Genomic DNA, 212,479 nt, shown 5'->3' with positions numbered 1-212,479 from the left:
ATTGTGTCCCCGTGTTAAGAGACACGGGCGGCCAGGCATAGTGGCACACGTCTGTGATCCCAGCCATTCGGGAGGCTGAGCAGGAGGATGGCAAATTTGAAGGCAGCCTCGGCAACTTAGTGGGAGCCTGTCTCAAAATGAAAACTAAAAAGAGCTGCAGATGTGGCTCAGTGGTGGGGCGCTTGCCCGGCCTGTGCCAGGCCCTGGGTTCCATCCCCAGCACCAGGAACCAAAAGGGACTTGGAAAAATGCCTTGTCGAAGCCCAATTGACAGGTTTCTGAAAGTCCCTGTATTCTGGTAAGTGTAGTGACACCTCTAATACAGACTGAGAACTGTCTGAACTCCGGTGCTCTCAGTTCCACCCCGTCACCCCAGGCTGGTGGCTCAGCTTCTCAGAGGTTCTGCCGTTTCTCTATAAAAAGTCACAATGAGGTCGGCTCTGCCGTTTCACAAACCAACCAAATAAAGACCTTTGAGTCAAAGTCCTTGTGAGATGTAAGTGCCCCCCCCCAAGGCTGATGTCAGCAGAGAGGGGAAGGGGGAACAGGGAGAACCGAGCAAGGAAGGGTCACCATAATAAGCTGAGAAGGTGGCACGTGTCATACACACAGAGAAGACAGTAACTAAAAAAAAAGATTTTTAAAAGTAGAAGTATTCTATCCTCAGAGGTTTTGGTGAGACGTCCCTCCTTACAGGGAGAAGGGGGATGCTTCAGATCACCGTGTCCCTCCCCGGGGGCCCCGTCCAGGAGAAGTGGAGGTGGTAAGAACTCAGACAGAAAACCTGCAACTCTGTTGCCTTGAAGAACCAAAGAATAGAAAGTGAGCAGCCTAGAAATCCCAGGAGGAGAACAGCTAGAGAGGGGCCTTGGATTCTGTGGTTACCCAAGCTGATGGGGTGGGGACTCCAGCTGGGCTGAGAGCAGGCGGAAACCCGTCATCAGCCATAGGAGTTTTGAGAATCGCGTCAGGACATCATGATATTGTGATGCTGCTTGTTATGAAATAAACTATGCTGAGGGAAACTGGTTATTTGCAGAAATTATATTGTCGCTTTTAATTTAGAGTGAACTTTTCAGTAACATTTTGCTATGCAAACAAAACAAAACCCTCTGCCCTGGTTGAAAACAATGATCTCTGGGGAAGAAAAACGGATTTCTTTTTCCTACATAACATTGGAGGAAAGGAGGGAAGACCTCCGTGGACCTGCCGACAGAGGCTAACCGGGCCAGCGTCCCTGATGTGATGGCCACAGGCTCCCTGGGCTGATGGCTCTGCACACATCAGATTCCAACCTCAGAATGCCCACGGACTTCCGAGGACCAGGACTGGTCAGCAGCTGGCTGCTCAGAGGGACTGTGGGGGCCTCCTGTTTCTGTCTGGGGTCAGGGACATCATCAGTCCCTTGCAGAGGGCTATAGCCAGGGACCTCAGCTGTGTCCCACCTGGAGGAGACTGGGATGACTTTGTCTCACAGAAGCCATCAGATGCAGCTAGGCTCACCAGAAAAGTGACCAGCTCTGTCTGCTCTGGCTCCCTTGTTAACCTTTCAATAAGCTGGTGATATCTTTATATTTGGAGGAAAGTTATGTTTTATCTATTTGCAGATTAGTTGGATAGTTTTGGAGCCCCCCAACTGCAGAGCCAACGGACTCCATTTGCCCAGAGTGTGCCTAGTGGCTATAGAGACAGGGACTCTTTTTAAAAAAATTTTTTTTTTTTAGTTGTAGATGGACACAATATCTGTGTTTTGTTTATTTATTTTTTTGTGGTACTGAGGATTGAGCCCAGGGCCTCATCCGTGCTAGGCAAGTGCTCTGCCACTGAGCCCCAGCCCCAGCCCCAGCCCCAGGGGACTCTTGTTTTTAATCGACACAGAACAGTGTTACAAACTTATAAGCAGTGTGATGTACACATGGCATGGTAAACAAGTCAGGGCTTTTACCCACCCTTGACCTCAGCATTTGTCATTTCTTTGTGGTGACAACATTCAAATGCTGTTGTCTTTTTAGAAATCCTGGATTCCCAGAGTAGATCTCAAACAGCTTTCCCCTCTGACTCCTGGCTGTGAATCCAGGTTTGTTTCTGGTTTGGGCCAGCACTGGTCTGGTTCTGGTTTGGGACCATACATGACTCACTGTGGCAGCCACCATGACTGACCATGGGCAGGCCTTTCCATCCACCATGACTGACCGTGAGCAGGCTTTCCATCTACCATGCCCGTGGGCAGGCCCTTCTATCCACCATGACCATGGGCAGGCCCTTCTATCCACCATGACCATGGGCAGGCCTTTCTATCCACCATGACCATGGGCAGGTCCTTCCATCCACCATGACCATGGGCAGGTCCTTCCATCCAGCATGACCGACCATGGGAAGGCCTTTCTATCCACCATGACCATGGGCAGGCCCTTCTATCCACCATGACCATGGGCAGGCCTTTCTATCCACCATGACCATGGGCAGGTCCTTCCATCCACCATGACCATGGGCAGGTCCTTCCATCCAGCATGACCGACCATGGGAAGGCCTTTCTATCCGCCATGACCATGGGCAGGCCCTTCCATCCACCATGACTGACCGTGGGCAGGCCTTTCCATCCACCATGACTGACCGTGAGCAGGCTTTCCATCTACCATGCCTGTGGGCAGGCCCTTCTATCCACCATGACCATGGGCAGGCCCTTCTATCCACCATGACCATGGGCAGGACTTTCTATCCACCATGACCATGGGCAGGTCCTTCCATCCAGCGTGACCGACCATGGGAAGGCCTTTCTATCCGCCATGACCATGGGCAGGCCCTTCCATCCACCATGACTGACCGTGGGCAGGCCCTTCCATCCACCATGACTGACCGTGGGCAGGCCCTTCCATCCACCATGACTGACCGTGGGCAGGCCTTTCCATTCACCCACTGGGTTTCCATCCATGGGCCAGGAGGGCTCGGTCTATGCTGGGTCACAGAGGACAGAAAACCTGGCTTGCTCTTTTCCTTCCATCTGTGAGTTGTGCCCCATCCAAGGACCACGTGGAAGGAGAACGGGTTTTAGGACCTGGATGGTGAGGGGCTGGCCTCTGCACTGGCCTGTGGCTGAAGTGGTGGAGTGAGGGTCGAGGTGCTGTGGTCTGCGAGTGCCTGACTGAGGAGAGCCTCGGCTCTCTGTGTCTGTCTGAGGTATTTTCTTATGTGGAGCCTACTAATAACTTCAGTTATTTCATTGCAGAAAAGGAGTCTCTGTCTTCCTGGCACATAGAAGGCCATACGGGCCTGGTGAGTTTGGCACCCTCAGAACTGCCAGAAGATTCACAACTGAACTCATATTTTCAATCTCAGGCTTTTTAAAGAAAAAACTACTTCTTCTGAGCATTTTTTTCTATAAGAAACTAAGTTAACACAAAGTGCTTAAATAGAGAAGTTTGGTTCAAAACAGCTAATAAGCTTTTTCTTGATTTTATTTATGTGAAATATAATGCAACTATATATTTTTACTTTTCAATTTTTGATTGACTCACAATATTCACACTATTTACGAGCTACAATGTTATGTTTTGATCAATCATGGGATCAATGATGGGGTAGAGTGTTCCCATCACCTTAGACTTTTATCACTTGTTTATGATGTGTTTGTTCAGATTTCTCTCCTATTTTGGGACATGCAATGCTCTATTGAAAACTACATTCACCCTGCTCTACCATGGACCAAAAGATCCTCCTCCTCCTCCCAAACAATCAATAACAGTGTATCCAACGACTCTGCCCCTTCTCCCATCCTCCCCTTCCCCCCAGTTTCTGGCCACCACTATTCTTATTTTCAACTTGTACGTGAGTTTGCTTTATCTTGGCTAATCTAGAAAATCTGGTCTTCCTTAACTTCTTATGTTGATTTTCTAAGCAAATAAGCTAATATTACTTTGATGTAAAGTTTTAAATTCAAAACAATGTAACATCGTGCTCAACTAAATTGAAGAATTCTAACAAATTTTGTTATACCAATAGTAATTATTCTCTGTGGTATGTTGTTTGACATATGATTTCCAAAGACCTTAATAAACTTTAAGATTTATAGTGAGTCAATCAATGGATAATCCTTAAATACTTATTGTTTCTTTTACGATCTACAGAGGGGCTGTACCTTTGGGCCATGGTGATAGTGGGTTCACTTTTGACTCATAACATTTACACTGTCTATAAGCTGCAGCCTGAGGTGTGTGTGCTCCGGGGTCCTCGCCAACGTGCCCCTGAATGCCTCTGGTTGTGGTGGACTCAGGTCCTGCTCAGGGGCAGAGAGGTGCCTGGCCCGAGAGTTGCACCACCTGGGCCACACCTGTGACTGAGCCCCACCTGTCAGCCAAGGGACCTTCCTGCTCTCACCTTTGACCTAAGACCCCTGCTGGCTTGGCCTACAAGTGGTTGACTCCTCCTTCTGCTGACCCTTCTCCCTCCCCATCGTTCCCAAGTGTGGGGCCTAAAGGTCCAGCTCCATCTCTGTAACTGTGTCCAAAGGCCCTCACCTGAGACATGGCACTTCTGATAAAACACCTTGTACACAGTCCTGTTCCCACCTCCCAGTTCTGTCTGTGAGGTGGATGTTTCTGACTTTAACATTTACAATTCACCCTGGGATTAAGTCTATACTAGAAGTGCCGGGTACAGTGGCACACTTCTCTTATCCCAGCAACTGGGTAGGCTGAGGCAGGAGGATCACAAGTTCCAGGACAGTCTGGGCAATTTAGTGATACCTGTCTCAAAAAATAAAAAAATGGGCTGGGGATAAAACTTGGAATGGAACCACCATTTGACCCAGCTATCCCACTCCTTGGCATACACCCAAAGGATTTAACAACAGCATACTATAGTGATGCAGCCACATCAATGTGTACAACAGCTCAATTTACAATAGCTAAGCTATGGAACCAGCTTAGGTATCCTTCAACAGATTAGTGGATAAAGAAATTATGGTACACAATGGAATATTATTTAGCCATTAAAGAAGAATGAAATTATGGCATTTGTTGGTAAATGGATGGAACTGGAGACTATCATGTTAAGTGAAATAAACTAATCCCCCCCCCAAAAAAAAACAAAGGCCACGTGTTCTCTCTTATATAACAATGCTAACAGACAATAAGGTGGAGACAGAAGAATAGAAGTTCACTGGATTAGTCAAGGGAAATGAAGGGAAGGGACAGGGGCTGGGAATAGGAAAGACAGTGGAATGAATCGGACATAACTTTTCTATGTTCATATATGAATATATGACCAGTGAAACTCTACCTCATGTTCAACAAGAATGGGAAGCTACACATACACTCCATGTATGTATAATAGGTAAAAAACATTATGCTGCCATGTTTAACTAAGAAGAACAAATAAATTTTTATTTTAAAAAAGGGATGGAGATATTGCTCAGTGGTTAAGCACCCTTAGGTTTGATCCCTGGTACAAAAAGAAAAAAAAAAGACTATACTAGGAGCAAAGAAATATGTCAGCATACAGTGGCATACGTATACAGTAGCATATGTATACAGTGGCAAAATATAACAGCATATTTGGTGGGAGGTGCCTTTATCAGGGAAAAAAAAAGAATGGTCTTGCCTAAAGAAAAGTGTTGGGGGGCCGGGGCTGGGGCTCAGTGGCACAGCACTTGCCTCACACATGTGAGGCACTGGGTTTGATCCTCAGCACCACATAAAAATAAATAATTTTTTTAAAAAAAAGTGGTGGTTTTCTGTAGAATGAGAGAGTGTAGTGAAAGACACAGGTGAATGAAAATAGGAAACTATGAAAGGCTTAAATAAACTTTATTTAAGTAAATAAACTTAAATAAACTTCATCCCAAATATCTGCAAATAATAAGTCTGAAAAGAAACAAAGAAATGTGTCATGATTTTGGCAAAATTTGTTCAACCTTAATGGGTTTGTTCATAAGAATAAAATTAAAGCATATGAACCATTCACTGCCAAATATCACATTAATGTAACACTAGAATTTGTTTCTTTCTTTATTAAAAGGGCAAAGTGGTCCTGGGGTACTTAGTGGGCTATTCAAAAAGTGATAAATTACTATGGCAATAATGCACCAGCATGGATCACCAAAAACACTGAACAAAAAATAATCTGAGTGTCAGGTTTGTAATTTCAAAGTCACAGAAAACTGAACAACATGTGTGTGCATGCGTAGTGTCTGTGTGTGTGTGTGTGTGTGTGTGTGTGTGTGTGCGCGCGCGCACGCGCACAGGCATGCATGATGCATTTGGCTTGTGAGTTCAGGAACTGGGTTCTAAAATTACAGAAAAGCAAAGGCAGGGGTCATCTGCACTCAGGAGACTGCCAGTCTGGGGCCAGCAGATTCCCCACTGGGGAGACAGATGCCAGGTCCCACCTGTCGAGGGGTCAGTCTGCTCAGGTGCCAGGTGGGCGTGTGGTGCTGGTAGACAGGTATGAAGAGGCTGCTGCCTCTGGGTCTAGGATGGCCCTGAGCTACTGTCACCAGGAGCCTTGAGGAAGAAAAAGGACATGCTGGAACCTCTGTGTCTGTCCTCATTGCCTGACCCTGGTGGCCTACAGGTGGCTATCACCTTGTTTCCCCAGGAGGGCTTCTCCCCGACAGCACCATTCAGGGACAGCATCATTCTGGGTACATGGGTCCCTCTGAGTTAGCTGCACAGGGGACAAGACCAGGAGTGAATGTGCATCCTCAACAGAGGGACACCTCAGGCCCTGTGGAAAGGACTGCCAGGTGGGGTGACCAGGAAACTCTGAGGGCACCCTGGATGAAGGCTTTTGAGCTGACATTGCTGAGACACTGCCAGATGGTATCAGGGCACTGAGTCAGGATCCAGAACGCTTTAGTCCAGAAGCCAAAAACTCTGGGTACGAGAGCCTTGTCATGATTAAGGAAGAAAGACCGAATGGATGAAGAGGGAAATCTGATTTTTGCTGACATGAACGATGTGTTCTTTGGCCGGTGATTATGATGGAGCCCTTTCTCCACTTCTCAATCTCTCTCTTCCCTTCAACTTAGCCAACAATGTTTTTTTCAAGATGAACATTCTTCAATATTTTATTCTTAATTCTCTCTCAGGATTCATAATCAAATATCGAGTTTCTTTGCTTTAATTGGCATTATTTGCACAGGTTCAATAAGAATCAGATCTCCTTTTTTATAAGGTTTTAATTGGACAAATTGATTATGTGACCAAATTGCTTGAATTGTCAGTAGTGTTATATCAGAGTGTAACTTCTCCTTGATCAGTGTGACAGGCCCATTGGGCCCATGGTGGAGGGACAAAGGTTCAACTTTGGGTGTGGTACTCACTTCCATTGCCCTGAGGGCCATCGGCACACAGCCTGCTGGGGTGGCTGGGGATGTTTTGCCTTAGTGGTGAGGGCAGGAGTGACAATGTCTTGGGGTGTAGAGCGGGGAGGACCCTCTAGTGCTGTCCTTAAGCCTGGCTTCATTCCTGGCTTCTACAAAGTCGTCCTGAGGGTGCATCACCATGTACCCAGAATGGTGCTGTCCCTGAATGGTGCACAGGAGGTGCTCAGCCCTGGCTGAGGATCTGCAGGTCTCTGGAGCTTCCCAGATCTATTCTGGGGACATTTTCCCAGCGTGGTGCATTCTAGCCAGCAGACAGCTCGTTCTTGTGGTCCCCGGGCACAATGAGACAACTGCGACATTCTGATTCCAGGGCCCCAGCAATTGGCACTGGGCAGACGGCTTCACTGTGGAGGATAGGACAAGGGACGGTGCCTCTCAACAAATGGGATTCACATAAACACGAAATCCGAACCCTCTTCCCGACGTGCTGAACTGTTCTCGTAGCTGGCTAGAACTGAAGTGGGGCTGCCCAGGGACAACGTGTCCAGCTCCCCTGGCTCAGAGTCCCATCACTGCTGTCACCTGTTCCTCACCCGCTCTGGCACCTGTGCTCCTCCTGCGAGGTAATTTTGCACACAGCAGAGATACTCGGTTTCAGGACAGAGGCCACGGAGAAGGGGGAGAGCAGAGGCTTGCAGGAGGCCCGCCTGCCCTGCCTTCCAGTGGGGCAGATGGAGCAGGCCACTCAACCCCACCTAGGGCTTCTATCTGGGAAACGGGGGTGTCACACTGGCTATTATACAAAGTGTCACTGCTTCAACCACACTACAAACAACGCTTAATTTTCTTCACAGCTTCATTACCTGTTCACTAGCCCCCTGCTTTTTACCCCTGAAAGGATTTCAGTCCTTTCATTGAAATAGCCAGCACTGGATTATCCTTCCCAAATTAAAATCACTTCTTGCTCAAAAACACTCCCGGGTTGATGTCACTGAACTTGACACTTGAGAATTGCTGAAGCAGCAAGTTCTATATGTCTATTTACTCCCCACCCAGCGCACGCCCATCCTCCCAGCCCCATACACCTGTCAGAGTCCCTCCCAAGCAGCCCAGCCCACCTTCCCACAGTGTCTCCTCTGACCTCCTTTTCTCCCTGCTCATCAGGACACCTGCTCCTCAGTAGCTATACCAACTAGGGACGTTTTACCTCCCTGAGAAGCTTCCAAGACTGAGACAGAGACCCCAGCACATGGCCAATGTGTGATAGAGGAGAGGGGCTCCCAGAAGCTAACTGGCTGACTTCTCTGTCCATGGGGAAGGGAGGGAGGCGAGGCATCCCTCAGACTTGACTCCTTGGTGGGAAGTCACTAGTCCTCCAGCTCCTCACAAGGTGGATATTGCTCACTGTGTCCCTGTGACTCTGACATCTGCTCTCTATTGCTGTCCTAATGAGCCAACAAAGTGACGTCCTCAACATGGCAGAACAGGAAGGCCCAGATGTCACTCCCCACCAGAGACAATGACTACACTGTGATGTATGGCCAAAAACTTTATGGAAGGTCCAGAAACCACTTGAGCAGCTGTGGTCCCCAGGCAGCTCAGAGCCCAGGACACACAGGTGGGCACAGGTAAGAGAAGCTGTTCAATCTTGGCCCTAAAACGCCACTCTTCAAAACAGCACAAGTGGGAGCGAGCACCTCACTCACAGCTTCTCCCTCAAGAGGGGAAGAAACTGGACAGGTGTCCAACAATCCGACTCTCCAGGGGCTGCTCAAAGTACCAGCTCCGGTCTTGCTTGGTGGAGCGCTGAAGGACTGACATACAGCTGCTCCTTGATATATGCAGGGTGACATTCTCGAAAGCCCATCTAAGCTGAAGATACCACAATTAAAAATGCATTCATTGCACTTGACCTGCCAAACGTCATAGCTTAGCAACACAGACACCATACCATGATATATTGGATGTTTGCATTGTGACCTGGCTTGCTGCCACTGGCTGGCGTCATCAGGGAGAATTAGATTGCATATCACTAGCCAAAATTCAAAACTTCAAAGTATGTTTTTTACCAAATGAGTATCACTTTCACACCACCATAAAGTAGCAAAACTTGAAGTAGACCCACTGTAAATTGGGATGGCCTTTACTGGGGATGCCTCAGGCCAGAGAACAGAAGAAAATCCAGTAGGAGTTTGTAGCAGAGGATCTGCAGTAACACATACAGACACAAGGGGGAGCAAGAGATTACAGCACCTGAGAAAGAAACCAGCAAACCTCTCTAATAGGAAGGGAAGACATCTCCCCAGAAAAGATTTGAAAACCTGCTTAGAATTTCTGATCAGAATGATTAGTGAAGGTCTTCCCTTATGAAGCTTGTCTTTAAGGACTATGAGAGGTGGCTGGTTTTTCAAAGCATAAATCAAAGCAAAAACAAAAAGACATATGATGAAACAGGAAAACATAGTATAATCAGAGGAACAAACAAACCTCCAGAAAGATAGGCCTATTAAATATTGGCAAATGATTTAAAATATTTGCCTTAAAGAAGCTCATATGAAGAGAACACAGATAAACAACTAAAAGAAATCAGGAAAATGATGCATCAACAAAATGAGATTACAACAAAAGGAGACTACAACAAAAGAAACAAACTCTAGAGCTGATGAATACAATAACTAAATTTAAAAATTTGTCAGGAGGTTTCAATAGGAGAATGATCAAGTAAAAGATAGAATTAGAAAACTCAAAGACAAGTTATTTGAAATTATTGAATAGGGAAAAAAGGAAATTCTAAAGAAATTTTAGAAACTGTCAAGCAAACAAATATATGTATCATAGAAGTCTGAGAGAGAGAGAGAGAGATTATTTTTTAAAACAATGGTTGAAAACTTATCAAATCTGGAAAGAAAATAGACATCCAAGTTCAAGAAGTGCAAAGAATTTCAACTAGAATGAACTCAGAGGCCCATCTCAAGACACATTAAACTCAAAAGTCAAAGATAAAGAAAGAAGCTTGAAAGCATTAAGAGGAAGTAACTTGTTGTATACAGGGGAACTCCCATGAAACTGTTGGAAAATTTCTTAGCAGAAACATTAGAGACTAGAAGGGAGTAGGATGATATATTCTAGGAATTGAAAGGAAAAGATAACTCTGCCAACTAAAAATACTATTATACAGTAAAAATGTCTTTGAAAAATGAAGTTAAAATAAATACCTTACCAGAGATACAAAAGCTGAGGGAGTTTAATCATCACTGAACCTGACTTACAAAAATTGCTAAAGGGAGTCCTTCAAGTTGAAATGAAAGGATGCTAGAAAGCAACATAAAAGCATACAAAAATATAGAGCTCTCTGCTAAAGGTAAACATATAGACAGGTTCCTATAATACTACCATGATGGTATACAAATTGCTTTTACTTCTGGAATAGAACTTAAAAAATGAAAGTACAAAAGTAACTGATATAAAACTGTATCAATGGATACAAAATATAGAAAGATATAATTTGTGACCTTGATAGCATAAAGGAGAAAGATCTGAAGCACAAAGGTTTTTATCTGTGATTGAAAATTAAGTTGGTATCAGTTTAAAACAGATCACTATGATGACATGATCCTTATGGTATAATGTAATCCATATGGTAATCACAAAGAAAACACTTATAGAAAATGCACAGAAGAAAATGAGAAAGGAATCAAAACATGCCAATATTAAAAAAAAAATCAATGACCCACAAAGGAAGGCTGGAAGAGCAGGAAAGAAGGACAAAATAACTACAAGATATATAAAAAACAACAAGATGGCAGTAGTAAGTCCATCTCTATCAAGAATTACTTTAAATGTAAATAGATAAAAAGTTTTTAACCAAAAGATGGAATGGACCAAAAACCTAAGCAATATACTGCCTACAAGACACTCCAGAGATAAAGATACACAGGCTGAAAGTAAAAAGATGGAAAGATACTTTGTGGGTACTTCAGACAATTAGACTTTAAGACAAAAACTGACATGAGGGATAAAGAAGGATATTATACAGCCATAAATGGATCAGTGCACCATGAAGACACACCCTTTATAGATGTCTACGCCTCCAACAGCACAAACCCAAGTGGAGGAAGCAAATAGTCAAAGAACTGAAGGGAGCAATAGTCACAGTATTAGTGGAGATTTCAGTAACCCACTTTAAAAACAAATGAAGCATGGGCTGGGCTGTGGCTCAGTGGTAGAGCGCTCACCTAGCAAGTGCGGGGCCCTTGGTTCGATTCTCAGAACCACATAAGAATAAATAAATAAATATATTGTGTCCAACCACAACTAAAAAAATAAATATTAAAAAAAAAAGATGAAGCAGAGAGAATACCAACCCATCATGGGTTACAACCAAAGCCACCAACAACCTGCACAATACTATTGACCAAGTGGACCTGACAAACACATATAGAACACACCACCCAATCTCAGAAAAATAGATGTTCTTCTCAAGAGCACCCAGCTCTAGGATATGTCACATGTGAGGCCACAAAGTAAGTCTTCATATATTTAAGAAAATTGAAGTCATACCAAGTATCTTCTCCAACCACAATGAAATGAAACTAGAAACTAAGAGCAGTAGGAAAATTGGAAAATTCACAAGTATATGGAAGCTAAACAACACTCTTGAACAACCAGTGTACCAAAGTAGAATCACAAGGGAAATTACAAAATATCTTGAGAAAAATAAAAATGAAAATATAAAAAATAAAAACTCATGGTATGTAACAAAGACAGTACTAAGATGAAAGCTTATAACCCCGAATAAAGAAGAAGGATCTCAAATCAACAACCTAGCTCTACACTTCAAGGAGCTGGAAAAAAATAAACTAAAACTAAACTTAGCAGAAGGAAGAAATTATTAGAGATTAGAGCAGAAATAAATGAAATAGAGAATAGAAAAAAACCTTAAAAGTTGGATTTTTTTAAAAGATCGGCAAAACTTTAGATGGATTAATTAAGAAAAATATGGAAGAAGATTCAAGTAACAAAAATCAGAAATTAAAGAGCTGTTTTAGTTAGCTTTTTTTGCTGCTGTGACTAAAAGACCCAACCAAAACAACTGTGGAGGAAGAAAACTTTACGTAAGGGCTCATGGTTTCAGAGGTCTCAGTCCCTGAACAGCAGTTTCCATTCCTCAGGGCTTGAGGTGAGGCTGAATATCATGGCCAAGGGAAGCAGCTCACTTGATGATCAGAAGGCAGAGAGAGAGACTCCACTCTCTAGATACAAAATGTATACCCCATAGCCACCCCCACAACGAACCACTTCCTCCAGCCACACCCCACCTGCTTCCAGTCACCACCCAGTTACTCCCATCAGAGACTGATTTGCTGATTAGCTTAAGGCTGTAGCCCAATCATTTCTCCTCAATGCCACAGTAATCAAAATAGTATGGTGCTGGCATAAAGACAGACATATAGGCCAACAGAGCAGACTAGATTTCAGAAATAAGCCCTCATATTGTTATAGTTAAAGCTTCGTCCCGGGGTTTCATAAACTGATTTCCAGACCACTCACGTATAATCGAATCAAGCCTTTATTGAGGCACACGGGTGGCGGCTGACCAGAACATAAAGCTGTTCCCCTGATCTACCCTAAACAATTGCAAGGGCACTCCTTATAAGCCTGAAAACCGCAAAAGGGACGTTTGGGGATCCAGCCATTGCAAGCAAGCCAGGTTACAGAAGCGGGAGAGTACAGTCAAGTGGCGGGAAGCCTAACCAATCACAGTTAGCTCAGTCACCCCAGTTACAGAAACAGAGCCCCGTTAACCTAGTTCAGAAATAATGCCCCATTAGGTAGTTCTGTTCTTAAAGGTTTCTATAGCAAAAGGAAAAGAACATCTTACCCCAGTCATGACCCTTCTACTTGGCATGGTTGTTTTACAGAATGGAGTTATTAAATAACATGGAGTTGCTGTGGCTTGACTATTACAATATGTATGGTCAAATGGTCTTTGATGGGGGTGCCATGGCTATGTAATGGGAAAAGGGAACATCTTCAAATATTGTGGGAAAAATGGGATATTTACATATGAAAGAATGAGGTTAGACCTTTATCTTACACCATATACAAAAATTAACTTAAAATGGATTGAAATTATAAACATAAGACTGAAGTTATAGAACTTTTAAAATAAGAAGGGCAAAGTTTTGTGACAATAGATTTGTCAATGATTTCTTGGCTGTGACACCAAAAGCACAGGCAACATTAGAAAACTTATGTGCAAAAAAGGAAACTAACAACTGAAAAGCAACCTGCAAAATGGAAAAAAAATATTTGCAAATCCTTCATCTGATAAGGCATCAGTATCCAGAATTTATAAAGAACTCTTAAAACAACAAGAAAAAAATAATCTGTTTTATTTTATTTATTTATTTATTTATTTATTTATTTATTTATTTATTTATTGTACCGGGGATTGAACTCGGGGGCACTTGACTACAGAGCCACATCCCCAGCCCCATTTTGAATTTTATGTACCGACGGGGTCTCACTAAGTTGCTTAGTGCCTTGCTTTTGCTGAGGCTGGCCCAGAACTTGTGATCCTCCTGCATCAGCCTCCCGAGCCACTGGAATTACAGGCATGTGCCACCAGGCCTGGCAAATAATCTGATTTTTAAATGGGCAAAGAACTTTTTGACTCAACATTTCTTCAAAAAAGATACACAAGTAACTCTCAAGTATTTGAAAAGATGTTCCATGTCACTAATCATTGGGGAAATGAAAATCAACCACAGTGCAATTACCTGATAACCATTAGCATGATCGTTCTAAAAAATGAAAAGTGAACTAAATCTAAAATATAGAAATAACAAGTATTGATGAGGATGTAGGAAATTGGAACCCTTGTGCCTTGCTGGTCAGAGTGTAAAATGGGCCACTATGGAAAACAGTATGGTATCTCATGGTGGCTTTCATTTGCACAGCCCTAATGAATAATAATTTTGAGCATCTTCTGCCATGTTTACTTGACATCTAGCTCTTCTTTTGATGAAGTACCAATTCACATATTTTACCTATTTTTAATTTTCCCCCTTCTGATTCTGAGTGTTGAAATTTTCTTGCTATATATCATTTGTCATATATGTGATCTGTTTTTTCCCGTTGATGACTCATTTTTTCATTCTCTTGATAAATGTCTTTGTAAAATAGGAGTTTTAAATTTTGAGGAATCCAACTATTTCTTTTGTGGATCTTGAAGCAAAGAATTCTTTGCTTATTCAAAGATCATAAGATCTTTTTCCTTTCTTTCTTCTAAAAGTTGTGTAGTTTAGATTTTACATTTCAGTCTAAGCTTCTTTTTATTTATTCATTATTTTGTTTTGTCATCAGGGCAAGGATAAGTTTGTTTCTTTCATGTGGACAAATAATTGGTTCAGCACAAACTGTTGGAGAGGTTGTTCTTTTTTGGTTGAGTTGCCCTTCTACCTTTGGCAAAAGCCTTCTGACCATTTATGTGTGGGTCTATGATAAATTCAACTCAGTTTTGTCTCAAATGTGAGGTATGTGGCTAGTTTCCTTCTTTCCTTCCTTTTTGCACACTATAGCATTGTTTTGTTGAACAGAACACAATACCATTTTTCCATACATGCTTTTGCAACCAAAATCAGTTGACTATATTTGTGAATGTCTATTTCTGGGACTCACAGTCTGTTCCACTGATTTATGTGTCTTATCATTTTGCCATACCACATCAATCACTGTGGCTTTGTAATAAGCTTTAATTTCAGTGTAATCTTTCAATTCTGTTCTTTCCCAAGGTTTTTTGGCTATTCTAATGCTTTTGCCTTTCCATATAAATTTTTGAATAAACTTGTCCATATTTATTAAAAATTCTGATAGGATTTTCATTGGAGTTGCATTAATTCTAAAGTTCAGTTTGGGAAAACCACCATTTTTTGTAATATTGATTCTCCCAATCCATGAACATGGTGCATCTATTTGTTTTTTATTTCTTTCATTGTTATTTGCCTTTTTCTTTCTTTCTTTTTCTCTTTTTTTATTTATTATTTTTTGGTAGTATTGGGATTAAACCAAGGGACACTTTACCACTGGCCTACGTCCCCAGCCCTATTTGTCTATCTACCTATTTATTTTATTTATTGGTAACTGGGGATTTAACCTAGGGGTGCTTTACCACTGTGCTACATCCCTACATTTTATTTTTTTGAGACAGGGTTTAATTAAGTTGCTTAGGACTTTGCTAAAATTATTAAGGCTGGCTTTGAACTTGTAATTTTCCTGTCTCAGCCTCCTGAGTTGCTGGGATTACAGGTATGCACCACCATGCTCAGCTTATTTTTTTATTTTGAGACAGGGTCTTGCTAAATCACGAGGGCTGGCCTCAAACTTGTCATCCTCCTTCAGCTGTCTGAGTTACTGACGTACAGGCATGCACCACCACCACATCCAACTAGGTTTTTTCTTTTCCTAAGCATTTGTAGTTTTAAGCATATATATCTTGCACATATTTTGCCAGATTTAAGTGTTTCTACATTGAAATGCTATCTCAACAATTTTGAAAACTTTAATTAAACAGATGAACATCAATAAAACATCAATGTACTGTAACCTGTGTCAGCCTAGGTATGCCCTGGCAGGTTGGTGAACAGAATTACCAGGAATCCCTGGTACGGCATGAAAGCTGAGTAAGGGAACAGACGTTTACATGTGAAGTTCCATAGCTATTCAAAGAAAACTGACCTATCTGGTGAAACGAAGTTCTTACATAAGTACAGACTATGAATTCCATTAAGAGCAAGGCACTGAATGAATACATTTGCCTCCATCATGAGATGAAGAGGTCTAAGCAGGTGCATTTATTATTTCATGTTGGAATGAGTCCAGAAAAGATTGTGTTATAAACATGATCTTAAAATAATTCTTTAACATAAAAATTACAATTTTACTTATTTTTACTCACACAAAACAATGGACTAAAAAACTATTAGGCAAAAGTTCACATTAAAAAATAAGTTAATTATAACTCTCCAGGGACTATGACCACTGCCTTCAATTTGTATGACATATTGGATTTTTTTTTTCCAGAATTAAACATGCAGTGATGTGCACCCAGGAGTGAAATTAGGACAAGTTACCTGCACTTTTCCAAGAAGCATTCTATATGGGCTTTAAGACTGAACATGTGCACACAGTTTCTGGAATGTTAAACAGTGTTGACTCCCTAAAGAATAATACATTTTGGAAAAGTCTTTGGATTGATGTGCATTTGCATATCATAGTAACATAAAGTGTTAATAAATAATAATCCCAAGAATTCTGAAGGAGATAAACTTTCAGAATCATATTCAGATTTAAGTCACAATCAGTATTTCCCTGGGTGGATATAACTCAGTTTTAGATAAAATAAAGTCACAAAGCTCAGCTCTCTGGGAAAAAAAGGAGTGGCAATTTTATTATAGTTTTAAACTATGTTCTTATATGAGAACAAATAATGTGGTAAATAATGAAATTGGTGCAAGAAATTGGTGGGTATCTGGTGCATAAAGGGCCTGGAGAAACCGTGAGGGAAACAAGCTGCCACCACTCTAACTGCATTCACTGGAGGTCTTGGGAATTATTTTTATCTTACCTACTTTTAAAAGTTCTTCCTGAATATAATATGCTATGAAAAACTACGTCTGAGTGACAAGATAGAAGGAAAACCAAAACCAACATTTATAATGTTGATGTGGGTGTATTATCACGTCATGTCATTTGAATGACCTGAGAGGGACCTAGGTATGCGGGGCCCACATCCTTGCTGAGTCCAGGAGAATGTGAGTTAGGACAGGTGAAAAGACTCAACACTCACCACCATGACAAAGCAGCCAGTGTGCAGTGCCCCAGGCCCCATGCTGGTGACTAGGAAGTGGGCCCAGGACCTTGAGAGGACAGGCGGCATCTGGCACCTGGGGCTCCACCCCCAGTGAGCTCTAGCAGAGGCTCTGGCTGAGCCCACACCCCAGCCCAGAGTCCCACCTTCACTTTGGTCCTTGCGGCTGCAGGTCCATGGAGTCACTCTCGGGCTGGTCAATCACTCTCAAACCTAGAGCTGGAATTCGGAGGCTGTTGGAGCCAAGGGTACCCCAAACTCCCCACACTGTGTCCCTGGTGGCTCCTTGGCTCTGGTCCAGCACCTAGGAAAGCATGGGGCCTCCTTTCCAGGGGTGGAATCAACAAGCCCCTTGCTCATCACCCCCATCATTTCAGATTCTGTTTATATAATTAAAATATTACTATAGAATTTTAAAAACACACATTTCCAGTGCTAAAGACTTATTAAAGAAGTCTCCAAGATGTCCCTGATTGATATCCTTACATCTATTACAGGACCCGTCCCTCTCTCTGCTCTTAAGGAAACGCATGTTCCATATTGGTAGGCAACCTGGTGTTTTCATGGATGGCGTAGCTTAGATGTTTGTCACAGAAGCCCCACCTCACTCTTCCTGGCGCCCGTTGGCCATGGTTCTAGTGCATGAATCAGCCAACACACACCCCCATTGCACCCTCTGAGCATGTGCAGGCCACTCTATTGGGATGCCGTGGACTGAGTGCAGTAGTGCTCCCTGCACGTAGGTCCCTGCAGGCCGTGTGAGGGCAGAGATGGATAAGCTCCTGAAGCAGGGGCTGGTGTTGGCTGGTGCAAGTGGCGCTCGCTAGTCCTACTCAGTTCCAGACACCCAGTCGCTACCAGTGGGCTGCAATGCTACTGACTTCTCCACCTCCCGAGACAGTAAAAAAGGACAGGGAGCAGAGGGGTAGCCGAGGGTGGCTGGGTGGAGAGTGGTGTGGATCTACAGCCCTCCTGAGCTTGTCTCAGTCAGGATCCAGATGAGGTCTGCACATTTGCTTTAGTTGTGTCCCTAAGTCCCTTGTGACCTGGATTCACTCTTTGGCATTGGGCTTTACACCAGCGTGCTGAACATCTGTCCTCGTCTCCTTCCAGTACACTTGAGATGACATCCTGCCACTGCACATACCTGGTACAATCAGCCTTGTGAGTGACCGCATTTTTATTTCTGCTCTCAAAGACTGGACAACACACATGAATTGGGTGGCCAGACTGACCACAAACCAAGATGCGTACACATCCACAGCTGAGCAGAGGCTGCTGCAGCCATTGCGTGGGTCCTGAGCCTGGTGGGAGCGCAGCATCAGGGAGGGATCTCCAGGGATGGGTCTCTGCACCTCCTCAGGCAGCTCTTGCAGACCAAATGAGCAAAACCCAAAGAGAGCACAACACTTCTAGAGGCGAAACCTCGGCAAGAGCTGACCAACATGACCAACCCTCCTGAGACGGATGCACACAAAGGATTCATGAGATGGGAGGGTGTAGCACCCAGCAATGGCCACCTTCCTTGAACCTCTTTGCTGAATAAGCTCGTGCCACTCACCTCCTGTGAGGTCAGTGAAATGATAAACCCTATGTTTAGATGAGGAAACTGAGGCACAGAGTGGTTAGGTACCACGGTCTGGGAGGACAGGCAGCTGAACCCAGGCAGTCACCACTGTCCTCAAGCTGGCACTGTTCACCACACCCAGCTCAGGAGGGTCAGTGCATATATCAGCTCCCTGGGGAAACTAGGGAGAAACAGGTGGACTCGGGAGGCAGAGGAAAGAAGGTAGAGGGTGAGGCAGAGGGGCTGTGGTGAGGCGAGGGGAGCAGACACACAGGTTGGTGGATCAGCCATGGTCTGGGAGTCCCAGGGACAGGCACCTGGGGCCCATGTGAAGGACCAGCTTCCTGCATCGTCCCCTCCACGGTGTCTGCCTATCAGGAATGTGCCCCATGCCAAGCCTCCACTTGGGACCCGTATGAGCGCCAGAGTGGTGGGGAGCTCTGAACACAGCTGCAGTATGTGAAGAGCCCCACAGCCCCACTACCCTGCAGCGGCCAGACTCTGAGCTCAGCAACACGTTTTATCCTAGTGACACCTGGCCTGCCCGGCCTCTGCAGAAGACTGAATGTCCTGCTTTAGCTAAAATATGATGTAAACAAGAGGGGGATCTTCTTATCCTTTCTTTCAAAATTCAAGGTGTACCTGGGGGAAGCCCATGAAGAACCATCCCCCTCCCTGCCACCTGCCCTCCCGCCTCACGGGGAACCTCTATTTCCTCCTCTCACCCCTTGTGGAAGCCGTGAGTCCCTGACCATTCTAGCTGCCCCCTTTGTGAGCCTCCCTACCTCTGGCTCATGTCCCCTCCCTGCCCCTGACTCTGAAGCCACTCAGGGCCTGGGGGGAGCTGGACGCCCCACAGGTGCTTGGGCCTCCTGCAGCAGAACCCCTGCACCAAGCCCTGCACCCACTCCGCTCTCTCCTCCCTGGGCAAGTAAGCCTTGCCAGCCAGGTTGGCAGTGGGGTGCAGCCAAGACAGGAGCATCGCTGCCGGTTTCCCTTTGCAAGGTGTCATCTGTAGTGCATTTAGATGCACTGAGGCAGAAGGACAGAGGGACATACTGAGTCATTGTGATGAGACTCAAGACACTTGAGGCAAGGTCAGGGCACCATGCACTGAAGCGAGGCATCCTGGGAGAGGGGACGGGCTCTGGGGGCATGGCTGGCTCCTCAGGGCATTTCCCACCCTGAGAGTGGAGAGCAAGTGGGATCGCTTAATGGGCTCAGAAGAGGGCACTTTAGCGAGAAAGGCTGCCCCTCCGATGTGAGCGCGGATAGAAGCCTCTAAATGGGACCCCTGTAGTTTTTTGTCTATAAAACCTGCAGCGCATAAAAGCTTGAGAAACTCACAGGGGTTTCTGCAGCCGGTTCACAGGCTCGCGAGTCTGTGTGTGGTTTTGAGGCTCACACGGTTCTAGTCACCGGAACTTTAGAGATGCCAACTGGAAAATAAAAAAGAAAGAAAGCAACTTTGAGGGACTGATAAAGGAGTGTGATGAAAATGTGAGAAACGGAATTTGTCAGCTGTCAACGTGTCCAAAGGCTCGATTTAGGATGTTCAGAGAGAGAGAGAAAAAAAATAACACACAAAAAAAGAAAGCAGCATTTGGTGAATGGTCTTCAGCATGGAGGCGGGTCAGGTTTCCTCCTTTGCCACAGCAAGAGCTCCACACAGGAGCAACCCGGGTCCCGCAGGAGTCACCTGCAGCCAGGCGCACACCTGCAGCCTGATGTCAGTCTTCTCTCAATGAGACACTTCAGTCAGGGCACCTCCCGCCGCTGATGTCACTCACTCAATGCTAGAAAACAGGCTGATGGCCTTTTCCCCATGGGGGCGACTGCAGACTGCTTTTGTGTTGTTTTCTTCCCTTTTCGTCTCCTAAGGACTCCCAAGTAGAAGCATCTCTTTTGCAGGGACGATGGGTGCTCACACTTGAACCTGCACCTGTCCCCTCCCCATGAAGCTCTGGGACGTGCCTGGAAGGGGCGCCTGTGCTGTCTCCTACAGTGACTCAGGTGGCACCCTGGCATCCAGGCATTCCTGGGCTGTGTGGTGAGCTCCTGACAGCACAGGACGGGGCTGGAATGTCTCAAAATGGCCAATGCAAATGGCCCCACTGGAAACGGTTATCTGGTATTCACAACACAAAATGAGCATTTGAATATTTATTGTGAGCATGCAGCATTTTTCTGAGAACATACAAAGATCTCTTACCACAATTATCTTGTTCCAGCTTTAAAATATGAGCTGTCACTTCTTTCATGGGTCTGTGAGAAAGGAAAGTCTGTCTTTCTTTAACGCTCTTCCCCGCCCCCCCCAAAGCAATTACCACCTCATTCATGGCTCTTTGTGGCCACCTAATCTCGCTGATTATGCCGGTGACACGGCCACAAAGCAGCATGACTGACACACCTGACAGCTCTGGCTGGTGACAGGGCGGCCACAATGCGGGTTGGCTTTGGTGGGATGAGCCCCACCGCCTGCTGGCCTCACAGGGAAACAGGACAGGAAGGTGTGGCTCTTGCTTTAACTTGAGAGCCCAGGGTACAAGGAGCAAGGCCACCTGACACACCCACCTCATCCCTCCCTGCTGCCCAACAGCAAGCTGGGCACCCTGCCCAGCTTGGGAAGTGGGGAGGCTGCAGGACAGATCTCACGGCCTGACCGTGCCAGCCCCGCAAGGTGGTCTGTGTGTCCTGTTCTGTCTTGGCCAGGTGGGTGGCCCTACAACCCCTACCGGTGCCCTGGGCATACCACAGGCTGGTGCACAGCACATGCAGGAAGCCATGTGCAGGCACAGACATTCAGGCACACGCGGGGCAGACACCCTGTGCAGACACACTATGTGCAGACACACTGTGTCAGTAGAAGGTGCACTAAAGTACAGATGCACAAGACCTACAGAGAAGCCCCAGTGCTGCTGAATCTGACTACAGCTGGACCCTGGGCAGCCTGTGGGAATCCGCGCTGCGATCAGATATTTAGATGGCTTCCTTAGCCTCAGGTGCACTGGATTGGTTGGTTATATGCTCTGACTTTTGGTCTTTGTCTCTTACTTTTCTTTTCAGGCCACAGGAAAAAAAAATATTGATTATTCAAAAAGACAGTGTGACAGAGATAAATCTGTGACCATTCCTACGATCCCCTTCCTTCCCCAAAGCAAGCTGGTCGTTCCGTGGAGCTTGTTCCCCAGGAGATTCTGTGCGGCTGCTGGCTGACGTGACGCTCTACGGGAGATCTCAGCCCGCCTGCTCCTGGGTCTTGGCTTCTCTGCTCAAACTTTAACTGGCTTTAGGAGGCAGCCTGGGCTTAGGCTTGGGAAGGGACCTGGCCCATTGCCCTCCCCCTCAGCACCCAGGAAGACAATGGTCTGGAGATTTGAATGACCAGACACTTCTAAAAGCTCTTAGGTAGCTTTAAGATTGACATTAAAATAGCACAAAGAGGAAAACCAAACCTGTGTGCGACAGAGCAATGTGCATGAGGCCAGGACGGCATGGCCCCAGTCAGCCCCACCGCAGCGTGGATGCTGGAGCAGGGGACTCTTGGTAGTCCAGAAGGCAACCAAACCCCTGAATGGGCTCAGCCTGTCCTGCAAGTGCCACAGTAGAACGTTTGGTGAGCAAAGCCAGAGTCCCAGCCAAAAGCCACCTGGCTAAGTCTGCTGACCTGCTGCACTGGAGGGAGATGTCACCTGGAACTCAGCCGGGACACCTATGAGATTATCTAGGGATTCAAACTCAGGGAAAATCAGCCCAGAACTTTACCAGGAGCTGATTTCAAAAGCCCTCTGAGAAACACCCCCAGCAACAGGCAGCATTTGCCCAAAAGACGAGCTCAAACACCTTGATTAATAGCACCTTGTGTTCTTATCAAGCTTACTGAGTATCAGCAGTGATGCTCAGATTTCAAAACCTCAGTGAAACAATCGTATTAATGTTTGTTTTAAAAACTTATAATTACAAAGACAGTTACACTTGACCACAGCCTTCCTCCTGCCCTGTGGGCCTGCCTGAAGTCAGGCTGTCACATGGCCTTGCTGACAGGGTCCCCAAAGACCAGCACCTGCACTGACAGCGACTCCGCAGGTCCGATTAGCCATTGCCCTAAGGGGAGAGGGAGGAGCACTCACTGAGCCCTCTGCATTTTATACCAGTGCAAAAGCTACCTGCTAGGCCCAGTCCACTCCGGTGAGCTGGGCTGTCGCCACATTCTGTCTTTGTCCTGTGACTGCCTCCCCCTGAGGGGCCCTGTGACACTGGCCAAAGTTGCTGGTTCCAGGCCAAAGTCCCAAGGCTCATGGCCTGTTTCTCTTCTTCCTCCAACACCACAGGGAGTCCAGGACCCCTACTGGGCCACATGGGAGCCACTTAGGCCCAGCCTGCAGCCCACGGCTGAGCAGCTCAGCACAGAACTTACTTCAGACTATTGTTAATGGTGTGGATTTTAAATGTCCCCAGGCTCAGATGCTAGGCGTGGCCTCCAGCCTGTGGCACCTTGGGAAGTGGGGCCCAGGGGAGGAAGTTAGGTCAGCAGAGGCGCAGCCTTGAACCCTGACCCTTCCTTTGCTTCTCTGCTGCCATGAAGGAGGAGCCACATGCTCCCACATGCCACCACCACAGGCCCAAAGACCCCAACCCTGGACAAGTGGCCATGGACAGAAAGCACAAGCAAAATAACCCTTTCCTCCTTGTGAACTGACTTTCCTGTTCATTTTGTCCCAGCAACACACCTGCTGAGACTGAGGTTGCTTGAAAGTTAATGCTCACATTTTTAAATCAATGTGTTATTTGCATTTTCTTCCTGTTAACTGCCTGTGCATGTGTTCTGCCTATTTTTTGATGGAGGTTGGTTTTTCCTTATTAAAATATTCTTCCCAGTTTGTCATCTGCTTTTGGACTATGGTTGTTGTTTTTTTTCCACTAGAATAATTTAAACGTCCGTGACTGAGTTTATATCTTTCTTATACGACTTCTTTTTGTTTCTAATTGGAAAGGCATGAACTCTTGCAGCGATAATCCATCTCTTTCCCACTGAAATGCCACGTTTCCTACGTATTAAATTCTGTGCGCATTGTCCTTGCTGGATTCCACTTAGTTTGGTTGATCTTTCTGTACATGCCGGCTTCACCCAGGCCACGTGAATCTCTTTTGTCTGGATGGAAGTGGCTGGTGAGTCCATCCCTGGCACTCTCCAGCACCATCAGACGACTGAAAGGAGACACGGGTTCCGGCAGAGGAAGGCTGAAATCCAGCTTGACACCTCTGTGGCCGCTAGAGTTAGATTCAACTACCAGCGGGAGCGGAGATGGGACTCCTGAGGCCTGGTTCCTCCCAGAGGCTGGGGTGAGACAAGGCAGCCGCAGCCTGCAGCTGCCCCAGCTTGTCCTTGTTCCCCTGGGCATAGCCCTGGACTCCCTCCTGGCTTGTTCCTTCCACTTCAGAACCACTTCTCTGCTGTGACAGACCCCTGGTAGGTATTCTTACTGAAGAGGCACTACAGGCGGAGGTCAGTTCAGGGAGAACTGGCAGTTCTAGTTACTGGATCTTATTCAAAAGTAGGTTCTAGTATAACGTGAAATATGCCTTCCTAATGACCCCCGAGACCCCACACTGCAGCCTGTGTGTGGGTCACCTCCTCAACAACATGGCAGTCAGACTCTTGTGACCTAATCAGGCAAGTGGCATGTCCACCAATGCTGAGCCACTCTCCTGGTTAGAGACAAGTTACAGAGAGGGGGTTACAGGAGGCTGGGAATGCTGTCCAGTGGGGCTCACCACGCACCGTCTGAGGCTGCCTGCCACACCCCACCATGCTCTTTAATAATACTCCCAGGGACTAGTTTTAGAATAGTACAGCTACGAACATTTTTAAAGTTACCTGCTCACTCTTCTACCCAGACTAGGGTAATACAGGAAATGTCATATGGACAAAATATATGAATTAACTAATCCATCTTTACGGAAAATAAATCTAATACTTGAAATGTATAGTTCAGTATTTTAATGTGTCACTGGCCTCTTAATAATGACAGAGGAATCCCAGCGGGTTGGGAGGCTAAGGCAGGAAGATCACAAGTTCAAAACCAGCCTCAGCAACGGTGAGGCATTAAACAACTCAGTGAGACCCTGTCTCTAAATAAAATACAAAATAGGGCTGGGGATGTAGCTCAGTGGTCGATTGCCCCTGAGTTCAATCCCTGGTACCTATTCCCCCACAAAAATGACGGAGGAAGTAGTAATGAAAAGAGTTTCCCCAAACATGGTCCTGTGGCATGTGGATTTAGGAAGAGGTTCGGGGACAAGGAGCACCATACTTGTAAGAATGACCACATGCATGAACTGGCCAGAAGCAGGACCTAGGGTTGGAAGGATTCATAGCGACACATGAAATTCAACAGTCAAGTAGAAAACCTAAAAAGCTACAGTTTGCATAAAATTTGGAGAGTGAAACTATCGGAGAGCAAATGAATCTGCTGCTGTTTGTGAACAAACGCAAAGTCAATACATCCTATCCAAAATGTGTAGTGGCTGAGAAATTCACCTTTTAGAGAACTGACATGGTAAGTTTTCATTAAATGGAAAAGACATATTTTTCTAAGATATGATTAACTGGAAAGATAATCTCATCTGGAAAGAGGCTGGGCAAATAGCTTTTAACTTCAGAATGAGGTTTTTAATCAAACCTCTATAAAATAACCTACCATGTTAAGTATTAAGTTAAAAAATTAATACCAAATAGACAAGGGAGTACAGTCACTTAAGGAACAGAGCAAAAACAATGTTATGGTCCTGATACCCAAGCTTGGAGTCTGTTCTCAATTTTTCTCTGCCCACGTTAACAGCACACAGAGAGCCACGTTCCATAAAGCATATGCACTGCATATCAGGTAAGATCATCCCAACTGACTACTAAAAACAGACACACTCTTACTCCATCTCATTTATGGATAAACTGGATCAGTTAATGATGCATATTCATCACCACCAAGTTCTGTGGAGGTGCAGGTCTTGCTTGCTGAACGTCCCACCTGGTTGACGAGAGAGACATCGTCACTTGTGTGGACTCCAATGAGCTCAACCGGAAAAACACATCCATCGGCAATTGGAGGGCTGTTTTATCATCAGAGAAGAATCAGACCTTTAAAGCAGCCCCACAAGATGTTCCATTTTCCTCAATTCTGTCCAGAGTCATCTCTATTCTCCGCAACTGGATGCTAAAGTCAGGAAAAGTAGGGTTGGAGTCCTGGCTCAAACTCTTTCAACTGATTTCTGTGTGACTTCACCTCTCCAAGTTTAGTTTTTCCATTGATAAAGACAAGTTTCAACCTCATAAGCCAGACCAGGCCCACCTCTTACCCCTATAAACCCGTCTGTCCAAGAGGCTGCTGCCGAATTTGGAGGCTGTTGCAGAAGGAAGGGCTCTGTCCCAGCCTCCCTGCCATAAAAGGCCCAACGTCTATTAAGTTATTGAGAACTAAGCACGACTAAGTGGCATGTGGGGCACTCCTGGCACATTGCAGGTACTCAGAAATCAATCACTTCTTACAATCAGGAAATGTGTGTGGAGGACATTGATAAGAAGCTAGGTAAGAAATACTTGAGGGAAGGGTGGAGACCCTCCTAAGAAGCATAAACTTGCTGGCAGTGGAGAGAAGGAGCAGCTGGACACCTGCATCAGGATGGTGAGCAGAGAGCCTTCCAGAATGGGGGAGCACAGTGAATGTGCTGGACGCTGGCAGCCAGCGGCAGTATCCGTGCTGTGCAAGGTGCTCTCCAAGTGCTGGGAGTACAGGTTGGGCAGAAGGCCAGGTCTTCTTCTTCCAGGGTTGTTACCTACGAGAGACAGACAAATTAACTAGCAAACAAGTCAGCAAGAAAGGCATGAGGTGGAGATGAGGGATTGTACACAGAGCTGTGCCACACGAGGAGGGAAAGGAAGGTACTGCCTTGGAGAGGGTGGTGAGGGTGAGCCAGCCAGGCGAAGTTCTGGAGAAGAGCTTGGCTCCACTGGAAAGGCAGGAGGCTGGCACAGCAGGGGATGGAGGGAAGGGCAGGGGATGAGGGCCTCCTGGCCCCAGGAACTTTGTGTGCACCTCTGCCTATGATGGAGAGTGTTCCAGAGCCAAGGAGTCTGTCGAGATGCTGCTGCTCAGACTGCTGGGGCAAATGGTGGAGACGGCTGTAGGACACTGTTCAGGGAGCCAATGTGAGGGACAAGGGCCAGACATCCAGCCAGGGCTTTGACTAAGTCACAAGACAGTGGTGAGGCAACATCTGGGGCAGGCAGGGCCTCTCAGGTCTGAGAGGTTTCCTTGATGGCAAAGTGGCCTCTAAGGTAGAGTGAAGACCTCCACGTGGGGAGGGACAGGAGAGAGCCTCCCGGCGGGGGGCTGGAGGGCTGCCAGCCTGCTGGAGGGCTCCACCCACCCCTTCCCGCCCCTGCTCTGGAGAAAAACAGCTTCTCTGAAGATAATCTGTGCTTTCTACTGTGGGCAATGAGCTAAAGGCAGAAGGAACCAAGATGAGGCTTCTCAGGGGAGAGGAAGCTGTGACAGAAAAATCGAGAACAGACTCCAAGCTTGGATATCCCTAGCAGTATGAGGCGATACTCTAATCTTTATATGACAGCACACAAAAAGGCTCAATGGAAATTAAGTTTATTTTTGGACATATCACATTAAAATATATGCCATATTTATTAGGAATATATCATCAATGCAAAAATAGAACTCTCTTCTCCCTGAAAAGTTAATACAATTCTATGGACTGGATACATGATATATTAGTCAGGTTTTCAGGGTTAACTTCTCAAAACCAAGAATATCTACAGTTGTACACATCAATTTATCATACAAAATATATACAACAGCATAATCGTAGTGTAGAAAAAAAGAAGTTGCAAAAATATAACTTATGTAATTTACTTTACAAAAAAATGAGTTCTAGTTAATCTTTTTCAAGGGCTTCACCAGTCAGTCGCACAGCAACACTCTTGCCTTCATCTGTCTGAATAATGAGCAAAGCTTCAAATTTGCCAGTGGACTTTGGCCTGAAGTGCACGGGGATGTGGATGTAATGCCGGGCTCTGCAAAGGAAGGAAACGGCAGCAGTGAGGTCAGCAGAACCAGCCGCCTGCATGGCCCAAGCACCACCAGCTTGATGAGAACCAAGTCACTCTCTGCAGAAATCCATTTCTAATTTCTTTGATTTATTATTTAATAAAAAACTGGTACAAAGGAGAGAAAGAACTAAAATTGGTGTAGCTGGGCTATAGAGAGCTTGTCTAGTATGCATAAGGCCCCTGGGTTTGATCCCTAGCATCATAGAAAGGTAAAATAAAATGGGATTGAAATAGTGTCACATCTATATTCCTGGCTTTTCAACAGAAAAAGGGAAACGAGGTCTGACCTCTTACATGTTGAGCTTCCTGCTACCTGCAAAAACAGGTCACTGTCCGCCTGAGGAAGGGTGAAGAGAAACTCAAAGACCCAGAGCTCAGGCTACTCTTAACTCGGGAGCACGCCACGCCGGAAGGACAGCTGGCTGTCCCTGCATTTCCATCACTGTGCAGTTTTGCTCTAAGAGTCACATGAAACCTCAGTCAGAGCCTTAAAACTAACTTATTTTATGCAGAGTCAGACAATAAGTGTCCACATTTAAAAGCAGTATTGGGGGGAGTTTATATCCACAAAACTGTCCCCCCAAATATGCCTTCCTGGCCGTACAGGTACTTCACATACAGCCTAAATGTTGTCATCACCTTTCTGTCTCCATTGTCTCAAGAGCCTTCAGACTTTTCCTCACAGAAAGGCACCTCACCCTAGTGTCCTCCCAGACCACACATCTTCAAGTGGGGGGGGGGGGGTCACAGTGACATATGCTCTTGTTTGTTGTCTTTCCCGACTTGACAAAGCCCAGATTGAGGGATAGCGATTTAGAAAACTGACTTCCAGCCCTTTTCCTTGCGTAAGGACAGCATATATATGTTTATCTTTACCTACCTACAGCAGGCGCAGGCATCCCTCTGTCTCCAGGGGCTGGCTCCAGGACCCCACGGACACCCAAGCCCAGAAGCTCTGGAGTTCCTGCTATAGTGTCATATAGTTCTCACATGTGACCTGTGTGCATCCTCTACTACGTCATCTCTAGACACAATGCAAATAATACGCACACACGTAGTCGTTTTACTGTGCTGGTTAGGGATCATAAGAGGCCTGTACATGTTCGGCACAGTTTTTTCTGAATATTTTCAATTCATAGTTGGTAATGCATGGATTCAGAGGGCTGACTTCACATGTGTCTGAACAGCAAAGACACAGATGTGTATCTCTATGGCTACCTGTACATTCTTTCTTACTTATTTGTGGTGCTGTGGATTAATACCAAAGCCTTATGCATGTGAGGCAAGTGCTGTTTCACCCAGCTTATCCCCAACTTCCATATTTTTACTTAAAGTCTGGGTTATTTTCTCCAAACGCATATACTTCACCATATCAAAGCTAATGTGCTTTTTGTTTTTTAAATGAAATCTAGTCCGTGGCATTAACTACAATTTTGTCTGTCATGTTAGCATTTCAGCACTCAGAAGTTGCCAACTTAAGAGACTCTATCGCTAATAATTCATTGGAAATAATGAAGTAGCCCAAAATAAATCTCTCAAAGAGCCCATTATTAATGAATTTTAATATAGGACATAGTAGTATCCTATGTTCAACTAAGAAATGGTCTTTAAAAATGTACTGTGATAAAATGTGTCACCTCCCTTTGGTACCTGATAACCTAAAGTACAGATATTTGAATTAACCAGAATGCAATTCAGAAAGAACCATGAGCTTAACATCTCTCTTCGATACCCCCAGCAAGACGGACATATTTAAGACACTACTTTGTACCATTATTAACTGTTTCATCCGCCTCTTCACATATGTGGGAAAACAAGAAAAGTCTGCCAAGCTCACAGGAAGCCTAGTTCAATCTTCTTAGTAGCTCATGACTGACAGGACAGCAAACATACACAGAGCCGAAACTCGAACAGCACCGCACACACCAGCCCACCTTACCCGCCCCCCCCAGGCCCTGCTTACGCAGAAAGGGCTTAGCAGAACCTAGCAATTCTATCTATTTAATTTGTCTTCATAAGTTTTCTCCCCCACCTCTAATTTCAAAGGAGCACTTTTTGTAGAAAAAAGCTAGCAATATTAGTACACTCAAGGTACCATCATTATCAAAGAAACTGAAAAAAATACAAATGATTTGTTCCTGTGCCATCAGCAGAGATCCAACAGCTCACTGATGATGCCCGACTGTGGCTTCTGTGTGAACCGTCCTTCCCTCTGAAATGACACAGTGGGGCTCGCCAGCTCAGAAGGAGCTCGCCAGGACTGAGCAGCTTGCTGTGGGTGTGGACATGGGGCACACACCAGTTGAAACCCACTGGCTCCAACACCTCAGTGAGGACAGATGTGCACAGAACCACAGATTACAAGGGGGATCTGGGGATTCAATGGAAACATGAACAAGTTTTTTTCTAAAGACACAAGAGATGATCAATTAAGGGCCCCCAAAAGAATCTTTATCCAAGAAAATGTTACCAATGTTTCTCCCATTCTGTCACTTTATGGGGGTGAAATAGCCCCGCCTTTGCACTGGGCCTAACTCCCGTGACTTCCGGGATCTCGTCTGCCTCTGTGTGCCGCAGTCAGCAGATAGCCCGAGGGACACACCACTTGTACCCATGAGTGCGGGGACTAGCCAACCCAGCCCAGCAGGCCCTGAGGCTGTGGCGAGCGTGTGCTGTGACCTGCAGATCACTAAGCCATCTTCATTCTACAGCATGTGCTTAGAAGCGTCACTGAGCAGACCACGTGCTAGTAAGTAGAAAACGTGATCAGCGAAAGACGGGCACTGCTCCTCAGGGTTCTACGAACACAGCTTTTGCTCCACTTGCCAGAGCAAGCCAACTGTCACTCTTAGCGATAACTTTCTAGGAGTACCTTTGTCCAGAGTGTCCAGTGTTGGGGACAGACACAACAGCCCTCAACCCACAGGAAGAATGAGTGCCCGCTGCTTCATTTTGTATGCTGCTGTCCTGCTGCTCCGGATGGGGAGAAAGCTGGCCATTCCACCTGATCCACGCCACCTATGGGTGTGTCATTCCTCTTGGCTACACAGGTCACAGTCAGTGCTTCACACAGGATGTTGTGATTCACTCACTGTGAAAGCCCCTGCTGGGGTATGTAATGCTGTGCACCCACCCCATGGTCACATGGTGATGGTGAGTGTTGACGAACACTTTCAGGAAACTCTTGATTTGAACAACGCAAGTACCTGGCCACTAATGAAGTACAAAACTATCTCATTTTAATTTGTCTTCAGGGTGTAAAAGTCTAAAGGCAAATTTAAATTTAAGTATGCTTGAAGTGGATAGACAAAATGTATCTTGTGATGCTATTTAAAACGCTGGCTCATCTGAACTGCCCATGGTCTGCTGAACTCAGAAGTCTGTTCCTGTGTGGAAGTTTCCTCAGAAGCTGTCAGCATGGCCCAGGCTCTGACTTAGGGCAGCACTGGGTCAGCAAGTCCACAGTCACCCCCACAAACACCTCTATTTCCAAATGATGACGACTTCCATTTCAAAACTCGAACAGGATGAAACTAAAGAAGAGCTATCTTATGCCGAAGTTGTGGATTTCTCATCACTCCTACCATGTCTGTAATGGAGCAGGCAGAATCTACACGAAGAGCAGAAAACCACCATTATATCCAAGCAGCTTCACACAGAAAGAGGGAGCCTGCTTAACGATTAATTCTATTTCAATTTAGATACCGTCCATGTTCCATAAACATGAGACCTCAAATGACAGCCAACTGTAACTGTAGTATATTCACTCGAGTGAATGTTTGTGTGTTTAAGAATTTCAACAAACTCTTATGTTGAAATCTTCAGGTCACAGGTGAGTGCCCACGGGAGGCCCCAGGGAGAGAAGGGCCAATGGGAACCAGGAAGAGGGCCTCACCAGACGCCAAATCTGCTGCCACCTTGATCTTGGCCTGCTGTTATTTGTGAGCCATCTGTGATGGTACTGTTACAGCAGAGCAAATGGACTTGGCTGGCACAGAAGCATTATCCATCCCCAACCCACCTCCTATCTCTCTGCCTGCCTGGTCCAGCTCCCACACTCCACTGTAACACTATTGCAACGGACTAAGACCAGCCCTTCTGCAAAGGCCAAAACACAGCTGATCTGGCTTACAGATTCTAGCTGAAGAGCACTGTAAAAACAACTATGGGAAAAAAATTAAACAAATATACAATATACAATATCTAAGGAGAATTTGAAACCACAATGTGTTCAGTGATGAAAGTTGCAAAGTGTCTGTTTAATTAACTCCTGGTAGGTTCTGACTTCCTCATCCTCTAACCTTGAAGTAGAAAGCAGTGACACAAAGCTCAGCAATTTAACCAGCCACTTTAAACATGATTCTTTACCAAAACTACAGATGAGGTGAATGTAAATACTGTTTTTAAAAAGGTTGATACTAAGCTCTTCAAGAGGACTTTTTTTTGAAAATGGAACTTATTTTTAGAAGCTTTTTTCTTGTTGTTGTTAAAGTCATTTTTCAAAAATAAGAAGCTGAGCATGTTGGCATACACCTGTAATTCAAGAGGCTGAGGCAGGAAGATCATAAGTTTGAGGCCAGCTTTGAAAATTTAGCAAGACTCTATCTCAAAATGAAAAATAACGCTAGAGAGGGATGTGGCTTAGTGGTGAAGCTACCCCTAGTTCAACCCTTAGTACTGCACAACAAACAAATCAATCCTGGAATAAACAGAGGCACCTACAGAGACCTGATGAGGAGCAGGAGGACACTAACATCTGCTAAGTCCACACGCTCTGACACTATTATCCCCCCCCGCCCCTCTCCTCTCCCAATTCCTTGCTGCCAGAAGCAGCATCATCTCCATTTTGCAAATAAAGAAACTGAGGCTTAGAGAGATGAAACACATGATAATTTTCTACATGCACTGACTGCTGAATTTGCAGAAATGATATCTAAAGTTTTTGCCTTTATGGCAGTCTCCCAGGAGGGAAAGGAAGTGTTCAGCCCACAGGTAGACAGCAATGTCTGACAGAACAGAGCATGGAAGGGCGCTGAAGAGAGGACAGCGAGAACAGAGGGAAGCAGCACAGAGAAGAGTCCTCAACCAAGCCATCTGTCCAGCCTCTCTCAGAGAGCACTGCTAGTCAAAGGGAGTCCTGAAATGCTTGCAGAATTGTTTTGTACTTTCACAGCACAGGTCATGTTTCTGGAATAGCTCCCTAACACTAAAATGAGAGATTCTTTAGTACTAAGCCCAATGGAACCCTACTGTTAAATTCTAGAAAATAGTGATACCCCTGTTTGAGATTTCAACTTAAATGTACAAATAGAAAAAGAGAATCAGCAAGAATGATAAGAAATAAGGCTGTGTGGGAAGAGCTGAGGGAAGTTAATCTGTTAAAGGCTGCAGACCAACCAACAGGAGAGTGTTGCCACTCCCCAATACACACTGCAGCCTTGGCTACCCTCGTCACCAGCAGGGCCACGTGCGGTGTTCATACATGGGCTTCCCCGACTTTCACCCCAAGCCATCCAGAAGAAGCAATTACTCCTCCTTTGGACCACCCTTCTATCCCAGAGCTCTGCCCACTTTCTGAATCCTGCCTCTCTTATCTACAGCCTACGTGGTTCAATGTAAGCAAAGCTTTCCTTCCTCCAGAGCTTATAAAAATACTCTAGGCTCTAGAGTTGGTAGACATTTTCCAGCTGCTATCTAGCCTTACTGCTGGGGATTTATGAAAACTTGTACTAGGACTTGGTCCTTTTTCTGACTAACATTTATAATAACTCAATAAGCCCATTTATTTCAGAGGTCAGGGGAGGGAAGACAAGAAGTAGGGCCCTGATGTAAGAATAATACAAAGTATTTGAAGAATGATAAGTGAAAAATACAATAAAAAGCTTTACCAATTAACCAGGAAAAGTTTTGTCCTAATTAATGAAAATTTAAGTCTTTGGTTCTCAGTATACCACCAGTGAAAACATCATTTGAAGCATGAATTCTAAAAGTTAAGCATGAGATCATTAAGATATTGATGAAGTGGCGAAATCCTCAGTGAGAGAAATCACATGCTGGCCCAATACTGCCAGGCTGCCACGTGCCAAGTGCAGAGCACCCTGACACATGCCCTTGCAGGTACCTTCCCTTTTGCTACTTGTGCAGATGCATGGGCTGAAAGCTCTGTGCTACTGGTATTGACAACAGGGGCTAGTACAGAGGAGGCTCTTTCGTACCCTACTCCCCGGACACAAGTCCTGCACCACAGAGAACATTAAGATTTCTGACAAACTCACCTCAAAGAGTATTTGGAATGTTTGATGTAGAAAGGCTCCTGGGGAGTCAAAAACTTCAGCTGGAATTCAACAGGAAATATTTCATGAAGTTATGCAAATTAGGCACTTGAGCATATATCAAACATACTCCATATTGCTTTAACTGAAGATACATTATTAAAACAAAATTTTGATTTTTAAATACAGGATCATAATTTCAATGACTTTTTTTTTTTTTTCCAATACAGTATAGGGCATTTAGGAAATTAACTAATTAAAACCTAAATGTACTCTCTAGAGTACTTTTAATCACCAGGAAGATGTTTATCCAATAGCTGAATCTATCTTTTCCCAAACCCACTGGAATCTCCCAACTTACTGCATGTGTAATGAAAGAATTATTTCGCAAATTGACTTTTAGTGTCCTTGATTCTCCAACTCTGGTTGGCAGAAATGTGTACACATCTTCTGGGGCATAGACTCCTCGGTGATTCAAGTCCACTAGCCTGTTTTGGAAACAAGTTTGAAAGGTAACTATGTGAAACCTATAGTAACAAACTCTTTATCAAACTTTGTGGTGCTGCCTTATAATGGCACCTACCTGATCTACATGAGTGATGTCTACAGGGGGGCTCTCACAATAGTGCCGTTAGGTGACACTCTTGGGGCGCTGCCTTCCTCCCCTCCTAGTAAACCTGGCTCACCTCTCTGCAGCCCTTCCCCAAGGGTCAAGTGACCCTCCCTCCAGGCAGTCCCATGCTGCAGGGAGCTCCTCAACACACTGACTTGTATGGAGGCTCGGGCAGCCTCTGGCAGCATCCCCTATCTGCAGTCGTGACACCCTCCCTCCCTCTGGACACCTCCAAAACATCCCAGGTCCTGCAACACAAGACTAAAACCATGATCTCTACTCAGACCTGGTCCTCCAACAGTTCCTGTCCTAGGGCTGGTTCTGGCAGCCATCCCGACATCCTCTTCCCTCTCACATCCTTGGGTCTACACCATGGAGGTCTCCTTCCGAGTTTTTGCACCCCCTCAACACCACCTCCCTCCTGGACACAGATATAGCGGTCGGCTCGTGTGCATGCCTAGGCTTGCTATGACTCAGCCTACGCTATGGCAGAGGAAGCTCTATAAACACAGAAGACCATGTCACTCCACGGCTCCCGGCAGCTCTCCAGAGAAGCGGCCCTGCTCCCGCTCGCACAAGGCCTGTCACGGTCTGCACAACACACACATCGAGCCTCCTGTCGTGCCTCTCCCTTCCCACATGGGCTCAGAGCCCACAATCTCCACTGGTCTCTACACAGGGGAACCCAGAGACCAAGGGGAACCTGCCTGCCCCTTTCACCTGGGCCATGTCCACCCATCCTCCTCTGCTTAAGTGTCCCTTTTCAAGGAAGCTCTTTCCAGCTACCACAGACAAGCAACTTCGGCCATGCTTCCCATTTACTTCTCTCCGGTCCTCTCCATGGTTTGCAATCAAATGTGCTGTGGCTCCTCCTGCAGGAGGAGTCCCCGGAGGTGGGACCAGGGGAGTCCCTCTGAGTCCCCCCTCTCAGCCCACCAAACAGCAAGCCCTCAGCAGGTGGAGGGAGACAGGTGGAAGTCAGCAGTGTGCTGGGAGCACAGTGTGCTCTTGTTAAGGTTTCTAATTTCTCCCAAAATATATTATTGCTCCTATTAGAAAATAAGTGACCAAATTTATAGTAAATTTAGCAGTTGCTTAACATATTTTTTCTTTTAAGCACCTTATTCCAAAACTAAATTAAGCTTAATTATTAATTAGGATGAATAGAAAAATTTCATTAGGTAGGATTTTTTAATATCATTATTAAAGTTGTATAAATTTTAAAGTTTTTAAGAATATACTTGCATATGCTACTTGTGGGGGTGTAAAATGGCAGTCACTGTGGGAAAACGGGGCAATTTATTTTAAACTTAAATACACACTAAGCAGTGACCCACCAATTCTGAGTAAAATCACATTACGCTTACTCCAAATAAAAACATATATCCACAAAAATTCCATATAATAATGTTAATATATCTTGATTCATTATAGGTCCAAATTATGAGACACCTAAGCGTCAACAGGAAAATGAATAAATCGTGATGTGATCATATAAAGGAATACTAAACAATTAAAAAACTATAGATATATTCGATAGCATGAATGAATCTCAGAAAACTTTCTGATGGAAAAAGACATGAAGAGTGTGTGTGTACATGACATTCAAACAAAACTAATCCGTGATGATAGAAACTGGAGCAGAACAAATCTGGACCACAAAAGGACACACTGAGGACTTTTTTTTAGGGTGAGGCTAGGCTAGGGTGTAACTCAGGGGCAGAGCACCTACCTAGCATGTCATGAGGCCCTAGGTTCCAACCCTAGGACCCAAAAACAAAAACAAAAAAGAACCTTCTGAGGTGAGAGGCACACTCTGTTTCGTACCTTGACTGGCATGGTAGAGGCCCATGTGGAAACACGGGTGAAGTCACTGAGCCTCTTACTGACCACAGCAAGCCTCTTACTACCCCCAAGATGATCACCAACACACCTGGGCAGGACACCAGAGGTCTCTGACACAGCACGTCTTCGAGGAGTGAGTGCATTATCCACTTTAATGAGGGTGTCTGTGGAAGGGTGTGCATTTTCAGGCTTGTTTTCAGCTCTGACACTCTGTATGAAAAAAATCACAAGGTGGGAAGGAGAAATGAACACTCTAGAAAATATACATTAACATTTTGTAATTCTATCATTTCCTTTAAACTTTTTAAAGACTTATGATTTTAAAAACTTCTGAACTACTAGTCCTATTACCTACTTTGTCTAGTCTCCCTTTCTTCTTTCCTTTTTATGCTTATGCACACATACACACAGATAGCATCATATAATGAAGTCAAACACTAGTTTTATGAAGTTTATGAACAAGCGAGCCAAACCCTGACGTCAAACGTATCAATTAATACAGAAAAGAAAATTTAAAAATTAGTGAAACTGAGCAGGGTATGGTGGCACACGCCTGTAATCCCAGCAGCTAGGGAGCCTGAGGCAGGAGGATCGTGAGTTCAAAGCCAGTCTCAGCAATTTAGCCAGACCCTAAGCAACTCAGTGAGACCCTGTCTCTAAATAAAATACAAAACAGGGCTGGGGATATGGCTCAGTGGTCAAGTGCCCCTGAGTTCAATCCCTAGCACCAAAAAAAAAAAAAGAATTAGTGAGAATGAAATAATATCAGAAAAATATTCTCCATCTTCAGAAGTTTTTCACACAGGTTTCACTTTAATACACAAACAATCTGGCTAACTGCAGTTTAATACTCACTTGTCCTGAGAACTGGACTCTCAACGTATGCTTTTTGTGAGGCTCTTTAACAGGATGACACTCAACATCCCAAAACTGGGCATAATCCCCTCTATCTCTGGGCAAAAATGTGATGGAGACCTATAAGACACACCCAGAAGAAATGTTCATACCCTGAACACCACACACATGCAGTTAGATTAGCAATACAAAATTTTAGTATTAAAAACTAAAGGAACAAATGCTTTTGCAATGGTTAGTTTGCTTAATAATTCAAAGAGAATTTGAACAGTTTTATTTCCACTGGGCTCAGTATCTATACCAGGTACTTTTGTTTAAGGCTTTATACAACACATTCCTCAAAATTCACAGTATACATTTTGGAGAAAAAGTTTCAAAGTACTACAGCATTCAAGCAAAAGACCGGGGTTGGGGGGGGGCGGGAAGAGTCCTACCAGAAAAACAATCTGGCTTTTGACCAACATGCTTATGGCCCCCTCTGCTGGCCATAATGCACAAGGACAAAGCTGCAGAGGTAGGGTTGGAGGCTACCAGGAAGAACAAGGGAAGAGCTGGGACTCAGTGATCAGAGCACCAGCAGAGCCAGCTGTCCTGATGACACCGTTCAAGGTCACACACAAACCTGCATGTGTACAACCTGTGAAAAGCTCAATGAGAAGGCTGTGAACACACACACACACACACACACACACACACACACGGTCCTGGGGATTGAACCCAGGGGTGCTATACCACTGAGCTACATTCTCAGCCTTTTTTTTTTTTTGAGACAGGGTTTTAATAACTGCCGAGGCTGGCCTTGAACTTCAATCCTCCTGCCTCTGCCTCCCAAATCAAGGGGATTACAGGTGTGCGCCACCACATCCTGAAAAGAAGTTATGAATATTTTTGAAATGGTATTTTATGCCATTTACCAGTGTTAAGAGCTTCAGTTTTATCAAAGATTTCAGTGTTGATAATATTGATCACCAGTTCAACTAACAATGAGTCAGAATCTGTGTTTGAACCTAAATGTGAAATACGTAAGTGACCTCATTTCTACCCCTGAAGAACACAAGAAGCCTCCAAGCAGCTGGAGGTGAAGGCTTCTGACAGATAGGAGGATAGGTAGGCCTGTCAGGTGATGGCAGCCCAAGGAGGGGACTAAACTCTAAAGAGGGCCCAGACTATGATGAGGAAGCAAGGGCGGAAACACCAAGGAGACTCCTAACCACAATCACACCTGTCAGACACCCAACACAAAGAGGAAAGAAAAAGACGGATAACACTGCCTGTAATATTAGGTAACACTAAGAACTCTGATGCTTACTATCCTCATATCACACAACCAATGTTTAAAAAAAAAAAAAATTGTGTCTGCTACTTTAAGAACAAGGTTGTGGGGCTGGGGATGTGGCTCAAGCGGCAGCGCGCTTGCCCGGCATGTGTGCGGCCCGGGTTCGATCCTCAGCACCACATACAAACAAAGATGTTGTGTCCGCCAAATACTAAAAAAAATAAATATTAAAATTAAAAAAAAAAAAAGAACAAGGTTGTAACTACCTTTCCCCCCTGCTGGGTCACTATTATATACATCAGTGATTGTGCTATAGGGTAATACTTTCCTAAATGGACTCTGAATAATGTGTTTTGCTAATTTCCTTAATACAAATTAAGTGAGGAGGACTAGAAGCCATCTGACACATTTACCAACTACCTGCAAAGTGATAAATAATTAGTTCAACCCTTGATTTTTGTTGTTTGACATGCCAAACAACAAAAATCAAGGCCCTCACAGAGCTTATGTTGCTGTTACGTATTTTATGAAAGGGATAAACTCTAGGGACACAATCTAGCCCACACCTTCTCTTTCCTACAGCTTTCCTGAGACACAATTCACATACCATACTTTATTTATATATTTATATAAACACCCCCAAGCATACAATGTCTTGCACGTTAAACACCTTCTTTGGCTGGGCTGCCCAGTCCTTAGAGACAGCCAGGGCCTGGGCAGGAGCATGCCTTAGATATGCAAACTCACTCACACAGAACCCATCCTGGGAAGCAGGGCTTCTCTCTGTCAATCAGCTGACACTTGGCCAAAATTTATCAAGCTAGCCAATCCCAACCTGCTCACTTGCGCTGCCTTGTTTTCCTATGGGAATCTCACGAGCAGCTGTGGTATGAGCTACCCCTGGTTCCCGTTTTCTGCCATCTGAACAACTTGCTGACCGCTCCTCCTTCCAGCTCGGCATGAGTAACCTCTGAGACCAGTGAGAACAATAAACCTTGATTTTCTTATGCCTCCCTTGTGTCCCTTTATAGCAGCAACTGACTGTGGAAGAACACAGAACACCGCACAGGTTACCCAGGCCAAAGGCAGTCCAGTGGTTTTCAGTGCATTTAGACAACTGTGAACCATGAACCAGTCTTAAGATATTTCCAACAATCCAAAACGAAGTCCTACACCATCAGCAGCCACTCCCCATCCTCCCATGGTCTAAATGGACTTCAGCCCTTGGGATGAAGAAGAGCACTGCTGAATCCCAGGGGCTGTCGAGCACCATGGGGGACATCTGAAGGGGCTGAGTCAGGTCCAGAGATGAATGAAGACCACAGAGATTCACAGCAGCTGGAAGACACACTGGGGACTCAGCCACGAACACAGAGCTCTTCCTGAGCAGCAGCAGGTTTCCCTGGCTCTGGCTGGTAGGCACAACTGTCATGTAGGCAGTGACATGCACTGGAAGCGCTGGCAGCTGAGGCCCTTACCCTGAGCAGGGTGCTCGTTTAGCTGCCAATTCCCTCACAGCGAGACTTCCTGCTGTAGCAGTGGAAGGTGCTGACTGCAGCGAGGAGGCCCCTTTCCCTGAGGCCAGGGCTGGGACAAGGGAAAGAAACATGTGGCTAGATCAAAGGAGCAGCCTGACCTGCCAACTAGCTATAAAATAACTCCCAACTCACCTTCTGGATTCCACTGCTTTTCAGAATCCCAGAAATAGGAGAACATATGAATGCTGCATAGGTAGCTCTAAAAACATCTCCACTTTCGTCAACTCCCTGCAAAGTGGTAATTTAAACAATTAAGCAAAAATTGAAGGAATGAATGGATCACTTCAGAGACACAATTACCTTTACGGTTATCAAGGACAGAGCAGCCCAGGTCGCAGCAGATGAGGAGGGCGCAAAGCACTCCCAGAAAACGGTGCGTCCCATGGCTGGGCCCATCATGATGGCTGTCCTCACCACACAGAGGCCATGCGTGGCAATCTCTAGAACCTCTTTGGCCCCAGTGTCCTTCATGATTCTGTTTACAGTGTCAAGTGACTGCCTTCCCTCAAAGGCCAGGACCTACACCTCAACATCCCAAACAATACCAGTTCGTCACATCTCTGTATTAGGTGTGAAAACTATCTTTTGCACACATTTTATTGTTTTTAGTTTATGGCTCAAAACTAATTTTCATGAAAAATCCAAGGCAGAGAGGCTCCATCCAGTGTTGTAACAACACAGATGACAAGCCTGCTCATTTCAGGCAGTGCCCCCTCCTGCACCACAGCCACATCAGCGTGGAGAGGAAGCCAGTGAGCACACTACAGTGCCTGATAAGATGACCCTGAAATCATTTCAGATAAAAATCAGGACTCAGAGACACAATTAAATGGAGCTAGCACATATTTTTACACAAATTATTTTAACCTGTCAGTTAAAAAGATATGTATCATCCCATCTACTAGGAAAATCAAGTAAATGAACTGGTGGGACAAACAACTGGAGCATCAGCTCGTGCTCCAACACCCCATATAGAACTAAGGCAGCGAGACGGGTGCATTCGAGATCATCATGACTGACCTTGACATATGGTGGAGCAAAAGACGACAAGTGCCACCTCGCGTCTGCAGGGCCGTGATTCTCGAGCTCCAGGCAGTTCTCTAAAAGGAACAGACATAGCACAACTCACTCTGAGAGAGTCCAGTGACAAGTAGCCCTCTGTGACAGGCCTCGTGACCTCGCTACAAGGAGGGAGCCCTTTGTAGTCCAACAGGAGCTTCAGAATTTTCTTTAAAAACTCAAGTGGTCAGATACTTATTGATCCTATTTTAAGCCTAAGACAAAGATGCTGAACGGCTGCAGCAAGGGAACAAGATGACAGTGAAATGGAAAGACAGCAGTGCCACCCACTGACATGGAGAGACTGGGACAGGAGAAGGCCTGTCCTGGGCACGTTACTCTGACACACCTGAAAGATGCTCAGGTGCAGGAGCTGAGCCAGTGCTAGGCAGGTACCTCAGGGAGCTCACCTGAGCACAGAGTTAGGGATGACAGGAAACTGCTCAGAAGAACACAGAGAGAGAAGGGCAAGGCAGGTCCAGGATCCAGACATGTCAAGCTTTGGAAGTTGAGGCTAAAGTTCACAAAGAAATCTAACAAAGAGCAAGTGAGGCTGGAAAACCTGGAGCATCAGCATCCAAGAGGCTATGAGAGGTGTTCTAGGGAGGAAGGAGAGGCTGAAACTCAAAGGGAAATGGGGCTCTACAGTGACCTCCACAGCTGGAGCAGTTTCAGCAGCTCTGGGCCTGAGGAAGGGAAGGCAGGCAGCACAACCTGAGAGCAGGAGGGACGTGGAAAGCGGGCAGCTGCAGGGAGAGGTGGCAGCCCAGGAGGCACCTCCTTGACTGTGGTGGCACAGGTGACCTTGGGGCTGATGGAAATAGAGGCACTCATGACCCAGGAGGCGTGGAGAAAGTCCCTGAGCAGGCAAGAACAGGTGGTGAGACTCCAAGCAGAGGCCCTGTTTATGAGAGAAACAGAAGCCTTCCATTCTCATTTAACAGCTTCCTGATTCCTGTGTGGGGCACCACTGAGAGCTGGAAAAGTGAGAGAAAGTGCAGATGAGACAGACCTATGAGGGAGAAGAGACACACGCAGCTGGGAGGTTGGGTCCAAAGCCTCCGGATAAAGGGGCATTTGACCATGAATCTGTCAGCAATGGCTATACCGTTTTGTCTAGGACTGTTCCGTGCTAGGGACATGGAATACAAGACAGGTGGATTGAACCTGGGTCAGAATGTAGAAGGAGAGGCACACAAGACAGTTAAGGAAGGATGTGAGACAGTGGCCATGATGGCAGATCATAGGATCCTAGGGGCCTAGGAGGAGGGGATCTGAGCAGGGTGGTGGGGAGTGCCAAGGCTGCAGGGTTTCAGGCTGGAGGCCTCAGCAAGGTCAGAGAACTGCTGCAATCCCAGAGTGAGTGAGCTGGAGAGGGTGGTGACCAACAGTCAGCCAAGAGTCAGGCTTGACACTGTCTGCAAGCAAGGTGAGCAATCAGGGGTGAAGAGCAAGGTCCAGGAGAGGCCCAAGGAAGAAGGAAACTGAGGCAGAAGGACAGAAAAAAACAGTGAGAGGCCAGAAGCCAGGGGCCCAGGGAGGGCCATTCTGTGTCCTAGCCACCATTCCTTTCCATTAGAAAGGAGGAGAGACAGAGGTAAAGGAGAAATGACCTCAGGATATCTGAGGGGTATCCTCGACAACACGGTTATATGGCTATTGTACAGGTGGTGTGTGAACCCGGCTGCGCCCACTTTCCTTCTCTATCTACTCATTCATCAATTCTGGTGAGAGTTGGAGAGGAATGGTTCATCATCAAATAAAATCTAAGATTCTTGGAATCCACAGAGTTACTGAGTGCCTAGATTTCATACTTCAAGATTACATTTCCAAATCCAGCCCACCACTGAAATGACTGTCAGTGACACTGGATTTTCTCCTGAAGCCGGGGAGAAATTTACACTCATCACTATGCAAAGGTTAACTTAGAAGAGAGCATTAGGGGCTGGGGGCGCAGCTCAGTGGTACAGTGGCTGTCTCCCTATGCGAGGCCCAGGATTCAATGCCCAGCATCACAAAAACAAATTAATTTAACTAAAAAACAATTGAGCATAAAGACTCGATAGCCATAGACATTTGACCCACCTAATACCGTGATACATACCTGAAGTTTTACCAGGTTCTGTTGTGGGAAAAGTAACAGTTTTGCTTCTTATTTCAATTTTTGTGGAAGGTGGCTTTGTCAATGGTTTCACCAAATGACGAAAGGAAGGCTCAGGTGCTGGGGTAAGAACTCCAGATAGACCAGAGGCCGAGTGAGGTAAGAGTTCTCTTTGAGTCAAATCTTCTCGAATTTGAACTTTCACAGTTTTCTGAAATGAGCCGAATAAAAGAATAAGAGACAAATAAACCCATCATAAAAGAGACAATTCTGATTCTAAATTTATGGTAGAGAAAAGAAATGCCAAAAGAATAAAATGCTGACTTAGAAATTAAAGTTTATTCAGACCTCAACTTTGAGTCTATCTCCCCAACCACCTTTTTTTTTTTTTTTTTTTTAAGGAAAATTTTGCAAATTAGCAATGGCTTTTAGGCCTCACTCTCAACCCCTAAGAGAATCGCTCAGATCACTAAAGGCAAATTCTGTACTAAGTGCTCTAACTAAATAAACCTCACTGGGCTGGAAGAACACCTTCACATGACTTCTGAAATGTAAGGGTTAATATGGATTATGAAACTGAAGTGACAAAATAAATGTTGTTCAGAAAAACACTTTACAAGTACCTTCTGTCCACTGTCACAGTGTATATAGATCAAACCACTCCATGGGAACATTGTCTGCTTTGTGGATAAGGAGGAATTAGGACTCACAAGAATTTGTAGTTTACTCCTTAAAAAAAAAAAAAGAATTTCACAATAAAAACCATGAATATCCTGTACTTCCATAGCAGACTGATAAGAGTCACAAATACTGTTCTACCAGCGACCGACTATTTCCTGTGTCTGGGAGACAGCAGAGAATGAAGTCAGCTCCCCACATTCCCATGCGCAGCTCAAAGGCTAACAGGTGAATTACAAAACCCACCAGGCATGGGCAAGGTGCAGGTGAAAACAACCATGCCAGAGAAACACCATCTCAAAAGCGATTAGAACAGAAGGTCTCACTCTACAAATGCTCTGGGCCTCTAGATAAGAAGACAACAGCTGGAGAGCAGACTGGAAGAAAGGGTTTGAGGAGATGAGGGAGAGGAGACGTGAAGTGGGAAATCGGTTTCTTTGTCACCCACTTACTGATCTTTCCTGAGCACAAAATTCTTTAATACCCACGAGTGCCAAAAAGGAGTTTAAACGTAAATCACATGATCAGATGTATGACTAAAAGAAATTATTAGTTACACATGTCAAAAATGGTACAGTGAGGTTATTTTCCACTGCAATTGGTTATATATACAAGGCCGTGGAGAAAGTGAATTGTGAAGAAGGTGTTCTCAAGCACTAGTTGGAAAGGGCCTGCTGCACACGGTGCTTAGGAAACCCCAAGTGCATGCTGAGCTGACTGCTCAGGTCCCTGCAATGTTTCTCTGAAGTGTTCCTGTCCCTGCCTTTGTTCAGTCTCTGCCAGGTAAACTCTAAAAAGTACATTCATCACTTGGGCAAAAGTAAGTAAACTCCATTCGTTCTGCAGATCTGCTAATCTCAAGTGTGAAGCAACTTCCAGATGGGAAAGCTCTGGGCTAGTCCAGGTAAAGTCCCTGAAAAGCTGCAGAGTTGCAGCTTTACCCACTATTGGTAATTAGCTTCATACAGGGGGAACTGTGCATGAACTGCCTACCCTGAAAGACTTCTCACACGATTCTGTGTAGAAAATGATCAGCTGGGTTATGGCTTAGCTATCCTATAAGTCAGGAAGCTCTGAGTATAAAGAGTCCTTCATAAACAAACAGAATATATAATCCAAACCAAGGAGGTAAAAGGCAGACCATCTGGTTTTAAGATCCCTCTATCCCTTATCCAGTGCCCTGGTTTATCACTGCCAGGGGATTCTGGAGGTGGAGTGCTGCATCAGAACGTTCTTCAGCCTTCCATCCCAGGGTCACTGTTCCACCTCAAACACGCCTGTCTGCCACGTCAGGCCACCAGCCCTGATGTGTATGTGATCTCTTGAACCCCCGGATGCCCCACAGAGCCTGCTGCACTCTGTAGTCAGCATAGTACAAACTGTCACTGAGCACGGACATTCATCACTTATTTTTGCAGTGTTAGGGACAGAACCTACCATCATACATGGTAGGTAAAGTACTTTACCACTGAGCCACACCCCCAGCCCCTGAACAAATTTAAGTAATCTATTATCTGACCCATGATAGCACCTGAAGAGCACAAGGATATACTTACTCAGGGGCGATAAACCCATGCTGTGGTGTGACTGTCAGGCAATGTGCTGGCCAGTACAGCTCAAATTTCAGCAATCTGACAGAATGATTTGCAATCTGGAAACATCCAGTTTTTGCCATGTCATCTGTTATCAAGAGATAAATGCCATGTGTTATCTACTGAACTAGATAAAAAAAAAAAAAAGACATGTCAGTAATAAAAGTGAATCCTAAATAAATAAACTAGTAGAGCAGCTTATTTTGGTCTTCTCAACCACTCACTCATAAAAATTTCAAACCCCTGTTAAAATAAGTCTATCTGATAAACCTTAAAACTAACTGGCAACACTAAACAACATTAAGAGAAAAACAGACATGAAGGCTGCTCCCGGCTGGTGTGCACTCTGGCACATGTGCATGTACCTAGTATGTTCCTACTACAAATTATGTCAGTGTCACAGGAAGGACAGGCCAAGTGCCGGGTGAGCTCGTGGGGTGTATTGTGGCTCTGCTGAGCACCGTCTCAGGGTGAGGACCACACCCAAGTCACGTCTGAGTCAGGTGGCAGAAGCTGGTCCTGGATAGGCCATCAGTCCAGAGTGCACGAAGCCGTGTGTACCCCAGCTGAGCCCTGGGTGCTGGGGTGCAGCTCTCAATTCCCAAACCCACTGCTGACATGCTGTTGCCTCACTACTCACAAGAAGAAGGTGCTATCAGAATCAAGTGCTCTGGCTGGACAGTCCAAGTCTCTTCAGAGGCCGAGTTATCTTGAGGTGGGTGGCTAGTTTGTGAGAGAAAAGGAGAACCCTGAGGACCTCTAACTGGTAAAACATCCAAAGAGACATGGCCACTGTGTTTTCCAGAAGTTCCCAATTCACTAGAAAAAAAAATTTTTTTAATTAAAAAAAATCAGAGAAAGAGGGAAAAAATTATGAAAAGACAGTTTGTTTCATATATCTTATATTAATTCTTCATAACTCTAAAAACATTAAGACAAATCTAAAAGGACATTATATGTCATGGGTTTTTCAGTGAATAAAAATCCGCCGTATTTTAGACACTTAAAAGTAGCATACAGCTTGGGGATACAGTTCAGAGAGCTTGCCCAGCACGCCCAAGGCTCTGGGTTCAACATCCAGCACTTTTTGCAAAAGGAAAAGAAAAACATTACAAAAGAAAAAAAAAACTGAGAGAAAAAGAAAAACAGTATAAAAAGTCAAGTACAGTGTAAGTCAAACAGTAAATACGCTATAATTAGAAAATTCAGTGACTTCTAATCTTTTTTCTGGCTGACTTCTGCATGTGAAGTCCCTTAGAAGATTCACTAGGAAATGACTCAACACTAGGACTTGAGGGAAAACCAGACTCTTGATGTCTGGGTAACTGCACAGGGTGAGTGGCCACAAGAGGCAGGAGGTACATGTCCTGGACAGAGGACATGCCTGTGGGGGCCTGGGCCTGGCAAGGGCAGTGTCAAGGGCAGTGTCTGGGGCAGTATACTCATGACTGCGGCATGTGTGTGCTGTTTTCTCCTTCATATTTTCTACATTTACACTAAAGACTTATCAAATTGTCTGTTCAGGTGGCTCAGAATTATATTCATTGTGCTTATCCTGTGCTCTTGAGTTCTATGGCATTTCTTTTCTTTCTGGTACTGGGGACTGAACCCAGGGTGCTTAACCACTGAGTCACATCCCAGCCTCCCAAGCTGCTGGGATTACAGGTGTGTGCCACTGCGCCTGGTTGTTCTATAGCATTTCAATAATAACAAAAATAGCGTTGGACTGTAATCTTTTACATAAAGCTATATGTATGGAAAAGTCTGATCAGTTTTTTAAGATACATCCTATTTGCAAAGGCACAATGAAGTTGAGTCTTACAGATTATAGGCAATAAAGCTAACAATAAGCCGCACTTCTCTCTCTCTCTCTCGTACACACACACATACATACACAAGCAGGAGTCTTCTGGGAAAAACGTTAGAGGACAAAATGCTAATATAATTTAGAAAGACTTTCTATTAGGTGTTTTCTAATAAACCTTAGATTTTTAAATACATTTAGTTCAAATGAATTTTGTAATCACCAAAGCACATGATGTAATTAAACTTTATGCAGTGCCCAAATTCATCCATCATGTGGCAGAGCCTTGTTTACTTCAAGTCAACACACGGCAAAGAAAGGAACCCCTGTCTCTACCTCTTAAGCAGGCCCTCCCTCCCCTGCTTTTCAAATCAGACTTCTAGCTAGGCACTGGCTCTAGCCTGTAATCCCTGAAACTCTGGAGGCTGAGGGCAGGAGGATGGCAAGTTTAAGGCCAGCCTGGAAAACTTAGTGAGACTCTGTCTCAAAAAAAGCGCCTGGCATGTAGCTCAGTGGTAGCGCACCCTTGGGTTCAATCCCCGGTGTGACAAAAAACAAATAGAACAGACCTCTATAGCTCCAGAAAACAGTGCGGCACTGGCCACAAGTCAGATGCAATATTTAAACCATAACAACATTTAACATTCTTGACTTTTTTGCTAATTAAGCATTAGTTCCTCATAAAATAAAGAGTTTCAAGGTGATTTTTAACGTATATAACTATTACCTTTAAGTCTTTCCGTGAATGTCTCTGAATGAAGTTCAGCACTAAAAGAACAGGAAAGAGAGCAGGCTGGTGGCCAGGGTGCAAGGTAGGTGGGAGGGCCCTGGAGCACTAGCCCTCAAGGGGGCTCAGCCAGGACTCACTGGCAGCACTGGGCTCAGGAAGACGGCCCTTGGGCCAGAAAGAGGAGTGAACAGCAGGGGATGGAGGGAAAAGGTAAACATGCTAGGGATAACAGGGACAGGATCCCTGGTACTGGAGAAAAAGGGTCCAATTCAGGAAAAGAGCACTGTGGCGAGAGCAGAATTGGAGGGTCTGGCAAAACTCATGGCTTCAACATATTTACAAACAGAAACAGCGTCGCTGTGGTGGACCTGTGTGTTGATTCACACACGAGCTCTGCCCACTGTGCGGACTAGGGCAGTGACACCACAGGAGTGAGCGCTAGCCAACCTCCTGGCTCCCCGTGCCAGTCTCTGCTGAAAGAAGCTATGCCCCCCAGGAGAATTAGCTGCCCTAGGGCTGGTGGAGGAGTGGGGGGTGAGCCTAAAACATGTGTGGAGCCAAAAACAGACGGAAGGGATCAGGGACGCGGATACAAAATGCAAGGACAGTGAAGAACAACATGAAACCCCTGAGTCCATCCTAATGTAAGTGAATAAAAGACACGAAACCTCTTCCTCAGAATGCAAAGCCAGCTAATAAGTGGAGAACAACAGAATTCTAAATATCACCCCTTGGTGACTGTAAGTGTAACAGTGTGACTCAGGCAGCTACTATTGATGGATATGAAGAATATGTTAAGCAACAAGACAATTTAGTATCTCCTGAGTATAGCTGCATGAGAAAGCTGGTGTGTGAGACACTATTTCCAACTACATGATAAATATTGTGAGCAGCAGGACAGACCAGAACTGTGCACCACCTGAGAAAACGCACCAAAAAAAGAGTAGCAGCACTTCCCGGGTGTTCTGCCAAGCATGAGACCTGAATCTGTAAGGTCTGGAGGCTGCCTCAATCTCAAAGTCGCTGCAGGACAAGGGTGAGTTATCAGCAGCTAGCTTGGAGCCTGTTTTCTCCATGTCACCAGCAAAAACTCAGAGAAATGAAAGGTGACTTGGACAAATCTGGAAATCCTGCCAATGACAGATCTCCCAGCTCATCTATGGAAGGCTCTTAACAGGATAGACCTGATCTCTCCAGAACTGTGTTGTGATAAGGAAACCTGAAACTTACAGGTTTATGGATACAGTCCTGTGAAGAACTATCACGTTACATAATTATCAAAGTATAAAACAGAACTTTCAGCCTTGAACAACTACCATTCGTGTCATCCAAAGACCACAGGCCCAACCTGGAAAACTTGTGTAAAACTTGAACCAGAGCACAGGTAAATGAATGCTGTAAAAAGTATCTAGAAAGTGCCATAGGCAGCTCCAGACTTCCCCAGGCTTTGCCTAAAATTATTAGTAAAGCCGAATGTCTTTTGAATCCACAGATCTGATTTGGTAACCCAACCCTGCTAGCTCACTTGAGAAAGGTGAGGAAGGACGGAGAACTCTTTCTATACTGAGAGACAGTACAGAGGCATGTGAGCTCAGATTCAACTTTGAACCACAGAGGAAGGAAAAAAAAGGAAGTTTTTTGCTTTGTGGTTTGATTTAAATATAGAGAATATTATTCTAACAACTGGGAAATGTGTAAGGGATCCTTAAATGATACCACTGTATTAGCATGACATGTTCTGATTCTGTGGAGTTTACCATGACTACACAGAGAGTGGTTTCGCAACTTCAGGGCTTACTGTCACACCGTGCCTACAGCTCACACTTAGTGATTCAGGAAAAAGATCTATTCAAATCAAGATGACAAGGCAGCGAGGGAGGGTGGCACACACTCAGGATCCCAGCGACTCAGGAGGCTGAGGCCCTGAGCAGTTTAGTGAGGGACTGGGGACAGAGCTCAGTTGGTAGAGTGCTCACGTGCACAAGACCCTGGTTCACTTCCAGTACCACAAAATTTAAAATAAATAAATAAATAAGAAAGGGCTGAGGATGTGCCTCAGTGGCTAAGTTTGCTGAATACAGTAAATTGCAAATGAGGGGTACTGGGGACAGGGTTTGAGTTCTCTGTACTATTTCTAAACTTTCCTGTAAGTCTGAAATGATGTTTAACTTAAACTAAAAAATAAAGGTGAAATAAACATTTTGAAAGAAGTATAGGGGAAAAACATCAGTTCTACTATAAACCAATCCTCAAATCTGGTCGGAGTTACATTTGTTTTACCTTTTAGATTCCAAGGTAGCTTTAGAAGGTGGCTGAAGAAACTCATGGCAGGAGACAGAATCTCTGAATTCTCCAATTACTGAAAGGGTAATTTTTCGCATGTTTCCATAAAAGAGATGAATATCAATAGGCCATTGAGGAAGATCATACACTGAAAAAGAAAACAGTATTTTGAAATACATCAATCATTACATAAATACAACACAAAATACATAAGTTTATATGCTAATAGCCATAGAATGTTATTTTCCTAGGTTGGGGTAGGTGACATTCTGATTTTAATTCAACAGGCTGGCATGAAATTACAGGCAGTTCAGCATCAGTGGTTGACGGCTCTGGCTCTGAGTTGAACATTTACTACCCTTGCTTCTCATTAGCTCTGTGACCTTTGGCAAGTTACTAACCTCTCTGAGCTTTAGTTTCCTCTATTATAATATGAAGTAACAACCTCTCTCAGGTGGTATTGTGATCCTCTCAACAAAAAATGTTTTTGAACATGACAACAACATTTATATAAAACTTACTGTGGGCCAGGCATCATTCTAGCCCCTTTATATTAACTAAAGTTTCAGAACAATTCTTTGAGGTAGGTATTATGTCTTCTTCAAAAACGAGGAATCTGAAGTACAAAGGGGCTAAGAATGCACAATATGTAAGTGAAGGTCACACAGACAGCCAACCAGAGCACCCAGAAACACAAAACACGCCCAGTTTAAGTAAAAATTTGCAGATCAATAAAATACTACTCAGACAAAACACCTCTAGATTAGGTCAGCTGAATTTTCATATACATTAAATTTTATAGAATGTACTTATATTTTATGCAAAATATGGTAATCATTATAAATTATATATTTTAAATGGGAAATTAAAAATAGTGACTATAAATTTAAAAATACATTAGCCAAGGTATTTGATTATAAAAATTTAAATCTATCATGAGAATATTTGCTATAAATCAGTTTATAAACGTGAGATCACTATCATCAATACTTGTAATATGTACAAGCAAATGTCATTCAAAGTAATCAAAAAAGTGCAACTGCAGCGTCCTCACAGGCAGTGTGTGGCACTCACCAACATGAAAATGTGGGATTACTGCCTTTATTCATGTGGACAATAAATATACCACTGTATTGAGAGTTGATGTCCCAAAGACCTGATGTCCCGAAGACCTGGCCAAAGTCCCAGCTCTCCCCTACCTTGGATGGGCTGCTGCAGTACTTGGCTGGGTCCCTGGACAACCCTGAAAGCACACTCCTCTTGAAGTGTGGAACGGGCAGCTCCCTGTCCAGGCCTGCCCCTCCCCATCAGCACCTCGGTCACCTCATTCTCAATGGAAGGCCGCTCCTGGTGTTCTCCCGCATTCTTAAACATGCTCTAGCAAGCTTCAATTCTTGGCCCTGTGGTCAGGACACATCCTGCTGTCCACACCCTGAAAGGCAAGTGTCCATCCTGCTTGTGTAAGCCCTTGCTACCTGCCTGTGACCTCGGTGCTCAACACGCTGCAGTGTCACTAGAGTCTGTGCTCCCTTGCCAAAGCACAGCTCAGGTCCACTCTGACTTGGACCTTTCCTAGAGAAGAGAAGAAGGGCAGAACTGACAGAGATGGCCCTGCCTTAGCTTCCACCACCAAGGTTTGTTCTCCATGCCCTGCTCCTTGGCACACTGAGGATATACATGTCCATTATAAATCTGTGTATCACTTTTGTCTAATCCATGCCTGCCATCCCCTGGAGCAGATGACCTAGACTCCTAATTTATGGAAAAGATCAGCTTATTCTATATTACCTGTTTAGAGGTACAACTGTCCTTTTCCTTTGCTGTCCTATATTTCAGAAATAATTCCATCATTAAAAAACTAGGAAATAAAGGGCAAAAGCTATCATCTGAAATCCTACCACAACAAAAACCACCTAATATTCAGTTTGGAGAGCAAACTCCTGCAATTTTATTAGCATGAATATTTACATATAATTTTTGTCAAAATGAGATCATATTACACAAAATTTTAAAATAATGCTTCCCTAAATAGATGAAGAGTTTTCTGTCATTTATATATTCATACCACTTAAAACTGCAAAATTAAACCTAAATGCCTAGTCTTACTTCTTTTATAAATAGTACTATGTTACACATCTTGGTACATTTATTTTGTACGAGAGCAGACATTATTAAACATTTTAACTGTTTTTCTCAAATAGGGCCCATCACTTAGATTACAGTCAGTTCCCATGCCTGCTTTGAATGTTTTGCTACCATCAAATCCTTCATAAATCTTACAGTAGGCACAGGAGCCCAGAGCCCTCAACATGACCATAAGTTCACACTTATGACATGAGATAACCTGGGCTTACCAATGGCTCTGCCCTTTTTACAAGCCTACCCACAGAACATGTGTGGGGACATATTACTAACACCCAGAATACTGATGAGGCAAAGCTCTTCCACGATCCTCAGAACAACTCTCCATGGATGAGAAGCTAGATGCCATTCTTCCCACTTGACAGATGAGAACTGAGTCTCACTCAGTGACACCATTTGTTCCAAGTCATGGTAGCACAGCTGTGGCTCAAGTTCAGCCTGATAACACATCCAATTAACATCTTCCTTCTTCGGCCACATCATGATGCAGATGACATCATGAAGTGACCAAGAGACTGAAGACACACTGAGACGCTTACCTTCATTGACTAGCATCTCATCTCGGAACACTTCAGCAAAATTCACGCTGTGCAGCACGCTGTGTTCTGGAAGGATCTGTCTTACAACCCCTGGGTTATCCAACAGGGCTCTGCCAGGGAAGAGTTTTATTCAAAATGATTTGATGTATTAAAATAGTCTCTTCATTTATGCATTGGCAAGACCTACTAACAGCACATCACATTAGTTTAGAGATCTCATATTTTAATTCCTAACACAAGTACTTTTAAAAGAAAAATCTGTTTTGTACAGTACATATGGTAGTAAAATCACTAGCTTCCATTAAATATTTATACCAAAACAAGAACTCTCTAATGTAAGAATAAAAAGAATAGTAAAATTAGATTCTTTTCAGGTCTTACATTTTCATTATTTGTGATAACGATAATTTGTCAGAAATCTGTCTCAAAAAAAGAACATGGGGGGAAAAAGAACATGGAAAAACTGATAAGACATTAGAGGAAAATACTTAAATTACCATATAAGTATACCTATTCTAGGCTCTTCTAGAGATCTCTGAAGTGAAAACTCAACTGTAAATTATTTTATAATACTCCCAAATGTTCATAAGGAAATCTCACTGCTGTAAATTTTTGGCAAAGAAAGGTTTGAAACAATACACCAACTTCTATATCCCACTGGACAGAAATTTTAAAAATCCAGAAAACTTGGCAATCTGACTTCTCTAAAAGTCAGGTTCTACTTCTACAATAATAAATAGAGCCAAGTTTCCAAGGTGAGCTTTTCACATGTGGCCTGTTCCAGCATCCTGTAGCAAGTCACCACTAACTACTTGTTATCAAACATTCCAATGAGCCCGAACAAATTAAAAATTAAACTGTTTCCCAAATTATCTTGAGAAGAAAACAAAGCAGAGTACAAAGGGCTGGAAGGAAACCTGCGTATTCACTGCATGCCATACTGCAGCCAATGACTTCTACTAAGAGATGAGTGTCATGAGCGCCACATGTCCCATAATCAGGTCCTCCAGGCTAAGAAACGGAATTTTATAATAAAATATTCCAGAATTTAACACCTAAGGATGTAACTTATGTTTAAATCACACCTAGACCTAGATCAAAATCTTAAAATTTGTCAGAAGTTCAGCATAGTAAACCATATTTAGATATATCAAATTCTACAAAAGTACATGCTTTAAGCAGCTTGAAGTTCAGATATCTTACACACTTCTAAAATATAATTCTTTCTAATAATTCACAGAATTCCCAGAAATATTTCAAATTGGTATGTTTATGCAATATAATCTCAGTGGTTCTTAAAATCTCTCCTGACACTGATCTATTGTCACTTGCCAGTTCACTAGTACACAGTGAAGTATGTTAATAATCCCAAATATCAAAACATTTACACCTTCATTATTTCCACTGAAAAATTCCCAACATTGTCTAAAGGAAGCAATCTACCTTCGATACTGCTGTCTGGAAATTTCATCTCCACCAAAGAAGTATATAGTTGACAGTTCTGTTGCAGTTTTACAGTCATTCTTTCTGTCTGGCGGATTATATATTATAGTAACATCCTAATGCCAAGAAAAATCAGAAGTGAATATTAAGTATTTTTCTTGAGTAAGTCAGTTCACTCTGGATAAACAGTCTTAGGAGCCTAAACCTCCAACACAGGCACAACTGCATACGTGTGGCACTTCCAAGAAGACTGGACTAGCACTTCAACTCCTACATTACTTCCAAATACTATTTTAGCTTTTGACCATAAAATACAGCATTATTAATCTACAAATGAGTTGAATTTTTTAGGGCAGAGACTTTTGTACTTACTTCCTGTGTTCTTTCCTTGAGCACAAATTTATCTGGAAAAATCTTCAATACTCTGGGATCCAGCAAAACTTTTTTCTGAGAATCCTTAAAACCTATTGCCTTGACAAAAGCTGCTCGAGAGCCGGTGTTTCGGACAGAAACAACAACTTTACTTTCTTTGCCAGGTATTAAGTCATTCACTGTTACCATGTAGCTATCAGTTAATTTTTTAACACCTTCCAAAATAAGATTACTTGTTCCTCCATATCCAGACAAAGGTATCTAAAAGAATATACACATACAAAATTATTTTTATGTAAGAAAGCAGATTTAATTATAGTCAGAAGATGATACAGAATGATTTCATGTGTCTCTGCATACTTGGGCTAGAAGTTATCCCACTTCCAGTCCAGCATTATATAAAGCCCTTATCTGTTTTTTTTATTAAATATTTTTTAGTTGTAGATAGACACAATACCTTTATTTTATTTTATGTGGTGCTGACGATTAAACCCAGTGCTTCACATGTGCCAGGAAAGCTCTCTACCATTGAGCCACAACCCAGCCCCTAAAAACCTTATCATAAAGGAAAAATAAAGAGTTGCAAAATTACATGCCCTTTAGTATGTTGAAAATAATCATTTCACTGTTACAAAAGCCAAGCCTAGATGACAGAGGAATGATCCAAGCATTAGAGTAGACATGCTTGCTTAAGAAGTTTTTAGGGTTCAACATACTGATAATTTGTAATTTACCCTGAAATGCATAAAAAAGATGAACTGCAACAGCCGGGTGTGGTGACGGATGCCTGTAATCCCAGTGGCTTGAGAGGCTGAGACAGGAGGATTGCAAATTCAAAGCTAGCCTCAGTAACAGCGAGGCTCTAAGCAACTCAGTGAGATCCTGTGCCTAATTAAAATACAAAATACTATGTACAAAACACTATGTACCTGAGTGCATAGCTCTCTAATAATTAAAAAATTAACTGATAGCTACATAGTAACAGGGCTGGGGATGTGGCTCAGAGGTCGAGTGCCCCCAAGTTCAATCCCCGGTAACCAAAAAAAAAAAAAAAAAAGATGAACTGATAGATGGTTAAATACGGGAAAGAGAAATATAGTGAAATATGATTTTACAATCTAAGTGATAGGGTATGTGAGTATTATTGCATAATTCTTTCAACTACTAAATAATTCTGCAAAAAAAACTGGGATGGCAAGTTGCTGCATGTCAGAGAAAGTGAAGGGACTGACTCACGGTGAGTCTAAGTGACAGACAGGGATGGCTCCCTGGATTCCCTTGTCCAGGGGAGAAGTGTCAGTGAAGTGTCATCCACCACTCTACTAAGAGTGAAGAAAAACACACCCTGTTCGTGGTCTTGATGCTCCTGTGAAATAAAGCCCCTGGGGAGCCGTACTCAGCCCACCTCTATAAAAAGATGAGGTGGTCAATGACTTCAGTAGAAACCCCACAAGGACCCTGGTTTCTTTAAGAGTACGTCAAACCCAAACATGGGCTTGGTGACTGTCAAATCAAATAGTTCTACCCTAAATCACCAGTTATTAGTTCTCTAGGGAATCTTCTTTACTAATAACCTCAAACATTGGCTAGTAAACCTGAAAACTATTCAAAAAATAATCAGGATAATCTTAAAACACAGCCCATTTGGTCTTCTCCACTAACCAAATTTTATCTTTACATGAAACCAAATTATTAGAGAGCTATGCACTCAGGTACATAGTGTTTTGTCACATTTACGGATGCCACGTTTAAAAACAACCTCTTAGGTCTTTAAACAATTCTGCCCACGGTGGGGCCAATCAACTGGCTCCACACAGAAGAAGTCAATGCCAGAGTCAAACAAAGCTATCCTGGCCAATCCTCTAATCATCACATGCCCTCTGCGGCTGGTGGTCCCAGCCCCACTGCCAGGTGACTGTGCGGTGTGAAGGTGTGCAATAGCATGCAGCTCAAGTTGCACTGACTATTAGGCTCTTATTTTCTTTCCTCAATAATTTATTCCTTTTATCTCTAGTTGCTCTGAATGTAGTTATGTAAACAGCCTCAAATCGCTTTTAAAAATTATGCTGGGAATAGGCAAAATATAAAAACTTGTCCTTGTATCTCTATATTTACAAAAGAGTCTAGCAATTCTATCAACAGATATTTGCTATGGTCTGAAGGTCAGTGTCCCCCCAAATTTGAATGTTGAAACTTAATCTCCAAATGATAGTGTTAAGAGGTGAGGTCCTTTCAGAAGTCTGAATTACGTGAGGGCCCTGTCCTTGAAAATGGGAATAGTGCCCTCATTAAAAAGCGGATGAGGGCAGGATAGAGATATAGCTCAGTGGTGGAGAACTCGCCTCGCATGCACCAGGCCCTAGGATCCACCCCTAGTACCACAAGAAAAATAAATAAATAAAACAAATACGAAGGGAGTGCCTTTGCTCCTTTCATCATGTGAAGACCCAACATGAAGGCACCATGTCTGAAGCAGACGGCAACCCTCTGAAGACAATGAATCTGCTGGCACCTCGATCAAATATAAATGTTTATAAATTTACCCATTTGGTTACAGCAGACCAGACAGACTGCCAATTGAAAAGATAAAAATTTTTTCTTTTTTAAATTTTTTTTTAGTATTTTTGCCCAATTGAAAAGATAAAAATTTACTTGGAAAGTCAGTATCTTAAACAAAGCTCTACCTGAATTTACCAAAAAATGTGTTCCTAAAAAGTCAGAATCATTTCAAAATCCTCAAACTGAAATGACACCTAAAAACGTTAGAAAATACAAATACTTGGGCTGGGATGTGGCTCAAGCGGTAGTGCGCTTGCCTGGCATGCGTGTGGCCTGGGTTCGATCCTCAGCACCATATACAAAGATGTTGTGTCCGCCGATATCTAAAAAATAAATATTAAAATTCTTTAAAAAAAAAAAACAAATACTTAATTGGTTGCTTTTATAACTTGACAATTGTCCCTAACTTGCTTGTAAAAAAGATGGATGATATAACTTGCCAACCAGTAGTTATAACTTGTCAAAAACTGCCTGTGAGGAAAGAAGCAATGGAGTTATCTTACCATGAACTTAATGCCTGGTTGTGATTGATTTCCAAGCTGTTTGATTTCCAGTTTAGCCAACATACAAGATAACCGAGTAGGTGAAAATAATACTGAGATTACAATGTCTTCTTTTGGCTGCATTCTGATCTCACAGTTACTGGTCAATCGCTCTTCTAAGCCAAAAGTGTTCTGAAGCTATAATTTAAAAATAATCACTGCATAAAACAAAATAATAGCACAAACAAAACACACTACTAATACAAAATGTAAAAAACCTGCCTGCATATGTGACTGTCTGGATGGAGACAAAACATGGGGCAAAACAAAGGCCATGCATTCTACAGACCTGAAAGCAGTCCTGGTCCTGTCCTTTGATAAGCAGCCGCAAGTGCTGGGCCATGGATGTGGAGTTACTTCTCAATGCCAGCTTCTGAAGTCTGGAAACAATTACATGTTTCAAATGCTACAACTATCAAAAATAAAGCCAGTCAAAACCAACCGTGGCATTTGCAGACCTGGGCTGGTGGCATACACCATCTTAGCAGGCCAGTGTCATCCTCACAGTCTTGGGCCCTCGCTTCTAAAAACAGAAGGCGTGGGGGTCACCTTAGCAGACGAGCTTTTTGGCTTAATCTCTCTCCAATTACAGCTCCTCGGCGGGCCTTATTCTCTGTCATATTGTCTGCCTTATAAAAAAATTAATGAACATCACTGAAGAAATTCAATCATTAAGTCAATGCCACAGCTAAGGGGAATATCTGGCTCAATTTAGCTTTCAGGCAAACAAGTGCTCCTAGCAGTGTGCTGAATTCATCCTGCTTTTAAAAAGTTCCACTGCAAGGAAAATAAACATGTGAGTAACAACTGGCTGGCAGGAAACCCTTTGAATTTCTGAAACCATGTGACTTGCCTCTCCATTGGGGAATACTGAGTATGTGGGCCAAGCCCTATTTCACCCAAAATGTGAAGATGAGCAGTTCAACATGGAAGCTGTGGTCTTGGCCTTGTCCACCTGGTGTTCAAAGGGAAAGACTAAGCTCCAGCTGTCCGCACCCCTAGGAAAACCACCCATAGCTATGTTGCCTAGGGAAGACTGACTTGGAGGAATGCTATTTGGTAAAGCTTTCATTTTTACTTATTTTTTAATTTTTAAATTCTTCTTTTTTTAAAAAATATTTATTTATTTTTTAGTTTTCGGCGGAAATAACATCTTTGTTTGTATGTGGTGCTGAGAATCGAACCCAGGTCGCACGCATGCCAGGCGAGCGCACTACCGCTTGAGCCACATCCTCAGCCTATTATTTTTTAATTTTTAAAGAAACATAGTTATTATTTTAAGAAGTAGAGTTATCAAGTTGAGGGGAAGAGAACTTGGTTTCCAGTTTAAAATAGGAATTCCACAATCAAAAAGGATTAATATCTTTATTCTTCAAGGAATTCACAAAAATTAATGAGAAAAAATCTAAAGGACTGAAGTGTTTAAGCACACATATAAGAAAGAAACCAGAATGAATAAGCAGATTGTGGAAAAATGAAGATTTTTAAGTAGGAATCCAAAATTTGATATTAAATACTATCTTTGGATCATTCTATGCTTGGAAAATACAACTGTAATTTATTATCATTCCTTTCTGCAACAGAAGCGAAATCCATTAATTTAATCACATTTTCCCCCAACATTATCATTTATTAATTTGTCCTCTGTACTCCACATTCTGCAACAGGACCTTCTCCTACAAGAGGGGAGGCATGGGGGTCCCAGCAGACACATGATCTTCCCCCTCTCAGCACAGCCTCAGCTGCCTCCTAGGACATTTCATGGTGGGGGAAAAACAGGAAGTTTCCTTTCTAAGCAGACAATAAATGTGCCTCTTTATCCTGAATTCTGTCGTAAAACCCTCACAGAGGGGCAGCATGCACCATTTGTGATGGAAAAACTCTTTTTTTCTATGCAGGACACAAAAACGGGGTGAGGAGAATTACAGAATCCACAGATTCACTAAGTGCAGCACAAAATACCTTGTGCTTATTAGCGTCATGTCCACTAATGCTCGGGATGTTGTTTTCAGAGCCCAGCTTTCACCAACCACAGGTAGAGCAGTTCCCACAGGACTGGCACATTCCTCCAGTTGAGGCAAATTTATCTACCCAACTATTGTAAGTAAGGGACACTCTTGCACCGAAGCTCCTTGCACCTGTCGGAGCCCAAGAACTCTCCATAAGGAAGTGAAGCCATGAAGCGAGGAGAGTCTGAAGGCCTTTCACTCAGGAAGACACTAGGGCAGAAATGTCAGTGACAAGGACAAAAGCACGGGCAACACACTGCTCGTATTCAATTTAACTAATTTTTTATAGTTATTTTTTTAAATATTTTTTTTAGTTGTAGTTGGACACAATATTTTTATTTTTATGTAGTGCTGAGGATTGAACCCAGGGCCTTTCACATGCTAGGTGAGCGCTCTCCTGCTGAACCATAACCCCAGTCCCAATTTAACTATTTTTTATTTTAAAATAATTCAGCACACATTAATTCGACTTTTGGTAAGCTGAAAGTGAGGTTTCAGGAAGGCATGGCATCTGAGGAGAGGCTGGATCTTAAGAACAGCCATCCCTACCACAGTGATCATTTATTACAACCTTTCTCACAGGGCAGAAAAATCTTCAGGATCAGTGCAAGAATGATTCAACTTTTTTCTGCCTTTTGACTTAACAGATAAGATCAGCTATGAGAAAAGCTGTGTGTCAAAATGGACACTAGCCTTTTACAGCCCCCACCTTAACCAAAACGATTTTGGTTGCCTTCCATAGCACAGAACTTACTTAAGGACCTCAAACAACTGTGTGTACGTGTATTACAGCAGACCACAAGTCAACGTCTGGGGAAGCAAGGGAAGTTCTGTCATGTAGGCACTGTTCATGCTCAACTGCAGAGAGCTAGAAGAGCTTTCTAGACAGACACATGGCCTTGCTCAGCCTTGCTCTCAACATATTCTTCAGTTCTAACCATCTAGCTGGCTGCAAAAGCACAAGGACACACATGACCAGCAGCAAAAGAGCTGCTGGAGAGGGATCATTACTTCAAATTAACTGCTAAAAGGCTGGCTGAGAGAAATGTCTACTGTGAGGTGCTTGAAGAATACACAGGCTGCCCATTCTTGAAATGACCTGAATCATTTCAAGCTGCGATTACATGGATCTGGCAAGGCCCAGATAAATGCTTTGCTGTACCATGCCTGGGCACCCCACTATCAGACCACACAGAAGCAACTAAGTGGGAGAGGGGTCTCTGGAAATGGTATCTGAATCTGCTGTTTATCTGTGAGATTCACTGCACTGCACAGATCTATGGGGAGATACATCTCAAAAGCTGGGGCAGGAGGAGTCATACTTCTCCCAGGCAGTAACCAGTCTGTGCTTCACTTCTGCACACTGGGATCCGGGTAACTGATGGTGTGGTTCTCCACAGTGCGGGCAGATTTTCAGTGCAGGCCTGAGCCTACCAGAGGTGGGGACACACAGGGCCTCGGCAGGCACTGGAGCTCTCCCTGCCTTTGTACATCACCTCCTCCTACTTCCCACAGGAGTCACTTTCCACTTGTTCTCATCTTACTCGTCTTTTTGTAAGCTGCTTTTGTAACAAGACAGAGACAACTAAGGCATGGATGAACTCTGCAAGTGAAGAGGTTCAAGCAGACCCTTTCAGAACTAAAGAAATAAGTTTTTAAAAAGCAATTTCTTCACAATCAGAGTAGAAGTTCAGCCAGGAGTTCCTATCTCTCAGGTACCATGGAAGTGTATGTGTAAGACATTTAAGGAAAAACACAAAAGTACAAAATATGGAAGAGTAAACCCTCAGCCTAGTCATTATTAGGTCATTATAAGCATTTGTTTACTAATTTAAGGCTTGTAAAAAGAAAAGTTGATTATATTGTTATGTTTATAAAGGGAAACACTTAATATACTAAATATATTACATGCAAATTAATCTTAATTATGATGTGTACTATTCTCATAGTTGTATTAATTTATGTATTTCTAGTTGTTTCTTTACAAATTTATTTAGAATCAAATACAGAGATTAAACAGTACGCATCTGCTCCACTAGAGACCCCTTGCAGTCTTTAACACTGCAGCACCAAACACTCACAAACAAGACTGTAACAAGTTGATAACATCTCTACTTTTTCCTCCTTCCTTTCCACAGAAGGAACCCACAAGCTCTTAACTGCTTACATTTGGTAATCAGCAGAGAATTTGCTGAAGAGCCAAAAAACCCTCAAACCTATTTCTTTGGGATGTATTTTAAAAAGAGGAAAATTTTGTACTGCAAACATGAAAATTCAGAGTAGGAAGATTAAGTGAACATAAGATAGCTTTATCAACTCTAGAAACAATAACACGGTCATAATCACCCAGGAGAGAACAACATTAATGAGCAATCCTCAGCACCGTGGATGGCCCGTGCACACTTACTGTGTTCTGCCGAGCGGGACACCTCCCCAGGCCAGAAACTGCCTGTTGGACAAGATCAATGGAACATCTGAGCCACAAGGTCCTGGCAGCAGAGGGTTACCTCCTGAAGAAACCACCTCGCCCTTTAACACAACTTCATACTGGGGTCCAAATGGCTGCACAAATATTTTCAAGATCCTAACAAAGAGAAAAATCTATGTCAAATGTCCTGTAACCGTTCTTTTGGCAACTGTTTTTTAAGTGCTTCTTTATCCAAGAAACAGAGCTAGGTGCCAGGGGTACCATGATATTCCTGCCGTTAGAGCTCACAGTCCAGAAAAGAGTGCAGTCAGAGCAAGGGGACAATCAGGATCACATCCACATGGGGTGACATGAGACGGTCATGGTGTTATGGGGATACAACTTATGAGAAACTTGGGAAGTCAGGAAAGTTTCCCAGAAGGGACTTGCCCAGGGGAGTTTAGGGCAAGCATTCCAGACACAAGCTTTCACACTGGTGCAGCCAGATTGCTCTCTTCTTCTGCAGGGTCCCAACAGCAGACTGTACCCCAGGCAGGCGGCAAGCAATGAGTCTCAGAGGTGGTATGTGTTAAGCTAGGTTTATGCACTCAAGTTCAAATACAAACAATAGTGGTATTCTGGCTATAAGTTGATATTTGCTTATGATTTGGGGGCCAAAAAACCACAGGCCTGGAAAAGGGACTGGAAATAGTACTAAATTAATAAGCAACAAGGTCAATTAAAGGTTTCCTGGGAGAAAAAGAAAAAATTAATGAGAAAACATCAAAATTGATAAACACCAATATTGATGTTTTATTATTTACTTTTGTCAGAATATACTTGAAAATAGTAATTTCTTAATTTCTATTCAGTTGGTTTAAAACAAGATTTTTTGCAACAACAACAACAACAACAACAAAAATCTGAGGCTTAAAGAAAAAGAGGTAGAGCTCTATCAGGTACGAGAAGTCAGACACGTACTTCTGCATTCAGGCCCCAGGTGAAGTATGTTGGAGCAAGTGGCTGTTGTGACATGAGTAAGGGCTTCACATAAGTATGTTCACCTTACCTTTCCTCACAGACCTTGGGATCCTTTGGCATAAATGAAACTAGGACTTCATGTTCTTCACCAGGCTTAAGGAATAAATTTTCTGGATCCACTGAAAAGTGACTTCCTGGTCCTGGGACCTGAACAATCATAGCCATCGCTCAGTGTTGACTCATCCAAGTGCAGCCCACCCTCAGTCAAGCTTGTCCTATGTGCACTTTTCACTATGACAGGTTATTTGTCCCTTCTTCCTTGTCCATCACTGTCCCAACTTATTTATTCTTTTGAAGAATATATATTTTTTCTCCTTATTCCTCCATAACAAACCTATCTCCCCTCTACCCCCAAAGCCCAGTCCTTCCACCCTCTCCCAGGTCTACCCACAGGTCTCAACTCATGTCCACCGTGGGGACCAATCTTCTCCATCCTATCTCACCACGAGATGATACACACATTTTTTTCAGCACTAGTCAGAAGCCGGTTCTTGAACTCAGGACATCAGGCTCTGACACAAGGGCACTGGGGCATGCTGCCTGCCAGCGGCACCCAGCTCTCACAACACAGACGATTCTCTAGTTTGACCCTTAGGCTCTGCCAGGACAGGAAGTCCTGCAGCCTTCAGAAGTGAGATCTTTACAGTCAAAAGAGAGATCGAATGAAAGAAACTCTTACCTTGATATCTAAGTAAACTTCAATATTGCCAGCATTTTTCAAAGGCAGGTACTGCTTTGTTGAGGAATTCACACCAGCCAGCAAGTGCACAGTCTAAAGGACAGGACAAAACCCACACTTACAAAATGGACCTGATTCAATGCATCAGCCGGCACACAAAACAGCGACAGCCAGGAACTGAGGTACCTGTAAGTCCCTAGGAGCATGGATTCGAGCCACTCCTGCTCTTGCTCGGAGACCCACACTGCTAAGAACTGGTGTAGGGTTTGGGCTGTCAACTTCTATATCCACTCTCGCCAAGAATTCTTCTGCAGGGTCTAGAATCTCTACAAAAGTTCATTCTTTTAGTTCAGAGACTAGAGTTATTTAATCCTAATGCTCTCATCAGCCAACACAATGCCCTTAGGGAACACAAGAAGATTTAGACAAGAGTTTTTTTTAAAGAATTAAAGGAGAAACAGAAAAGATTGGAAAGGGGTGGGGGGAGAGAGGGAGATGGGGGGGGGGGAGAGAGAGAGAGAGAGAGAGAGAGAGAGAGAGAGAACGAACTCCCCCACAGGTTTTCTATGACACTTGGTTGGGTTACCCATAAATACACAGGTTTGACCCAAAATATCATACCATCTGCCCATTTTCTAAACATAAAATTCTTAACAATTGTCAAAATAGTCACTTTTAATGAGAGAGAAAATAAGCTTGAAATTTATAGTTTATTTAGATATAAGTAATTCCCACAAAGTACAAATATGATACCTGAAGAAGCAATTTGTTTCTTTGGACTATGAAAAAGAACCCAAATTATCAGAAATTCAGGATCCTACAAAACAGAAAAAAAAAAAAGAATTATTATTATTATTTTAGTGTATACTAGTTAAAATAAGAATAAAGTCTTAATGAGAGAAGAGCCAGCTCCTCAACCCGCCTAGCCTACCTGTCCTTCCTGACTGGCAGGCATCACATGACTGACCACAGAGGGGGCTGCCAGCTGAGCAATCACATCGGCATAAGGAGCAGCTTTCAGAGAAGCATGAATGGGTTCCTTGGAAAAGGTGAAGCAGCACCAGGCTAAGGCGTTCTATTCAGAAACAGAAGGGTCAAGTTCAGTAAAGCCACAGTGCTATCTCTGGCAACAGAACCCTCAACAACACAATTTACTTCCACCAGAAAAATCAGCCAAGGGTATCAGTAGTCTATAATTCCAAACCATGTCCTCTGTAACGTTTCCTACTCTGTTGATACTCACAGCATTAATGGTCAGTCTGACCGGGACAGTGGCATGTGTCCTGTTTATCAGCTTTAGTGGTAGAGCCTTCCAGCCACCATAAGTCAAGTCACCAAAATTAAGAACACCTTTCTCTTCTGTTTCTACCTAAGTTTGAGAAAAAACTGATTTATGAAAAACATACATGAATAAAGACCATACCTTATGTACATATAACTGCCTCTTCTGACCACAATCACTACTCAATGTTGAAAGTGAATTTAGACCTAAGTTTTTCCTAAGCTATTTTATAATTGCTTATTTTCAACAAAACTAAATGTTAAATTCTTCTTTTTAGGGAGTTCATGTACATAAATTCCTAAGATTAGCTGCTGCTATTCTGAAAAAACTACTGGATCTTAAGAGAAAATGAGAATTTTATAAAGTATATAAATCTCCCTTCAATGAGTTCAATTCTTAGAATATACATTTCTCAGTTCCCTTCAAAACTATCATGAAGGCGTGGGGTTGTGGCTCAGCAGTAGAGCGCTTGCCTAGCACTTGCAAGGCCCTGGGTTTGATCCTCAGCACCACATAAAAAAATAAATAGATAGATAAACAAATACAATAAAAATATTTAAAAAAAACCTATCATGAATATCTTGGCATTTTCAGATTGCATCCAAACTTCTGATACTATGAAAATATTTAAAATGACATTTAACTAGATATATCAAAAGTTTAAAGCAGGTGCTTACTACATGACAACACTGACTTTTTCAAACGTGGAAGGACACCTAGTAGATGCTCATAGCCTGACCCATGTAGAAATGCTAGGCAATATTTAACACTTTTTTTCTTTCTTTTTTTTTATCTAACCAAACATAAAATACAAGGAAACCAAAGGCAGACTGCCCAGTGGGAGGGAACTGACTCTGGTGTCCCATGAGGGTCTGGGGTCCAGAGTCAACCCCAAGATGGTTGAGCTTTAATACCCTTGGAAGACAGGACTTCAAGCTCGCTTGCTGGGGGCAGGGTGGGACAGAATGGAAATTGAACTTCATGCAAAAAACCCCAAAATTAAAAGAAGTGCCCTTTTTAGAAATTAAAAGGGAACTGGAAAAAACTCTGTTCCCATGCCTGGAAAAATACCAGGGAGCCTGTCTAGGCATGGGGGTGCCTGAAGAATCACATGGAGAACAGGAAAACCTGAACTTAGGCCTGAAGAGCCCCAGCTGAGACTCTGCAACATGATCTCCAGGAGTGCTCCAAAGACCAGGGCAACATGGGCCCCCTACAGCAAAAGCAGCCTAAATGAATGTGCGCTTATGTTAAAACTTGTAAGTATCAATTAAAAAAAATCAGAAGCCACGTGAAGAAAATAATCAAGAAGACTAAAATAAATAAATAAATAAATAATTAACAGAAGCACTAGTACCTCCAGAACCTGAAATAAACTAGAGGGTCCCTAACTTTATTAGGGCTAGGGAAACACAGTGGTCTCTCAGTGCCAGGCAGTGGCAGCCTGCTATGGCTCCCCTAAGCCACGTGGCCACAAAAAGAAACAGTGACAGTATATCCAGAGCACACTGCATCTGTATTCATGAGAGAGCTGACACGAGTATAAAATAGGCTCTATGCTAGATAGTTCTGCCCAGCTGCAGGCTAAGGTAAGTGCTCTGAGTAGTTTAAGGTAGCTTAGACTCAGCTATAATATTTGGTAGGTTTGAGGTATTAAATGCACTTTCCATTTATAATATTTCCACTTATGATGAGTTTATCAAGATACAACCCCATTGTAAACTGAGGCACATCTGTATAAGTTCATCTTAAATACAGATACAACAGGATCCATGATGGAGGGGAAAGCAGAATATTCATAAAGCAATGGTGAGCAAAACCAATGTATGCACAGCTGGATCGACCATATCTATTAACATATCTTAATGTTGAGATATAAAAAGCTATTTGGAACTAGAAAATTAAAAATAGTAAGAAAAAGATGAGTCCTAAAATGATCAAAATGTATTGTTTGGGGGATAGAACAGCACTCCTGATTAGCTTTAGACTTAGGTAACCAATGTGATAAAAATAGAAATAAAATGTATAATTTCCAAAACTAGTCCAAAGAAGGGCAAGAAAAACACTGAATTTTTAAAAGATACTATAATAAAATATATGCTGCATACTGAAAAATAGAGAGATGGAAATAGATATCTAAGAAATTAGTTAACAAGGGGCTGGGGCTGTGGCTCATTGGTAGAGCTCTTGCCTAGCATGTATGAGGCACGGGGTTCGATTCTCAGCACCACATATAAATAAATAAATAAATAAATATCCATCAACAACTAATAAAAATATTTTTTAAAAAAAGAAATTAGTTAACAAAAGATGATAGAAATATTAACTCCAGACAAAAGAGACTTTAATACAGAACGGATAAAAAGCATTGCTGCTTAAAAGGAAGCATTTCATGTAAAAGATAAAGCAATTCTGAGCCTAAAACACACGTGACAATACAGCTTCAGGACACCAAAGACAAAACTGATAGAAATTATAATTCTCCATATAGGAGAAATCCCACATCTACAGCCACCTCTCTCAGAAGCTGAAAGTCTAAGCTAACCAACGTGTTGGCAAGGACACAGGGAAAGGAAAAGAACTCCAGGACACATACGCACTCAGGACTGAAGAGAAGAACCACCGTGCCTTTTAGACAGGCAGGAGCAGCAGGACTGAACACACACGGGCTTCAGATGATCTCCATCTTGTATTTGAGCACAAAAAGGAAGGGGGGCACAAAAAGGAAGGGGGGCATCCCAACACCCCCACATAGCTGGAAACCACAAAAGCATTTAAAGACTTTCTAGGCAACTTTAGTACTTTAGAACTTTAGTATACAAACTTCTGGGATGTACCTATGAAATACAATATTCTAAAAACCATGTAATTTAGAAATATTGCTATCTGTACTTCTGATTTGAATCAAGAGCTCAAAAAACATTAATCAAGCCCCTGTGTGCCAGGCACATTCTGGATATGAACAACAGAAATACAGATGCTGCCCACAAGGGACTCACACTTTAGTAGGGCAAAGAGGGTAGACAGCAACAACACACAAGGAACAGAGGCTATAACTTAGTGATGACTTATGCTGTCAGATGATGAAAGGTGTCCAGTGAAAGAGCAAAGTAAGCCAAAGAGAAGGGGAGGGTGGGGTGAGAGGCAGGGGGAACTGCCAATCCCTTCACAGAGTCAGGTGACATCCCTTCAGAGGCCCAGAGACATGAGAGTGAAGCCTTCCACCATCCGTGGGAGGAGGATCCTACTCAGAAGGCGAAGGCACCCAAACTGAGCCCAGCAACATCAACAGCAGGGGCTTCTCCACCACTGAAGCTGCTCCTGAGCTGTCCATAGGTGTCCAGAAAGCTCACTCCCACAGCACTTTTTCATCTATGTGTGATGTTGTCACTGAAAACTATTGCAAGCTGCACTAATTCATATAACAAAGAACAGCTGTTTGCTCTTGTGGTGCTGGAGACTATACCCAAGGCCCTGTCATGTTAGGCAAGTGCTCTGCTACTAAGCTGGACCACAGTTCAGAATATTTGATTTTATTTATTCTATACACATATATTCAAGATTTCCCCCACTGCTTACTTACCATACTGCTTCTTAAAGTGATACTTAAAAGCTAGTGTATAATTTACTTACATAATCTGGTTAAATTTCAATGTCCTTTTTTACCATCAATTATGCCAAATGACTGTTCAAACATATCACACTAATATCCACTCAAGTAATAATGCATTTCCCCAAGGAGAGAATATGTAGGGAAGGACCCAGCAGGACCCAGCTTCTCCCCCTATTCCCAGAGATATTTTTATATCTGGTATATAGAGTCCTACCTGACTGTGTTATATTTAAAATTTCAGCCCAACTAAAGATAATAAGTTGAAAGGGAACAAGAATGGGAAAAAATAACCACAAAGCATAATAATTAGCAAACAATTATAATCCAGAATATAAGGAACATCTACAAAAAATCAATACTTTCAAAACAAAAGAAAAATGGGCAGAGAAAGGGAAAGCAAATATAGTTAACAACAAAGAGAAAAAGATACTAAATGTAACTAGTAATCCAAGCACACAAATTAAAATATAAGCCACATCCAAGAAATAAGCAACCAATTTAAAACAAGTAAACAATTAGAAAACTAACCCTAATGTTAGCACTAATAGGAGCTCTCATACATTTCTTGTGGGCACATAAATTAAGAGAGTAAATTGGCAAAGATACAAAAATAAAGATACGCACACTGCTACATATGTTTGCTGTAGTACCTGGGAGATCCTCCGCCAATCGCTCTGTTTCTGTGGGTGGGGCCTCTATACCATTCTTGAACCATGCCTCACACTCCCTACTCAACCCTGCTTGTCCCTCAGGGCCCATGTCCACTCCTCTAAGAAATCAACTTTAATTGGTCTGGATGATGCTGAATGATCCTTACTTACTCCAGTGGTCCCCAAAACTGTCGGGTAGACTCAAAGCTCTGACACAAACATCGGGATTCTTGAAGTTCATCAACTGATTCCAATGCACAGCCCTGTTTTGGAACAATGCCTTACACTGCTCAATGCCACTGACTTGAGCTGCTCACGCAAGACGTGACAACTTTAAATATGGCCGCCTAGCAGTGATTTTCATGTGTGCTACAAAAATGTAAGCTCCTTAAGTGCAGGTTCAAAAGCCTCGTGTACACATACTGACACGCAGATGATTAACAGCTGTGTTCTCAATTGGGGGGCAGTTGAGGGGGGAATGCAACACCTCCCGGAGATGTTTTGGGTTATCAGGACTGGGAAAGGACTATTACTGGTATCTAACAAACGTAGGCCAGGGACAACACTCAACATCCCATACAACAAAAGACGGGACCCTCACCAGTAAAGAATTTGAGCCCAAAATGTCAATAGTGTTAAAGTTGAAAACTGATCAAGAGAAAAGCAATCACAGCAGAGTTGATGGAGAAATACATAAACTGGCACTTCAGAAAAAGATCATTAACAGTTTATAATAAAGAGAACATCTACGAATTCTACTTTCTCCTCCCTACCCTAGAAATTGTCGGGTGAAGTTAATAAGCATTCCTCTGGGAAAAGTGTACTGTGAGAAAACCGTGGGATAATTTTCCTCAGCCTCCCGAGAGGCTGCCTTGGCCCTCACACCCACATCCCAGCTCTAAACTACAAGTCACTGCTACGGTTTTGTTGAACAAAACAACAAATTAGCTTTAGTAGGAGCTCAGTAACACCTGTGGGTTAAATAAACATGTTAGGTTCTGTTAAACTTTTAGGAATCAACTCGCTTTAATGAGCATTCTTGTCTGTGCCCTCTCCCGTTCCTCCATCCTGCCCTGTTAGTTCTAATTTCATTATTGCTTAAGAAGAGGCACTTCTTGGAAGTACCTACACTATAGCTAAGGCTGCCTTCTGTAATCCCTCTGACTAAGTAGGTCTTGGGGAGCCTAGAAAGCTCCCCGTGTCATTCCAACGTGCAGCCAGGGCAGGAACCTACTGTCCTCAACAGGTGTGTCATCCAAGGAGCATTTATATCATCCCAGTTTGGGTAGACTGATTTTTCTTTCACTTTCAGAAAATGGATGACTGTAGAAGAGGAAGGCTTGCAGCTAGCAAGGACTCTTCAGGCACAGAGAAAGGAGAAGCAGCGTGTACCTAGTGCTCTCCTAAGTGTATGTCAAATACACAATGGAATCAGTGGGAAATAGGGTTTAAAACTCTGCTTTACAAACATCTTAGTAAGTGTATTTATGTTTCCTGTAATAAAAAACAAAATAATTTCAAATTCTGGAATACAAGATTCTAAGAACTAATGTTCAGCTTGAAATTAACTTTGTGGCACATTGGCCCACATTTATTTTTCCCAAATATTACATCTAAGGTTAAACAGCCTATATTAAAACACCAGGAATGACAAGACTCGTTTACCTCAATAACAGGGGTCTCGGCGATAGCAGTGAAAATGACTTTGCTCGCCAAAGCTTCTGCTTGTGCTATTGTCTCAGAATCTGCTGAAAATGGCCAAGAAGCAACACTGAACATACATCGGAAAATCCCAGGACTGGATGGTATGAAAAGTACTTTTATCTCCTCTGTGGCATGAGGTCTTATGATGACTTTATTCTTGAAAACTAGACAAGGACATGTTGAAAGATCCACCTTTAAAAAAAAAAAACCCACAGGATTTGTTAAGAAATGGCTTTGCATTGAAAATCAAGGAGAATATCCAAGTTTAAAATTCCTTTTCACAGTTAATTGAAAATCTAGACATTTATTATCTGTTCGAAAATACTCACATTTTACAACTTACTATCTGTCAACTCGCTCCCCAGTTTGAACTACTCTTACTGCATCAAGAATGGGTCTCCCTAGCCTATTTTAAAGCAAACACATTTATCTATACTCTCACTCTTCTTAAAAGAGGCACTAAAAGTGGAAGCACTTGGCCCTGGAAAGCTCTCTGGAACATGGCTTCTGCATCTGCACCATGTGGGGCAGGGAGTCAGGCTGATCTCTCAGGGCCTCAATAAGACCCCAGTACTGCAATTATGGCTCCCATTAGACAGTCCTCCTCACTGTAGATGGGGATCTTCTTCCCACTCCCACATCCACAGACAGGACTACGCAGACTCCCAGATTCCCTTAATCAAATCTCACCTTCCACTCTCAAGCCTTCCTCCAATCACCTGCTTTTCATGACCAAGGATCTGAAAGCAGGGAGGAAAGGAAGTGGCAAGGTAGAGACACTTTTACTTTAGGAGGAAAAAGGGAGGAGCAAGTTTATCTGCCAACGCTGGCTAGCAAGCAGTATTGCAGACAAGACACGTCAGAAGGCAGCCATGGACAATATTCCCCCTTCCCTGCTCACTCTGTTCAAATGAGATCTACATTTGGAATTAAAGCAGCAGTCACTGACCATGTGGGAGACCCAGACCATGCAAGTTAATGTTAACTTGTTAAAACTGGGTTTTTTGGGGGCTGGGGCTAGGGCTCAGTGGTAGCGCTCTTGCCTTGCATGTGTGAGGCACTGGGTTCAATTCTTAGCACCCTGTATAAATAAAATAAAGATCTATCAACAACTAAGGGAAAACATACTTTTTTTAAAAAACTGGGTTTTTTTTCAAGTATTTCAAAAGATCATGTAGGAAAATGATCAGATCAATTAGTCAAAAAGACTACCCTTAACTCAATAAAGACATAACCCCAAGGGTGACGTGTTTCTTTCTTTCCTTTTTTTTGGATATATGATAGCAACTTATAGCCAATCCTATCTCAAGAAACCAACAAGTAGAGACCAGAAACTCAAAACATTCAGTGATTTAACAGCACTAAAAGCAACCTGACATACTTTAATAAATAAACGATAAAACAATGATTAATAGCCAATGGAAAACGCAAAACACGTTCAGATGTCACTTCTTCCACTGTGAGTAAAACAACCAAAAGGGCACTGAAGAAGGATCCCATTCCAGTGCATGTGCGCAGGGTGGACGAATCCAGAGGGAAGTCAGTGCTTCCCCATGCATAGCTGTGAAGCCAAGAAGACGCAGAAAGCTTACCTTTTCACCATTAACGCTAACACTGAGAACCCCAATGCTGACTTGTAGCCAACGGCCAGTTGGATTGAGTACACTAAGGTAGGTCTGCGAAGCAATACTGACACAGCAAGCATGAGGAAACTTCAACTCCTCAGGCACTCTGACGCTGTCTGCATGAGAAGACATCAAAACAAGCATTCAGATCAAACACCTTGTTAAAAGCAGGAGAGGTCAAATGGAATTTATAATATAAGACTGCCTACTTTACGAGTCCCAGGACAGTGCCCTGGGTGTGCAGGAGCCCTTGATGCTGCACAAACCTGAGTGGAGGCCTGCTAACAATTATTCCTCCTCTATCCAGACCAGGAGAAGAAAAAAAAAATTATAATTTTTCAAACTCACAACGTACAGCCAATTAACTCACTCATGTTATTATTAGTTGGAAATCTGTCCTTTTTCCTCTCCCAAATTATAAGCCACTGCCTGAATTAGAAAGAAACCACAGAGGCTCTAATCTTCAGAAGTGCCATCTTTCCCCCATCTTTTCCATCCTCACGCAAACACCTTGAAGGACAGAGAAGACAGTACTACGGTGGACGGGTACAGTGCCCAGCCCTGTTGAGCAGACCACTGTCAGGGAAATACCTATCCCTGTGGGGAGAGCAGGAGTTCTGCCCACCACCATATCACCTCTCTGAACTCCTAAGGTATGTCAAGGACTCCTAACGTGGTCACTTCCTAGTTGAAAGAACAAAAATCCAAGCATAGAGCAGAAGAATGAGGAGAAAGTCAAGGAACCTTTCCACCTGCATAAGCTTACTGTTCTAAGCCAACTTAAGGGACTTCTGTGTAGAAATATTATTCTGTTCTCCAAACAGAGAACAAAACTTGTAAGAAAGTATGGCCAGTATCCCCTTGAAACACTGGTTTGACAATCCCATTTGACAAAAAGCAACCTTTAAATAGTAAAAGGAACAGTAGAAAAAAAGAGACAAGAAGCATCTCACCACATCCTGACATGGTTCCTGAATCCCAGGATTCCACTCCAGACTGCACAGTAAAAGATGGTACTGAGCTTAGCAGGTTCTGATGTAAGGTATTAGAACACCGGGTATAGAGAGAAGTGGGACCCATCAATCCAGGGGTGAGATCAGGTCCCAGGTAAATCCCCATAGCCATGGAGTTCTGAACGTGGTCTCCTGCGATAGCAGGGTAAGTAAAGCATCCTGAGAACCCACAGGCCGAGGCGCTGCCTGAATGGCACTGAGGCAAGGCAACGTTCCCTGCTGAAGACAGTGTATCCACATACTGCTGGTTCAAGGGAGCGGTGCTGAGAGAATGTGCCGTCCAGAGTGTGGGGTGCACTGCAGGTACATTCTGCACCTCCTCAGCAGAGCCGTGAGCCATGAGTTGGGAGACGGGGCCTCGCAGGTTTCCAGAGGTGTTCTGATTAGGAATCTGGCCACTGAACTCACTGTTGGTGCTCGAGGTGTCTTTAGAAATGACTCTCTGACCTTCTTCCATGGACCTCAGGCAGGACACAGCAAGGTGAGATGAGGCTAGCCCCCCCACCTGATGGCTCAGACCTGGCTTGCTCAGGAGAGCCTCGCTGACTGGATCCAGGTCACTGCGGTTTGATGTCAAACGTTCTTCACTGGTTTCCAATGGCTCTCCTCTTTTGGAGGAAGGATCTTGACTTGATTCTCCACCCTCAGGTCTGCTACTCAGAGAAGTAGTTTCAGTCACATTTTTCAAATCAGACTGGCTCTGAATAAGAGATGATGAGGCTCTTCTTCCTCTATTCTGAAATGGAACCTTTTTTCTCAGCTTTTCCATAGCATGTTCCTCCAATGGTGCTAGGCTTGATTGAATAATTGTGGTGCTCAACTCACTGGTGATATCACTCTTGAGTGTGACAAAATAATTTTCAAAATTATCCACAGATAGATTGAATATAACAAATTCAAACCACACTGTTATAATCTCACACAAAATCAGAAAAGGATCTGACATTATCTCTCTGAAAATGAGCTGGTTTACACAAAGAAAAGTAGCCTGGAAGCTGTGAAATGTAGGTATGGAAACCTCCTCTGGACCAAAGCTTTAAAAACAAAGATATTGATAAAGAAAGATTATTTGTTGGTTATTAACAATAACAATAGATATTTGGGGGCCAAGTAGTAGGAGACAAGCACTGCCCTCACATAGTATTCCTCCTCAAGGGTGAAGAAACAGGTTTAGGAAGGTTTAGTCTGTCTGAGGAAGCAACAGAGGACAGGCTGTCTGACGCCATCACTCAGTTCTTAACCACTAGGCGAAGAACACAGAGTCAATATCTACCACCACCAAAAAGATAGTATTCAATGAAATGGATGTAATACTCCACCCTAACACTGCACCCTGTATTTCACAGATTGGTGGAGGAGGTCTACACCACAGGCCCACAATAATCAAATTCAGCTCCTTAAGAAACTCACTTCTGTCACACTCGCCACACACACACACTTCCTCAAGACAGGCTCATACTGTCTCTTACCTGAATGACTACAGTAGCTTCATGTCAAACCTCCCTGATTTTAATCTTGCTCTCCCCGACTCCCTCCACCACACTGCTATTGGAATGAGCTTTTAAGATAGGAAAACATATCCTGTTGGTGTCCACCTTAGAAGCCTTCACACTAAGTTATACATCCAAGCCTCTCTCCCTTGGGCTCACCTTCTTTTCTACCCTTCTCCTTTCCCATGTGAGATTCACTGCCACCCTTCTACACACAGCTCCCCATTCCCCATCTTCCTCCATCTGTTACCTGGCTTCCTCCGTCAACTGCAAGTAGCTCTGCAAAATCAGGCTTCACCAAACTCCCTCTCATAAACCTGCTGAACTACCCCCATCCTGTGGTGAGACTTTTGGCCACCTCTCTAGGAATCCCCACAGCATCTGGGTGCCCTGTATACTTTGTTACAGCACACAATATAGCTCTTTGCACCAGACAGAGAGCTTCTGAGGGCAGACTCTGGAGCTCCCCATACGGACCTCTAGTGCCCACCAAGCATGAACTCATATGCACATACACATACTAATTCATTTTAAAGGTAAATCAGCAACGCAACAGTTAAAGAGGCCTGAACTCAGTCAGAGTCAAAGAGAAGGACACAAAGCCTTACTAAAGCAGCAGTCCAAGTGCCTCCCACCTTGCAGTCCTCTGGGCCACTGTCAGCAGTTGTGGGAGGACAGGCGCTCTCCTGTTCAGAGACGTAAGTCAGCCTGCTCATATCAGTATGGGAACACACCAACTGAGACAACTCGCTCTCAGAAGAGGACTTTTGGTGACAAGTTGCAGAATCAAGAGACTCCAAAACACACCTGAAAAGGAAATGAATACCTCATGTTGGAATCATCTACGCTTTACTGCTGCCTGCCTATAAACTTGGAAGTAATTCAACCGTGGGTTCAACATTTACATTTAATTATCTAAAACTGTAAATTATTACAAACAAAAAAAATTATAAATTATACATTCCTACTGAATGACCTATCTGATAAGCTACTGTAAAATAAAAATGTGGCATTTTCATTACTAAATACCACATGCAGTCACATAACAACATTAGCTACTTATTTAAAAGAATGTATTGAGTACCTGATATAAAGCAATTAACAAAAGCATTAAAACTTCCTGCCCTCAAAGAGTAAAGCCAACTGGGCACAGTGGCACACATCTGTAACCCAGCAATTCAAGAAACTGAGGAGGAAGATCGTAAGTTCAAAGCCAGTCTCAGCAACTTAGCAAGATCCTGAGTAAACTAGCAAGACCATATATCAAAATAAAAAAGGGCTGGGCTGGGTTGGGCTGGGGTTGTGGCTCAGTAGTTGTGTGCTCCTGGAAGGAAAGAAAGGAAGAAAGAGAGAGGAGTAGGAGGGAGGGAGAAGGGAGGGAGTGAGGGAGGGAGAAAGGAGGGAGGGAGAGACGGACTAAGGAACCAGAGGATGGCTGGGAGCACAGCTCAGTCAGTGGAAGAGCCCAGGCTGAGGCTGTGTGAGGAGGCCCTGGTTCCGATCCTCAGCAGCAAAAGGCAAAAGGAAACACAGTAAATCCTGTAGGCTTTCCTCAGAGGAGTTAGGAGAGCCAGGCATGACGGTAATGCCTGTCATCCCAGTGTATTGGAGACTGAGACAAAGGATCACACAAGTTCACAAGTTTAAGGCCAGCCTCATCAACTTAGTGAGAACCTGTCTCAAAATAAAAAGGACTGGGGATGTGGCTCAGAAGTTGGAACCAAAAAAAAAAAAAAAAAAACAAAAACGGAGACTTACGTTGATGAGGGCAAAGAAATGCCCTTATCAAGTAGTACAGCTGAGCAATTAAGTGACATGTTTCAAAAACCCCTCAACTCAGATGTTCTGCATCTCTGACTGCATCCTAAGGAAAAACTAAAGATAAAGACTCCACAAAGAAAAAGTCATCACATTGTTATTGATAACAAAATAGGCAATCTTAATTGTCACAGAGGAGGAAGCAGGTTAGGGAAATTATGGCAAAAACATACAATAAAACATTGCAACCATTAAAAAAAAACATGCTAATATAACTGGGAGTTAATTCAGTGGTACGGCATTTGCTTGGCATGTGTGAGGTCCTTGGTTTGATCCCCAGGACTGAAAATAAAATGAAAACAAAAAACCCAACACCCGTGCTGTTCAATACTATCACTTGGCTCACAAAGATGTTCATGATACATTGAATTTTAAAAAAGGATTAGGAAACAAAAAAATTTGAGAACCCCACACACATTTACTATGTACAAATGCATTTAACAGATAGAAATATTACTTCTACTTCACTTTGTTTTTTATTATCCACCAGAACATCTAGCTAAGATGCAAAGAGAGAATAAGCTGACTGCACAGTCCCAGGCGGAAGAGCACAGAGAGGACTGGAAAGCTGTCAAGCCAACTCTGTAAACAGTTCCCATACCTCCAGACACTCTACCACTGAATTTCACTTGAGTCCTTGACCTGAGAAGATTTTATCCCCCACCATTTTTTATTTTTTCAATTTTGCACAATGTCAGAATACTCAGCTAGGCAAGGAACACACAGAGAAAACTGATATTTGAGTTTTAAACATTTTTTAAAAGCCCCACATTAAGATGGCATTTTCAAAACCCTTGTTAGTAAGTTTTTTTGTTGTTGTTTTTTGTACCAGGGATTGAACCCAGGAGAACTTAACCGCTGAGCCACATCCCCTTTTATGTTTTATTTTGAGACAGGATCTTGCTAAGTTCTTCAGGACCTCAATAAGTTGCTGAGGCTGGCTTTGAATTTGCAATTCTCCTGTCTCAACCTCCAAAGCTGCTGGGATTACAGGCAGGCACCACCATGCCTGGCACTGGTTATTTTGCTGTCTACCCTATTCCCTTTTCTCTGTCTTCACTGGAACCAATGGAGACAAAATATTATTAACCAAACTGCTTCAGGCCTACTTCAGCTACTGTATGACGTGCACCTACATGGGTGCACAAATCAGAGAGTGGGTTCTAGGGTGACAGGAGGAGAAGCAGAACTGACTATAAAAGAGCCAGGGCTAGTTAAAGGGTGGCAGAATTTCTCCATATTTTTTAGGGGCAGGTGTTTACATAGGCATAATATGTGTCAAACCTCATTGACTGAAACTCCTAATAGTTGTGCATTTTATTGTATTTTAATTAAGCTTCAATTAAAAAATGTGACAAAAATGCATACTGGGAAATCATAAAATTGGGTCAGCAGTGGACCAAAATTTGACTGTGCACTTCCCTGTCCTTGGATAATTCAGATTGATCGACATGCAGACACTACCCAAAAGATATCAACTAGCACTTGCTTTAGTGAGCGTGGCAACAACAACAAAAAAAGATTTGCCAACAAAGCTGGCAACACAAGATCACTCTCCTGTGGTATTCCTCAGCAGCTATAGTTCAGAATATACTGTCTTATAAATTGACACTTTTCTAAGTCCCATGGTTCTACCCAACACTGAGAGATAAAGGGTGCTACTGCTTGGCCAATGTACCCATGTGGAGTTAGCTGACCAATTTCAGAGTCACTTCAGAAAGGTAAAAGCATGTGACCACACTTCAAGTTCCTGAAAAGGTCACTATTCCTCAAGTTATGTCACCTACATTAATGAGTAAGAAGATTTTCTTAAAAGTACAATTTGAAGGAGAAAATCATAATAACTTAAGTCATTACAGAGTATTTAGTTGTTTCTTTTGAGGCGGGGGACCAGGGATTGAACTCAAGGGCACCCAACCACTGAGCCACATCCCCAGCCCTATTTTATTTAGAGACAGGGTCTCACTGAGTTGCTTAGTGCCTCGCAGTTGCTGAGGCTGGCTTGAACTCTTCGTGTCTCAGCCTCCCAAGCCCCTGGGATTACAGGTGTATGCTAGTGCACCTAGCAGAGTCTTAGTTTTTATTAAATTCCTTCTAAAAGTCCATATCAAAGAAATCATGATGAAACTGCAAAGTACATAAGGGAAAAAAGACTGCAGAAAACACTGCCAGGAGTCTAGAGATCAGAAATGTGAAATGTAAACAATCAAAGAGAAATGGAAAAACAGCCAGTGCTGACAGAAGTTTCAGTAACTTTGTGGGGACTGTAGACTGAATTCACACCTGTGATAAAATGACGCTGACCCCTATCCACACTTGGCTCCTATGTCAAGATCCTGGTTGTGAAACTGCCCTATAATTATGTATGAGGTGACCACTGGGAAAAACTGGGTGACGGATTCTTTGATCTCTATATCATCTTTGCAATTTCCTGTGAATCTACAAATATTTCAAAATCAAAAAGTTTTTCAAAAATTGGGAGACTATAAATGCAGAAGTCAAATAAAATAGATTCTTCATATGCATCACCAGTGTTGGCATAAGCACAGCCATCTCCCTTTCCCCATCCCCACTTTATGAATACTGTTTTTATTCTCCTCTCCTTGTGAGATAAAGGCTTGCCAGTCTCTGTTCTCTCCTTGAAAGATAAAAGACTTGACCCAGCTATCCCACTCCTTGGTCTATACCCAAAGGACTTAAAAAGAGCATTTTACCATGATGCAGCCACATCAATGTTTATAGCAGCACAATTCACAATAGTCAAACTGTGGAATCAACCTAAATACCCTTCAATAGATGAATGGATAAAGAAACTGTGGTATACATACACAATGGAGTATTATTCAGCAATAAGAGACTAAAACATAGCATTTGCAGGTAAATGGATGGAACTGGAGAATATAATGCTAAGCAAAGTAAGCCAATCCCACAAAACCAAAGGCCAAATGTTCTGATAAGTGCATGCTAATCCATGGGGGGTGGGGGGAAGGGATGGGATCAGTGGAGGAACTTTGGATTGGCCAAAGGGGAGGGAGAGGAGGGGTGGGGGCATGGGACAGGAAAGATGGTGGAATGAAATGGACATCATTATTCCAGGTACATGTGTGATTGCACGAATGGTGAGACCCTACTTTGTGTACAACCAGAGAAGTGAAAAACTGCACCCCATTTGTGTACAATGAATCAAAGAGCACTCTGCTGTCATGTATAACTGATTAGAACAAAGAAACAAATTATTTTTTAAAAATCGTAGTTTAAGCCAGGCTGGTGGTGCAGGTCTATAATCCCAGCAACTCAGGAGGTTGGGGCCAACCTCACCAACTTAGCAACACCAACTTGTCCCAAAACAAAAAATTTAAAAAGAAAAAAAAAAAAAACCAGGAGCTGCCCATTTCTGTTCCCAAGAAACAGAAACTTGCTTTCTGCAAAATCAGGTGATGCTTGCAATGCCAATCACAAGGGCTAAACCTGCCCCTAATGGGGCAGCCATGATTCTGGCCTGTAAAAGATAATGCTCAAGGGGGAGCTGCTGCTGCTCCCTCTCTCCTGCTATTTTCTGCACGACACAGCCTTGCCAGGTGCCTGACAATAAATCTGCTATGCCTGTCATTGGTGTGCCTATGATCAGTCCTGTGCCAGTCTTCTTTCAAAAAGAGTTGGTAGGCACAGGAGGGAATGGAGCAGGACAATGCCCAAATCCTCAGTGAAAGGGTACACACTGTGTGTAATAGGGAAAAGCAGCAATGGCAGTCAACAAAGAGATGCAGGTTAATAAAATTACTAGACTTGAAAAACAAAGAATCTTTTGCCAACCCTTGCAAAAAGATCAAATCAATTCCAAAGCAAAAAAAAATTAGACTAGTCCCAGATTTTCCTTCAACTTTCATAGAGACAGTACAGCAATCACTGTAATAAATCAGGGAAGATGGGCACAGTGGCTCATGCCTGTAATTCCAGCTACTCAGGAGGCTAAGACAGGAGGATCACAAGTTTGAGACCAGCCTGGACAACTCAGTGAGACCCTGCTTCAAAATAAAAAAGGGCTGGGGTGTAGCTTAGTGGTAAAGCGTTTGCCTAGCATATTCGAGGACCAGGTTCTATCCTCCATACTGGGGGCGGGGGGGGGGGGGGGGAGAACACTACACTTAGGGGAAGAAAGTATAAAGCCAAAGATTTAAAACTTGCTAGCACATGTCATAGACAGATGATGAAATCTGTTGGGCTAGATGACTTCTAATGTCCTTTAGAGCACAAAATTAACTATTAAATAAGAAGTAGATGTGCATATGAAAGTGTTTCAAAATAAGGGTCCTACAAAGAGTCACTGAGGGGCTGGGGTTGTGGCTTAGTGGTAGAGCACTCGCCTAGTGTGTGGGAGGCCCTGGGTTCCATCCTCAGCACCACATAAAAATAAATAAATAAAAGCAGAGGCATAAAAAAAAGTCACTGAAACGTGGAACTAAGCTCTCCATTGCTATTTAATTCTAGCCAACCCATACCATATTTCAGATAAATATGAAAAACTTCATTGGCAACTTAGGAAATAATTATTAGATAAATTTGAAATCCAGTATTTTGAAATAAATAAAAACTATATTTAATATTTTGATTATTTCACTAGTTAGGCAAAAATTTCCATTTATTTTTTAGTTTCTTTCAACAGAGAAACTTTTATCTTATGTTTTCTTATTTTATCTTATGTTTTCTTTGGTGACTTATATCTTACAAAGTCACCAAAGAAAACATAAGATAAAATTTTGAGAAAAATGATTCACCTCAATGTCACTGAAATAGCAAAACACAGATACTAAGTATCCACCAGAAGTATTAAATAAACCATGAAAGACCCATTATGCAGTTTGAAACATAAATTACTTTTCTTTAAAATTCAGAAAATAATTGTAAATGAAAAAGCACAATACAAAAGCTTGAGCAGAAAGAAATTTACAAAATATTTACAATGGTTACCTTTGAGAGATGAACCTATAAATGGGAAATGTTTCTTCTTTATACCTTTTTCTAATATTCCTACACACAGCACATAGTTATTAAAGAAAAAAAGAAAGAAAGAATTTAAGTCAGCACCTACCCTGATAAACTTGTTCCAGAAATTTCACCAGGAGAAGAATGACTGAGTGGTGAAGTAGAGGGTCTGAAGCTCTCCTGGTCCTCTGAGCCTGATCCCCCATGCTCAGGAGAGGCGTTTTTCAAATCTATCAGAAAGGTACATTTTCCAATGAGAACAGAACAAGACTTTACTTCTATAAATGTGGTCAATTACACAGGCACTTACCAACATTTTTAGGTGAGACTCTGCAGTGCTGATCAAAAGTCACATGTCTGTCACTGCCGCTTGTTTCACTGACATACTCTTGTTGCCTCTGATTTTCTCTGCTAGCTTGTTTTTCTTCACATTCTTCTAAGAGGCACAGGGATGTCACTATGGGGTTCCTTAGTGATGAATAACTATTAGAAGTTGAAGTGGAAATGGAAGCAGCCTTCTCCTTGCTACCAATGTCTGGTAATCTGTGGTCAGTGGAAAGTGTCTTCATACCAACTACCACACTCTCATTCTCTCTTGTATTTGTAAGAACTGAATTTGAAGAGTTTACTGCTTTAAATGATTCCTGACTCTCACCATTTTCAACACAAAAAACAGCTTCTGTATTTTCTTTTGGCTCTGTAACAGTTGTATTAGTAGTTCCAGAGTCAACTGTGTGGATGTCTTGAATAGTCTGTTCTTTTGGTAAAGATAAATCCCAAATATCAGACATGCCAGTTCTTGAAACAGTTTCCAACCCACCTTCATGTCTACTGATCTCTGTTTTTATAAGATATTTCTCCATATCAAATGCACTGGATCCATTACTTTTTTCAGAATCATTAGGTACAAAATGAGACACCGTGGAAGAGTCCTCTTCATCGTCTTCTTGTAAAATTTTGTCCTTTGCTTTATTTGTAAGTGCCTTCAACATGGCAGCAAGCTGGGAAGGCTCCGTGCTAACTGAAGCATCTGCAATGGCTGAAGCAATGGTGCTTATTCTGAGTACAGAATCACCACTATCTTGGAGCTGGTCATTGCATACTGGGAGTTTATTTTTCCTCCCTGTGCCCTAGAAATGAGAAGTTACATCATGTAGATTGACCCGATTCCACAGACTTGTACATTCTAGTTTAATATTTATTTACAGCATCCCCCTTTACCCATGAGGTATGTTTCAAGACTGTCACTAGATGACTAAAACCAGTGGGCACTGAACCCTCTATATACTAAGAACTGTGTTTTGTCCTACATACACACACACAATAAAGTTTAACTTATAAAATAAGGCACAGCAGGAGATCACTATAGAAAGAGGGAGACATATATAATGTTATGTGAGAAATCTGATTTCCAGAGAATACAGTCTCAAAAATACAGTCTCGAGAAGTTTCAAGCAAATATAGACAAACCCACAATGAATAACAGGCAAATATGCTATCTTAGCAAGAAATGTTAAAACCTAACTAACTGAAAGAACAGCATAGTAATTTTAAGAATGCAAGCAACCTAAACATCCTAATTTAATAAATCTCTTCTACATGAAACAAAAAGAAGAGCCAACAGTCACTGTGACGGGCAGTCTCTTCAAGTGCATAAAAAATGAACAAATGCTGAATCATTCATCATGTCTTAACAAATTTTAAAGGACTAGAACCAAAATCCCTGATCAAAGTACAATACTGATTTAGGCCTAAAATCAGTATTTCAAAAATGGGAAAATCTCCCAAATGCTTAGAAAATAAACTATAAACTTACAAAAAACTCAAGGGCCTAAGAAATTAGAAAACATTAAACAGAATGATAATGAAAATATAACACATCAGAAAATAAGTGACAAAAGGAAAAAAAATATATGAATCCAACCAAAGCTCTGCTTTCAGGGAAATTTGTATTCTTAGAGGCATATATTAGGAAAGTAAGACAGAAAAATTAGTGGGCTATACACTTATCTTAAGAAGTCAGAAAAACAATAAATTATATCCACAGAAAGCACAAGAAGACCAGAAAGTATGAAACAAAAACACAGAATAAAGAACAAATCAAATTGATAATTTAATAAAACTGAGAACTACCAGGTGAGACTGACCAAGAAAAAAGAGAAAGTGGCAAAAAATCAGTATCATAAATTAAAAAGAAGACGAAGTTTAAGAACCAAAGATAATAAAGGATCCCAAGAGAATATCATGGTTTCACACTGGTAAAGGGAACAATGCAATGGGAAGACACAGTGACAGTAAATATTTATGCCCCAACATTGGTGCACCTGATTATATAAAACAGATATTACATGAATTAAAAGACTCAACCAGATCCCATTACAATAATACTGGGAGATTTCAGCACACTTTTCTCACCAATAGATGGGTCTTCCAGACATAAATTCAGTATAGACCTTTTTTCTTTAATTTTTTTAAGCTATAGATGTACACAATACCTATGTTTTGTTTTTATTTATTTTTATGAGGATTGGAACCCATTGGCACGTGCCAGGGAAGTGCTCTACCACTGAGCCACAACCCCAGCCCTCAGTATAGACTCTTTAGTCCTAAAATATATTGTAAATTAAATGGACTTAACAGACATCTATCGAATATTTCATCCAACAACAGTCTAACATACTTTGTTCTTAACTGTTCATGGAAACTTCTCCAAAACACACCATACTTTAGGCCATGAAACAACTCTCAGAAAACAGAAAAAAAAAAAGATAATTCTTTGCATCCTAACTGATCATAACAGAATGAAATTAGAAACAACACCAAAAAACCCTACAGAAACTACATAAACAAAGGAAGATTAAACAATACACTCCTGAATGATAAGTGGGTGACGGAAGAAATCAAGGGAAAGATTTTAAAATTCTTAGAATCAAACAAGAGTGATACAACATACCAGAACATCTGGAAGAAAGGGGTTCTAGGAGGAGAGTTTGAGTATGAGTGCCTACATAAGAAAATCAGAGAGATCCCAAATAAACAACCTAAGGATACATCTCAAGGCTCTTGGAAAATAAAGAGTAAACCAATTTCAAAATAAGAAGGAAATAATTAAGATCAGAACCAAATCAATGAAATTGAAAATTAAAAAATACAAAGGATCAATGAAATGAAGAGTTGGTTCTTTGAAAAGATAAAAAATGCTGGATAAACCCTCAGCCAAACTAATAAAGAAAGAAGACCCAAATTAACAAAATTAGAGATGAAAAGGAGAAATCACCACAAACATCACAAAAATCCAGAGGATCTTTAAGGACTGTTTGAAAACTTAATATTCCATTCAATATTCATTCTATAGTTTTCATTGTAGAAATCTTTTATCTCCTTGATTAGATTTAAACTAATAATCCATTAAACCTAGAAAAAAATGGATACACAAGTGACCTGCCAAAATTGAATCCAGGACACAGAAAACCTAAACAGACCAATAACTAACAATGAGATGGAAGCATTAATAATAAAAAGCTTTCCAAAAAAGACCAAGCCAGAGCCAGATAGATTTTCAGTTGAATTCTACCAGATCTTTAAAGAAAAACTAATGCCAATGTTTCTCAAATTATACCACAAAATAGGGATAGGACACTTCCAAATTCATTTTCAGAAACGAGTATCAACCTTATTAAAAAAAAAAGAAAAAAAAGAATAAGGACACATCAAGAAAAGTACTGACCAATATCCCTGATGACCTCAGGTGCAAATATCCTTAATAAAATATTAGCAATTACATTCAAATACATATTAATAAGACTGTACATCATTACCAAGTTGTTTTCATTCTAGGGATGCAAGGATACAAAAACGCTCCACCAGAAGACTTGGAAGTTATAAACAAATTCAACAAAGTACTAGGTTACAAAAGCAACATAAAATCAATAGCTTTCCTATACACCAATAATGAATATGTTGAGAAAGAAATCAAACAATCTCATTTACAAAAGCCTCAAAAAATAACAAAAGACTAGGAATAAATCTAATCAAGGAGATAAAAGATCTCTACAATGAAGAAGTCCAAAGAAGACAGAAAGACCTCTCCTGTTCATATAGTTAGAATCAGTATTGTTAAAATGGCTCTATTCCCAAAAGCAAGATAGACATACAACAAACAGATTCAATATACAGATTCAATGCAATTCAAATCAAAATATCAATGATATTTTTCATGGAACTAGATAAAATACTCCTAAAATTAATTTGGAAAAATAAAAGACCAAGAATAGCAAAAGCTATAACTGTGTATATCTCTCATAATAAAGAAATGCAAATCAAAACAACTCTAAGATTTAATCTCATGCCAGTCATCAAGAATACAAACAACAATAAGTGTTGACAAAGATGTAGCAGGAAGGCACACTCATACATTGATGGTGGGACTGCAAATTGGTGCAACCACTCTGGAAAGCAGTATGAAGATTCCTTTAAAAACTTGGAATGGAACCACCATTTGACACAGCTGTCTCATTCCTGGGTCTATACCCTAAGGACTTAAAATCAGCATACTATAGTAACACAGCCACATGAATGCTTATAGCAGCTCAATTCACAATAGCTACACTGTGGAATCAACCTAGGTGCCTTTCAATAGATGAATGGATAAAGAAACTTTGGTATAAATACACAACGGAATATTACTCAGCAATAAAAGAGAATAAAATCATGGCATTTATAAGTAAATGGATGGAGCTGGAGAATATCATACTAAGAGAAGTAAGCCAATCCCACAAAACCAAAGGCTGAATGTTCCTTCTGATAAGTGGATGCTGATCCATGATGTGGGGAGGTGGGGAGAAATGGAGGAACTTTGGGCAAAGGGGAGGATGGGCAAAGGTTATAGGGGCAGAAAAAGATGGCGGAATGAGGTGGACATCATTACCCTAGGTACATGTGTGACTGCACATATGATGTGACGCAACATCATGTGCAACCAGAGAAGTAAAAAGTTGTGCTGTGATTGTGCACAATGAATCAAAATGCATTCTGCTGCCATATATACCTAATTAAAATAAATCAATTTTTTTAAAAAAAGAAGAAATACAAATGACCAATAAATTTATTTTAAAAATGTTCAATATCATCAACAATTAGGGAAATGCAAATCAAAACTGCACCCCGATTTCCTCTCACTCCAGTTAGAATGGCACCCATCAAGAATATAAACAATAAAAAATGCTGGAGAGAATCTGAAGAAAAAGGAACACTTTTACACTGTTGGTAGGATTGTAAATTAGTACAATCACTATGGAAATCACTATGGAGACTCCTCAAAAGACTAGGCATGGAACTTCCATATGACCTGCTACATTATTCTTCCTGAAGAATTAAAGTCAGCCACCTAGTGTGAGTGATACATGTGACCCATGTGTATAGCTGCAAAATTCATAGCAAACTATGGAATCAATCTAGGTATTCATCAATGGATGAATTGATTTTAAAAAATGTGGTATATATACATAATGGAGTTTCACTGAGCCATAAAGAAGAATAAAATTATGTCATTTGTAGGAAAATGAATGGAACCTGGGAACATTATGTTAAGCACAATAAGCCAAACTCAGAAAGTCAAGGGTCATATTTTCTCTCATATGTGTAAGCAAGAGAGGAAAAAGAACTAGAAAGGTGGGCAGGATGAATCTCATGAAAATTGAAGGCAGATCAGCAGAGTACATGAAAGGGAGAGGGAGAAGGGAAGTGCAAGGGGAAAAATTGGGGAGTGACACTGGCCCAATTATACCGGTACATGTATGAATATGTAACAATTCCACCATTATATATGACTATTGCACCAATTAAATGGGGAGGGAAGTCAAAAGATAAATTTGCTGGATATAAGGTGAGAATATTAAAAAAAAAAAAAAAAAGAAACTATACTTTGAATAGTCACAATGAACAGAAAATGAAGCTAAGTAAAACACTAAAATGTTTCAACAATTCAGAGAGAGGTCTAACAAGAGACATAAAAAATCTGCATGAAGAATTATAAAATACACAGAGATTAAAACAAATAAATTGAAGACTTTAATTTTCATAGAGTTCAAGTATCAGTATTATAAAGATGTCAATTTTAATGTTCTATAGATTAAATGTATTCCCAACAAAAGTCCAACAGGGTTCCTGGTGGATTAGTTCATTGGTGTGTGGAAGCTGACAATCTGATATTAAAATTAGGTATGAAATATAAAGGATTTACTCTATGGATACCAAAGTTCATTATAAAGCAAAAATATTTACCAAAGTCCTCATGACACTAGGTTGACAAAGAGACCAAAAAAACAACAGAGAACGTAGACAAAGATCCACACCACCACGGATATCTGATTTATAACAAAACAAGAAAGCAATGATCTAATCAATAAAGATAACATTAAACAAGTGAAAAAGCAAGTCAAGAATTGGGAGAAGATATGTGAAACACTCATAATGGGCAAACGGATCCTATCCAGAATATGTAAAGAATTCCCACATCAACGGGAAAAACATTCCACTAGAAAAATGTTCAAGAGACTTGAACAGGCACTTCACCAAAAAAATTTAAAAAGCCCGTTTGAAAACAAAAGGCCAGTAAATGTACAATACTCGACTCCATCAGCAATCAGAGAACCACACACCTACAAAGTGCTGTGAGGATGTGTGGTAATAGGAATCAAACACTACTGGAAGGAATCTACACTGGTATAACCATTCCAGAAAAAAAAATGAAGGAATACAAACCCTACAAGCTATGAGTTCCACTCGGTGAACACCTCACAAGTGCACACACTGCCAACAAAACACAGGCACGAGGTTGTTCAGAGAGCATCATCTTATAATTGCCCAACACCAAAAACATAATGAAAGTATATCGACCATAGAATGGATATATAAGCTGCAAATATTCATACAACAGAATATATAGGCTTGTTATAAGCATAAGATGAAGTGAAAACAGTCAAAGAAAAGGAATAAATGCTACGTGGTTTCTTTTATATAAAGTTCAAAAGCAGACAAAATTAATACAGTGCTAGAGACATCAGGGGACTAATGAAGGGCAGAGTGTTTAGGAGGGGGCAAAATGTTTTCTGGGCTATTGGCAATGATCTCTTTTCTTTTTTTACTCTATTATTATTTTAAGTTATGAAGAAAAGAAGTTTATTTTGGCTCCTGGTTCTGATGCACAAGGTTGGGGGCTGCACCTGGCAATGGCCTTCTTGCTAGTCTAGTCCTGAGGTGGCACCAGACATCAACTGGCAAGATACAGGGAGTGTGTCTATAAGTGTCTCTCAGTGTTCTCTTCCTTGCCCTGGGGCATGCACACGTTGTGACCATTAATTCATCAACTGTAGATTTGTTTTATAAAGTCTTTCACATGTATATTAAAAATTGATGGAAAAAAATTAAAGACATTTGTAATAAAACTGAATCCAAGAAAATAAAAACACATGTGAAGCCGCATATATTCTTCTCAGGTGATCTGATCGCAGACCCATGATAAGATAATCTTAGCTTTCCTTCAGGAAAGGTGTGAGCTACTACCTCTGTTTTGTCTTTGTTGGCGGTTAAAGTCACATCACTTTCATCCACTAGAGAGGTGCCCTCCAGGGCTTCAACCCGAAGTGTAATTGATCCTTCACTTGGCTGTGTCTCAGACTGTTCATCTAAATCTCCTGCAGAAAACAAAGGATACTTGAATTATAAGATGCACTCCCTCACAGAAACAGTCTGGAATTGGACTAGTCAAAATGATTAATTGCCAAGGAATAATCTTCATACCTCAAACATGAGTTCTCCTTACTAAGACAGCAACCATATAGCCACCTGGACAAAGAACAAACTTGGAAGAAGACTGGATTTCAAATACTCATTTAATTTCACTTAGGAAGAACTGGGTCTGTATGTAATGCTGGCTTCATACTATATGTCCAGTCAATATATTTTTAATCAATCAACGAAATGAAAACATTAATTTTTTTCAGCTTTTAACATTTCTCATTGATTCAAAATAGGTACTACTTAAGAGAAGTAGGAAATGAACCAACTACACACACAGGCCTTTTACCCCAACACTCCTATTGGAATATAGGCTCTTTAAAGAAATGGAGCAGATTTCATACAACCTCATATGATATGTAGAAAAACATATTGTATTGGGGGAAAAGAATGGCTCAATAATTGTAAGTTAACCAAGAAAATTTGATTTAAAATATTTATCATAAATGCTTTTCAGAGATATTTGTCATATTTAGATTACCACAGTCTAAACTTCAAAACACCTTTAACTAAAATTTATTGAAATAATATCTTTTATTCATTAACTTGGTAATTTAATAAGCCAAAGTTAACTCATTCTTTTAAAATTATTTCATTTACTGTGGTTTTTTTTAAAAAGGATTTGGGTGAATTTGGGCTGACTTGTGTCTGCTTTAGGAAAGTAGATTGAGTAGGAAATATAGGGCTACATATAAATCAAATCTGCAACCAATAATGAAAAATTATGAAGTAGTATCCATGTTTTCATTCATAAAAAACATTATCACACAAGTACTAAGTTGCGGTTTAAGAAAAAAAGTTTCCTCTAAAACACAGTTCACTTTATCCGTACCTGAAGACAGATCCTGGTTAGGATGAGCCACTCTCTTCTCCAAATCACTTCCTGACACATCAGATTTGCTTATTAAAGCAACAGGTTCTCTCTTCTCCGGTGAGCTAATAAAATAACCAAATGATGGCTACAAAAATAATTAGACATGAATTAATTTTCCTTAATTTTCAACTGCTTTGATAAATTCTAGACTATTTTATCTAATACTGGTAACACAACTAAGTGACTTTGGCAAAACTCTTCTTCCTTCTTAATATCAAATAATTAGAAATGAACTTCAGAAGTCCAGAGAAAACCTTTTATTTCCTTAATACCAGCTAGCTTTTAGACATTAGCAGCAATAGAGTCAAATAAGCTAACCTTACTAAAAAATCCAAATTAAAACAACTTCATTCTTTCAGTAACTGTTGTTAGCAACCACTAAGTGTCAGGAACTATTCTAATCTTCAGGGACAAATCAATGAGGGAAAAAAAGATAAAAATTCCTGCCTCCTTAAACTTAGAGTATAGGACATTTGTTTTATACAATAAATACACCCTCAAAAATATGCATTATGGCTGGGCACAGTGGCGCATGCCTGTAATCTCAGCAGCTCGGGAGGCAGAGGTAGGAGGATGGCAAGTTCAAAGCCAGTCTCAACAATCTAGCCAGGCACTAAGCAACTCAGTGAGACCCTGTCTCTAATAAAATACAAAAGAGGACTGGAGGAGTGCCCCTGAGTTCAATCCCCGGTACCAAAAAAAAAAAAAAATACGCATTACGATTAGGTATATTTCTGCTGAATTGCAATGAGAGCTTTAGAAAGATCTGCATTCAAAGAGCTAGGTCACAGCCACAGAATTCCCACTCATCTTTCCTATGCTACTTTCAAATGACAAATCTAAAACAAGAATTCAGTTTTTGATTTGTCTTCACTTGGGAATTTCTTCCCTTGATCCAGTAAATTTAGTGCATATAAAATATCATAACTCATAACTAATAAAAATAGATATATTTTTCCATGATCCAGTGCTCTGTTCACCTGTTTAAGAAGAAATTCAGTTACTCTTCAACTTCTCCCAAAATCTCAAAAAATCCAAATCAATCCAGGCAGGAAAATCCACCTCTTTCACATATTTATTATTTTTCCTTCATCACTCACTGCACAGATGAGACAGGAGGGCGGTACAATTTCAAACTTAAGTTCTGTTAATCAACTGTGATTTTTAGCACTACATCAATTATTTCAAAACTATTCCCTGTCTAAGCATTCAAGTCTCAGTCACCAGCCAGTACGAGGTGAAGCCCAGTGGAAGGAAGTTAGGTTATGGAGGACATGCTCTTGAAGGGGACATTGGGATCCTGACCACCTCTGGTCTTCCTTTGCTTCTGGGCTGCCATAAGGTGAGCAGTTTCCCCTGTCATGACGTACTGTACTGCCACAAGGCCCAAAGCAACAGGGCCAAACCACCATGGACTGACACCTTTAAAACCATGAACCAAAAATAAACCTTTTCTACTAAATAAGTTGGTTATCTCAAGTATTTTGTCACAGTGACAGAAAGCTAATACATATCCTTCATGAAATCCAACTTAAATACTCTCTAATTACCCTAATTCCCCATGTTGAGTTTATCAACAAATCCTTGACTTTACCTTCAGAACAAATCTTGAATCCTTATACTTATTATGTTTCTGCATGTCAACCTAGTCCCCAATCTTCATCACCTTTCTTCCTGTTCACTAAGCCTCTGCCTACTTTTGTTCCTCTATGCTTCAGTGACTTTCCTCACCCAGGGTCCCAACAAAGATGGCTGGATTTGAACTCGTGATCCTCCTGCCTGAGCCTCCTGAGTCACTGGGATTACAGGCATGTGCCACCGCACTCAGCAAGAAACTCATTTTTTAATGCTCAAGTTATAAAAATGGTGGCATGTTATTACACCTGGAGATGGGCCCCAGCACCATGACAGAGTTGCTCCCTGCCTCCAAGCACTTCCTGCTTGTTCATGTGAGATACAACCCCACTCCTACAAGGAACTCACATGACTGGGCCCTTGGAACTGAACATCACCCCACCCTACCTGCCACCACTGGCCCCTCACATTAGCTCTGCCTGCCTTCATCTTACCACTCTGGCTCCCACTTCCAGGACGCTCATGGATGGTCTCCCTTTGTTGGGAACATTGGGTCTCCAGAGCTCTAAGCAGTTGCCTCTTTGTCATTCTTTAGGCGCCTGCTCAATGTCATCCCCTCGGACATCATCCTGACCAGCACAGGTGAAGTAGTGCCTTCCCTACACTCATTCTTTGCAGCAATAATCATTTGCATTTAAAAATTTGTACACGTACTACCTTTTATTAAATCAAAATACTCTACATTTTGAAATATCTTTTTAGACAGGTTTAAAAAGTGAATCTTAGAATTTTCTTCCGACCTGTTAAACATACAACGACAGAGACAAATGCCACACGCTGGGGCTAAAGGCTTTCTATGTACCAATGTGTTTACATCTGTAAAACAGACTCTTACTTTTAGAGTTGGGGAAATTAAGCATTGAAGAGCTACATGCATTCTTCAAAGTCACAGAACTAGTTGAAAGGCAGGGCTAGCGAGGAGTCAGGTCTAACTGTGACTCAAAAGCTCAGTCTCCCCATTGTTCTATCATATTCCTATTCTGCCCCTGCTTTAAAGTTACTATGCTCTAGCAATACCATCATGACACTCAAAATGCAAAGTATCATTTGTCCCCACCAAAATTCACGTTAAGGTCACCACCTAAGGGCTCTGAGAGGTGGTGGTGGGTCTTTCAGAGGCTTCTGGGTTCTGAGGGGTCCGCCCTCACGAAGGGCCTAATGCAGCTCTTGCAGAGCAGGCAAGGAAGTCTGGCACCCCTTCCCAGTTCTGGCACATCTGCTTCTCCTTCTCAAACACATCTCCTTCTCCACCATGAGGAGCTGCAGCACCAAGCCCTCATCAGAGGCTAACCAGATGTAGCCACCTAGTCTTAGACTTCCCAGACTCCAAAATCGTAAGCCAAAGCAAACCTCTTTTCTTTTATTTTATCCAGTGTTTGGTGTTGTGATAAAGTAATTCAAAACATCCTCAGATGTCAGAGACTTTAACCACTTAAGCATGTTCTGTACTTACTCTTTTCACGCTATTTCCACCACCAAGGCAACCAAGAGCTTCAGATCTTTGTGCAAAAAACTCTCCTAATGACAGACGTATGTAACTGGCATCATCTCTGCCCAGCTCTGATGTGCTAAGTGATTTCCTCAACAGATTATAATTGACTGTAGCAACCCAGGATGTGTCTGCTAGTGCAACCGAAATATTCTGAGCTTCTATGTTTTCTTCCTAGGAAGAAAAAAAGTCATTGTTTCATTCTTTCCCCCTGCAAATCTTCTGTTATTCTAATATGTGAAACTAAATAAAAGCAACAACAACAAAATTAACTATGAAAACTTAAAAATCATGAAAAAAAAATAAACAAATTCAAGCATAAGCAGCTACTAAAACTAATGAGGTCCAAAAGGGAGAACTTTTTTTGGGGGGTGGGGGGGGCACCAGGGATTGAACTCGGGGGCAATTGACCACTGGGTCGCAACCCAGTCCTTTTTATTATTTTATTTAGAGACAAGGTCTCACTGAGTTACTTAGTGCCTCGCCATTGCTGGGGCTGGCTTTGAACTTGCGATCCTCCTGCCTCAGTCTCCCAAGTCGCTGGGATTACTAGCCTGTGTCACTGTGCCCAGCAAGAAACTCATTTTTTAATGCTCAAGTTATAAAGTGCATTGTCCTAATATACTGCTTAATCAAACACTGATCATAATGAGAAAGAATTTTTAAAAAGCATACATCTTCACTAAAAGAAACAGGATTAAAAACTACAGAAATATCCATGAAGGCATTTAAAGCAGTAAGCGAATTAAAGCCATATTTTACTTATTAATCTTTTTGTGGTACTGGGGAATGAACACAGTGCCTCATGAATGCAAGGCAAGCACTGTACCACTAAGCTGCACTCCTAGTCTAAAGATGTATTTTGGTAGGCCAGAGTTCTTCAATTAATAATTGAGAAGGAAAAAGAAGAAACTTTCTTAACATAAGAAAAATAAATGATTCTATACTAATCATTCAAAAAAATGAACATTCTGCCTGTACTTAAATGTAAGAAAAGTTTAAAAATTTACTTTTCATAAGTAATTACAAACCTGTATAAATTGATGCTCTTTATTAAATTTTTCCTCATCTTGTGCAATCATATTCAATGCTTCAGCTTAAAAAAAATAAGAACAAGTTTATAAAATTACATTATGCTGGTAGACAAGTAAAAGTTAGTTAGGAAAATGAAATATTGAAGAAACACATTTCTACAAGTATGTGAACACTCCCATTCACATAAGTTATGCATCTGTAAGTATGTAAATCTATGGTTATCGAACTTTGGATAATGAACACAACACTACTATGATTATTCAATCACTTACTAATTTGCCCCAATTTGCCCAAAGGGGCTTTATAATGCATTTTTCATGATGGTACACTCCTATAGTCCCAGCTACTTGGAGTCTGAGACAGGAGGGATGTTTGAGCCCAGGAGTTTGTGGCCAACCTAGGCAACATCCTACCCAGAAAAAAAGAGAGTTTACACATGCCTATAATCCCAGTGGCTCAGAGGCTGAGGCAGGAGGATCATAAATTCAAGGCCAGTCTCAGTAATTTAGCAAGACCCTGTATCAAAATAAAAACTAGGAAGGGCTTGGGATGTGGGTCAGTGGTTAAGTGCCCTGTGTTCAATCCCGGGTGCCAAAAAGCACCCCAGAATGTGGACAATTATATTAGTTTGAAGAATCTGGCATACCTGAGTTTAGGTACTCACCACCCATGAATACACACAGAATTTCACCTGGCACCACCAGACAGACAAACCTCTCTATAAAGTAGTCACAAAGACATCTAGGTAGGATTTCAAATCACTTGTGCGCCAAGGAACACACCAGTTTTATAAAATCCTACATCCTAGGAAGCCTCAGGGACAGGTGGGCCCCTAATGCCTACCCTCAAAGTCCCCACAGAGCACCTCCACTCTAAGGTAAGATGAATGTCAGCTCACTCACAAAGGTTATCTCCACATCAAAGCCTCAGAAACTGGGGGCCAATGAGCAAAGAAGGCCAAGAAGCATGTGATCTTGCCAAGCATGTGAACAGAAGGAATTTTCAACATGCTGCCAAGTCTGCCGCACACTCTGGGCTCCTGCAGGCACTAGAGGGCTGTGCAGAGAGGAGCAGAGTGGCCCAGGAAGCTGATGTTCACAGATAGCATCAACTAAACTTTCACGGGGTCCAAGAGCACCTCATCACGAGGTCCAGTAGCACCCCACCCAATCCCTGGTACTTGGAAGGCAGAAGGAGCGTGAGACTGTTGTGTTCGTTTCCCTAGTTCTTTCACTGTCCCACCCTATGCCTGAACACTTCGCCCAAGATCACTTCTTCAGCAACTCTCCAAGGTTCTTGTAACTGCTTTCTCTTTGCCTTCTGAGGCCTAGAGGTGGTAATAGCTTCTTGTTGCTATTATCCCAGGGATACACTTCCTGTGATGAACTTTATTAACTCTCATCATTCCTTTGTAAGTAATATCTTTGTTGAAGTCTCTCCCATCTCCAAGTTCCTACTGGGTCTTAGGTAATATACTTTCCTATGTAAAACATGAATACACCACAGTAAATCTCACCACCCACAGAACTGGGATCCTAATTAGAATAAGATATATTCCATACTTGTATGGAAAAAAATAATATATAATATACCCTATAAACCAGAAGGAAATCATGTTTTTCAAGGCACTAATCTTACCCTTAGTAAATCAAAGGGAGTTCTATCTGGAGACCTCAAACCTGGGAGGAGACAACAATGAAAATTCACATGTACAGACAGTATTATCCGTGAATGGAATAATATCCTGAAAACTTCCATGATTTTTTAAATTGGAGATAAGTGCCTTAGTGAGTCACAAAATAAGATTTGGAAATGTCATGAAGTTCATTAAAAAAAAAAAAAAGACGGAAGAAGGGTGCAGACTGAAGCCAGAAGGAATAGTCCCTCCATGGCCTAAACAAGGGAGATACTCTCCACTCTCAGATGGTCATCAGGGACTAACTAGATCCAAACTGCCCCTTCGGAAACCTGGACCATCTATATTCACAACCTGAGAAACTCAGCGTAATGGCCCCAGTCAGTAAAAGCAGAGTACCACAGACAGCGTAAGGTCCTCACAGAGAGAACAGTCCAGTGCCCACAGGCACTGTGGGAAGCAGTCACTTCTCACTCAAAACACATTCTTTACCCAAGGGCATTCGACCTATGGCACAGCCACCAAATTACACGCAAAACAGCACACATTCCACATAAATATGTCCTGTGAGACTCCAGTGGACCTCAGACTCAAATAAGCTAAAACCATGATCATTCATATGAAAGTTCAACCAACCAGTTCCAACAGCCAAGAGAGGAAGGAGGAAACTCAGTCTCTTAAAAGGTCACCCAGAAAAAAGTTAATTTACTCAAGTGTCACATGGTTTTTCTTTTTTTTTTTTTTAATTAATTTATTTATTTTTTACCTTTGAATCAGTTGGGATATAATTTCTCATTTATGGTTTTTCAATCACTGGGCAGATAGCTCAACTGGAAGGGACTGTTGAGAGTATCCTGTTATTTTGGTTGCTCATCATCAGTCAGTCACAGATGTTACAGAAGCAGAGTTTCGTTTCTTATAGGAATCCTTGCTCAATTATTTGCCAAGCCTCCAACTAACTGTCCTCTCATTAGTCACCTGAAGCCTTCACAGGCTGGACTTTAAAACAACCGTGTGCTTCCCCCAGCCCCAGTGCTTAAATCTTGGCCGAAGGCAGAAGTAATGCAAAACTCAAGGCCATCAGAGAAGGGTCGGGAAGATGGGAAAGAGGCTCATTTCTCTTAGGTAACTCTTCTGATGAAAGTCCATAAGTAGGGAAGTTTTATGAAATTGAGCCCTGGATCCAACCTTTATGCTCTGAACATCACCTTCTTTTACATTTAAGAAATTTCCCCCTCCCTTCCTATAAAAAGGCTGCTTTACCCTGTGTGTTTATCACATACCATTTGTGCAGGAGTGCCTGAGAATGAATTCCCCACTTGGAATGGCCTGGTTGTTTGATGTGTGCATTTGCAACTTTGTTAGATGCTGCAGTACTGCCACTGCTAGGGCTGTGCCAACTATGGGCTAGAATACATGCTTCCCTCACAACCTTGCCAACACAGTGTTATTACCAACCTCTGGGATTACTGCCAATAAAATAAATGAAAAATATTATCATTGAGTAGATTTACACTACATTTCTCTCCATGAGTAAGAATGAATGTTTTTGCACATCTGAAAACAATTTTAATTTCCTTTTCTATAAACTGTTTATAACCTTTATACAATTCTATATTGAGTAGCAGGTGTTTTTCTTATTGGATTTTAGAACTATCTATGTATTAAGGAATTGGCCTTTAACCTATAACATAAATTGCAAATTAAATTTTTTATAATTAAATCACTAATTTTTAAAAACTTTGCCTTCTATAGGGAGAGGAAAAGAAAAATGGGAGTGTGGGGGAAAATCCCATGAAAATGAAGGGAGATCAGTAGAGTAGAGGAAAGGGATAAGGGGAAATGAGGAAGGGAGTGAAAGGGGAAATACTGGGAATGATTACTGGCGAAATTATATTGTTTTTCTATGCACGTGCGCAAATATGTAGCAACAAATCTCACGGTTGTGTACAACTACAATGCACCAATTTAAAAAAAAATTGCTTACCAAAGTATACTTTGGTAAGTATACAGCCTACAATATACTTCATAAGTGTACAGCCTTATTAATTTTTACACTCTGTCACATCACATCACATGACATTATAGGGTATTAGTTAACCTGCTGATAAGAACTAGGGAGCTTTCCAATATGGGGCTACTACAATCCATGCTGCTATAAGCATTCTAGTGGGTGTTATCTGGTTAATAGATACACCCTATCTGCTAGTATATTCTTGGGTTTTGAATTTTTAGGTCTTGTAGTATGAAGTTCATAAAGTTCACCTTTACAAGACACTGCCAAACAGCCTTCCAATATGGTGAATCAATTTATATTCCCAACAGCAATACATGAGAAGCTCATGAATTCTGACTTTTTAAGTGACAAAGTAAATATTCACTGCTCATGCTCTGCCGTCATTGTTCTTTTTATTTTTATTTTAAATATTTATTTTTTAATTATAGGTAGACACAAAGTCTTTATTTTATTTTATGTGGTACTGGGGATCAAACCCTCATGCATGCTAGGCAAGTGCTCTATTTCTAAGCCACAACCCCAGCCCTCATTGTCCTTTTTAAATCAAGATGTACTGACCAAGTCCAACTATAACTTACCTACAGATTTCTAATCCATACTTCCAACTAGTAAATACCTCCATCTCAAAACACAATAGCAAAAACCAACAATTTCTTCTGATATCCCCATCTCAGTTAATGGTATTGCCATTTTCCCAAGCAACTCAAAACACAATCCTCTCTTTTTATGCCTTTCTACCATCTTCTGAAATCTAGCCACCAAATCCTAATTGCTCTACTTCCATGTCTTCCATTAGCTACTTTTTTCCATTTCCCATTCAACCAATCAATACTGCCAGAAGATGGCTTGCAGAGCCAGTTAAGAGGAGCGGTCCAGTTAAGAGGAGCGTCTGGTTCTACTGCTTACCACTGGAGTCAAAACTCTCTGACACCCTGGCCCTGCCTGACCTCTTTTGTTACTCGCCCCTTATTTTGGCCTGAGTGTCAACACACTAGACCATTCACCTTCTCAAAAAGTACCCAGGCTGTACCAGTTCATTCTTTCAACTTGAGTTTTTCCTTCCTTTTAGAATTTTTTAATGTCCCCAGATGACTACCTATTGTAACTGTACCACAAAATGATCTCTATGAAATCCTTTTGCTACCCACTCATGCAAGTTATTTCTCCTCTAAACTTCAAAGGCATTTGGTTTGTGTCTGTTATGCTGCTGTGTGTTTTTTATTCTTAAATTACCCTTTCTGGCTGACAGCGTCTCAAGGGCTGACATACCAAATTATTCAACTGTACTGCTGCATCGCTGGACCTTTAGGAGAAGCTTGGCACAGGCAGTAGTTAGCATACTTGTTCCTCTGGTGCCTTGGAGACTACCAGACTACTGAAAACAAGTTGGCTTTAGAGGCCACTGAGTGCCTCTCCTCATACCAGCTGCAGAGCTGCTAAAGCACCGATGGTTGCAGCATAGGGATGCCTTCCCAGGGTGAGGCCGGACCTGTATCTGCAGACCTAAACCCATATATTTCCAACATCAGAGGGTATGTAACCAACAACTGCTTCTCTTACTGCTCCCAACCTCTGAGATCTCATTTATCTTTTTTGTCATTTCCATCATTTTCACTGTCATTTCTTAAGTTTTTATCCAAAATGGACTCGGCCGTTGGTAACTGTACACTTATCAGAACATTTCTTTTGCTCATGACAGAATTTAAAAGTGACTACGTAAGCCTAAAGTCCTTTTCAGCCCTACAACCCCACAGATCCTAAACAGAAGTAGAAGCATGCTAGTCTGACCACTGTGCTTGCTTGAGGAGGTGGTTAAGCCTGACCAGCTCAAGCCTTTGTTCCTATAAAAGCCAGTGAAGCACGTGCACAACACTGCTGGGTTTCAGAAGGGGTCTAATGTGATACGGCTAATCAGCATACACAGAGTGCTCTCAGAACACCACCAGAAACAACACAATGGGCACAATAAAAGGGGCTGTCAAATATACTTACAACCAGATCTGAAGTCTTCATTCATCTCATCAGTTAGAGAAATATTCACATCCTGTTCATTATCAAAAGATGTGTAATAGGCAAGGTCAGTGACCCACTTGCCCTCCTCGTTTTGATAGATCACACTCTGTAGGAGATCCGGTTCTAGAAAACAAAATCCCACACAACACATGCAGAACTGCAATGGTGAATCCATCTCAAGTAAGTTAACTGCTGTAGTCACAAGGAGTATTGAAGTCTGCCCTTCCTCTCAGAAAGGGAACATCCATCTCCCTGATGGCGGGAGTGCTCAGCCTCACTCACAAAAGTCCACAGTGGAAAATGAGGGTAAAGGAAAAGGGGATTAGGACCTCTCCAGGCACGTGCACAAGAGCTCTGCTTCTGCTCACGAATATTATTTCTGGGAAAAATCCTCTAATATTGGTATATTTAAAAAACCTTTAAAATCCATTAAACATTTACATACTTCAATATGAAAGACTGGAAAGTCCAACATAGAAACTTAACCTATTAAAAATGCATAGGGCTGGGGTTGTGGCTTGGTGGTAGAGCACTTGCCTGGAATGCGTGAGGCAGTGGATTCAATCCTCAGGACCACACAAAAATAAATAAATAAAATAAAGGTATTGCATCGAACTACAATTAAAAAAATATTTTTAAAAAAGTGTAAACATCTTACATGTTTCTTTAATTCTATTCAAAAAGATAAAAGAGTCCACTTACGGTCTTCATTCTTTTCAACAGACTCGTAATAGTCACATGTTCTCCTGTCACAAGTTGGTGACCACAGAATATCAGTGGAACTAATTCCATTGTCACTGATGGGCTTCAAAGATGCTATGCAAACATCTTTTTGAATGGACATGGTAGAAGTCTCTGTGTCTAAGCATCCATCTGTGTGCAAAACTGTTTCTGAATCTGATGCCATGTGCTTATTTTGATAAGGAACCATTGCCTGCTGATTGACGGAGTCAGTCAGATCAAAACCACTGTTATCAGTGGTTTTGTCAGAAAAACAAACAGGGTTAAGTTTCTCATTGGTAGTGCTGACAGTCTTCACCAGAACATCCTCTCTTGCACTTTCCTTTAAAAATCAGGGACAGAACAGAGTTTTTCAGAACTCATTTTATAATATTATAGGAAAAATTGTACCTTTGATATAAAATTATATTATATGAAGGAACAGCTTATACATATTCACTATAGTCTATATATGAATCAATGTTAAGCAATTTACCAAACAACTTTAAAATGTGGTCATGGCAAAATAACATCAACAGATTTAGAAGCCAAAAGTGGATCCTCGCCAGGCACAGTGGCACATGCCTGTAATCTCTGCAGCTCGGGAGGCTGAGACAGGAGGATCACAATTACAAAGCCAGCCTCAGCAACTTAGAGAGGCCCTAAGCAACTTAGCGAGACCCGTCTCTAAATAAAATATAAAATAGGGCTGGGGATGTGGCTCAGTGGTTGATTGTCCCTGAGTTCAACCCCCGTATTAAAAAAAAAAAAAAAAAAGTAGATCCTCTGTCTTGTTACATTACAGGACAATAAAACTGTAAATCTGACTTTCGTAGTTACCAATAAGTCTCTATAAGTGTGGCTAAGTCCTATATGACCAGTCTCATTAATACGAATAAAAGCCAATGAAAACACTCATTAATATCTTTTAATAGGAGCAAAACATCAGGTACTATAAATGCCCCTGAAGAACCCAATAATAACTGTATCAGTTAAGCCAGTGACTTAAAATTATGATCTCCAACACTTTCCCAAAATGCCATTTATTCTTTTCTATAATTACAATCACTGGAGAGAGGCTCAACTGCCTGTAATACTCTTTTTAGACAGTCAGCTACCACCATGATCTCAAATGCCAATGAAACCTGTAACGATAGTTCTTGTTATAATATGATGTATAATAACAAAACAGTCTGATCAGCAAAGTTTCAAGTTAAAATAGTAAGAGGGGTAGTTCTATATAAGAGAATACACGGTGAGTTTGGAAGAAGAAAGGTTCAACTCTTAGTGCTGTCATTGAATAACTGAATGAATTTACAACGTTATTATACAAAATAAAATTACCTCTCTACCCTGTATCAAAACAAATTCTACATGATTTAGATGTAAAAGTATAGGACAAAATCCACATAAGTTTTCCATTCATTAGTAGACAGCATTTTCTAACATAATACTATAGTATTTTGAACTGTGTTCCCCACAAAAGATATACCCCAATCCTAAACACAGAACATGTAAGCCCTGACCTTATTCTGAAACAAGGTCACTGCAATGTAATTAACCTAAGGATCTTGAGAACAGATGATCCTGAATTTATCGTGGGCCCTAAGTACAAAGACCAATGTTCTGATAAGAGAAATGAGAAGAAAACTACAGATACACAGAAGCCAAGTGAACACGGAGGATGAGTGCAGGATGCCACTGTAAGGCAAGGAATGCCAAGGGCCACCAGAAACTGGGAGGGGCCGGGAGGACTCTCCTCTAGAATCCCCTGAAGTGAGCACTGCCCTGGTAAGACTTTTGGCCTTCAGAACTTTGAGGGGACACATTTCCACTGTCTGAAGACAGCAAGACTGAGGCAATTCACTCTGGCAACCCTGAGGAACTAACACAAATATTGAAGTCCAAACTACATAAACATCACTATATTTCCATATCACAGAGACTTTATAAAATCAGGAAACTATTAATCCCCCAGGAGGGAAAAAACAAAGATGACCAGGAAATGACACTTAAAACTAGATAACTGCTTTTCATATATGACAACAGCAAAGACTTTTTAAAAAAATGTGGAAAGGGGCTGGGGTTGTGGCTCAGTGGTAGAGTGCTCACCTCGCACGTGAGAGACCCTGGGTTCGATCCTCAGCACCATATAAAAATAAACAAACAAAATATAGATATCGCATCCATGTATAACTAAAAAAAAATTTTTTTTTAAATGTGGAAAACTAGCTATCTTACCCATGAAACAACTTAAAATAATCCTGACTATGTAATACAGGTGTGATTTCCAGTTTCTGGATCTGCATGTTAGGAACACAGAAGTCACCAACAAACTGACAAATCAACAGTGTTAGTACCACACTAACAAGACGTGTCGTACTGGATCTGTGAGAGAAGTGAGATCCCAAGACAGGATGACTGCCTCCAACCTGGAGAAACTGTCAGGCAGAGAGAACACACACGCTGAAGCACAAACTCCTGAGCAGAAGCCTCCACAGCAATGAAGACCTGCACAGAACACCTGAACGGCAGCTGAAGTTGCAGGCTCAGTGTGGATAAGCCTCAGAGGTTTTGAAAACTCCAGGGGACCCTCTCACAGGGGGATTCCCACACTTTTTTGAGTTTTACTTCCTCCAGCAGCTCAACTAGGTTCTCAAAACAAATACTGGAGAAAAATCCCTCAGGCTTCTGGCAAGAAGGGAAGAGGAACCATTTTTTTTAACAGAGTTACCCCTTAGGAAAACCAGTTAACCAGAACCTAACCTGCTAGGGTTTTTTCAGAGCCTAACTAACTTGGGAGAAACTCCAGCTTCCTCTAGCCATCTTGTTGAGAATGAAGCAGAGGAAAATAACTGAGAATCACCTGTAAAATCCACAGCCCAGAGGAACAGGCACTCTAAAACACAAGACCTAACTGTAAAATGGAACGCTCCTGTCCCCAACACCTACAAACAGCAGCTCTTTTTGATTTTTCATGCCCAGCTACCAAGAAAAAAAAAACTACAAGGCATACCAAAGGGCAAGAAACACAGTTTAGAGGGGAAAGAACAAAAAGCAGAAGCAGAGAAAACAGGATGATGAAATTACCAGACCAAAAATTCAAACAATTATGATTAATATGCCAAGGGCTGCAATGGATAAAATGGAGAGAATTTCCAAGTTGATCTATACCTCTGATATAATCCCAACTTTTGGATAATGACAAGATGATTCTAACATTTACATGGAAAGGCAAAAAACTCAGAATGGCCAACACAGTATTGAAGAATAAGAATAAGGTGTGAAGACTGACACTATCCAACTTCAGGACTTACTACTATAAAGCCACCGGAACAAGACAGTGTGGTACTAGTCAAAGACTAGATCACATGTCAACTCAACAGAACAGAGGGCCCAGAAGGAAACCTACGAAACATCACCAACTGAGCTTTGACAAGTGAGAAGACAATACAATGGAGCAGAAAGTCTTTTCAACCTAAGTGTTCATTAAAGGATGAACAGATTTTTTAAAATGTGGCAAGTATTTAGAATGCAATATTATTTAGTCTTTAAAACAGAAAATTCTGTCATTTGTGAAAACATAGATGAAGCTGGGAGACATTAAAATGTCTAAATGAAGCTAGACACAGAAAAAAAACTGCATGATCTCACTTACATATGGACTCTACCAAGTTCAGACTTATAAAAGCAAAGAGTAGAGTGCTTTTACCAGAGGCAGGGGAACATGGCAGAAGGAGATGGTGTGGAGCTGTTTGTTGGTCAAAGGGTGCAAGGTTTTAGTTAGACAAGAAGAATAAATTGTGAAATCTACACTGAATAATATACATATTATTATTAACAATATTATATCAATAAAAATGTAATATAACATACATTTCAAAATAACCAAAGAAGTAAACTTCAAATGTTTCATCACAAAAAAAGGAAAAATGAGGTAATGGATATGTTAATAACTTCAGTTTATCATTCCATACTGTATACAGATATTAAGCCAGGTACAATGGCACGTGCCCATAATCCCAACTAGTAGAGAGGCTGAGACAAGAGGATCTCAAGTTCAAGGACAGCCTAGACAACTTAGCAAGACCCTGTGTCACAGCAGAAGAGAAAAAGTGTAGCTCAGTGGTAAAGCACCCTTGAGTTTAAGCCCCAGTACTGAAAAAGCAAAAGAAAACAAAAACAAAAAAATAACAAAACCTCACACGGTGTCACATAAATATATACAATAATGATTTGTTTATTAGTATTTAAAAAATTTTTAAGATAAAAATTCATTTACCAAAAAAAGATGCACATCTGGCACATAAGCACATGAAAAGACGATCCTAAAAAAAAATGCAAGTTAAAGCAATCAGGTACCATTACACACTTATTAGAGTGGCCAAGCTCCAAAACATGAACCCCACAAAGTGCTGACAAAGACATGGAGCAAAAGGAACTCGAATTCACTGCTGGCCTGAGTGCAGCATCCAGACAGTCAACATGCTCTAGGGCCAGATGACAGGCACCTCCAGGCCATCAGTATGAGACAGGGCACAGCAGACAGTACATAAAAAAAAAAAATTAATGTGAAAAAAGTGTGGTGTTGACAGGCAGGACAGAGCAGTAGAAACAAACAGTGTAAGTGGGACAGTAAATCAGATGGAGGTAAAGGAACGAAACAAAAAAGAGTAAGTCTAAGACAGGCCAGGACACACCGATGGGTGCCAGTCTTCTGGACTCCACCTCTCTCACAACGACAACCCCATCACTCGCTGCTTTGATGCACACAAAGGATTAATGTGAGGAGAAATGACCATCTCTTTCTATATGTAAGCAAACACACTCCCTCTATATTAAAAACCACTGAGCAATGCTGAGGCATACATGTTACAAAAGAAGAGACAAAGAACAGACAAGAATCCCGAAGTAGTGATCTGTTTCAAGCACAGGAAAAACAGGGTGCCATTAACAAGCAGGAAAAGCTGAAACTACGAAACAAAGATGCTGAGTAAGGTAAAAGATGATCAGTTTGCTTTTTATTTAATGGTTACATATTGGGCTAAGGAACTCAGCAAATGCATCTAAGTCAGTAAATGTTTAAATATAAGAATACATTCAATAAATGTATATTTACATAATCTTAGTGATACAGATATCTACACACACACATACACACACACAACATCATCAAGAGTGATTCTGATACTTTATCTTTTTCAAACACCAACAATAATTGTTTCTTTAAAACAAAATGTAGTAGGCGCTGGGACTGTAGCTCACTGGTAGCGTGCTTGCCCAGCACATGTGAGGCACTGGGTTCAATCCTCAGCACAACATAAAAATAAACAAAAAAAATAAAATGACTTTAAAAATGTAGTACATACAAACACAAAAGACTCCTTATTGTTTTCCATTTGAATGAAAATAAATATATAAACTTACTCTGCTATGATCTGGAACCATACCCTTCAAACCTTCTACCTTCTCCTTCTCACTTTTCCAGGAATTACAGGAAAACAGTAACACACCATCTACATATCTTCTGCTATCTCTAGTACCTCCATAGTTACCTGAAATAAAGAAAAAAGATCACAAAGCAATGTCAACGTTTTAGTAGTCTAACATAACTGCTTCTTGCCAATCCAATTACTTTATGTGAACCTAATACTTAGCATTCATGTGACAAGGTTGGCAAACTGCAGCAAGAGAAAATAAGCATGGAAAGGCAATAAACAGGACAAGCTGCCATGATACAGAGAATCAGTTTCCAATTCTCAAATGTCTGAATATCATCATTCATAACAGTGAATCCAAAAAGTACATACTGTGGTATTTCTAACAGCACCAACTTAACGAGGTATTATTTTTACTTTAGTGTCTCTTTAACAAGTAACTATGTTAAAAATAATTTTTTTTAAAAATCTCATATTTAACAACATACAATACAAAACTACTCAGGAGCAAATTTAACCTGGGAGATGAATGATACACTAAGGTATTACGAAAGCTCTTTTAAAAAGTTTTAGACTATCCAATGATTTGAGGGAATAGACAGTAAATATATAATAATTCAAAACAAAGCAATGATTTTTTTTAAGGTAGTCAACACAAAATTTAAAAACAAAGGAATCATATTTCAACACTCACTGGTCCCAGGTGAGCAGACAACCCAGCCTTCCTTGCCCTCTCCATGAGTGGTTGCAGAACTTCTTGAAGAATGTGAGCCACAGGAAACTGGAGAGCTGTTATTTTCTGACTGACACTTGGAGTTTGAGCTACTGTTTTCATTTGCCTGTTGAAAGAATATCTTAGCTGTTATTAATTTTTTTAATTAAAATTAAACATTTTGAGGAGGAAAAGAGGGGGAGCACAGGAGGTCTGATTCCCTGAAAGATGCCAGGTAACAAATGTAGAAGCAATTAGAAAAATCACCACTCAACACCTACTTCCAAGAGGCTAAAGCAATGGAACTAAGTGACTCAGTTCATAAAGAGCTGTTGGGGACAGGATGTTCACAAAACCTTGATGGGTCATCCTACAATGACTTAATAACAAAAGGTTAAGGTAGCTTTACCAGGAGACATCTGGCTACCATCAGCTTAACCAAAACTATCAAACAGCAACACCATTTGGGACAAAAAGCCATGTCTCTTGATGTGAAGCAATGAGATAACACAGTATGGTCTGTTTAACGTGAATCCACACACAAGAAAGACACACCACCTAAATGCTTACCAAAATACTTGGTTTAATCAAGGAAGCAGGGGAAAAAGTAAGCAAATGTATCTAGATTATGGGTTATTCTAAAAAAATCAGGAGCCCAGGAAACATTCATGAAATAATTTCAAATTAAAAGAGCACAAACAAAAATGACAACCACAAGCAAATATGATCTCTCAATAAATTCTTAGAATGTGTTGGGGACAACAAGGGCAAATTTGAACAAAGACAGTATCTTAATCTAAATTTATACATCGAAATTAGATAATAAAATTGGATGATGTAGGGAAAATGTTCTTATTCATGAGATAAATGCTGAAGTATTGGAGTGAAATGTCATAAAATGTTGGTAACTTCCTTTCAAATGATTCAGAGAAGAAAGTACTTACAGAGAAAGAAATGCAAAGGTAACAAGACATTGACAACTGGTAATGTACAGAAAGGAAAAACAGACAGCCACTCAACTACCCTCTTATCATTTTCTGTGGGTGAGGGCAAATAAGAGGAAGAAGTAGTGGGAAAAAAACAGACATTGCTCATCAATTGGTATCTGGTGAAAAATAAGAGTTTAAAGAAAAACACAGGCTTAAATTTAATGTTAATATCCAATGAGATCAAGAGTAATTTTTAAATGTCCAATTTCTGAAAAATCATCAAGACCAGAACATACCTGACTAGGATCCCTTGAAGGCAACTTGAAATCCTTTTCTGGAGATTCCTGTCCTCCTAGATCTTCATATATCATTCCTGGAATTGCCAGCTGTTCAAAGTAAGCCTCCAAATGATCATCATAAAACTCTTCATCATTAATGTCATCATCTGTTGATAAAATGGAGCAAAATACAATGTACTTTAGAGTAGGAACTGAACTATACATAATTTTAACCAAAAGGCTATAAAACAAGTGGATGGTATGATTTTATTTTCACATTTGACATGAGAAAACTTATAATTCAGTCATTTATTAAGTCACTTATGAACACTTTTTAAATACAATATTTAACCTCCTTGAGAGAAAAGGATAAAAACAGATCCTGGCATATCACAGAAAGTTAGGTAGGATATGATACATGTGGCATCACAAACCAGTGGGAAAAGAGTGTAATATTCTGCAAACAGTGTAGTAAGTGGTCAGTGCTACCAACAAAGGCTGGATAAGTCTATCACAGAAGTGAAGAGAAAGAGAGATGACACTGCAAGGGTTTTCGATGCTATGACTTAAGTTTGGCAAAGGTTAAGACAGAGTAACTCTCAACCACAGTAATAATATAAGGTGGCACCGCCTCTTTGTTTTGTTTTACAGTACAGAAGTTTAAATTTAGGGATCTCTACCACTGAGCTACAACCCCAGCCCTTTTTATTTTTATTTATTTATCTTTTTAATATTTATTTTTTAGTTGTAGTTGCCAATACCTTTATTTTATTTTTATGTGGTGCTGAGGCTCATACCCAGGGCCTTGCACATACTAGGCAAGCGCTCTACTGCTGAGCCACAACCCCAGCCCCTTTATTTTATTTTTTTATCTGGAGACAGGGTCTCACCAAGTTGCCCAGGCTGAGCCTTCTGCTTCAGCCTCCCAGGTCACTAGGATTACAATGTGTACCACCACACCTGGCTAGAGTTAATTCTACAACTAACATTAATGATCATTACCTTTGACTTAGTAATTTCCCCTCTAAGCAGGCAGCCTACTAAAAACAACGAAAGATCTGATAAATTCATATCATTAAGTCCTTATCCATAATTCTATTTTAACTCGTTTTGCAGTGATCTTTGCCCTGAACTGTGCAATGTTTTTCCCACTCAGCTCACAGGCTTGCCTTTAGGCCCAATGCAGCCTCCTATGGGTGCTGTAAACCTGCCACACAAAGTCACTGCCTAGTTCCCACTTGTGCCCTGTGTGTTGCAGGGCAGAGCCTTGGCTAAAGCGGCTGCTCCTTCCTGAAACACTTCTCCACCAAGGCCTCATCTGGGCCCATCTTTTTGCAGGGAGCTTCCTTGGTCAGAATTAACTCATCATCCCTAGGGTTCCCAAGCACATCTTCATAGTGTAGAAAGGAGACCTCACACAATCTGAAGTGTGGCTGTGCAGCTCTTTCCTGCACTTGGCTGAGGTCTCTTAGAGCTAAGGCTAAATATTTTATTATTCCCCATTTTCTTAACATAGTGTTTCACAATAAGTACCACCTTTAGGTAGATACTTTGTACCCTGATGTTGTTAAACTAAAGTATTAGGATAGATCATAAAAATTTTTTTAAATCCTATCACTCAATGGAAATGCTGCTGGGTAGGAGAAAAAGAGAAAGGCAAAAATTCCCCAAATTGGACATAATAATGATTGCAACAGAGACGTAAAATAAAGTGGCATGGCAAGGTAAGGACTAGGAAAACAAAAGTTACTTCAGCAGTACCAGAAGAATCTTCCAAGCTTGTCAGTGACATAAGTTTCTCATTTTCTAGTAAGATATGGCTGAAGTCACTGTTTGGAGTCCTGTATTCAAATTGTTTTCCAGCATCAGGCACAACAACCTAAAAGAAAGAATAAGGTGTATAAGGGAGAAGCACATTGCTTTAAAGAGCACAGTATATATAAATAAGTCTACAAAAGGGATCAAGTATTTCCTCAATCTATAATGTGCTCAGTATCTGAAATCAAAATTTAGTCAAAGAAATGAAAACTGTTTTACATGTATTGTGTGCCCTCACTCCATTCCCCACCTCCCACCAACGGTTCAGAAAGACACTCTTAAAATTTAAGGCATCTACCATATTGCTTCTACATGCTTAGAGAACCCACTAAGACAGTCACTACAGAAATGCACAACTAAACCCTGAGCAGCGCGAGGCTTGCTTCGTTGGTGAAGGTAACAGAAAGTTGGACACGTAACCCTCACTGAAGTGACTGTTCTCCGCTCCTCAACACAGGAACCACATAACCCTGAAGGTACACAGCAATTTACTACTCTAGGCCCAGAATGAAAATGTAACATTTCCCTCTAAAATTCGATTTTATTTCACACTAAAATAGATAGCTACATAGATTGCAAAATATATACTATTTTTTTATTATAATAACATGAGATCTTAATGTAATTTTACAGAAAACAGTACAAAGCAAGTCATATAAATACCTAAGGCACTGCATAGTACCAGTGCTACCCTTGAACTTTCTTATTACTTGAGCTAAACTCTCATTTTTGCTGAAGCTGGATCAACTGTAGTTATGCTGTACTATCAGAAGGTCCCTAGAGGTTAGAAGGGTAGTTAATCTTAACTAACACACTTATGAAACATGCCTTTTGCTCCCCCTATGACACTCCAGAAATCAATAACACATAAAAATTTACCTTGTCTTCCTGATTATTAATCCATGATTGTAAATGAAAATCAACAGATGAGTCTGTTAAGAAAACAAAGACCAAAACTGAGAGCACAAACTATTTTATCACCCAAATACCCATACACCTAAAAACAGCAAGTTAATGAACTCAATGTTTTTATCATGAAATAGAAGCTCTTTCAAACATGGCACAAGAATCCATCATTGGTCAAATTCTTAAGTTTGGGTGGAGAATCATAGAGGCATTCATGTGCCACAGAACTTGAGTATGAATCTCAAGACTGCAACATGAACTTCTGCCTGTGGGTAGGTAGGGAGAGATGACAAAGAACCAGCCAAGTGCATAAGTCCAACCAGAGGGGCAAACTACATGTGACAGGCACTGCTTACTCCAAGTATGCACATTAGAGCTGTAATGAGTGCACCGTGACACAGTCATCTTCCTCACACCCCACTCAAGCAAAACAACTACCGTACTAGATGAAGAACTGTCAGCTGTGTTAACAGCACTGTGGTCACATAAGAAAATAAACATACACTAAAATATATAGAAATGAAATGACATCTGGAATTTTGGAAAAAAGGGAGGGAGCTGGAGGTGTTTCTCAGGGGTGAAGCCCTTGTCCACTATACATGAGGCCCTAAGTTTAAGTTTGACTCAGGAAGAGAAATGAATCAAGATTGACAAAATTTTATTTCAAATGAAACTTAGAGTAGTTATATGGGAGGGTTTTATAAAATATATAATCTACATATTATAAAATTCACCCTCCTACTGCCTACAATTCAGTGGTTCTGGTATATTCACAAGACTGTACAGCCATCATCACTTTAACATTCCAGAATATTTTTTTCATTCCAAAAACACTAAACCTATTAGCAATCTCTCTCCCTCCATTCCTCTCTCTCCCACCCCCAGATGACCCATAAATCAATTTTCTATCTCTATGGAAGTGCCTATGGATAAATAGAAACATGTATTTTGTGGCCTTTTGTGTCTGATATTTTCAAGGTTCATCTATATTATAGCACATACCAGTATTTTGCTCCCTTTTATGAATTAGTAATACTCCATCATGTGAACTGAATACATTGAGTTTACCCTTTTACCACTCATAGATACTTGACAGTTTCTACTTTTAGTCTATTGTGAATAATACTGCTATGAACATTCATGCACAAGTTTTTCCTTCTCTTGAGTGTGTGTATAGAGTGGAAGTGCTGGGTAATGTGGTGTAATGTTTTAAGAAACTACCAAACTGTTTGCCACAGTGGTTGCACCATTTCCCATTTCCACCAGCAATACAGGAGGCTTCAATATCTCCACACCTTCACCAACACTTGCTGGTTCCAGTCTTGGTTCACATGTGAACTGGCACTGTGATTGCTGAACTACATTTTCCTCATGATAACGACATTAAGTATCTTTTCAGGTGTTACTGACCATTTAGAGAACTACTATAGAGAAATGTCTTTTCAAATCCTTTACCCATTTGTCTTTTTAATGTTGAATTATTGGAGTTCTTCAGATATTCTGAATACTACTTCCTTTCAACATATTTGATTCACAAATATTTTCTCCCATTCGTTTTTTTTTTTTTTACTTTCTTGATAAATGTCTTTTGAAGCCTTAATTTTAAATTTTGATGAAGTCTAATTTATTTATTTCTTTTATTGCCTATTATTCCACTTTAATACTATTTGCCATTCTTCATTACGAAAAACACAAATGAGGCTGGGTGTGGTGGCACGCACCTTTAATCCCAATGGCTCAGGAAGCGGAGGCAGGAGGATTGCAAGTACAAAGCCCGCCTCGGCAAAAGCAAGGCACTAACCAACTCAGTGAGACCCTGTCTCTAAATAAAATACAAAAAAAAAGGGTGATGGAGCTGGAGATGGGGCTCAGTGGTTGAATGCCCCTGAGTTCAATCCCTGGTACCCACCCCCACAAAAAAATTAAAAAATAAAAAAGAAAGAAAACACGAACGTCCATTAAAATTTTTTACTAAAACACATGAATGTGCATTCATTCATCAATTTTTTTAAGTATTTATTGTTTAGTTGTAGTTGGACATATTGCCTTTATTTTATTTATTTTTATGAGGTGCCGAGGAGTGAACCCAGGTGCCTCACGCATGGTAGGCGAGCGCTCTACCACTGATCCACAAACCCCAGCCCTCATTCATCAATCTTGATCAACCAAGGTCTTTGGGTATTGAACTACAGTTTAGAATCACATGTTATTGCTATATGACCTAAAAGCATGCAATTTTCCATTTCCAGTTTTGAAAAATAAAGAAAGAAAATGTAGTTGGATGCAGTGCTGCACGCCTGAAATACCAGCAGCTCGGGAGGCTGAGGCAGGAGGATCGCGAGTTCAAAGCCAGCCTTAGCAACAGCGAGGCCCTAAGCAACTCAGTGAGACCCTGTCTCTAAATAAAATACAAAATACGGCTGAGGATGTGGCTCAATGGTTGAGTGCCCCTGAGTTCAATCCCTGGTACCCGCCCCCAACAAAAAATTTTAAAATGCAGAATACATAAAAGAAATCAGAAGGCTGGAGACATAGCTCAGCACAGACCCTGGGTTCAATGGGGGTGCAGTGGCAAAGTTGAACAAGATAAAAACCTGTAACTCTTTTTCCTAACAATTTTCCCCACATTCTTATAGTTTTCCCCCAATATCTAAGTTGGTAACATTCCCCCCACTCCTTGAACTAGGACTAAACACAGGGGTGCTCTAAACTGAGCTACATCCTTAATCCTTGATAATTTTTATCTTGAGACAGGGTCTCACTAAGTCACTGAGGCTGTTGTCTTCCTGCCTCACCTTCCCAAACTGCTGGGTGTGTTCCATCATGGCCAGCTGGTAGCAATTTTTTAAATGACTCACTTTTTAGTCTTTCCAAAGTATTCACCTTGATTTTCTTGGAAACAATAATTTCTTTTAGAGTTCATATTTCACCAGTTACATAAAAATAAGTTTAAGAACAAAAATGACTTGATGAGAGCAATTAATTGTTGGGACAAAAAGTGAGAGGTGTGGTAGAAACAAGCTCCTTGTCTTGAACATAAAGCATATTGTGGTCACCTGACAGCAAAGGAAAGGAGGTTTCAGCTTAATCAGTGAAGACAGTTATGAGATCAGTGAAGAGGCCATTCCCTATGAAAGTACTATAAATATTAGATTATTGAGAATATAACAAACCAAAACATTTTCAGTTTTTCACACAATAGCATAAGATAAATAGCAGTCCAAAGAAAGGGAAACAAAAAAAAGAAATTAAATGGTCTGCATTAAGAAATAACTTCTAATAGTTCAGGACCTTGTACTTGCTCCAGTGGTGAAACCCGGTCCAAAAGATCCTGACCCTGAGAGGAAGCTGAAACTTTGGCCTCTTCCTCTTGTGCTCTTGGCATAACAGTGTGAAAAGCTGACTGTTCCATGAGAGCATTGGACAAACGTGGACTTTCCATGTAGTTCTTTTTCCTAGAGATAGAACTTTTATTAGAGAACAGAATAAAGACAAAAATGTTAGTCACCTTGGGTAAATCTCTAAAATGTGTATTTACCAGTTACATATTTCACCTTTCAAAAAGGAAAAAAAAATGGATACAGACAATGAAAAGAAACATCTCTAAGTACGACTAGAACATGCAACTGGTAATACTGTTGTTACTCGAGGAACTGAATCAACAGACTGGGTCCAGAAACCAGTCTACCAAAACCAAGGGGGACATGGTACTGCTACTCTGTCTCTCAAGGGATAAAATGATATTTTTCTTCTTTCCTACACTAAATACTCCTGAAACTATTATGTCCAGAAAAACCTCAGCTTTCTAAAAACAAGAAAGGTTTAAAGAATACTGGTATAACTGCCAAAAGAGCTAAATCTCTGAATTAATAAAGATTTTAGAATTCTCCTTTTATCCGCACCTACTGTTAGCCCTAACTTTCTACTTACCACTGCTTTTTTATATGTAGATGAAAATATTTTTCCTTAAGGACAATTTTCCTCTGAATCCAGTAAAAGACCTCGATTCTGTAGCAGCTTACCAAAGCCACATGGAAATGAAACTTTAGGAAAAAGCCTCTTAATGCAATAAATTCTCCAACTGACAGAGATACCTAGAGCCAGACTTAAATTCAGTCCTGAAGGATGAAGAGAAAAATGATCTTTCCATATTTCCCTAACCTCTGTGGCAGAAGCAATTCTGCAACCTTAACTACAATTTATTTCCCAGTCTTTTCTGGGGCTACAGTAAAGGCCAATAGCTTAAGCCAAAAGTACACTCACAAGTAGGTACAGGAAAATGTCATCCTCAGTAAAAGCGGGCAAGGGCAGGCAGGAAGAGTATCTATGGACAGAAAGCCATTTGTCAGAGAACAGAAAGAAAAGGGGGAAAGAATAAATAAGAAACAAGTCGAGACATTCAGGTTAACTTCCATGTGTTAGAGTCCTCCCTTGAGAAAAGCATACAGTATGACCAAGAGACCATCAGAACTTTAGATTAATAGAGAGAGTGAAGGATGGGGCATTCTAAACTCACCATCACCCCTTAAAACAAATCCTTCCCCAAACTACAGCCATCCTTTGTTTTCATTAGCCCATGAAAACTTTTCAGAATAAGTCATGAGCTTCAAGTCAAAGAAGCAAAAGCAACTTCCAGGAGTCCAATGAATAATGATAAGGAAATCTATAAAAGTTAAAGCAATCTGCATGAGATTCACCTCCTGTCCTAAGCCAGGCGTACCCTAGGTTCTAGAACCTGAAAGGTAGATGGGATGTGCAGGAGAAAAGAAGCCACAATGAGAACTATAATAAAAGGGCCCAGAAGCACAGGAAAAAACAAACCTGCCAGTGAGAACTGCAGAAATGTTTCATTACTACAGCTGGAATGAAGAAGGGCAGGAGAAAGTCTACCAGGCAGGCCAAACAAACAAAATGGCTTTGTAAACATGACACAGAACACCAGGCAAGGGGGCAGTGCAAGGACTCCCCAGTTGACAAGGATATAAATGCCTGTGGGGACAAAGAAATGCAGAATATGGTTTAAACACTTGGCTTAAGTTTAAGACTCCCAATCTGCGAATTCATGTGAAAGTCTAAAGGATATGAGACCTACCCACAGCTGCCAAAGATGCTGAACAGTTTAGATGTGGTGCCCCGCAAGAGCTCACTTGTGAGATAATGCCAGGAGGTCTGGAGGAGAAAAGATTGGGTCATAACTGTAACACAATCAGTGAATTGACTCCTTGATGGGATTAACTAGATAGGGGCCAGAGGCAGGTGGGGTGTGTCTGCAGTGTTAGACACACAAAGAAAAGACCACTGACTCCAATTAAAATCAAATTAAAGCAAGCTTATTATTTCGACCGGCCAGGCTGCCTCTCCCAACAAAAACCAAGGAAGCCAAAGACAGCTTTCTTGCAGCGCAGCTTTATAACCCAGAAAGTTACACAAAGGGGGCTACAGATAATAAAACTCTGACGAGCATAATATAAAGACTAGTTATATTTTTGCTGGCCCCGACATCAGAATTTATGAAGGTCATTAGAGCCTCAGAGAGGGCTGTTATCTGGTCAGGAAAAGCCAGGCATGGGTGAGTTCAAGGCACGGGCAGGCATTCCAAGCAGTTTAGAATCTGCAGTAATTTATTATAGTAAAGCTGAAATTAGCTTTTTATGTCTTTGTGGCAAGATGGCTCCCAATTTTAAGAGGGAATCAGACTGTTTATCATGGAGGAGGTGAGAATTAGGGGCACAGAAAGGGGTATAAATTCTGTATCTCGAGTTCAAAGTGGCTGTCTCTCTCTCTCTCTCTCTCTCTCTCTCTCTCTCTCTCTCTCTCTCTGTGGTTTCTGATCATCATGTGAGCTGGTTCCCTTTTTACCACTCTCTTCTGCCATGATATACTGCCTCATCTCAAGGCCCAAGGAATGGAGCCTGCTGTCTATGGATTGAGACCGCTAAAACCGTAAGCCTGTAAATAAACCTTTCCTCCTCTACAGTTGTTCTGGTCCAGCTCCTTTCATCACAGCAGCACAAAAGCTGACTGAAACAGAAATTGGTACCAGGAATGGGGTCATTGCTGTGACTAACCTGACCATGTGGTTCATAAGCATTTTGAGCTTTTTGGAATTGGTGGAAGGAATTCTGAGATGTTTAGCAGTGCAAGCTGGAAATGCTTTAGGTTGTTACAAGCGATGCTTTATGGCTGATTCTGGTGGGAGCTCAGAAGACCGGAATGCCAATAGAACTCTGGACAGTAAAATCAGGGCTCAAGATGGTTTAGAGGAAAAGGAGAACACTCTTCTTAACTGGACTAGAGGCCACTCACGTTATGTTCTGAGTGAGAAACTGTCTGCATTTTGCCCATGTCCTGAGACTTTCTGTGAGGCTGACTTTAAAAGCAATGAACTTCTTAATATGGCAGAAAAATTTCTAGGCAGCATAGCATTCAAATGGTATGGATATTGCTAGTGACTTTTAGCCAGATTTATTGTGAAATTCAGGAGCAGAAAGCAAAGCATACTGGGAAAACCTGAACTTGAAAGGCAGGAGTAAAACTGAGGCTAAGGAATTTATAGTTGTTAAAGACTTTAACACTACTAAGCAAATGCTAAAGACTCTATCTAGAGACAAAGAGAAAAATGGTTTGAGGGCATCTCAGGAGCTGAAAAGACCATACCCATCTCAGGCTCAATGCAGTTAAAGTAAAAATTCTCTTGAAATGACCAGTGGGGCATCCTTCCTATACTAGAGGAAGGTTTTCCAAAATACTTTGTCACCCAGACCCTCAGAGACTACTGCAGCCAAGGAACCTGGAGGCTTTAATCCTATTTGAGATGATGGCAGACCTTTGTGTAAACCATAAGGTGCTGGTTCTGCAGAAATGCAGGATGCTGGAGTTAGGGGGTCATGGAGGCTTCCAAAGGAAGGCCTGGGAGGCCAGGCAAAGCACAGCAGGGTCAGACTAAGAAGGCAAAGTGTGGAGATATGAGGGGGAAGATGAAGCTGCAGTGAAGCCCCTCAAGATTAAGAAATTCCAGTTACACGGGACATCATTCTAGGGAAGCTGCAAGAATTAAGCAAAGACAAGCCAACAGAAAGGCCACTTGGGCTGGAACCAACAGGCCAAGAGGGCAGATCTACACAAGCCCTTTGGAGAGAACATCATGATGTTATATACTTAGGATGACAGACAGAGAACTACAGGACTTGTTTGCCCAGCCAGATTTCAGTCCTGCTTTGGTTCTGAAGCCAAAATTAGACAGGCAGTCAGTATAGATAGGTAAATAAAGACGGGTAGGATCAAGGAGACCAATTTTGAGTTAGTCTCCAAGGCAAGTTGGAGACTGTCCCCTGAGGGATTGAAAAGTTAATTCCTTCAGAGCCCTTCCTCCACACCTTATCAAGAACCTGCCCCTGCTACAACCTGTTGCCAAGGTAACCTGTCCTAAGAATTGCCTCCCTACAAGGAGCTCTAAGGTTGTTAATGTGTCCTGAGGCCCATCCCACCAAGCATTCCTGGGCCTAGTCATAGAGAGAGGACCCAGGAAGGAGAAAGATAAGGAGGAAAGGCAGGAGAACAAAGGAAGCCTAGGACATATAAAAAGGGCAGAACACCTCCCTTCTGGGGATACCAGGTTACGAGCTATGGACCCCTTCTCCTTCGCAGGAGGGGAGAAGTCTATGTTAACCTTTTTAAATAAACCCTGCTTTGTATGCTTGCCTGGGTGTGCTTCTCTAATGTTCAAATTTCAACGTGGGGCGGTATCAGTTCCATCCCTTCTTTTTATGCTTCTATATCTTGAATATTCATAACTCATTTTTTTATTTTTACAGGAACTTATGATGCAGGCTTGCCCTGAGCCTCAGGAAATTTTGAACATGAACTTTTGGGCACTCCTGAAAATGTTGAGACTATGGGGACTCTTAGAAATGGACTAAACATAGGGCTGGGGATAGAGCTCAGTTGGCAGAGTGCTTGCCTTGCATGCACAAGGCCGTGAGTTCAATCCCCAATCCCCAGCACCATAAAAAAAAAAAAAAAAGAAAAAAGAAAGAAAGAAAGAAAAAAAAAAGAAATGGACTAAACATATTTTGTATTTTGAGATGGCCATGAGTTTTTGGGGGCCAGGGTGGAATGTTATGGTTTGAATACAAGGTGTACTCCAAGAGCTCACATCATTTCTCGGATCATAGCCTTAATATAATTGGTGGATTAATTCCTGATGGGATTAACTGGGTAAGGGCCAGAGGCAGGTGAGGTGTGGCTGGAGGAAGTGGTTCTTTGGGGGCATACCTTTGGGATATATATTTTGTATCTGAAGAGTGGAGTCTCTGCTTCCTGATCATCATGTGAGCTGGTTCCTTCTCGCCCTCTCTTCCACCATGATGTCCTGCTCACTTCAAGCCCTGAGGAATGGCACCTTTTGTCTATGGATTTAGGGGGTCATGGAGGCTATGAAACGCAGAGTTTTTAAATAAACCTTTCCTCCTCTATAGTTGTTCTGGTTGGATCCTTTTACCACAGTGGCAAAAAGGCTAATAACTAAAACAAATACCCACACTCACATCCCAGAAGATAGCCACAAATCAGACACAAGGAAAAAAAGAACAGTTCAAGAGATGAAAGAGAACAAACTAAATAACCTGACATAAGGAATAATGTATAGTATTTTGAAAATTTTCTAATTAGAATCCTCAAAAATATTCAAGTAGCTATTTACATCCACACACACAGTGGCCTTTAAAAAATTAAAAGACAAATAAGCTCTCAAAATTATGATTGCCAAGTGATTCACTAAAGAGAAACAAAGAGGAGAAATTTATCTAGAACATTGTCTTTTTTCACCAAAAACAGAAAAAATAGAAGAAAAAAAATGGAAAAAGATTAATCCCGGAAATTCAAACCTCTCTTTCAGAAAAAGAAAGAAAATGGAATCAACTGCTGAAGAAATAACAATTATCTACAAGAAAAACACAAATCTCCACACTGATGCCAAATAGAAAATACCTCTACCTACAAGGGACCCAAAAGATTCTAAGTTTCCAGAGGAAAAAAATTATTCAAATGCAAAAAAAAGTAATAATACAGCCTCAGGCCTCAGTCCAGGGATGGTGGCAGGCCTATATAATCCCAGCAACTTGAGACTGAGACAGAAGGACCAAAAGTTCAAGGCTAGCCTCAGCAATTTAGGGAGGCCCTAAATAGCTTAGTGAGACTCTGTCTCAAAAAATAATAAGGGTTGGGGATATAGCTCAGTGTTAAAGTGATCCTGTGTTAAATTTCCAGTACACACACAAAAAAATAAAATTAAAAAGAAAAAAGAAATGGCATTAGGCTTCTCTAATACGCCTTCAAAATTTTGTTAAGCTTATTTTCATCTTCTGCCATGATGTCCCGTCCCACCTAGAGTCTGTTAAAGCATTTAATCAAGAGTTAGAATAAAGACATTGTAAAACATATAAATCTGCGTGCACACCCTCCAAGAGTCAAAGAAGCTGTCCCTTATAAGACCATGCCTCTCCAGCTGTCAATTCTCCATTAGTGGCCAAAGGAAGCCCTTGCACCCGGGTCTTCAGATCATTCAAGAGTGAAGGGACAGCCTCAAACACTAATCTCTTCCCTGATGGAGTCAGTGAGAGAGGCCACACACTGCATCCAAGATTACCCTCACCATGCCTCCTGTCATCAGCAAGATACTCTCTAGACCTCCTGGTTCCCATCAAGAATCAGGTTAATCCAAGATCCACCCCACCCCTCCTGTCACTGTCTCCCTACCAACATCAGTGGAAGAGGGAGTCTATGATGCCGTTCACTGATCCATTTCAGTTCCTACAACAAGCCCAGGACCCTTCACTGCCGGCACCCTAGGCCCCATAAAACTGTACATCTCCCTTTCCTCTCCATCAAACAGAACTCTTCCACTGTGCCTTCTGGACCAGCAAGGTTGGTTATTTCTGAGTCTCTTCCTCACATTCCTTTGGCTTTACTGCCTTAATGGAAGCAGGGATATCCCATGAGGTCAGTGCTTTCCCTGGGCTCTGTCCAAAGGGCCACTGTTCCTTCTGCAACCCTGGCATCACTGGGCATGTAGACAGAATGCATGTGCCTTCCTTGCCCCTCATTACCACCTCCAGGTAACTCTCCCAGAGCCTCACAGCTTTGAGTCCCCTGCCACTCCTCATGTCACCTGCCTCTAGTACCAAAACTCTATAATCCTCTGACCCACCTGTGCCTCCAACCCTTCCCCACCTGTGCCTCCAACCCTTCCCCACCACCACCACAAGCCATGTTTCCTCACCCTCTGCTACGGACTCCTCCTCCCTAACCTGAATCCCATGGCCATCACACATCCTCAGCTCTCCTCTCTCATCGCCTTCATCAAACCACAGCTTGGTTAAATCAACTCTCACCTACTCCTCACCTGCACCTCTGCAGCTCAATGTGCAATCACACTGGTGTCAGGCTATATTCCTGACATAACCCCTCAAATGAGCCCTCAATGCTGTCCAACTCTTTTCTTTACTACCATAGGATTATTTTACTTCTTTTTTTCTTTTTCCAAACCACCAACTGCTCTTTTTCTACCCTCACTCCGACTTGATGGCTACATTTCCTACTTCACTGGGCCAGCTTTTAACCTGAGGCTCTGAAGAGGGAATGCACAGATTCCTACCACCAGGTGCACCAGAGAGCACATAGGAGCTGTCCATGGTCCAGCCATCTAAAGCTACTCCCTCCGGGGCACCCCAGACACAGCTGTGGCTCATTTACTCTTTCTACATAATGAAGTTTTACCTTTCCTGGAGATCATTTGTATTATCATGCAAACATGCAGTAATGTCTCCTGCCTCAAAAAAGGCAAAAGGTCTCCTGACCCACTACATCCAACAGCCACCACGGACCCATTTTTCTCCTCCTTTGCAGCAAGATGCCATGTGCTGTCCTTGGCCTCTAAACCAACCTTCCATTCTCTTAAACTCATGCTCAGCAGGCTACTGTGCCTCTCTCTATGTCCATCAAACTGCTTGTGAAGGTTACTGATGGCCTAACCTATGATAATCCTGGTGGGTGATTCTTTTTGTTTTCCCCCTCTTTTCTGGTGGTCAATTCTTCCTCACGTTTTATTTGATAGTTTGTTGTGTTTTCAATTGCAGGGTTTTTTTTCCCCTATCTTTTTTGGATTTTTATTTTTGAGACGTTGCCCAGGCTGGCCTCAAATCCTAGGCTCAAGTGATCCTCCTACCTCCACTCCTGAGTAGCTGGGATTACAGGTGTGTACCACTACACCCACTATATATGTACATGTTTTTGACACAGATTTGAAGACTATTTTCTTCCTGCCTCTGATCACTAATTCTTAGTCTTTGTCTCTCCCTCTTGTCCCCATTTTCTCAATGCTGAAGTACCTAAAGATATGCCCAGTGCATTTCTCTCTTCTCCATCTCCCCCTCTCCTTGAAAGCCAGCCTCCTTGGTGGTCTTCCTGCTTCCATCTCACCACTATGGTCTATTCCCCACACAGTAGCCAGAGTAAGGCCTTTCAAAGGTAATTTCAATGAGACCCCTAATGGTTTCTCATTTCACTTAGGGTCAGAATCAGGGTCCTGCTCACCTGCCTTGGCCCCTGCTACCCTGTGAACACAATGGGTGTGCTCCAACCTCAGTGTCTTCAAGTAACCCTTTGCTGAGGTCCTCTTCTTTCCCACAGTGTCCACGGAGCGAACATTCTCCCTTGAGTTCTGGCTCACATCTTATGTCCTCAAGGAGACCCACACTGACAATGCCTTTGGCCTTTCCAAAACCCTCCTTATCATGATTTATTTTCCTCTAGCACTTTTTCCTTTTAATATACCATGAAACTGGCATATTTTTATAATTTCCATTAAACATCTGTTTTGTTCATTGGTACTTCCTAATGATAGAATAGTGCATACTAGACAATCAATCAAAAATACACAGGGAGTAAATGAACGTACAAGAAGTTGATATCTTTAACATACAGAAAGTATTTATATATACAGGCTACCAATAGGTAATTCACAACTGACACGTAAGTAATGAATGTTAAAGTATGTTCAGTCCTGTAAATACTCAAATATGAATTTAAAACACAGAAAATCTTAAGATTATAATACCGCAACCAAGAAGTAACTTCCATTTACATTTTGATTTTATGGACTGACAGACTTTCCTTCCATGCATATGGGCACATGTATAAATTATTTTTATCTCTAAAATCAAAGATTAAAAATAATAGTAACAAATGTTGGGTGGGGCTCATACAAATAGGCATTCTCATATATATCTAGTGAGCAGGTAAACTGGTACAAGCTTTCTAAAGAGTAATGTGTTGATAACAATCTTTACAATGAAAACACTTTTAACTCAGCAATTTAAATCCTACAAATTTATCTTAATAATGTCCTAGGTGTGCAAAATGTATGTATAAAAGTATATGTTTAAAGAAGTCCATTATAGGGCTGGGGATGTAGCTCAGTGACAGAGTACTAGAGTGCTTTCCTAGCATGTGCAAGGCCTTGGATTGAAACCCCACTACTGCCAAAAGAATTCATTACTTTTAATAGGAGCAAAACTATAATTTTCTAAATGCCCACAACAGACTTGAGTACACAGTCATAAACACTACAACAGATTTATATTAATTATAATAAAAAGATGAACAAAATATATTAATTTTTAAAAGTTAAAAACAATAATTCAATCTTATTTTGTAAGAAATTTTTAAATACAAATATGCACAGAGAAAATAGTCTTGAAGACTATAAGTGATAATGTAATCAGTGGCTATTCTCTAATTAACAGGATTACAGGAATTTTTCTGTCTAACAGTTCTGTGTACTTTCTATTTTATTCCCAATGAATATATATTACTTTTAGAATCAGAAAAAATGTTTTCAAAAGGCCAAGAATATAATTAAAACACATGAAAAAAACTCTTAAAAATGGTTATAATTAATCAGAGGCACAATTATACTTACATTTTAAAAAAATTTTTTTTGGTACAGGGGATTAAACCTAGGTGTGCTTTACCACTGAGCCATATCCCCAGTCCTTTTTTTTTTTTTTTTTTTTTTAATTTTGAGATGGCATCTCTTCTACATTGCCCATACTGACCTCAAACTTGTAATCCTCCTGCCTCAACCTCCCAAGTAGCACAGGTGCATACCACAATGCCCAGTTATACTTACATTTTCCATAGAGTAAGACCAACTTCTAATGTAGTGAAAGGTAATAAAGATATGAACTTACTCATCATCCCGGAAGCTAAGCTGTAACCTCTCTCTTGGTGTAGCATCACTCTGGCAACTGGGAGATGATGAAGATGGAACAGAAAACCTCCCATCTACTAAGTAGGATGTCTGGATATCAGGATACCTACACAATTTTGTCAAGAATTAAATTAGATACATTTAAAATTCACCATGACATAGTGCTACATGACAGTAAAACCAACCACCACCAAAACCATAATCCTCTGTGAAAAGCACCAGAAACCAGTAGATCTGCACTGGGATATTCATCTGTATCAATAACTGAGTTGGCTCCTCATTCTACAGATAGCTGTGCGATCGAGTGTGTAATCCTTACTTTCCTAAATAAATCTCTGTGCCGCCTCAATTAAAAACAAAAGCAAAAATACAGACACAGAAATCTTTTTTTATAATTATTTTTTAATTGTAGTTGAACACAATACCTTTACTTTTATTTATTTTTATGTGGTGCTGAGGATTGAACCCAAGGCCTCGCACATGCCAGGTGAGCGCTCTACCACGCTGAGCCACAACCCCAGCCCCAGTCACAGAAATCTTAACGCTACATCATGTACAACCATAAGAATGGGATTCTAACAAGTTATAGTCCATGTATGTACACTATGTCAAAATATACTCTGTCATGTATATCTAAAAAGAACACACTGGGCTGGAGATGTAGCCTAGTGGTAGAGCACTTGCCTAGCATGTGGGAGATACTAGGTTCAATCCTCGGCACCGCATAAATATAATACATTTAAAAAAATAAAGGTATTAAAAAATTTTTTAAAAGAACAAATTCAAAAAAAGAATCAGATTAAAAAAAAGAAATCTTAATGCTAAGTTTTTAGAGAGTTTATCTAACCCTGTTGGCTAGTTTGAGAGGAGATGAAAGAGTGGTCAGTTAAACATGGACAAGCTTTGTATGTTACTAAAGATCCTACATGTAATGATACATGTCCATTCCAGCTGGCTCTGGAATGGACACCTAAACTACGCTGGACCAGCAATTCACAAAATTCACAGGTGCCTTTTCAGTTTGTGTTGCAGTATTCTGCAACACTATTCTGCAACATGGAACAGGAAAGCAGATAAAACCAGTGAATTGAGAGAAAGAATAGCAAACTACAGAGTTTCAGAGAGAGAGAAGCACACAGAGAAGTGGAATGACAGAAATCCAAGTCTTAGCACTTCCTGGACCCTGACTCACATCCCTTCAGGAAAAACAGTTCTTCTGTGTATTAGTATGTTATAGACCTGAAGAAAATATCTGTTCAGATAAATCTTACCTGTTATCAGTGCTGGTTCTATTCCGAGCAAGCGTGGAAACAGCAACAGGCAAGCCGAGATTTGAAGTAAGAGTGACATTTTCCAAAATCCCACTATTACCAAGCAATGAATTTGTTAAAAAGCTTGGAAATGACTCTTCTGCTATACCTCGAAAATCATCCATCTCACTGCAACAACAAAAGCATTTCTATAAATCAAGTATTACTATAAAACTTTTTCTAATGATGAAGAGTACAAGTCCCATAAATCTTAGAAAAGTAATACCCTTAGAAAATGATGTTTTTGCAACATCGCTAAAAAGGAATACTATTCTGAGGTTGAGTAAGACTCAGAATATCATGCTACTTTAGAGCTCAGAATATACACATCAACATTAAACTTATCTTCTTAACACAGTAGTGAAAATACAGGAGTTTAAAGTACCATTGGCTTGGTATGGCCAGGAACATGAATTACCACAAACTTATCTAATAAAGAAAGCAAGGATCAGGCATAATACAGATGGCATACACAGATGATTATAGGGTGTGTTTAAAAGTCTAGGGCTGGGGTTGTGGCTCAGTTGTAGAGCGCTTGCCTCACATGCTTGGGGCACTGGGTTCAATTCCTCAGCACCACATAAATAAACAAAATAAAGGTACTATTGTCCATATACAACTAAAAAAATATAAAACTAAAAATTTTTTTTTTAAAAGTCTGGCAGTGGGCCAGGCACAGTGGGAAACACCTGTAATACCAGCAGCTCGGAAGGCTGAGGCAAGAGGATCAGGAGTTCAAAGCCAGCCTCAGCAAAGGCGAGGTGCTAAGCAACACAGTGAGACTCTGTCTCTAAATAAAATAAAAAATAAGGCTGAGGATGTGGCTCAGTGGTTCAGTGCACCTGAGTTCAACCCCCGGTACCAAAAAAAAAAAAAAAAAAAAGTCTGGCAGTAGACTGAGACCATAGCTTAGAGGGTAGAGTGCTTGCCTAGCATGTTTGAGGTCCTGGGTTCTATTCCTAGCACCACAAAGAAAAAAATAAAAAAAAAAGTTTGGCAATTTGATAGTCATTTTTAAATAGAACAGACAAATACAAACAACAAAAGCAAAACTCTAGTTTCAGAAAATACGTTCTAGGTTTTTGTGTTTTGGTGCTGGGGAATGAACCTAGAGCCTTGAGTGTGCTAGGCACACACACTACCACTGAACAATACCCATGCTCAGAGTATACAGTTTAAACAGCAAACCCATTCAAAGAAAAATTTTCAGTTAAATAAAGTACAACTGGAACATGAACATAGCAAAGTGACCAAGAAGTGGTAAACAAATGACCAAGTCTGGAAAACACTGTCATAAAATTTATACCATCAATAGAGAATCTACAAGTTTACGTTGGCCCTTGGTTCAACTTGACCCTGATCACAGTACTCAGAAGATACTACTCAAATTCTTCTCCCAAATTTCTTCATAGCTAGTGTCTTCCTTTCATCTCAACTTAAATGTCACCTTCTAAGAAAGGTTCTCCCTTATCATTAAGTCAAATGTAACCCCACAGCCTATCACATCCATTCTACACTTACCACTACTGATTTTTGTATGTCTGTCTGTCTTCCACTGAAACCAATGCCATCTGAGTGCAGGAGCCTGCCTATCTGTCCATCACTATTACCCAATCTCTAGAACAACACCTAGCAAACAGTAGCTACTCGATAAATATTTGTAAACTGAAAGAGGGGCAACATTCTTGGCATTTGCCTCATCTTTGACTTTAATACCTGTATATTTAGAAGGTCCATTTCTTGGGAAATTGTCTTTCTTGTTCAAATATATTTCCAGAATCTAATATACAAGCTGGGAATACAAGTTGATATTCCATGTCTACTTTATTATCAAATTATGTGCTTAATATTTTATAATTTTCCTAATCCTTTTGTCAAGTTTATAAAGTAGCCATTATCCCTACTATCAAGGAAACAAGAGAGAGAATCTAGATACTTTTCCAAGTTATAGGATGCAAGTGAGACAGCAGGGGGATTCCCACTAAGTAAGTCTGGTCCTAGAGTGTTCTTTCTTCCATATTAATGCCACCTCCCTCATCTTCAAATCACCTTCAGCCAGGACCTATATCCTGAGATCTAGATCCTGTTTCCAAATGGCTCTTTGACAACTATACCTTATCCCTGAATGTCCCTCAGGTAATGCAAAGCCAACAAATACAAAACCAAACTAGTACCTTTCCTCCACCAACCCCTCCAGTTATCTTCAGTCTTGATGTCATCCTTATTCACTGCCTATTACCAAGACACCTAGGACCATTCTGATCTCTCCTGCTCTCAATGAGTTATCAGTTTATAATAGTTCTAACTTCAAATACATCTCTGAAGCTGAGGCCCACTGCTACATTCCCCATGCTTGCTACTTCTTACTTCAAAATTATTGCATAAGACTCCCAAAAGTAGCATGCCCAAGTCCAGTTTTATAATTACTAAGATATTCATTCATTTCTAAACATACAAACTACTTAAAATATATAGTGAGGGCTGGGATTGTGGCTCAGTGGTACAGCACTTGGCAAGCACATGTGACGCACTGGGTTTGATTCTCAGCACCACATACAAAAATTAATAAAGTTATTTAAAAAAAAAAAAAAATATACACACACACACACACACACACACACACAGAACTCTTCAATGGTTATCCCTACATAGAAGGGGTCAAATCCAAGGAAGCTTCTGTTATTACTCAAAGATCACACATGCAACAATCATTATCAAGCAAAAACCACTGTACTTGGAATCAGGAATGCAAAAATAAATATGGTGGCCTCCTTAGGGAGCTGATAATCCCTGTCAAAGAATAGACAGCTAAGTGCTTCAGCAGAGATTTGCTATGGAAACACAACCCATTAAGAAATTCCTCAAGATGTAATCTAGTACCTGTCTGTCTTGTTTCCAGAAAGGATTATACTGTTCTAGACCCTTCATGAACAAACCCACATTCCTAAAGCTTTCCTAGAGGGAAAAATTCCCTAACTTCCCTCTGCATTGCATTATTCACACTTCCTCCACCATTTAAAGTGAACACACTGATATCTTTTCCTCTGCAATATTTTAAACAAGTAGCCATCTTCACCATTTCACATATGGCTTTACTAGCATTAAATCAGTTTAATAATATTTCTGGATACATAAAAGGTTATTTTCTGCAGTCCTTAGCTGTAGATCAACATATCCAATTAAATATGTTTAAAAGTGCATGCTGTGGAACCCAAAACCTAGTCAAACTTCCCAACATTCATCATTTACTCTTGGCACCTTGAAGATAAAATTCAGAATTAGCTAAACATTGAATATGTTACTTTTCAAAGCTTACCTCAAACTTCGCCAGTAATATTGAAATCTGGAGAAAAAGTTGATTTTCCAGCAGATAAAACTCCAGTAGAATGACTTCAAAGTGGTAACCACAGATGGAAACACTGTCATATACACAGCTGTCCTCCAAACGACAGCAAGGAGAGGAACCTCATGCTTTACTAAACAAAGTCTGAAATGAAGAGCAACGCAAAAACACATTGATATTAAACATTATTTAATTCAACGTTCTGTTCCTAAGAAAATCATAGGTAAGAAATGGAAGGTTTTAGGAATGAAGGTGAACACAGAAGCCTAAGGGAGTGACTGAGTGACTGGGTATACCAACAGAACCCTAGACGTGAACGATGTTACCACCCGGGTCAGTTTAGACAGAAAGAAGCCAGAACCGTCACCACAATGCCCACGAAGGCAGAGGCCCTGCAGGCAACTCCAGAACAAGGCGTCTGTCCCTCCGCAGTTACCAGACACCAAACGAGGGGTGGGGAAGCAAGGGCGCCACCCACCAGAAGCCTACCGCAAGGCCCAGAGCCCCGCTCGCCCGCCCGCAGTGGCCTCGCAGGGCCCGAACAGCCCGGGGGCCGCGGCCCTCCCGCCTCCGGGCCAACCGTCGCCACCCCCCAGCCCCGAATCGAGCTGCCGCCCCGGGCGTGGGTGCACGCGAGACACCGCCCCTACTCACCCAGTCCACCCGCAAGGCTTCGGGAGCAGACACTGCTGCAAAGACGCCCACGGAGGGAAGGCGCGTCCGGCGGCACCGCCAGTGCGCGTGCGCATGTGCGTACCGCCCCCAGCCGGCCTTACCGAGGGCCTTCGGGTTTACGTCAGTTCGAGTCAGAAGGCGAAGGGCGGGGGCGCAGAGCCGGCCGTGGATTGGGTGGTGCGGGGTGATAGAGCGGCTGGAGCCGCTGATTGGAGGGGCCCGCGCGCCCTGGGTTTGAAGCTGCGCGGCCACGGCCGCCGGGTAGCGGAGTTGGGGTGCCGCCCCTGACGCCCTGGCCTGCTTGGAAGCGGAGCTCACCGCGTTCACTTTGGGACCCCAGGACACTGGCTTTCGCCCCCGCGAATGATATCCTCCCGTCCTTAGCAGCCGCGGACCTTTCCTACCACCTCTTGGCAAGCGCTGAAATGTGGCAGTCTGCTTTCAGTCATTCAGACCAAAAAGGTCTTGCGTACCTTTCATTCAAAATTTATCGCACAAAGTTTTCATACAGTCCTTTACCTCAAAATTTCTTCCATATAGTGTCAGGTGAAAGAGGTCCCTCTTTCCCAAAGCTAATTCCTTAACTTCATTCAGCAGTTACTGGATATTTTTTAAAGATGCACTTGGGAGGAATGAAGAGGGGAAAACACCGAGTTGAATTTAAACTTGGTTTAAACTTGACCCATTCATTTGATTAATTTGTTTCCTCAAAAAAAAAAAAAAACAAAAAACTGCCCAGTTATTAATCCTGTTTACCCTTTCTACTGGTTCCCTTCTCTATGAAAAATGCTGCTCCTCTCTATACATACACACACCTTCCATTATTCTGCTTTATGGCCTCTTTGCACCTCTCTTGATCTCTCCTCTTAAAACCCTCCAGACCCAGTAGGATCTCCTGAGTACTGTGATCAGGGTCAAGTTGAACCAAGGGCCAACGTAAACTTGTAGGTTCTCTATTGATGGTATGAATTTTATGACAGTGTTTTCCAGACTTGGTCATTTGTTTACCACTTCTTGGTCACTTTGCTATATTCATGATTTTCTAGTGACAAAGAGATCTGCAGGCAGTAAAGCCAAGCTACCTACATCTGAGTGCTGGCTCTCCCTTGTTTCATCCTAGCTTTGTACCTTGGATGAGTAGCAATAAGCCCAGTTTTCTCATCTGTAAAAGCATATTTAGATGACTGGCCCCAGAGGCTTGCTGTGAGGATATAAAGCAGTTAACTCATGTAAAGCATCTAGAAAAGAATTGGTACACAACCGTACTCAACAAACATTAGCCATCATCTTACACCTCAATATCTAACCTTCTTGCCCACTGAAAAGGAGGAATAGAACTCTTGACTCCAAATCTCCTTAGACATTTAGTAGAGCCAACACAGGCCCGCCCTATAGTCATGGATGCCTCAAAGTCAAACATCTCCCATAGCTTCTTTACCAAGTGCTCTAAATGTTACGCCTCAGCCACAAATATTCAAAACCTTCCACAAAGAATGATTCCAGATTAATCTCCCATTGGCTCCCTAAATGTTCTCTGGTCTTCCATCAGACTTTTACCTATTTCCTAAGCACTTTACCCTGTTTCACCTTCCTCCACCTCAACTCCACCTGTTGAAATCCCACATCCCTTCCAAATCTTGCCAGCTCAGTTAAGTAAATGGTTTTTATGCCAACTATACAGTTTCTACCTTTCTTACAAAGCAGAACCCATTTCCTTTTGTAAACTGGAAATGCCTTCTCCCACCAGAATGTATGCCGACTACTTTTCTATTTCTTATATGGTGTTTTGCACATAGTAAGTGCCCAGTATTCACTAAATTGGAGAATGGTCTCAACTCTTTGTCACTCCAACCCCAGTTAACTCCAAAATGATGGAAACCTCAAAGACATGAATTATTAATTCTGAGCTAGATCCATCATTAAATTGGAGTCTTTGCTTTGATCCGACATAATCTTAAAAGTCCTTTAACAAAAGGAAAACCATCAAGAATTATTTGAAAAGGATTTCTTTTTACACTGGAATGCTAACTTTACAGACAAAACATCTTAATTAAAAACAAAATTCATATATTCCTTAAACTAAATGTAGTATATATTCTATCTGCTCTCTATCCTATGAACGTTAAAAACCTATGAGGCTGGGGCTCAGCGGCAGAGCGCTCGACTAGCACATATGAGACACTGGGTTCGATCCTCAGCACCACATAAAAATAAATAAAATAAAGGTATTGTGTCCAACTACAACTAAAAAATAAAAATATTAAAAAAAAACTATGAGGCTGGATGCAGTGGCACATGCCGGTAATCTCAGTAACTTAGAGAGTTGAGGCAAGAGGACTGCAAGTTAAAGGCCAGGGTCAGCAACTTAGCCATATTTGAAATACTATTCAAAATACATCTCCTTTTAGCCCTGAAGGTTAAATTCTTGCCAGATCCTAAGAAATGTGAACCTATAAGAATATTACTAGCCTCATAGTTTTAATCACTTCACCATATTATCAAGTATATATTCTAATCTCTAACTTAAAAATATTTTAGAAAATAATCTATTCCAATGTTGAATAACCAAGTTAGTGATAATCAACATCTCTCAGTTCTAGATTTAATTTTCATGTTGGCATCCTAATCCCTTTATTTTCCTTTTGTTTGGATTTTTTGGTTTCTGTGACGTGGTAGAAGGAGAGTAAGTCGTATGAACAATCTTAAGTAAATTACTTTCTATTTTTATAAGGCAACAGATTCATGTCTTTTAAAATAGATTTTATTAAATAACTACTTGGATAATAATTACAGAGGCTTTAAATAGAAATTCCAAGTAGTGAAAGACAATTTCCTTAAAAAAAAAAAAAAAAGACAAAATATCCATATTGTTTTGCTGCTTTATACACAGGAATGATTTATTTTACACATTAGTCACAACATTTAGCCTGTAAAAATTAAAAACATTTCTTAATATGTCTCAAAGGCAGAATGAATTCCATAATGATGTTTTCACATTAACCAGTATGACAAAGCAGAATTTAAGACTATGATAACAATTCAAAATAAAATTTACAAAACAGGCACTTGGAAGTCAGCTACTGTGTAATTTTCACAGTTGATGTTATTTGTACACATTTCATCAAAGGTTATCAACCAGTGAAGCCAATGTTCCTTTGATGCAGACTCACAAACAGGTTTAGGTTCCAAACACTGTGTTCTGGTTGTGATACATGCAAGACAGACCCTAAATAAGAAAAGTCTTCTGAAAGAAAAAGAAGAAAAACAAAAAGCAGCCAGGAATGAAAGCATTTACAAGCATTTGAATAAGGCCTTTAAATATTAAGTCAGTGTTTTAAACCCCTTCATTCTCAGGTAAGGGATTAAGAGGCCGAGAGAGAGATCGTCTGCGAGGGTGAGGATACTGGAGGTTGGCAGTGTCAGCATCGCAAGAGGGCTCTAGCAGAGGAGGAGGAGGAGGAGGAGGAGGAAGGAGCTGGGCATAACTGGACCATCTCGATCCAGCCCGTGGGGAATCCAGAGGGGGAAAGAAATACCTGAAACAACGGAGACAGGAACAAAACACCAAAACAAAACAAAACAAAACAGGAAAAAAAAAAAAAGAAAAGAAAAAAACAAAACAGAAGAAAAAGAGAAAAGTAGTAAATACAAAGAGAACCAAAGAGGAGAAAACACATGCTGGAAAAAAAAGCTTTAGTATATTCATGCCAAACTAACAGAACATAATAGCACAAACCAAGACCCTTACTCAAATCAAGACTGCTTAAGCAAGTATAGAAACTTGAAGGGAAGAAATACAATCTGTTAAAATATCAAAGAAATTATCAGTATGAATGTTACAAAGACATTAATTTTATAAATTTAAAACGTTGTCTAACCTCTCAGAAATATGTCTGATGCCATTCTGTAAATTGGCAATCTAATGTGCTTTCTCGCTGAGAGCAGTGCTCCATCTGTAGCAGCAGCAGGCACACGTTTTTTTAGTGCATACATGATACTGAAAACCAATTTGAATACACTTTCACATTGTATTTCTGGCTACTGCAACATACTTTTGAAGAAATACAATCATTAAATATACTTATTTTTCTGCAAAAACCTTAAAATAGCTACAGAATTTTGATATGTAAAAGGACTCAAAGAATTATTATGCCCTATTATCATTATTGCGCCATTGTATAACTTACCCGTAATACTTATGCATTTTAGCAAATGTAAAGATTTATAGCTATGTCATCAAGATCAGAGCCTTAGAGGATATGAACACACTGAAACAGCAAACTAAAGGAAGTCCTGAGACATGGGATTTGTAAGTTAATTTGCATGCACACTTTTAGCAAAACTGTAACTGATTATATTTCCAAATTGTGTCTTGAAGGAAACTTTAAGCCATGAAATCACATCACAAAAATATACATGCACATATCAGAAACATTTAAGTCTTTAGTGAATATGAATTGGAAACATATAAAGCTGTTTCCATTTCCCACCAAATTATGAATGAAACAATACCAAACACTCCACTTGGCTACAAACTGTACAGTCAAATTACTTTCATCTTACTAATACTACTTTGCTAATTTCCTCATTTACTACTACTTTTTAAATATTACAAAGGAATGACAGTTGTATGAAATAATATCATTTATAAAGCAATTCTACAAAAGGTAAACAAATTAGCACTCAAAACAATCTTTATGAAAAATATTTATTCAATCTTCGAATTAAAATTATAAAAATTCATCATGTTTAGCTTATTTAGAAAACAAAAGAAATATATCTATATTCTCCAAATGGAATAAAATGGTATCTTTCCTCCTCCCAACCAGTTATAAGGATTTAACAATCCTTTTAATTTTCAAATCCAACTGAGTTTCAGCAACATTTCAAAAAATTGTTTTGGTGTCAATGTCTCAACAAAAAGCCTCTCCATTTAAATCTCAAGAGTTTCAAATAGTGTCAATAAACTGACTATACAAAAAAAAAGATATTAACTGCATTTCTAAAGGCCTTTGGGGCTGCGTTTAGTAGTAAGCAGGCTGCTGGTGTGTCCTGGGAGAGGTCAAACGGCGCTGGGGAAGGGGGAAAGGAGCTGGCGTCCCATTCCTGTGTGCATGCAACAAGCAGCAAAACAGCAGAGTTACTCCAGTTAGCTTGTACTCAGCTGTGCTTTCTGTTAAAGGACATAATGCAAATGGAGAAGGGAAAATGCATCACAGATCTAACACAGATGGGTATTGGCACAATAAGAACACAGATCAAACACGTCAAAGCTATGTACGAAAGAAAACGGGCAGTACAGGCAGCCTCCTAAAGCCAGATTTAAAATACACACTCTAGTATTCTTTGCTTCATGAACTCATCTTTATAATCTGCCATCTTATGTGGTAACCTTAAATTGTTTTAATAGATGTAAAACTAAAAATCTCAGAATCAAGTAGCAAGACTTTCTTTTTCCTGTTTTTTGTTTGTTTGTTTGTTTTGTTGTTGTTTTGCTTTGTTTCCTTTTTCTTCTGCAGTGCTGGGGATCAAACCAGGGCCTCATACTCATGACTTCTTTATAAAAATATAACAACATAATAATACTTGAAGAAACTTTAAATACAATTTTCTTCTTTTATTTAGGATCTAGGATGACAATAAGGATAATGTGCAGAACCAAGCTATGGCACAATGACAGCACAAATCAGTTTGTGAAGACTTAGTTTTGACGTTTCCTAAACTCCATTTCAAATTATCCAAAAGGGTATATTTACAATAACTTTCTTATAAAGTCACATATTTGAAATTTGAATATGAAAACAAAATGATTCTTAGGGTTACATCAAGTTTTCTTTTGTTCTAAAGGTTCTTTATTACGAGAAGCAAGAATCTAATAATATGCTAAATATTCTAAAAATTCAAGACCTGGGGTGTTATCATTTCCTTTTATAATCTACTTTAAAGTTTTAAACACAAACGCCAAATCATTTAACTCACTCTCTTTTACAAAGCCTTAATGCATTTTATTCAAAATTTGTTTGACCTAATGCAAAAGCAGAAACTATATGCTCTAAGCACTAAAAAAACAGTGCTTATCCAGAACTAAAACCCTCACTATTAAACTATTTATTCTTCCTCTCACTGCTGCAGAGGCAAGGTAGAATATGAAAGCTACAAACATTTCTCCTGACAGACCATTCAATTCAGAATATAGTTTAGTTTAATGGACTCCCAAACTACCTATAAAAATTATGACCAAGTAAGCCAAATTCAGAGCTAACAACGTCAATTTTTAAATTCTAACACTAATAATTTGTACATTTTCTCATTCATCCTAAAATTCATAAAACAGCATGCCTTTAGTGTGATGACCAAAATGATTTTAAAAAGAAGACAACTTCTGATTTTTCCCACAGAACAGCCTACCTGCTAGCAGAAGATCCATTTAATGAGTTTTGAAGACTTGGAATATTTGAACCTAGGGAAGGGTTTGAGTTTCCTTGCTGAGAACTCCCATTGACTGGGCTCCCATTACCTTTCAAGATGCCAGTGCACTTCCAGTTGTCCATATAATTAGCTAAAAGAAAAACGGTCAAAGACATCAACATGAGTGAAACCTGTGCACAGTAGCATAAATCCAGATTCATGTCCTCAAACGGTAATTAAAGAAATGAGACAGAAACCGTGGGCTACATTTCTTTCCAGGTAAGTATTAAAGACCTTTTGTTTTAGGTTCTGGGAATGGAACCCAGGGCCTCAAGCATGCCAAGCAAGTGCTCTACCACCAAGTTACACCCCAGCCCATTTTCTATTTTGTTTTGTTTTTTACCACATTATCATGTTATGAAGTTAATATCACAATAAAATCTCCATCTCTGCTATAACGAATCTGCATAAGGTAATGAAGATATCTTCTTGGTTATGTGGGGACCTGCCATCTTCACAGATGGATGTGAGCAGCAAAACCTTTGACTGTAGGTTGGACTGGCTTATCCAACATGGCCCTACAGTCAAAAAGCCCAGAAAATTCAAGTGAGGCTGCAGAGTCCTGACTAAGGCCCAGAGGAAAAATGACAGCACAGTTCTTTTAAAATCAAATGACACTGAGGAAAGGAAAATCTGGGCTATTTCTGCCACAGGAGGCCCAAGGTTTAGCCAGACTGCACTTCAGGAAACAGTGGCCACTCAGTGTAAGTGACACAATATGGTTATGCCAAGTACAGCATGCTGCCCACCATCGTGGTGTACAAACCACAGACTTTCCTCCTGCTGGATAAACAATCGTGGAAAAGTGCAGAACCAAGCTACAGAGACAAGTCTTGTCAACCACCCAGACCTAGCTCCCTCTTAGAATGCTACAAATAAGAAACTAAGAATCAGAGTACCAGGACTGGGGTTGTAGCTCAGTGGTAGAGTGCTTGCCTAGCATGAGTGTTAGGCACTGGGTTGGATTCTCAGCACTACATATAAATAAATAAAAGTCCACTGACAACTAAAAAAAAAAAAAAAAAAAAAGAATCAGAGTCCCAAGAAAGGAAGTGGAGAGGACACTAGATTTAAGGACTGGTTGTCTAATAAAATTATATAGTAAGAGATGATTTCAGTCCTATCCCAAGTTTGTAGAAGAGCCACACAAGTTATGTATGTAGTAAATGGTATCTGTTTATTGATGATACAACATACTGTTACAATTATTTTTAAAAGTTGCCATGTTATATAAAGAAACAATTCCGTCAGTCATTAAGTACTGTGAACTAAGTAATAAGATACTGATTTTAAAGTTGCTATAAAAGGTAATTCTTTTCAAAATATTTCAGAATTTACATTCCTCAATGAAAATTCTAAAAGCAAAATATAAAGCAATAATTACCCCTCCATGGAACTTTTCCTACCTTTCCACAGTCTTACACAGCCATCATCTCCTGAAGAGGCCAGCACTGTTCCAGTTATATTCCAACTTACTCGCCAGACCTGAGAATTATGATTATCAAACTGAGCCACTATGTGGATTTCAAATTTTGTTGGCCCACCAGAGGAAGTAAGTTCTTTCCTGTTAATTAGGGGGAAAAATTTTTTCTGAGGAATTCTGAAGGAAGTTTTTAAATTTAATGATAAATTATTTGTACTGTCCTAAATAAGAAAGACAAATGATCTCATGTACTTTATTTACCACATAATTTTATAGTAATTTGCCTATCTTTATACTCTCCCACCCCAAGCCCTTGAGCTGGTCAAGTGTGGCCATCTTTTTTTTGGTACTTGGATTGAATCCATGACACTTTATTACTGAGCCACAGCCCAAAGCCTTTGTTATTTCCTGTTTTGAGAAAGGGACTCACTCATCTTGCCTCAGTCTCCCAATTTCTGGAATTACACCACACTCACTGCACCAGGCTGCTGGTGCCATTTTCATTTGATTCCCCCACAGGACCCAGAGTGATCCCAGCCCATAAATGATACTCAGAGATAAATAAGGATATTATTACCCCAAATAAGGCTGAGGAATCAAATGCTTGGTAATAATTAGCTGAAAAAGGAAGAAAAGCAAGAAGGGAAGAATGAAAAGAAAAAGAACTAAAACTCACATTTCAAAATTAAAACTAGCGAGATTATTTGCAAAATGTCTCAATCTCAATGCTAATTTAGTTTTTCCTAAGTAGATGGCCACTTCTCATCTTTGGAACATTTTGTAGGGTACCAATTATATTTAGAGTACCAATTCATTGTACCAATTCATTGTTAGTATTAGCCTAAATAAAACAGTTAAGAGAATGTAAGTCTCCTCTCTTTACTCAATTCCCCATCCCAAAAGGTGACATAGTTACATATACAATGTTCATTAAAGAACCAATCTTCAGATCATAGTTACCACAATTCTCTCTTCCAAAGACAATTAGGGGGCAAGAGTATTTTCAAATGCATAATTGTTTCTAAAACTCACCTCACAGGCTTTAATGTAAAAATTCTGACATCTTTGGTTGCTATTGCTAGAATATGAAAAGATCTTCCCAAGTTTGGAGCAAACGCAATATCATGTACAGGATCAGTAACTGTCATGAGAGTTTCGGCTTTTGCGTATTTCCTAATGAAAAAAACAATTTACATTAAAATTTCTGAAAATAAAATTTGCAAAACTCCACATCAAAGTACCTCAATTTTTTTCATTCTGCTCATAATCAAGGCATGTTCACCTCTGCAGTGGGCTGAATAGTAGTCCCCAAAAAGGGACCAAATCCTAACCCCCCAAACCTGTGAACTGGCCTTATTCAGAAAAAGGGTCTGTGTAATTAAAGATCTCAGGATGAGTTCATCCTGAATTTAAGGTGGACCCTGAATCCAGTGTTCACTGTCCTTTCCTAAGACAAAAGGAGAAACAGAGATGCAAAGAAGGCTCTAGTGAACAGAGGCAGAAACTGGAGTTACACCACCACAAGCCAAGAACTCCTGGAGCCGCAAGAAATGCCAAGGAGAACGGATTTCAGGCAACGTACAGCCCTGTCAATGGCTTGATTTCAGATGTCTGGCCTCCAAAACTATAAGCAAACAATTCTGCTGGGCTAAGTTACTCAGTTTGGGGTAATTTGTTATGGCAACCCCAGGAAACCAATGTAACCTCCCAGGTTTACTCCTTTGATAATTTAACTTAAAACAGTTTAATAAAAATTTAACTAAAATTAAGTCTTGATTTAGGAACCATTGATATAGTTTTTAAGAAACAGGCCAGGAATTAGCTACATGCGTGAGTGTACATTAAAAAAAAAATAATAATAAAGCTGGGAGCAATGGAAATTGAAGTTTTTCACAAGGTGACTAAAGGAAACTGCCCAAGTCTGGTTCACTCTTACAAATCTATTTATCTACAGATAAAGGACAACAGTGAGGAGCTGGCAGGTCAGTTTTCTACATACCCTCCGAAACAGCGGTGCTTCCCTGCCTTCTATTCTTAAACCTTCTCACCCTGACACCTTTCAGAATACCTACCAAGTTAAAAAACCTCTATAGTTCCTCTCTTTGAGCTCCTCTTTTTATAGACACAATAACCTAAGCAGTCTCCACCATATGCTTGCCTCTACTGTGTGGTCCGCAGCTGCCTGGAAGCTTCTGAGAGATGTATACTCAGCACCACCACAAGCCCAAGCAATCAAGAACATGTATTTTAACAATATCCACAGATGACCTACCTGGACAGCAAAGTTTCTATGCTCATAGCTTCACTACCCATATACCAATCAATTCCCATATATACATATATGTGAATGAACATATGTGTGTATACATGTTTTCATATTCAAATTTACACACACACACACATGTGCATCTCACCTCCAATCCAGTCCCTTCTGCCAAAGACCAGATAAGAGGGAAGGATAGCACTAAAGAGCACACACATTAAGTCAGAGTGCCCATGTCCAAATCCCAGCCTGTTCAATCATGGCTATACTGTGACCTTAAGTAAGAAGTCCTAAGGTAGGAGTGACACCAGCATTGTGGCAGATTCTAAAGAGCCCAGGACCCCACTTTCAGGTGGTCTGGCTTTTGGAGCCTCCTCCCGACAAGTGCAGGCAAAACCTGCCCATGACTTATGTTTAACCAAGGGAAGGAATGTGGAAATTAACAGGATTACACTTGTGTGATCACATACACAAGCTAACAGTGCCCGTCTTGTGAGAGGACTCCCCTTGCCGCCTTGAAGAAGCATCTGCCATGCTGTGAGCCACCCCAGAAATGGTCCATGAGGGAGAAACAGGGACACTGTCAACAGCAAGTGAGCTCCCAAGTGTAGCCTCCCTGAACTGGGCCAAAGCAACCATGAGCTCATAAACACTACTAAGATTGTGAAATTGCTGTGTAGCAACAGGTAACTATCTTAGCTTTCATGCCCATTTGTTCTTTAGATGTTCCCACCTGGATGTCCCAAAGACACCTCAAACTAAGTACTTCCGAAGTGAATGGCCTCTCCCCTCATGTCGCATCCCATAGGCCCATCTCAGCAGGTGGCACTACTATCAGCCACATCAGAAGAACTCATTGGAGCTCAAAGGGACTCAGTAGTGTCACTACACATCTTGGATGGGTCTCCTTAGGCCCTCCTCTCCACCACTGCCTTAGTACACACTCTCATGCTTTAACACAATGGAGCTATTTCATTAATTCCTCAATTTCCCTGGCTCCTGGTCTCTCTTCTAAATAGCTCCCAAGATCATCTTCCTAAAAGGTAAATACATGTGACTCTTCAGGACCCTTCAGAACACTGAAAGGAAAGAGGCCAAGCTTGCCCTGGCTTGCTGCCATGCCTCTTCACCCTGAACTCGCAGTATAATGTCTCACTGTGTTGTGCCATGCTCCTGATCTTTGCTCCTACTTCCTTCTCTGTCTGCAGATCACCTTCCATCTTTCAAAACTGAGGCTTCAACATCAATTCCTCCCACTTTACCTCTCTCAGGCTCACAAGACCTTCTTTTCTGCTCTCCCTGGCACATGCTTCAAACATCACAACATCTTCAGCACTACACTATGTTCATCTGTATGCTAAAGGCTCTGAGCGCCACACATACAGGACTGTACTGTATTTTCTTTGGCTTAGTACAGTCCCTGGTACTTGTAAAATGTTCTTGCAAAAATCTGACTTTTGATGATTCTGTTGTTTAATGGACCTGAAATAAGCTATACTTCATTAATGGTTATCTAATATTTTTCCTATCTAAAGAAACCAAATGAGGGCTGAGATTGTGGCTCAGCGGTAGAACACTTGCCTAGTACGGGCAGGACCCAGGTTTGATCCTCAGCACCATATAAAAATAAAGACATTGTGTTCTGTCTACACCTAAAAAAATAAATGTTAATTAAAAAAAAAAAAAGAAAGAAAGAAAGAAACCAAATGAGTCTCAGTGGGAATGAACAAAGTAATGAACAAAAAAAGACCTTGTTTCTGATCTGACTCCCTATAAACTGGTTGTTTTACACTGCTGGTCTCTGTTTCTTCATTTGCAAAACAGTGCTAATAGAAAAGATGCCAACACTACTCAATAGTATTCAAATTTCATAATGTACATTAAAGTATCCTGATCCTTTCCCCTTCTCCCTGCCTACATTCAATCAGCCACCTGATCCTCTTGATACCACTATTCTCACACAGGCCATTTCTTTCTGTCCCAGGGCCACTACTGTACTACAAAGCCACTATAAATTCCCGCCCTGGACTACTGAATCCATTCATGTTGCCCTCACCTATGCAGAGGTACACCACACTCCGATGCTGATACTCCCATTCACATGACCACAAGATTCTGGAAACCTAGACAGCAGGTCCTGCAGACCTGTGTCCTGCCTCCTCCTCCTTACCACTTCTCCCTTGTGCCTTTTGTGATATGTTGGCTCACTCCTGTTCCTGGGCCTTCCTACCTGCACTCTTCTCCACATGGAGGGATTCTGCCCTTCTTGTCTGACAGACTATACTCAGCCTGCAGATGACCCTTCCTGGCCCCCAAACTGGATTAGGGCTCCCCAGGTATAAACTGCTCAAACTCTAATTCTCTTAGGTCATAAAATTCGCCCTCTTTCTCAGTATTATTTGTTTTCCCTGCAAGATGCTAAATACTGAGAGAACAATTACCTTCCCCTCATGAACCCCAGATCATCAAATCCTGGACAGAAGTTGGCCTAATTCAGTTAATGAATAAAGGAAACATACTCTTAAATATTAAAGGCAACTCTGAACAGTAATTAACATCAAAGCAGTACTGACCTGGTGTTTTCATTGTACTCAAAAATCTGAACCTTGGCCATTGCATTTGGACTACTGTCATCGCTGCCTACAGCAATCATTGGGGAATGAGCACGGGAGCTGAAATGAAGAGTAAAAACACTTCACATCATCATCAGGACAGTGGATTCAAGAATCACAAACTCAAGACCAGCTGAGCATCTGCACTTCAGTCTGGCCCTACTGACTTCCAGCTCCCTGCCACTCACCTCACAACCACACCTTGCAATATGTGTGTTTAAAGATGTCACACAGGGGACTGATGGGTCAAGCTGTACTGAATTATTTCTAAAAACACATTTTCTATGGCTTAGAAATGAGCTTTTTTCCCCAAAAGAGAAAGTTTCATTCAACAGATTAAAAAAGATACCTGAGATGCCTCAGCAGTCTGTCCTCCTGCAGACATGCAATGAAGAGGTACCTACTGTGGTGAACCTGATGACACAAAGTTCCAAATGCTTTGTACAAAAGGAAGAAACTCAGGCAGAAGGAGGAAGAGTAGGAAAGACTACCTCCTGGAAATCATGCTCCCATATCAGGCTCCCCTCAAAATTTGTGTGTAGGCAACTTCATTTTAAAAAAAGCAGAAGATGAGTAATCAGAATGGCTCTACTAAAGTGAATTATAAACACTCTTCATTTTTACACCAAATTACAGTAAGGTATCAATTTCTTTTGCCTCCCTCAACCAAATTAAACAATATCTCAGTAATACTCTTGTTTAACCTCTAACCTCACTATTGTGATCGTTAACCTCTTCAAGCCAAAAGCAAAATGTGGTCATTAGGGGAAAAAAAAAAACACATAGTTCTTCATTACTAAAGCTTCAGGTAATTAGATCAAGTCTTCTAATGTAAGAAAAATAACAGTATACTACAAAGTGTTATGGTAGGAAATTAGAGTATTCCTGAGAACCTAACATGAGATTATTTTGCATAAACAACAAAGTTTTCAAGAAACAGATTATTACATCTGCATCTATACTGAATATATTACATTTGCATCTACAATGAATACTTACGTAACCTAACGAAGAAAATCTAGCTACTATTTAATTTTTAGAATCAACTAGTAGTCCAAGAAAAAAATAATCATACATATATTAAATGTTTACATAATATGTTAGAATATCATAAATCCTGTCAGTTATAAATAATATAATAAATACTAGAAAATAAAGAATCAATGTGAGGGAGAAGCAAAATAAACTAACTTCTTTTTTAAGAAAAAAAAAACAATAATGTATATCTAAAAAGAAATAATCCGGGCATGGTAGCACACGCCTGTAATCTCAACGGCTCAGGAGGCTGAGCTGAGACAGGAGGATCAGGAGCTCAAAGCCAGCCTCAGCAATGGCCAGGCACTAAGCAACTCAGTGAGGCCCTGTCTCTAAATAAAATACAAAATAGGGCTGGGGATATGGCTCAATAGTTGAGTGTCCCTGAGTTCAATCCCTAATACCAAAAAAAAAAGAACAAATTTTTAAAAAGTGAAAACAATATATAACCTAAAAACTCATGTATCAGTAAGGAAAGATACAAATTTGAGATAATAATTACCAACATAACTAAAACAACTACCAACGTTACCACAAATAAAACATCTAATATTTACTAGTCTTATCGTGGGAGGTGGAAGGTTTTATGAAGGTGCTACATTCATCTTTCACAAGTGAGCATGAATACTGTCGCAAGACTACAGAGCAGGAGACTGGGTAGAAGTAAATCATTTATAATGTAATATGACCACCAAGATTAAAGTCTAAAAACATAACTTCAACAATTTATTTTTAGAGGCCAAAGGAACTTTTGTACTCCTCTACATTACTTAAAAATGTTTTTACCAAGTGATTCTTACAATTTTTTAAAAGGTTACACACTACATAGCAGTTAAAAAGAAATGATATAAAAGAGCTTAATATACTTGTAGATGGGAAAATGCCCATGATGTACTTATCATGTTGTGTGCCTACTACATCAGTGCATCTGGATGCATCTGCACATCTGTGCGTTTATCAATACACCAAATATTTATTTGTATATACTCAGAAAATGCCCAGAAAGTTCAGAATATTTACAATGGCTAGCATCCTCTGTGGGGTAAAAACACAGGGATGAAAGACATGGCAGGGAAGAAAAGGGAAAATTTTAATTCAAGATCACATAGTTAAAAAAAGCATTTTTGAAAAAAATAAACCATCAAATCATTAGCTTAAAAATTATTAGCCTGGGTAAGGCTGTGGCTCACTGGTAGAGCATGTGCCTAGCACATGTGAGCTGGGTTCACTCCTCAGAACCACATAAAAATAAAGAAATATAAATAAGTAAAAAGGTATTGTATCCATCTACAGCTAAAAAATATTTTTAAAAAATTACTATCCTGTTTTACTAGGATTATATTATCAGAGGTTTGATGGAGAAGCTTACCTTGAAGGGTTCCAAGAAATACAACTACAGCTTAGCTTACATGAGATCTCATGCTGTAGCGACCACTGGCTGAGATTCATAACGTCTGGTGCCTCGTATATTCTTACTACACCATCTGCTGAACAGGTTGCTAACATAAGACCCATATGTTTAGGAGCAAACTTCACATCAGTAACCGATGTTCTGCTGTCCACTAGAGTTGTCCTCTTCACCTGAAAAACAGTAATTATCAACCTAAATTATACACAAAAACAAAACATGGTACAGTGGAAAGAACAAAGGCTTTAGAATCACATACAAAGTCCTTTGCAATTTACTAGCAATATAAACTTGAATAAGTTAGTAAAACCTACCTGGGCCTCAATTTCCTACAAAGCACTTTGCAAAATACAACACACAAAAATCACTAACAAATTAATTACTACTTTTAAGGCAAAAGAAAGTCTGCCTTAGAAAGCCTAACTTTAGCCAAGGACACTAATGTATGCCTGTCATCTCAGCTGAAGCAGGAGGATCACAAGTCAGAGCAAGAGCAGCCCGAGCAACTTAGCAAGATCAATTTTAAATAAAACTTAAAAGAGGGAGGTAATTCAACACCAGAGCACTTCCTTAGCACGTACCACACTCTGGGTTAACTGACCCAGTGCCACAAAAAGACAAAAAATGCCTAACTTTATTATGTAAGCAATCTCTCTTAAGCATATTGTTCACAAAACTAGAAACTGTTAGAATTTACTATAGGTCACTTTGTCGTGCAAAGCATGCTGCAAACAGTAATTAAATGAATTAAGATCCTTAAACTGTAGTAAATAGAAGGTTACAAAGTCTCTCAAGCATAAAGGACAGGTAACCTCACTGGACCAACCTCATCTACTTTTAAGTGAAAGTATTTAAAAAACTAAGAAAATGAAGATGACATCATGATAATTACAGAATTTCAACATCACATTTTAAAAGCTATTTTCTGGAACCTAGATTACACAATATTTGCCCAAAACCATCAATAAAATTTAGAAAACAGTTTATTGTCTGATTATCAAAATACTTCTTAAAGACTCCCAATACTAAAAATTTCTAAAAAACAGTATCACATAAAAATCAAAGATAACCTCTTAGCAAATTCTTGTCTACATATTACTAAATAATTCATATCGAGACAAATGAAAAAAACTAAGTATACTAATTATAGTTACTTTAAATACAAATAAATACTCTGAAATTAAAAGAAAAATCCTTCATATGCTAAAACTCCTAAAATTCCTTCTCTCCTCCTCATTTGCCTTAGGAAGGCCCTAGTGCAAAAGCAATCAGAACATCCCCTGTCCCTATAGGAACAGTTGTAAAAAGAATATTGTTCAAGCAACAAAGTGACAGCAATTAAAATAGAGTGGTAAGAGCATAAGGAGACATACAAACCAAGAAAACAAAATATAGTTCCAAAACAAATCGTCCTTATAAGGTCAACTGATTTTACAGAAGTCTGCCAAGACAATGTAAAAAGAAGAAAGGCCAGTCTGTTCAAAAAATGGTGTTGGGCAAACTGAATATTCACATCCAAAAGAATGAATGTGGACCCTATCTTATACCATATTCAAAAATTAACTCAGCTGAGTGTGGTGGTGTACATGTATAGTTCCAACTACACAGGAGGCTAAGGCAGTAGATTGCTTGAGCACAAAAATTAGAGAACAGCCTCAGCAATAGTAAAGCCCTGCCTCAAAAATAATTAACACAAAATGGATCAAAGACCTAAATATAGTTCTAGAACTATAAAACTGTTAGAACAAATTATTGGGGAAAGTCTTCATGACAATGATTTCTTGCATCTAACAAAAAAGCACAGGAAACAGAAGAAAAATAAATTCGATTTCAACAAAATTTTAAAATTTTGTGCATCAAAGAATATTGATCAAGAGTGAAAAAGCTAGCCGGGCGCAGTGGTACATGCCTGGAATCCCAGCAGCTCCAGAGGCTTAGACAGGAGGATTGTGAGTTCAAAGCCAGCCTCAGCAACAACAACATGCTAAGCAACTCGGTGAGACCCTGTCTCTAATAAAATACAAAATAGGGCTGGGGATGTGGCTCAATGGTTGAGGCCCCTGATCTTAATCCCTGGTTTAAAAAAAAAAAAAGAGAGTGAAAAAGCAACCCACAAATGAAGAAAAATATTTACATATCATATATCTGATAAGTGATTAATACCTAAAATATATAAAGAACTACAACTCAGTAACAACAAAACGCATTATTCAATTAAAAAATGGGCAAAGGATTTGACAAATATTTCCCTCTGTAAGATATACAATTAGCCAACAAGTACATGAAAAGATTATCAACATCATTAATCATTAGGAAAATGAAAAAAAAAAAACATAATGAGATACCACTTCATATTCTCTAAGACGGCTCCAACACTTATTTTCTATTTTGTTGTTGTTGTTGTTGTTCAACTTTCTAACAGACTGAGGAACTTATTAAGTAGCCCACAGATTATGTTCTTGTCCAAAATCAATTGTCCAATCAAGGCAGAGTTAGAATTTAATTGATGCACATAAAAGAGAGTATATTTTGCAGAGCGAAAGCAACCACAAGAGAGAGAGGACCTAGGGGTGTGGCTTAGTGGTAAAGCACACACTTATCACAAGTAAGGACCTAGATTCAATCCCCAGCATCAAACACACAACAACACACACACACACACACACACACACACACACACGTAACCACAAAATAGAAAAAACAAATTTTCAAAGATTTTAGAGTGTGGGAAAAGTTATATACTAATTACCATATGAAGTGCAAAATCAAAACATTAATCAAGTACTCTGGCTTCATCATCATAATTATAATTAATGCCAGAAGTGCTCCTAAGTATCATTTCAGGCCTAAGACAAAATTAAATAAACAAGTAGGAGAAAAACACAGAAGAAAAGACAGTGGAACTGGTAAATATAGAGGAAGGGGTCGGGTTTTATCAAGTACCCGAGATATTCTTAAAAGGTGGTCTCGTATGTCCCCAACCCAGGAACACTACCAGGAGTCTTACCCAATGACTCTGTCCTCGCAGTTTGTCATTGGATTCTCCTACTATTTCTTCCCATACAGCAGCTGTTCGGTCAAAAGAACAGGAAGCCAAAACCTGTCCAAATTCAGGATGGGCCCACGTCACACGCCACACCGATCCACTATGGGTCTGGGGTGTTTAAAAAAAAAAAAAAAAAAGCATAGTTAATTCATATGTCATACAAAGTTTGACAAGGCTTTACTTGAGAAAACAATAGATACTTTTACTTTAGTAAGAGGAAAAAGCTAGTCTATTTAATATTTTAATAAAAAGTTAAGTTCTAGAATTTTTTAACCTTTAGAAGATATTCTCTACTTGGAACAGTGGCCCCTAAAGTTGTTTTCCTAATATTTTACTAATAAAGACAAACCCAACTGGATAAAGTTCACTGTTTCCTGTGTCCATAGCAGCAGTCTTGCTTCAGAGGTTGGCTTTATGAAGCTTAGAAACAGATTCCACCAGTCCACAATTTTTTACTTACCAATTCTTTCTACAGACACATCAGCCTAATAAATAAAATGGGATTAACCAAAATTATCTGCTACACAATCCATAGAAACAGAAAGTAGATCAGCAGTTACCAAGGGCTGGGAAAGGGCAGAATAGGAAGTGGCTACTACACAGGGTTTCTTGAGATGATGAAGATGGACTGGAATTATCAAGTGGTGATAGGTGCAGAATTCTGACTATCTCTAAATTTACACTTGTTAAAGGTTTTTTTCCTTCTTCTTTGTGGTAATGAGGATAGAACCCAAAGCCTATTTCATGCTAGCCAAGTGCTCTGCCACTAAGCTATACCCTCAGCCTCCCTGAATTGTATACTTTTTAAATGGGTAAATATTATGGCATACAGATTATAACAATAAAGAAAACCACTATTCTGGTTTAAAAAGAATTATTTGAGGCTGGCTGTGTAGCTTAGTGGTAAAGTGCTTGTCTAGCATGTGCGAAAGAAAGGACCTCGGATGTGACTTAGAAAAGCCAGGTTCAATCCCCAGTACAATAATAATATTAGCAATGATAATAAACTTGATTCAAAAGACTAACATTATATAAAGACTGTAACAACAAAATGTTTAAATGATTCTAACTGATATCTGGTTAAATATGAGAAATTGAAATCCTTGGACCCTGAGAAAATACAGATGTTCATCAACCTACAATGGTTCAAACTGATACTTCAAACTGTGAGGTTTGATCTTTTCCCGAAAAAACAACACACAACATCAGCCTCTTAAGACAATACAGTTACCAGTCAGCCACACCATCCAGAAAGGAGATAACAGACAGTTTACAGGACACTCGCAGCCAAGCAAGGATGTCAGGTAGGCTGGGTCTACTCATGCACTTTCTACAGACAGTAGCAGAAGAACAGCTACATGGTAACAGCAATGGTACACTCTGCACCCTTCTCATCCAGCTTGCTCTAGTCCTTTATGCTTCACCTTCAATTCTCATTCAGAGTTATTTTGGAAAAAATGCACTAACACAGAGGATTTTATTAAATGTTAGGTTCCTAATAAACACATCTAACTAAAGAATAAAGTGTGTACAAAAATATTCACAATAAAAAAAATTCATCAGTTAAGCAAAACAGGTTATATTTATTATTTATACAGCCTTTAAAAACATAGGGAAGTATTTTTAAAATATATTGTTAGACTAAAATCCCAGAGACTCAGGAGGTAAGGCAGGAGAATGACAAATTCAAAATCAGTCTGGACAACTTAGTAAGACCCTGTCTCAAAATAAAATAGGAAAAGGTCTGAGGATGTACCTTGGTGGTAGAGCACTGGCCTAGCATGCTCAAGCCCTTGGGTTCAATCCCCAGAACCACATTAAAGTGTGTGTGTGTGTGTGTGTGTATGTGTGTGTCTCCAATGAGATAGCACTTCATGCCCACTAAAAAAAGCTAATAATAAAAGAGAAGATGGGTACTGCAGTACCTGCCTGTAATCCCAGATACTGGGAGGCTGAGGCAGAAGGACTGACAATTTGAGGCCAGCCTAAGGCAATTCAATGAGACCCCATTCCCCCCCAAAACAAGTAATAATAATAATAACAACAACAACAATAATATCAACTGTAGGAAAAAACGTAGAAACTATAACCTTCATATATCATTTGTGGGAATATAAAATGACACAGTCACTTTGGAAGATTTGGCAGCTAATAAAGTTAAACATATACAGCCTAGCATCTGCTCAAGAGAAATAAACCCTAAACATCTACTCAGGAGAAATGAAAACATATGTCCAAACAAAGTCCTGCATGGCACGTTCTTAACAACACTACGGTAGTCTAGATCTCAAACATCCCCAAAAGCCCATGTGCTGGAAGCCTGTTCCCTCAGAGGTGCTACTAGGAAGCAGTGGAACTTTAAGAGGTGAGGCCTGGTGTATGGCCCTTCTGTCACTGAAGGTGTGCCCTGGAGGACAACCCCTTCTCTCTCAATTTGCTCCCTGGCCACATGGCTGTGCTCCAATACATTTCCGTGCCATGATCTACTGCCTCACCACAGGCCCAAAAACAATGGACCAACCAACAAGTAAAGGGAGCCAGTTACTTTTCTCTCTTTTTTGTTCTAACTAGTTATACCTGACAGGAGAATGCATTTTGACACATTGTACACAAATGGAGGATAACTTCTCATTCCTCTGGCTGTATACAATAGTCACACCAGTCATGCAATTTTTCTCTTATTATTACTTTAGGTGTTTTGTTATGTGTTGTGTTGAATAATATAAATTATTCATGACAGACAAAAACTAAAAACAATTCAAATGTTCATCAGCTGATCATTAGATAAACAAAATGTAGCATATTTACACCATCGACTATTCAGCTTTAAAAGGAACAAATTACTGACACTACATAATGCAGATGAACCTCAACATGCTAAGGGAAAGCAGTTACCCACCAAGAACTAAATATTTAAAGATTCCACGTACATGAAATTTCTAGGAAAGATGAAACTGTAGATCAGCAGTTGCTGGGAGTCTGAAATGGGACTAGGGACTAATTGTAAATGGGCAAAGGGAAATTTCTAAGCTAATGAAGTATCCTAAAGCAGGACTGTGATGATGCCTGCACATTCATTTAAATTTACTAAATCTCACTGAACTGTACATTTAAAACTGATGACCCTTTAAGTTATGAAAAACTCTTGAGTAAAGGTGTTTTCATTTTTTTTTTCTTAGTTTTCGGCGGACACAACATCTTTGTTTGTATGTGGTGCTGAGGATCGAACCCGGGCCGCACGCATGCCAGGCAAGCGTGCTACCGCTTGAGCCACATCCCCAGCCCCAAAGGTGTTTTCATTTTTATTATTATTTTTTTTCTACAGTACTGGAGATTGCACTTGGGACCTCAAGCATGCTAGGCAAGTCCTCTACCACTGAGCTAAACCTCCAGCCCTTTTTTAATTTCTGAGATAGGGTCTTGCTATGTTGCCCAGGCTGGCCTCAAACTTGCAGTCCTACTGCTTGGCTTCCCAAGCAGCTGAGATTACAGAGATATTCCACCATCTCCAGCTAAAGGTGCTTTAATTGAAAAATAAATTAAAAAAAAAAAATCAAGAAATAAAACTAAGCCAGGTACGATAGCTCACACCTATAATCTCAGTGACTCAAAGGCTGAAGCAGAAGGATCTCAAGTTCAAGGCCAGCCTCAGAAATTTAGCAAGACCCCAGCTATTTAGCAAGACCCTGTCTCAAAATAAAAAAATAAAGAGAGCTGGGGACATACCTCAGTGGTAAAGCAACCCTGGGTTTAATTCTCAGTACCAAAATAAATAAATAAATAAATAAAAGTAAGAAAACTACATATAAAACATCACAACTATTAAAAATATGTCAGGGGCTGGGGTTGTAGGCTCAGAGGTAGAGTTCTGGCCTAGCACATGTGAGGCACTGGGTTGGATCCTCAGTACCACATAAAACCAAATAAATATTGGGCTGGGGTTGTGGCTTAGTGGTAGAGCGCTCACCTAGCACATGTGAGGACCTGGGTTCGATCCTCAGCACCACATAAAAATAAATTAATAAAATATATTGTGCCCAACTACAACTAAAAAATAAATATTTTAAAAAATAAATAAAATAAAGGTGTTATATCCATATACAACTAAAATATTTTTAAGAAAATATATGTCAAGGAGAAAGGTAAAGAAATATGCTGAAATGCTAATACTACTCATGTAGAATGAAACAGAATTACAGATTTTCTTATTCCTAAATTCTCTGAGGGCTGGGGTTTTAACTCAGTGGTAGAGCCCTTGCCTAGCACGTGTAAGGCACTGGGTTCGATCCTCACTATCACATAAAAATAAAATAAAGATATTGTGTCCATCTATAACTTAAAAAAAAAAATTCTCCAAAGCATATTTCTAGATTTCTACCGGAGCTACTCAGAGCGTGCATTTTTAAAATGCCCACCTGTAAATGCTAACCAAAAATATCTTTTTCAGACAGAATTTCATTCCACAGGTTTCTACATTGCAGCCCTAAATTTAAGTTATTTTTTGAGTTGAATAACCTGACTTTTCTCTATAGAGTTGTGTCACTAAATAATGTTCTATTAATGAGAGATATCAAACATGCTTCGTTTGTATTTGACTTTTAATTCTAGAGGTTATGGGGATGCATTTGCTCGCCACAGGAACAAAAGCCAGCAATGTTCCTGTGATGAACAAAAAATCCTTATTCTCATTCCTGACTATGTAATTACAAAAAATAAACATGTATTGCAAAACATATTTCTATTACTTTAATAGTAAAAAATGAATAAAATATATTTCCAGGAAAAGAACTATGCATAAATTTTATAATTTTCCCAAAATTGAACAGCAATTCATTGATACAACCAAATAGTAAATATTTCTTTTTCTTTTTCTTTTTTTTTTTTTTTTTTTTTGGTACTAGGGATTGGACCCAGGGGCACTTAAGCACTGAGCCATATTCCCAGCAATTTTCTGTTTTGGGGTGGGGGTTGCCAGAGACTGAACTCAGGGGCACTTGACCCTGAGCCACATCCTCAGCCCTATTTTGTATTTTATTTAGAGACAGGGTCTCACTCACTTAGGGCCTCACTAAGTTGCTGAGGCTGGCCTTGAACTTGAGATCCTTCTGCTTCATAATCCTCCTGCTTCAGCCTCCCAAGCTGTTGGGATTACAGGTGTATATACTACTACGCTCAGCTATTTCATTTTTTTAATTGCTATATTTTCACAGAAATTAAATACTTACCTTCCAGCTAGCAGTACAATGCCAATCTCCACTTTCACTTTTATCCCAGACCTATGAAAAACAAAAGGCAGATATTTTATGCAAAGAATTTCCACAAATAAGCTATATGACTGAATCAGTGTCCAGGCAAAGAGGGGAAAATAAACTTCACAAAAGAATAAAACCATTAAGAAAATGTTCCTTCAATCAACTATTGATTAAGAACCTTGAATGTGTCAGGCACTGGGCCAAGCAAGACTGAGAGATCCAGGAACCCAAGCTCTAACAGGTAACAGAGACAATTACCGTTACAGTCAATTTTCTTTTTTTTTTTTCCTTTTTGTTGATGTGCCGAAGATTGAACCCAGAGTCTTATGCACTCTAGGCCAGCACTCTGCCACTATGCTACACCCTGGGCCCTCTGTTCTCATTACAGTAGTTATATTCTGTAAAGTTGCCTTGACTTCTGCATCACTGCTCCTAAGGGAAATGCAGGGTCAGGCTTCTGCTTGCCTCTAGTCTAACATTTTCATCAACTAATCAAAACACATTGTTGATTCATCACATTGCTCTTGCCGGCAAAAACACTGCAATGTGGGCCTGAGGGAGGCTTTTCTTTGTAAGGCTTGTCACAGCCTGCCTGTGCTTAGGAACAGTAAGCAGCACTTCAGCACTACACCATTTCAGGCTATAATATCACTAATAAAGAACAAGACACACAAAAATCATGGCACTAAAGGAACATACTAAGAATTTGTTCATAGTGTGAGTCAAAACACAAAGTGTCTGTCACCTTGTTCTACCTCAGCTGAAACAGTGTGTCTAGGAATTTAAACATTTTACCATTCTACAAGTCTGTAAATGACTGGAAAAGCACAAGTGGGTACAAATAAATTTTAGTTAATAAGAAAATTCACAAATAAAGATTCCATAAATAACATGGATCAACTGCTTATATAACAAAAGTTAAAGTAAAATATTGAATTTTATTATATCCTAAAGTTATAGATTAGTTTGAAAAAAAAAAAAAAAGTGCCAATTTAACCTGTGAAAAAAATGTAATGGGAGATTGAGGTTGTAAACTCAGTGGTAGAGCACTTGCCTAGCATGTGTGAAGAAGCACAGGGTTCAATCCTCAGCACCACATAAAAATAAATAATACAAAATGTCCATCTACAACTAAAAAATATATATTAAAAAAAAGAAATTTAATGGTAATACTCAACACAGGCAATGATTCTATCAAATCAATACTCACCCTAGAAATGTAATGTGGGTTGGGAATGTAGCTTAGGGTTTACTTAGCATGTGCCAGGCCCTAGATCTGAGCCCCAGCACTACAGGGGGAGAAAAAACAAGGTGCAAAAAGGCAATTTTCCAGTAATTTTTAAAAGCTTTTAAAATATTTGCTAACTTCTCTTCTGGAATTAGACTAAAGAAATAATTCAAAATATATAATATGCTAAGTTAATGAAGTTTTTATTGACATCTGACAGACAACCTACAAACTGAAGGATCAACTAAAAGATCCAGTACTAAGCAGATGATGAAAAAACTGTATGGTCTGTTCAGTTAACAGATATTACTTATGCCATTAGGAATGGTAATTGTTGAAACAGTGCAGCAATAATGGAAAAAAAAATTTTTTACATTAATTTTTTAAAATATCTAAAGAACAGAGACTACCAATAAATATTAACAAGTGTTGAGATAGCAATGAAACTATAAGTAACACTTCTTTTTTTTTTTTTTTTTTTTTTTTTTTGGTGCCAAGAATTGAATCCAGAAATGCTAACTACTGGAGCCTTTTTATATTTTGAGACAGGGTCTAACTAAGTTGCTTAGGGCCTAAGTTACTGAAGCTAACTTTGAACTTGTGATCCTCCTGATTCAGAGTCCTGAGCAGCTGGGATCACAGGCATGTGCCACACTGCACGCAGCTATAAGTAACATTTCTAAAAGTGAAATATATCATTTTCACAAATAAATTATATGTGTGTATATTTATATGGCTCTTTAGTAGAAAAAAAGTATTCTGGAAAAAAATGGGTATTAGGCCAGAAAATAATGAAAAGGGGAAAAAAAAAAAAACACCTAAAAACTCATGAAATATAAACCCCTGTACTTTGTTATTCTCAGTTAAGACTTTCTGTAAAAATAACACCATTCCCACACAACCTTTTATAAATCAATAAAACAAGGGCTGTCTGTTTTATTCTGAGGCTGTCATACAGAGCATAAACTCTCTCCCCTATATATTTAATCGATATGCCTACATTATTCATATCATCCAATTTATGACAGCTATATACATGAGAATGTATACCCAAAACAGGAAAACAGGAACTAGGAGATAGTTGCACATCAATATTCACAGCAGCCACATTCACAATAGACAAAAAGTGGATGGATGAAATGAGTAAGGGAAATGTGATAAATACACACAACAAATTATTATTCAGTTTTAAAAAGGAATGAAGTTCTGACATATGCTACAATATAGATGAACCTTGACAATACTATGTTATGAAATACATCAGACATAAAGACTATGATTCCATTTATATGAGACACCCAGAATAGGCAAGTTCATGAAGCAGAAGGGAGGTTACCGGGGGTGAGGGCTGGGGAGGAAGGAGTTGCTGGGAGCCGAGCTCCTGGCAGGATGATGGAGAGCTTCTGCATCGACAGCGGCTGCACAACGGGAACGCTGTTTAATGTCACCAAACTGCACGCCTTGAAATGGTTATATTGTTAACCACATAGATACTTCTCCCAGTGACACTAGACCGTTCCAGTACTGCAACACTGGCTCCTCGATAGGTAACTGGGTGTTACAATTTGACCTTCAAGAGATCACTGGTATCAAACTTGAAGGCGAAAAAGGAGGAAAAGCCGTCCTTAGATTTCCAGGCGCTCTGGAGCTGTCCAGAATGCAAATAACCCACGCTCCACCTTTCATCTCCAGGACAGTACCCTTGATCTCCAGGGTCCCAAGTCCCAGACGCTGTCCGCGTCTCCTAGCCCTGCGGACTCTGAGAACGGTGTTCAGGGAACGTGGTGAAACACTACAACTCTGGACCCCAGGAGGGACCGTGGCTGGGACTGCAAGTGGCTTTTCACGTTTCTTTCTTGGGAAACAAAGCGAGCACTGATCCCAAACTCGCTGAGGACCAGGTCCCCAGGTGAGGGCCACGGCAGTGGAGACTCTCCACGGGCGGCCCTCGCTACTGCAGCGGGGAGAGCGCCAGCCCAGGCCCGGCCTCCCCGCTCCGAGGCCGCCCCCTGACGCCGGAAGCGCGGGCCACGCCTGCGCCGCGGCGCCCTGCGGCGGGAGCGCGCACGTGGCGGCCTGAGTAGGCGCGCCGGAAGCCCAAGGACTGAGCGCAGGCCTACGGCGCGGCCGCGACCCCACAATACCGGGCGCGGACGGCCTTCGCCACGTCCGGACCCCCACGCAACCCGCCCGCCGCCCGGGGAGCTCCGGGCCTCGAGCTGGGTGCTGTGCCCTAGAGTTGGGACAAGTCCCCTTTCTCCACGCCGGTCTCCCTCCCTCTCCCGCCGGACGAGGCGCCGCGCGCACCTTGACGCTCTGGTCGCTGGAGCAGGTGGCCATCCGCCGTCCGTGGAAGTCGAAAGAGACATCGTGGATGAGATCCTTGTGGTCCGCCGCGATGCTGCGCGCCACAAACATGGCTTCCGACGACGCGCCTCCTCCACCAGCCCCTCCCGCCTCCGAAGAGGGCGACGGCGGCGGCGGCGCGTGGCCCGCAGGCTCGGGGACCTAGCCGCCGAGGCGCCTCCTTCTGCCCGCTCGCCCCGCCCCCCCCCCGCTCGATCACCTCGAGCTCGGCTAGCTCACCTCGCCCCACGCTGGGCCGCCCCTCGCCACGCCCCCGTCGCGTGGGCCACGCCCCCGTCTCGCTGGCCACGCCCCCGTCTCGCTGGCCACGCCCCCGTGACGGACGCGAGACAGAGCCTGCCTCTGGAAGGTGCCTGGAGCCTGCGGTGAGAGCAGTGCGAAAGCTTGGATATTAGTGCGATTTTAGAAAATGAAAAGGTGAAAAATATCATCCACAGCCTTCAATTTATTTAGGCCAGCTATGGAAGTTTCTCCCCCAAACACGTAGAGACTCGGAGCTGCTGGATTTGGACAGGAAGGATGGATAGGGGAGGGATGGAGTTGAAGGGAGAGGTGAGAAGCTGGGGAAGTCCACCAGGAGGGCAGGGCCCCACACAGTGGGAAGAGTGTGCAAAGACCTCACAGGTTTGATGGGGCAGACAGGCCAGTGGTGGGAACACGAGGTAAGGAAATAATTCTATAAATTCAATACTTTCTTTTTCAAGAAGCAATTTAACTGTACCCTCCTTGGCTTAAGTGAACAGGATATGTTGGCTTACTTACTCTTCTGTTATCTGCAGGGAAATGAAGAATCAAAATAATGTCGGTAAGAGACCCTATTCATAGACCAAATCCCAAAACTCCCAGAGATAAGGATAATTCCTCCTAGTCATAAAATGTGTAAGAATTTATGGCTCAGAATCCAGTTAGAACCTTTCAGCATGGGCCAAAGTGACCTAGAGTTGTCATGGCAGCAGGCACTTGAAAGTAATGTCATCCTGATGTCAGTCAAAAGTCAAGAGGTGGACCTGGGTGAGACTATCTGGAAACTTCTCTGGGATTCCCCAATAAAACTGGAGTGCAGGAGAGGCACTTATTCCTCTCCTCTCTGAGAGGACCCACTCTGTCCCTTCACCATGTCCCCTTCTCCCCTCTCCCATCCTTTCTGATAAACTCATTCATTGCCTGTTACTGTGAGCAACATGTCTGAAATCTGATTGCAAGAACAGGGGTGTGAAGGGGCCTTTGCACTGCCTCGGTTTCCTGGAAGTCCTCAACCCTGGAACAAGTGAACAGGCGATGAGGAAATAGAACAAATGAAAGGTTCTCCTTATAGAAACATAAGACATCTATGGGGATGGCAGGACCCCCAAATGAAAGCTGCAGTCCCTCAATGGTGATGTTAAGAACACTGGCAGAGAGAGACCTGTGAAGGGTAGTGATCAGATCAAGGATTCAGTCAGATCAAAAAGCAGAGGAACATTCTTCAGGGCGTTTAATGACTTTTTTTGGGGGGGGGTGTTTTTGGTCAGAAAAAGGGGCTAATGGTCAAGTTAGGGAGAATGGGAAAGAGCAGAAGCCTGGGTCAAGGGTGAGAAAATGTAGAAAAAATTCAGAAGTGAGCCTGCAGAAGGGGCTTGCTCTTCCTGTTGTGCCCAGGAATGGCAAGAATGTGGTACAGGGTAAAATAAGCAAGTTAGAAAGATTTCAAAACAGGTTGTCCCAGCTGTCTCCTGAAGGATTGCACAGAAACAGACACAGAGGGGTGGGGAAACAACCTGGCTTTTCTGGGGTGTTTTTTGTTTTTTGTTTTGTTTTGTTTTTGAGTGAGAGATCACACTGCCAGACAGAAAGCCAAAGAGAGAGTTATAAAAAGTCACTCTCCTGGGAACTGCCTCCAGGAGACCTGCTTTCCCTTTCAAGGGCACACCCCCAGTAACCTAAAGACCTCCCACTAAGCCCTACCCTTTGAAGGTCCCACTCCAAGCTGAGGACCAAGGCTCCAGTAACCTTTGAGGACAAATCACATCCAAACCATAGCAGGTGTTTTAAATTTTATTTTTAAAAATTCAAACAAAATTTCTGCAGACAAGACACACAAATTCTCTTTATATTACATAAAAGTACAAAGAAAAGTGCAGAGAGGTACAGAGTAACAATTTTTATTCTTTAACAGGAGGTTAGATTGTGGGGGAAAGGCAACTTTAACTTTCCACCTTGTATGCACAGCCAAAAGGGCCTCGCCAGAGCTAAGCTAAGCCAGTGGCAGGGCCACGTCCTTGAACCTTGTGTTAGTCACTTCTTTGTCACTATGACAAAATAACTGAGAAATACAACCTAAGGGAAGAAAGATTCATCTGGGTTCATGGTGTTGGAGGTTTTAGTTTATGCTTGGCTGGCTCCATTCCCTGGGCCTGGAGTAAGGCACAGCATCATTCTGGACAGGCCCAGCCAAACAAAGCTGCCCACCACAAGGCTGAGAAGCAGAGAAAGCCGGGAATGAAGGGCCTGGGGCAAGATACACCAGGTCACATCCCCAGTGACCTTCCTCCAACCATGCTCTGCCGCCTGCAGTTCCTACCACCTCCCAATAGCCCATTAAATTATGATCTGACACTGGACTAGTCCCTTGAATGAGATCAGAGCCCTCATGAGCCAGTTACATCCCAAAAGTAGCACATGTGAACAATGCTACATTGGGGTCCAAGCCTTTAGCCCTTGAGACACACTCCAGGTCCAAAATCTAGCAAACTTTCAAAACTGAGCTAAATAAGCCTCTTTTCTTTATAAAAGTTACCCATCCTCAGGCATTTCATTGTGATAAAAGAAAACAGACTAATAGGCTGGGGGTGTGGCTCAGGCGGTAGTGCGCTCGCCTGCCATGCATGCGGCCCGGGTTCGATCCTCAGCACCACATACAAACAAAGATGTTTGTGTCCACCGAAAACTAAAAAAAAAATATTTAAAAAATTCTCTCTCTCACAGACTAATACAAAATCTTTTTTTTGGTTATTAAAAAAATACTAAGTCATAAAGATATTTTTATGGTGGGTCTCATTCATTTTTTTATTCTTTCTAACCAAAATACAAACATTTTAGTTTATCCATCATCCCCCTGCTTATGCACTAACATACAATAAGATCAACATAGGCCTGCTTCCTTTCTTTTATGCATATAGCTTTTATTGTATATGTTTCACAATATTTCTAAAGTTTTCCTTTATATAGTCATGCATATTTCTCATTAGGCTTTTTAAAAATGCTTTATGGTTTTTATACACTTGTGAGTGAGGTTTTTTAATATTGTTTATAAAAAACTTTTTTTTTTTGATACTGAAATTGAACCCTGAAGCTTTTTGCCACTGAGCTATATCCCCAGTCCTTTTTATTTTTTATTTTGAGACAAGGCCTCACTACATTGCTTAGTCTGGTCTTTAGCTTGTGATCCTACTGCCTCAGCCTCCTGAGTTGTTGAGACGCACCACCATACAGGTGAAAGCTATTAATTTTGCTTATTTACTTTTTTTTTCCTGTTCCTTTACTGCACACTGATTCTTGTAGGTATATATATATTGTAAAAACATAATCTGCAAAATATTTGTATATATGCTTTGTATCAATCAACATCTAATCACAAATACAGTTTCCCCTTCAGTTATTTCAGATAATTTAACACACATAAAAAAATTGGTTACAAATACATTGGAAGAGTTAACTATGAGCAAAATGGGAACATGTGAGATTACCCAAAATTAATAAGAAAACTGTTCCCCGTCTTCAGGTTGGAAGAATAAAAGAAAATATAGTTTTCCCCAGGGACAGCCATTTCTGACCCTCTGAGGTGGCTGTTGGGACATTTGCCGTCATGAGACAGGAAGCTAGGAGCCAGTGCCCCGGCTGACTACGTACGGATGTCTAAGGTTAGCAATGGCCAGAGGAGCAAGGACCCACAAGCTCTCAACAGCTGAGGTTCCTGGAGCTGCTGCTGCTGGTACTGCTGCGACAGCCAGAGCTGAGTGAAGCTGCAATGGCCACTGTCAGAATCCACTCCTGAGCAGGCAGCCAGACTCTCCCAGTGCCACTGCGACTGCAGTTGTCTGAGCTGCCTGTTCTGAGAGGCAAAGGTGCCTCTGTTTCTCCCACATTCCAACATCCTACCACCACCTCTTGTAGGCAGAACCTAAGAGCTGGTAGAGTCTGGGAAACGAGTTTGGAGACCTTCAGTTCTCTGTATTACAGAAAGGAACTAACCCTAGCACATTGTGGAATAATAGCTGTGATCATAGTTGTCCTCTTTCTGATATTAATGAAAGTGCTTTTACTGGAGTGGAATCTCTTGCAAGGTTAAGTTTCTATTTCCAGCTTTTGAACAGCTTTGATAGGAAATACTGTTTTACTGTATCCACTTTTTCCTGCCAGTACATTAATAAAATTCCTAATGCTGAACCATTATTATTTTTATTTGTTTGTTTTGTTCTGTTTTAAAGACAGAGTCTCACCATATTGCTGAGGCTGTCCGTGAACTCCAGAGTTCAAGTAATCCTCCTGCCTCGGCCTTCTGAGTAGTTTGGACCACAAGTACACACCTCCACATTGGGCTGTTAGAATTCAGGGTTCTGGAAGCCCCAAGACTGGCATCCAAATTGGATCTCTCTAAGCATGTTGCATCTAGCAATTAGTTCAGAGGACTGAGGGTCCCTGAGAGTGACTGAACCTGATTAACCAAATGAACTTTTAATTTCTCTCTCATTCTCTCTCTCTTTTCCACTCCTGTTGCTCTACCACTGCTGGTTCGCTAATATTTCACTTAAGATTTTTGCTTATATTGATAAGGAATATTGGTAGATAATTTTTCCTTGTTTTTGTTTTACTTTTTTGTTCTTTTTTTTCCCTTAAAATATGTGGTAGTTTGTGTATACTTTGCTTATGTGCTGTTCTTGTCCTTTTCTGATTTATGAAATATATTAACCTACAGTGAGTTAAGAAGGATTTTGTTGTTTTGTTTTGTTTTTGGCTGCTCTGGGCCAGTTTAAATCACATAAGAACTACTGTTTTGTGAATATTTGATAGATGGCATCCATAAAATTAAACAGGCCTGAGGCCTTTGGTAATAAGATGGTTGACTTTTAAGCACCTTTTAAAATTACTTTAATATTGTCTCTTCATGTTTCTGCCTTTTGTCAAGTCAGTTTTTTGTTTTTGTTTTTGTTTTTGTTTTTTTAAGCAGCAAAGAGGTGTTTATTGTGAGCTAGCTCAGTCCTCTGTGTGCACACAGCAACTGGTGACACTGAGAGGCCCCCAGCCCAGGGTTTGCGGCAGTTTTGTACATTCTTTGGGGAAGGCAGGGACTTCACATACATCATAGCATCTCTTAGCAGATCATCATCACACACTGCAGGAAAATCATAAAACAACTCTAAAACATGATTAGCACATTCACTGGCGGGAACAAGTTGGGTAAGGGTGATTGGTTAGTACAAGAGGGGGATTTGTTTGAACTGATTCTTTAAGCCACGAGGGGTGTACGTGCTGAACTATATGGTTTCCCAACATGTTATCAAACACCATAAACTACTGGGAGGGTCATCTGGCATCCCAGGTATTTCCCTATCTCATCTGGCACAGCAGATGTCTCCTGTTATTTGTAGATAAACAACTCAGCAGGGTGGGTATGTGCCTTGGAGTGCTCTGTGGGTCTTTCCTAGGACAAAGGTCATGCCCCCTTCCTTGGACAGGCTTTGCTCTGAGGTAGAGGCTGTTTTTTCATTCCCCCCTTTGTCTGGAAACTTGGGAATAAATCATGGTTCCCTCAGTTTGGGGTATATTTGGGCAGGCTCTACATCTTGGTAAACAATAACCCACAGGGGACAGTCTTCAACTTCCCAGACTCACTCAAAATTGGCCTCCTAGATCCAACCTGACTCGATTTACCTATCTACACTGTCTGTCTATTTCTGGCTTCATTCCCCCCTCTAATTTTAGGAACTCCTTATTGCTGTAAGGAGAAGGGGCGACTGCTCGTTCTGGCTACTTCAGAGCTGAAAGAGGGCATCGAACATGAGGGGGGCTTGACGATGTGGGGGACAACGTAGGGGATGAAATGGGGGACGTGAGTTCCCTTTTAGAAGTCAGTTCCATTTGAAGTCTGGTTGGGGAAAAACAGGTTGACATCTGGGGATGAGTGCTTCAGCCACGTTTTCATCACCTCTCGATTGGGGTGTCTTGAGTAGGCTTATAGGGGGGATCCCAGATGAGCCCCCATATGTTATGCTCAAATTCAGGACCCCCAAAAGACCACCAAAGACCAAGATCCACGTAAGCAGCAAAGAGGTTTTATTGCAAGCTAGCTCAGTCCTTTGCACGCACATAGCAACTGGTGACGCTGAGAGACTCAAATCAGTTTTGATTATTCATATTTTCCTTAAAAAGTCAATCATTTTACCAAGATACTTAAATATATATATCAATAAATAGTGTATACAGACATAATATATACATTATATGTGTATATATATAAATAGTAATTTTTTTATTATTATTATACTTTATTTTTTTATTGGTTGTTCAAAACATTACAAAGCTCTTGACATATCATATTTCATACATTAGATTCAAGTGGATTATGAACTCCCATTTTTACCCCAGATACAGATTGCAGAATCACATCGGTTACACATCCACATTTTTACATAATGCCATATTAGTAACTGTTGTATTCTGCTACCTTTCCTATCCTCTACTATCCCCCCTCCCCTCCCCTCCCATCTTCTCTCTCTACCCCATATGCTGTAATTTAATTATCTCCCTTGTTTTTTTTCCCTTTCCCCTCACAACCTCTTATATGTAATTTTGTATAACAATGAGGGTCTCCTTCTATTTCCATGCAATTTCCCTTCTCTCTCCCTTTCCCTCTCACCTCATGTCTCTGTTTAATGTTAATCTTTTCCTCATGCTCTTCCTCCCTGTTCTGTTCTTAGTTGCTCTCATATCAAAGAAGACATTTGGCATTTGATTTTTAGGGATTGTACTACAGGGATACTGCCACATCGATGTTCATAGCAGCACAATTCACAATAGCTAGACTGTGGAACCAATCCAGATGCCCTTCAATAGATGAATGGATTAAAAAAATGTGGCATTTATACACAATGGAGTATTACGCAGCACTAAAAAATGACAAAATCATGGAATTTGCAGGGAAATGGATGGCATTAGAGCAGATTATGCTAAGTGAAGCTAGCCAATCCCTAAATAGTAATTTTTTATAATTAAAAAAAATGACATCTAGAAAAGGGAACACTTACACTGTTGGTGGGACTGTAAATTAATAAAACTAATATAGAAATCAATATGGAGTTTCCTTGAAAGACTCAGCATGGAACCACCATATCATCCAGCTATATCATGCCTCGGTATTTAGCCTAAAGAATTAAAGTCATCTTACTACAGTCATACCTGAATACCCATTGTTTATAGCAGCAGAATTCACAACAGCCAAGTTATGGAACCTGTCTGTCAGGTGTCTTTCAACAGAAGAATGGATAAAGAGAATGCAGACACCATGGAGTTTTATTCAGCTGTAAAGAAAAATGGAATTATGTCATTTGCAGAAATGGATGGAACTTGACAACATGACGTTATGCAAAATAAGCCAAACTCAGAAGGCCAAGGGTTGTGTTCTCTCATATGTGAAAGCTAGAGAGGAAGAAGAAAGGTGGAGGGATCTCATGAAAATCAAAGGGAGATCAGTAGAGGAAAGGGATCAATGTGGAGGAATTGAGGAGGGAGGGGAAGGTGCTGGGGGTGATACTGGCCAAACTATATTGTTATATTGTGTGCATGTATGAATATATAACAACAAATCCCCAACACTGGGTACAACTATAATGCACCAATAAAAAATTAGAATTTTTACATATCTAATGTAATGTCTTTCTCTTGTTTCCATTGGTTTTTGTCTTATTATCTTTATCTTTACCATTTTAACCCTTTTTAATTACATATAATATGCATTCCAAAATGTACACATATCTTAAGTGTATTCACTGGATATTCACAAACAGAAACACCCACACAACCTTTATTCGATGGAGAAACAATTTCAGCACAAATGAGAAATAAACAAGAGAGGGGGAACCCCTGCACCCACAAAGAGCTCTGGTGGATAAACCTCTGAGTGGGCAGGAAAAAATCCCATGAAAATATTTATGTCCCACATGAATGCTCACCTAAGGGTCACCTCAGCAGAGAAGGACTTCAATAATTGAGTGCATAGGATGTACCCATTCTGTGACTAACAATGAGTCTCCTTCTGCAGCCACCCTGGTCACCACCCACTAAGCTCATGAATAAAGTGGCCATGGTGGGAGTAACGAAGATTGTACACAGGCTCAGCAACATGGACTTGCACTCACTAAGGCTGACCTGGCAATGACCACCATCGAATGCCTCTGTCAGCAGCAGAGATTGACACCGAGTCCTTGGTACATCATTGTTCCCCAGTGTGGTGGACTGTTTCCCTCATAGAATTTTATCCTTCTTAGAATTGACACATTCCATATGTGGATGTGCCTTCACCCTCCCTGTAGGCCATGCTTCTGCCAAAACTATCACTTGTGGACTTGCAGATTGCCTGGTCCACCATGATGGTGGATTTCACATAGCTGTGCTTCTGAACAAGGAACTCGCTGCTCTGTGTGCCCACACTCATGGAATCCGTGGATTTAACAATGATTCCCTCCATTGAATGACGGGTGAAATGGCCTTTTGAAGACTCAGATGTAGCATAGTGACGGGCTATATCTTGCAAGGCTGGGACAAGGTTCTCCAGAATGCTGTGTATTCTCTGAATCAGCATGCAACATATGGGCTGCTTCTCCTGCAGCCAGCAAATGCTTTGCTCAGGCCTCTGAACCAACAGATGCTGTGGGAGAACTGATCTTGGCTGCTCAGGGCAGACTGGGCAGCCACTCTACAGTGGAAGCAGGGGATAGTACATCTGGAGTGCAAGAGCTCCTGTGGGGCATCTCTTACTGTTACCATGACTAAGGTCCATGGAAAACCACAACAGTCTAATGCAGATGGGAACAATAATGGCCCAGACCTTTCAGGGATGAAGATGTCATCATCTCACCAGGTGAAGAACCACAACTATCTGAAGTGCTTGCTGAGGGCCAAGGGAATATGGAATGACAGTGGAAGAGGGTGATTATCACAAATACCAGCTAGGATACTAGCTACAAATCCCAGCCACATGGCTGGTTACAGAAATTAAGACTGTCATGAATCTTTCTTTCTTTTTTGGTTATAAATGTAATCCTTATACATAATATCTTTGCTTCCCTTCCCTCTCTTATTCCTTTATATAACCTAAGATGTACTAACTTTCCATGGTAGTATTTAAATTTCAGGATGTCAAAGAGGGCTGGAATTGTGGCTCAGTGGTAGAGCACTTGCCTGGCATATGTGAGGCACTGGGTTTGATCCTCAGCACTACATATAAATATATAAATAAAATAAAAGATCCATTTACAACTAAAAAATAATAAAAACAAAAACAAAAAAAGGAAGATAAGCATTTCCCAAGGATTTTGCCTCCTCTTCTGGGAAGGAGTGAAGTTTTGTACTCAGGATAGTTGTATCAGGTTAGGTGGAAATTTAATGTTGTTATAGTCTTTATTTGGAGGAGATTAAGTGTGATTTTAAAAGTTAGGTTCAGCCAGGCGTGGTGGCAAACACCTATAATCTCAGTGGCTCAGGAGGCTGAGACAGGAGGATCTCAAGTTCAAAACCAGCCTCAGCAACGGCGAGGCACTAAGCAACTCAGTGAGACCCTGTCTCTAAATAAAATTCAAAATAGGGGCTGGGACTATAGTTCAGCAGCATAGCGCTTGCCTACCATGTAAATAAAGGCATGCTGTCCATCTACAACTGCAAAAAAAATTTTTTAAAATAAAATACAAAATAGGGCTGGGGGTGTGGCTCAGTGGTCGAGTGCCCCTGAGTTGAATCCCCAGTACCCATCCCACCCAACAAAAAAAGAAGTCAGGTACAGTAATGCCAAGTCAATAAGGATTGCCTGTAATGGTTCACTTTATGTGTTACCCTGACTAGGCAGTGGTGCCCGGCTGTTTGCTCAAACACTAGAGAGTGTTGCTGCAGATGCAATCAGCATCTACAGAAAATTGCCTTTGATAAGATTACCCTTGGGGCTGGAGTCATGGCTCAGTGGTAGAGCACTCGCCTAGCGTGTATGAGGCACTGAGTTAGACTCTCAGCACCACATATAAATAAATAAATTTTAAAAAAAAGATTATCCTTGATAATGTAGATGTGTCCCATCCATTCAATGGAAGGCCTTAAGACTAAAGTTTTACAGGGAAGGGGAAGGAATTTCACCTCTAAACTGACACAGAAATTCTACAAGAATTCCTAGCTTGCCAGACCCCACAATCACATAAGCCAATTCCTTTAAGTCCCTTAAAAAATATATCTGTGGGGGCTGGGATTGTGGCTGAGCAGTACAGCGCTCACCTAGCATGTGCAGGGCCCTGGGTTCGATCCTCAGCACCACATAAAAATAAATGAATGGAATAAAGGTATTGTGTCCAACTACAACTAAAAAAATATATATCTGTATCTATCTCCTGTTAGATCTGTGTGAGTGGAAAACTGCTTCAATTAGTTTCTCTTGTTTTTTATAGTTTCACACTTAGAAATACAAAGGATATTTCCCTTAGGAGCAAAATATCCCTTACCAAATATTCCTTCCCTTGCCCCTCTCCCGTTATGTTTGAGAGATTCACCTCTACTTTGCCCAGGTGTAGCCATTCAGCTACTGATGGACTTTAGAATAGGTCGGCCCATGTGCCCATCTGAAGGTCCTTATCAGATATCACCAGTAGGTGGCGCTAAAACAGCTCCTATAAAGCTTTGAAAGGCTCTAACTTCAAAAGTCCCAGGTGTAAGCAACCTCTGAAATTTTCAGTGGACTGCAACAGCAACAGTGTCTTGTCGAATTGGAAATGAAATCTTTACATTTTAAATCTGACATTATTTGACTCAATCAACTTGACATGTTTATTGAGGACACAGGATGTCTGGATGGGTTGCTTTGCACTAAGTCTAGCACTAGGGAGCATAGACACCTTAGAAGGGCCTGAGGCTTCACCCTGTTTGCTAGCTAGTGAGTTGGGCTGTCAGTTCCTTGGGTACTGGAAGAAGCTGTGCAATTCTTCCCAACAGTAGTAGTAGCCAGAGTATTCGTATTTCTTGCCCCTGAGCACAGGCATTGTTGAAGCTGGACAACACTAGCATACTCAGGGTCTTATAATTCAGGACGATCTCTGAGTTTGGAAACCCTGAATATTTGGTAAGAGATATTTTGCTCCTGAGGGAAATATCCTTTGTATTTCTTTTTTTTTTTTAATGGAAATCTTTTATTTTTTTTATTTTTTTTTAAAGAGAGAGAGAGAGAATTTTATTATTTATTTTTTAGTTTTCGGTGGACACAACATCTTTATTTGTATGTGGTGCTGAGGATTGAACCCAGGCCGCATGCACACCAGGCGAGCACGCTACAGCTTAAGCCACATCTCCAGCTCTCCTTTGTATTTCAAAGTGTGAAAGCAAACTGCCTTTGAGTTGGAGAAAGACACCATTGTTTGTCTTCCAAGACTGACTTTCCGTCCTTGAGAAGATAATCCAGAACCAGGGAAAGCCAGTTCCTTGCTTGCAAGACATGCAGAACTGCAGGACATCCACCCACTGAGAGTTATCTCACAACCAGAGGAGTGTGGAAGGCAAGGGAAGGTTGGGAGGGCCAGGAAGAGCTCTAGACTGGAAGCCACTCTTATGGACAAGCAGTAACTTTGGGCTGGGGATGGAGGACTTGATCTCTTTCCTTTGAAGGGGTCAGAGGATGTGGCTCCAGTGTGACATCTCTAGCCTCTTGAGCACTGATCTTGATCCTCCAAACCAGGAGGCTGCAATCTGGGCAGTAGTGGATGCCTGAGGTCTGCAGTCTTGGGGGTGCTCCTGTCTGAACCTATGGGGAGCAACATTCTCCCTCTTCTCCAGTAGGCTGTCACACAGACACCCTTGGGCTCTCACTCTTGAGCTTAGAGGGGAGACCCTATCTCACCAGGAGCAGCCCTGGGGCATGTTTTCCTTTCTGAATGAAGCAGAAGAAGAGAGAGAAGGTGGTGCTACAGTTCCGACAAAGTCCAAGTTTCCTCACGGAGGCATGAGGAAGCAGCCCTTGAATGGGATTAGGGGTGAACCCCTTGCAAAGTGGGTAGTGTCTTCAAGCTACTTCAAGACTGGCCAGTCTCGGCATCTTTAGCCATAACCTGCAGGAAGGACAGGCCCTTAGTGACATTTATGACAAGAATTTAGTGCTCGAGCAACACAACAGAAGACAGTTTTGTGTCCCTCCTTAGATTGGTTGGGCTGGAGTGTGAGGTTCAGATGGTGGATCCTGCCCAAGGATGCAATACAGACAAGACCGGGGACCTTTGTGTTCACCCTGCAGGCCGAGGGGAGCAAGTCCACACGTGGGGAAATAGTTGACTGCAGGAACGTCCTGGAAGAAACCAGAAGAATGAGAGTGCAGGGAAGAATTAACAGCCCTTTCCCCATGTTCTTTACCATATAAGCTTTCGGAGTCAGAGAGTACGGGCTTGGAGGGGCTGTTGTGGGTCCTTCAGCACACATTGTCCCAAGTCCGCTGGTGCCCACTTCTCATCCTCACATACAAGGAGAGCTGAGAACACGAGCCTCTACAGTCTTGCTCCCTGTCCTCCACCTCCTGTCCCATTTGTAGCAAAGGACAGTGGCTGTTCTCAAGTTCTCACACTGTAACGGGGCTTGCTGTCCTGGGACCTGAGAAGGGAAATTGAGTTCTCTGTTAATGCGATCACCACCCCTGGGCCTGGTTATTTGGGACAGCTGATGTAATACTGTCATCTGGGGAGATGACAAGCATTTTGTAGGTCACTTTTAAAAAATCGTTTGAGATAAAAGAGGAAACTTCCTAAGTCCTTTGGGTTCCAGTATTTGGTGTAAGGATTTTGTTCTCTTTTTGACATCTGAAAAAGTACATTTCCCAAAAGGACAGTGAAGTAAGCTGAAAAATCATCCTCTCAAATACATCCACATCCGAATTCCCAGGACTGGTGAATAGGTCACCTTATGTGATGAAGGAACTCTGCAGGTGGGATTAGGACAAGGATCCTGAGATGGGGATGGAGAAAGATCAGAGTCAGAGGAGAAGGTGATGTCACGAGAAGCAGAGAGTGGAGAGAAGCGACCATGAGCCAAGAGATGTGGCCAGTCTCTAGAAACTGGAAGAGGCAAGGGAGATACTGTGGTCCAAGTGATTGTATCCTCCAAATTTGTGTGTTCCATTTGAACCCCCCAAAGTGATGGCATGACAAAATGGAGCTTTAGGGACGTCGGGAGGGTGGAACCTCATGGTTGAGATTAGCATCCTGATAAAAGACAGCCAGCCCTCTTGTCTACCATTGAAGTTACAGGGAGAAGACGGACCCCCACCAGACATCAAATTTACCTTGATCTTGGACTTTCCAAGCTCTGGAACTGTGAGAAATACATTTTTGTTGCTTATAAGCTGCCCAATTGATGGCATTTTGCTGTAGCTGCCCCAACAGATTATGAAGGAAAGATATTCTCCTGGAACTTCTAGAGGAGCACAGTACTACCAGCATTTTGGTTTTTATCCCCTTAAGACTAACTTTGAACCTCTGATGTTTAGAACGTAAAAGCATAAATTGGGGTTGTTCCAAGCTACGTGTGTGAGAGCTAGTCACAGAGCGAGCACTGGGTTTTACTGAAGGGGCCTCCGGAGTCCTCCCCACCTGAGGACCTTGTGCCGCCTGAGCCCTGCTCCTCAGCTGCACTGCTCACTGGACACACGTGGGGAAGTCGTGAAGGTCCTCTTGCCCACGATCTGCCCAGGTCACCCTGCATTGTCATCATGGATGAGTTTATTGTGTTCTCGGACTTGATGTAAATGGTATCACAAGGCATTTCTGGTTTTGGTGGGTCTGCTTCTTTTGCTTGAAATTAGGTTTTTGAGATTCTTCCATGTGGTTGTATATCTATTTTTACTGCTGAGTAATGTTTGATATATGAATATATTACAACTTGCTTATCCATATCAATATTGATGTATTTGGGAGTTGTTAGCAGTTTGGGGCTGCTATGAATCGAACTTAGAGAGACTCTACTTATTTACTTATTTTTACCGAGTTGAGGATCCCCTCCGGTGTCTTGCTCTACCATTAGACTGCATCCTGATTTTAAAGCATGGCTACACCGTCTTTGACACTCCTGCATCAGACGTGGTCTTTATGTCCCCTCCTGCTGTAGCCAACAGGCTTGTGATTGCTTCAGTTCACAGAGAATAGCGGCAGGGACAACATTCTGGACTGAATCCTGCCCCCCCCCCCTTCCTATGTTGAAGCTCTACCCCTCAGTATTACTGTATTTGCAAGGAGAGCATTTAGGGAAGTAATTAAGGATTAACAAGTTCATAGAACAGGACCTAATTCAATAGGCCTCATGTTGCATAAAAGAGGAAAAAAAACAAATATAGCACATTCTCACTCATTTGTGGAAGCTAAAAAATTTGGCCATTTACAAGTAGAGAGTAGAATAGAGGTGACTAGAAGCTAAGAAGGGGAGTGGGAGGGCACAGTGACAGGAGAATCATGGGTACCACTGCAGTTAGGGTGGAAGTAGTTCTAATGGAATAGGGCAACTATGGCTACAATGTTACCCATTTCAACCTAACTAGAGGAGAGCGGTGTGAAGGGTCCCAAGGGGCAGAAATGTTACCATCCCAGGAAATGGCTGTGCTAATTACCTGATTATACATGTACTGAATTACAATACGTACACTGTATGTACAAATATTACATACCAATTAAAAATTAGAAACAAAAAGACAGAGAGCTCTCTCCCTCTCCCTCCACATGGAGGGAAAGACCAAAGTGGACATCCATTAGCTGCCACCCCACCCTGGTGGCACCTTGACCTGGGACTGCCCAGCCTTGAGAACTGTGAGAGAGCAAGTACCTGTGGCTCATTCCCAGCCTGCGGCACAGCAGGATAACCACACAGACTAGCATGGACAGTGCAGCTCTTCAGGGGATACAATCCATAAGGCCATGTAAACAAAAGGGCCAGGCGGCTCTTCGAGCTGGGACTAAGCAGCCATGGGAAAAGTCTGGGACCCTGAGACCACCACAGGGATGGACACTGGTTGAAAGTCCTGGTGCAGCTTGAGGCCAGGTGGGTGAATGAGCCATCTGGAGACCAGCCATGGCAGATGCTGGCCATCCTGGGGCAGATAAAGACTGCTACACTGTGGCCCTTCTCTGTTCTGACCACAAGATCTGTGAGCAGGAGAAATGTTGGCCGTCGCCCCTGACCTTGGGAGGGTGTCAGTCTTTGGGAAACCGTACAGTAACTTCCATGCCCACTCAGTAGGTGGGAGTGCAATCCTTCAGGCGACATGTTGACCTATGTGGATTGGCCACAGCTCCCTGGCACAGCCCACTACCTGACACCCTCCACAGCTGCGAGTGACAGTTTCAGTTGCTCTGCATCTTTCCCGTCCCTGGGGGTGCTGGCCTCTTCAATGTTAACCCTCCTGGTGAGTATGAAAGAACATCTCTTTGTTATTTTATTTTCAGACTTGATGACAAGGACATCTTTTGGGGGGCATCTTTTCAGGTATTTATTGGACATTTGTGTTTTTTTTTTTTTTTTTGTATGAAGCATTTGTTCAGGCCCTCACCTATTTTTAGACTCTAGGTGAAATGTCTTATTAATGTTCATTCCTGGGGATTCTTTTCTTGTTTTTTATTTTTAGATGTAGATAGACACAACACCTTTATTATATTTATTTGTTTTTATGTGGTGCTGAGAATGGAACCCAGTACCTTACACGTGCTAGGCAAACACTCTACTATTGAGCCATATCCCCAGCCCCCCTCCTGGGGATTCTTTATAGATTCTTGACATAGGACATGTCAGATAAATAAACTGTGGATTTTCTTTTTACTGTAATATGTATTTTATTTATTTTTCCTCTTTTTCCACACATTTTTATTGGTGCATTTTTAGATGTACATAAAGATGGTATTTGCAGTTACATATGGAGACATGCACTCAATATAACAATATAATTAACTGTGAATGCTTTGTCCCAGTCTGTGGGATATGAGTGTTTTCTAGAGTGCCCATGGTGATTCCAATGTGTGGCCAAGGTCAAGACCCCCAGCCTAGGACTCATTTTCTTTTTCTCCTAGGATGACAAAGGTGGGTTCAGTGCACAGGTCTGGAGTCAGACTGCCTGGCTTTGGCTGGCCTTCAACACTTGTCTGCCATGTGATCTTTGGCAAGTCACTTAATAATTTCTTAAGAGGCCAAGGCAGGGGAAGCCCTCGAGCCCAGGGGCTCAAGATCAGCCTGTGCAACATAGCAAGAACCCGTCTCAAAAAATAAGCAGGGTCTTGTATTTCTGATACACATCCAGGAGGTGCTGACACTGATTGCATGGAGCATATTTTAAGCAACAGGCACATACTCTCCATTTTAATGAATCAACCAGCCACATGTCTCATTCTTCAATAGTAATTACTTTATTCACAGATCTCTGAGCAGAGAAGTTGGCTGATACCACCAGATACCACCACCCAAGGGTAAGTCCCCCTGATCTGCCAATCACAGTCCATTTTGCCTGAGATGTGGTCCTCTTTTCCTAGGAATAATTAGGGGGTAGAGCTGAAGAACACAGTCAGGTGAGAAAAGCGTCCTTGCACCAGAAGAGGTCTTCTCCTAACAGCCTCCAAGACAGGCAGCTGGAGAGGTGGTAGGGAGTCGGCCTCAGGTTCACCAGGACTTCTGTCTTGGAGGAAAGAAGAAAGTGTGACAATGTAGAAAGTGTGACTTGCAGCCTGGGAGCAGGGCTCCACTGTGGCCTGGAGATTGCCTCTCATTCTGGACCTATCTACAAATGTGTTGGTGTGTGTTGGTGCCACGGCAGGGAGTGATTGAGATGCAACAGGTGCACTGGCATCAGGATGTTCCACAGGCAGCAGGGCTGAGGGACCTGTCCACACTGAGACATTTTCCCATAGGAGGAAGTGGTGTGGCACCCCCCAGCTGGGCAGGAAGGTTCCGGATTCCCCAAATCCTCCCTGGGAACTGAGCTGTCAGTGAAACTCCCTGAAGAAGCAGGTATTGTCAGGCAGGAGAAGCACACCAAGTGGACATGCTGAGGGGCTGTCCTCTCTCTGGACCACTCCTGCCTTCTTCCATGGGACTGTGCTCCAGACACAGGTGTGTGCAAGAGCAGCTGTCTCTGACTGCTCCAAGCCGGCCAGCTACAGAGATCAACTCCCAGCCACCCATCAGGAGACAGAGCAGCTCCCAGGAGTTGGGAGAGCTAGTCCCCTAGCACATGTCAGTGGGGCATGAGTCTGTCTTTTTTCTATTTTACTTTCTTTGGCACTGTTCTCATCTCCTGTCATCTTGAGGCTCATTCTACCCCATCATTTGTCCAGAGGAGAGCCCAGTTCCCACATTTCTTGCCCTAGACCATGTCTCCTGAAGTGTGCTGGTTGCTCTTTGGTATCTAGAATCACTCCCAAGGAGCAGGGGCGTGCAGAGGTAAGGAGGCAGGTTAGGGGTCCAAGCAGGCTGACCTTGAACTGGGAAGTACCAGATCAGACCCCTGACAAGTAGTTGTTCCAATCATCTGTGCCCCACGGCCTGCCCTTTGTGTATTAGACTGTCTCTCCTAGGTTTGAGCCCCCAGAAGAAGTGCAAACAGTTTCCTATTGAACTAGGAAGAGCCGCACTGAGCAGAGACCTGGCAGAGGCTACCAACGCCCCAGGTTTCCTGCTGCTGGGTGCCCTGTCTCCCCCTTAGCCTCACGTCCCTTATTCTGCTGCACATAAGGTGGCACCTTTGGCCTGAGTACAACAGAGAGATGGGAGTTAACCAAGCTATCAGCAGACAAGGTCAGGAGGGTGAAAGTTAACTCATTTAAGGTCCAAGTTTTGGGAGAGAGATTGGAATCTAGGCCCACTTTTGGAACAGAGAAAATGTTTCTATTCAATCTCCTGAGGTTTTCCTGCATCAGGACCCTCCTGACGACGATGAGAATAGCATAAGAGGATAATCTGCCAGGCAATTATTAAGTGTTTTCCGAAAGTGATGCTGCTTTGCAAAATGTTTTAAGATAAATTGAATGTGCTCTTCCATTTAGAGATGAGGAGAAGCGTATCATTTGGCTTCATTTAATAATGACTTAGATGATGGTAAGAAGAGCAAGTAAATTCAAATTAGATTATTGATTTTCAGGACCATAACATAGAACTTCATCCAGAGGAAAAAAATGACACGTATTTGTCTCTCTGAATAAATTTTTATTCTTAGAAAGTTGCATGAAAAACACACATCAGCCACTGCCCGTGATGAATGAAGAGATTGACTTTGTTATTCATGAAGTCCTCCTGGAGTCAGGACCTTCACAATGAATTACCAGGCAGCCATTTTTCTCCAGTGACGCTGGAGGGTGACGTAATGTGCTTTTATGCACAGCTCCTGTTCCTGCCCGTTAGTGCTGCACCACCTTGTGACGGATGTTTTCCAGGCAACTTATAAAACTTGCTAATAATAACTCAATATCCATTGTGTGACCTGCGGCAATGATGACATCAGATTCAAAAATGAACCTCAGTCTACAGATATTTTTGTGATTCACCCATTTTGAGGCTGATTCCATTCCTCACGTCAAATTAAGGGTGTTTTACAAGTGGTGATAAGGAATAGCTACCATCTTTTGAGCATCATGAAGGCAATTGCTTCCTGGCTGTACCCACACCACAGTTTTGTCCAGGTATGCTATTATTAAAATGTATTAATATACATGTATGTTACGTGGAAAGTCCTACATCATACTCCCAGGATTCTCATAACTATCTCCTCCTTTACCTTTGCAGGCTCTCCATCATCCAGACGTAATGGAAGACCCGGAACCCATCGCAGATCCAGCTGACCAGCACCATGTCAGACACTTCCCAGGCCCCACTTCCGGTCTGCCCTCCTTCCATGTTTCAGTTTCAGCTGCTCTGCAGGAAGCAGCTCTGTGTGGCTTCAGCTGGCCTCAGGCAGGAGCAGCCGAGCAGTACTTTGTCTCTGTGTGCCCTCTGCCTGGGGTTCTCAGTCGGCTGAGGCGGGGTGCACAGATTTAGCCCTCTCAGTGCCAGGAGGATGGAGCATTGCTTCCTGGGAGGTAAACTTCCATCTGGTAGGACACAGGGTGGCCGGCTGGAGGCCCACTGTGTCACCTTGGCTCTTCCTCTTTTCAGTCTTGTGTCCTGGATTGCACTCCCTGTCAGACGGGACCCACTGGCTCTGCTCAGGCTCTGCCTTCTGGGTCTTCCAAACGAAAACAAGTGCACACCACTGGTGGATATTCCATCTCCCTGCTTTCATCTCCTCGTGAGGGTGCTTGGAAGAATAAGCACAGATCGTGTAGGGGATAGCATTTGTGGAGGGCAGCGTCGCTGCATTATCCTGTTCCCCATCAGGGCTCAACTTCAGGTTCCATACTTTGTTGGGTTTCCTACCACCTATTATGGGCCATGCCCTACAGCAAAGCACCACTATCTGCTAGCCTTGACTCCTTGCAGTTCTTTGGTATTTTTTCTTCATTGTTGTACTTGGCTGGTCCTCCTTGCAACTAAGTCAATATGCACTTTGTGCATCTCACTAACTCTCACTGGTGTGCCCTTATTTATTTTGTGCACACTTGGAACATGTCTCTGTCAGTTGAAGCTTATTATCTCTGAGAAGTCTTCTTAATTACCAGTGCTCCATTCCAATACCCAAGTGACGAGATCTCACTTTATTTCCAAACCATTTATGGGCTGAAGTGGGATTTGGTATATGAGCAAGTGACCAAACTAATTCAAAAGGTATACCTTTATAATTATATTGGAACTGAAATGTCATACTGTTTGCTATAGGATGGAGTTTGGTATTTGTCACATTTGATGCATGTATCACTTGGGTTTTTTTGGTTGCCATCTTAAGCATAGGCAGAATTTATTGGAAAGTTATTGAGACTCAGAATCAACAAGAAGCTAGATATCTGACTTGGAAAATGGGTGGGAAGCAAGGGAGTGTTCTAGGCAATGGAAACTGTGCCATTCATTTGCTCAATCAATAAACATTTAGTGAGCATTTACTACATGCCAGGAATTTTTACTAGTTTCCTATTGGTGGTCATTTGGATTTCAATCTGTTGCTGTTATAAACAATACAATAACAAATAAGAACTTTAAAAATTCATTTTCTAAATTGTATTTCTTTAATGAAATCTTCTTGACTAAGCTTACCACAATTAAGCTCTTCATTTGAGAGGTATATATTTTCAGTACAGGTCTTTGAACAGTATATAATCCTGCACTGTACAATGCCCACCTTCTTCCTTTGAATGATATATTGACTTTTGAAAATGAGTCATTAGGGGCTGGGGATGTGGCTCAAGCGGTAGCACGCTCACCTGGCATGTGTGCGGCCCAGGTTCGATCCTCAGCACCACATACAAACAAAGATGTTGTGTCCGCTGAAAACTAAAAAATAAATATTAAAATTCTCTCTCTTTCTCTCTCTCTCTCTCCCTCTCTCTTTAAAAAAAAAAGAAAATGAGTCATTAAAGCAAGATATTATTCGTGGAAATGTCTCAAGGTTCACTTTATCATAAGCAGTTAAAATGTAATCTCAGATGCTTAGAGAAGCTTTTTGGTATATATCTGCCTATTTCACAGTTAAAATAGCTAAAAGGTTTTTCTAAAAGTGGCAGCTTGAGGGTACAAATAAGATCTTTTCCTGCTTTCCTAATCAATGTGATTTATTTGGGAAATAATAAAACTGTTAGGTACCAAGTGCCTTGTGAGAAAGGCTTGGGCACAATTGATTGTGCAGATGGCTACTTTGGGTCATTTTCCTTGACAACATAAAAACCTCTGAAGCCATCAGGGAGACTTCTGTGTGTGCCAAGGCGGAGAGGACAGTCCACATAAGATCACTGGGTGCAGCCAGCAGGCACACTGCCCGGCCCAGCATCCTCTGTGGTCCCACATACAAGGGGTGAGAGGTGTGGCGTGGACCCCGTGTGGCGTGGACCCCATGTGGCACCTCCCGGGCAGTCCTGGGTGTGACTGTGAGGCCTGTGGGGGGCGGTGTGTGCTTTTCTAAGGCCTGTGGTTCATGCTGCTTGGCGAAGTCTTGGCGTGTTTATTTTGTTTAACTTCTCACTTTGCTGTTTTGCACTTTCAGATCAGCTTGTGGTTTGGCCGGGAAGCCTTTCTTCAGCGTTCTCCTTGACATGTCGTTTGGCATGCTGTTGTAAGTGGTATGAGGGACACAAGTCCCCTTTCTTTGTGAAGCAGTCTACGTGATCTCCGGGTCTTTGATGAAAAGCCATTAAGTTTCTAAAAGTTTAATTTCTAAAATTCCTAAAAAATTTAATTTCTAAAAATCACAGTTCATTGTAACTGTCCTTCTTTTAGTAGTGAATTTGCAAACTAAAGAGCAACCTTTAATTTATTTGTCCTAGCTCTAATAAATTTTACAAATTCAGTATCATTGGTTGGGCCCAGGCTTTTGATCAAACAAATATCCTGCTTGAATTCATTAATATCAGCCTCTCCTGGTGTCTACATAAGTCAAATAACTCTATTTCACTTTAAGGGCAACTCTGAATTCAAACAAGAAGTTCAAACATAAAAAGCACCTTGTGAGAAAGAGCTTTCTCAAAGAAAGAAAAGGTGTGATTTCCAAGAAGAAGGAAAAATATCACTTCTTTTCTGGTTATTACCTGGCACATCATGAAAAAGAAAAAAAAATGGGAATAATTGTTCCATTATCAGCATGCTGCAAAAAAGTTGAGGAGAAAGGAGACGAGACAGCTTGAGATAAAGCTGTGACATACCTTAAGATACAAAGATAGACATGAAAAGTCCAGGCAAATACCTGGTGGTAGGAAACAATCCATATGATTTTCTTTTGAATTTTTTTTCCTACTACCCTGAGAAATTAAAGCTTTTTGAGAAGAAAATATGACCTTCTAGGCTAATAGGCTAGTAGAATCAGAAGGCACCTTCAGAACGACATCACACCTTCCTGTCTTGAACTGTGGTGAAATTTCAGAGACAGGAAACCTGTTGCTCTAAGCCAAAATTTAAGAACACAGCATTACAGAAATCCATCCCATGTGGGACAAGTCTCACTTCTTTTTATCTTAGGCTATGAAAGTCTGATTTAGCCTTGTATAATCAACACTTTTTAAAACCGAGCACAGTTGGTGTATGCTTACAAGTTATATTTAAAACAACAGAATAGAAACGTGTGATCTGGGAGAAATTACTCTCTCTGAGCCTCAGTTTTTTTTTTTTTTATTTGCAAATGGGTGTAATCATTCTTACCACAGAGTTTCAGGGCAAGATTTGGTGAGATCAAACACGTAAGGTGTCAAGTACAGCTTTGTCACATAGTGAAATCTTAGTAGCAATTCTTGTTAAATACGTCAATGACAAATACTCAACAAAGTTTACTAAGAAGCCTATGTGAACATGTGTATAATCACAAGTTATGTATCATAGTGGTTGTTAAGCTGGCAATTTCTCTAAATTGTTGAAAGAAAGAAAGAAAGGAAGGAAGGAAGGAAGAAAACACATGCTCCAGTTACAAGATATATTTACAAAATCAAATCAACATACCCAGTTAGAAAATGCAAGGGAAATCATCCCATTCACCTGGTAATTAAAAAAACATCAATTATTCAGGAATAATGTTATTCTGCCTATCTATAGGGTTATTGCATGGATTAAATTATGTTAATATACTCATAGTATTTTTTTTAAAAGAGAGAGAGAGTGAGAGAGAGAGAATTTTTTAATATTTATTTTTTTAGTTTAGCAGACAGAACATCTTTGTTTGTATGTGGTGCTGAGGATCGAACCTGGGCCGCATGCATGCCAGGCGAGCACGCTACCGCTCGAGCCACACCCCCAGCCCCACACTCATAGTATTTTTAAAAATTCCTGACACATAATAGCAGCTCATACATATTAGCTATTATTATTAATAAGAAAAAATATGTAGGATTTATGTGAGGAGAATTCTAAAAACTGTACTGAAATACTGCACAATACACAGATGACTTGAACAAATTGAAGGAAACACTAATTATCACAGGGCGATTCAATGTTGTAAAATCAATTTCCCCAAAATTAACCTATATATTCCACCAAAATGCCAACAAGATTTTGGCATTTTGAATGGCATTTTGGCATTTGGCATTTTGACCTCTAGAATGTATTCTAAAGTACATTAGAGCAATAAAAATTGTATATATATGTTAGATTTTTAAAAATAACACTGAAATGTCATCATGTAGGAACATGTCATACTGAACCCCACTATTACGTATAATTGTAGTGCATCAATTAAAAAAATAAGTTAAAAATTAAAAAATACTGAGGGAAGAATTTAATCCATCAACTATTACAGTGTATTATAAACATGCAATAATTAAATTGATGTATTATTTTCATCTTTCTTATTTGAATAAATATTTGAACAGTTAAACAGGATAGAAAGCTTGACGCAGATACAAACATGTGTAAGGATTTAGTATATGAGGAAGGGATCAGTGCAAACCATGTGGGAGGAGCAATTTTTCAATAAATGGCTTTAAGCCAATGGCTATTTAATTTAAAAAATCTACACCTATCTTTTACATTATATAAAACATATTTTGATGGATTAAAATGTTGATAAGAGTTTAAAATCACATAGAAAAAAAACTTTCATTTGATCCACATGTATTTGTTGAGGTGTTACTAAGTTGGAGATATCTCATTCTCAGCGTGAGATGACAGCCCCCAACAGAACGCTCTTGAAGCCTGGGTTCTCTCGGGAGAAGAGGGCCAATGAGGTAAAGTGAGTGCAAAATGTCCAGTCACTAGGAGGCCACTGTGGCCAGGACGGTCAGTGCTACAGTTTGATCTAGAGTATCTCCCCAGGTCCATGTGGTAAAGGCTGGTGGTCCCCACTTTTGCTGGGAAGAGGGAGATGTTTTAGGAGGTGGACCCAGCGGCGTCTGTGGGCCACACGGGCATGCCTTCCAAAGGGAACCATGTGGCCCTGGGCTCTTCCTTCTCTCCTGTGTCCCATCTGCGAGGTGCGCGGTTTTGTGAACACTTCTTCCCTGATGTGCTGCCTCTCCACAGGCCCAAAGCAATGGGATCAATTGATCAGGAACTGAAGTCTCCAAAACTACAAGCCCGTGATCTCAGGTAGTTGTTACAGTAACACGAGGCTGACTAACAAAATCAAGGGTGTTTTTCTGAAGAGAGGTGAGTGAGCTTAGTCTAGGATGCTGACACACTGCCCAGGGCAGGAGCCAAATTCCCTCAGGAAAAAAGAACTCGTGCCAGGTAGTTAAACAGAGGTGTCAGGAGAACCCTCACGTCAAATAGGGTGTGGTCCAGCATCCCAGAGAGGAGCAGGAAGGAAATCACTCCTAACCACAAGAGAGACAAAGGAGGTACTCTTACGAGAGCCCAGGCAGGGCCTTGGTGAGAAATGGAACCACAGAGAAGATGCAGGTTCCGGTGAAGAGCCCTCCTGCAGCAGAGGAGAGGGAAGCCCTCCCTCCGCACTAACCCCTCACAAGTGCCTCTCCTTGGCTGAAGCCAGCCAACCTCTGGTAGGCGAGGGAGCCTCAGGAAGAACACTTGCAGGTTTCATGCAACACAGAGAGGATGGGGGGTGGGTCTGAAGAACAGAGCAGAGAGCCAACTCCTTCCCGGCAACTAGGAGCAATGCCAAGGTCAGCAGGTGGGGAACCAAAGGAAACACCTGGGCACCTGGTAGCAAAGTTAGCAAGCCAGTGCAGGTGGCAGTCGCTGAGTAACAGGAAGAGGCTCCTGAGACGGGATCAGCGGTGCAAGAGGGGCCAGCTGCTGTGGAAGCTGTGGCTGATTTGTCAGCTCTGTATTTATTTGTTTGTTTTTACTTATTTCATGTGGTACTGTGGATGGAAGTCAGGGGTGCTTTACCACTGCTTCCCCAGCCTTATTTTTTTGGGGGGTACTGGGGATTCAACTCAAGAGAACTTAACCACTGAGCTACATCTCTGGCCCTTTTTATTTTTTATTTTGAAACAGGGTCTCGATAAGTTGCTGGGGCTGGACTTCAACTTAAGAGCCTCCTGCCCCAGGGTCTAGAGTAGTTGGGATTGCCCTAGGCCTGCGCCACCACCCCCAGTTTCTGATTTTTATTTAAGTGAGCATTCTGACTTCTCTATGGACAGTGGATTAGAAGGAGGTCCAGAAGACAAACATGGAGATGAGTTAGTGGGCAAGTGATGAGTGACAGGTGCTGCTCTCTGAGGAGGAAGCCCGGGAGGCAGAGACTACGGGGGTGTAGATGTGGTAGTCAGAGTTTGCAGAGAAATTGGATGGGAGAAGTGAAGGAAAAAATAATCAAGAAAATTTAAAACACACAGTCTGATTCCTGTCAGGATGTAGAGGGACATGAAAACGCTTCCTTCCCATAGTAACAGGACAAACAAAATACTTTTCTGTGTGATTTCTCTGCACAGGCAGTAAGCCTCAGTGAACTGAACTTAGGGGAAGGTCTTCAGAGGTGGCCTGAGAGCTGCACCAGCTTTCCTGTCTGGAGGCAGCGACCCAGTTGGCACAGGGCAGGAGAAACGAGCCTTTCTAGATGAGGAACTTGAAGAGGAGACACTGGCTAAGCCTCAGATGACAGAGGCTGGAAGGATTGATTGGAATCTGTAAGAGTTCCCAAGCCCAAATATATACAACTTGGCTAATAATTTCCCACAATACCCCCCCATTTTCAAACTCACCTAGAGGTGCTGAATGAATGGGCAGCAGTGGAGGAAGGGCTGGTGGGCAGGGGTAAAGTAACTGCATAGTCCCAGGCAGCCCTCAAAGCTTTTGGGGTCTGGGGTCCTGCTGGAGTTAAGCCAAAGTTCAGTAAAAAATATCTAAACTGTAGTCCAACTCTCTTCAATATCAAACTGTGAGAGGATCAAGAAAGTGCTTGCTACAGAGGAGCTTAGGGGCAGGCTAGTCACACACAAACTCAGCCTAACTGAAGTGGTGGCCTGATGCCAACTCAACAACTGCACAAGGACCCCGGTGGTCAGCCTCCACCATCACCACTGGACAAAGTTAAGGAATTGCACTGGCCAGAAAACAACACACACTACAAAGTTATGTGCAGACTCCACTGACCTTTTAAGCACCCTGTGATGTAAGTGATAGAAAGATAATGATACACGTGAAGAAGAAGAAAAATGAGACCCACAACCAAGGAAAACCGTCAGTAGAAACATATCCACAGACAACTGGCTACTGGAATTAGCAAACAGGAATTTTAAAAATCCATTATAAACATGATAAGAGTTTTGCAAAAAACATATACAGGTAAAGAGAGCGGTATTTCAAGAGAGAAGTGAATCTTTTTTTTGTTGTTGTTGTTGTTTTTTTTTTTTTTTTTTTTATTGTTGGCTGTTCAAAACATTACATAGTTCTTGATATATCATATTTCACAATTTGATTCAAGTGGGTTATGAGCTCCCATTTTTACCCCATATACAGATTGCAGAATCACATCAGTTACACATCCATTGATTTACATATTGCCATACTAGTGTCTGTTGTATTCTGCTGCCTTTCCTATCCTCTACTATCACCCCTCCCCTCCCCTCCCCTCCCCTCTTCTCTCTCTGCCCCCTCTACTGACATTCGTTTGTCCCCCTTGTATTATTTTTCCCCTTCCCCTCACTTCCTCTTGTATGTACTTTTGTATAACTCTGAGGGTCTCCTTCCGTTTCCATGCATTTTCCCTTCTCTCTCCCTTTCCCTCCCACCTCTCATCCCTGTTTAATGTTAATCTTCTTCTCATGCTCTTCGACCCTACTCTGTTCTTAGTTACTCTCCTTATATCAAAGAAGACATTTGGCATTTGTTTTTTAGGGATTGGCTAGCTTCACTTAGCATAATCTGCTCTAATGCCATCCATTTCCCTGTAAATTCTATGATTTTGTCATTTTTTAATGCAGAGTAATACTCCATTGTGTATAAATGCCACATTTTTTTTATCCATTCATCCATTGAAGGGCATCTAGGTTGGTTCCACAGTCTAGCTATTGTGAATTGTGCTGCTATGAACATCGATGTAGCAGTGTCCCCGTAGCATGCTCTTTTTAGGTCTTTAGGGAATAGACCGAGAAGGGGAATAGCTGGGTCAAATGGTGGCTCCATTCCCAGCTTTCCAAGAAATCTCCATACTGCTTTCCAAATTGGCTGCACCAATTTGCAGTCCCACCAGCAATGTACAAGTGTACCCTTTTCCCCACATCCTCGCCAGCACTTGTTGTTGTTTGACTTCATAATGGCTGCCAATCTAACTGGAGTGAGATGGTATCTTAGGGTGGTTTTGATTTGCATTTCTCTGACTGCTAGAGATGGTGAGCATTTTTTCATGTACTTGTTGATTGACTGTATGTCCTCCTCTGAGAAGTGTCTGTTCAGGTCCTTGGCCCATTTGTTGATTGGGTTGTTTGTTCTCTTATTGTCTAATTTTTTGAGTTCTTTGTATACTCTGGATATTAGGGCTCTATCTGAAGTGTGAGGAGTAAAGATTTGTTCCCAGGATGTAGGCTCTCTATTTACCTCTCTTATTGTATCTTTTGCTGAGAAAAAACTTTTTAGTTTGAGTAAGTCCCATTTGTTGATTCTAGTTATTAACTTTTGTGCTATGGGTGTCCTATTGAGGAATTTGGAGCCCGACCCCACAGTATGTAGATCGTAGCCAACTTTTTCTTCTATCAGACAGCGTGTCTCTGATTTGATATCAAGCTCCTTGATCCATTTTGAATTAACTTTTGTGCATGGCGAGAGAAAGGGATTCAGTTTCATTTTGTTGCATATGGATTTCCAGTTTTCCCAGCACCATTTGTTGAAGATGCTATCCTTCCTCCATTGCATGCTTTTAGACCCTTTATCAAATATAAGATAGTTGTAGTTTTGTGGATTGGTTTCTGTGTCCTCTATTCTGTACCATTGGTCCACCCGCCTGTTTTGGTACCAGTACCATGCTGTTTTTGTTACTATTGCTCTGTAATATAGTTTGAAGTCTGGTATCGCTATACCGCCTGACTCACATTTCCTGCTTAGCATTGTTTTTGCTATTCTGGGTCTTTTATTTTTCCATATGAATTTCATGATTGCTTTCTCTATTTCTACAAGAAATGCCGTTGGGATTTTGATTGGCATTGCATTAAACCTATAGAGAACTTTTGGTAATATCGCCATTTTGATGATGTTAGTTCTGCCTATCCATGAACAGGGTATATTTTTCCATCTTCTAAGATCTTCTTCTATTTCTCTCTTTAGGGTTCTGTAGTTTTCATTGTATAAGTCTTTCACCTCTTTTGTTAGGTTGATTCCCAAGTATTTTATTTTTTTTGAAGATATTGTGAATGGAGTGGTTGTCCTCATTTCCATTTCAGAGGATTTGTCGCTGATATACAGGAATGCCTTTGATTTATGCGTGTTGATTTTATATCCTGCCACTTTGCTGAATTCATTTATTAGCTCTAATAGTTTCTTTGTAGACCCTTTTGGGTCTGCTAGGTATAGAATCATGTCATCTGCAAATAGTGATAATTTAAGTTCTTCTTTTCCTATTTTGATACCTTTAATTTCTTTCGTCTGTCTAATTGCTCTGGCCAGTGTTTCGAGAACTATGTTGAACAGAAGTGGTGAGAGAAGGCATCCCTGTCTTGTTCCAGATTTTAGAGGGAATGCCTTCGATTTTTCTCCATTCAGTATGATGCTAGCCTGAGGCTTAGCATAGATTGCTTTTACAATATTGAGGTATGTTCCTGTTATCCCTAGTTTTTCTAGAGTTTTGAACATAAAGGGATGCTGTACTTTGTCGAATGCTTTTTCCGCATCTATCGAGATGATCATATGGTTCTTATTTTTAAGTCTATTGATGTGGTGAATAACATTTATTGATTTCCGTATATTGAACCAGCCTTGCATCCCAGGGATGAATCCTACTTGATCATGGTGCACAATTTTTTTGATATGTTTTTGTATCCGAGTGGCCAGAATTTTATTGAGGATTTTTGCATCTAGGTTCATTAGAGATATTGGTCTGTAGTTTTCTTTCTTTGAAGTGTCTTTGTCTGGTTTAGGTATCAGGGTGATGTTGGCCTCGTAGAATGAATTTGGAAGTTCTCCCTCTTTTTCTATTTCCCGAAGTAGCTTGAAAAGTATTGGTATTAGTTCCTCTTTAAAGGTTTTGTAAAACTCTGCTGTATACCCATCCGGTCCTGGGCTTTTCTTAGTTGGTAGTCTTTTGATGGTTTCTTCTATTTCCTCAACTGATATTGGTCTGTTTAGGTTGTCTATATCCTCCTGACTCAATCTGGGCAGATCATATGACTTAAGAAATTTATCTATGCCTTCACTATCTTCTAATTTATTGGAGTATAAGGATTCAAAATAATTTTTGATTATCTTCTGTATTTCTGAAGTGTCTGTTGTGATATTGCCTCTTTCATCCCGTATGTTAGTGATTTGAGTTCTCTCTCTTCTTCTCTTCGCTAGCATGGCTAAGGGTCTGTCGATTTTGTTTATTTTTTCAAAGAACCAACTTTTAGTTTTGTCAATTTTTTCAATTGTTTCTTTTGTTTCGATTTCATTAATTTCAGCTCTGATTTTAATTATTTCTTGCCTTCTACTTCTTTTGCTGTTGTTTTGCTCTTCTTTTTCTAGGATTTTGAGATGAAGTATGAGATCATTTATTTGTTGGTTTTTTCTTTTTTTAAGGAATGAACTCCAAGCAATGAATTTTCCTCTTAGAACTGCTTTCAATGTGTCCCATAGATTCCGATATGTTGTGTCTGTGTTTTCATTAATCTCTAAGAATTTTTTAATTTCCTCCTTGATGTCTTCTATAACCCACTGATCATTCAGTAACCTATTGTTCATTCTCCAAGTGATGTATTCTTTTTCCTTCCTTCTTTTATCGTTGATTTTCAGTTCCATTCCATTATGATCAGATAGGATGCATGGTATTATCTCTACTCCTTTGTATTGTCTAAGAGTTTCCCTGTGACATAATATATGATCTATTTTTGAGAAGGATCCATGTGCTGCTGAGAAAAAAGTGTAACTGCTTGATGTTGGGTGGTATATTCTATATATGTCAATTAAGTCTAGGTTATTAATTGTGTTATTGAGTTCTATAGTTTCCTTATTCAACTTTTGTTTGGAAGATCTGTCCAGTGGTGATAGAGGTGTGTTGAAGTCTCCCATGATTATTGTATGGTGGTCTATTAGACTCTTGAACTTGAGAAGAGTTTGTTTGATGAACATAGCTGCACCATTGTTTGGGGCATATATATTTATGATTGTTATGTCTTGTTGGTGTATGGTTCCCTTGAGCAGTATGTAGTGTCCCTCTTTATCCCTTTTGATTAACTTTGGCTTAAAATCTATTTTATTTGATATGAGTATGGATACTCCTGCTTGTTTCCGAAGTCCATATGAGTGATATGATTTTTCCCAACCTTTCACCTTCAGCCTATGTATGTCTTTTCCTATCAAATGCGTCTCCTGTAGGCAGCATATTGTTGGGTCTTGTTTTGTGATCCATTCTACTAGCCTGTGTCTCTTGATTGGTGAGTTTAAGCCATTAACATTTAGGGTTATTATTGAGATATGGGTTGTTCTTCCAGCCATATTTGTTTATTTATGTTACTAAACATGGTTTGTTTTCCACTTTGATTATTTTCCCCCCTTTAGTGTCCTACCTCCCACTGTTGGTTTTCATTGTTATTTTCCATTTCCTCTTCCTGTAATGTTTTGCCAAGGATGTTTTGAAGAGATGGTTTTCTAGCTGCAAATTCTTTTAACTTTTGTTTATCGTGGAAGGTTTTAATTTCATCTTCCATCCTGAAGCTTAATTTCGCTGGAAACACAATTCTTGGTTGGAACCCATTTTCTTTCAGTGTTTGAAATATGTTATTCCAGGATCTTCTAGCTTTCAGAGTCTGTGTTGAAAGATCAGCTGTTATCCTGATTGGCTTACCCCTAAATGTGATCTGCTTCCTTTCTCTTGTAGCTTTTAAAATTCTCTCCTTATTCTGTATGTTGGGCATCTTCATTATAATGTGTCTAGGTGTGGGTCTCTTATGATTTTGCACATTCGGCGTCCTATAGGCTTCTAGGATTTGGGGTTCTGTCTCATTCTTCAAGTCTGGGAAGTTTTCTCGAATTATTTCATTGAATAGATTGCTCATTCCTTTGGTTTGAAACTCTGTTCCTTCCTGTATCCCAATGACTCTTAAATTTGGTCTCTTGATGTTATCCCATATTTCTTGGATGTTCTGCTCATGGTTTCTTAACAGTCTTGCTGAGCTGTCTATGTTCTTTTCAAGTTGAAATACTTTATCTTCATTGTCTGATGTTCTGTCTTCTAAGTGTTCTACTCTGCTGGTAGTATTCTCAATTGAGTTTTTAAGTTGGCTTATTGCTTCCTGCATTTCTAGGATTTCTGTTTGTTTGTTTTTTATAACCTCTATTTCCCTGTATAGTTGATCTTTTGCTTCTTGGATTTGTTTATGTAATTCATTGTTGAAGTGATCTTTCATTGTCTGATTTTGCTGTCTGATGTCTTCCTTGAGACTCCAGATCATCTGAAGCATGTATATCCTGAATTCTTTATCTGACATTCCATCAGCTGCAGCTATTACCTCTTCTAACGTTGAGTTGACCTGCAATGCTTGTGGTCCTTTCTTTCCTTGTCTCTTCATACTGTTTGCGTTCCTTTCTTCTTGGTGAAACTGTTGTGCTATTGAATTTTCCCCCTATATATTTATATTGGTCTTGTATAGTTGCAAAGTCTCCCTCGCAGGCGCGGGCGGCGGCTCTGCCCCTCCTCCAATTGGGGCAATGTGCCTACCACGCCGGCAGGCCGCTGGGCCTGCTCTGCCAGTCGGTAGCAGGTCCGCCGACCTTGCAGGCGCGGGCGGCGGCTCTGTCCCTCTGCGGGCCGCTAGGCTTGTTCTGTCGGTGGTCGCAGTTCTGCCTACTTTGCAGGCGCAGGCAGCGGCACTGCCCCTCTGCAGGCCTCTGGGGCTGTACTGCCAGTGGGTCGCAGGTCCGCCTACTTTGCAGGCGTGGGGGGGGGGGGCGGCTCTACCCTTCCTCAGGCCACTGGGCCTGTTCTGTCTCTCGGTTGCAGGTCTGACCTGTTCTGGTGGTGGTCTCAGTTCCGACTACCTTGCAGGCGCGGGGGGGATGGGGCGGCTCTGCCTCTCAGCAGGCCGCTGCTCCTCTTCTGCCGGTGGGTCGCAGGCCCGCCTACCTTGCAGGAGTGATTGGAAGCTCTGTCCCGCCGGGGGCCACTGGGCCTTTTCTGTCGGTGGTCACCCTTCCCCTACCTGGCAGGCGAGGGGGGTGGGGGGCGGCTCTGCCCCTCAGCAGGCCGCTGGGCCTGCTCTGTGTTTGGTCCCAGTTCCCTCTACTATGCCGGCGCAGGGGGAGCGGGCGGCTCAGCCTCTCAGCAGGCGGCTGCTCCTCTTCTGCTGGTGGGTCGCAGGCCCGCCTACCTTGCAGGAGTGATTGGAAGCTCTGTCCCGCCACGGGCCACTGGGCCTTTTCTGTCGGTGGTCACCCTTCCCCTACCTGGCAGGCGAGGGGGGTGGGGGGCGGCTCTGCCCCTCAGCAGGCCGCTGGGCCTGCACTGTGTCTGGTCCCAGTTCCCTCTACTATGCCGGCGCAGGGGGAGGGGGCGGCTCAGCCTCTCAGCAGGCGGCTGCTCCTCTTCTGCCGGTGGGTCGCAGGCCCGCCTACCTTGCAGGAGTGATTGGAAGCTCTGTCCCGCCGGGGGTCACTGGGCCTTTTCTGTCGGTGGTCACCCTTCCCCTACCTGGCAGGCGAGGGGGGTGGGGGGCGGCTCTGCCCCTCAGCAGGCCGCTGGGCCTGCACTGTGTCTGGTCCCAGTTCCCTCTACTATGCCAGAGAAGTGAATCTTTAGGAAAAAAACAAATGGAAATTTTAGAACTAATTATATACATACATATATGTATATATATATATATATATATATATATATATATATACACATATACACATATACACACATATGTGTCTGTATACACAGATACATACATACATATATATAAATTTAAAAATTCACAGAATAGGTTTAACAGCAGATTGGACACTAAAGGAAGATATAGGGAACTTGAAGAGAGTTCATTGGAAATTATCCAGGCTGAAATGGGAAAAAAAAAAAAAAAAGAAACAAGACTGAAAATAAATAAATAAATACAACACCAGTAACTTCTGACACCAAGCAATCCAGTATCTGTGTAATAGGTGTGGCACAAAGAAGGGGACAACAGGTGGGGCAGAGAAAGTCATGAAGAAAATGGCCATAGATTCCCAATTTTTTTTTTTCTTTCTTTTTTTTCTTTTTCTTTTTTTGGCACTGGGCATTGAACTCAGGGGCACTTGACCACTGAGCCACATCCCCAGCCCTATCCTGTATTTTATTTAGAGATAGGGTCTCACTGAGTTGCTTAGCCCCTTGCTTTTGCTGAGGCTGGCTTTGAACTTCAATCCTCCTGCTCAGCCTCCCAAGCTGTTGCGAAGATTCCCCAATTTTTTTTTTTTCCCTGGTGCTGGGGATTGAATCCAGGGCCTTGTGCATGTGAAGCAAGCATTTTATCAACTGAGCTATATCTCCATCCCTAAGGTTGCTAATTTTAATGAGAAATGTTAACTGTAGATTCAAAAAAGTCAACAAGCTCAGCAGGAAAAATACAAATAAAGTTACCTTTATGTGCATTATCAATTCCTAAAAGCCAAAAAGAGAGAAAATGCTTAAAAGCAGCCAGAGGAGAAAGAAAAAACACAACAGGACAATGATTAAAAAGCGATAGTTGACTTCTCATTAGAAATAACGCAAGCCAGGGCTCAAGTCGGCAGCACATATTCTAAATTTGGAACCATACAGAGCAGATTAGTGTGGCCCCTGCACAAGGATGACACACAAATTCATGAAGCATTCCATATTAAACAGAAATAAGAAAAATAAAGCAAGAAGACTGTGAGATGACATTTTTAAAGTACAAAAAAGGGAAAAAAACTAGCCACCTGTCACCCTCTATCCAAAAGTAAAATAAGACATTTCTAGTTCAGCAGTAGCTGAAGGAAAATCATACCATATGGAAACCCAGATCTACAGGGAGAGATGAGGAATATGAAAAAGTACAAAGAAATTAGTGAATATAATGTTTTTTTCTTTTAATTTCTTTCATGTGCTGTGTAAGATGACAATAGTAACAACATAATATCATGGGTGTTAGGAGACATATTAAGTCAGCAATAGCACAGAAGATCAGAGAGATCTGTAAACAGGGCTCCTGGGGATTGGTCCTGGACAGCCAGGATGGTGGCAGTGCCATTCCCCAGAAGGCAGCTATGCTTGCCACTAGACCTATGTACTCAAGCCACTGCCATTTACTAAAAGAGAACTAGAAAGGAATCACTTGGAGGGAGGGAAGTAACAAACAAACAAACACAACTCTTGGGTGGTCTGTAGGCACTGAGGACTGCCTACCCAGCATCCCTTTCAGCTGGCCTGATGCACTCTGATTTCATTCATGAATTTACCAGTTTCTCATATACCACAAGTGACTCAGGAAGGCTGACCGCATCTTCTCAAGAGTGGGCCAAATGGGCCTGAAGGTAATTGGATCTCTCCTTTCTATGGAATAATTCAGGAATCCTGGCCTAAGTCAATCAACGTCAGGCATCCCCTTGGCAAGAGGAAAGTTCAGAAACGAGAATAATGTTTATGAGAATATAAGAATGAGTTATGAGAATAATGTTTTTCTTCTTTGAGAGGAACCCACCAAAAACCAATGCACCTCTTCCTCTGAACACTGTGGTGTGAAGAAGCCCACTGGTGCTCTCACAACCACGTGGAATCCAGCTGGAGGTCAAAGCAAACCTCACAGAGGGGTGGCAGTAAGAGCCTGGAGCTTATTGAACTGCTGCTGATCCACAAGCTATTTCAGGACTTCTTCATTTACCTACGTCAACGATTACCTGAGTTTAAACTGGATTTTATATGACGTTGTTGTGGTTTGGGTCTGGAATGTTCCCTGAAGGCTGGTATGTTGAAAGCTTGGTCCCAGTGCAGCAATACTCAGAGGTGGGGCTTTGGGTAGTGACTGGATCACGAGGGCTCTGACATCATCAGTGGATTAATCCATTTGATCGATGAATGAGCTACCAGGAAGTGATGGAAACTGTAGTTGATGAGCCTGTTGGAGGAAGCAGGTCATCTGGGACATGCACTGGAAGGGTATTTCTTATCCCAGCCCCTTCCTGTCTCTGTTACCTGGCTCTTATGAGCTGAGCAGCTTCCTCTGCCATGCTCTTCCTCCACCAGTTTATGTCTTGACTCAGCTCCACAGCAATGGAGTCAGCCAACCATGGACTGGAACCCCTGAAACCATGTGCCATAAATATAGTTTTTTCTCAGGAATTTATCACAGCAACAAAGAGGTGGCTGACACATACCCAGAGCCAAAAGAGTCCTAATGACATAGGCATGTTACATTTGAGATGGCTTTTGGATATCAATATGGAAACATGTGCAATTGAGCCTGGAGTTCAGAGGAGAGGGCATCTGTAGAAGACAGAAATTTGAATATCAGTTTGAGATCAGAAGTATATAAAGCCACGCAGTCAAATGGCTTTACTAAAGGGGTAAGTGTTCAAAAGAGGCTCCAAAACTAACACCGCGGGTATTTAGTGTAACTGGAAGAAAAATCTACAGAGTACAATATCATAGAAATTACAGAATAAAAATATTATGCAATCTTGGTATGAGATTATTTGGCATGAGATTTTCTTTGTGTACTTTTTTGGTATGAGATTTTCTTTCTTTCTCTCTCCCCTCCTCTCCCCCCACCCCCCTCCCTCTCCCTCCCACCCCCTTCCCTCTCTCCACTCCCCCTGTCTCATGCTGGGGATGGAAAATCCAGGGCCTTATGCATGCTAGGCAAGTGCTCTACCACCAGACTACACCTCCCCATCCAACTCTTTAACTATGCAATTTTAATTAGTAATACATATTCATATTTTAAAAATCAAATTGTGAAAAGTTGTCTTAAAATGAAAGGCAAATCTCCCTGTTCCTTGGTCCCTTTCTTGGGAGGCAACCATGTTTACAAATTCTTGAGTCCCATTTGAGATGGAGATACATTATGTATAACAAAGACATATGTGTATAAAAGTACATTTTCACACCCATACAGAAATGGTGGCTCTGCATAGCGTAGCATGCACTCTTCCATTATTCTCCATAGACAAGGTATGCCTCTATAATATTTTACTACTACAAATACTGAATTTTCCTGCCCAGAATCTTCTCACACCTGGCTAGTGCATCTTCGAGACATATTCTTACAGCTGGGGAAGCCTGGGATGTACTAAGCGGATACTTATATCTGCAAGTAATGAACTCATTTGACTTAAACCACAAAGAAATGTGTGATCATGTTTCATTGAATCTAAGGTCCAGACTTTTTTTTTTTAAATACATACATATGTATATATGTAAGTATATATTTTAGTTGCTGATGGACCTTTATTTTATTTATTTATATGCAGTGCTGAGAATTCAACCCAGTGCCTCACACATGCTAGGCAAGTGCTCTACCACTGAGTCACAATCCCAGTCCCAGACTTTTTTTTTTTAAGAGAGAGAGAGAGAGAGAGAGAGAGAGAGAGAATTTAATATTTATTTATTTATTTATTTATTTTAGTTTTCGGTGGACACATCATCTTCTATTTGTATGTGGTGCTGAGGATCGAACCCAGCGCCACGCACATGCCAGGCGAGCGCACTACCGCTTGAGCCACATCCCCAGCCCCAAGACTTTTTTTTTAATAATTGATATGAGATATTCTGATTTTTTAAAAATTTTTACATGTTAAAGTCCCTGAAGTTAGGACAAGCCCATCAAGTCACACCATCTGTTAATTGGCAGCAATTTATTTTCTTTGTTGCACAAAAATATAGTATTGCATCTTATGATCAATGGTGCTTTAAATTAAATGAAATGTGGCATTTCCTATAATAAGCAAGCAGAAAACTGTCACAGAAATTGAAACATGAAAAGCAGCTAATATTATGAAGATATGCTTCCCTCACTAATCACTTCACCAAGAGGCAATATATCCGAAGTAAGTATGTTCCACAACTTTCCTTCTTCCTTGCTGATGTTTGCATGGGATTCCAGTACATGTTTTCCCATAATGCATTTAAACAGTTCCCTGTTGACAGACATCTCCGTTAGTCAATGTTTTGCTATTACAAACACTGTTTTATTAAATGGATGTAGAAGTACATATCTGCTCTTTTTACCTAGGAGATCAAAAACAAGTAAGAAGGTTGATAACATCTACTGAGGGACATGGGTTCTTTTATTCCCAGTTGGCAAAGGAAATGTAATTTGGTTTAGTGTTTTTTTTTTTTTTCTTCTTCATCTAGCATTTCTAAAGGATAGTTAGTATCAAAGTTTTAAATGTACCCATTGATCCAGAAATTTCTCCTGGTAATCTATTCCATAGAAATGCTCACATAAGACACAGAAGTACTTGTATAGTCGTGACTATTGCTGTAATGTTTATTATTATTATTACTATTATTATTGTATTGAGGATTGAACCCAGGAGTCCTCTACCACTGAGCTACATCCCCCGCCTCTTTATTCTTTGAGACAAGTCTTGCTAAATTGCTGAGGCTGGCTTCAAAGTTGCAATTCTCCTGCCTCAGTCTCCTATGCTAGCTTGCCGTATTGTTGATGATATTAAAAGCAGCCTAGCTGTGCGTGGTGGTGCATCCTGTAATCCCAGAGGCTCAGGAGGCTGAGGCTGGGGGATCACAAGTTCAAAGCCAGCCTCAGAAACTTGGTGAATCCCTAAACAACTTAATGAGACCCTGTCTCAAAATAAAAAATAAAAAGGGATGGGCATGTGGCTCAGTGGTTAAGTACCCCTGGGTTCAATCCCTGGTACTAAAAGCAAACAAGCAAAAAAGCAAACTGAACAGCCTAAATGTTTATCAATGGGTTAGCCGTTACATAAGCACAAGACGTATGCATATTATGTATTTTTTAAAATGAAGTATGTTTATTACTGACTTGGGAAGTTGTCTATAATATATTCTAGTATGTAATTAAAAAAATAAGTTGTAGAATTATATAATGATCTCATTTTTGTTTTCAAAAACTCCAAATGAATATGTCTATCTTTGTTTAGAAAATGGTAAGATACATATCAGACATCTGCTGACATTTACCTCTGGGACAAGGTTTAGATGGGGATTTCACAATTTTTAAACAAATGTACTTTTTTGTTGTTTTGGTTTTTTGATAATCAGTTTATTTCCCTAGTTTAAAAATGAATGGGGGATTATGAAACTTCTATGTCAAAACACAAGATTTTTAAAAAAGCAAGCAAGCAACCCAAAAAATGTTCAAACTATGATGACAGATCATTTGAAAATATCTTACAAACCAGTAAAAAAGAAGTTAACCATAGCAATAGCAAATAAATTCATAAACTCCAAATATGCATAAACAAATGTGTACCAACATTTGGGGAAAGTTTCAATCAATAAGATACAAATTAACAAAGAAGTACTTGTTTTCAATCTAATATACTGGCATGGAAAAGAAAATAAGAATTAAGATATTTAGAAGTCAGGTTGAAATTGGGTTGCCATATACCCTGTTTTGAGTAGAAACTAGTCAAACCAAAAGCAATAAGCAATACACATCAAAATATCCATTCAGTCCAGCACCTTGAACTGCATCTCTAGAAAAAAATGGACACACAGATAGAAAATTAAAAAGATGCTTGGGGCTGGGGATGTGGCTCAAGCGGTAGTGCGCTTGCCTGGCGTGCGTGCGGCCCGGGTTCAATCCTCAGCACCACATACAAACAAAGATGTTGTGTCTGCCGAAAACTAAAAAATAAATATTAAAAAAATTCTCTCTCTCTCTCTCTGTCTCTCTCTCTTTCTTTAAAAAAAAAGATGCTTATAATGCAAAATGTTGAAAATAATAGGGGAATTATTCAATAAGCCACAGATTAATTCATAAGTGGGGTATGTTGCTCTCATTATGAACTATTGACTATTTAAGAGTGTTTAGAAGAATTTGGTTGTTCTAAGCCAGCATAACCAAAAGATAGAAGAGCTGTAACTCACTAATAAATAAGGACTTAAGGAGTGACACTGGCCACTGTGGGATTCAAAGATTCTGCAGAGGCCATCTCTCTGTGTTTCTGGGGGTCTCAGGGTCATTCTGCACACTCTGATCTGTCCTCTCTCAAGATCAGCCTCCTCGTGGCTCCTTGCTTTCTCTTACATATGGCTGTCACTGGCTGGTGGCAGCTCTGCTGGACCTCAGAGCTCCAGGGTCTTACCCTGTGTGATCAGCTCTCTGATAGCAATGTTCAATTTCTTGAGAATGACTAGCTTAGCCCAGCTTGGGGATTGGTTTTTCTGGGTGAAAGGTGTCAGTGCTGTCCTCTCGTTGGCTATAACCTGGGGTGGGGTCAATTCACTGGGCTCCAGTATCACAGGCTCTCTGCTTCTGATAGTCCTTGATGTCCCTAGTCGGTGCCCCGAACCCTGCCCACACCTCTGAAAATAGTTCCTGCCCTAACTCCTCTTCGCAATTCCAGGGGCAGCAGTCTTCTGCCATAGGGCTGGTAGGAATGGGATGCGATGCCTTCTGGAAGCCGGGTATCTGGAAAGGCACGGGCACTCCTCGCCCTCGGAATGGCAGCGCATCTTCCAAGCTTGGCTACTCATCCCCTGTTATACCCAGTGTTCTTACAATGTAATGCAAGATCTTGTTGGTAGTGAAGATCTTTCTTGGAAACTGTGTTAGTTTCCTGTTCCTGGGAAAAATAACTAAGATAAGGCAACTTAAAAGGAGGAAAAATTTGTGTTGGCTCACTGTCTGGGAGGCCTCGCCCATGATCTGTTGACCCATTGCTTTGGGGCCTATGGTAAGCCATCATGGTGGAGCCCTTGGCACGGAAGCTGCTTACCTGGCGGTGGCTGGAAAACAAAGAAAGAAAGACAGAGGAGAGGCCAGGGTGCCCATACCCCCTTCACAGCCACCTCCAATGACCTAAGGTCCTTTAATGAGGCCCCGCCTACTAAAGATTTTACTCCCTCCCCAAAACAGCCCAGGTTGGGAACCAAGGCACCAACCCAAGAACTATGGGACATTGAAATCCAAACTATAGCACTCTAAATTCCTTCCTTTGTCCCAAGCATAAATTCTTCTCTTCTTTGGTGAAATAGTGAGTTATTAGAATGATAAAGCTATTATAAGGGACCTTAGAATACACAAATGCCATCATATATGCAAAACATATTGAAACTTAGGACCAGACTTACAGAGGGACTAGATATCTTTTTTTTTTTTTTAAAGATAATCTTTCTGATACCAATACTCTTGATTTTTTTCCACATTCTTAATTAACATATTCCTGAGACAAAGGTGTGGCAAATATACAAAATCACAACTGCATATCTTTTCTAACCCTGATTCTATATGATGTTAGTATATAGAGAGGATCATCAGGCTTAATCCATTCGAAATGAATGCAAATTTTCAAGTTGTAGTTAAAATCTCAAACCTGAAATAAATCAAATATTGATTAGCAAAAAAGCGTAACTTATTGGAAATTACGATGAGGGGAAAGCGGCATTCCCGGGTGGTCAGAGGCCTTCTTAAGTGTGGCATGACTCTGGCAGTCCTCCTGGTTGTGGGCTGTTGACACAAGAGCGTGTTTAACTGGGGAATTAAGCAGCTCAGCAGTGCGGGAATTACTTCTGTGATATCATCTGTGTTATGCTGCCAGGAAATGTTCTGAAAATACTTTGCTCTGGAAAAGCTATGTCTGAATGAGAGAAGTCAGTGTTCTGAAGTCATTCTCACCAACTCCTGTACCCATGACAGCCATGCTCAGCAGCTGGCCATGTCCTTTAAGTGGATGTGTGCTATTCCCCTTCCATAACTGCAGTGAAATACCTGAGATAGTCGGTGCGGTGGTGCATGCCTATAATCCCAGCAGTTTGGGAGGCTGAGGCAGGAGGATCGCCAGTTCAAAGCCAGCCTTACTCATTTAGCGAGGCCCTAAGCAACTCAGTGAGATCCTGTCTCTAAATAAATTATTTTTTTTAAAAAAAGAAAGATCTGAGATAATTAACTTAAAAGGGAAAAGGTTTATTTGGGCCCAAAGTTTTAGAGGGTGCAGTCCATGGTCAAGCAGACCCATTGCTTTGAGTCTCTGGCAGGCATACTGGCTAGCCATGGCGGGGAGTGCATGACCAGGAAGCAAGGGACAAGAAGGTGGCCAGGGCTCTACAGGGCACTTTGGGAGCACAGGCCCAGTGACTAAGGCCTCCTACTTGGCTCCATCCCCTACAGGTCCCACCACCTCCCAGTGGTGCCAGCCTGGGGACCAAGTCTTTAACATGTGGGCTTTTTGTGGACATTCAACATGATTAGATAGAGGATTCATAACTATGAATCCAGAAACTTCTATTTTCTTTCTCTCCTTTTCTCCATCTTTCCTTCCATCCTGCTTTCTTTTATTTATCACTTTATTTATTTATTTACTTTTAAATGGTGCTGAGGATCAAACCCAGTGCCTCACATGAGCTAGGCAAGCGCTCTACCACTGGGCCCCAGCCCCAGCCCTTCCATACCCCTTTCTTCTTTTCTCTCTTCCTTGGCAGAAAGTTAGAAGGGCAGAACTGCTTACATCAAGTTTTCATCTGAAAGCTGATGCCAGAACCTAAAAACCCAGGATGATTGAAAACTTCACATTTTATCGAGTTTAAAAATCTATGTAATGAAGGCAGATGACTGTTGTTTACCCTGGTAATATAAGGGAAATTTTGACCAGCCCATAAAAAGATTTTTAAAATCAGCTTAAAAATTCCAACAACCCACACACAATCCTTTAAACCATGTCTTTTGGTTCATTAAACCATTCTTTTTGCTTTAAAAGCTTCCCCAAAATGTTATAGCTAGCATCAGGACAGCATTTTTCACAAATCCACATTCTAAATTCTTTGTTTAAAAAAAGTCATTCCATGTTTCCTGGAACTGTTATAAAAAAAGAGCTCATCCCTATCTATTTTGGCAAGGCTTAGGAAAACATTAGCCTTCCTTTCTACAACATTTAACAAAAGTTAGTCTCGGAGCTCAGCGAAGGAGAAAAGCATCCAAAACCCTATGAAGCAAATTTATAGCTGGAAGAGTATTACTAAAAAAATAAGCACTGAGGGTTATTTTTAGTTGACGAGAACTGTGTGTTCCCTACTTCCCCTCCTTTCTTCTATAAGCCGTTACTGTACCTTTGCCAACAATCTGGCTAACAGAGGGCTGAGGTACCCCTGGTTGGAAAGCACAAGATTTTCCGCATTTGCTTCCTACCAGTCTTAGACTCACCACCAACCCTGAGAACAAAAATAGTTCCACTTTCGGTGAAGATTCTGTGGAAGTCGTCAGCCGGTGGCTGCTGTGGGTGGATGTCACCACTCTGCCTTGGCATCTAGGTGCTTTGTCTCAGAAGCCCACCCTGTCATTTCCCAAGTCTCCCACCTGGATCGGAGCACCTAACAGGCCCCTCAGGCTCAGGCCAGACTCCCCCAGAGGCATCAGTACCTTTTCTCTCCTTCACACTCTGCCCTCCACTTCCCACCCTGAGCACAGCTCCTCATCCCAAACAGCTGGCCAGCAGTGCAGAGGTGGCCAAAGGCGAGGGAAGGCTCCCTGTCTCTGGAGTACTTCCAGGGCCTCGTGGCCACTGCAGTTCCAGCAGATGAATAGATTAAACACCCTCACTACGACGGCATTTCTTTCCCAGAATCTTGAGAGACTGGGTCATCAGAGTGATGCTAAAATCCTGGTTTGGGTGGTCCTCAATCACTTCAGGCACATGACAAGCTTGGAGCTCCCAGTTACTACGTGTGGACCAACTTAGCCCACCTGGGTTGAATGCTGTATGGTTGATAGCACTCGAGGGCAGCAGGGTCCTTTCCCCTATGCCCCCACCTTTGGCACCTGAAGTGGCAACTTTAATGCCCCTTCAGACCACCTACTGTCTCCTCAGCGGACTTGCCTGGCCTCTGTCATCCAGTGCTCATGGGACCTACAATCATCTTCTCTTGGTTCCAATTGTGACTTGTTTTCTCAGGATGAGCTTCTTGCTCAGCCCATGGCCTCCATGTCTACCTTTCTACCCCACCTTGGCAAGGTGTGGAAGGCAGGGAGGGGTCAACAGTGACAGATCATATTCTAAGGTGCAGTGATTATGCCTTAGGGTTCAGAAAAAGACATGGATGGAAGATTGTTACTTTCCCTTAGTGCTAAAAAGTCCCCAAACTAAAGCTTCTGTCCTGTAGCACTCATTATTCTGTGGCAGTCCTGTTCATGCATCTCCGAGGTGGAAAGCAACAATCTTCCAAGCAGGTTTTTTCTTGAATTCTAAGCCATAATCACTGCAGTGGTGAATTTACTAAGATCAGAACATGAGTCATCCTTTGTGATTTCCGGCATACTCCTGCACCTGTGACGTCATCCGTGACGCACAGCAACAAAGTGGAGTCACAGTGTCCAGCCTTGACGGCAGCAGGTGGACACTGTGAGCTCACAAGTGCGGCTCCCGGGGAGCTGCAGAGGCAGGAAGGTCCACGTTGTTCCAGCACAAGTGGCTCTAAGAGCCAGGCCTGGCGAGCTATGATAGTGTTGCTGCCTTTTTTCTCAGAATGGGAGAGAGAAACCTACACAGGAAGGAGCACTCAGAGAAGAGCAAGAGCAGATGGAGCGCAGATGGAGCCCGGGCTCTGCCAGGCACCCTCATGTCCACACACTGGAGGATAAGGAGATGCAGAACTGCAGCCTCTGTCCATTATCCTAAATCTTTATCAGTTGATTGACAAGTCATGGGGCCAATAATTTTGTTACACAATCTTAAAACAAATTGTGTGCGTTTTTGCTTTAGAACAAGTTGTGTTTGTTGGTCTGGGACACTGTGCACACCAGGACAGTCTGGGCATCAGATTTATGTATCCAGCTCACTTGCTCCAGTCAAACAAAGAGTTTGCCTTGGGGATTATATATTTTGTCCCCGGCTCCTTGTACGCTTCTCCAACCCCTCTCTGCTTCCTGAACTGAGTATCAGGAACTGCGTAGCTTTCCCCCACCACACCCTTCTGCCTCACCTTGGGTCCAGAGCTATGGAGTCAGCTGAACATGGACTGAACCTATTAAACTGAGCCAAAATAATTTTCTCCTCATTTAAGTTGTTTTTGTCACCAGGCACAGTGGTACTGACTGTAATCCCAGCAGCTCAGTTACCTAAAGCAGGAGGCTTGAGAGTTCAAAGCCAGCCTCAGCAACTTAGCAAGGCCCTAAGCAACTTAGTGAGACTCTGTCTCTAAATAAAATATAAAAAAGGGTTTGGGGATGTGGCTCAGTGCTTAAGTACCCCTGAGTTCAATCCCTGGTACCAAAAAACAAACAAACAAAAACATTGGGCCGGGGTTGTGACTCAGTGGTAGAACGCTTGCTTAGCATGTGTGAGGCTGGGTTCAATCCCCGGCACCATGTACAAAATAAACAAATAAAATAAAGACATTGTGTCCATCTGTAACTAAAAAAATTTTTTAAAAAAAGTTTTTGTCAGTCATTTTGGTGGCATAGTAAGAAATCAACAACTTGAGATAATTAAATAGAGCAATTATAATAATATGCTGCATTAGACATTATTTAAAACTTGTGAATTTTTAAAAAATTTTTATTCTAATTTGTTATATATGACATCAGAATGCATTACAATTCATGCTATACATATAGAACACAATTTTTCATATCTCTGGTTGTATACAAAGTATATTCAAACCATTTGTGTTTTCATACATGTACTTTGGATAATGATGTCCATTTCATTCCACCATCATTTCGAACTCCCTGCTCTCTCTCTCTTCCCCTCCCACCCCTTTGCCCTATCTAGAGTTCATCTAATCCTCCCATGCTCCCCCTCCCTACCCCACTATGAATCAGCCTTCTTTTATCAGAGAAAACATTTGGCATTTGGTATTTTGGGATTGGCTAACTTCACTTAGCATCTTCTCCGGCGCCATCCATTTACCTACCTGTAAATGCCATGAGTCTATTCTCTTTTATTGTTGAGTGAAATTCCATTGTGTATATATCCCACATTTTTTCATCCGTTCATCTACTGAAGGACACCTAGTTTGGTTCCACAACTTAGCTATTGTGAATTGTGCTGCTATAAACATTGATGTGGCTGTGTTTCTGTAGCATGCTGTTTTTAAGCCCTTTGGGTATAGACTGAGGAGTGGGATAGCTGGGTAAAATGGTGGTTCCATTCCCAGATTTCCAAGGAATCTCCGTACTACTTTCCAAATTGGCTGCACCAATTTGCAGTCCCACCAGCAGTGTATGAGTGTGCCTTTTTCCCCACATCCTCACCAACACTTGTTGTTATTTATATTCTTAATAGCTGCCATTCTGACTGGAATGAGATGAAATCTTAGAATAGTCTTGATTTGCATTTCTCTAATTGCTAGAGATGATGAACATTTTTTCACATATTTGTTGATTGATTGTATATCATCTTCTGAAAAGTGTCTGTTCAGGTCCTTGGCCCATTTATTGATTGGGTTATTTTATTTTTTGGTGTTTAGCCTTTTGAGCTCTTTATATACCCTAGAGATTAGTACTCTATCTGATGTGTAAGGGATAAAAATTTGCTCCCATTCTGTAGGCTCTCTATTCACCTCAGTGATTGTTCCTTTTGCTGAGAAGAAACTTTTTAGTTTGAATACATCCAATTTATTGATTCTTGGTTTTAATTCTTGTGCTGTAGGAGTCTTATGGAGGAAGTTGGGGCTTAATCAAACATGATGAAGATTAGGGTCTACTTTTTTTTTTCTAGTAGACTAAGGGTTTCTGGTTTAATTCCTAGGTCCTTGATCCACTTTGAGTTGAGTTTTGTGCATAGCGAGAGATAGGGGTTTAATTTCATTTTGTTGTATATGGATTTCCAGTTTCCCAGCACCATTTGTTGAAGAGGCTATCTTTTCTCCAATGTATGTTTTTGGTGTCTTTGTCTAATATAAGATAATTGTAATTTGTGGGTTAGTATCTGTGTCCTCTACTCTGTACCATTGGTCTACCCATCTGTTTGTTGCCAGTACAATGCTATTTTTGTTACTATGTATGTTTTGTTACTCTGTAGTATAGTTTAAGGTCAGGTATAGTGATGCCACCTGCTTCACTCTTCCTATTTAGGATTGCTTTAGCCATTCTGGATCTCTTATTTTTCCAGATAAATTTCATCAGTGCTTTTTCTATTTCTATGAGGAATGCCATTGGGATTTTGATTGGAATTGCACTAATTCTGTATAATGCTTCTGGTAGTATGGCCATTTTGATAATATTAATTCTGCCTATCCAAAAACAAGGTAGATCTTTCCACCTTCTAAGGTCTTCTTTGATTTCTTTCTTTAGGGTTCTGTAGTTCTCATTGTATAGATCTTTCATCTCTTTTGTTAAGTTGATTCCCAAGGTTTTTTTTTTTTTTTTTTTTTTTTTTGTTTTTTGAGGCTATCTTAAATTGAGTAGTTTTCCTCATTTCCCTTTCGGAGGATTTGTCACTGATATATAGAAATGCCTTTGGTTTATGGGTATTGATTTTATATCCTACTACTTTGCTGAATTTATTTACTAGTTCTAGAAGTTTTCTGGTGAAAGTTTTTGGATCTTCTAGGTATGGAATAAAACTTGTGAATTTTTTATTTCTGGAATTTTTCATTTAATATTTTCAAGCCATGTTTGACCCATGGGTAACTGAAATCTCAGAAAGCAAAACCACAGACAAGGTACCACTGTAGTGCAGCTTCCCCAAAGAGAAACTGGGGATCATGAATCTAAATGTTCTTTCTTTTACTTTTATTTAAAAGTAAAAGATAGAAACAATAAAAACGTCCAATAATAGGGGACTGAATAAATACATTTTAAATGGGACATTTAAATGGGATTATATTAAAATAAAATTGAAATCTAAAGAACAGCTATTGTATTTTTAAATTTTTTTTTAGTTGTAGATGGGCACAATATTTTTATTTATTTATTTTTATGTGGTGCTGAGGATAGAACCAGTGACCTCACATGAGATAGGTACTCTGCCACTGAGCTACAGCCCCGGCCCCCAGCTATTGTATTTTATTTTATTTTAAAAAAATATTTTTAGTTACAGATGGAAGCAATATCTTTATTTTGCTTATTTATTTTTTTAATGTGGTGCTGAGGATTGAACCCAGTGCTTCACATGTGTGAGGCAGGCGCTCTGCCACTGAGCCCCAGCTCCGCCCCACCAGCTATTGTATTTTAAAATGAAAATTAAGGGAATCTACATTTTTTTTTCATGAGTATCAGCATGAGAACTAAGATTTCCAGTAGATGGTTTCTCTAAATATTTTCCAAGGAGCCAGATGCATTGGCTTATGCCTGTAATCCCAGCAGCTCAGGAGGCTGAGGCAGGAGGATTGAGAGTTCAAAGCCAGCCTCAGCAACATAGTGAGGCCTGAGCAACTTAGTGAGAGACCCTGTCTCTAAATAAAATATAAAAAATGGCTGGGGATGTGGCTCCATGATTAAGCACCCCTGGGTGTAATCCCCTGTACCAAAAAAAAGGACCCTTTTTCCCTCAGGGCATCCACATACATCCAATGCTCTTAGTCCTTCTGCCAGCTTAGATCTCACTGCAAAACCCTGTTTGAGCCAAGAATCTAGGAAAGTTAACAGAACTTGTCGAAGCAGGTCCTCAGCGCTGGGCGCCATGCCAAGTGGGACCTGCAAAGATAAATTCCGCACAATTCGGCCCTGAGGAGTTGAGATGCAGAGCGAGGAAGCAAACAGAGGAGGGGTGCTTCAGGGTACTCTTGAGGGGCAGAGGAGCAAGGATAACTCAGTCTTAGGGAGCAGGGAAGCCTTCAGGATGGAGCAGTACCCCCCAGTGAAGCAGTGTCTAAACTGAGACTCGAAGGCTGAGGTGGTCACCCAGGCCTTGAGGGCAGAGTGCATTCCCCAGGGCCTCAGACTCTACGCAGTCCTTGGGGTCAGTTGGGAAGTGGCCTCGCCCACTGAGTGCTCTGTCGTGGTGACTGCCACCCTGCTAGCACCCTTGGGGGAAAAAATGTAATTGTTCCCATTTTTGTTTTTAAAAATATTTGTTAACTATTATAATTTTATTATTTAAAAAAAATAATTTGGGGCTGGGGTTGTGGCTCAGAGGTAGCGCGCTCGCCCAGCATGCGTGAGGCACTGGGTTCAATCCTCAGCACCATATAAAAATAAAATAGAGATATTGTGTCCACCTATAACTAAAAAATAAATATTTAAAAATTTAAAAAATAATATTAAAAAATAATAATTTAAGACATAGGGTTTTTATTCTGGTTAGAAATTCTAGAAATAGCGATGGTGGTTGCATGACAGTGTGAATGAATCATTTAACATCATGGAGTCTACACATCAGCAGCCTTAGCAACTCAGCAAGACCCTGTCTCAAAACAAGAAAAAAGGGCTGAGGATGTGGCTCAGGGGGTAGGCACCCCTGTTCAATCCCTGATACCAAACAAATAAATAAAATAAAGGTTATCAATTAAGCAGAACTGAAGCCTTTGTTTCAACTGGGGCCCTGAAGAAAATATATGCAAATGAGTCTCACATTCCAAATTAAGATCATCTGTGAAAAGTAGGAAGCTAAAAATGAATTTAGTGATCCTTTTCCCCTTTACCCACAGTAGGGAAATGAAAAAGTGAAAGTGGCCCAGGTGGTGAATATCAGAAAAGCATTTTTGGAGGGAGCTTACTTCCTGGATGGGAAGGTGAGGGTGGATATTTAGGAAAGGGATTTCAACAGAAATTCTCTGAGATTTTGATATGGGTTTCCTGGAGCTGGGGAGGCATGGGGAACTCGTACCTGAAACTATAACACACCAGAACCTTTGGCTTGCTAGCTGCTCTGAGGATATTTTGCTGTGTAGAGCATGGTTGCCTGCCCAAGTATGCTAGTCGGGATTCTCCAGAGACACAGAACCAATAGGATACACATTTACATATATATGTGTGTGTGTGTATTTACACATAGACACATGTACATATATATACACAAAAGTACATATGGGTATATATGCATGTACATATCACAGTATGCATAAAACTCCCTCCATACATGCATACACATTCATGCATGTACATATAAAATACAAATACATATACATGTACATATATGTATATGAGAGAGATTTATTATGAGGAATTGGCTCCTGTGCTTGTGGAGGTTAAGAAGTCCCATAATCCGTCTTGTGCAGGATGGAGAACCAGACCAGGCAATCATTTGGTCCAAGTCCAAAGGCCTGAGAACTAGGGGAATCAATGATGTAGATACCAATCCAAGGGCAGAAGACTGATGTCCCAGCTCAAATGGTGAGACAGGAAGGAAAAGGGACAAAATTCCCAGTCTCCATCTCTATGTTCTGCTTAGGCCCTCATCAGATTGGAGGATGACCACCCACATTGGGGAGGGCACTCTGCTTTACCAATTCCCATTAATCTCATCCAGAAACACCCTCAAAGACACATCCAGAAATGTTTAGCATGGGTTCCTCATTGCACTGTAAGGTTGATACAAAATAACCTATCACATCAAGCTTGTGAAGGCAAAGGATGCATGGTTGATTCTTTTTCTTTTCTTTCTTTTTTGTACTGGAGATTGAACCCAAAGGTGCTTTACCACTGCTTTACTACAATTCCAGACTTTTAATCTTTTTTTATTTTGAGATAGGGTCTCACTAAGTCACCAAGACTGGCCTCGAACTTGTGATCCTCCTGCCTTAGCCACCCAAGTTGCAAGGATTTCAGTTGGGTGCCACTGTGCCCAGATGGCATGACTAATTTCTGTTAGAAATCAGATGGTGGGCCAGGTGAAAAGGAGAGCTGGTTGGGGTGGTCTTAGGTCCTGTCTAGTACAGTGAGGAGACTCCAGAGGCAAAGATAGATGTCTATTGATATGAAAGGACTCAAATGCCACCAGAAGGAAGGTATGAAATCTCCAGAGTGAGAAGAGGGGGACTAGATACAAAGAAATCCAACAGAATCCCTTGTAAGAGAAGGGACCGTATCTCCATCCATTCTATGAGGCCAGGATAACTTTGATAACGAAACCTGACAGAGACTTTATAAGAAAATTTCAGACAAACACTCATGAACACGGAAGCAGAAATCCTTAATAGATTTTCCCAGCAATGACAATCTCCCTGCAAGAACATGCTCTTAAAAGAATCTCCACCCCTTTCCAGAGGAGGAGGAAAGGAAACACAAAAAGAAGCTTGTGGTGCAGTGACCCAGTCCCGACCTCATGGATGTGAATTCCCAGGGTGTTCTAGAATCACCACAGTCTTTAGCCATGGTAGCTGTAGGTGGTAGCTGCTCCTCTATTCTCTGCTAGCCTTCAGGAGGAAAAGCAAAGCTCCTAGGACCCTCCTTCAGGAGGAGGGAGCACCAAAAGCATCATGAATCAAAATGAGAGGGAAACCATTCCAGTAAACACATTAGAAGTTAAAAGAAGAAGGAGAAGAAATCCTTAATAGATTTTTATTTTATTGGGGGGGGGGGCACTGGGATTGAACACAGGGGCCCTTTATCCCTGAGCCACATCCTCAGCCCTTCAGATGCTTTATTTTGAGACAGCGTCTTGCTAAATTGCTTAGGGCCTCACTAAGTTGATGAGGCTGGCTCTGAACTTTCGATCCTCTCACCTCAGCCTCCCAAGCCACTGAGATTACAGGTGTGTGGTAGTCACATATTTTTTAAAATATGAAATGCAACTATCATATTCAACACCACTCATGATAAAATCTTTAAGTCAACTAGAGTAGCTAGGAGCTGCAAAATTTGATAAAAGGTATCTACCAGGGCTGGGGATGTGGCTCAAGTGGTAGTGTGCTTGCCTGGCATGTGTGCAGTGCTGGGTTTGATCCTCAGCACCACATACAAATAAAAAATAAAGATGTTGTGTCCACCGGAAACTAAAAAATAAATATTAAAAAATTTTCTCTCTCTCTCTAAAAAAAAGGAGTATCTACCAAAAAACTACAGCTAGAATCATATTTATTAGTGAAAGGCAGAATGCCTTCTCCCTAAGTTCAGGAGCAAGAGAAGAATGAACACTCTCACCACCTCTACTTAATCTGTACTACAGATTCTAGCTATTGAAAAAAAGAAAAGTATTCAACACTGCCTTTAACAACATGGTTGTTTACATAAAAAAGCCTAATGAAACCACACAAAAACTGACCAGAATAATTGAAGTTAGCAAGGCTGCAGGACACAAAGCCAATATACAAAAATCAATTATATTTCTATATATATCAATATCAAACAATTGGAAAATGAAATTTAAAAATATACTTTACAATTGTACCAAAAAGGATAAAATACTTACAAATAGCCTTAATGAATCATATATAAATGTCTCATTAACTCTGTAAAACATTTCTGACATCGGCTGCAATTGTGGCTCAGAGAGAAAGCGCTTGCCTTGCATGTGTGGGGCACTGGGGTCGATCCTCAGCACCACATAAAAATAAAATAAAGATATTGTGTCCACCTATAACTAAAAAATAAATATAAAAAAGTTTTAAAGATCTGTATCTGACAGATATTAAAGACTGAAATAAATGGAATGATGTACCATATTCATGAACTTGAAGACTCAGCATTGTTAACATGTTCATTCTCCTTCTAATTTGAATTTGCAGACTCCATTCAATCCAAGTCAATAATTTAGAAGTTTTTTTTTTTTTTTAGAAACAGAAGTTGACACATTAAATATTAAAAAATTTAAATGGAAATTCAAAGGCTCTTCAATGGCCTAAACAATTTTGAATTCCATGAGCAAATGTGAAAGACTTACCCTGCCTAGTACTTTAAATGAGCCCCTTACAAAACATTCCGCTGGTTGATTAGGCCACTTTGGAATGAGAAGGACTAAGGCACCACCAGGGAACCTCATGGTCCCAGGCCTACAAGCACTTTTATTGCCATATGATTATTAAGCAATGAGATCTGGAGATGGATAACCGATGGTGCTTACCCAGAGCAATTTTACTCCCAAGGGAACGTTTGGCAACATTTTTGGCAGTCACATCTGAGGAGTTGCTATTGGCATAAAGTGGATGGACCAGGGATGGTGCCAAACATCCCACTATGCACAAATTTGCTCCCAAAAACAACAACAAGTCATCCAGTCCAAAATGTCAATAGTTCTGAGGTTGGAAGAGCCTGAGGTGGATAAGCCAATGAAATAGAGAGTCTAGAAGTGAATCTACACATATCTGTTCAATTGTTCCTCATCAAAATTACTGATACAATGTAAATGGCACTGAAACAACTGGACATCCATATGGGGGAAAATGAATCTTAATTTCCCGTACAATACACAAAAATTAATTATGTTAAACTAGATCAGGGACTTAAAACTTATAAACCTAGTTGGAATTATCTTCACCTGGCTGCCACTGAAAACAGATCCTGAGACAAAGGTTTGCATATAAGCAAATCATTTCAAAAGGGGCCTGAAGGGGAAGAAGTGCAGAAAAGAGGGAGTGAAACAGAAAGAAGGAAAGCCCAGAAAGAACACATTACCATAAGCCACTGGGGCTCAATTGAAGTAGCATTTTTTGAGGAGCTTAATGAAATGTATCTTAGAATTGCATGCCCAGATAATGAAAAGAGAAAGTATTTATCGGTCCTCTCCTAACCCTCCATGGTCAAGGGTGGATCTACGGCGTCCATTACTCAGCACTTCTGGGTTGCCCATTGGTGAATGAAGGGTGGGTTCTTACAGTCATTCCCTAAATCCCCAGGGAAGGAAGCAAGAGGTATGTACGCAAGAGAGGAGGCACTGTTCATTGCTCTTGTGCAGACATGTTTAAAACATTTAGTGGCTGGAGCAAGAGATAAGAAGCACAAAATACAATGCGCTCCTTACACAATTCAATTTTCCTCTCTTACACAACTCATTTCTCCCCAGAACTGAGTTGTGCAAGGAGTTGACAACGGGTCCAGGTGGCTTGACTGTGAGGTTGACTTGAACATTCATCCCTGTAGAATCTATGACCTTATTTGTCTTGCTTTTGTTATTCTGTAGTTGTTCACTCGCCATTATCAATTGTGCACAGAACCACTAAAAGATACTGCAGGAAATCCCTTGGGTTTCACACAATCCTCCAATGCGCTCCATAGACACGAGGAACCCAAAGTGACCAGGTGATAGTTGTAGTTTTGAGTTCAGAGAAGCATTATTTTGTTTCTAATGGAAGCATTTCCTAGCCTGAGAATGAGTACTTCTGATCAAGCAGAGCCGCATGGTGTGTACAGGAAACACACATTTCTGCAAAGAGGTTACAGGAAATACTGATGGTCTGGACCTTGAATTCCATCTACTGGAACACAGTACCATACATTGAACAGTGGTTCAACATACTCACCAAATTCTTTTTTTTTTTTTAAAGAGAGAGTGAGAGAGGAGAGAGAGAGAGAGAGAGAAAGAGAATTTTAATATTTATTTTTTAGTTATCGGCGGATACAACATCTTTGTTTTGTATGTGGTGCTGAGGATCGAACCCGGGCCGCACGCATGCCAGGCGAGCGCGCTACTGCTTGAGCCACATCCCCAGCCTCACCAAATTCTTAAGGACAGTGTTCAAATCCCACAGAGGGTCATCCCTGGGCTGGCACATTTCAAATAAGCCTTTAACTTGAGATCCTATTGTTTTATTAATCCAACTGCCTCTGAATGATAAGGCATATGAAAAGAAGTATATGTCATAATTCCATGATCATTACCAATTCTCCTTTACCATAAAAGGGGTCCCTGGGTCTGAGACAATGTCATGCAGGACACCCTGCTGATAGATTAGCCATTGCTATCCACTCTAAGGTGGAGGAATTCCAATGTAACAAAGCTGCCCAAAATTGTTGGCTATTTTCCTCATGAGGGGGTGCCATATTGAGGGTTCAGTGTTGGGTTATCTCTGGCAGACTGGTGGTCAGCTGTGGTAAAAGCTAGGGAAGCCTTGGTGAGAGGAAGCCCATTCTGCTGGAACCATCTGGAGTTTCCATTCCTGCTACCATTCTCATTATGAGTCCATTGAGCAAGGCTCGGAGGGGCTGGGATCAAGGCCAGCAGGTGTACACACTCGTCCTTTCTACCTGGCCATTAGCACCTGTTCTTTAGTAGATGTTGCCTGATGCACGTTAACATGAGGAACAACTATCTGCTCAACTTTGAGCCTACACCTCCAGGCCCATGCACAGGCCCCTTACCCAGCCTTCCTTGTCTTCAATCTGTGAATTTTACACACCCTAGGATCTCAACAAACTAGTTACTAACCAATCAACCTATTTTGCACAGTGATGGAGTCAGACACCATTCTCTTTATTTAAATGAATGCCAAATGTATTTCTTCCAATTTTACCCACTGGGACATCATCTCAGAGTGGTGCTGTAAGGTTGCAATAGTCCATTTACTACTGGCACCAACCTGTAAGCTAAGCCAGTGTTCTTTCCTCATCCATCAGGTGGTGGTAGGAAACTTCCCAATGAAGCCGAACATGAGAGATAAGGAAGAGGCATTGCCATGGGAAACCAAGACACCCGAGTATGCAATTTACCTGTGCCTACA

At 41.4% G+C, this 212,479-nt stretch overlaps 2 protein-coding genes and 1 non-coding gene across 8 annotated transcripts; 1 reads left to right on the top strand and 2 right to left on the bottom strand.

The window, feature by feature from the left end:
• Nucleotides 1–27,403: 27,403 nt before the first annotated feature.
• On the bottom strand, nucleotides 27,404–130,380 carry Cep192 (centrosomal protein 192). 5 transcript variants are annotated; one of them, XM_071602492.1, is made up of 46 exons: nucleotides 130,315–130,380; nucleotides 129,634–129,804; nucleotides 126,279–126,446; nucleotides 124,988–125,113; nucleotides 115,029–115,204; nucleotides 111,711–111,763; nucleotides 110,775–110,892; nucleotides 109,032–109,180; nucleotides 107,789–107,933; nucleotides 107,084–107,211; nucleotides 101,639–101,999; nucleotides 100,916–101,059; nucleotides 95,267–95,331; nucleotides 94,200–94,409; nucleotides 91,070–91,196; nucleotides 90,004–90,134; nucleotides 82,751–83,570; nucleotides 82,547–82,670; nucleotides 76,248–76,446; nucleotides 74,090–74,987; nucleotides 73,104–73,252; nucleotides 71,473–71,703; nucleotides 65,506–65,631; nucleotides 65,194–65,337; nucleotides 65,016–65,079; nucleotides 64,449–64,588; nucleotides 64,263–64,355; nucleotides 63,612–63,730; nucleotides 62,543–62,719; nucleotides 58,416–58,506; nucleotides 58,088–58,264; nucleotides 55,026–55,286; nucleotides 54,654–54,769; nucleotides 53,211–53,320; nucleotides 50,527–50,677; nucleotides 46,353–46,531; nucleotides 45,677–45,800; nucleotides 44,066–44,171; nucleotides 43,446–43,653; nucleotides 41,303–41,382; nucleotides 40,415–40,510; nucleotides 37,469–37,588; nucleotides 36,702–36,823; nucleotides 34,517–34,643; nucleotides 34,159–34,217; nucleotides 27,404–27,847 (listed from the first exon to the last, which is right to left on the bottom strand). In XM_071602492.1, the coding sequence occupies exons 2-46, from the start codon at nucleotides 129,741–129,743 to the stop codon at nucleotides 27,709–27,711; spliced, it is 7,761 nt and encodes a 2,586-aa protein (XP_071458593.1). In that variant the 5' UTR covers nucleotides 129,744–129,804; nucleotides 130,315–130,380; the 3' UTR covers nucleotides 27,404–27,708. The 5 variants fall into 5 exon arrangements, with proteins under 5 accessions (XP_071458593.1, XP_071458595.1, XP_071458594.1 ...); XM_071602494.1 differs by having other exon boundaries at nucleotides 76,275–76,446; XM_071602493.1 differs by having other exon boundaries at nucleotides 115,029–115,192.
• A 2,698-nt stretch (nucleotides 130,381–133,078) lies between these two features.
• On the bottom strand, nucleotides 133,079–157,594 carry Seh1l (SEH1 like nucleoporin). 2 transcript variants are annotated; one of them, XM_027920693.2, is made up of 9 exons: nucleotides 157,378–157,592; nucleotides 153,816–153,866; nucleotides 148,552–148,698; nucleotides 145,506–145,717; nucleotides 143,063–143,161; nucleotides 139,259–139,399; nucleotides 138,210–138,367; nucleotides 136,744–136,894; nucleotides 133,079–133,871 (listed from the first exon to the last, which is right to left on the bottom strand). In XM_027920693.2, the coding sequence occupies exons 1-9, from the start codon at nucleotides 157,486–157,488 to the stop codon at nucleotides 133,670–133,672; spliced, it is 1,272 nt and encodes a 423-aa protein (XP_027776494.2). In that variant the 5' UTR covers nucleotides 157,489–157,592; the 3' UTR covers nucleotides 133,079–133,669. The 2 variants fall into 2 exon arrangements, with proteins under 2 accessions (XP_027776494.2, XP_027776493.2); XM_027920692.2 differs by lacking the exon at nucleotides 133,079–133,871 and adding an exon at nucleotides 135,079–135,508 and having other exon boundaries at nucleotides 157,378–157,594.
• A 33,964-nt stretch (nucleotides 157,595–191,558) lies between these two features.
• Nucleotides 191,559–191,665, top strand: LOC114079469 (U6 spliceosomal RNA). Its single transcript, XR_003580488.1, has one exon. It is a non-coding gene; the product is annotated as a U6 spliceosomal RNA (small nuclear RNA).
• The last annotated feature ends 20,814 nt before the right edge of the window (nucleotides 191,666–212,479 follow it).

Source organism: Marmota flaviventris, chromosome 16 (assembly GCF_047511675.1).
Source record: "Marmota flaviventris isolate mMarFla1 chromosome 16, mMarFla1.hap1, whole genome shotgun sequence".
Classification (NCBI taxonomy): Eukaryota; Metazoa; Chordata; class Mammalia; order Rodentia; family Sciuridae; genus Marmota; species Marmota flaviventris.
The sequence above is the reverse complement of the archived record's forward strand: the minus strand, read 5'-3'. Positions and strand labels throughout refer to the sequence as shown.

What these genes read in the sequence shown, in the direction of transcription:
- Seh1l (XM_027920693.2), bottom strand. Translation starts at nt 157,488, where the DNA reads ATGTTTGTGGCGCGCAGCATCGCGGCGGACCACAAGGATCTCATCCAC. An exon ending in CTGTGTAAGACTGTGGAAAG is followed by an intron (nt 136,895 to 138,209) that starts GTAGGAAAAGTT and finishes TTTTTCTTTTAG; the next exon opens with CTAATTATATGGACAACTGG. An exon ending in AATGGATCTTCTGCTAGCAG is followed by an intron (nt 133,872 to 136,743) that starts GTAGGCTGTTCT and finishes CCGTTGTTTCAG; the next exon opens with GTATTTCTTTCCCCCTCTGG.
- Cep192 (XM_071602492.1), bottom strand. Translation starts at nt 129,743, where the DNA reads ATGACAGTGTTTCCATCTGTGGTTACCACTTTGAAGTCATTCTACTGG. An exon ending in CTGCCAGTCAGGAAGGACAG is followed by an intron (nt 65,080 to 65,193) that starts GTAGGCTAGGCG and finishes TCTGTTTTGTAG; the next exon opens with GATCCTGAATTTCTGATAAT. An exon ending in AACCAGGCATTAAGTTCATG is followed by an intron (nt 55,287 to 58,087) that starts GTAAGATAACTC and finishes ATATTCTTTTAG; the next exon opens with ATACCTTTGTCTGGATATGG.